Source organism: Phaenicophaeus curvirostris, chromosome Z, assembly GCF_032191515.1.
Source record: "Phaenicophaeus curvirostris isolate KB17595 chromosome Z, BPBGC_Pcur_1.0, whole genome shotgun sequence".
Taxonomy (NCBI): domain Eukaryota; kingdom Metazoa; phylum Chordata; class Aves; order Cuculiformes; family Cuculidae; genus Phaenicophaeus; species Phaenicophaeus curvirostris.
Window position 1 is genome coordinate 48,633,167 of NC_091431.1, and position 250,088 is coordinate 48,883,254.

General features: G+C 40.7%; 3 protein-coding genes and 1 long non-coding RNA gene across 5 annotated transcripts; 2 read left to right on the top strand and 2 right to left on the bottom strand.

Annotated features, from left to right (window-relative positions):
* The first annotated feature begins 83,893 nt into the window (after window positions 1-83,893).
* MAP1B (microtubule associated protein 1B) lies at window positions 83,894-156,557 on the top strand. Of its 2 annotated transcripts, XM_069880698.1 has the most exons (8): window positions 83,894-84,172; window positions 88,980-89,081; window positions 137,288-137,370; window positions 141,978-142,118; window positions 146,500-151,784; window positions 151,836-153,088; window positions 155,131-155,369; window positions 155,827-156,557. In XM_069880698.1, the coding sequence occupies exons 1-8, from the start codon at window positions 83,995-83,997 to the stop codon at window positions 155,980-155,982; spliced, it is 7,437 nt and encodes a 2,478-aa protein (XP_069736799.1). In that variant the 5' UTR covers window positions 83,894-83,994; the 3' UTR covers window positions 155,983-156,557. The 2 variants fall into 2 exon arrangements, with proteins under 2 accessions (XP_069736799.1, XP_069736800.1); XM_069880699.1 differs by having other exon boundaries at window positions 83,900-84,172; window positions 146,500-153,088.
* A 14,097-nt stretch (window positions 156,558-170,654) lies between these two features.
* On the bottom strand, window positions 170,655-217,333 carry MRPS27 (mitochondrial ribosomal protein S27). Its single transcript, XM_069881235.1, has 11 exons — window positions 217,245-217,333; window positions 214,481-214,558; window positions 208,022-208,092; window positions 206,004-206,062; window positions 186,407-186,521; window positions 185,833-185,911; window positions 184,447-184,562; window positions 181,671-181,773; window positions 179,362-179,504; window positions 175,064-175,219; window positions 170,655-171,066 (listed from the first exon to the last, which is right to left on the bottom strand). Exons 1-11 carry the CDS (start codon window positions 217,306-217,308, stop codon window positions 170,827-170,829), a joined length of 1,224 nt encoding a protein of 407 aa, XP_069737336.1. The 5' UTR covers window positions 217,309-217,333; the 3' UTR covers window positions 170,655-170,826.
* Window positions 179,615-180,998, bottom strand: LOC138733743 (uncharacterized). The gene is made up of 2 exons (XR_011339449.1): window positions 180,648-180,998; window positions 179,615-180,608 (listed from the first exon to the last, which is right to left on the bottom strand). It is a non-coding gene; the product is annotated as an uncharacterized lncRNA (long non-coding RNA).
* A 58-nt stretch (window positions 217,334-217,391) lies between the features above and the next one.
* On the top strand, window positions 217,392-235,185 carry PTCD2 (pentatricopeptide repeat domain 2). Its single transcript, XM_069881146.1, has 10 exons — window positions 217,392-217,495; window positions 220,295-220,387; window positions 223,627-223,756; window positions 224,531-224,648; window positions 225,890-225,968; window positions 227,162-227,253; window positions 230,653-230,766; window positions 232,304-232,378; window positions 233,152-233,265; window positions 234,615-235,185. The coding sequence occupies exons 1-10, from the start codon at window positions 217,399-217,401 to the stop codon at window positions 234,837-234,839; spliced, it is 1,137 nt and encodes a 378-aa protein (XP_069737247.1). The 5' UTR covers window positions 217,392-217,398; the 3' UTR covers window positions 234,840-235,185.
* Window positions 235,186-250,088: the final 14,903 nt, after the last annotated feature.

Sequence of the window (250,088 nt, forward strand, 5' to 3'; positions counted from 1 at the left end):
GGAAGCTTGCTCCATTTGTCCTCGGTTTGTCTTCGAAGCCCAGCAGCATGGCAGCAGTGCAATAGGACAGTGGTGTAATGTAGCGAGCCCTTGTGTCTACAGCTCTCCTCTGCTTTCTGGCTGCTGCACCTGGGCAAATGTTTGCATCAACTGCTGGGAAGGTCTCTCCCCGAATGCTTGAGAGCCTGCTGGAAGCAGCTGTCTGCAGCAGTGTTCATAACCCTGCCTGGCACCCTTCTCCCTGAGTAATTTTGACTTGCTGCTCATATCCACAATCCTCAGCATTCACATTGCCACCACTGACCCATCCCAGAACTCTTCTTTCCTACATACCTTTTCATTATGAGCATCATAGGCAAAAAAGCAGAGGTAAAATGTTTTAATAGTCAGAAATCTCAAATACGAAATTTTCATTTCAGATGTGAAGTCTAGCTCTGCTCTGGGAATCAACTTCTTCTCAGTGAAGTTTATTCATGCTAAGAAATAAATCAAAGAAAAAGGTGATAATCAAGACAAATCATGTGTGCCTCATCCCTGGAGGTGTTCAAGGCCAGGATGGATGAGGCTTTGAGCAATCTTATCTAGTGGGAGGTGTCTCTCCCCATGGCAGGGGTGTTGGAACTCGATAAGCTTTAAGATCCCTTCCAACCCAAAGCATTCTATGATTCTATGATTCCATGATTTTATTATAAGGGATGACTCATCTGCCAATTGCAGTCCAGGGCTTGCAACCAAGCGTACTTCATACCAACCCTTTGTGAGCTGATGGCAAATATATTCATGTTTCCAAACTTAACTGTCATCAGTGCTGCTGTAGAAAACAATCTGCATTTCAGGTTGCCCTGTGTGAACATCACACACACGAGCTTATAATGAAGGCACAACCTTATGAAAGAAGAGCAAAGACTTAAACTCTTGATGATAACATTGAAAAAACAGTTACAACAGGTATGAGGAAGATAATAAAATGTAATGCAGATACTTAATTAATTTCCTTAAAGAATTTCCCTTCACTTTCCTCTCCTCTAACATCTTTTAATGTTTTCATGGATCTCAACTCAGCTATTCTCATTGCTTTGTTTCCCCCCCTCTCACAGTATGGTGGAAGTCAACACCTTTCCAAAGTGGATAACAGCAAAGCTCTTGTGGATCCTGGCACCAGGAAGACCAGCACTGCAGCTGAGTAGTGCTTGGAATCAGTGGATGGCTTGTTTTCTAAACAAAGACAACTTCTGCACCACTGCACTACTGGGGAAAAAAAATAACATCTATGGAGAAATAGCCTTCAGAAACGAAGAGGAGCTGAATGTCTTGAAATGTATAAAATTTAGGTACTACCAGTCAAAGAACGTAAACTAAAAATAAACGTTCATTTTTTGGAAAAAAATTAGCTGTAAATACATCAGGCCAAGAAGAATATGAAATGAGAGAAGTGTCATGTTTTACATGTAACATTAATGACTTCAAATGGACTTTGGGGGTATTTTACTTTGTGAAATTCCACACCAGCTATGCTAAGCATGTAGTAAATTAAGTAAGCAATATTTTCTATGATAATTAAGCCTGCATAGAAATAGCATTCTGGAGAAGTTAGAGGTCTTCTAAATATTTGACATAGGCAAGGGCACTTTGTTACTACTCTGTATGGTGGAAGTACTGAATGAAGCACTGGGAAATGTTTATGAAGGCTTTATACAGAGGCTTTATACTAAAGACTACGTATTCAGTTTGAGTATGTCTGTGTGATTGAGTATATTAATAAATTTATTCTTATCTGGGTGAAATGATCTGATCATTACCTACTTTTGACAGTAGGCTTTCATGGGTTGAGTGTTAAATTCTCAAGTATAAAACAAATTGTGATTTTTGTTATCGCATATTTTTTTAAATTCCTGGAAACTGAAGACTGAGCACAACATACAACAAATGCTCTCACATATTCTCTGTCACTTGTGTGGCTAAGGCAAGCATCTCTTAACAGCTACATTGATAATAACATGAGTTACCATATGTTTACCTAGCTAAACTACTAATGTTTCTCCAGTTGAAATGGAGCTTCACTGTAAAATAGTAGCTTGAAAATAACCTCATTGTTAGGGAACCACTTCCTGGGATGGACAGATTTTCTGAACAAAGGAAGGAGATTTTATTGGTTGACTATATAAATACTAACATGAACTGCTTAAATACATTAAAAAATAAGGTTTTTTTAAGAAGAATAAAAGTCAGTTTTGCATTCCTTTTAAACATACTTGCTTGGAGTAGGAGTTTGGGAATTGCCATAGTGCATGAGTTGTTGATTGAATCCAGTATTCAATGATGATTACAGAAGCTCTGAGACACAGATGAGAAGGTCTGGAAATGGGCAGCCATAAATTAAACAGTCCAGAAAAGAAGTTTCTTTATAATCCCATTTGGTATGAAGTTAGTGTCTGCACTGGATAAAGAAAACTTGTAACATTGCCAAAACTCATTGCTCTTTAAATTAAATGTTTTACTGTAACTGTCATTTTTATCTTTGTTCACAATATGGTTCAGATGTTGTTTTGAATCTTGCAAAATTCTTTTGTTTAATGGTGGAGGAACATGTAACACCTGGATAATGTCTTTTTTTTCCATTAATTTTCAAGCAATTTCAAAGAAGGTGTCTATAATTAAAATATTTTGCTTTTTGAACTTGAGCCGTGTAATGAGTTACGTAAGCTAAACTGTGCTTCAGGAATAATTTCACAATTTAAAGTATGCCTTTCTTCATATAAACATGGAGAAATAGACAGAAAATCTGACCTTGCTCTTCTTTTTAGGATTCCTTTTTTACAACTTCTCACTTGTTTTCAGTTATTTTTTTTCTGAGATTTTCATCTTGTTCATATATAAAACATAGAGAATGAAATTACTGCTGAGAGCACCTAGAGAAGTATTTGAGTTTGAATGTTTGAATCTGTCACGTGGATGATCCTGCTCTGTATTTGGTGCTCTGATAATATGAGGCTGGGGAGATTCGAGTAGTGTCTCATTATTTCTCAGCCTGGCCCCAAAATACCCTACAGCCACAAACCGTGGGTCTGGCAACTGTCCCCTGAGCTGACTGTCTGCACTTCCTTACTTATTGCTTACTTTCTTACTTACTTACTGCTGTTTGATGATAGCTGGGCATGGAACAGGGATGTGTGTTATCTGCCCTGATCTGTGATCATGTGATGAGCTTCAGGGTTTTTTCTTGGGTGATCAGCTGGGCAACTAACCATCCCTCCAGTGTTGCACTGGCAAGGATATTTTCCCTCTGCCTGGCTGCAGCAGTCCCAGTGGTCCACTGAGAGGCTATGCTCTGCACTGCAGGGATTATGCCAGCATGGTGGTATTTTTGAACCATTTAGATATTTCCAGCTTGAAGGCGTTCCCTGATTTTTGATTCTTTCTCCTGTATTCATGGTACGATAAACCTTTGTAACAAGTATCAAACAGTTATGTACTCCTATTGAACATGGCTTCATATTTCTCGAATTTTTCTGTGCTGGGGAGTGTTATATTTAGTTTCTCAGTATCTTCCCTACCCTGGGAGAGAATATATGCTTTTACTTTACATTTTAAAGGAAATGTAAGTGAAACAGTTTGCAGTACACAGGATTAGGTGTGCTGCTGTGATGAGATGCAGGCTGTAAAAAGATCACATTTACTAGGGGTGTGTGGGTCTTGATTCAGCGAAGTGCTTAGACGTATGACTCTCTGAAACTGCTGGACAGGCACTGGGATCTGGGCTGTGGGTGCTGCAAGATTGCACATTAAAATAACAATAATGAGAGTATAAGACTGTTCTCCCACTGATAAAAGGGCTGAATTAGGCAGCCTATGAATGAAAGGGGCGGTGATGCAGAGAGAAATCTTGTGAGGAATCAATGCTCTGCTCTGCTAGCAATCAGATGGTTAACTTGCATGATATTTTATTCTCCAGACAACTCTGCTCCAGCACTGTAATTCTGACTTAATATCTGGTATCTAATGCTTTATTCATTTGGATATTTTTTTCCTGACTTCAGTGCAAGTGACCAGCTGTCATTGAGAAAAAAAAATTCTTTCAGTTGCCTCATGAATTTCATTAAATACCTCTCTGCCCTCTGAAACCTCTTCCTCCAAAAAAAATCTTTCTGAGCCTTCACTGCCATGTTAGGTGATTTTTTTTTCTTTTTATGAAGATAAAAGCGTACTTAAAATATGACACTCCCAAAGCTCAAGCATGTCCAGCCAACAGATGCCAGGCACTACAGCCCCACAACACAACACAATTTTAGAGGTCCTTAAGATGTAGTAGCCAAGTGTAAATCTAGCAATTATCTGTAACTGTTGTCTTGTGTGTGAATATCAGAAATTACTTCTGTAGTTGAGTCTAAGCATAAAAACTCTGTAGTGGGCTAGATTTCAGGAAGACAGTCTCTACTTCTTCCCTTTCTTCTTTATCATTGAGAAACAGGATCTCTGTTCTTAAAAACAGAGATAAAGAGAAGAAAATGGTCCAGATACTACTACAGTGCTCTCTGAGGTGAAGGTTTACTCATCTTGTTTCTGTATGTCTGTGTCCTGATTATCAGTCTGTTGTTGAAGGCAGCACATACAGAGAAATTAGTAGGTGATTGACTTGCATAAAGAAGGTTAATACAGATCGCTGCACTTGGCAGGACAAAAATAGAGTAACTCTGGATCTGTGGAAGTATTAATGGAAACAATAACTGAGCACAGCAAACTTGCCAGTGAAAGCCTCTGTCCCTACCTGCAGTGGAATGTCTGTGTCTTGCTGCTCTGGGGATTTTGTCCAAAACACAGTGGAATGAATGAGGATGTGATGGTCCTGAATAGAGCACTGAGGCTTTTCCTGAGGAGGAGGCCAATGGAAGAGGCTAAGTATCTGGCCTCCTTCTTGGCCCAAGATGAAGACATTATTTCTGTGGCAATTGGGAGCTGCAAAATTTAAAAGAAGCTTCAATTTGGGAAAACAGTGATATCATTTTCAAATGACCAATGCATAAACTGTACCCCATGGTTCCGTAGTGATGTGCTAACTTCCTTCCTCTGCTGCTGCCTGAACATCTTTGAGACAAGAACCGCTTGTGTCATGCAACACCTTCTTCTGCCAGTCCCAGCATTATGCCATGGTGGACCTGCTGAGACCTGCTAGTCATCCCTGTCCCAGGCCTGCTGCCTGTGGCTCCAGCAAGGGACTCCATCAGAGGCCACACATAAGGGTCCTTAGATAAGGCAGAAAAGTTATGGGAATAGAGCAGAAGCAGAGAGCGCCATTGCTTTTACAGCAACAGTGCTGTTGAAAGGTACAGAGGTTGGAGTGAAAACATTGTTTCTGTAGACGAAAAGAGGGAGCATTCTGTGGCCCCTGGAGTGTCTGCCCAGAGTCCTGGCTAAACTAGAGCCTTGGCTTCACGGATGTGCATGGGTAAACACCAAAACTCTTTTGGTTTTGCTCTTGTGTCATGGTCAACACTCTGGACCTCCATTTCAATTTGGACAGGCCAAACATGGGAAACCCCGTGTTGGGATACCACCATGGTCTACGCAAGACCCCAGGGCTCATTCCTCATCAAAGGAGATTTTAAAGTTTCATGGGGGATAGGGAAAATGACAGTTGTGTTGAGGTGTATCTGAATCAATGAGTAACATGCTCCCTCCCAGAAGCAGTCTGCAGAAAGGAAGCTCTCATCCTTTGCTTGCCATATCCTTTCCAGCAGCCTCCCAGTGCTATTTCTGGCCACCCTTTTGGTGTTGTCCCAGTGTCAATAGTCCTTTATTTCACTTTTTATTACCAACGCTGGGGAGCAATGCCCAGCAAATGTGGAGAAACTTGCTGAATCTGGATATAGATGTGAGGGTATGATAGTAATTTATGAAGGTAGAAGATTATAAGCAAACACCAATGACATATAAGCCTCCAACACCAGGCTGAGAGTGCCTTTATCCACTTGCATGTAATTCCTCTTGGCTGCTGTTAATGAAAGAAATGGAAATCTTACTTTTGCAGCTGTGACTGAGTATGAGACATCACTGCACTGGTGCCACAGGCTAAGGTATCACTGTCGTGTCTCCTGGGAAATGTTGAATCATAATGCAGGGGCACAAAATATGAAATTATAAGTGCCTCAGTTTCCCTTGATGTTTCTGTTCTGGTTTTGTCCACCACTATTTCCTTCCTTAGAAAAGCAACTTGTGCAACATAGGTTAGACTATTGCAAAATAAAGCTGTAAAAGAAGAGATGCCAATATGAAGTGTTCTTAGGGAAAGAATGTTTACTCACTAGTGATTCCCTCCTTCACCCCAATGTGATCCAGATGCACAATACCGTCTCAGTAGAATGCTGTGTCTGAGACAGAGAAGATTTTTCATTCAAATCAAGCTATTTTTAAAAGAGCTTACTGTGTTTTCTTCACTGATTAGTTCAAGTTTGCTGATGTTCAGTTCTGCAATCTCACTGTTGTGAGTTCCTGAACATTTTAGTATCTCCAAGGGAAAAGTTCCAGCATGAAGTGCAAAAACTCTTGTGAGTTAACTTCCAAACAGTTTAGAGAAGCAGGAATGTTGTCTGTTTGGGGTTGCAGGTACTACATGGTATGTCTCAAGGATAGGCAACGATATTGGAGGCTTGCACATGTAACTTACATTGAGCAGTTACTAGCTTTGTGGGAAGCAAACTGTAATGTAGTTGTGGGATATTAATATTCGATTTCTTGACTATGGAGAGTTTCAGTCTCACTTTTTCAAAACTGTTGGCAAGTAGTAAGCATGAAAGTGAAGGTGAGCAGTGGAGTAGGGGAATGATGAGGAGTTACAACAGGTACGAGAAGCCAGAGATGTTTATTTCAGAATGTGTTGACTGCAAGGTGTTTTGGACAGTTTGAGTTGCTTGATTTGTTTTTGTCTCAATGAAAACTGGCTTTTACAGGATCTGTCTCCTGAGGCTGAGCATCTGAGGAAGCGGGAAGCACTTGTGGGCTGGGGCCATCTTGCCTACAAACAATCTCCCACTTTGGTTGTTCTGTGGTCTTTGCTCCCTCCAAGTGTAGCAGTTTGCAACCCAAGCCCTTGGTAAGGCCTGATGAAGAAACCACTCAGGATAAGAGTGTTTGCTTTGGGAAACTGTTGTGGGGTTGCGCATGGGTCCACAGTTGAAAGTACAGGTCACAGGTGAAAGGTTTTGCCAGTAACTAGCAGGGAGCTGTTGCTGCTCCACAGACCCCTGGTGCATCTTCCAGTCCAGTTTTAATTGGCTGCCACATGAACTTGAATTCTACTTTTCAGATATTCATTATTTAGTTAATAGATACACATACAGTCTGTCCTTATACAACTAAGATGGTGCAGAGCTAATTTACAAGCACTTGTGAAAACACCAAGGTCAGTAGGCTTATTAAAACAGAGGCCTCAAAACTGCTGTGTGTACCTCACCTTATTACTTCTGACATTTACCTGCCTTACCACTAGCTGGCTTTTGCCTTCCTTCTTCAACATACATCTTTTTGTAGGGGAAATATGCCATAGTATCACATAAGCATTTTCCAGATGTTTGGTCTACACAAAAATATGTGTTTTGTATTTTGAGTTCTAACCTATACTTTCATACAGTTATTTTTTCAGGTTTTGAGTGTATTTTCCCATAGCATCATATTTGTTTTGTTTCTTTCCTTCCATCAGCTGAGTTATTTGTGCTTCTGTTTTTAATTGCAGAAGTCAATACAATGGCTCGAATTCAGCTGTGGTATAACAGTATTGAATTAAACATATTTATTTCTGTACAGCATTGCCACATTTTCATATTGTTTTTCAATATTAAATATTAATACATGTATTTAGCACACTGATTTAATAGGCACTGCAGCAGTTAAATGCTCATCTATGAGATTAAAGCCATTACTGGCCACCCTAGGTGACATTGCAAAAGTATTGCTGCTCTCACTAGAATCCTTGGCAACTGGGACACTGTCATACACTCAGCCAAAAAACTGCAAAACAAACAAACAAAACTCAGTAAACAGCAGTGTGAATAAACACAGCTTTTCTCACACTCCAGTGCTTTTTGTGTATGTATACCTACTGATGACTGTGGGAGAGGAAATCAAAACTGTGAGCCACATGAGGATGGAAATCTATTTTTCTATATAAATAACACCTTTCTTTAATGTATCTTTTTACTTTTGGTCTTCTTAGTGACCCTACTTGATCTTACTTTCTGCACAAAACGAATTGCACAGACAGCCTTTTATAATTTGGAGTGACCTGCATGTTTGGGAGAAGTTGTTTTCCCCATTGTGTGTTTTGTGAAAGGTTTGTGAGATGCTTGAGCCCAACACCTTGCTTTACTGCAGCTTTGCTGGATGCTCAGAAAGCACCACGCCCCCAGGGAGCATATGGGTCCAATGCCAGCCTTCTTGAGGACTGTTCTTCAAGGCCTGGTGTTCATTCTCCCTGTCTGGCAGTCTGAAAGTAAAGACATTAATTCCTCAGTGAAAGACTGCATCACTGCTGGCAGCTCTTAGTACAGCCACCAAGGGGAAGTGATATCCCTCTCCCCTGTCCCAGCTCCGGGCTCCTGAAACATTGCTTCTGGCAGACTCTAATAGCAAATTGTCATCAGCATGAAGTACTTGTGAGATATCAATAGTTTTCCGGTGCCAGCATTTGTATCAGTAATAATGATGTTTTCACTGGCATTAGAAATCACTGTTACTGTGGGCTGCTTGTTTGCGTTTATCAGTAAAGTGCCTGGGTGCATCTCAAGTGTTAGGGCTTAGCCCAGCAGCATCAACACAGTGCTCCTTAGGGACTGCTAAGATGTAGGCCTCGCAGATTTTTCCTAAGTATATTCTTTTAATCAGCACAACATCCAGAAGTAAAATTAAGAAAGTATGCTAGCTCCTCTTTTTCAAGAAAATTTGTACAGCTATCTCGCTCCTGAACTATGAAGACAAGCAGGATATTTAGCATTGCTCTCTTTCATATCCACACTCGTGACTGTTTTCAGTCACATCCTCACTCCACACATTCCCAGGTGGGTTTTCCCAGCCTGAGTTTCTCACACACTCAAGGTTCATTATCCTGTGTGACTTGTTCGGAACACCTGGTCTTTTATTCATGTTTATTCTGACACGCTTGGAATCAGCTTCATGCTTTTATCTTGGTCCTAATTAATCTTCCATATACTTGGCATTGCTCCCGCACTGGGCTGAGGCTGTAAGCTACTAGTACAATGAAACAGCAGGTATATTTTTCTATTACCAAGCCTAGAAACCTTGTGGAATAAATGATTTAAAGCAATCCTTTAACAGAATTGTCAGAACATCATTTAGCACTTTACCACTATCTAGTCTGCAAGAAAAAAAAAGCATGACTGCATTTGTCAGGAAAAGTTTAATTTTCTACTGAGTTGCCCAATATTTTGGGCTGCTACTTATAGCTCAGTAATACAGGAACGAGTTTCCAGGGCTCTCCAGTCTGTGCTGTATCATGCACAAAGCCCAAATCCTCTTTTCACCAGTGGCAACAGCTGAGGTTCACAGCATCAACCTCCACCTGATTGCTTGTGATGGGTGATGTCAGGAAAAGTCTATTGCATCTCAAAAAGCCACATGGTAAGCAGGCATGTAACTCTATGGAGTTTCTCTCTAGTAATTTCACCCCAGGGTTTTGAATGCAGAATGTATTTTTGTACTATTGAGAGAATATAAGGATGAGAAATGGTTGTATGCTATATGTGAATTTTTGCCCAACCTCACTCAATTTTAATGCTGTGTTTTATTTTTCACTGCTCCGGATTGCCATATTTTGTCCACATCCACTTTCCGAAGGATATATTTGTATTTTCTTCTGTGCTAAGTTAAAACACAAGAGCCAAGGCTTCCCTTCACAGAGATGCTAATTTGTACCAGATGGGCAGATTTACAGGAAAACAGGAGGTTTACTATGCATAAAATATGGGACTGTCACAGCTCATACTCCATCAGAAAGGAACTGGCCTACAGATGACATGGTTGATACTGTTGTTAAATAATAGAAAATGTTTTTCAATTTTGATGTGAATGGCTGAACAATTAAACCAGTGCTATTGCTCTCTGAAAGGCTGTCAGGGAGACCACAGCATGTTTCACTGGCCAAATTGCTCCAGGTTCTTTACTGACAGAATTTGCTAATTCCCTTTTCCATTATATGCCTAGATCTTGTGGCATAGTTATACATAAGACATGTTTCAGCTGTTCATCCAGAAGGATATATGCAGCAAAGCTTGTCACACTGATGAAAATGAATAAGATGTTTCGCATACATACATGTGATAAGCTTGGTATCTGACCTGCGCTGAATTCCATGCATGCACTTATCTTGTTGCATTCATGTGCTTTTATTTGGGTATACATTTAAGTGGAGGACATAGGTGTACACAAACTTACACTTTTCTGTGTGGATATAGGGCAATGTTCACTCCGTATTGCCAGTATAACCTCAATGTATTGCTGGATTCATCAGAGCAGGGTATAAATTCAACAATTTTGGGGTATGTTTTCTGGACAGGAGTGTACAAAAAAACCCAACCCTATTTTGAATGCTGGGTACGATCTTGCTGTTTATAGCTTTGCTTTTGTTTCAACATTTTTTAGAATGGTCATAACAGTTTTGCTTGTTATTAGTAGCTTCATCTGAGAGGCTCTGAGTTCTTTAAAATCAATTACATTTATAAACAATGCATCAATTACAATACCTGTGTTTTGCTACATGGCATAAAAGAAGCTCAGAGAGGTCAGGCTCTTGCTTGCAGTCACAGATCAATGCAGTGACCCAGGGCTGAACCAAGCTGGAGATTTCTATCCCTCAGGCAATTTTTCTCAGCCATTAAATATCTTAGTTGCCATAAACTGGGACTTAAACAAATGCTACCAGCTGGAAAACAAAGGTATTTTGAAAAGAAAGGAAGGAAAGGCCTGGAGTAAAGCAATATCCCACGTCTTCAGATACTTAGATGTTCAAACTGCTGTTTCACAGATGATTTTCTACTGTAAGCAAGAAATTGACGGTAACATTTTCAAAGGGCACTTGTATTTCTGTTTTCCGAAGAGCTGGTTTTGGATGTAACTCTTTGGATTTAAATTCATTGTCTAAATTTGAAGCTTGCTGCATTATATCCCCTTGTAACTGAGGGGTCTACATGTTCCTGTGGTTGTAGAATAAGACTAAGCGATAGAACAGTGTTGTGAATGTCATCAGATGCTGTGGCAGCAGTGACTATGTACACATCTTAAACAGGGAAGAGAAAATTTTCAGATCTCTGGAGAGAGATAACTGGCACTGTTCTTCATATTATATTGGCTGTGATGAACCTTCTTGATGAGAATTTCTATGCTGTTGATTAACAGAGGATGCAAGGTGAGATGGTGTGGTTTGAGTCCAGTAGTTTCCCATGTACCAGCCCAACAGGCTGAGGATTTGCCAGTCTTATTGAAAAAAACACATTTCCATCTGTGGGAGGCAATTGCTACTGAGAAAGACCCTGCTTCGGCCTTCATCTTCAACTCAAAGGGATAAGGCTTGTAATATTCTTTGGTCTGCTTTATTGGTCTAACAGAGCAATAAGACCAAGGAAAGAAAATTATTGCTTTCTGTGTTGCACCTCAACCCTTCCTGAACCACGGAAGACACCAGTGTCACTTTCGTGCTCTTTGCTGCTGCTTTGTTGAACAGCCCAACTTCCTCAGGGCATAGAAATATTTTGAATTATCAACATGTATGAGAAAGTGATTCATAAAATATTGAATGCATGATCACGAAATTGGCTTCCAGTCTGAGATGTCACATGTATTTAAAGCGTGTAAGTCCTTTATGTCCATAAAGGTCTATGAGCTCACTGTTCAGCACCCATCTGTGCCATGGATTTTTTTGATGACCTGAGGAAAGTCAAATGTCGGGTGTGCTCAAACATTAACCTCATATATTTCTGTATTCTGAGAGAAAATATTAACAGCAAATTTCCTCCTATGAAAAATGTTCCTTGATGTGCTAGTTTTGGCTGAGGTATAGTTAATTTTTTTCAGAGTAGCTGGTATGGAGCTATGTTTCAGATTTGTGCTGGAAACAGTGTTGACAATACAGGGGTATTTTAGGTACTGCTGAGCAGTGCTTACGCGGAATCATGGTTTTTTCTGCTTCTCATTTCACCCAGAGAGCAAGCAGGTTGGGGGTGCACAAGAAGATGTGAGGGGACAGAGCTGGGACAGCTGTCCCCAACTGACCAGAAGTATGTTTCGTACCATATACTGTCATGCTCAGCATATAGATCTGGGGGAAGAAGAAGGAAGTGGGGGATGTTTGGAGTGACGATGTCTTGTCTTCCCAAGTAACCGTTATATTTTATGGAGCCCTGCTTTCCTGGAGATGGCTGAACATCTGCCTGCTGATGGGAAGCAAAGAATGAAACCCTCGTTTTCTTTGCTTGCATGCATGGCTTTTGCTTTACCTGTACACTGTCTTTACCTGAACCCATGAGTTTTCTTACTTTTACTCTTCTGATTCTCTACCCTATCCCACCAAGGGGTAGTGAGCGAGTGGTTCTGCGGTGCTTAGTTGCAGGATAGGGTTAAATCATGACACTTAACCATTGTAATAGGTACAGATTAAAGATGATTTGATCTATGTTTATGGTCCATACTGATGAGATAGACAAGGAGCTGTGCAGCCATCTTTACAAAGGTAATACATTGAGCTTGTAGAGGAATTGCTGCCAGTAGGAACTGAGAACTTGGCTTGGCTAGAGACTGCTGGACAGAGTTACAAGGAACGAGGGTCCTAGCCTGCAGTGCCTATCTACCCCATTGGATGGATGTCCTTGCTCTGTGTCATATCTCAGGATGCAACTTTTGTGTTTCTGTTGTTATTTCACAAGTATTCTGGTGCTGTCCGCGCCTCCCAGAAGAGATCATAATCTTTTACTGGATGTCATTTAGCAGTGTGACTGTGAGGATCTACTGAACCAGGTTGTGTCTCCTCTGATGTGGCAGTTATGAAGCTTTGCTGTTGGTGAGGAAGATGTTCACAGCAGAGCCTGTATCTGTTTGTCTTTCAGGAGTTCCCACAGTGAGGTTGACTGTTACCTGATCACATACTTAGGCAAAAATGTAGTCTTTGGATTTCACTAATTTTCAAAGGCTCAATGTGTTTTATTACATTGACTGAGTCTGTGCAGGCATTGGTTTCATGGACCATGGGGTGCATTTGGCTCCTGTATCCTGTCTTTGGATGAGTTGTTCCAATGTCAGGAAAGCCAGACAGTCGTCTTGCAGAGCTAAGCTTTTAGGAGGGGTGTAATGTGTGCTGCAGTGTCTCACTGTAAATAATTCAGAGACGGTCAGCTGGTGTCGAGAACTGGAAACCTTTTGAACACAAATGAGATGATCAGTCATGTGTTTGCTTCCAAACCAAGGCTGGAATTATGCAGGAACAATGCAAGGTACGTTAAATATGCAGACCTTATGAAACACTCATTCTCAGACATAATATTGAAGAACATTGGCCTTATTCTTCGTTTTGCCTTCAAGTAAATCCTCCGGTAGAGCTTCCTACTTTGGTATCACACACTTTTGGGAAAATCCTGGTGTAAAGATCTGATGGTGCAAGGGAAGAAAAAAAATCAGAGACTCTAAAAACCCATGAAAGTGGTTGTTTAAGGCGTCTGCCTGGTTTTCAGAGCAATGCTGCCAGGCACTGGCTCCCACTTTCACATTTTACCCAAGTGAATAGTTCCTTACCTTTTTTGTGAAACCAGCTCCCTGCTGTCAGACCACTGCTTTCTCTCCTGGCTGCCATGCAGCTAGGTGCCTCAGATGACTTTGGTCTGCAACAGCAAGATACAAGGTAGAGTTTTTTTCCACAGTCAGGGCTCAGTGCCCAAAAAACATGGAGAATGTCTCTGCAATCATCATAAATGCAGAATTGACCTAGTTCATAGCATTGTCACTTAGACTTTGAGCATATTTTACGAACCATATCCACACCAATTACAGTTTTTAATTATAATGTATTTTTCTGCCTCTGAAAACTGTCAGCCCTCCAAATGGCTATCATTGTAGGTGTTGGCCAGGGGATTTCAGTCTGCTTTTTGGTATCCTTCAGATGCCAAAATAAAAATAAATTGTAAAAATGCATATTATTTTCTCCCTTTCAATATCAGGGTATTTTGGCACTTCTATTAAAAAAGGACCATAATGTAAGGAAATACTGAAATACTGGAGGAAGAAGGAGTATTTTCAATGAAGCCCCAGCTACCTCAATGTTAAAGTGGGCTTTGTCAGATCATTATTGTGTCTGCTATGTGCTCTGATAATCTACTGTTGTACATTATTCATGCATTTAACATCTGGATATATCTCAAAAGACTTTCCTACAACTTTCTTGCCTAAGTAGAAGTCAGGTGTTGCAGGCAGGTACTTAGGGCTTGGAGTATCACTGCCTACACCAGATGAGGAGCAGGAGCCATACCATCCCTGTGTGCCCTCAGAGCTTTTTAAGAAAGCCTTCTTGGCATGAGGGTGCATGCACTGCATCTGCAGCAGTAGCTGCAGGGCTATTTGACTTACTGTACCATAAGGTGTTGCTCAATAATACACAGCATTATTTACAGAGTTGGGTTTTTTTAAGGACCGACACCACTCATCCATGGGTATCAAGCAAAACTGTAGCAACTCCTTCAGGGTGAAAAAAAAGAACCTGCATAGAAGTGTATAGGTAAGAATCATGAAGCTGCAGTAATTTCAGTAGAGTTTCTGAGAAACTAAAGGTTATTGGATTAAACTCCTATTCCAATTAAATGACTGGGAGGAACTGTCAGAGCTAAAGCTGATGTCAGAAGAAATTCAAAATGGTACAGTCATGTACAGAATAGTAAAGAAGGAATAGGGAGACAGGTTTTTATCGTTTCTTTTGTTTCTAGTTATCAGAAAGGCACCAAACCCCTAAGAGCTACAGTCTGTGAAAAATCTGTTGCATTTTTATATCTATGTGATACATAGTTGCCCATTTGGGAGAGAAATTACCCGCTATGTAGGCACTGTCAAGGTAACTGAACAGAAATTAACCACTTAAATTTTTTGTATTTTTTTGCAAATGACCTTTTGATTTCACTTGAAAATTTGGTTCACTGTGTTTAAAATGGAAAATATGGATTTCTATTATTTTTTTAATGTTCGGTTTAACAGAATAAAGTAATAGGTATAAGACAATAAATTTCACAGGCTCACACTGGAGAAGGTTTCCTCACAGTTTCAGAAATGTGTCAGAAAATTTGCTTAACATGAATTTCACACATTGGTGTTTTCTTGCACTAACAGCATAATAATCTTCCGTTTGCAAATATGTTCTAGAACACAGCTGTATCTCTTGCTATTTTCCTTGCTGTGGTTCTGCTGGGGGCTGTATTGTCTTGTTTTATCACCTCATTCTACTCACTGTTGCAGCATACGGTAGGAAACCTAGTCATTACTTAAAAGCAGTGCAAGTTTGCCTGAAGGAGTAGAGTCATGAGGTGCTCTAACTGATGGCAGCGTGTGATGTGTACATGTGTGTCTTCTGGAGGAGGAATACTTTCATAAATGAGAATTACCATTGCTCACAGAGTATGTATTGCTGTCTGAGGTTTTCTCTGATTGTTTTAGCTCTTCAATTTGTAGAAGATTCGTGTTGATTGTAAATGAGAAAAATTTGTATTTTGCTTATTTATTCTGACCTAATTCTGTGCACAAATCTTTTGCCTGATTTCTGACTCTGTTGCTTTTCTCCCTCTCACTAACTGGAGCCTATCTACCTTGTAGCCCAACGGAGAAAGCATTTTATGGGTTATTGAGCAGAATGGAGCACACTCGTGACTGACACCAACCACCAGCAACGTGAGTTAGGGGCAGCATCTGCCTCTGTTTGCTGGCTAATAGGATCATGCACACAGGAATTGGCCTGGTAGGGAGCTGGTCTGCAAAGAGTGATGAGTCAGAGTGTTTTGGGCTTCATAAAATTAGGTAGCCAATTTAGCAGCCATATAGACATTTACCTTCAATCAATTAAAAAACTTGACAGAGCTGTGGTGATGAAGTTGGTTGTAAAGAAAAGACAGAAAGGAATCTTAGCTTTCCCCTTCCCATTTTCTAGTGAGGCACGGTGCAGAAATTCCACCAGCTAATGCATGGAGATGCAAAATCTTTTCTATCACAGGTACCCTAAAATTAGCCATAGGAATGAAATTTCTTTGACTGTTTTCTGTATATTGATGTATCACCTCCAATCCTGGGTCGCGATCCAAGAGTTAATGTTTAATCAATTAATTGTTCTAAACTAAGTGTCACATGACTATGACCTTGCAACATTATTCTTATTAAAATAATAGGTAATGCTAAAAAGATCTCTTCATTTTGAAATATTTCTTCATTATTTGCAGTTGCTTGCTGCAGTTTTCAGGCTGATCTCGAATTACTCTTTAAGCTATTGGTAATTCAGGAAGTGTCTGGGATTGGATATAACCAGACGTGTCAAAGACTTGAAATTTCAAAGCTGGTGGAGTCACTACCTTTTTCATAGCACAAGTAGAACTGCAGAAATACAGGTAACAGATATGTGACTGTATTTATTACAAAATCTCTCTTCAACAAGAGCTTACAGATTTCTTTGTTGTTTTATTCCAAAGATACTATAATTTGTATTAGCCTGGTCATTAATTGCAATTAAATGCTGTCAAATTCTAAGACTACTGCCCTATTTCATATGCTGTCCACAGCTGTTCCTTGCTCAGTTGATTTTGGTTTGTTTGCTTTCACAAATTCAAACAGTTGTTTTTCACTTTATCCCCTTCTGCATGTTTGCAGAAAATTATATGATACATTGACTTATCTTGCCTCCCTGGCATTAGCAAATGGTCTTTCAAATTTCACTGCTTTGTGTTTCTTGAAGAAAATTTTAATAGCTTTAATTGCAGGAATAAATATAAATCATAGTGTAGTTCTCCCTCAGTCACCTCCAACAGAGCATTTCCACCACCTGCACAATGGCTCTGTATGCACCTTTGAGAAAAGACTGCCCTTTATGTGTATTGGTTTTGTGTGGCAAGGTTTCTGTAACAGGAGGGCTGCAGAGGTGGCTTCTGAGAGAAGATTGCAGAAGCTTTCCCTGTGTCTGACAAATACAGTGCTAGCTGGCTCCAAGACAGAGTCACCACCGGTCAAGGCTGAGCCCATCAACGATGGTGGTAGTGCCTATGTGATAAAATATTTAAGAAGGGGGAAAAAAACATGCACACATCCTGCATCTGAAAGGAGGAATGAGAATACATGAGAGCAATGACTGCAGATGCCAAGATCAGTGAGGAAGGAAGGGAAGGAGGTGCTCCAGGTGCTGGAGCAGAGATTCCCCTGAAGCCCATGATGAAGGTCATGGCAAGGCAGGCAGTCCCTCTGCAGCCCATGGATGCCCATGGTGGAGCAGATATTCACCTGCAGCCCATGCAGAACCCCACAGCAGCTGGATGATCTGGTGGGTCTCTTTCAACCTGGTTATTCTATGATTCTATGATTCTACGAAATGAGGCTGTGGCTCCATGGCCAGCCCACACTGAAGTGGTCTGTTCCTGACAGACTGTACCCCATGGACAGGGCACACAGGAAGGACCATGCTGGAGAATTTCATGGACTGTCTTCTGAGGGAGAAACTCTATGCTGGAGCAGCGGAAGAGTGTGAGGAGGAAGGAGCGACAGAGAAAACATGTGAAGAAATGACCACAACCCCATTCCCTATTTCCCTGCACTGTTTGGTGGAGAGGAGGTAGGCCGGTCCCAGAAAGTGGTGGTAAATGGTGTGAAATCCAGCTGGAGGCCAGTGACAAGTGGTGTCCCCAGGGCTCAGTGCTGGGTCCAGCCCTGTTCAATGTCTTTATCAATGACCTGGATGAAGGCATTGAGTGCACCCTTAGCAAGTTTGCAGACGACACTAAGCTGGGTGGAAGTGTCGATCTGCTGGAGGGCAGGGAGGCTCCAAAGGGATCTGAACAGGCTGGACCGCTGGGCAGAGTCCAATGGCATGAGGTTTAACAAGGCCAAATGCCGGGTCCTGCACTTGGGGCACAACAACCCTGTGCAGTGCTACAGACTAGGAGAAGTCTGTCTAGAAAGCTGCCTGGAGGAGAGGGACCTGGGGGTGTTGGTTGACAGCGACTGAACATGAGCCAGCAGTGTGCCCAGGTGGCCCAGAAGGCCAATGGCATCTTGGCTTGTATCAGAAAGAGCGTGACCAGCAGGTCCAGGGAGGTTATTCTCCCTCTGGACTCAGCACTGGTGAGACCGCTCCTCGAATCCTATGTTCAGTTCTGGGCCCCTCAGCACAAGAAAGATGTCGAGGCTCTGGAGTGAGCTCCTCTTATGAGGAGCGGCTGAGAGAGCTGGGGTTGTTTAGCCTGGAGAAGAGGAGGCTGCGGGGAGACCTCATTGCTCTCTACAACTACCTGAAAGGAGGTTGTAGAGAGGAGGGTGCTGGCCTCTTCTCCCAAGTGACGGGGGACAGGACAAGAGGGAACGGCCTCAAGCTCCGCCAGGGGAGATTTAGGCTGGACATTAGGAAAAAATTCTTCACAGAAAGGGTCACTGGGCACTGGCAGAGGCTGCCCAGGGAGGTGGTTGATTCACCTTCCCTGGAGGTGTTTAAGGCACGGGTGGACGAGGTGCTAAGGAGCATGGTTTAGTGTTTGATAGGAATGGTTGGACTTGATGATCCAGTGGGTCTCTTCCAACCTGGTTATTCTATGATTCTATGAAATTTGGAATGGACCTGAGCCCTGGGAGGGGCAGCAGGAAAGTTGTTTTGAAACTTGTTTTTGTTTCCTAAAACCTTGCTCTGACTTTTAATTGGTAGTAAATTAAATTAATTTCCTCGAGACTATCTAGTTTGCCCATGAAATAAATATCTTCCTGAGAGTGATCTCTCCTTCTCCTTATCTCAACAAGCACTCCCTCCCCTAACCAGCTGAGGAAGCATGTGACAGAGTGGCTTGGCGGGCACCTGGTGTCCAGCCAGGGTCAACCCACCACATTAAGTATTGTCTCTGCTATCTAGGTAGAGGCGGTGGGGAGTGATCAGTTTCAGGGAGGGGGTGTGCTCCAGTGGGTGGTCAAGCACCCTTTGGGAAGACTCTCAGGGCAAAGCTTCTTCCGCCCCTTTTACACAGAAGGCATCTACCATTGGTGTTTTTACAGGCAGAGTTCCAAGTACTGGCAGGGGGTTTTCACTCCTTGATGACATTTTACTTGCTAATTCTTTCTGATTTTGGGGTTGAGCTTGGGATATCTTATGCAGTGCCGTTTTTTTTGCTGGGTGAGTAAGTCTTGAAAAGGAATTGTTGATCACATTTACTGCTGCATTGGCAGGAGACTGCAAACTAAGCTGGTCTGGGTTCTGCAAATACTTATGTTTCTGCTGAAATCCAGACCAAATTTGAGATTTTTCACCCATACCCAGCTGGTAGAGAATCAGAAGCCAGAATCTTGATCTAAGCACTTCCATGAAGTTATCCAAATTCCATATGCAGAGGTCTACAACCGCAAAACTCATTGTTTCAGAAAGGGGTAAAGAGAAACCAGGTGCAAAAAGCTCCAGCACAACAATGTCTGGGAAGTTTTGAGTTTTCATGTGAGAACTATACAACTGAAATGCATTTCTGTTTCTGATAAAGCTGTTTTGTTTTACAGCAGTATTCAAAGGATGTGTCCACCAAATGCTGGTGTTGATGGTGAGCTTTCCTGACATGACATATGTCAGTGAATTTTTCAGATGGCAAGCAAAATCACAGGCAGTCCAGTGTGGGTCTGGTATCCTCATCTTCTGCTGCATCCTTACTTCATATAGTCTCTTACAGTTGCAGTCAGTAAGAAGAGAAAAATCTGATGCATGTCTGATGAATAAAAGCCCGTATTCTTTCAGTTAAAGCAGAAAACAACACCATCTGCTTTTCCTTCTACATAACAAGATAATCACATGGAGATAGACACTAACTGTCTTATTACTAGAACCTCACATTGTACTCTAGATGTGTTGGTGGCAGAAGCCTCCTGACAGGTTCAGCTGCTGCTCCGTTTTCTCCAGCCCTCCACTGCTCCTGCTCCTGCCAAGCAGTGGATGTTCCAGTGCACAGTGGAGCTGGGGCTGCTCTGCACCTAACATCCCTGCAGAGCATCTGGGTGACTTTGTCCGCAGCCTGGCAGCCCTACTGGTGTGCAGGGCGAACTGTCAGAGACAAGTCTCCTGATCTTCAAAAAGCTGTTGCCCAGTCCTCAGCTGCCCCTTCAAGGCTGGAATTCACTGGTGAATTGTGAGCACAATGGGTGACAGGAGCGTGCTGGAAGTGCCCACGTGCTTCCCCTTGTGTCCATTGCTCTAGGGGATACCATTGCCTTTGGTAACAGTAGTAAATCCCAGCAGAGCTTAGGTTTTGGCTTTGGGGCCTTTTATTTTGATATTTACCCTAACATATTTGCTACCTGAACCAATTAAGAGCAAATTGTTTTCTGCAAGGCTTGTAGTGATTGCATAACATTAGATCTCCAAAAATCCTTGGAAACATATTCTCATTATTTTAGTAACTAGTGTTTATGCTTCAGTGGACAGTAATTCTGCATTTGGCAACTTATCAATCAACTGGTTTTAATCTGATTTTTACAGATTTTGTGTTACAGTATCAATACTATACAGTACAACTTCCTTGCTATTTAGCCTGTTTCTAGTACGTAGTAAACACTGTCTACAGCTTCATTGTGAAGTTTCATTTGTGAGTTAGTAATATATGTACTTAAAACCTATATGCAAAGAAAGATAAGATTATTTGTGGAAACAATTACAAAGTAGGGAAAGGGAGGAAAGAGGGTATTTGCAGAAGGAATCAAGCTAAGCTTGGTGAAATACTCCAGTCATATCTTAGGTCCATAGGAGCTGTGTATTCGTTGTTGCACTGCTGGTAGAATACCCAGTTCTGGCAAGAATACTGCAATTGAAGCCCCACTGTTATGAAATATAAATTCAGTTTGCGTTTATCAGAGTTTTGCATTCATGTGATGATCTTTCTCTCTCCTATTAAATCTCCAGACTAAAGCACTTACTGTAAACAGCCTCATCTAATGTCATCCAGGTGCCAGGATTTCTTACATTATACCTTAAATTGACAACTTCTGTTGTGGCAATGGAAGTCAATCAAGTAGGGTAAATAAAAGACTGCAGAGATTCACGATGTTGTTATTACACTGATTAATATTTGAACAAATAAATACAAAGGAAAGTTGTTACTGGGTGAAGGTATTAAGTTACCAATGGTACCCATGTGTAAAAGTCAGCCTGCTAGAACTGTCAAAGCCTCTGAAAACTACCTCCTGCAGAGATTACCACAGGAAACATTATCTCTGAGCTTGAGCTTCTGCTCACATCTCTTGTTTCTGTCTTGATACAGATACTCTGGGAGAAAATGAGTAAGCTCTATATAAACTCTGACAAATGGCTTGTGAGGTTTTGTGCCTCAAGTTGTCCAGCCCTACATGTTGTGCAGATCCGATTTTACATGGGCAGGTACTTGATGAGTCTAAAAGACAGATCATTCTGAGTAAGACACCAAAAAAAAAAGCCTCCTCCTGGATGACCAAGGTGAACATTCTCTAGTTACTTGGAGGGGTCAGATGTGGACTTTACCTTCTGTAAGAGACAAGATCCATTCAATGTCAGTGCCATAGAGACTCACATAGCTGAGAAAATAGGCTCCTGTCACCCTTCTAGGCAGAATCAATCTTTTGCTGCACAAGGTATTTTAGCTACTGTAGGGTAAGGTGAGTGATGGAAGGCAGATTTAAGAAGACCAGAAATGGTATGACAACCAAGAAAAAAAAGACACAGCCATTCTTCTGCTGAACTGTAATTTATGTATCTACACTTTTATACTGGGAGCTCTATGGGCCAGTGGTTAATAGCTGGGTGACACATTGATCATGTATATATATCACATACTTTCCTTTTGTATTGCCATGTAAGATGCTGTGTAACAGGCCTTTGGCACTGGCATATGACCTGCCACCTTGACAGCTGCTGAATCTGGCACACTTGGAAGATATCGCATTGTGAACCAGGTAAAGAAAGCTTGAGACCTGTATGTGGTGAGTCTTGCTGCATAGAGATGTGGGGATGTACTAAGAATCCAAGTAATTCCTGGTGAGATCAGGCTGGCAGCCCTCTGCCCAGAAGTCTGTCTCCCAAGACAGCAGTGGGAGAGTTTTTTGGGACACAAGCGTAAGCCCTAGCCCTCTCTGAGACCTCTTTTCTTCCCATGACTATACAGCCACAGTACCTTCATTAGATGTGTTGGAGAATACATCTCTGAAGAATCCTGTCCAGATCCGTTTGTAGAACTGTGATCTATGCATTCATCTAAATATTTTCTGACCACGCTGATGCCACCTGCCCCATAATCCTGTGGCAAAAAATTACAGAAGTTACCACTTGCTGGGTAAAGAAGGAGTGCATTTTGTACAGTTTAGGCTTCCTTTTACTGATTTGCTATAATTGCGTGCCCCTTCACTATCTGACTGCAGAACTTAGTGAACAGTGCTTCCCTATTTAGCTTACCTCTTCACTCTTTTCAAAACATAGATCATATTCCATTCAGACTTCTATGTGCAGGGTCATAGCCTTCCTGCTCTCTCTCATGGACAAATGCACCATCCCACCACTTGCTACATTCACCCTTTTCTATACCTCCCTCAACAGTTGAACTTCCTTCTTGAGATGCTGAAAACAGAGCTGTACACAGCTGTTGAGAAAGCAAGTACCTCACAGCCAAACCAGCCTCTGGCAATCTAAGTAGGGCTGTGGTCAAGCTGCTGATAAATCCTCTCTGTTCCTTCTGTGCATGATCGCAGGCATATTTTAGGAGGCACTGCAGCCATCTGATCTTGGTGCTGCTCAGAATGTGTTTCTGCAAAAGCACACAGGCCTCTCTTGAGACCTTCTCTTGCCTGTGTGGCACAGCATTGTGAGGGGAGCTGTTTGTGGACTTCTGGATGGAGGAGGAAGCAGTGGGCTTGGTTATAACCCATCTTTGCCTGCCACCCTGTCTCAGAAGGCTCAGTGCCATTGTGAGAATAGATAGAAAGTAGAATAGAGAACAGATGGAGAATAGATAAGAAAATATCTCCATCTTGGTAAAATCACTGTAGGGACCAGTACTTCAGTTCAGGTGAAGCCCAAGGCATACATAGGTGCTGGCTTGTTTGGAAATGCAATACCTCTTTGGGACAGCTTGATCAAATGCCCCTTTTTAAAAATAAAGTATTTCTGACCACTGTTAGTGGGTGGACAAACTGAACACGTACTCCTAGTAGTTGTCATCTGCCTTCACCATGTACAGGATGTGGCTGCAGAGCAGGCACATGTCTGTTATGGCAGCGCAGTGCTGGATGCAGCAGAAGCAGAAGCGGTGGCAGCCAGTGTAGATGGAGGCTGCGTCATTCAGCTTCCCCAGGCAGATGGGGTATGGGTCACCTGCTGCTGCCTCATACTGCCCTGTTCACTGCCCTGTCTGGTGCTGGTTGCAGTGGCAGCGATGGTTGGCTCCTGAGCCTCCTCAGTGCCTGACACTATGTCATACCAAGAGAGGTGCGAAGTACCTGAGCTTTTCTGGTGCCAGGGGTGCAAAACCAAAGAAAATCCAAGAGACTGGTGGGGAGAGGGGAGGTAAAGGCCTCCCTGAGGGTCTCCTTATGTTAGATGAACAGGTCTGTAATTTCCTGGGTCTTCCCTCACACCTTTCTTGTACATTGGAGTAATGCTGGCTAGCTTCCAGTCAGCAAGCACCTCCCCAGAGTCCCAAGACCTTTGGTGAGTGACTGAGAGGGGTCCTGCCTGTTTTTCAGTAGCTTAGGCTAACTGAAGCATATAATGGAAAAGCTTTGCAAGACTTTCAACCCTTTCACTCAGTGCTTTAGCCAGCACAAGAAACCTAGTTTCCTTAAAGCTCCAAAACATCCCTTGGGCATGGGTCAAAGATGTCTAAGGTGTCTGGTATGCTTTTCCTAGAATTTTTTTTCTCTCTACCTGGTGATGTCTTTTTCATTCCTGAACACGTATCTCCTCTCCTAATCAAATCATTTTCCTTACAGTCTCTGGTCTTCCCAATCAGGTAATTCTGCGTATTACGTGATCTGGTCCTTTCTTGCAGTCTCTGAGGATCTGGAACAAGGAAACTCTTTGAGAATCACTACCATAACAACCAGGACATCTGCCAAATTCAGCATGCTGTAGGTGGGGCAGGTCTGAAATTTGAAAAGGACAGCATCTGTACTCACAGTGTTCAGCTAGGAAGTAGGCCAAGAATCACCAGGTCATCTCCTTTCTTCCCTCTTTCAATCTGAGCAAATGAAAAGTAAGTTGTCAAGCAAAGGTGTGTGAATTTTGCAAGCTTTGCATGTACTTCTTACTTCAATTAATTCCGCTGAGAAAAAACACCTGAACCTGAAAGTGAGTCTTGCCCAATGTGTTGGCATTAGTCCAACTACAGTAGAGTTTTTGTTGACTCCACAGTCCTAGTGACACCAGGAGTTTATCACTGCAGTCCAGCAGGGATTTCCTTGTGTTATCACATCATTTTATATCTGGCACAGTTTAAACATTCTTATTTGGAACAGCGATTTTTACTCTCCTTAGCAAGAAATTGTTGGGGTGACCATGGCCTTCCAAGTCATCTTTGCTGCTACAGGTTTTTTTTTGTTGTGTGTGGTGACATCACCTAACGAGGTCAACATGTCCTTAACACAGAACATGTAATTACAGGGTTAGTTCAGATTCCGCACAGACAAGTGCTGCCCCTGCCACCCTTACTTATTATCCTCTTGTAACTGGCAATGGAAAGCTGAATTTAAAGTATAAGAAATGAATGTATTTCTGCTGTATCAAACTCACTGGAAGTCATAGGATCACAGAATCATAGAATCGTTCCATTGGAAAAGACCTTCGAGATCGTCAGCTCTAACTGTATCTGTCCACTACTAAACCATGTGCCTGTGGACATTGTCCACCCATCTTTTAAATACCTCCAGGGATAATGACTCAACCATTTCCCTGGGCAGCCTGTTCCAGTGCTTGATAACTTTTTACATGAAGAAATGTCTTGCTACCCTTGTTTCGAAGTCAAGGACACTCATTTCCTAACATGATATTTTCTGTTATGACAAGAGGTTATGTGTTATCTACTGATTCATAAAAAAGATATTATAGCAATATGAAAAGATGTTTCCAGGAGATTTAGGCTTTCACTAGTGGGCAGGTGAGATAAGGAAAATGAAAACTCTACTTCATCAGCCTAAAAAATCAGATCCAAGTCAGGACTAGAAATATTCAAATAATGGAAAGATATGTCCTCAAAATCTTTTGGCAGATAAGGAAGACAATTTAGCTAATTGATTCATGTATGATTACAACAAGAACTGTATGCTGTGATGCCACATTCATGGGCATGTGTGTAGAATGTAGTTTTACCAGGCCAAGCACAAGTGACATCCACTTGAAAATTCATACCCAAATGTTCTCTATTTCCAGTTTCAGTCTCATGATTAGGTAATGACTTGTTCTAAAGTTTGCTCTTCAGGCAGAAGAAGAAAGCAAGACCTTGACTACCGTGATCAATCACATTGTAGGAAATGAATGGCTTGACATAGATTGATTTTGCACTGCCTAGAGCGGTAGTTTGCTCAGAGCCCTGATGCTCCAAGGTGGAGACACAGAGCTTGACGGTGTCCCTCCCTTCGTCTCAAATACTGACACCACACAGACTTCAGGGAAAGGACATGCCTACTAAAATCAAATGGAAAGGAAGCTAGGGCAAGAGATGATGCAGATTTGCAGTTAGTCGAGAGGTAGGCACCTGGTATGATCTCTGATTAATGACTGCATGGAAGGAAAATGTATACTGAGTTGCTGGAGGCTGAACTTATAATTCCCCAGGAAGGCCTCAGATGGCAAGAAGGTTTGCAATATGGCTCATGGTACAGAAGCAGGCCTTCTAAAAATCTGCAGTTGTAGGTTTGGTAGTATTGTCCTTGCACGCAGCTGCTTTGACCTACTTGTTTATATATGATTGTGTGTGTATAAAATCTGTAATATATTTCTTGCAGATTTGGACCAGCCTTCAAACAGAGAGGGGAAGTATGAAAGGAGCTTTTCCTTTCTTCCTCCTGCTTGTGCAAGAACTGCCACAGGGCTGTGAACTGCTCATATCTATGCTGCAATAAGCATGTTTGGAAAGGTGCAGGCAGCATGACATCGATACAGGTATGGACCCAGTCTTTGCACTGATCTTCAGGGTTACCTCTGCGGGAACAGTTGGTACTGTGAGCAAGATCTCAGGTTTTGCTTCCTGAGAGAGGTGCAAAAATTGTGTGAAGATCAGAATTCCCTTTGTTCTACTAAGTTTTTTTTATGAAGATACTAACAATACGATAATTACTCCTTCTACTCTAAGTGGTCCAGAAAATTTCCATTCACAAAAATAATGGCCACTCTGGATTTCCCCAGATCAGTATCCACCTAATTTGCAGAGGGTCACCTTCTTTTTACTCTCTTCTTTTAATTTTAATCCTCTCTTTTCCTTATCACAGTCACGATACCTGACTAAGTCAGGATGCTTCACAATGGAGGAACCTCTGATTTAAGAGACTGGAGGAACTACTCCTTGTCCTACTTTCCTAGCATGCCATCCACCTAAGAGCAGAGAAGACCCTTGAACCACATGATGTGATGTATCCAGAGCCTCCTCCTCCATATGGAGAAGAAGTGCATCTTGACCTGCAAATATTTCTCTCATTTCTACGACAACCTATTCAGTAACAATGCCAGCATGCAACTAAGGAAGAGAAAGTGTGTTCCCTTTGCCTGTTTCCACAGGACCTCAGAGTAGAATCTAAGTAATAATAGCCTTCTTGCACTTTGATAAACGTGAAACTTCATTTGACAGAAAAAAGGCCCGTAACTACCCTTTACAAGACAGAAGAGAAACTGATTGAAATTCAGCCTTTTCCTTTCTGGTTTACCACAGGTAGCAAGATTTGTGCTACGTGGGAAGGACAGAAACCATAGCTGCTCCTTTGTTTGGCAAATAACTTCACGTGGGAAGTAGATTTTGCCTGCACCCAAATCACACTGGCAAAACAACAGGCTGTTTGTTTAACAAGACTAAAACGATGTCTGTTTCCCTGCCCAAAAATATCTCTCACAACTTATCTTGTGACTGAGGTCAGCCTCAGATAACTGAGTCCTTGTCTGAGCCACACTACAGCATGAGTGAACAAGCAGAGAGGAAATTTTGAATTTACTCCCTAGGTTCACACTAGGCTCCCAGTGGCCTGTGCAAAGGAAGAAGTGTGTTATCTGTCTCAAGACCCCATGGTGAATTTCTGAATTAGCTTTGTTTGCCTAAGGCCCCACTTCATTTCAAACATCACTTGCACTGACTTCAGCAAAAAACAAACCCAGGAAGCCTCTTGCTCTTGCTTTTTAAAAGTGCTACACTACCACAGGGGTGTTATAAACATAGTGACAAATAAGGCACCATCAAAATAGAGTGGCTGTTTCAGCTGATAATTTTCAAGAAGTTTCACCTTTGAATTTTTATACAGGCTTTTTTACAGTTGTGCTGAATAGCAAGCAACTTCTGAACACATGCTGTAGAGAAGTAGAAAAGTTTCCTTTTGAATGACAGATATATAAGCAGAGTTCACATGTGGAAACGGTTCCCCTAATAAAATTCTTCCACTGAACTACGGAAGTGATTGCAACTGTTTAACCTTGCATCTGCTGTAAACTCAATGGAGTAACTTAAAGCAGTATTGTAAGTCTTTGGAAGCTTGAAAATAGCATAAAAAACTATTGAAGTTTTGGATCTCCGTGATTTTCTTATCCCTAGTATCATACTCAGTTATCCAGTTTAATGTCAGTCATGTGTTTGCTATGCCTTTGAGATAGTTGACCGTATATTTTCATTGGAACCTGGAGGTAATTGTGGAGAAAAGACATCTTGAAGCTGGATCAATGAATAGGAGGATTTTCTTCTCAAAACAGAAGCAGAGACATCTCTGAAGCAAGGTGTGTCTAGAAATATAGCATAAAGAGCAGTGGCTGAAAAGGTCTTTGCCTCAATTATTAGCTCTTTCTTATTGCAGCTGGATATAAAATAATTGCAATAGAGATACTTTAACATGCCTTAAAGTCCTCTCCTTTTTCACTTCCACATGTAGCTAAGTGACATCTGCATTTTGCTCACTATGAAGGGCATATAACTGCAGGCCAGCACTGGCAGAAATGGACATGGCTCCCTTGGCTCCCGTGGAGGTACTGGGAGGATGACGTCCTTGGGACCTAAACAGGCATATTTTTTTTCAGTTGAACGTGACTGTACTGCAACTTGAATTGGTGATTTCACTGCTTGCTGTACTATATGAATTAGTTTAGTCCAGCTTCTGATGTCCTAATTTCTTTTATGATATAATGCTCAAGCAGAGAAGTCTGGAAATTTTTTGGGGGAGATGAGGTTTGTCAAAAAGTGGCAAGGCTATTCCTGGGATTTAAAAGGAGATCTAGAGCTCATATCACCCCCTTTCATTTCAGAAAAAAAGCAAGTGTTGACTTGAAGACACCTCTAACTGCTTTTGCAACCAACATTTATTTTATGCAGCATTTGTTGAGCAAACAACTTTTAGTTCTGCACAAGATGAAAATTACTCTGAGATTATTTGAATATGTCTGCTACAGAATTTGCTCAAAAATAAAAAAAAAGACTACTGAAAATTATATGAAAACCTCAGAGTTTAGCTTCTTATTTCTTAATGCACTGGAAATGATCAGCAGTGAATCTTTCAATGGATGAAAGTGAATGTTCCGAACACCTCTCATTACTATTCACAGACAGTTCAGAAAGATAAGCACATAGTGGCCTGCCGTCCATGCCTTTATTTCTCTTGTAAATTTGCTCAGGGAGCATTTAATAGGACACAAGTCTGAATTATATTGCTCCTGACAGTGATGTCAGAATGAGAAAATGCTGAGGTCATTTACAAGAAATGCTACCAACCTGGTTACCGCAGTCTTCAGCCTGTAGACCGAAGCTTTCCCTGTCATAAGAGAAACGTAAGAGAAAGACAACAGAAGAACAGCCTTTCAGCTGCATAGTCGAATTCCATGAACCTTTGCCCCTGACTGCAAACAGGCAGGGCTCCCTGGATGCCTGCCTGTGTCCAGGGCTGCCTCCTCCAAGCACTGCCAAAGGAGCCAGCTGCCTGCAGAGACAAATAGCAGGGATGGGGGCAGCTCCCAGCCCCCAGCAAGACTGTATGCAGCCTGTTGCCTGTGCTACTTCTCCCTGGCTTTCCTCCTGATTGTTGTTCTTGTCTTATATCTGCAGGAATAGGAGCCATGGTGATCTGCTTTGTTATTTTCTATATTTCCTGTGTATTCTGATTCCTTTGAATTTCAAACAGATTTCTGCTTTGATCCTTTTATGACATGGGGCTCTTCTCTGTAAGTGGCTAGGGATAAACATAAAGTTTGCCGTCGGGGCAAGACACTGATGACTTTAAAATCTCCTCTTCACAGCACTATACTCCATAAGGCACAGCTAGTGGCAAACAGCTTACGAAACATTGCACTTCCATACACAGCTGGGAAGCCTGACATTGCAGTATTCAAAGCTCAGTAAAGTAAAAACTAAGTGAGGCTGAGCATGTGGGTAGAGATGTATGGCCACAGACACGGAGCTGGCTGCAAACCAACTGGTTCCAGACAGATGGTGGCAGTGTTAAAGGACAGAGTGCCTTGGCAGAAAGGGTGTGAGGTCTCTGAAGCAGGACAGGAGTAGACCTGCAGTGGAGCAGAAGCTCCAGCAGTGTCCTCCTGTCAGCTTCAGTGACTGTAGAGCAATGGAGGCAAGACACTGTGTGCAAAGAGAGGAAGGGTTTTAATCCCATTTTGCTCCATTCAAGGGAGATGTGGTTTCATTCACTGCCAGTTCCACTTCTGACTCAGCCACTGCCACTTCTGACTCAGCCACTGCCATGCAATATTCAGTGTTGGCATGGAGCCACTGGTATGAGGATGAAACGTCAAATCATCGTCCTGCTGCTGCCTGCCTGCCCAGCTGTATTTTGGCATTTCTTTCCTTTGCTGGACTGAGTGAGTGTCAGGGGGAAGTGCAGCCTCCCTTGCTGAGGAGGACAACGTGAAAAGCACCCATACAGCAAGTGCTGAAGAGCTGGTCTGCTTGGGAAGGGGGTGTGTGTACATGGAACATGGCTGAGGCTTTTTTTGTTGTCCCAGAAAAGAGAGGAATTTTCATCACAACTGCAAAACTCATCTCTCTTCTAACAAAGAGAGAGAGAAGGATCAGTCATCCTCGTGGAAAGTGGATGATAAAAAGTACTGGCAGCTGCTAACTGCAGTGAAAATGCTCAGCATCTCCTATTGACTTGCTTTGCATGGCTTAGATTGCATGGCCAAAAACCTGTGGTATGGAAGTTTCAGCTGCTGACTCCAGTGAAGACAGTTATACTGCTTCCAATGTTTCTTCAGTGTTGTTTTTTATACTGGAGACATCTTGCCTGCCTTCTGTAGTTCTTTACTTCCAGCCTCTCCAGCATTTTCTTCCTTCTTCCGTAGTGCCAGGGCTAAATTAAGCCTTACTACACCTAGTGCAGAGCAGGTCCCTGAATACCCCATGTCTCTTCTCAATTTTGCTGTGCAGTCTTTTGTCATAGTAGAGTGCTGCTGCTTTGTTGTAGAGGAAAGTTAAAGGCTTTGTCCTTCCTGGTAAGTATAGCACTGCCTGCTGGGATTTTGAGATCTAGCTAGGGATCCTCTAAAGGCAGAACTACTTCACATGTGGCATTCACAAGTAAAGGGAAAATAACTGCTAAAATTCACTGAAGAAACGGGAGTGGATGTTTTTCTAGGTTTGCTTGCACTGCTGTCAGAAGTGTGAGAGCAACACAGCTTTAGGGACCAAAGACTGCTCAGGCCTCGTGAGATTAGGCATCTATAGCAACAAAGGAGGAGCAACACCTCGCTGCAGGGCCCTGCAGACTCTGTAACTGAGGAAAAGTTTTGCTATCTGCACTAAGCAGCATAGTGCTGTCACTACTCTGCTAAAAAGACAATGATTAGGCCATTTGTGTGTGTTTTTCACTACGCAGTGTTGGGACTTGCTTTTCTGGAGCTGTAAACTGCTCTGCCAACAGCTATGCCACTGGCGTCTTCTACCAGAGACCACTCATTGCCTTCACCCTTGGTTGAACTGAGAGGCACAGGTATGATAATACCCTGCTTTAAAGAGGGATTTTTTTCTTCCTTTGACAAGACAATGACACTACAGTATTGAATATCCTTTCTAAATTTAGTATAAGGATCTGGAGTGCTAGTGCATCACAGCTCTTTGAATTTAGACAAGTCATGTTATAGAGGATTCATGCCAAACTGAAGCTGCTGTTGAAATGTTGAACAAGTGATATGATGAAAGGAAGTGGCCCCAGGTTATGCCAGGAGAGGTTTAGACTAGGTATTAGGGAAAATTTCTTCGCCAAGAGTGTCATCAAGCATAAGAACAGGCTGCCTAGGGAAGTAGCTGAGTCAATTCATAAGAATTGACCAGATTTTTATATTCAGTCTGTGTGATATATACTTATTTAATAAACCACAAAATTCATATCTTATGTAGTATATGTACTAAATGTGTTTAAACATATTAAAGTACCTTTGTAAGCTGGATGGCACTTACACACATCTATATAAATACACACACATATTCAGATAGACAAATAGACATAACAGGGCAGAAAGACACAGTGGCAAATTATTACAGAAATATCCAATGTACAGTATGTAACAAAGTAAAAATGTAAATGAGGCATTTTAGGAAAATCATGAATGTCCTCTTTTTTTGCCTTTGGAACCTAAATGCTCCCTTGTTTTGGACCTGTTTTTCTCAAAGGTTAGCAAATTGTAATTTAATTGTAATTACAAATTGTAAGGAGCAATAACTGTCCTGACAGAATTTACTTTGAAACCATTTTGGTCTAAGCTTCCTATCCACAGTCTCCACAGTTTACCCTTTTAAGTATTGTTTTGTTGTATTTTTTTTAAATAGTCTTTTAAGAACTAGAAAAGTTTCAGCAAAGGATACTAATTCAGAGAAAGGGTATTTCTGAAGTAATGAAACACTGTAACATTTCTGTTCAAAGAAACACACAACTGAATCAATCAATGGAGGGTGAAAACCATGGCAAAAATAACCTAAAAATTAAAAAGTTTTAAAATAAATTTCAGGGATTGAGGTCATCCTTCTTCAGGTAGCCTTTGGTGACTGAAATAGAAGCAAGAACAGGCCCAGTAAATCAAATCACGATGGTGAATATCTACAGACCATAAGTGGGACGTTATCGGCCTGAAATGAATGTTCTATCCTTGAAAAGCTCTTCAATAAATTCTATAAATTTAAAAAGAGATAACATTTTGCAAGCAGATTAGTAAACTTTTTAGAAAGTTCTTTTCTAATAGGCCATAGAGTATTAAGTGAGGTTAATGAATCAGGGGCTGGTTTGGTCCCATGAAGGATGTTACCTATGCTAGATGTCAGCAGTACTCAGCAAGGTGGGTCGAATTCTCCAGGAACAGCAAGCGCACACTCAGAAAGAGGGAGGAAGATACTGCAGATCTTGACTCCTAATCCTAATTAAAATACTGAACACTGTAATCATGCTATCTGTTATTGCTAGCAATGCTTACTAGAGGCAGTAGATGTGGCAAGTCTCATGTGATATGGAAAATGATGAGTATGAGAGAAGAAAATTCCCAGAGCATCAATATAGTAACACAACAGGGAAAAGGCATGTACAAAGCAGATCATCGTATCCCAAGGCTAATAAGCAAAGCTGTGGAAATGACTGAGGATATGGAGAAAGACACTTTTCAGACACAAATGAACTAATTATTAAAGACACGTGTTAAAACAGGACAGGATAATATCAAAATGCTTTAAATGATTTGATCTTTATTTAACTGTATGTTTATCTATAAGTGATGTGTCATGCTTTGTCTTGCACTGGGGCTGGAGAGCATCCACTGTAAGAACACCAGTTCCTCATTTGCAATTGAGATTTCACACAAGAACAACTTACTGAAATGCCACTGCTGGAAAATAGATTCATGATCAGTGATCTGAGGATACATAGGCATAGCAAGCAGCTAAAAGAGTGTTATTCAGAAATACCCCTTATTACATTGAAAGAAACGAAGGTTTGCGCCCATTTTGTCATTGTGAAACAAATCAGGCTTTTTATTTTTAAGTGATATTCTCATAGCTTGTTAGATATATTCCATTCTATTGGATTGGGCTATGATTTCTTGGACTCTGACAAAATGTCTGATTTTTACTTCACTGATGATTCTTGCACATGCTATGCCTCCCCCTCTGAGGCAAACCCTATATAACTACAGTGTGCTAACTGTGTTTGACTTTGCACAGAGAAGGGCATATCTCATTTGCGTTAGAGACAGTACATCCACTTCAATCATCTGCATTTTACTGGTGTACTTATGCATATGTTTAAGGTAGATCAGAAAGAATATTTTATTTATTATAGAGAAAAAAAGAGCTCAGAGGTGACGTGTCAGCTTTTGCTTGGAGTTATAGTGCATTTTGGCCATATTTTCTAGCAATATGGATGCTTGCCTGGGGAGAAGCCTGCCTGAAATTCAGCACCTGCAAGTATCCCCATTCCAGACTTTCTAATGTGAAAATATTGTGAACTCAAGATTTTAACTCTCTTTTGCATGAACTGGCAAGCTCTACAACCTTTTCACCACACCAGAATCACAAAATTTGAAATGCATTTGGACATTTCCCTTGAGTCATAAAAAACCAGCCTAAAACTATTTTTTCAAGTCCCAAGACATTTTATTCTGCATTAACTGTGCACTTCATTCAAACAAATAATCCCCTTCTTTCATGCAGCAGAGAATGGGGATTCAGCCAGCAGGGCTCGCCACCTTTTGTGAGCAGCTCTTGGTGTGCCCATAGAGAGGCGAGCCCATGCTGCAGTTTTTTGTTTCGCTATTTCCCATAATAAGTAACAATAGAAACCTCTGAATGCTGGCTATGACTTGCTGCTATCCCTTCCTTGTGGCTGCCCTGATTTTCTTTTCTTTCATGTTTTCCAGTGCCTTTTCCTTCAGAACAAATGGATTTCTTCAATAAACACTGGTTTTAGGGAACCTGTTGTAGCCTTCTCAAAGGAGCTGGAACCCTGGAATACAGAGGCATTAATAAACTCTAATTCAACTTCAATGACCAAGGCACATTGGTGTCTTAGAAAGGAAGTTACAATTTAAATTTAGCTCAAGTCAACAGGGAAAGTCACCTGAAGAACCAGCTTAAATGGTGCTAGCTCATTTTCTGAACTGCGTGAAATTTTACTGACATGTCTGGGGAAGAAGAAACCACTGAGATGAGACTCTGAATATGAAACATTCATTCTGAATATTACGTTTAAATCACAAAGGTGAAAAAAGGGAAAATTTGAGGGTTTCAAGTGAAAAAACCTCTTTCTTTCTTCCCTGAAAACATTTCTGACTGACAAACTTGACATGTGCATCTATCTAGTGAATATTCATGCACATGTATCTAGTGAATGAGCTCACACACACTCAAGACACACAAACACACATTTGCTGAAAGATTTACCTGACAGTCTTTCGTTTCCAACAGGAAATATCAGACTGGATACAGAGCAATTTTGACATGTTCACATCTGGCATGTGGGTCCAGACAGCTGACATCACATTCACATTCTACTGGAATAAGGAATGAAGGCAGTGATTTTTTTCCAACTTGATGAATTGCTTTTTGATGGGGAGTTTTTTCTGTAGTGAGGCTGTGCACATAATCTGTGATTCCTAGTATGAGCACATGCCTTAAAAATACTATCAAAGTTTTACATCTTGCTGCTAGCACTCAGGTCTTCCATAAACACAAATAGCATTATTGCATCTCATTTGAAAAACACTTGTACATCAATAAGGACTGCTGTTTCTATCAGAAAATCACAAATGTCAATCAGCAACACACAAAAATTGTGCAATTAACACAGGAATCTTCATGAGCTTTTGCTGGAGATAATGATATACCATGTTCTTTCCTGTTACTTGTACACATGCTGAGGTTTTGTAAAGTTGTAAGCAGGTCCAATGCCGATGCATGCCTAGGCTAACCTCGCTCTGTATTTGGAAACAGCAACCTCCTCTGCTTCAGCAGCCCTGGGACTAAACATTTCAAAGAGTTCTTTCCAGGTTCCCTGTACTCTTCTCCAAAGCTCTCAGTCTCTCTCTGCAGTTTAAATCATTCACACATTAGGGGTCATCCGCTAGAGAAATACATACCAAATCTTTAAAAACAATTGTAGGTGGTATTTTCACTTCGGCTGTGGAATGTAATATCCATATCCTTGGAATATAGACTCTCCTAGGCACTGCCTGGCTGAAAGATTTTATTTTTCAGAAGTCATGCTAGTGTATGTCATGCTCCACAATGATTTAAAATTGCAACAGAATGACAGCTGTGAATAGTTAGAGATAGCTGAGATTCACACAGGTCTTAGAGAACTGTGTACATTTCCACGCTCCTAATCTCTTCTGTAAAGGCACGTTATTGTCTTTGTCCCATATCTGGTGAACTTTGGGATGAAAGTAGGTTGCCTACCTACCTACCAACAGAAAACACTCATCAGCAAATACTGCTTGCATGAAAATAACTGTTCTTCCTGCTGAATACATTCCTTTCTCTGAGATTTTTCCTACTATACTTTCCAGTGGACACTAAATGACAAAGGCACAATGCACAGTGGGCCACATAAGGAAGAGCACTACCAGTGCACCACAGGGTGAGGCTACAGCCTGGGATGGTGTATAGGGTTTAGCTCCCTTTTCAAGAACTAAGTGTGGAATCTGGTGAAGGACCAGCAGAGACCCTCCAAGTCATTTAGGTTCTAAGGAACACAGACAGATTTAGGTTTAGGAAGAGTTTTAGGGTCCTGCACTTGGGGCATAACAACCCTGTGCAGTGCTACAGACTAGGAGAAAAGTGGCTGGAAAGCTGTCTGGAGGAGGAGGACCTGGGAGTGTTGATTGACAGCGACTGAACATGAGCCAGCAGTGTGCCCAGGTGGCCAAGAAGGCCAATGGCATCTTGGCTTGTATCAGAAACAGTGTGACCAGCAGGTCCAGGGAGGTTATTCTCCCTCTGCACTCGGCACTGGTGAGACCGCTCCTCGAATCCTGTGTTCAGATCTGGGCCCCTTGCTACAAGAAGAATGTTGAGGCTCTGGAGTGTGTTCAGAGAAGAGCGGCAAAGCTGGTGAGGGGGCTGGAGAACAACTCTTACGAGAAGTGGCTGAGGGAACTGGGGTTGTTTAGCCTGGAGAAGAGGAGGCTGGGAGGAGACCTTATTGCTCTCTACAGCTACCTTGTAGAGAGGAGGGAGCTGGCCTCTTCTCCCAAGTGACAGGGGAAAGGACAAGAGGGAATGGCCTCAAGCTACCCCAGGGGAGGTTCAGATAATTTTTCACAGAAAGGGTCATTGGGCACTGGAACAGGCTGCCCAGAGAGGTGGTTGAGTCACCTTCCCTGGATGAGTTGCTCAGGGGCATGGTTTAGTGATTGATAGGAATGGTAGGACTCGATGATCCTGGAGGTCTTTTCCAACCTAGTGATTCTGTGATTAGATGGGCTTGCTTGGTGTGGAAGAAGGAGTTTAAAGTACAGTCCAAGAGTTACCTGCAGCTGTGCAAGGTATGACTGCCAAGGCTGTGGGGCTGAGAGCATCTGGATAGCAACAATCAATGGGATGAGGCCACAGCACTGTATCTTGAGAGCTCAAACTAGGCACACTCCTCACTAGGAAGTCTCACAGCACTGGCACAGGTGGCCCACAGAGAGGTCTCCATCCTTAGAGGCTTTCAAGGCTTGGCTAGGCAAAGCTGCAGCAGTTTGTCAAAGAGCTTGAAGTGGGAGGTCAGAGGAGACATCCCCAGGGTGCCACCCCAGCTTACACTTACGTAGTTCTCGGATATTTGAACCTATGAGCCATGCCACAGTGCTTCAGACCTTAAATGCATAAAATATATTGCTTCCTTATTTAAAAGTTAAATTCACACATGTTTTCTGCTCATTGCTTTAATGTCCTCAGCGCAGGAGGCATATGGCAGGCTGATCCTTCCGCCCTTCTCCAGGACTGGGTGCACTCAGATAGATGCCCCTGGCAATGAAGCTTCCTAGGGGTGAAGTTTACTGTTTGTGCAAGAATCCCCTTCTCTGATCTGCTAGGTTTTAGTTGTGGAGCTGGATTTTAACACTCCAAATGTAGCTGAACACAAATCATGGATACACAGTAGGTGCAAATTTTCCTTCAGAACACTAATCTGTCTGCAGTGCCTTGATGGGATGTGTTTGGAGCAGAACTGAAAGTTTTAGTTTTGCTTTTTCAACATGAGATTTCATGTGCCTGTGAAACAAGGGCAAGGGACTGGAGTTTCTTAAGCAGAATTGAATCTTTTGTGTACACTTAGGAGGATGTTTTCCCCAAAAGAGAAAGGAGGGATTATATTGTGAAATAGTCTAAAGGCATGTAATAGGCTTTCTGTCTCTGACTTCACAGAAACATGCTTGCTCAATTTTTCTGAGATGCAGAAATCAGTCTGCAGGGAAAGTGATGAAACAAGATCGTACCAACCCATAGATGGAAATACCTCAAATACAAACACAGAAAGAACACTACATGATTATTTGTATCTGTCTATTTATCAATCATTGAACAATGATACTTTCATGACAAGATCAGAATGAGAGTTATATCTGAAATGAGTTTGCCTAATGTCTACACCTTGACTGCTAAAAACTCTTCTCACTTCAATCACCTTTTGCAGCTGCCACTGGCATGAACCACTTAGTGAAGACTAGCCATGGTGGTTATCTGCATGTGAATCTCTCCACCCAGGCATTTGTTCATTTATTTTCATAATTTCTGTGGCTTTTTGTCATGGGAAATTCCTCTGTGAAGACATGTTATCAAAGCATGAAAGAGAGGAAAAGTGAGAGTAATCCCCAATGGGCAATATTTCAGCTCCTGCTGTAAAAAGAGATTAATTCAATTACATTAAATATATGGCATCCAAGAATAGGGGTCAGGGTCAGTGACAGGAACAGGAACAAAGTGATGGGAGCTATTCTGTTATTAGCATAGCACCAGTGAGATACATGAGAAAAACTGTGGGAAAGACATATGAAGTAAAAAACACCCTTTCAGACAAGTATTTGGGACTCACCTACATTTAAACTTGTCGCCGTGTAGCTGTCTAAAATCATTTATTATCACTTAAAAATCTTCCATCTTACTTAGCTTCTAATTTTGTTGTTGCTTTTCAGTTACTTTTTAAATCATGTAGCTGTTTGATGCCCTTCTATTTTACCAGTTTCCAATCTATCATCTCCTCTTCATCGCAATATTTTTTCTTGATAATTGTTAATAAACAAATGTTTCAAATTAGATACGAGTAACCTACTGACTTCCACCCTTTCCAATAGGATTAAAATCAAATCCAGTACTTTTTCTCTAAGACTTAACCTTAAAGCTTACAAGTATCTCACAATGGAAGGAAAAAATAACCCATCATGAATAAACTCTATGCATTTTTTCATGCATAACAGATTTCTTTTGCACCTCTAAATACATTCAAGCACCTACCATCACAGATTTTACCCAATTCCATAGAGAACTCCAGAAGAAAGAAATTCCTTTTCCTACACTTTTTCTCTGCAAATATAATCAGCCATTTCTTTTGCCTTTTTCATTCTTATTAGCTCTGACACAAGGTATTAGGAAATTCTAGACTGCTGCATAGAACTCACACCTTTCTCACAAAGATTGTCCCATCTCCTTTCACAAGCTAAGAGATGTGGATTCACAGTGCGAGGTTTTTGCTACAAAATTTGCCACTATAACCCATTGCAAATTAAGAACTATCACAGATGCAGCAATAAGCACACCTCAATTTTAAGCTTTTTTCACTCTTAAGTTGTTCTTTACCCATCAGACAATTTTCTCTCCAGCTTTAGATTACACTTCTTGCCCGCAGCCATGTTCAGAGCAGGAGTTGACACACATTTTTGCAGGGATGAGATTGAAATGAGACACCTGCAGTTTTTGCATAGTGTGTGCACTTGAGATGGAATTTCAATATGTGCAAAAAATACTGTCTTGGTGGAGGGGTATGGAAAAAGCTCCCTGCCTTTTTAAGTGAATGGCTATTTTAGCTCTGACTCCTGTCACTAAAATGGTCCAGCAAATGTGCCTCTAAATATACAGAGATTATTTTTCAGCTATAAATAGGTGCTTTGAGAAATGAATATAAACCTCAGAGAGATTTTAGTGGTTGCAGACATATGTAATGGTTTCCCCCATGGTAGGTGTAAACCACCTTGCACTTAGAGCAAGAGGTAAGAATGTATAGATGGGTGATGGATAACTGCTGGTGAGCCTCAAATTCAGCCCTTTGCTCAGTGTTTTTTGTCAGAGTATCTGGCTGAGTTTTTCTAATAGAATACAGCTACAAGCTTTCAGTCAAAGATGGCAGGAAGATGGGGGCAAACTAAAAACTGTCACGTCTGCTCAGTTGGTGAGCTGGTGAGGGTTAACTCCCCCAGATAAAGAAGGTTCAAGCCTGTGGTCCACCCACCCTTGCAAAATCTACAGGGAAGTCTGAGGCATGCTCAAGGGCAGTGCTTGTCCCCTGACCTGTGGTGTCTCCTCTATAGCAAAGGTCAAATAAATCAACCAGTCACAACCTGAACTATATTTGTCATCTCTGCCATAGTTTAGAAAGATGCACAAATTTTAATAAGCGAGCATCTGGCAAGGTAATGAGCAGTGCTGTGTCTTGAGCATGAAACATAGTGACAGCTTAGTATATTATTTGTTAATTTCCTTTTTATTTCTTTAACAACAACAAAACTACCAAGAAACCAATAATGCTGCTCATTATAAAAACTAAAATAATAAAAAATGCAAAAATATCCATAGAAGTGGTCTGGTGTTTTTACACTAAATGAAGATGCACCAGAAACTCATGAAAGTGCAGGAGTGACTTTGCAAAATCTTCTCAATTTCTGTGGAAAACGCTGAAATTTCAGTCTTATAAATGCCTCAGATCAATAACAGGCTTGGCCTGCTAAAGCCCACAAAGGATGCTGGCGCTGGAAATCAGGAGCCACTGACTCCCTTGTCTGTTGCTAATATGCTAGCTCACATCTTTCTTGATGTCAGTAGTATTTTTAGACCTGCTCCATGTTACTCTTTTCACTTACCCATTCAAATTTATTTGTTTTCTCTTGACCTATTGGCTGACCTATAGTTACTGTTTTCACCTTTTACAGCAAAAAACAATTACTTTTGGAGATACTGCATCATTCCTTTTGATGTCTCCTGACTATAAACTAAGGGCAAGCTACCATAAAACCTGCATCTGCTGTCTTTGTTTCTGCTTATCACTGTTTCTTAATCCTTAACTACTACTAGGTCAATTAGTTTTCTGTGTCTTTTCTGGTGCATCTTGTTGCGAGAGGATGTTTTGTGCTTATAAAAATTTTAATTAAAAGTTAATTCAAATATCAGGGTCTAACAGCCCGTAGAATCCAATTTATAGTATGCTGATCAGTCTGACCTGGCTAATCATGCAGTGGGCTAATTAAACACCATGATAGGCACAGTGCTAGCGTGGGCATGATGGGAGGGACAGGAGCTGCACCCCTGCACAGGGAACCTCTTTTGCTTGGTGATGTTGAGAGGAGCACAGCTTATTCTTACAACTTTGCTCAGCATAGAAACTAGTGTTATGAAAGACCAGATGATGGCAAGTCGTTGTAGTTTAGCCTGATGCCTGTAGAAGGTCGAGTTTTCTTTCTCTGAACAATCTGGGATTTTTTTTTTCAGCAAAGTCTCCCATTTTATATGAATTTCTGATGAAGTGCCAAAACTAAAACTTTTTATGGGGAAGGGACAGTGTCCCTTAGTTTCTGGATTGAAAACACTGCTGCTATGCCCACCTGGAAAAAAGAGCATTACTTTATACTAGATCTGTGAAAACAAAAAAAAAAACCAGGATCAGTCCAGAAAACAAATAAAATTTCTAGGAAAGAGGATAGGAAGAATATACTTGTCATGCTATGTTAATCTCTGGTGTGCCCATGTGCTTGATGGCCTGTGCAATTCTGTTTCTGTGTCTCAAAGGGGATGTGGCAGAAGTCAGAAAAGCCCAGCTGTGGGCAGAGTGAGGCATGGACTCTGGCACAGCTTCTGCCTGAAGAATGAGAGGGTTTTACCTTGGAGAGGAGCTGACAGGATTGAGGTGAGAGGGACCTGTAGAGATGTGAGAGCTGTGGGTGTGCGGGGAGAAGAAAGATAGTTCAGTGCCTTTTCCATCACGTTCTGTGATATAGGGTCATGGATCTTCCTGTGACTTGCAGCTGAGCCAGGAGACTCTTGAGCACAGGATAGAGTAGTTGCTAAAATCCCAGAACGATGTAAAAAGCACTGAGCTTCTCAAAGTGAAAGCCCCTGAGAGCTGCTTATTACAAACACAGCTGCCCTAGCTGAGGAAGCCCTGGGCTGCCAGCTGCCACCAGGGCAGCACTCAGTGGCAGCTTCGCAACCCACTTGCTCTGCTCTGCGTGGAGTGCTGGTTTTTGGCAGCTGCCAGTAATGGGTGAGATGAAGATTTGGTCTAAGCTGGTTACAGCATTTCCTATGCAATAACTTTTGGAAAATTCATACCTGCTTTGTTTTTGATGCTTCCTCAGCAGAAAGTGTTTTCAAGAAAGTTTTTGTTTCAAATACCAAAGCAGTTTCAGAGGACAAAAATAAATAATAGCTGATACCTGAGTGAAATGTTTAATAATTATTCTTTGCACATTTTTCATCAGTATCAGGGAGATGCTTTGTAACCCTGCTGAGCAAGACTGTGTGAGATGCTCAATCAGGCATGTTGGAGGTTTCTCAATTCCTAAACACTGATATTTTAGAAGTCCATTAAAAATGCTTCGAACGCTTCTTAGATAGAAAAGTTTCTGCGCAAAGGGCTGTAGTTTGCTTCAGTGGGAAATAGAAATAAAACATTCTCCCTTTAAAGAGCTCTGTTTTTTCAATGCACACACCTTTTTCTTCATGCACAGTCCTAGGAACAACTAATAGCTGAACTGCCCCTCAGACACACAAATATAAATCAATACCGAGTATTAAATGAACAGTTATGTAAACTGCAGAATACAAGGTTTATATTCTTCTCAAAAAGTTGAATTTACAGAATACACAGTAAATAGATTTGCACTGATTGATTATAAAAGGGAAAAGATACAAATCTACTGAAATAGGAAACCATGTATTCGTAGAATCATAGAATAACCAGGTTGGAAGAGACCCACTGGATCATCGAGTCCAACCATTCCTGTAAAATCAAAACTTTTTCTCAAATCCAGCATGCACAGTGGAGGTAAGGCTGTAACCACTGTTACACCGGCATGAAAAGAGTTTCCTATAGAGAACATTAACAAAGCTATCAAGGGTGAAGCTTCATAAAGCCATGTCAGGCTATCTTCGTGACAATGGGCACAGCTCAGGATTTAACATAAAGTCCAGTTAGGGAAGCCTCTTGGAAGCGATTGTGTATACCTACCAATTGTATCTTGCTAGATTCAGCTAAAGCATCTCTCAAATTGATAAGAGAGGAAACAGATGGGATCACATGGTTATATCCTCATCAACAAGTTTCCTATGGGCCTTATTCAAGGAAGCTTTTACTGAACTATTTTGCTTTAGAAAAACACCTGAGGGAGGGTGAGCAGTCTAAGCAGCACTCACCAAGAGGATGGGCAAGGCAATCCCTGTGGAATACAGCCTGCAATTAAAAGCCTGTGTCTAGTGAAGAGGAACAGAAGCTGCACTATAAACTGAATCCTGTCATCTGTCTATGGAGTGCATCTCGTTTACACATGACAAGAAACAGGCCCATCCGTCTTTTAATTGCTTAAGGATGCAACATGGCTTTTAACTGCAAGAATGCAAAGAGTTGAGACAATTTTTTCTCACCCATACAGAGGTAGACTCTGATGGGAATATTTCCCATGCTGATTGGCAACTCAGGTCACTTGAATGGGCATGGAGATGGCCTGGAAGCTCGACTAACAAGCCCCATGAGATTACTGCAGTGAGGACGTCTGTGTAAAAGTCTTCTGCACATGCCATCTAGGCTTGAATCTGAGAAACAATGATGGAAATCTTGGTGGTGTTTGACAGTATTCACAGCTACGGTGAGGGCTTGCATCCAGCTGTCCAGAGAAGCATCAGGCTACAGCATGGTCACTAAGTTTCATGGTCTTATGGGGTACACTTCTGAACTACAGAAAAATAGCTGCCATCTGCAAAAGGAAGGTGAAACATTCTTTTCCCTAACTGAGGTGGAATTTTCTTCAGAGAACATTTCACAAGAACCAGTGATGCATGAACATAAGAGTGTCTCTGCCCATGGCAGGAGTGTTGGAAGTAGATGATCTCTAAAGCCCCTTCCAACCGAAACTATTCTATGATTCTGTAAGTTTTCTAGACAACTCTCAGATGCAGTTCCCTGCTCTTGCAGGAGCTGCACAGAACATTTCGTTACTCTAGTTAATAATTGAGTCCCCAAAGTGTTTCATGTTCACGTGTAAGCAGTCTTTGCTCTGAAGAGCTGATGGGTTTATATATCCACAGTGCAAATATTTGGCGTCCCCCTTTTGCCTTCACTACAGCAGGACACTCAGCTGTACCATTTCCTGGGTGTGTTGTGCCAACAGGTCCATAGTTCTTGCAACTGCCACAGTCTTTTTGTCTTGTACAACACCCTTCTTTTTCTTTATTTTAAATCCCTGTCTCTCCCTTTGTTTGCTTTTTTTTTTTTCCTTGCATAATTACTTGCCTTGAAGCTGGAGGTTAATTTGGTGCTTTCATTTTTTTATTACAACTTATGGCACTGGAAATTTTCTAGTTTCTTACCCTGGCCATTTACTGCACTTTCCTTTCTATGTATTTTCAGAGTGTTTGTTACACTACGTTTTTCAGAAGCTCAGCGTTAAGATCCCTTGACAGAAGCCAGTGCTGGGAAGAGTCCCCTTGGAAGCACTCCAGCTCTTTGAAGCAACTTGGTTTGGTACAAAAGGCATTCATGTGCTCCTAGGGGCCACAGAAGTAGTAGAAGTTATGCTTAAGGGTTTGCACACTGGAGTCTTCATCACACTGCACATTACTGAGAGGTGGGGGAAAAAGGAGCTCAGGAAAGTGAGGGAAAACTAAGGCGATGAAGAAGTGATAAGGAGCAGGTGGAGGCCTGATGGAGCAGAGCTGACAGGTGATATGACTGGTAGCATTAGAGCTTGAATGAGGGAAGAAGTAAGAAATGAAAGAGCATCTGGAGACAGTCTGACATCACAGCATCTGGAGTCATGCCAGTGCTGCCAGTGGGCAAACAGGACCCAAAGGACCACAGCAGCAGCTGCTGGCCATGGGGAGCAGGTGGCCTCAGGGGATGAGGAAAATGGATGAGCTATGCAATCCCCTTGGGCAGGAACCTGAGGTCCCGGCAGGGAGGCGGGACAAGGTAGTGAGCCTGGGTGCTCATTCTCAGACTGCTCATTACCTTTGAATGCCTTTTCTAGGGTTGCTGGTTTGGTCTTTCTCCTGGTGGCAATTTGGTTCAGTGTCTGTGCCGGTTTCCAGTAAGTTCATCACCACACCTCTATTTGTGGTGCAAAAGAGGCTAACAGCTTGCCTTAAGGATGTGCAGCTCTCTCCTGGCTGGTTCCTGGCACTGCCAGCTATGGGGACAGGGGACCCTATCCTGTGGAAGTACCGCACCCCCTCTCACAGCCCTCCCAGAGAACCTGCACTGTCTTCTCTTGGAGACAGACGGGTTACACGAACTTTTAAGTCAGACTTGCATCAGCTGTCATCATGTTTTTCTAAATAGGCCATACAAATTATCTGAGTTATTCCTACCTCAAAAGCTTACTCCTGACACCTCTTTAGAGAAAGACAGGGAGTTTTGATCTAAAACACTGAGGTAAGACTATTGGCCTAGAAAATGTCTTTACTGGTTAATTGCATGTACTGATTTTTAAAGAGGAGCTTTCTTTGACTATGAATTCATCTGGCTTTTGCTTCCAGTCATTTGATCTTGTTAAGCCTTTGTCTGCTGAAGAGCTCTGTGCTAGCAACATCCGCATGCAGCTATTCCTAGACAGGGAGCCAGTAACCTCTTAACATTTCCTTGGCTAAACTATTTAGACTGTGCTTCTTTGCTAAAATGCTTTTGCTGAGCCTCCCATAATTCTCATTGCTCTCCTCTGAGATCTTTTCAACGTTGCCGTGAGTCCATCATGCAGGCACCTAGCAAAGGTGTGGGATTCCATAGCAGCTGTTCAAGTGCTGTGTATAGCTGCAGGATAACACCTCTCTACTTCTTCAGGTTGTAGTCCTGTGTTGATTACTTACTTTGTTAGGCACACTAGCAGGGCAGTGTCAGTGGGTCAGCGTGGTTGACTCAGAACTTTTTTGAGCCCCAGCTTTCCAAACTGTGACTGTAGTTTTGTGTCCCTACAGCCTTCACCCCTACCTGCATGACTACAGACATAATGTAACATGTTAATACGAAGTTGTTGTACAATTGGGATACAGATCTGATGGTAAGCATGACCTGATCTACTTACCATTCCACCAGTTCTGACTCATCTTCCAGTTTTTCCAGCTGTATGTTCATCATCATCTAGAGAAAAATAAATCAAATACCGTTGGACTGTGAACAGACTCCCATGACCCACCAGAAATGGCTCAATTTTTCATACGTCTGTGTAACTTTGTGATCTAGCAGTAGGCAAGCATCTGAATAACGATTTGCCAAGCTGATATGCAGAAGTATCTGCTGGCCAAGTTTATGCTGGTGGGTAGGTTTTATCCAACGTGTGTCTCAAAAATGGACTAAAAACTCTACTGAAGTAATGCTTGGTAGAGATCCAGGTTCTCTGTACTTCATAATTCATTCCAGTCTTCAAACTATAGTCCCATGTGGCTGGTTAACAGTAATTTTCCAGGAGTTAAACTACAAGTATGTTATGAAGGCATTCTTACAAAAAAGCAAGCAAACCACCAAATGCAAATGAAAAAAAATAAACAAGCCAAAAATGGAGAAACAAAAGCCTCCCAAAGAGCCCATCCTGGAATTGGTAGCAGCGGAGTGAAAGGTGTAGTGGCTTTAAGAAGAGATGAACATTACAATGCAACCTTGCCAGGCAAGACAGAAACGCAAAACATCTTATATTTCATTACGCCAGCTGTTGCCAGCTGTGTGTGGTAAGTTTGTCGGCTTGTTTGGTTTTACACCTACTGATCTGAGCTCCTGCCCCAGCTCCTGGGACTTCTGCCTCCTGGTAGCTGGAGCTAGGAGAGATGGTTAGTCTAGTCCCCTCTGTCCCCCAGCCCCATGATGTGGGCAGAAAGTGCCTGTTCCGGCTCCAGCTGTGGTTCTCCCTCTCCCTCCTGCCCCTTGCACCAGGCACAGAGGTCGCAGGGGGCAGCCTGTGGCTTTTGCTGAAAGAGAAGACTTGTTAACTCTGGCAGAGCTAAGCAAGCAAAAGACTGCTTTGAGGCAAGTATGGCAGCTGGCACACTGGAGAGTTTCAAGACAGAGACTAGGAAAGATAAACAGGTAGCAGTGCAGGTGGGGAGAGTACAGTGTGATGGTGATGGGCAAAGGTGCTTGAGCCCATGCAACGGAGATGGAGGACATGGGGCTGAGGGAGAAGGCCAAAGGGGAGAGGGTGGAAGTGGTTGTTTTGAACTGGAAGAATATCCATTTAATGAAATAATACCACACCTCTTCATACCGAAAATGCTGGCAAATAAAACTCTCTAAGACTCATTTTGGAGTTTTAGAAAGCAAGCATCCTTTATCAGGCCTGGGCAGCATGCAGGAGTGATCTCCATCAATCAGGTGCCATGAGACAAAGTCTAGATACAGAGTGTATTTCCCACTTACATATGTAGACAAATGTATATGTATAAATGTATATGTATAAATCTGTATATGTATAAATCTGTATATAAATGTATGTGTATAAATTTCCCCAGAAATGTTATGCATATTCTATTACTTTCCAAGGTCTACTTTTAATGTTATGAAGCTTTGCAGCAGTCAAAACTCTTGCTAACGTGGATCCGGCTCTAGCTCTCTGCTTGACCTTGCCACTGAGATAAGAAGAGAACGCCAGAGGTGATTACAGAAGAAGAGACATCTGTTCAGCACATGCTATACTTCACACGAGACGTTATCATTTTCAAAGGATGATCAGTGTCTGAAAAACACCGTTTTAGAGAAAACGTGCTATCAGAGGGACATTCTGTTCAACCTTCAAAAAACACAACTGCTTAAATGAAATTTAATTGTACTCCAGCTTAAACCGAAATATTCTACTTTTTGTAATAGTAACTACTTCTTGTATCACTCTGAATACATAATACTTTTACTCATGCAGATTAAAATAATGAAGTCCTAGGAAATATTTAACAGAAAAATGGCACTCACTGAGGGAAAAGGGGAGTCCAGGCTGCATACTTCAGACAAAAATCCTGCATCCTCTCAGAGGATTGAAGATTTTTGAACTAAGACTAGACCTGGATATCGAGATGTGAGCATTTGAACAAAGGTGAAATTCAATGTGTTTGTGGTAATCAGCTCTCTAAACAACGGTGCCATCAAATCATTTATATCTTTTCAGGTTTATTGTGTGGAGATAATAAAATAGAAATAGGTCTCTGTGGTTTAAAGGTAAATAATCACCGGGAGGCTACATATACTGTGTTTATTTACTGAGAACTTCATTGACTTTAGCTGTTTTGCATGTATCAGCACTTTTTGTGAGGTCTTTTATGTGGCAGCTCAGTTACATTTAAAGTCAATGCAAACAGTTAGAGCTTTTTTCTCTGCAGACATTTAGTTTAGAATTACTGGTCATCAGATTGGGACCTTCTGGAATTTTTTGCATGTCTTTAACTCTCCTTCTTAATGAACTATGGATTGACTTAAATTGCTTAAGTACAGCTATTTTTATCTGCATTTTTTTAATAACTTTCCTGCAATTAGTGTTCTTTGAAATTGATAAGAACTTATGTTGCTGCTAAAATTAAATTTAAACAACATGAGACAATTGTTCATTTATCACCTGAGGAAAGTAATTTCCAAATAAAGCCTTGTATATTTTCCTCTGTTCAATGGTGAAAGAGCAAACCTGAATAAATAAAAATATTAGAAAACCCCACAATACAACAAGCACAAAACCATACAAAAAACCCCAGCTACTTGCTGTGGTTTCCCAAAGGCAGCAAAAAAATACAAATGTCTCATTAAAAATGTATTCCATATCTCAGAGGCAGCATAAGCAGCCATATGATGTGGCAGTTTCTATAGAGACTACTTGCTTTCCTTTGAAAGCTTGCTAAGCAGCCATACAAAAACAGTGACTGGCTGAGGTGTTGTGTGATTACCCCTCCCCCGCAAAATACTGAATACATTGATTTTCTACTCTTGAATTGGAAACGCCCTGTGAAAGAGCCTTTGTTGCACACTAGAATGGAGGGAGAGGCTTTAGAAATGGCTCAGCAGTGGTGTAGAGAGCAGAAAATTAGTGAGCTAGCTGAACTGGCTTCTGGCTTGTGATCTGGAATTTGGCTGGCTCCAGTGGGATCCTGGGTGGGACCTCTGTCTGCCACAAATGCTCATCCCTGCCGCTGAGGAATCATGGCCATATCTGTCCTTGGAGGTAAATCACAGAGCAGAATAATGCTGAGAAAATTAGAATAAGCCGTGTTACACTTGGGCTCCCTCAAAACCTCTGGGTACCACTGTAGGGTGAGAGAGAGCACAGTTACAGACCTTAGAAGAGAGATACATGGTGATAGTTTCAAGAAAAAGGGAATTTTTTTTTTTTAATTATCCTTGAAGCCCTTTGTTCTCCTCCAATACCTTTACCCTACTTTTATTTAACAAGGGTCTAATAGCAACACTTTTTTTGCTTTGTGATATGAACACTCCATGGCAGAGCAGGGAGCAAAACCACGTGCTTCATTCCTGCAGTAAGTTTTCTGCTGATTGTTATGACTGTCTTTTTGGGCACTGATTCCTAGAGAACAGAGGATAAAAGACAGCCTCAGCAGAAGTTTAATTTTTTTTCCCCTTGTAGCTTCCCTTGCTATATTAGTAGTGTACTCCCTGACATAGTCACTCAGGGCTTCAAAACTGCCAGACAGTCCCTAGAGGCTGACTAGCAAGAAGTGTGTTTAAGTACTTTAGTCATGGGGAAAAATAAAACCAAACCACTCGGTGTCCAAAGAGATATGACTGACTTGACAGCACAGGCTGCAGTAACATGGAGTTTAACCTCACCTCTAAAGCAGTGTTGCTCCAAATACGTCCTGGTTAGTTCTGAGTAAATAATTCAGCTGTGTGTGATTTCTTTGATTTGTGTCAGCTCCCCTTCTGCCTACAGAATGGTGGTGAGACAATCCTAATTTCCTGACATTGTTTCACCGTAAAATTTTCCCCTTTTTCCTGGGTGCTGGATTTATGGCAAATATTTTGTGGTGAGCATTCAGTGCTTAAGACTGGAGGCACATTGACTAAAGCATCAATCACATGGCATTGCTTTGTTATTTTGGGTTTTATGCCTTTTCTGTATGGATATAGGTTGTGATTGAAAGCTTGGGAGATACTTCTGTCCAGGGAGGTGTGTTTTGGGTATCAAACCCAAAACTATATAGAATTTGATCTCCTCAGGTACTATGGGAATAAAGAGTAATTGCGCCAATAATCATGGGAAATTAGCACAAAAGGAAAGAGAATATTTCAGGAACAGTCAGAGAAAACCATGTAGTCACCTTTGTTAATGGCAATTTAAAAGGCAAGCTGACACACTGAATGTAAACATTTCTTGTGGTAATTAGTTTTATTGTTGCTGAATGAAGTTCTTGTGCTAAAACTAAGTAAAATTACGCCATGCATTTGGAAGGACAATCCTGGATTTGATGTATTAATAGTCTAGAGCAGAGTAAGACAATGGCTCTGAACAGGAAGAACAGATCCTGCACAGGATCTGTTCCTGCAGATCTGTTCCAGATCCTGCACAGGTGGAGTTTTGGCAAGAGAAGCATCAGCAAATTGTCGCTGCTCTTAACATACAATTCACTTAGATAGTGGTTTAATTTTTTTTAAAAGGTGTGCTATTGAAGTAGACCTTAATTGCCTTCAAATTAATGAGACTGAGTTGTGAATGAGATTATGATCTCAGTAACTCATCTTCAATATCATGCACTGTTTACTTTTGGCATCTATGACAAATCCAGCTGTTCTAGATGCACTTCATAAAGCAGCACTTTATTAATATGGTGTCCACACATAAAAACTGAACAGAGGGTGACAAGCGGATGTAAATGATGGTTGCAACTGTGCTCCAGAAAGCAGGAAAGCTGATTTAATATCTGACTCTGCCACAGATTTCCTCTGAGACCTTGAACAAACCCTTGTGGTGCATGGTCTGAACTGAAATACTCTCACTAAAGTTGCAGTGTGTGGGGCAGGGTCCAAAGTCAGACCAGTATAAGGGGTTTTGTAATGCAATGGTTTATTGCCTTTTCAGAGTTGAATATATAATACTTTATAAGTATGAGCAATAGTGTTCATGGCTGGGATTCTCAGTATTTATCAAAGTTGACCTAATTTTCTTCTGTGGGAACAGAATCAAGGTAATGTAAGCTAACTTTGAAAATCTACAATGACATTTCAACATCAGTGCTAACATTAACTAGTTTGTTTGCAATAGGAACAGAAAATGCCACCTGCATAGTTCCTGTGACTTCTATATTGTCATTGTAAGGGCAATTGGAGAATATAAATAAATTTCATATCAAAGTTTATCGATCTACTACCCGCCCAGTTTCTTTACAGTCTGTAAATAGATACGCTAAGAAAGAAGTCAGCCATGTGATTTATTGAAACATTTATCACCTCAGCTGAATACACTTGAGCACACATGCATCTGTGAGATTTACATGCAGGCTAGAGAAGAGCTTGGAGAGACCTTGCATTTTTTTTCCAAGAGGCACAGGCAGGCTTTTATGTGAAATAGCGTGTTTATTTCAGAGATCACCTTCTGGTACACACATAGTCTTCCCAGAAGACAAAAGCAGCAACAGACCTTGCTGCTGTTATTCATTTGACTGCTCAGTAACCCTATGCTTTCTGCTGTATGGGAGTGAGCTGCTTCTTCAGCATTTTCTGCACCTATATGGAGTTGGGCTTTGCAGCTTGTTTCCTCCTTGGTCTCATCCTGAGTCCCTCCTGGCACGACACAGTGCTTTGTCACCCACAGACAAGTAGTGGATGGAGCTAGATTTTCATTTTGCTATTTGAGCCTGATTGTGCCGATGACAAATGCATCTATGCATTTCTAATGCATAGGGGAGGAGCGCTGTTGACTTCAAACCGTCCCTGGTTCTGAGGTCTGCTTCATTCTGCCTTCAGGTTGTAATGCCTTGGCATTGTGTTTTCACATCTTTCATGCTTCAGTTTGCAAGTACAAGTGCTCACTTTCAATTAAATCTCATTTGTTTCCATGTTGCAGGACTGAGTTTTGAATCACTAATGAGGTTTTGTCATAAGCTCAAATCAGAAGAGGGAAAAATGTCAAAGGGTTTTTTCAACTTACTAAATGCACTTTGTCAGGTTGCCCTGGGCAAATACATCCCTTCTCTCAGGTAATAACATTCCAGCAACCTTAAAGGCAGGTCAGATGGGATGCAAAATAGGCAGCACTTGCTTCAAGAAAGGACAGGAGAAGGCTGTATACCTGGTGTTGGCTGAGCTATACCTGGAGTAGGGGGGCATGGAAGAGGGCTCATTAAAAGACCATTTTCCTGAGCCACAGGTGAGCACTGGGGCCTCTCTGGGATAATTGCTACGTCATGTTGTATGTCACAAGGAGGAGCCTAGAGCCTGAGTGTCATCAAATGATAAACTGATAAAACGCAGGAGGCACTCTCACTGCTATGAAAGACCCCACCTCAGAAGATCTTACTTGTGGAGAACAGCCTAAACAAATACCTGATATGTGAGCGATTGGGAGTGCACAGAAAAAGTGCAGCCAAAGTTTACAACTTGCCCATCAATGGGATTGTAGCAAGTAACATAAGGACCAGCCCTCAGGCATAGGTACCCAAACATACTGTGTTCCAAAGGTCTCTTTCCTGAAGTATTATGATGAACTCCAATACATACAGTATTAAAGAAATACAGGGAGCGGAGGGGAGGGGAGGGGAGGGGAGGGGAGGAGAGGAGGGGAGGGGAGGGGAGGGGAGGGGAGGGGAGGGGAGAGGAGAGGAGAGGAGGGGAGGGGAGGGGAGGGGAGGGGTGCTGTTGATTTTTTTTCCTGAAGAAATAAATAGATTTGATAGATATCTGTCATTTCATTTAGTGAGCAATTATCAAATAAGTAGAAAGTTTAGTGAGGAATAAATAATATTTTAAACTTAAAATTGTAGGGACACAAAGTAAAACAAGGTTGAAATCAGCAGATTAAAACAAATAAAACACCTGAAATGAGCTTATTCATTCCTTGAAAAACACATCAGAATATTATAATTGTACATCAAAGGAAACTGAGGCAGTCCTGGATGGGCCCAGGCTGGTAAAGCTGATATCAGAAGTGCTTCAATAGGTGACATTCAGCTGGGCCCCACTGGGGTGCTGCAAGCCACAAGCTTTGACTGTCACCATCAGAGCTTTGAGATACTGACCCAACCATCAGGTTTGTTCTTTCTTACTGGGTTGTCAGACCAGACAGTTCCAGGGAAAACCTTAATGGCAAGTCATGGCTGGAGGTCCAGGGCAGGTTGATCTTCTGGTCCTTGAAGTGGTAAAGGTGCTGTTGGTTGCCAGAGTCCTTCCTAAGGTAAAGGTATCAGCAGGATGGTTGGGGGAAGGGAGAGTAAGTTCCAGTGGGCCTGTCAGTTAGAGTAACTTAATTGTGCTGCTGCTCTGCTGGAGCTAATGCTCAATTAGCACTTGTTGGGACCACACGATAGCAGACCTTAGCTCAGGTGATAAAGGCAACCAAGAGTAAAATCAGACATTACTTTTAATTCAGTGTTTTCGGTTGTTGAAAGAAATGTACCATTCTTCACGGGTGGGTAAGGATTATAAGACTTGCAAAGGAATAATGGAGTAAGATTTCTAAGCAACTATACTGATTATTAGAGAGCCAAACCCTTATAGAGCCACTTTTGAATCCACTGGGACCAGGGGAACAGCAGTTAAATACGTAACTCTTCCTGCCAATGGCACCAGTACAATTGTGAGATCTGTCATTTTCCTTGTGTTAAGAAGACAAGTGGATTTGACGGTCTTGATTAAAATAGTACCCTGAAGCAAAAAAGTAGGGTTCAGACACTTGAATCAGTGATTTCACCCTAACCAATCTCTCTTTGTAAACTCATCAGTTCTTTTATAATTTCCAAGTTATCAAAGATACTTTGGCTGTGATAACCATATGAGAAATGGCTTTGCATTAGTCCTCTTGTGAAAACTGCATAACTGTGGTAGCTCTAGTAACTGTAGTGAAACTTCATCTCCACCTGTTGAAAATAGATCCATGCCCTTGAATAAATTCTACACAAGTTGAAATTTCTATGTTCTGTGGTAAAACAGCCAGTAACAAGTGCAGTGCAGCAACATGTCATGCAACAAGATTTTCTTGTGACCGGGTGTCCATGGTAGTGATTTTGTAATAAAGAATATGCAGCAAAAAAGGAAAAATAAAAATGGCACCATGTTGTTCTTAATGTCTGAAGGACATTTATAAAAACAAAAATCTTTTGTCGGAATTAAATTAGAAAACATTGACATACATAATTAAATTTTAACACTCAACCCTAATAAAAAGGGGAATGCTAAAGGAAATTGGACAAGTGATTGATGTAGGCCTTGCACACCTCAATTTTCTTGAGACAGGGAGATGACTGGTAAACCTGAAATGCTCTGCCAACACTACTTGAATAAACTTGCCAACCCCAGTCCTTCTTGTGCTCCTGCAGCTGTGCTGAGTCCAGTAGCCAAAGTGTGGATGTTGCTGCCGTAGGAAGAAGCAATGCTAGCGGGTGCTGTGAGGACCTGGTTTGTGACTGTTGCTGATGCATGGCAAGATGTACTGCTTCCCTCTGAAAAGAGGGGTGGGAATTGTGTGTATGTAAGGTGGTGAAAACCCTCTTCCATTCCAACAGCAAGATTTATTGATTCTTTAGAATATTGCAATTTACAGTAATCTCTCTTTTCCAGTTAATGCAACTTGAATCCGAATGCAGAAAATTTATGATGGCTTTATAGATCAATACAAGCCTGCCCAGAAGCAGTGACCGAAAAATGGAAAGAAGACAAGGTTAGGTATTTCAGCTACAGAGCAAGAAACAATAAAAATGCTTCCGAGATGAAACCTAATTTTGCTGTGAGATGATCCAGCTGCTTGAAATTACAAGAAAATATACCACAGCTTACAAGTAATCTTGTTTGACTGTGAACAAAAATTTTGAGTAAGGACAGCCTTAACACCCCTTAAAAAAACTCATCTCCTGTATGCAGTGTGAGAAATAACCCACAGTTTTCTGGTGGGAGACAAGCATTGGATCTAATAGCATAGCTAGGTTTTGAGGATGAATTTTCCATATAAACATGCAGTTTATACATTTCAGAATTCGCCTCTGCTACTGAGATCTCAATCCTTCTTTGTCAATGGGCCAGTCTAAGTGACTTGTCTTCACCAGAATTCCCTTCTTCCTAGAAGCTGTGTCTCAGGCTCTGAAAGGTAAGGATACAAGTCCCTTTTGGGCAAGCTATATCATAATTGTCTTTTATGAATTTTAAGGTTTTAGCTGGGGAGGTGAAGGGGGTGTTCAAATCAGATAATTTCCTGAGACAGTATGCTGAGGCAAAGGAGAACTCTTATGAACAGCTTGAAGGGTAAAGATGAGCCTCAGCTTTGTGGAGGAGATCGGCTGAAGCTGCTGCGGTGAGCAGTGGAGCCACTGGCAGCATCTTGAAGATGCAGGATGTGCAGTTATTGCACCCTGGGTATTTGATTGTAGTGATATTGTGATTAAAGTCTGGTTGGACTCAATGATCCGGTGGGTCTCTTCCAACCTGGTGGTGATTCTGTGATTCTGTGAGAGTCCTGCGGGCTCCGTACATTTATTTTAGTTCAATTCTTTGGTTTCAACAGGATAGCATATTATAGCCATGAAAATAAATGCACTGCAATGGGAAAAACTGCAGTACAGGAATAAAGATTACAGATGGTGACCCTCCATGGTATCTCTTACCAGATGAAGCTGCCTGAACAAGGCTTTGTGATCAACAAATGACTGAGCAGTAGTCTCTTCTAATTCCACACACCCACTCCCAGCCCCTCCTTCTTTTCAATAGCCATCTTGACAGGCGTCTAAATTCTGAATATCTCTTATCAAGGGAGTGGAATCAAGTGACTCCCTCTCCCTGCTCCTGCCTCTCCCCACCTCAGTTTAACTTTGACAGAATGGTGTTGCTCTGAGCCTTCAATAAATGCTGGCAAGCATGAATTGCGTGTTTTACTTCAGATACAAACTTAACTCTAAGTTGCATGGACCACACATAAATGCCAATGTCAACTTCACTTTATTATTATCATTAATTTTTTTCTTTTTTTATTTCTTTCAGAACTATAATGCACAAGCATCATTGTCCTAGCAGCATGCTAAACACTTCCCCATGTCAGGGACATTGGTGCTGATCTCATCTTGCTCTGCTCTGAACAAAAGATGTATGCTGAATACGCAGTTCTTAAACTGAGAGCATCCTTTGGGTTACTAGGAAACAATGCAGATGTCGTAAGAAGCTGGGCGGCTGAGTTTTAATGAATTGCTGAAATAAAAGCAAAATGGCTTTTTGCGTCTCTTTTGTAACATGTGATGTCCTGGTGCTGCTGTTGGGTCCTCACTGCCAAACACTGCTGAGTTCTGGAAGTCATCTAGTCCACGTTTGGCTTCTGAAACACCTGCAAGTACCTAAGATCCACAAAGGAGGACTGTGGCTAGCATGGGCAGTAAAGGCATGAAGAAAATGAGAGAAAAGTATGAAGAAGAGGATTAAAACACTGAAAAGTCAACGAAGAAATGTGTTAGGGAGTCATCAAGACGCTCATTCCCAACAGGCCTTTGTTTTCATTCTGGTGAGGATTTGAAATGTGCTTAGCCTTCCAAGGAAAAGTTGGAGTCCTACAGAATAAATTCATAATCCCAGGCAGTATATGGTTTTCCATCACTCCTTTTCTGATACAGCTGCAGTGAATTGCAAAACATTTCAAAGGTGCCAAGTCCCTGTGATTCAACCCTTTTGCCTGACAGTTTGCAGACAAATGTGTTCATTTTCAAGAAAGGTCATAAGTTAAAGGGAAGCAGGAGAGCTATAAAATGAAAAGGTATGCTATCTGAAACACTGTGACAGAAACAACACAGAGTAGGTATTAGCAGTGCAGTGTAAACATTGGATGCAAGCCCAGTCACAAAGCTAGAAAAGCAGCATCTCAGCTAGCAAAACCTTAGAAGATCTGGAACTCTGGAAAAAAGTAAGTTTGTCTGCCTCTGTTTGAAATTGCAGGAGTTCTTGTTCAAAAAGGACAGATTTCATCTCCGTGCTGTAAGGGACAGTGGAAGGAATCACACACTATTCTGTGATTCTATTATTTTTTCCCACGGACATTTTGAACAGTGAGGGAAATCAGGAGGGAAGGTGCAACAAGGACCTTTGTGAAAGTAAGGGAGAAATTAGGCAGGATAATAGGTACTGAGCTGGAAATGGGCTTGCAGGCCATTCTCTGCATAGACAGGCTTGCTTTGATTTATTCCTGCTTTGTGCTGGAGGGGCATCTCCCTGAGGAAATAGTCTGAATATATCCTTGCTTTTCTTATTCAGCTTTCCCAGGAGTAGCCCACAGATGATAGGTAAAAGCCCATGATGGAGATTCCATTTAGCAGCCCCAATGTTGACTGAGGATGCTCACTTGCTGTTTATTAAGGGTTGACACTACAATCATAGAATCATAGACTCTTAGAATCATAGAATCATGAGGTTGGAAAAGACCTGAGAGGTCATCAGTTCCAACTGTACCTGTCTACTACTAAATCATGTCCCCAAGAACCTCATCTACCTGCCTTTTAAACACTTCCAGGGATGGTGACTCAAACACTTCCCTGGGCAGCCTGTTCCAGTGCCCAATAATCCTTTCTGTGAAGAAATTTTTCCTAATGTTCAATCTAATCTTCCCCTCAAATAGCTTGAGGCTATTCCCTCTTGTTCTATCACCTATCACTTGGGCGAAGAGACCAACACCCACCTCTCTGCAACCTCCTTTCAGGCGATTGTAGACAGCAGTAAGGCCTCCCCTCAGCCTCCTCTTCTCTAGGCTAAATTACCCCATTTCCCTCAGCCGCTCCTCATAAGACTTGTTCTCCAGCCCATTCACTAGCTTTGTTGCCCTTCTGGACATGCTTCCGAACTTCAATGTCTTTCTTATAGTGAAGGACCCAAAACTAAACACAGTATTCAAGGTGCAGCCTCACCAATGGTCAGTACAGGGGGAGGATCACTTCCCTGGTCCTCCTGGGCACGCTGTTTCTGATACAAGCCAAGATTCCATTGGCCTTCTTGACTACCTGAGCACACTGCTGACTCATGTTCAGTCAGCTGTCAGCCAACACTCGCAGGTCTTTCTCTGCCAGACCACTCTTCCCCAAGCCTGCAGCACTGCAAGGGATTGTTGTGTCCCAGGTGCAGGACTCTGCATTTGGCCTTGTTAAAACTGATCCCTTTGGCATCAGCCCATGGATCCAGCCTGTTCAGATCCCTTTGCAGAGCCTCCCTATCCTACAGCAGATTGACACTTCCTCCCATTCTACTGTTGTCTGCAAACTTGCTACGGGTGCACTCAATCCCCTCAATCCCCTCATCCAGGTCGTTGATATTGATACAGGACTGGACCCAGCCCCAGTGACTGTTTGGACTCAGCTGCAAACGTTTACTGTAGAATTATTAGTTGTCCTTGGTTTGTGAAAAACTTGTTAAATTTTCAGTTTTATCTCTCTACATGAATGGTAATTGTTTGCTGTGTTTCAGTTAGGATTAGTAACACTTTCTGCTTTCAACCAAAATAAATCTGAGGTTTTTTTCAGTCTATCAGTGCTTAAATGATTGTCCAGTTTTAGTAGTGTCTCTTAGTGTTCATATTTTGAAAGATGACAGAGCTGCCTCCTTTTCTTATTTTTGCGCATTTCTGCCTCTGAATTTCAGCCAGTGAGTAGTAAAGGTCAAAATGCCAGTGAGATTCAAACTGATATTTGAGTTCGCATGTACTTTCCTTTAGTTCTATTTTCAGAATTAGCATGAATATGTGTGCGCAAAGGCCAGCTAGGAAGCATCTAACAATGAATGTATGCAATTAAATGAGTGAATACCCACCTGTATGCCAAAGATATGCTTGTATATTTCACATACAGTTTTAGAGGCAAGAGTACCAGTACTGAAAATAGAACCTTAAAGTACTCAGAAGTGGTAAGAGGCTGGAGACAATTAGATGTGATGACTGCGAAGAACTGCAGAGCCATCATGAAACAGCATTTATGATACCAAAGTTGACCTGCAGAAGAGTAAGCAATAGCAAAATTACTGTGGGTAATGAATTCCAAGTTTTTAACGCTGTATCATTCATGGAATATAGTATTACATGGCCAAAGGGGTTTGATATGAACAGCAGTTAAATCTTATGACCCTTGAAGCACACTCAGTATTAGAGAAGTAACGTGCCAAATCTGTCACTGAGTGTTATGCTAATCTCCTCCTGACTTTTGTGGCAGTTCCACTTCAGCCAAGGGCTCTGAGGCAGGTGGCAGTGTGCCAAAGAAACATTAGAAATGGAAAAAATCAGAAATTTTTGTTACCAAGCAACTTTCAGCATGTTGGGATTCAAATCCTGCTACTAATCAGTTAATGGGTGTTTGTGAGAAATACTCTGGGAAGTACTTCGTCTTCAGTTTTAAGAATCCACAACAATGTAAAGCAAGAAAACCTAAGAGTCTAAAAAGATTTTTGTAGATGACACTGAATATATTGATGGAAAAGGACTCAGAACATTGAAACTTAAGCACAGCACTTCTGAAGTGAGAGAGGGGAGAGTATCTGAGAAAACCTCACAGGCCAGGGAATGAAATAGGACTCGTCTTTTCGTCACTGCATCCAGGAAGTTTGTGAGATCTGCCTGGCCAGTGTTTTCTCTGAAGCCTTACAGAATGAAGGCCCTTGTTCAAGTGCTGTCTTGAACAAGCAGGTAAAGAAGAGGCAGGTGGTAAGTTAAACAATGTGCACAGATAATCTATGCAAGCACACACTCAAGTTGTCCCCAGTCTATCCTCCTCCCCATGAATCTATTTGTTTAGGTCAATTGTTTAATCCTTTTATTGGTGGGAAAACATTGACCTTGAATACTGCATAGTTTGTGCATTTATATAAAGAGCTATGATTGAGCCAGAGAAAGAACATTTTCATCTTTCTGTGGTAGTTACTGTTGTTTCCTTTCAGATCTCTTCTGCATCCAGCAGCAAACTGCTCTCTCTGGATTTGGGCTAGAGGGTAATGATGTAACACAAAATAATAATGATTAAGTATTCCTAAGTGTAGATGAAGCAAAGCTAAATAATTCCAACAAGCAAACAATGGAACAAACAAGAAAGCACAATTTTCCAAGGAATTCTTATACTTCTCGCCCTTCTAGTAAGGGCTAGTGACCTCTGTGTGAGGGTATCTTTGCTCTGTATAGCACAATGTGCTTGCTTCTTACATTAGGAAATTGTTTCTTCTTTATCCTGGCAGAACTTCTTGAAGAATGGGGAGTTAAGAGATTTATGACTTCAGTGTGACTGTGACAGCAGGGTGAACTTGACTGGGAATTTTTATTCCTAGTTGCTTTGCAGTATTTTTGGGATGGATTCTCTGCTGCATCAGAGCTTTCCCAGGACACTGGGTGAACGGCATCCTCACACACTTACATGCTACTCTGGGAGCTGGGCAGGGTCCAGCCTAGTGTCCCAGAGAACCCCAGGACAGCACTGCCTGGAGGTGTTACTCAGATTTTCAAACCCTTTCTAGCCCACTGGGTGCACATCCAGAGAGCTTGTGATATACTATGCATCAGGCATCACTTGGTATTTGTTCTTGATACTCTGTTGTTGCCAGTAGCAGAGCTTCAATGGAGGTCGTGGCAAGGGGAAGAAAGACTACTGTCCAGCCTGGCTGCAGCTGTGGGATGAATGAAAGGGGACAGGCAGAGGAGCGTTCAGCCTCTGGGGTCTCCTGCGCTCCCAGACATATGCAGGTTATTGTGTATGTGTGTGGCAACCCAGAGCATGCTCTCATACTCTTGTATCTCTCCCTCCTTATCTTGCAGAACAAAGGACATGCATGACTTACAGGCATACAGCCAATTAGAGGGTGGAGGAAAAGAGATATCTTTGGAAGGCTGTAGAATAAAATGTGTCCAATACAGAAGATCAATGTGCAATGGGAAAAACACACATATAAGACTGCAATTTTTCTTATCTTTAAAACCACACTGCAACTTTCAGAAGTTGGTATACTACATACAAGATGCAGGCAAAAAAGCTTGCTCCTGATTTTTTTTTTTTTTTTTTTTCTAAATGAGATGGTTTCTGTGCTACAGAAGCTACTTTGAAGTTAATCAAACTGAATATAAAAGGCTGGCACACATTTAAATTTAATATGCTACTCTATTCTATATTTACTGCAGTTTCACATGCAGTAGGCAGGATGCTGTTCTCATTTTTACCAGTATGAATCCAGAAAAACTTCACTGACTTTGATGTCAACACAAGGCAATGAGAATTTGTCAGCACAGTGTGCTCATTTATTTGCCAGCTGTCACCTATTAATTGTTGAGCACATGCTCCTAAAGTGTTGTTTAACCTTAACAAGAGCAGCATAGTGATACAAAGTCAATCCTATGGCCTCGAGCCCATGTTTTGCATATGCAATCTTGTCTACATGCAGGAGTACCTCTGATGGGACCTCTGTGCCTACACAGAACTGCCTCATGAGCTTTTCAGTGGTAGCCAGCTCTGGGTAGCCTATCAGGTTCAGCAGGCTCATTGGCCCTGCCTACTGTGGGTGATGCAACTAGCATCAGAGCAAAAGCTAAGCACTTGCTGCAGGACAACCTTCAAGGTGTCTTATTTGGGGTTTTTTGGGGGTGGGGGGCTGTGTATGTATGGAGATGAGATGGCACCACTGAGTAGAAAAGGCTCCTTTCCAAAGATGAAGAGATTTTAACATGGCAGACAGCTACAATGCATATTATCTTGTCTGTTGGTTCAAAAGGCCATGCTTGTCTGAAGCCCTTAAATTCTGAAGAACAAGACTCAGTGAGGTCTTCAGAAATACCAGTCACTTCAGAGCCCTTGAGAACCTCTTTCTAAAATCATAGTAGGTGAGTTTTCTCTGTCTGGTATCCCAAACTATACTGACCCATTTCTGGCAGCTCAGAGTAGTCTCAGAACAGCATCACAAAGTGGAAACTCTGCACTGTTTCTTGTTTCATGAATAAAAATTTGACAAGCAGTGTAAATATTAGGATCAAATCCAGCCCGGCGTAATTTCTTCATGAAATTTCTGACGTGTCTGTAGTAAACTTGGTCTGTGTGTGCAATCAAATAATGCCTGCTCAAGGGATGGGATTAATAAATTTGTATAGGTCAATGCAATGCCTTTTGAAAGCAATGCCCAGTCTCACACTGATGCAATTGGCTCTGGACAATAAGACAGTGGCAATGTTTTTTCTGACAGAAGAAAGACTGCTCTGTAATTCTGCTCCTGGTGTTTCATTCTGGTGCACCCAAATGCTTGCCAGTCCCCTCCTGCATCCACTGAAAGCAAAGGTTTTATACATAAATGAATAAATATAAGTTCTGGCCAATATTATGGAACATATACATTTCATTTATTTTCTATTACTGTAATCCAGAAGCATGGCACAGAAGCTATAGCTGCTGTGAACTAATGTGTTGCTACTGTCATATTAAATGTAAGTATCTGTGCTTTGAAGAAAGCACCACTCCTTTGTAGTTTTTTTCCTTTGCTAGTTGTAGCATTTTTTAAAAAGACTTTTTATCACCCATGCATTGATTATGAAAGGTAAACGCAATTTATCAGTAAAATACCATATGATTTTGCATTTTGACAGCCAATGGATATCTATTATTTATAGAAAGATCTCTGTATGCATCTAACTTCTTTTACAGTCGCATTCCCAGCATTGCCAGCTGAGCCAGTAATGTGAACCTCAGTGAAATGAAGAAGTCTGGTGTTTTTGCAAATCAAGTGAAAGACTCCGCTGTGTTGGTACCAAATCAGGAATCATGCTTTTTAAATGTCTGTGTTAATGGACTATTTTTAAGTGAAGGAAAGCGAAGTCCATAAGGTAATGAGTGAAGACATAAAAATGAAATAAATACTAACATCTCACTATGGTTCAAAGATATCGTTAAAAATAAACATAGAGTAAGACTTCACCACATCTGCGAGCTGTTTGCGAGCACAGATATGCAAGAAAATGCTCAATGACATACAAAAGTTCAGGTGAAACAACAGTGCAAAGGTCATGATTCTATCTTAAAGGGAAAATAAAAAAGGAACCTGTTAAGACAGAAGTATGGAAGTCTTTTTTTCCAGGACATTAGATCATAAGCTCATGACTACAGGTATAAAAATCAAAATTTCAAGTAGTGACGTGCCATAACCATAAGAAATCCCATCTTCACTCTCCTGGGATATCATTATATGGATTGAGGACAAGATCATAATGGTCTGGATAGTCATTTTCAGAGTTACACTGATGATACCCAACCAACAGCTCCAGAATCACCCAGGTTGCATATTAAAGGGAAGTTGTCAAAAAAACACCTTATGGAATCTGTTTTGTGTTAAAAGTCTATACTTACACAAAGTAAATCTTATGTCACTTTTTTTTTTTGCTATTATACACACATATCAAGCATATAGACAGCCCTAAACCATATTTTAGCCCAGCCATCACCAGCATATCCCATTATTTTATTTGTTTCAGTGGAAGAGAGGGAGTAATGAGTATGATGGCTTTAAGTGAAGGCTAGGTGATATGTATGGTGTATGCCTTTTGTTTGGTAGATGCAGTCTTGGCAAAAGAAAGAATGGAATATTTCTTCTATATTTATATTGCTACTGTATTTTCCACTTTCAGGTGCCAGCAGTGAGAGGTAGATTACTGAATTACTATTTTGGATACCGTGTGCCCTTATTACCAAATACTGTATTTGGGTAAGTGATTCTGAAGTCATACAGTGGAAAATAGAAGTGAACACACATTTAAAACAATGCAGAAACCATTCTGGTCATTAATGCCATAAAATCATTTCAGTTAATGCCCCTTTGCAATGTTCCTGACAAATAATTTTCATGCAAAATAAAATAATTCCATTTATCACCATGGCTTTGCTCTTTTCACTAATGGACCTGTGGATAGCTCTGGTCCTCATCTATAATTGTACTTACCCAAGCCTGCAAGAACTGTTTCAAATACTCAAAGCTATTATTTCACTGAAGTTGATTCTTAGCCAAAAGTTGATTCATTAAAGTGGTTGTTGTACTTTGAATAGGAAAAAATGAGACCCAGTAATGAAAAAATACAAGATGAGAGATAAGAATTAACAATATTTATCCAGGTAACAATATTATTTGTTCTTTTGGGGGGATTAAAGTCTTCAAGACAATATGTAAAAAAGAGGCTGTATGGCTCTTACTTTATGTCTGTTATCATCTTCCTCTTCATTTTGGCAGAATTTGGCCCTAAATTATGCATTAAGTAAAAGAGGCTACAGGAGCATTAACAAAGAGAAGTATATGGCCCTAAACAGATAGGATGTTCCTAAGTAAAGGGTTTTGAGGTTTTATGCATTTATTTTGGGGGTGCATAGATTTGACACTGTTTAGCATGTTGCAGGGTTGCTTGTAATCCACAGTTTTGGGTGGAATATTCTTTATTGTTGCTTAGTAGCGTATGAAGCCATGCAATGTCAAAGCTTTGTGGTGCCTCCTTAGGTATAAAGTGAGGTTTATGTCCCATCTTAGGGCTGTTTCGTGTGAGGCAGCCCAAGAGAAATGATACTGTTTCATGAGTTGTACAGGCTGTGTGCTTCATCAAGGAGGAATGCTTGGAGGAATGCTTCATTCAAGGTTGGAATGATTCTTTCTGAGCTAGCTACAATAATCTAAATAAAGGCATTCAGACTAGAAGCATATGTGAGATATGAGGATGCATAATAACGGGTTTCACAGAATAGCACAACAGTGTTGGGCTGGAATTTCTAATGCAACTGGGGACTGTTGAAAATGAGAGAGTAAACTGTTTTCAGTGAAATAATAAAAGAAAACATGAGAATTGTTCAAGCTACAGGGCAAACAAGGAACCACCTTTACTATCAGGCTCTGTGAATGTTCTTTGTCAAAACCCACACAGTAGGAATTACCAGACAAGCCCCTTTTGACAGTGACCCTGATGTCAGGATTGCTTTGATTTTTTTCATGTATTAAAATAAAAAGACAATATTCTTTTCTGCTAGTGTCTACAAGTGAGCTATAAGCTTGAACAAGCCTTCTCAAAAGCCCTTTGGCCAATTTCTGCTTTAGAAAACTACATTGAATTAAAAAATCGGAAAAAAAAAAATTAAACTTTATTTTCGGTTGGTACCTTTAGTCTTTCCTCCAAATTTCAGCTAATTAGTTGGCTTTAACAACTTCTGTATTGCTCTGAAAGTGGCATTTCTGTTCTCACACTTACTGGCGACCTTACACTTAGAGTTACCCTTACATTTATTTTATCAGCTTGACACTCTGCTGTGTTTAGAAGTAGCCCAGGGACTACTTGTCCAGTCTCAGATCCCTTCAATACTCTGGTGGACGTGCTAAAATTTACCACTCTTGTGGCACTTCTCAGAGTTCTTTACAAAATGTGAATTAAAGTAGCAGCACTGAAAATGATGACATTTGACAAATCCAAGGAAAGGGCTGAAGAAATTGGCTCTTGCAGGAGAAAATATATATATCATGGCACAGCCTTTTTTCATTCAAAGTATAGGATACTGGGAATTTAATTATCATCTAGGATTCATCTAAATGCTTTTACCTTAATAGCTCATTTCACACGGGTGGATATGTGATCTTTGAATGCAGATGGATTTTAGATTGGTTCCTGTGTGATAAATATAGCGCAGGAAAAGGGATGGTAAGACAATAATAGTCTGTTGTTCATCAACTACAACCATTTTCAAAGACTATGAAAACTGTGTTTCACTCTGTTGTATCTCAGAAAAAGGCTGAAACGTGACTTATTGTTTCACCTTTCATGTTAAAAATGAATGCTGATGGTAATTAGCAGACAGTGGGTGACTTCTGAGCATGCCTGGTAGGGAGGTTTGTTTTTCTTCCAAGGCACAGTTTCTATCTTGAGGAGAGAAGGAGGGAGCTGAGTTGTGCTGCTTCACTCCCCTTGCAATCTGTTCTGGCACAACTCCCTGTGCTGTGCAAAGGAGTTCAGCCATCCTCCAGCATTACCTTCAGATAGGAGTTATGACTGATGAAGACTGAGAACTGAAGCACTGCAGCAGAAAGAGCTGAAAATATTGACATGGTTTTAGGAGATGAAGGATTAAAATATTGTAATAGGTAGTCCCTTGTGTTGCTTGAGGTTGTTACTGGAATGTAATACTAACCTATGTTTTTATCACGGTACATGTGAGAAGCTCAAGGTCCTCTATTTATCTGGTCCAGATAGAATGCAAGGAAAGGGAGCAATACAAAGTCTTCAGTGCTGTTGTTTGAGACAAGCATTTTTCCTTGCCTGCACCAAGAAGACTACTCTCTGCCTACCTTAGCCGATTGTAAGCTTTGCTTTATCATCACTGCTGAGCCTCCAGTTGGATGGGGTCCTAGAGCTAAAAGCCTGAAATTTCCAGAGAAGGAGGGCACTTGGCATGAGTTGCTGATGTTATAGCACCTTTCACAGCAATCTGCTTCTGAGCAAGCAAGTTTGAAATTTCTTCAGAACCTGGAGGTACAGACTGCACTTGTCTCCTGCAGCTACCTACAGAGCTCTGATTTTAAATCACCCACCAAGGAAAGTAGCACAGTGGGAAAATCTTCACTTGTCTTCTTTTTTTCCCCACTTCATTCCCCATTCATGCTTTCTGGAAAACTTCATGGATGTGCATTCCCTTGCACTCACAATAGCAAATTAAAACTTAAACCTGGGGTTTGCTCTATTTGTCTGTGCTCTCTGGTGTTACACACCATGATAAACATTTTGATAATGTGAAGGGGAAGCCCTGTTGGGCTGGCAGCTTTATAGTCACAGGCTACATTTCTTCTAAACTTCCAGGGAAGCAAGAGGCATTTTATTCCAGGCAGGGCCGAAGCTAGGAAAAGGAGAGCTGTGATAATTCCACTTATCTTGTGCAGTTCTGCTCTTGGAAACACAGTTCACAAGTCTCTGGTGACAGTGTTACTATAGAGACCATGCCCTGTGTCACTCACCCTTCCACTGCAGTCAGCAACTTGCATGAATAAAGCCTGGGAAAGACTTCTGCTAAGTGTTTTCTCTAAGACAAAGGGTTTATAGAACACGTAAATGCACATTCAGACACCTCTCCTTATTAAAAAACACACAGAGATTTTGTAGGTTCCTGATTTCCCAAAGCAGAATGTCAGCTGTGCTTGATTTTTTATTTTTTTTTTTCAAAATTGGTTTGAATTGCAGGTTAATACTGTACTACCCTAACCTGTGTATCGGCTCAAAACTCTCTGCCTAAACAAACTTACCTATTCTTACCGCAGCTAAATTATTTATCACAGTTATGCTGATTTTTTTTCAGGGGGAGCCAGGTAATTATTTTACTAAGTGCTGTTAGTATGATACAAGCAAACCAACAGACCATATGGTCACATGTAAGAAATTAAATGGCATCTTCTCTCCCCAGCTTGTTCCTCTGCTGTAATCCACCTGACCAAGGTGTGTGCAAGAGCAAGCCACCTAAACTAGTCTGCTGGTCTGCCAGGCAACTAAAATTACCATTTAATGTTATGGATTCCCTCCTGTGTTACACCGAATCACAGTGACATGTAGAATTTGAGCGGTGTTTCCAAAGGCGTGGGACTGCTGTGATCACACTGTCTGTCTGCTTCTCTCCTTCCTCCTCCCTGTGACATCTGGACTTATGGACAGGTTTCAAGCAAGTTTGAGAGAACGGATGATGTTGCATATATAATTAAGTTCTTGCTCACAAGTATTAGCAGCAGGATAGATAGAGATAAATCAGTGTTCCTGTCTCAGAGAAAGTCAGTAAAATGTGATTATTATACACCATTTGGCAGTAATCTGTGGCTAGCCCATGACTGTATCCTGCTCAGCTGATGTGTACCACTTGGCTAGGCTCAGTAGGCATATTTAGATGGCATTACTGCAGAAAGTATGGTGAGGGAAAGCTGGGCTCATTGTAGCACAATTGAAATAAAGGAGGCAAAATATGTCAACAGCAGCTGAAATAATCTTAGAATATTTAGCACCTTGTAAAGGGAAGTTCCTACTCCTGCAGTCCTGTGAGCATGAGACTCAGCTTTTGTTTACCAACAGTTTCTGGCTTAAATGTTTTATTGAGAAAAGCTTAGAAACAAGACCAATGAATTTCAAAAGGCAAAATAAGATAAACTAACAAACACAAAAAACTTTAAAAGTTTCTCTTTTAAAATCTTACAATATGTTAAAAACTCTTCTGATCTGGGGTGAGAAGACAGAATATATTCCTAATGTAGTAAGTATGCTTGTTTTAACTTCAAAGACAGATCTCTATCTAATGCTTTGCTGAGTATGATAACACATGCAATCAAACTGTTTGTCCATTCACTTCCTTAAACTGAAATGTATTATCCTGTGTGCTGCTCCACAAGTGGAATAGTTGACATCCATGGACCTGATAGTATCAGAAAGAAAATTTGAAGCAAATAATAAGCTTGTTTTTCAGACAATGTGTTTCTTCTCAAAAAAAAAAAAGCTTAATGGTGAGAAAGCAAGTCAATAAACATTATACACAAAATAATGGCACTTAATGGATTGGTTAAGGTTAAAAAATACCATGTATAGATGTCTCTGTCTTCAGGACTACACCTTTCAAAATCTCTTCCTCATGTTCCAAGAGTTTAACACAGGCCTAACTCACACTAGTTTATAGCAATATTTTCAGAAAGAATGGCCCTTTTTGCACTAACATGAACACACAGTAAATCCTGTCAGTGCACACGTGTCTATAAGTGTTCACACGTATATTTGCACTTGCATATGCTCACCATTTCCTTGTCCTGTGCACAAAGCTCAGAGCACAGGAGTAGGTGCCAAGATGAGCTTTCAGCCAAGTGCCCTCTCTTCACAAAGCTGCTGGCTTCCACCTCTTTGAGGAGTGTGTGCACAGACCCACGTGACAACAGGCTGATTAGTGAGGTTGGACCCATCTGGAACTGAGGTCCCAGGGCTGGAGACAGCTGGGACACTGTGCCTGGAACAAAAACCTTACATAAAGTAGGTGAAGTATTCCCAGGAAATACACCTACAATGCTTGGGTGTTTGTGACTGCATCTGAATGCATCTCTATTGGCCTGAGACTGGATACGAATTAAACTTTGTATGTATAGTCTGAAATACATTAATGCTTTATTGCGACCTTGGACTATGCAAGTGTACTAGGACTAGCCAGCAGGACTCTCAGGATAGAAATATGAAAAAAATGATGCAATGAGGATGAAAGATCTTCTCATAAACTCTTGCGAATTTGTTCAAAGATGACTTGGTGGACAGATGATCTAAAGGGCTTGACTTGACTTCCTGTGAAGTTCAGAAAAGAGATGGTGAACTTGAAGGTAAGGAGCAAGAAACTGCAAAGATAAATTTTTGCTGTGTGAAATGTGACTAATTTGCAAGAGTTGTTTGGAAGTTTTTTCAGGAATTACACAGCTTGTCTAGAGGTTTCCCTCTTGTCTTATATCCTGCTCCGTTCCTGTCATCAGGGTGATCAATATATTGTTTTAAGGAATCTACCGTGCTCACCGTAAACCTCAGACTGCAAAAGAAATAACATCTATACAGTACCCAGTGAAGCCTCCTGGGTACAAATGATCACTGCCCTCATTTAGCACTTAGCATAAAAACAGGAAAAGGGCAGGATGGGTTTCCTGAAGGGGTAACATTGTGGAAGGGAGAAGAAGCTGTGTTGTAGCTGTATGCCTAACCATGAACACTGTTAATCTATAAAACATCTTCATTCTAATTTTAGTTAGAAATGGTTTTAAAGAAAAATAAACCTTGTTTATAACCAGTGTATAGTAATTTGTGTTAATGCATTTACTGAATTTGCATTCTGAAGCACAGAAGAAGTAGTACAAAATTATGTCCCAGAGGCAATACAAGGCAAAGCTGCTTATAGGCCCTTGACTTTTTAAGAACAGAAAATCAAATTTCCTTCAAACACCTTGTTGGACAGTACTTGTAAGTATCCGAGTAATGGCATTATTAATGAATTTGTACCATGACTTACTGGTTCATTGTACAAGTCAGGAGAGAGCTGAAAGCTTAGTGAAGTCCCATCAAGCTTTGTTTCATTGAGAGAGTAAAAATGCATGACACAATCTCCTTCATTTCTGAAACTGGCTAACCTTGACTTTCATGCTCCAAGACAAGGATTTTTAGAAACCCAACGTAATTTGCATACTGCTTAGTACATATTCAATGAAGGTATTTATAACAACAGGCCTGTTAGAAGGCTTGCCTTTCTCACCTTCCCATGCAGTCAATGAGGTGAAGGGCAAGAAAGTTCTGCCAGAGTCCAGTTCAACTCCATCACTTTCCCAGCTGCAAATAAGACTTACATAAGTAACCTTTCCTGCTACTCTGATTGTCCAATACACTGTAATGATGACAGAGTGGTGGTGCAGAACCTACCTTGAAAACAGGAAGAACAAAACTGCAGTGCTAGTATGTTTGAGGGAAAGAGATATTGATGCTGTAATGAATTATTCAGTCATTATTTGCACATTTGAGGTACCTTCCGTTATGTCATTACATTTCAGTTTTGATACCAGTGAGACTTATTTGATGGAAAACAAACCTTTAACAGAAAGGCAAGTATTACAAAATGACTGGGATCTCTCTGTGCTTCTAGAGAACCATGTGATATCAGGTGAAAACAAACCCAAATCAATATTATAGGACGAGGTTACAGGTCAGTGTCTACCAATATGTCAGGGAGGCAGAGTTAAAAAGGCAAAGTAAATAAGCTTTCTTTCATCTAAAGTATGCATCAAGGTTTCTTCCCTCAGAGCATCCTGGTGGTCAATGAATATTTCAAGAAGCAAAATAAAAAGGTCCATCTCCATTCATTTCATTAGCTACCTATTTATTTGGACACTTAAGTTTAGATGAAACCCAGCAATGAGACCACTGAACAAGTGACAAAGCTTTAATTCAAAGTATTTTCTAAGAACCAATGACTTGCCATTAGTTGAGAACACAGAACTACTTAAGCCTTCATTCAAAACTAGCAACTAAGTCTCTTGGCGTATCCAATATAAAATTTTAACATTATAAGCTTAAGTTAACACAGTTAATTTTTCAGGTATCTAATCTAGCGCCTTGAATGAAAAGGTTCAGCATCCTCAATCCCTGCTGCAATGAGTGGAGGAGAAGAGGTGCTTCTGCAGAGCGCTGTTCACAGCACTCCAGTTGGGGGTCATACTCTGAATATCGTCTTGTACTCTACTGACAATATAGGGAGCAAACAGGGTTTTCCTTCCTAACCTAGAAACCCAAGTTTAGTTTCTTCCTTAGACAGCATGACTGTTCTAAATATTCATAGTGCAGTTTTCAAACTCAACTTATAATGGCTATTGTTGGAAAATCCTGATGTGATCATTACCCAAGACACATTTATGCAGATAACTAGTAATGCACAAGGACACACAGTTATGTTTTTAAGGCTGCAATGAAGATAAGAGATGCAGTTATCATGTTCTGGACTACAGAAATGCTACAAATTTTATCCTGCTAGGGTCCCGAAGCTGTAGAGCAACTGAGCATTGATTCTCATCCCATTAAAACAACAGAGATTTTTGCGGTGACTTCACTATGCCCCACATTAGACATTGTAAGCTAAGGCTTAGAAAGGTGCACAAACAAATTTGAAAATCAAGGCAATGGCTGGTTAAACTGGATGTCAGAGGATGAAGTGTCAATATTGAGTATATCCAGTTTTCTGGAAATGTAATCTTTTTGGACCGGTTAAGTCAATTAATGTAAAACTACTAAGTACCTCAAAAAAGAAGACTAGAGGCTATTTGGGTCAATTTACACATTATTACAGCCCCTATGAAATGTTGAGCCTGTATTTAAAACCTGTGGCTCATGCACACCATATTCCTTAGGCATACTCTACACTTACCCAGGGATGCTGCATTTTTGTGGCCCTTCCTCCAAACCTGAAACACCTGGAGTCATCTTAGTTTTTAATAACACAGCTGCATTTTGGTGCTCTGCTTGGGGACTAAGGGCCTATTCTTATGCCTTGGGCCACGTGTTTATCCCCATCAGCCATTAAACCAGCAGCAATTTCACTCTTGATCATTATTACTTACTTCAATATCAGCCTAGTTACCAAGCAGATGAGCTCTTACCAAGGCGATTAGGATGTGATAACTGCATAGTTGCAATCAAATCAGATCATTCCCTACCACTAGCTATGATATGTGTAAAAAACCTAATTCTTCCAGGTGGTTCAAAGCAGTTGGCCATGTGCCTAACAACTCACCTACGCATTCTGGGATTGCATAATAAAATACTGCTTGTCATGTCTTATTGCTTAATTATTGTTATCAGCTTCCAGAATTTTGGTGAACCGGGTGTACTGCATAATGAGATTTTACTAAGCCAGAGACATTGTATCACAAGTACAAAGAGAGCTATACTACTATATTGTACTGGATATACTATTACCCCAACAGAGCAAACTTCCCACCTCTTCAGTTTTGTTTAAGGAAAAAAGAAACTCACAACATTTTATAGTAGACTTTTCTTCAGTGGGCCTGGATCTTAAATTCTCTGAGAATGATAAATTCTCTGATACAATAAACTCTCTCTTTTAAAATTATCTCAGCATGCTTAAAATATATCTAGGGAATAGATGAGGAGATCCCTCAGGCTGGGAGACAGCAAAATGGAAAGCAAAAGGAGAACAATCATCCTCTCATGTTAAGAAATTTCACCTTCACTCATTTCCATAGTGACAACATCTCCCTGCTTTTTGAACCAATGACATCAAGAGCATAAATGGTTAAGGTTAAAAAACCCCCAAAATTGAGTAACATTAGTAGAAAACTCCTTAGAAATAAAATACAAATGTAGGAAATTGAGCAGAATAAAACAAATGTAAACAAAAATGCAGACAAGAAATACATCTAGTGTTGCTGTTCTCTAAGAACTTATATCTACTATTTCTCCTACGTATTTCAAACAGCTTTTCAAAACCAAGTAAATCTGCAGTTTATAGATGAGAAAAAAGGAGAATAAGGGAGATCAAATACATCATTTAATATAAGTACATCAATGTGACAAATGTAGAATATTTTTTCCCTTGGCAGGTGGGCTCCTCTCATTCTTTCAGAATTACCTAAGCCTACTAACCTCACTAAAATGAGATTTTACTAATTTTTACTGCCATTAGCAGTAGAGAACAAATTCAGCTCTTAGAAGATGAGCTGGATTTTATTCTGGTATTTTTTTTCTATCATCAAAAGAACTGTTAATTAAATTCTCAGTGCAAAATATCACTGTAGATGCATCACCAAAAATAACTCAGCTCGGCTTTCAGTGTTTATTAGATTCTAATGTAAGTTTTCCTGCTAATGCTCAGGACAAAAAATACCCAGTAAAATAAGTCCCTGTCCTCCCCCCCCAAAAAAAAAGCTTTTAAATGGGAAGTTGTCTAGAAGACACTTGAAAACAATTCTCATGGAATGAAAATATTAGTGGTTACCCCTGATCAGGCAGCAAGGCAACAGCAAGCTGGAGATAGATTAGATGCCAGTGATTAATCCTTGTGCACTTGCTTTTAGTGTAATAGTGGATTGACAGGCCAAGCCACCAGTGGCACAATGCAGAGATAGAGGGAGGCAGGGGTCTGCAATCAATCTTGAAAAACTTCTCCCCAAAGACACAGAGCTCAGAGAGATCACAATGCACTCAGTCTGGAAAATGCTTACTCATGAGAGCATCCCATTAGCTTTTGGACTTGAAGCCAGAGTATATTGGCACTGCTTGAAAACATGTTGAAGAGCAGCATGCTGTATGACAGTCCTGTGACATGACAACGTGCCCCTGCTTTAGACAAACTGTCCTGTTAATTACAGCAAGGCTTTCAGTGTGGTCTGAAGGTGCAGCGGAATCCAGGTACCTTCTCAGGAGCTGTAGAAGGAAACTTACAAAATCGAGACTGTCATCAACAGCTTTAAGTTCTCACTGGGGTAATATGCACCTCCACGGGACAGCCCATAAATTTGATAAAGGCGGAAATTGGCTTAAAACCATAAGGAGTTGTTCACTCAGTCTTAACATCCTAGAGGCAGCTGGTGAGTGTTGTTAGCATCAGTTACCTTTCATAAGTGCCCAGAGGAGAAAAATAAAAGCTGTTGCAAGGATCCTGAGAATCAGGAGACACCAGAGGTGCTGACTGCACGGCCGGTGTTTTGCTCCACAGGGAATGTAGACAACCACTGCTGCAAGAAACCACTTCTGCTTGTCTGAGGAGATGAAGTGACTCCTTTGGCCAGTACACATCTTGACTTAAACTTTGTGCAATGCCTTCGATTTTGCATAGTTGAGGCTGAAGGAAAATTTTGTCAGAATAACCCTCCCCCTCTTTTTTTTCCCCAAATGATTAATTTCCAGCCCACATCTGGCTCACCCATTCTTCAAGCAGAGCACATGGGAAGAGAAGTGTTCAGGTTTAATGTTAGTTTAGATCTGTCCAAATTATCTTCCTACAGCTGCCCATCCTTTATTTATGCAATTAATTAACAAATTCAATTAACAACACCATAGCCCTCCTACTTTTCCCATAGTGACCACAACTAATAGGTATTGTTACAGAATGTTTCACAGTGCCTGGGGCATCTTTCTCAGCCAAAACAAACATGAATTTTTATTGATTCCTTAGTCAGAAACGTCTCCTCTTAAAATTTTTCACAGTCTTTGATATTTTCCTTTTTCTGTGCTAGCTGCTAATGGGACATGGGTTTTGCCAGTCGGCCACGCCCTTCAGAGCCAGATTGGCCCACTAACCACCTAACTCAACTTTATCAAAAGACAATAGCACAAAAAGCTTATCATCAACTCTAATCATGCTTGGAGCATAAAACCAAAAACTAGTCTTCAGAGAGTATTTCTGATGGAGAAAATATCTCTTTGTCGATTTTTTTATAAGTTCACCGGTGTCCTTTGTACTTTGTCTACCAGTCTTCTCTTCTTCCATTCATGACTCTTCTCCATATTTTGCACCATAAGGTGCATAAGGTAGTGTCAGAGTTTAGCTCCAGCCCTGGCTTGATCGGCAGCTAAACACAAGCAGTTGTAGTCCCAGATCCCCCAGGGAAAGATGAAAGGGAAATAAGAGAAAGAGACTTGTGGATCAGTTTTAATGAAACAACAACAATAATAGTAATAGTAGAAGTAGTAGTAATAACAATAATAATAATAACAACAATAACAATAATGAAGATACTAACAATAATAAAATAGAATCATAGAAACCCTAGGTTGGAAAAGACCTTTCAGATCACCATGTCTGACTGTACCTGTCCACTACTAAATCATATCCCTATGTACTTAATCTGCCTGCCTTTTAAATACCTGCAGGGATTGTGACTCCATCACCTCCCTGGGCAGCCTGTTCCAGTGCTTGATAACCCTTTCAGTGAAGAAGTTTTTCCTAATGTCCAACCTGAACGTCCCCTGGCACAGCCAGGCTGATTGTCATCAACTCTCCTGATGACAATACATTACCACTGATGTTGCAGAGAAGGCACAGGGAAAGGCCCTGGGCTTAGAAGTAGATGGGAGCTGGACTCAGAAACTGAGTTCAGGAACACACAGATCTGGAATCCGGGGCAAAACAGCAGATGTAGTTCTTACTGGATTCCAGCTATAGATGAAGAGAGCTTCAACTTTGTGATCACACAGAATCACTAGGATGGAAAAGACCCCCAAGATCATTGAGTCCAGCCATTCCTATCAATCACTAAACCATGCCCCCTCAGCATCTCATCCATCTGTCTTTTAAACACCTCCAGGGATGGTGAGCAACCACCTCCCTGGTCAGCCTCTGCCAGCGTCCAATGACACTTTCCATGAATTTTTTTTTTCTGATATCTAGTCTGAGCCTCCCCTGCTGCAGCTTGAGGCCATTCCCTTTCGTCCTGTGCCCTGTCACTTGGGAGAAGAGGCCAGCACCCTCCTCTCTACAACCTCCTTTCAGGTAGTTGTAGAGAGCAACGAGGTCTCCCCTCAGCCTCCTCTTCTCCAGGCTAAACAACCCCAGCTTCCTCAGCCACTCCTCTTAAGACTTGTTCTCCAGCTCCTTCACCAGCTCTGTTGCTCTTCTCTGGTCTCGCTCCAGAGCCTCAACATCCTTCTTGTGGTGAGGGACCCAGAACTGAACACAGTAGTCGAGATGCGGTCTCACCAGCACCAAGTACAGAGATCCCTTAGTTTTATGCTGAGTATGGTGTATGTGGGATGGAATGCTCTGTTGGTCAGTTTGGGGGTCACTTGTCCTGCCCACCCCTCCCTGCAGGTGTGACCTTTTTTTTTCTTCTTTGACATATGTTATTCCACCAGTTTGAAGATGACTTTTTTCTGCATAGGGATAAATGTAAATAATGACCTTTCTGCATGCCAATGCCCTATTACTTTTTTAATAATAATAAATTTTAAGTGTTATCACATCTAGAGACAGGCATTGTCTGAAAACACGGAGCTAACTTACAGAAAATTAAATTAATTAGATGAGGTTTTTTTAGCTGAAGATGGAGAAGATTAATTCTTCCTTAGCTCAAACCAGAACAGGTGGTTTTAGCAGTTTTCTTCTAGTTATAGCTTTACTGGTCCTTCTACCACAGCCTTAAAATTGAGTTTGCCATAAAAGTGGCCATGGGCAGCTGCTTTGTATTCCCCACTGATTTTGTTAATATCAAGTGAGACTGAGATACTAATTGAGACCAAGGAAAATGCAGTGGTCAAACTGGAAGCCCAAGTCTACAGCTTTGAGATGCTGGAAAACAAAAAAGTAATCAGAAAATCCTCTGGAGATCAGCAAAATTTTTCATTGAATGAATAATGTACAATGGTTTTAATGCTGCTAAAAACAGAACATGTGAATGCAGAAATAAGAAATTGTTTGGGTGCTTTTTCTTAATCACATCAAAAGCTACTGTGACCAAACCAACACAGTGCAAATCCACCAAAGAAAACATGCAGTATTTGTGGTAAGGATGTCCAGGTAAAATAACACAGTTCCTTCAATTTATTAGTAAACACTTTTCCTATTACAGAGTTGGCATATTATGGTTTGAGGAACGAAGATTTCCTCAGTGAAATGAAAAAACAAGTCTGACCACATGTTGGTAAAATCCTGAGCCTTTGTACTATGCAAAAAATGGAAATCACATTCTGTCTGTGCAATATAATTCCATAACTTTGTTTGGAAAGGAATTACTTATTTTCACAGAACTGAGTACAACAGAAGCATACTGTGTGTTACCCAGAAAAAGTAGCATTTCAGTTCTGAAAAAAAATATTCTTGTATGTAAAAGGCTGTAGTTGCAGAATTACTGGGAGAAGAAACAGGCTTGATGTATATCATGTACATGACATATACAAATACATATTATTGTGCCACACAATGACAATATAAGAGCTGGCTATCTCAATAATGCGTGTGCAGGGTCACTGCAGTAAAATACATCAGACCTGGCTAATGAAAATCTTGCCTTCCTTGAGTTTTGAAGACTAAACCATGACCTTTTAAATCTGGAATTCAAAAACTTGTTGCAACCAGCATAAAGAGAAGTTGGAAAAAAACACAACTAAAGAAGTTTAAGCTATCTTGGATAAAGCTGAATGGAACGTTTGATAATGAGCACTAAAAATAATGGTCTTTTTCTGTATTTTGAAATGTGCTTGTTCATGGACCTATATCGCAATTTTTCATTGGAAATTGTACTTTTCAGCAATGGCTCTAACATTGTTGCTCTACTGCCTTTGTAAGTAATGAAGAACTAAACTTTTCTTCCCTATTTTGGAAACATGAAAAGAGCACTCCAGCATTACCCAAAGAAGTTACCATGAAACATCTGGCAAACACAATACCTGACAAAAATCAGAACAATTCTTAGGGACAATTTTGGCAGGCTTTTGTCTGTCCCATGGCATGGTTCTAGGTTTACAAGAACTCTTGTTGCACTGTTGTGGCAAGACCAATAGAGACTCCTATGGGCACAAAGCAAAGACTGATGGTGCCTGCCTGTACATCAGAATGCACAGCGGTGGTGCTCTCTGCCCAGTCCCCAAAAAGGAGCCCTTTAGCAAAATGCTCAGCTTGCTGCTCTCTCTAGGCAGCACTGCTGCTCATTAACCACTCAGGCCATTCATTATGTGACCCTTAATCAACATCTCCCCAACTAATGCAAAATACTGATGACATGGAATGACCCACTAAATTAAAGACCAGATAGAGTAGAAAGAAAGAAAAGATCAGAGGAAAAACATCCTTAAATCATCTTTGCTTTGTATCAGCTGGAGTGCGTGGAGCAGACAGATTAGTAGATGCAAACAAAAGGGAATAATAAAAAAAAGCCCAAATGATGCTGCAAAATTGTACCAATAGTAATGTTACTATCAAGCCACAAAAGAAAGTGCAAGAAGGTGGAGGGGAAGCATATGGTCAGTCTTGTAGGTGATTTGAATGAACAAGTCTGGAATTTGCTTTGAGACACACATAAAATGAAGACAATAATTCCTCCCATTTATTCTGTAAAAATATCTAGTTCTATGCAAAATTGTGAGTTTTTGTTGTAGCTGAAATGGTTACAGAATTGGATTATTGTGGCAGTAAAACTGAAGGGTACATCAGCAGAATGACTAAAGCCTGTTTAGGCAATATCTGTCACAAATTATTCTTATAGGAATAGGCCACATTTCACCGTAACTTAGTACACACACTTGGGCGAAATTCAGAGTCACTGAAAGTGAAATATGTTTGATACCTGACTGGCGAGGATAGAGCAGTGCGTGACCAACAGTCCATCAATATGTTTCTTCTCTGCCTTAGACTGACATCTGACAGAAAAGACAGCTGGAGGTCTTCCAGTGGGGCAGCAGACAGGGTGTGCAGCAAGGGCAGATAGGTTTAAAGCAGCCTGTTGCAGGTTGAGTGTAGGTGGTACAGAGGCCAATACTGCCTTGCAGAAACTCTCAGCTTCCAGATATCCCCAAAATTAAGCAGATTATAATGTACTTAGAGTCGTTCAAAACCCAAGGCTTTATTTGCCTTCCTTTTAAGTGAAGAGGGAGCTCTAAAACTGGCTTGAAAGAAAGAATGTGTTGAGCCTCTGGACTATGGTGCTCCTCAGGTAGGCGTGATAGGAGATAAATTATATTTTGCCCCGGGAATCCACATACAATTCTATAACTTGTGGTCCTTCAACAGGAATTAAAACCCAGTAGAAACCACTCCCTTAAACTCAAGCTGCATCCTTCATCAACAGAACAGACCATTCTTATCTCTTGTTCAGAAGGGTTAAAAACCACTCCAAGGAAGAGCAAAACTACTGTCTGATGCTGATTCACGTTCTCTTATCATTGGTTTTGCTGCTGCTGCTATTTTATTTATACAGCCAGCTTTGCAGTATTATGGGTATTTGCTTTCAACGTATTTACTATAATATATTGCTGGATTTTAAGTGTCATCCTAATTAGTAAACAGGATCTAATTACTTAGAACTGCCCTACTTTCTCTCCAATGGTAGAGAAACAATCATTCTATTTTCATGCAAAACTACATGTTTTTTTGTAATAAATATCAGGATAGGCTTATTCAAAATCATCAATTTCAAATTAGTCTTTTTTTAATACTCAACAGGAAATTACTTTTTTTTGCATTTTATTCTCACTAGAATTAATTCTTTCTACACTTATCTATTTTTTTTACTTCTAACTACTTCTTTTTCCACTGAAAAAAAAGGAGAATTTACTTTGATTAAAATGCCACACTTTTTCCATTGGGAGCTAAAGCAAAATGTTACTTGGCATTATCCTTCTCTCACTTCTAGAGAGAAAGTTGGAAGTGAGAGAAAATGTTATTTTTAAGACCAGTAGTGTTGCTTTCCTCACCATTTTTGTTTGGATTTTTTTTTGGTTTGGTTTTTTTTTAATATTTAACTCCTTCTTTCTATGGGGAAGGTGGGAGGAGTGGGAAACAGACTGAAATTGGTATTTCCACGCAAGCAAATAAAAAATTTCCTGCTTTTGCTGTTTAAAAATTAATAATTCAAAATGAAGTAATGTAATTCAAAATACTTTAATGTTGGCCAAATACGCTTTATTTAGCATGCAATTGAACATAAAGCTTGCTACCTTAAAAAGTGAAGTAAGTATTTCCTCTCTGAAGGTGCCTACCCCTAAGCCCAAGTCCCTGACTGCTCGCTCAGGTACAGCTCTTTCTGGTGCCCCGGCCTTTGCAAAATCACTGCTGTGGGAGATGCTCATCTAGCAGTGCCAGCCTGAGGATGTTCCAGATGAGGATGCTGCCCTGTCTAAAAAAAATGTGGGAAGGCAAGAAGAGTTGTCTTTACTAACCATACTGCCAGGTTCTTGTAGGGATGTGCACTGACTATCCCTCCATGCCTGTGCTGCTGTTGCAGGCTCTGCTGAGTTTCCCTAAATGAGCAACACTCAGTAGAGACTCTGGGAGGTAAAAGCTGGACCACATGGGGGTAGCAGAGCTGCTAACCACAGGAAATGATGACTGTGGATTCATATATGGGAGTATTGAGAGTGACAGTAGGTCATATTGAGAAGGCATCAGGTAAGGTGGCATATTCTTGACTTCATCATGCACCAGGATATACTTTTTCACTCTAAGACTGACCAAACAGTGACATGGGTTGCCCAGAGAGGTAACAGAACCTCCATCCTTGGAGATATGCAAAAGCTGTCTGGACACACTCCTGGGTAGCCAGCCCAAGGTGGTCCTGCTTGAGCAGGAGGCTTGGACCAGGTGATTCCAGAGATCCCTTCCAACCACAGCCATTTTGTTATTCTGTGATATCTGGTGCAGGCTGGCAAAGCTTCATCTCTAAAATACATAATGCCTTATTGCCTCTCCTTATGAAAACCTACCTGCTTCATGAAGCTGCTTCATGACACATCGTTCAGTCCTCATACTGCTATCTTCCTAAATGAAAACAGGCCATCTAAGAGCCCTGTGATCCACTTCACTTTCATTGAAGTTCTTAAGTTGGTCTGAAGTCCCACATATGGTTATGTATTTCTTTAAAGCTAGGGCTGACATTTGGCCAAAAGAACAAAATCAAACCAAACCAAAGCAAACAAAAAGCCAGAGAGCAGCAGGTATCAGTCATGTTCTCTTTAAAACAGCAAGACATATTCCATAATCCACATGAGTTTTGCTATTTCTTCTACTGAAGTGCAATACCTGTGTGATTTAGCCACAGCTAGGAAGCTGGTATCACTTTCAAACATCGAGTGTCATATGACACTGACTCAGCTTTACACAGCACATTGCCACATTTCACCCAGCAGTGGATCTGTAGATATGCTCCACATTGCAGAATTTAAAAAGGTTTCTAGAGAGGGAAAGATGATGACAAACAAAACTACCCAAGAGAAAAACCAACAGGACAAATCTCAGAGTGAACACTGACGATGGAGCTGGGAACCTGCAGCTTCCTCAGAGACACATTCAGGAGGTCAAAGCATCTTTTCTTACCTGAAGCAGCATATGCTTGTGAATACATGAGGGCAGAGGTCTGCATCCATTAAAGAGTTTAGCGCAAAACCATTTTCTTCCAAAAGAAGCCTCTTGTCCTTAGTGGTTTTATGCGTGACACATCTCCCACCACAATACAGTTCTACTGTGACTGTTCACCTTTTATCATACATGTTCTAGCTGGACCTTGGTAGGCCAGATCAAGTATATCTGCATTACCTACTTGCATGTAAGTGTTATCTTCTTTGATACAACTTATTCTTTTCACCTCTAAATTTCAAAACCACTGGCACTTTTCCAGTTAGGTATGTTTTCATTTTTTCTTAAAACAAGAAAGTGCTAAAAAGCACACATAATGCATTTTGTATACTTGTGTGCATTTCTCAGGACAGCACATTGTTGTGCTCTTGAGGCAAGCAATTGTTTTACCTTTATGCCTAAGAACCACCACAAGTCTATTCTGCAAACAGTTAGCAAATCTGCTTGGCAAGCTCTTCCCACACTCCAGAGGCCAGCTGCTCTTGTTGACCAAAACAAAGGCGTATACCAAAGCGAAGTATTGCAGAGGGAAAAGCCAGAAGCTGGCCAGCTTTTCTGGCCAGAAGCCATAAACCGACAGCATCAGTGAGGAAACACCAAAGTCATAGCTCCACTCAGATGAACAGGGGTACCTAAAGTGCAACGCTCCGTACCTATTAATACCTCACCAACTTCAGAAGAACTGCTGCTTATTCTTCTGCATCTATGCCATTGCATCTGTTCTGTCAGCAGTGTCAGCTCTAGTGAAGAATGAGCACCATTGTCCTCTGTGTCATCTCAGCCATCTGACATGGCTGTAAAAAATGCTTGTTTGTACTCTCAAGCCTTCAGACTAACAGCAGCTCAGAAAAATAGTCTGCTTTGGATGCAACATCCAAATGCATCACACTGTACCAGCCAAGGCTGTCAATGTTGTATTTAGGGAAACGAACTATTCGTATTAAAAACATTGGGTGCTACAGGCAGGTACAGTGTTACAGACCCGCACCTACAACAGTGTTTCAATCTTTGTGGATGCCTCCAAGCAAGTAAGACATGTAATTTAGTAAAGATGACCTGAAATGCACCTTAATTAGCAGAGAACCAGTGTGCCCCGGAACAAAGTACATATTCTAAGAAAACATGAGTGACATATCAGTTCCTCCAGGCATGTACTCTGTTTCTGAGCAGCAGGCAGGGAATTTGAGCAGCCAGATCTGGAAGGAGCTGCACACATAGGAAGTGTCTTCTCAATCAGTGACCAGAGGTCGTCTTGAAAAACAGGCTATAAAAGTTCAAATCCTTTCCTAAGTCAGAGTGAGATTTCTCCTGCATCACTTCAGCCATATAAACAAGAGGCCTAGCATAAACCAGTGCCTTGCCTGTGTTGTTAAAGTGAGAAGCTCATCTTGGAGAGGCTCATTTATCTGACTGCTATATCCTATTTTAGGAGAGGATAAAACTCTTACAGGAGGGGATGGAGTTTGTCTCTTGAGTGGGTCTTTGAGTACTGGGGAACAGATGTCTTAACTTCTACGTGAAGAGGAATGAAACCCTTGATTTTGTAATTGTACATGTTTCCTGATACCATCGCTCCCTGGAGTTGCTCCAGCCTGGTCAAAATTAGTTATCCAAAGCCATTTGGACTTCAGCAGCCTTAACAGTCAGGTTTTCAGCAGCTTGTCCAAAACCAGTACTTTTCTGGTGTAAGCCATATACCCATGGGCCTGGATAAATGCAGAAAGGTTGCGTTTGACTCATTAAGTTAACTGCTTTCAAATGAAAGAAGGTACCAAGAATATTTAGACCTGCTGGTTGCCGGGGATGGGGGTGGGGACCGTGACTCAAATTTTGCTGCAGTGCTACAGCGCGATGCTGGAGGCAGAACCCGCGGCCTGGGAGCTGCTGGTTCACCCATCGGTGTCAGGGGTGCAAGCAGGCGCCCCGATGCTGTCTCTCCCAGACGACCCCCCAGGCCCGCTGAGGCATCGCCCGCGGCTCCTCGCCGCCGTCCTTCAAGCCCGGGGCGGGTCTCGGTGTTGCGGGGCAGCAGGGCCGGGATGCGGGATGCGGGATGCGCGGCACCGGGGGCCCCCGCGGCCGGGAGCCGGGCTCGGGTCGCACCCCTCGGCGTCCCCTCGGGGCGTTGTTCGCCCCCCCGCGTCCTTCCTGCTTCCGGGGGCCGCCGCGGGGAGGATTTGCCGCAGATGACATCAGCTGTGGATGCTGGAAAGGCGGCGGCGGCGCGGGGATGCGCCGGCTCCCCCCCCTCCTTCTCCACCTCCTCCTCCTCCTCCTCCTCGCCAGGTTCCTGCCCCGCACCGTCTCCGTATAAAAGCGCCACCGCCTCCCCGCCCGCCCTCACTCCATCCCTGCCGCCTGCGAAGCCGTCGCCGAGCAGCCCTTCTCCCCTCAGCGCCCCGGAGTCGCGGGGCGGAGCGGGGCCGCCGCGATGGCCACCGTGGTGGTCGAAGTGGACTCGGAGCCCTCCTGCAGCATCCCCAACCCCACCTCCCCATCGCCCAGCCTCTCGCACCGCTTCCTGGACAGCAAGTTCTACCTGCTGGTGGTCATCGGTGAGGTGGTGACCGAGGAGCACCTGCGGCGAGCCATCGCCAACATCGAGCGAGGTGAGCCGGCGGGGAACCCCCGACAGCGCTTTCCCTGCTCTCGGGCGCGGCCGGGGCTCCCCACCCCACGCGGGGCACGGCAACGGGAGTCGACACCGGTTCTGCGGCTCTTTATTCCACCGAGGTCCCGCCACACCCTCCCTCGCTCCCCGCATCCTCCCTCCCTCGCGCCCCTCATCCTCCTCGCTTGCTCCCCGCATCCTTCTCCCTTTCTCCCTGCATCCTTGTTCCTTCTCCCCGCATCCTTCTCCCTTTCTTCCTTCATCCTTCCCCCCTGCGCCCCGCATCCTTCCCCAAAGGGGCGCGGGCGCTGCGGACCCCCGGCTGCGGCGCCGGTGGCCGCGGGCGCGGAGAGACCCCCGCCCCGGTGCGGGAGCCCCCATTGTTGGGGCGGAGGCCGTGCGGGACCCCGCAGCCGCCGATCCCGGGGACGCGGGCGGTGGGCGTGGCGCAGTCCGCACTGCGGTCCCCGTGGCAGCCCCGGAGCGGACAAAGGGGCCGCGGCGCCGCCGGCGGGAGCGGCTGGGGAGGGGTGGGCGCTGCGGTGGGGATGCGGCTCATCCCGCCGATCCCCATCCCCTCCGTGCCGCCGGGATGCGGGGCGTTTTCCTCCTCCTCGGCGTCGAAAACTGGCGGAGCGGGAGGGCAGCCGCGCCTTTGTGTCTAACTTCGGGCGGCGAGACTTTTTCTCTCGGCTGCAGAATTTTCAGGACTCGAGATATGTGCATATGTGTTTCAATAAAGATTATACCGTATGGGAAAGAGGCTGGGCGCTCAGCCTCGTTATTGTCCGGCTACGGGCTCCTCCGATTCACTGTTTATTTGTCCTTTTCTTGAGACGGTGATACAGGAAGGTACCACAAGTGAAATGACAGTTTTATAAATTCTCACCGTGGTTTCTAATACAATAGATTGCAGTGTACATGCTGGAGGGGGTGTCGGGGGCAGAGGGAGGGGGAAGGGAAGAGCCCTGTTGCAGTAATAACGGTGTGAAGCACAAAGAAAATTTTTGTCGGACCCTATAGTTTGTTAAACTCCATCGATACCTGATTTTATAACGTAATATTTTATTCTGGGCTCGTTAAAGCAAGAATTTCAAAAGCCTGCCATTGTTAGAGGGGAGAAAGAGACCTTGGAACGGGGAATTGGTAGCAGCCTTGTCATGTAGGTGTGGTTCAGCAGTCCAGCTAGGACTTCATTTGTCTCTATTGTTGCACTCTCAGGCATTGTTGCTTTAGTTGCCTATTTCTCTTGATTCTTAATCATGACTTCTTGTAGCAAAAGGCTGCCTCATCTCTTCTAACCAGCTTCACTGTGACCTGTTCATCTTTATTGCTACCATTGTCTCCTAGGGAGAACTACTGAGGCAGATGCTTTGTCATTCAGTGCCTCTCCAGCACTGCACCTTCCTAATTCTTTCTAATTTTTGGTTGCGTCAGAAGTGAATTGGCTGCATTTTAATGAAATTATTAAAGACGATAGAGCTAATGGATAAAACATCTACCCTCAAAACAGCTGATGTCATCCTTCCTCTGAAGAAATACTCTTCAGTCTCTTCTTGAAGCTTCCATTGTACAGTTGCTGCTGCATAGCTTTTTTTTTTTGGCTGCTTCCTGCCACTAAGCATAACACCCCCGTACAGTTTTAGATGCTCAGCAGAAATGCTTTGGCCATTTTATTCATCATTTTGGATTAGAAGTCACCTCACTGTTCCTGGTGTCAGACAATCTTACTGAGATTTTGCCTGCTAGGAAAAAAACCTTGATCAGATTTTGAGGTGCATTGTTCTGGATGAGTACACTGAGGATCTGAAGCTGTATCTGAATTGAGGCAAATATGGGCTCAACTAATCTCTTTCTCTTTGGGAAGTGTGCCATAGTCTGGAAAACTTGCTTCTTTCAACCTTTATTCTCAACAGAACCTTAAATACATTTTGGGTTCTTGATAGCTCTGCATCACTGTCTTCTCTAGTACATCTCCTGATTACCATCACTGAAAACTGTGGATTCATGCACTGAACTGCAGAGCAACGTGTCGAAGAAAACATCTGCTGATAACACATCAGTGGCGTGATGCTACGCAACCTGGTGGAATGCAGAGTCATTTCTTAATATATCATGAAGAGGCAATGTTTGGTGAGATGCATTTTCAGTAATTCCATTTGGGATGTGACTTTGCTAAAGGTGCAGTCCTCCAACCCACCATCCACCAGAAAAGATGGAATGAAGAGAAAGCTTCAAGATTTCTCCACTGACTTAGCAGATGCTACTGGGTGTGCCCTGCCTGCTGTCTGATTAGTCTTGTGTCTAGTGGTATTGCAGTCCTAGGACTGCAGAAAGAAATAGCTCCAGTTCAGCCATACTTCCTATAGTTAATGTCCATTCTGTTATCCACATCATTGGATTGACCTTGGAATTTAGGTCCAGATTTACCTCTGTTCTACCCAAGCTTGATTTGGTTATATAATATATATAACACATTATGCTACTTTATAATGCACGCATATTTTTTGCATCCAGACTGCTGAATCATGCAGGCGCAGTTTTGGGATATTCTATCCAAATCCCAGCCTCAGCTTCTGGGGCTACTATATGCATTGGATATCTAGACTTTTTCTTTTTTTTTCCCTTTCTATTTATTTCATGTTGAGTCCTGTATTTTGGACATTGTTTGGTGCAGCAGTCTTGACTATGCCTAATCAGAATCTTAACCCTACTGCAAATTTGGTTTCAAAACAAAAGAAGATAGGAATGGTGGACAGGCCTGGTCATTATCAACATTGCTGAATCATAGTCCATATTGCCTAACCAACTTCTAGAAAGCTTTATAGTCTCCCTATGCAAGCTTGCTATCAGAGGCCAGCAAGCTGTTTATCTTTCAGCTTCTTGAAGTTGAGCACTCATTCATTCAATGAACTTCAGCTTTGTGACCGGTGTTGGTTTACTAGTCAATTTTCATATGTGCTGTATGTGCCTGGCATTATATCATCCTTACTTTCTTGTTCTCAGATATTCCAACACCTGGAAGACATTAAAGCCTGCTGAGCTGTATTTGTCTGCCAAAACTACAACCCAAAAATGCACCATATGGCCAAAAGATTTTTGAGAAATGAAAATAAGGAGGCTTGCAGAAAAAACTCATGGCTTTATGCCTCCGAACAATGACACATCAGTCAGGAAGTGGAGGTGGCTGGTTATATCTCAGTTATTTTTCTCTTCGGTAGTTATGAAATGCACAGGAGATACTGTATTTCCAAATTTACTTAGTTTTGAATGGCAGCTGCTTGATGGCTGGTAACATATCCCATTAATAAGCATGGTCCTACCTGGACTGGCATGCTGACAAGGAAAAGCCTGGGATGAATTCTCCCTGAAGAGGCTTCTAGCTCTTGAAATGCAGATGCTCATATTTGCATGGAGAACCAACCCAGATCAGCAATGGGAGACCGGCACTGCAGATCTGGTTTCTCTGCTCTTCGCCATCTTTCTCCTTCTCATAGTTTGGCCCTACAACATGGCTTCTATCAGAATCCTGATGTTTCTGATGCCTTGAAGGAGAATAAAGCATGGGAGGTAGCATTAAAATCCTGACAGAGCTACCAGCAGGAGAGTTAGTGTTCGCATTGTGGTGAGGCTGTACGCCCCTTCAGGCATCTTCTCTACCTGAAAGGTGCCAAACCCCAAAGTGGATTAACAATTTCATGCATGTGGGGAGGGGCCACTAGGCACTTCCTTGCCTGCAGTTCCTTCTGTGTTTGCTAGCTAATTTGTGTAACTTTAATGACATTCCTTTAGGGGGAAAAAAAATATCACTATAGTATTGGTGCTCGGAGTCAACGCAGAGCCTGGATTTACCTGTAGTGCAACTGCTGGCTCATTGTTTTTCAAAACTAGGAGATTTTTTACAAACAATTTGAAAACAAGAAAATTATAGAAAAATCTTAAAATAGGTCCTGTTAAGTTGATTTTTTTGGGTTTTTTTTCTTTAATTTAGTCATCAAAATCTTGTTGTGGGGAACTATAATCTGTACTTTGGCTGCAGTGATTCCCTCCCTGCCCACCCCCTTCAAATTTCAATCCTTAATAACATTTTTTAGAATCAGACACTTCTTTTGATCACATATGTGTCAAGCGTTTCACTTTTCTACGTAGCTGAGGGTAAAAATGGTGGGAAGTAAGGATGTGATGTGTAGTTTTTAAGAGGAAAAAGATCAAGCATAGCATTTTTAAACCTCAAAACTAGGATTTTGATACTTCATAAATAAAAGATCACTTCAAGTTTAATTTAAAGTATGGGATGCTTCAAAGCTTTTGAAAGAAGAAGTCAGCAATTTAATACTTTGTATTTAAATATTTATTTGTGACATGCTAGGTAATGCTGGCTTTTTTTCTTGAAGGAACAAGTACAATGATCCTGCAATATGTAAAGTATCCTCTGAGGGATTAACTCGTTTCAGTTTTGTAAAGTTTATGGTTGTTTTAAAGTCAATTCAAGGACATCAGTAACTTCTCGTAACATGTCTGCTAGAATGTGGGACCAGCAGTCCTAAAGCCGAGGCCTTAAAGGATGGTCACCCTTTGAAAAAGCAGATTTCCTCTTGCTTGTGGCTGACTAATTCTTGTCCAGAGTATTGTTTCTGAGCACTCAGCACTTTCCAAAATAATTACTGTGTAGCATGAAAGGAAGAGAGGTTGCTTTTGGAATTTAGGAATATGTAAATAACATGAATGCAAATGGAGACATACTCAGTTAAAACTGTCAGTGCTTATGTATCAAGCTTAAATGTGTTTTATGTTTTGAATTTTAGGAATCCGTTCATGGGACACAAACTTGATTGAATGCAACTTGGATCAAGAGCTGAAACTTTTTGTGTCTCGTCATTCAGCTCGATTCTCTCCTGAAGTTCGAGGTAAGTTTTTGGAAGTGTTTGACAAAGTTTTGTTCTGTTTGGGTTTTTTTAGGAGCAGAATTAGTGAACACACTCTGCTGTTCTGTGTCCAACTTTTGTTTGTGCTTCTTTACAGCAAATAATTTAAAAAAAAATATTAATTAAAAATGTATTTGTTTTAGCTTTCTGACAAATTAAAATAATGAGCTTATTCTGTTAGTTTTATATATATCACCATGATTACTTTGGTAACAGATGTTAATTTTAAGGTCACTTTGAAGATGAGTAAAACTCACTTTTTGGCTGAACATTTTATGTAGCAGCAATCTGGCAGTCCCAGAGCCTGAAGTAGTTAGAGTACATAAAAACACCCAAAAACCTGAAAAGTTAGCTCTGCAGTTTGACAGAGCCAGAAATGGTGTCAAGGCTGTTACGTAAGCGTGGCTCAAGTCCCATGTTTCTTCCCAGCTTTTTTCTTGGCATGAAAAGTTGATGGATGGAGGGTCTACCTTGACTCACAGGGACTTTCTTTGGTTTTATGAAGAAATTTGAAATTTACAGGGCTCATGAGTCTAAATCTTCTCTTTGTCTGCCTTTTCTTCAAGTCTGTCCTTCTTTAGAAGGGTCATACAATAAAGCGAAGCAACTTCCTGACCCCCATTTTTATTAAGTGTCAGATATTATTTTGTTCTGGTTGCATTGGAATAAAGTGTTCGGTAAGTTTTCAAACATCTTATTACTTTAACATAAATGCTGACTAGGCATGGGTGGAATTAATCTCAGCTTTCATGTAAAAATATGTAACCTCCTCAAAAGAGAAGTTTCTTTCATTAGTGAAATCACCATGGCCAATGTGGATGTTGACTAGTGCAACCTAGTACTGACAAATGTAGTAAGTTCCAGCTTCAGGAACATCTCTTAAATGTGATGAAACAGCTATGAAATGTTGTGTCATGTTACTGTATAACATTCCGAGGTTCCTTTGTACTCCACATATTGCTCCTGATGCTAGCATGTCAGCATTGACCTGATGGTTTCAAGTAGTTTACCAAAATATCTTGTGTAACTAATTCTTCCTCTTGCAGCACAGGTTATAGCACATTTTACCATGTTCCCCACATCTATAGAGTAAAACATTGCCGGAATTAAGGAAAAAATATTCCTCTAGGTTTCTTACACTGGTTTGAAAACCAACAGAACCAATACAATGATACTCATCATGAAGACACATAGTTCCTGATTTTACATGGAAGTAAACTCAAGCCTATAATACATGTCTGGCATTTTGGTTTAAATGTTGGGAAATCAATTCAACTTCTTAGTGACAGTAGTTGCTGTGTTACACAGAGAGGGTATTCTGATATGTGAAATTAGGTGAATTTATCTTTAAGGAATGATGAAGATGAAATTCATTCCATTTCTGACATGTATGTTTTCTACTTTAAAGCTTCAGGGGGAAAATAAAAGATGCTGCACTTCTCTTTCCAGCTTGTCTAATATTTTTTGCTATCTTATTTAGATGGTACCTCCTGATACCATTGCATAAATTAAAATAAAACAAATACTCTGCTTTCATATGATAAATAAAATATGTGCCATTTTTTTCCTATAGAAATATTATAGAATCCTCTAGGAATTTTTCTTTAGGAATTGTACTTTTGGTTGATTTTTTTTTTCTTCTTTGTCTAGACTTGCCTGTTTAGTCTGTCATTGTGTTGAATTACAGCTTAATTGCATGTGACTGGAATTCATCAACATCTCTATCACAAGCAGTAATGAATGTGTTTTTCCCAGTGCTCAATCGTTAAACAATAAACTACCAAAATCTATATTGAAAGAGCATTAAAGGAGCCTGAAACCTGGATAAAGGGAACATCCCAGAATAAAGCTAGCCTTCTTGACCAATTTCTTGATGAAAATTTTGTGGGAAGTTCATTGGCACCTCCACAATCCCACTGCACAGATCTGAGGATCATTTATTTGTTTCTCTCTGTGATTCTGCTGTTTGGTAGGGAGAGGGGGTTTTGTGCCATTTGTTAATAAAAGTTCAGAATGTTTGATTTCTGTTACAAAACACGGATGTTGAATTTTGAGTGTTTAACCAGTGTGTGTCAATGTTCATATTAAAGAGGTGATTTTAATTATTTATTCCTGTATGGTCCTAAACTGAGAAATTCGGTGGAATTTGGGTAATGAGGTGGCCTCTTGTCTAGCGAAGGTATTCATCCAAGGTGACTGGGTAGTCTGAGAGATGTAATTAAACAGCCTTTTTTTTTTTTTAGCCCATTGAGTCTGAACTCTTTGTGTGGCTCATACATAGGGACAGTTTACTCTTGATGAAGAGTAGTGTCATTTAGTGTGTCTGCACAGCTTCTAGTGTAGACAGATCTGAATACTACATGCAGCCTGTTTGGTTGTAATACTTAGTTACAGTAATTGCGGTGCTGGCTCATGTTTGTATACTGCTCAAAGCAGCCTGAGGGTATGTGGGCATGAAAGATTTCACTGTGGTGCATATGCTGGGACAAGCGGCCGATGCCTTGGCATACCTGTGATATTAGAAGCAAGCACAGAGCAAACGGCTGGTGTTCTCCTGCTTGCTAGCTTGTTGAGACCTTGGAATCTTTACTAAGACCCGTGAGTTAAAAAGAAAAGAGTGCATTAGATGGAAAACATGAAGATAAGGGCCACATCTGTGGTAAATAGTGGGTTGCACTCTATCCCTGTAACTGCAGGTTTCTCACAGGTGGAAATTCACTGGGGTAGCTGCTGACTGGATACAGAAACACTATATAAGGTTTGCATCCTCTCAATAAAGGCCATCTTGCTTTTTGCCTCATCGAGGGGGTCCGTGCCTTAATTGCTACGAGGATACACACAGGAGCAGCGTGAAGGGTAGGACTCTTTCTCCAAAAGTAAGCTTGTAGGAAAGGGACCAACCCTATCCCCATATGCCTGTGATTGTGAAGGAGAATGCAAGAGAATGTCTGTCAAAGCATTCATGTGTTTTCACTTGAGGAATTTGAGGTCTAATCTTCCTTCCTTTGCAGTAAATAGCAATGTACATATTGATACTGCAAGGAGTATGACGAAACCCTAACACTCTCTTTGTGCCCTTTTCAAGGGAGTGAATTGTCACAGTGGTATTTATGCATCCTATACTCAGCTGCTGGGCAATTTACAGATGATTTATGATTCCTGAAAAATAGAATTCAAAATGGAAATGCTAGCAGATCTTTTCTGATACCTTATAAAGCAGCTGATTTAGCATACTCCTTACGAAATCTTGCAGCAATGTTGTCAAGTGCTGGTGAAAAATGAGTAACAGCTTATTAACTAATTGCGAAGACAACGTGCAACATGACTTAAAATGCGTACTCCAGTGCTTGCCTCTGTTTTCTCTGTTGGGTACTGAAAACTTCATCTTGTGTTAGCATCACAAGGAAAAAGCATTCAAACAAAGAATTGTAACAGGTATGCACTGGAAAAGCAACTGTATGTTTGGTAGTGAGGCAGAGCAAGTCGGGAGCCTTGGAAAGAGCTGTGTTCAAATTGCAGCTGTACTTACCAGTATTTTCTTAAAAAAAAAAAAAAAAATCAGCTGAATAAAGCAGCTTCACAAAAGACCAAGTAAATGGATTTCAAGGTAAGGGAGTTGGAGTGTGAAGTCATTGAAGGTCATTCTGCAAGACCCACACCTGATATTTTGTCCCTCAGCTTCCACATGGGATCACTTTGCTGCATTGGTGTGTATTCAAGCACTTGTCTAGGTAGTTGAGCAAAAACTATCATGTAAAAAGAAAGAACATGAAAGAGACAAGAAGTCAAGACCAGATTTCTCATCCGGTATCAGAGCACTGTCATTAAGTGCCTAGGAATTAATTCCACTTAAAACTTCAAGTAGTCCGGTATGCACACTTAGCAGCATCCTATAAATATGATTCTACAGCTATTAGAGACACTGATAGCTGGAACAACTATTGAGAAAAGTGATTTTTGCTCACGAGGTGTTTGGAGAGGTTAATTCTAGTTGGCTGGCAGACTTGTTTTATGTCTCAAAGTCTTTGTGCCTTGGAAGAAAGAAAATGGAGGCAGAATAAGACTTGAATAGGGAATTGAGCTGACTCATGCTGCTGCAGCCATGAATGGTGTCCCTGCAGGACATTGCTGCCAGTGATCCAGGGCTGCTGCGGTAAGTCCGTCCAGCCGCATGAGGCCAGGGAACTCTGCTGTCTTCATGTGAGCAATCAGCAGAGGGGCACAAGCAGCACTCTCATCTGCTCATGAGCTTTTTCTGTGGGGAATGCTAGGATTTTGGTGGCAGAGATGATTACAATGCAGTACCCTACATGTTTGGATATGTGAATTGTCAAAGCCTTCCTTTCTTAGTACTAATCGAAATTCCAGAGATGAGCTAATAACTTTTTTTAGTGAATAAATTGTTGCCCTTATGTGACAATCATTCTAGCACTGACTTCCATTTCTGCTTTTTTAGGAATGATCTCAAAGCAAATTAGCATGAATTTACACTGCTGACAACACACCAGGATCTGCTGGTGCTAAACTGTTAGCGTGAATCAGCAGAATGACTGAGAGGTTATTTTTAAGTGCCTTGTATCACAAACACATGCAATGGGTTCAGTGGCCTTCCAATAGCCCATATTTTATTGGAACAGGTTGTTGACCTCTGTGAGGCAGCTGTGAATGGCACGGGATTAAGCTAGTTGTAAATAATGAGAGAATCCATTATGAAATTTGAGTCCCCATTGCCCTTTAAAAGGATAATTCAGCATACATAATGATACATTCACAAGAGTTATTTTGTTAATTGTTATTTAACAAAAACTTTTTGAATTGTACTTCTTAAGAATTAAGAATTATACTTCTTAATTTGTACTTTACAAGACTTCTCAATCTTTCTTTCCTAATGTTTTGTCTCTGTGGAAAGTAGGAAACTACAGACTTAAACAATATTTTATTTTTGACATTTGCCCTGTATAATTTATGAATGACCTACCTCTCATCTCTTCCTTAATTGATTTATAATAAGTCTGTAACCAGAACATTATTGCTCCTTTTTCCATCTAGTGCATGGTTGTTACGGGCAACAGTTTTCTTAAATGTCTGTTTTTCTTAATTTGTTTAAGATTTAACTTTTTTAATTGCCTTGATTTTTAGTTACTTTCTGGTACAGTTTATCCTTCACTTGAGAGAAATATTGAATGTTTGTAATTGGACTTTCTAATGACAAACGATTTGACCCAAAGGTTACTGATATAATTTGATTGGACTTACGATAAGAGGAAGTACTATCTTCTATTTTTAAGGTAGAACAAGGAACAAATTTTCACATAACAATGGAGAACGTGAGCATTTTAATTTCTTTCTTGCCAGATAAAAATAATTTTTTCTTTGCAGAGAGTTGCGTACCACACCAGCAGTGTGCCCAGTGGCCGAGAAGGCAAATGGCATTCTAGCTTATATCAGAAACGGTGTGGCCAGCAGGACCAGGGAAGTCATCCTTCCCCTGTACTCAGCATTGATGAGGCTACATCTCAAATACTGTATCCAATTTTGACCCCCTCACTACAAGGACGATGAGGCACTGGACTGTGTCCAGACAAGGGCAATGAAGCTTGTGAAGGGGATGGAGAACAAGTCTTATGGGGAGCAGCTGAGGGAGCTGGGACTGTTTAGCCTAGAGAAAAAGAGGCTGAGGCGAGACCTTATCACTGTCTACAACTACCTGAAAGGAAGTTGTAGCAAGATGGATATTGGTCTCTTCTCTGAAGTAACAAGTGATTGGATGAGAGTAAATGGCCTCATTTGCACCAAAGGAGGTTCAGATTAGATATCAGGAAAAATTTCTTCACTGAAAGGGTTAACAGGCACTGAAACAGGCTGCCCAGGGACGTGATTGAGTTACGGTCCCTAGAGATGTTTAAAAGATGGGTAGATGAGGTGCTCATGGATATGGCTTAGTATTGGACAGGCATGGTAGGACATGGTGATCTCAAAGTTCTTTTCTAACCAAACAATTCTATGATTCTATCTATTCAGTAATAGGACCAGACTCAGAAGAAGAGTTGAGACAGTCCCTGTCTCTAGACTGAGCAGAATGGGGAGCACATGTTCATCCTTGTTGCCAACTGTAGAATGAGAATTGCCGCTGTGCCTGCTGCTGTCAGCCTTGCAACAGCATGAGGAGCTCCAGCTGTAATCTATTTTGTAGAGACAAATGCAACAGATGCATTAATGCTGGGCTAATTGAAGTGCTCCTTTCTAGACTGCTGGAAGTCTACTAGTCTACTGCTATCCCATAGTACCTCACAGACCCTATGAGTAACTAGGGAAGGTTTAAGCTTCAGTCAGTAATAGTCACAAATAGAAAGAAGCAGCTGGATAGTCCTGTAATAAATGTCCGTAATTTTGCACTAAACCCCCAGATGGTCCTACCATAAACACATGATGGTTACTTTTGAACTGCAGTGGTAATCTATTCCTAGAGTTGAAAAGACAGGCAAGTTCCATGCTGTCAGTGTGTGCAGCGTAGAAACAAATGTAAGGAAATGACTTTTCTGGTTCCTGGCTTTGTATTAAAATGTAATAAATTAATTCAGAAACAGATTAAGTGAATTTCAGTATTATTTTGTTGTTGCAACTTTATATGTTTTGGTACTTGAGAGCTTGTCGATAGTGGTGAGATGAGTCACTGTCCTCTGTCCCTATGTCCCCATCTCCTGCATAGTTGTATGTGGGAGATTTTGCCCACCAGAACTCTGGGAAGCTTAGGAGTTTATTTAAAACAACCACCCTACCCCCCAGAGAAAAAAAACCAAAAAACCACTCCAAAATAAACTCCCAAAGAAAATAACAAATTACAAAAGAACCAATCCCAAAACTAACTGAACAAAACCACTCTTCCAGTGACATGAGCCATATTCTGAGGCTGGGTAATCTCTGATTCTAATGACCTATGAAGACTTTCACCTAGAATTCAACTCCCCGCGCCTCCACCACCACAAGCAGCTTCTGGAAGCTGCCCCAGGCTTATGAAAATTCTGTAGCTCTTCTAGAGAAAAGATTGATTCTGGTTTCAGCTCCTATGTCCTAAGTCACAATTAAGTTTTTCTAGGTCTTGTAAGCTCCATGTGGTGGATTGAGTTCTCCCCACCTGACCCTGGGTGATTAGGAGAAGCAAAAGCAAGAAAACTCATGAGTCAAGACAAAGATGATTTAATAGGTGAAGCAAAGAGGAAAAAAATGAGTGAAGCAAAAGAAATCACTTACCATCTCAAGCAACCTAACATCCTACCTTCCTCTACTCCAGCTTTTGTTGCGAAGCGTGTTATTATACAGTATGGAATACTCTTTTGGCTGACTTGAGTTAGCTGTCCCAGCTTTGTCTCATCCCAGGTTCTTGTCTACCCCCAGTGTACTCACTGGCTGGCAGAGTGGGGCAAAAGAAAGCTCTGATGCTGTGTAAGCACTGCTCAGCAACATCCAAAACAGTAGTGTGTTATCAGCACTTTTCTAGACATAAATGCAAAACACAGGACCTTACTGGCTGCTGTGAAAAAAATTAAGTCCAACCCAGTCCAAACCAGTAAACTCTTACAGAAAGGTTTGTTTCTTGATATTTGTATGTGTACCCATTAATCAGAGCAGAACACTAGTCTTGGATGAGTCCTTTCAAAAGGCCACTGGGAAAGGACTGAAGTTTCCTGGATCACCAAGTGTGAGGAAGTTAACATAATGAAAACTGTCCCAAACACATGGGATGGACAAGGTAAGGCTAGAAAAAATACTAGAAAGTGGAGAGGGAAGCCTTGCTTTCATCTTTTTGTGTTATAGTCATGGGGTTTTGTTTGTTTTTTTTTCCATTATTTGGACTTCTGGGAAATAAATATAGAGTGAAGTCTGAGAGACCCCTAAGAAGTCAACTAGAGAGGTCTTTCTCCTGATTCTGGGGCTTTGAAACATCCAGTGCTCACCATGCAACCTGGCCTGGGTATTGTGATCATGCTGTGTTATCCTCAGACCGTGCCTTGAAGTCTTCTTGGTCTTGCAGAACCTGTGTGGAGTTTAGACCAACTGAAGAATGGTTAAAAAATTATCTTCTCTGTGACCAGTACTTTAAATAGATATAGGAAGCAATGCCTTTTAGAGTATCTCTGGACAAGACTTAATGCTTGTCACAAGCATTAATTTAAGCAGTAATTTAATGGCTTTACTTATATTCATTTGTCTAGCACTACTGAATTTTTCAAACTTATTATTACTAGTTGCAAAGCTCAGATTCTAAAAGTTCATTAGAATTGGAAGGTCTAAATATTTTTAAATGCTGATTAGGTTTTTGTACATTTAACATTTCTTAGCAACTTCATAAGTGTTAATCTTTCTGTCCGCTTTTTCAGTAATTGTATTAGAGAATGCAATTCTTTTTACATTTCAACCCACAATATATAAAAAAGCATAACATGGTCTTTTGTTTTTTATTGTCTTACAACATGAATTGCTAGACCAAATGAAAAACACCATCTTTCAACATAACATATGGAAGACAAGGAATTGCCCCAAACAAAATCCAAATTAAGATGATGTATTATTTCATTGCCTCTTTAAGTAAGGATAGGCATTTTTGATCACAGCACTGTCTCAACTGCATAAATTGTTTGGCTACACCAATTGCATTCCCCCAAGAGTCTCTACTGGGAGTAGTTCCTCTGTACATAACAACGCTCTATACCTATTAAAGCCTGTAATTACAACAAGAATTACAATTTGTCTCCAGCTTTGGTGGATAATGTCATTGTATGTCAACCAGGGGATTATTGTGTGGAGGAAGACCTTGCCGACATTCTTGCTTTATGATTTAACAGGAGGATTTGGTAGTATTAATCTGTAAGGAGGAGCTGTTGCCTTGCTGCAGTGGAGGAAACACATTTACTAGTCTGTGCTAATGAACGTGAGTCCTCCACAACAATTTGTAGATGGTGATCACAGGAAAAAGAAGATGCAAAGCATTCAGATTTCTTTAAACAGAATAGACTTACTATTCAGTCCACTGAACAGCATGATACAACAGATAAGTTGTACTTATCTATAAATATATAGTTCTGACGTGTGTATTGTTTCGTGGCCTACATGCTCCCTTTGTAATTAAATTGTTTTAAACTGAAAGCGAATTCTGGGCCAACAAATCAATTTCTTGCAGAGAATCTGGAAAAAAACTTAAGACATTTACTTGTATTTTACAGGTCTCTTTTTTTTCAGTTTCACACAACATGTTATGTATTTGCAGAGTTGATGCTTCTCTAACTTTCAGTCCATTCCTAACTTGAGTTTTTTTCCTTGCTGATGTTGGAGACAGCTGGAAATCCATGAAATTACCTATGTTGTCCTCAGTGTTTCAGGTTTTCCTAGAGTGCTCAGAGTCAAATGAGTTAACACTGTGCCTGCTGCTTTCCAGGGAGGTGGTAAGGAGTGAGGTATGTTCAGCTCAGGGCAGTGTTCCAGTCCTGGCATGGTTACACTTTCTCCCTTCTTGTCTTGACTGGTAGTCAGAAAACAAGCAAGGGTGGCTTTAAAAGAAGGGCCACTCTGAAAGCTTTCTTTTGCTGATGGAAGTAAAATAGTGGTGGTGCAAGGTAGAGCCCTATGTAGAGCTACTCTGCCAGCTCCAAAGAGCTGGTACCTCTACACAGGACAGCACAGCCCCAAGCAGATGCAGCCTCAGACTTCAGCAGAGTACAAGGATCTCATCAGTGATGGGCCTCTCAGAAGACCATCAGGAAGTTCTCATCACATTGGTATTTAGTTTCACCACAGTTCTTAGTCGTCAGGGTTCTACTACCATGCTTCAGAGACAGTTTTGATGACTCTCCAAGGGCAGTTTTCGCATGGACAGAACATAGATCGAAGGCTTTATTCTGTGACGCAGGTGTCCAAAACAATTTTTCCCATTTTGCTATTTTTTTTTATTTCTTCAGCTTGTTTTAAACATTGTATCCTATTTCCTTCTGCTTTTCTAAAATGAGTGAAATGTTGAGCTTGATATTAGCAGATACTTTCAAGACTACAGGGAGGCTTGTGTTCATCCTAGATTACTCTTTTTTTTTTTTCCTTTCCCCATGCTCGTCCTCCTGCAGTATTCCCTTAAGTCACAGCAAGTCATGGTAATTTAGTGGTAAAATGTGAATAGCATCTTGTGAGTACTGACACTTCCGGGCATGCTGCCTTTCTTGGAGTCACACCACAGCTAACAACAAAGTAATGTTTAGTTTTAAATTTTAAGAGATGCGTTTAGAAAAAGCTGTGGTCAGGGTTTTTTCTTCTCATAAATGATACTTTCTAGTCCCTCTACATCCAGCTTCCTTCTGCTAGTAAGTATGTTGGAGGCAACTTTTGGCACTTTTAATTTTTATTGGTCTTCCTTTTGAGCAGACTGATGTTTCTCTATCAGTGAATGTTACCTTAATCTAGGCAATGATCAAATTTGATTTAGACTGAGGTCCTTGCTGAACCCCACCAAATAGTACTCCCTGTACTAGTCCGTGTCTGACTTAATTGCAAGACGGGGCACTCGGAGAATATTATATCAATATCAGATCAACTGTTTGATTAGATAGTCTAGATAACCTGGTTGCTGGCTAGGTTTGGACAGTAAAAAAATCTCATCAGTAGTCTTTAGGTGTAAAAAAAAAAAAAGATTTTTCAAACTAGCAGAGATACTTCTTGGATCAGCAGAGATGTACTTTTCATGGATCTGCCTTGCCATGGTACTGTGACAACAGTTACTGCTTTGTTAGTGTAGTTAGCAAGACAGATATTCTCCACTGAGATGACTATTTGTGACTACATGGCAAATGGGCTGCATAAAGCTTGGAATTGCAGTTGCTATAGCTTACAGCTCTATAACAAACAGATGCACTGTTGAGTTTGATGCTTTTTCAGATTTTACTGTCAAAGGTTTCAACTCTGAATGTTCTCACCAAGTATTTAAAGAACTCTTGAGAGTTATTTTTGAGGTCCTGGGAGGTGAGAGGAAGCATAGGGAAGTACAAGCAATCTCAGCTTTGCAGTTCAATTCATATTTTCTCATTGTCTCTGATGTTTTTTAAATTGTTACTGTTTTCAAACATACTCCTTTTTTGGTAGAAAAGTAAGTTGTAATAATATAAGTTCGAAATTAGTTCTCATCGAAGTTTCTACATAAAATTCAGTATCATATCATGCAGTTACAACTGCTTTATTTTAAAAAAACTATAAATGAGCAATTAAACACACCCTCCCTCCAAACCCAAACAAATTAATGACCCACATCATGTTTTCTTACTCTTTCCCTTTTTTGGAAATTGCCTACCATGCAATTATGGACCCTTGTGGGGTTTTTTTGCCAGTAGATGGCATTCTCAGTGCCCATACACACTGTCATGCAGCAAACTAGCACTTACTGAATTCAATATGAACACTTTTGTACTCGTTTTGGGTCACAGTGCTTAATGTGACACATATGTTCTATTTTGCCCTGAGATTTTGCTTGGAGTTTGAATTTCAGGTGATTCAGATCTGTTCACTGTGAAGGATGAATCTTTCAATATCAAATGAGCTCAGCAAACTTCTGATATCTCAGTCAATGGAGTAAATGCAGAGTATAGCACATGCAAGGTGGGAACTGTCTCAATTTGAAGACCACAGAGAACAATGATTTATGAAATGTTTAACATTAATTCTGCAGAGCCAGGAGGGAGAAAGGCAAGATCATTATACACAGAGATATTTTTGTGTATGAATTAACACATTGTAGATGTAGCTAAGGAAATCAGCTTTACAGATTGTGTATTCTCTGTGTTTTCAGGATTGTCTCTAACAGACTAGAGCTTCTCCTGGTTAGAAGCTACAATATAACCACACCAAGATGTATAGTAGTGTCTCCTCTCTCATGCACAGCATAGAATAAAAGACCTGAGACCTAAGCAAGTAAGACTCTGACTCACTTGTCAAATTTAGTATAACTCAGTTTTTTTCCCCTGTCTCAACCTGTGCTATAGCTGTCTGTTAGGAATATAGGAACATAGCAGCATGTAGTTTGACAAAGCATTTCAGTATTGTGTATCTAAAAATACTTGTTCATACAATTTAAATTCCAGTATGGCCTTTTTCCTTTCTTAGGGATACAGAAAAACCCCCAAACCATAGCTTCCTAAGTGACTGTAGGTCATGATACATCCTAAATCAAGAGACCTGAAGTTCAGTCCTTAACTTTGTCCTGCAACTACATAAAGACTGACTGTGGCTGTTAGACTCAAATGCTGTGGACAGTCCTTGATTCAGTTGCCTTATTCAGTTGACGGGACGTAATGACGTTGAATTCTTTGTCTTGCTTCAGCTTCCCATAGAGGAATGCTCTGCCAAGTATGCCAATAGGGAATCTAGTGTCAGTGCTTTATGCAGCATGGTCTTCACTAGAATGCAAAATGAAGCCACCAATTCTCTTTGAATCAGCTACCAGGCAGATGTTAGAAAGCCATCTGTGCAGGGATCACTCACCTTCATATGAAAATAGCGCCAAAGATGAAAAGATAAGATTAGCCATTTATCAATTTGTGTAATTCCTTCAGATTTATGAGTTGTATTTTAAAAAAGTGAGGTCCATTTTATGAAACTGAGCACCTGTATACATCTGCATGAGAAAAACCTTTTGATATATGCAAATACCGGTAAGTGAATGTTCAAATACTTTTCAGATGATTTAATTGTGGGAAAAGTATCAAGGCTTTGGATGCTTGCTGAGAGCGGCTGTCTGTTACCACTTATTAAGAAAACAACCCAAACAACAAACAAAAACCCAAACCCACCCAAAACCGCTGCCAGCAGTTTATCTTAAATTGTGATTAGTACATCACTTGACAAATTCTGCTTTTTAACAAGTATAAATTCTGAGTGAATTTACTGAAAACAGAAGGATACCTCTAGATCTACCCTGTTATGTTTTAGGGCAACATTGGAATGCTGTTGAAGAATTGCAATTTGTAGATACCATCTGTAGGCAGTTGGAGGGAAATGATTATAGGGAGCCCTTCTATAGTTTGTAAAAGAGTTCCACATAAAATGAATTGCAGCACTGCTGGGTTGCTGTGGCACCACTTGAAATAAAGCCCAGCAATTCTCTTCTATGGTTTCCTTGTGAGTCTGGCTCGTGCTGGACTTGGTAATAAATCGGCTGACTTCCATTAGATTTAAACCTCTGTAGGAAGCTGAGTGTCTGTGCAAAGCCTAAGCCAAGCTGGTGAAATATTGTCTGCCATCTCTAACAAAGCTCCATGTCAAGTGGGAGTGAAATGGTTTTAAGCACTGCCACGTGTCTGTGGAAATGCGTGCTTCGTGATTGCTAAAACATTCTTGCCAGTCCTAAATCTAGGAATGTTTACAGAGTAAAAGTTAAAAAGCTGTGGGAGATGAAGTAAATGACATTTTGATTACCCCTTCGAGTCTGGTTTAGTGACTGACTCAACCTTCAACTCCTGGGGGGCAAGAAGTGGTAAGGAGTAGTGTTTTGTCACCTCTGCTGTGCTATCCCTGCCTCTGCACAGCTACTTATCTCACAGCTGAGGGTTAATTAGAAGTCTTTGAGGTTGAAGTTGTAGAATGGAATTTAAATTGCATCTGTACAGATTACGATCTAGTGGAGTTCATTAGGATGCAGACAGAGTTTGTCGTCTCTCTGCTTTTCTCTTCCCAGAGCTCATGACTTCCAGGCATTTTCACACTCCAGCATATCAGTTTTGCCCTATGGGCTTGGCCCGCATTTTCATATTAGCACAGTTTAATTAGGTAAGGAGAGATTGCTCTGTCTCTGGAATGATCTATGGATATGATAGATAAATATTTTTTACAAAGATTCTTCCAAGTAAATGCTCACTTACACAGGTTTTCTTATTCAGAGGCCCTAGAGCCACTAAGAAACAATTAAATCTGCTCTGGTGTGAAGTGGAATATTAACAAGGATTAACACTGACAGACCATGTATTCTCCCTAGTTTTGGCTGCATTCGTATGCTTTTTTATTCTCATCTGATATGTTAAGTTTGATAGAAGGAGTTGGGTTCAGGGACCACTGCTGCCAGTTCCTTCCAGCAGTGTGAAGTGTAAGAGAGGATGTAAAATGGGTCAAGGCATTGATCAAACCCAAACAGAAATAGGCAGCCATAGAGGAATATACAAACACTGTGCTGGGAAGAACTTTTGATAGCTTACTTGCATAAAATTTATCCTGCTTATCCAAATTTGATCTGAAAGCTGACTATGAAGTGGTCCAGTTTTATAAACACTCTTGGGAGAAGCAAGCCACATGACCTGAGCTTGTATGATCAGGTAATTGTTGATCTTTCTTTTTTCCTGATTTTTCTCTTTTCTTTTTTTTGTTCAAATTAATTTTAGTGTTTTGTGCAAGAGAAGCAGTTTTTCCTCTAGGAACATGTTAGAACAATAAGCAAAATCTGCTCATTTGTGAGGATTCACCAAGGAACTGAAACAGAAACCGTAAATGAGAACTTTTCAACAGCAAAAGTCAAGGTTGAAGACTTTGTTATGTCAACTGATAAGAAGAAATTCCATAATTTGTACAAAAACCAAACATCTCCCTTTCTAAATTTTGTGCAATTGGGATTTATCTACATGGTTGAGTTTGCTACTCATGTTATTGTTTATACTCATTGTCCATTACTTTATTTAATATATGTTTATCATACTATATATTATAAATATTCCTATTTTAAAATTTGCATCTTTCAGGTTAGTGCCTTATGAACTATGCAGTAGTCTAACTTTGTAGATGTGTGGCCATCTCAAAAAATACGGAAGGGACCACAGTCACCATGTTAAAATGTGTGCCTAAGCTGGCAAATATAGCCAACCTAGTCCAGCATAAATGAACCTCCCTTTTCTTTGCTGGTGTCTTCAAATATAAACTGAATTTGTAGAAAGAAGAGTCTTGTAAATGGAATTGCTCCTTTTGGAAATAAGTCAGAATTTTGCTCTTGATCCCAGTGAAGGCAGGATCAACCTCAGTATTATTTATTGTTCTTGTTCTCCATAGGTAAGTATTTTTTTCTTAAGTTAAGAAAGAGTACTTGTGGATTTGCACAGCCTAGAAGTAACATCAGGCATAGGTCGCTTGATTAACATCTAGTAAATAAGTCTCATTTTAGTGTAACTCCCTTATAAAATAATGTGGGTCAGACTTTTGTCGTTGTGTGTCATTGTATCATGGTGCACATGGAAAAGTAAAACTAATGCAATTCTACTTATCATGCAAGACAATCATAGAATCATTAAGGTTGGAAAAGACCTCTAATGTTATCAAGTCCAGCTGTCAGCGCAACACCACCATTCCTACTAAACCATGTCCCAAAAGGCCACATATACAGTTTTTACCTCCAGGGACAGCGACTCCACTACTTGCCTGGGCAGCCTCCAATGCTTGACCACTCTTTCAGTAAATACATTTTTTCTAATATCCAGTCTAAATCTCCCGTGATATTGAGGCCATTTCCTCTTATCCTATTGCTGTTCACTTCACAGAATCACAGAATCACAGAATAACCAGGTTGGAAGAGACCCACCGGATCATCGAGTCCAACCGTTCCTACCAAACACTAAACCATATCCCTCAGCACCTCGTCCACCCGTGCCTTAAACACCTCCAGGGAAGGTGAATCAACCACCTCCCTGGGCAGCCTGTTCCAGTGCCCAATGACCCTTTCTGTAAAGAATTTTTTCCTAACGTCTAGCCTAAACCTCCCCTGGCGGAGCTTGAAGCCATTCCCTCTTGTCCTGTCCCCTGTCACTTGGGAGAAGAGGCCAGCACCCTCCTCTCTACAACGTCCTTTCAAGTAGTTGTAGAGAGCAATGAGGTCACCCCTCAGCCTCCTCTTCTCCAGGCTAAACAACCCCAGCTCTCTCAGCCGCTCCTCATAAGGCCTGTTCTCCAGCCCTTTCACCAGCTTTGTTGCTCTTCTCTGGACTCTCTCCAGAGCCTCAACATCCTTCTTGTGGTGAGGGGCCCAGAACTGAACACAGTATTCGAGGAGCGGTCTCACCAGTGCCGAGTACAGAGGGAGGATAACCTCCCTGGACCTGCTGGTCACGCCGTTTCTGATACAAGCCAAGATGCCATTGGCCTTCTTGGCCACCTGGGCACACTGCTGGCTCATATTCAGTCGGCTGTCAACCAACACACCCAGGTCCCTCTCCTCCAGGCAGCTTTCTAGACAGACTTCTCCCAGTCTGTAGCACTGCATAGGGTTGTTGTGCCCCAAGTGCAGGACCCGGCATTTGGCCTTGTTAAACCTCATGCCGTTGGACTCTGCCCAGCGGTCCAGCCTGTTCAGATCCCTTTGCAGAGCCTCCCGACCCTCCAGCAGATCGACACTTCCACCCAGCTTAGTGTCGTCCGCAAACTTGCTCAGGGTGCACTCGATGCCTTCATCCAGATCATTGATGAAGACATTGAACAGGGCTGGACCCAGCACTGAGCCCTGGGGAACCCCACTTGTCACTTGGGAGAGGAGACCAATACGCACCTTTCAGGTAGCTGTAGAGAACAGTAATGGTAATCATTAGGTTTTTTTGCCAAGGGAAAATATTAAAATTCACAGGATTTCTCTTCCTCCAAGAAAGAGAAAATAGTTTAAATACTAAGTTGTTTAAATCTTTGGGAGAAAAAATGCAGCTCTATCGGTATTATGTTCCTTAGCATCCCCTTGTGTTCTTTTTTTCAAATTATGAAGATCCTGAGAGTACACTTAAATTGTTTTCCTTTAATACTGAGTAGGTTAAATGTCTCACCAGTGTCGACACTTTGTCATTCCAATGAAGTACAGTTCATGAGCGTCTATAATTACACAGCCTGTGTGCAATCAACAAGATTTCTAAAGGAGTGTATCACACCTAAAGAAACATTTTTCTCATTGCATAGTTAAATTTCACCTGACATTTTGCCAGCCTGGGAACAAGCTTTCTGCAGGAAGCAGCAGGGTATCCGTGGTCTCCTTTAGACAAAAGCAGTGGAAAATTTAAGTTAAAAATCTGCTTCTAATGTTAATGAAATACTGCATCAGATAAATTGACCTGCTCTAGATCTTAGATATTTCCTTTATTGTTTTAGTCATTTGCTCTATTTGTTATGCATGAAAAATGCTTTTGATAACCCATGTTGATCATACTTGCTAATGAAGCAATGCCTACAATTATTGCACTTCAGGATGTATCCTCAGAACATACAACGTTTGAGAGTTGATAATGGGAACAACAGTAGTTCAAGACACTGATTAATTTAATCAGGGTTATTTTATCTGCTACCATTATATATGAGGATGGATGCTGCCACTGGAAAGCGCTGGAGCGTTTAACCTGTGCTATATATTTGTGGGGAAAAAACAATTCAGCCAAACTGTTTCAGAAACATTAGTAATGCAAAATGTTTGCTCCATTATAAAGGCAGTTGTTATTTACCTTGTTTATATCAATTTATTAAGAAGCAGCATGACACTTTGTACTGTGAATCTTAATATTACCCAGAGGCGTTCACATGAAAATTGCTCATTTAATTTTCACTGGATTACTTTTCTCTTTTAAGCAGCAGTAGTAATGTAAAGCCAAGCACAGAGCTCAAGTAACTTGCAAAGGACCTTTCCAAATATTCTCAATCTAATTTTGGAAGATTAATCTTTTGAAATATGGCTTCGGATTTCAAAGAGTTTTTTTTTTTTTTTGGCCTTACATGGAAATCTGAGTATTTGTTCTTAGTTTTCTTAGTTTAAAAGCAACAAAGTCACCAAAGGATGCAGGTCATTTTTTAAGGCAAAACTTCTGTCAACCCAAATGACTGGAAGAAAGTGTATAGTAAACTTGCAGTAGGTCAGTGATTACCATTGTGAAAAAAAGGGGCCAAGCACCACACTTAATGTCTATGTGGTTGTAAACTAGACTCATAAAAGGAGGTACTTTGTCATTGAGGTGGATATTGCTAATGGAATTGGCTGTGAGAGGGCATTATCTGCCAGATAATGAATAGATCAGCACTCGCACAGCCTCTCAAAGGCTGAAGATATCATCCTCTGAGGCAAAGAAGGAGCAATATATTAGTGACAGCAGCTCTCAGGGGAGGAACAGTAAGGGCTGAGGAATATATCAAGGGGAAGATCAGCGGTAAACAGACACATTAGACGGCTTTTAGTCACCTCCTATGAAATCTCTGAATGTCCCCCATGGCCATAAAAGAATAAAATGGCAGAAATTTACTGTCATATCATTCACTAATACATGGGCTGAAAAAAATGTCTTTCAGTTCCTTTAGATTTACTTATGACCAGTTTTCCAATATTTTTATGTCAAAACACAATCAAGAATTTTTTTTTTCTGGTGGTTGCTGCTAGTAGAAGCACTGAAGAGTGAGAGAGGGAATTTTTGCTTCCTTTTCCAATTTTTAGCATGCTCTTTCCTGCAAAATGCCCCCAGTCACCTCCCTGTGGGGTAGGGGTTGTGGTCTGCTCAGACCTCTTGCAGTATCTGGTCATGTATCTTCTAATAGGATCAAGTATTTAGTAAAAATGTCCTACCACCTAAGATGGGGTTGATCAGAGACCCCTCAGTTCTGACAGCTGCCAGCTAATTTCTTTCTCTTTCAGTGGTAAGTACAGATCACAGAAACCAAAGGTGAAGCAGGCATTAAAATGAGAGCCAAGTTTGCCAGGTACTCTTCTGCATTTTCTGACTGAATGTTGTCCAGGCAAGACTGCAAGAAAAGATCTCTGGAATCACTCTGGGTGTTATAGAAAAGGCTTGGATTTATTTCCTGTTAAAGTTTCCTTTTTGGTTCCTTCTATGCTAGGAGCCGTACCCCCTGTCTCTACAAGGCTTTGTGCCACAGCATCCCCAGCGTGTTGTGGGGCAATAGGTGTAGGGCCCATACTAACACCCTGTCCCTCTAATGATAGTATGTCCTCCCGCAGCTTGTCATAGGCAAGCCTGATATTATTGCCCATCCCCTTCACACCTAGTTTAAAGCCCTGTCAATGAGCCCTGCAAGCTCCTTAGCAAAGACAGTCCGTCCAGTTTGAGAAAGGTCGCTCCCTGTAAACCTGGTGCCATGTTGATCATTCCATTGACAAAAACCCCAAAATCATTATGGTGATACCCGTCATAAAGCTATGTATTTATAGTCTGGGCCCATCTATTCCTTCCAATCTTAATGCCCGCAACTGAAAGGAGAGAGGGAGGAAAAAAATCACTTGAGGCCCCAGATTCCCTCACTTAATTTTACTTCTTTGAAAAAGCTACTAAAAAATATGTTGAATCTAAACCTTTGAAAAGCCTATTATTTCCTATATGTCAGCTTGAGGGATATCTTGCTGTTTACAAAGTAATATAGTTTTTTCCCTGGAGACAATAATTATTAATAGCCTATACTAAAATTCAGACCTGGAGATTGCTTTTGTTTTCCCATGAAAAAAAAGAGTGTATACTCCATGTTACATACGGTCTTCAAACACATTTTGCAGGTTAATTGATATAAGGAGGAGTCTTATAAAGGTTAAACCATTAAAATTTTACTAGGTGAGTGGCTCTTCACTAGTCAGATAACCTGTTCAGACCAGTTGTCAGCATAATAATGTTCAAGGGTAGAGGTAATTCACTACTGCGTTTCTTTGTAGTTGGGTTTTTTAGCTAACGGCTCCCTTCTACTGTGATAACCTGATAATTGGGTATAAATTGCAGCAAATCTTGGCGTGGTCACATACTTCAGAACTTTAAATGGTTGGTTTAATTATGAAGAGATCTGCATTTGTTAACGATGTAATAAAATGCAGAAACAGAGAATAAGGCCCCAAGTGGGAGAGCATACATGCTACTACAAATCTTACACCGGAATGCTTACTCTGCATAAATTATTAGCAGTTTATATGTGTATGTATAATTTGCATAAGCAATGTTAAAACCAAAGTAAACACAAGATGCTTTGAAAAAATGTTTTAGGGTTAGATTTTCTTTCCTTTCCTCTTAAATGAAACATAGGAGATGGGAAGCCAAGCCTTCCCTTTGTGTCTTACATAAACAGACTTCCTTTCTGAATTTTTGAAGAAAGAAGGCTGAGAAATTTGTAATTAATATCAGAGGAACTCTGTATAGTCCATGTGTTATCAAATATGATTAGTTAGTGCTGCTGCAAGCCATTATATCTATAGATCACTCTGCTGATGTCACATTAGTTATATGGCCCATATGGTTATGTGGACCACAGCACAGTGTATGCTAACAGCAATGAAGGCATAAAGGGGAGTTGATTCCTGCAATGGAGCATCCAGGTGTATCCTTGCTTTGGATGCAGAAGTTGGACACTCCACAGCCAACAGGACGTGTTTGTCCTCTTGGAAACCCTTGGTACTCCGAGGCTGTTGGATTCCTCCTCTGACAGCTGCCAACCCAGTTCCTCTTCCACAGAGAAGGATTTCTGCTCTGCAGCGCTTTCTCTCTGTGTTACTCTTTCTCAACACTTCTGGGACTCTCATGTATTTCTTATGTTACTCCATTTCCTTTGTGGTTTTCCTATCCTCTTAGACTCTAAGTCTGTCAGCAGAGGAAATATATAATTTCCATAAAAGAGAAGACCAGAAAGTATTGTAAAGGCCAGAAGTAAATGATTTACAGGAAAATTTTAAGCTGAGGCAGATAATTTGAAGTGAGAGTTTGTTTTTTTTTCTTTATTTGTATAAGAAACAAAAACAATTCGGGCACTAGAAATGTAACTAAAACTCAATGTTTAGTGAATTTTCATTACTCATTTAAAAATAGTAGAATAGACTTTCACCTTCCTGTGCTTTTTTCTAAGGGTAGCAAATTACAGTAGTCAAATTACTAACTACTCAAACTCAGTAGCTTATTATAAAAAAGAAAAGAACTGAAAATGTCTTATTCATATCTATACTCCTGGGCTATTTCTCTGATGAGGTTACAACCTGGCTTTGACAAGTGTACTACGAAGGGTCTTACACCATTAGTTGAATTCTGACGAAAAATATAATCAAATCCCAGGAGGAAATGAAAGAAAGTATTTTCTTCTCAGGAAATTGCATTATGGTTCTATCTCGTTCTGTCAGTTTCCTTTGCTAGACCACTTCACTTGTATTTCCATGGATCCAGACATTGTCTTACACTTCTTCTTCTTTACACAGAAAGCAGAGAAGGCAGCTCATCGGAAGTCTGTGTGCAAATGTTGCTGAAACAATGTAATGTGTTATTATAAAAGGTAGCCAGGATTTTTTAGAACGATCATCCAATAGTATGATATACAGTGAACATGAGAAACAGTGCAAGAAACTCAAACCTTATTTGAAGGGGACAGTTATGGAATTCTTAAATCTATCCTTGACTAGGAAAGTGTTCAAGTGTAAGTCTTAGTTTTTAAGCCTTAAGCTGTAATCATAGAATCATAGAATCACCAGGTTGGAAGAGACCCACTGGATCATCAAGTCCAACCACAAAGGTGTGCAAGAAAGATCTGTTTTCCACACATCAAGTCGCCAGGCTTTAAAGGACAGAATTTTAATCTTTTCTCCGTTTCTGCCAAGTGACCAACTTGAAGTTAGTAGTCATACTATTTCATTGTTAATTTTATTAATTTCCCACTTTATTATCACTGTTCTGAACTAATGAAATTAGACAAACCATACCTAACACTGTATCATGAGATGAAGGGATCAGTGTGGGTTTAGTGTCTTGCAAGTAGGGAGTGTGAGATCAGAGTCCCTAAGAACCAAATGCCAGTCCTAGTTTGAATAGGTGATTGAAAACAGTCTTTTATATTCATGGATAGGGAAACTTGTGCATCTTAACATGTTTCAGATCTTCCAATTCAAAGATATTTGCATAGTCCCTAATTGTGGGGGGCTTTGTTTTTACTTGTCTTCAATCAGGATGGAAGGTCAGATTTCTTTTCCTTTTCAAAGTACTTGCATTCTGGTGTACTTAAATGTTATTCCCTTGTAATGTAAAAATTGTTTTTAGAGGCAGTGAAAGACTGGAGATCAGAAGCTCAAGGCTTTGAATGCCTTGTTGTGTCTTACTAACTGTAAGATCCTTTCTACTCTTCTTCAGACTTCCAAGCAGCATTGGCATGAGTGGAGTGGTCATCCTTGATCTTGTGTGGACAGCTGCCCATGAGAGGTTTGACTGCATGGAAAATTCACACTCCAGCTGGAAAGCCTCTTGGCTGCTTCACAGATTGTCCCTGGGGTTGGGAACAAGAGCAGTATGTCCTCACACATCCCTAAACCCATCCATAACTACACTAGACCTCAAATAGTGACAGATGGTGTTCTGGAGATAGCTGACCAATGCTCCCTTTTCTACAGGGAGGCATTTCATACCCTAAAGGATCTTTTCTTCTGGCTAGTCTCACAGGGATAATCAGGGATTTTTAGAATAAATTATGTTGATGGTAAGTAATGTTTTATTTATGATACAGATAAAATGTTTTTGTATTTCTGAAGTCCCTTGCACTGTTGGTTCCTTGGACTTTGTAGCCCTGCTTTAGTACATAAAGGAACAGAGACTGACCATAAATACAGTGAGACTGAATAATATATTTTCATTATGTAAAACCACATGAAAAGTAAAGAATCAATGACAAGTTTATTTAATTATCTTTAGTCTTAAATTGTCCAAAGTCTTATCTTAAACACCTGTTTTTGCAAGACTAATAAGCAGAGCAGATAATTTCCTCACAGCACTGGTAATAGAAAAGATACATAATATAGGAAAATGTAGAATGAAAACTGAGGTTTTGTTTCTTAAAAAAATTACTAACATTCCCAGTGATTCCATTCCTCTTGTTTTATTCTCCCTCAGAATAATACTTATGAATAATAATACTTATAAAGATATTCTTAATCCAAGAAATTATTTTGGTAAGAAATCTAAATCTTGCATGTTTAACTTTAGAAATAATAAATTTGTGTACGTCTTTGATTTCGTAAGTCAAATGTATGCTAATAGGTGAATATATGTTTCCATTTCAATCAGTTATTTGGTGAATGCTACCTTCAAGCTGTTCCCAGTTTAGGAATATTATAGTTATCACTATCAAAGGACTTGAATCATTATGTGCCCCATTGCAAGCTGCAAGTATATAAACTAAAAGGAAAGTTTAAACTGTCAAGAAAATATTTGGTCTCTTTATTATCTCAGCCCTTCGCAAAATACGTTAAGTGTTCCTGTTTGAATTGGATTTCACCTGTTAGCAATAGCCTCTTCTCCTCATTTTGCTAGTGTCACTGGAAGAAGAAAACAAGAAATAGGAAAACAAAAAAAAATTGAAGTGGAAAAAATACCTTGAATTCTTCAACTCAAGATTTTTTCTTGTGATGTTTCCTGCATGCCCAAGGACAAAGGCAGGTGCCCTTCGCTGGTTGTTAGGGCAAGAAAAAGCCACTTGAAAGTCTAATTTGGAAGCTCTGGACTCTGCAGTCAGTGCTTATTGACCCTTTGATAAGACAAAAAAAGGGAAAAGGCTGTTCTTATCCACCTACAGTATTTTTCTTTTTGTTGTTGTTGTTGAATTGGTTGACTTCTCCTCCTTTCCCAGACATCACTCTCTTCATCTGGGCCTCATGTCTCTTAATTTAACTGATACTGTATATGAGATGCTTGAGATCTCTGCCAAGCCAGCTCTCTTCCATGCCTGGAGCAACTACTTATCCTTATGTTTCTGGTATGCTGCCACTACAGCAACACATTAAAACATTATAAGTAATTTTTTAATTGCTAGAACTGTAGCAGTTGATTTTAAAATAGCTTTGTGCAGGAAATGGTGTCTTTTTTTCTATTGACACTCAAGGCATCTGAAAACTAAACTAATTACTAATTGCTGGTAGGGCTTGAGACAGCACTGCAAGAAGTTGAGAGATGTCAGAAGACAAGTGTATTTACCCCTAGGGATAAGGGCAGAAGTCTGACCAGGCAGTTTGTTTATATTTAGCAAGCTCCTTTCACTGCTCTTCTACAATATTTATTATGCATTTATTTTTGTGTCAGTTGATGAGCTGTGTGCTCTACAACAGGACATCACAAAAGACAGGCATGAATAAATTCAGACGTACTAGGAGGTAAGAGAGGGAAGTGAAATAACTTTTCATCTTTCACTTTTCCTGAAGTTGTCACTGGATAAGTATCTTATATGATAGATCTTGTCTTCAACAGCAAAACAAAACATAGACTAGGAGGTACTGTTGCTTTGTGGATTAAAGTAGGGTGACGCTCTCGGTGGTGATTTGCATATACACTTAGAGAAATAAGCATCTGTGAGAGTTAAATCGTAGTGATGTAAACCAGTTAACAGCTTCCCAAATATATTTCTGAAAAATAATTTAAAAAATCACTTTAAGAAACAATAAAAACTAATAAATGAGATTAATAGATACAGAAGATATTCTTTTCTGGAAATTTTACAACAATTATCACAATGGCTATACTACTAAATGGTTGCAGCTACTGCTGCATTTCTTACTCCGGTGACTCAGACTCATTTAGTGGACTTAGAATTTTGCCAGGGTGCTATCTTTCGAAGATTTAAGCACTTGCTTATGTTTTAGCATAGTCATTTTACAGACATTTAAAAAATAGGTCTTCGAAGTGAGGAGGCTTTTAAGTTTTGCCTTTATCTTCTAATTTGTCTCCTTAGTATGATTTTGTTGAGAAAATTTTGAATGAGATGATAAAAAAGGACACATGCATCTGCAGATGCTTGGACCTAAATTAGTTAAATTAGACCAGTTACTTTAACTTGAATTTAAGCATTATACTGAAATACCAGTTTTTCTTTATGGTATTTACTACAGCTCTTAATTCATGTGATAGATAAACCAGAGAGTTTATGCTGGGACCGCTGCTGCATGCATATGTTGCAAAACTCAGTCCACAGCAGCTGGTCAGTTAGAATTTAGTAAAATTTCTTAGGCCTATTGCTGAGTGAATACTAAACACAGGATAACTATGGATTTACTGTTGCCATGCCAATTGACATTAGTGGAATCTGAGCAGAGAGGTAATTTCCATGTAACTTGCAGATGGGATATAGGACTATATGAGAGAGGATGAATCATTTATGTCTGAGTTCACAATATTAGACCAAGAACCAACTCACAATTAACTTATTCTTAAAGCCATGGGAAAATTCACATTGTGGTGGATGATACATGTATTAGTTCATCGAAAATCTGTCTACGTTAACTTTCCTTATGATGGCTTATTAGCAAGTTAAAATACTTTCGGCATGTGAAAAATACTGTATTTTTAACTTGTAAAACATATTTTCTAGACTGTTTTTTTTAATGACTCTCTCTAGTGAGTTTGTCCAACTGCCACTGAGGTCAGTGGAATAAGTTCTGCTGTCTGGAGGCGAGCTGGATTAGCCCTTGCTCTTTTTAATGGGATGTTTCTTCTGTTTCAGGCATCTGTGATAAGTAGTGCATGAAAAATATTCAGTCAAATTATCTTTGTCAGAAGAGCAGTATCTTATATTCTCCAGTACTTCTGTTATCTTTATTGCAAATCATATACAACAGCCATAACTGAAACAAAGATCCTTTTGCACAGCAAGTTATAAAATACAAGTTGTTCCAAAGTGTTCATTAAAGAACTTTGCAAACAGTAAACAGATGTTACCTTATTTGAAATGCGGATGTGGGCAAAATGTGTGACAACTTTATTAACAGCACCCAGAAAATTATCACAAAAATTAGTAAATATATTAGCCAGGGAGGTACCAAGCATGTAGTAAACAAACTAATTGTGTATAGGTGTTCAGTTGTGATGCACCAACTATTCTCCAAGATATCAAGAGACACTTTGTGGACAGAACCTTGGTTTTGTGTCTAGCTGAGTTCACCACAACTACAGGTGCATCCTCACAGCTACAGTGGTATGAGATCCCTGCAGGATCTGGCTATTCTTTGAAAACTTTCCATCAAGAACTAGAAGGCAGAATAGTAACTTTGATCCTGCCACTGTTTTGCAAAGGTAATTCATGTAGTCGTTCCTCGACTCTGATGATGAGACAAAGGGAAAGCGAATAGAGAGGAGGACTAATGCCCAGCTATTCACACTGAAAGTGCACTGAGCAACCCAGAATTCCATCAAGAAACAAAGTATTCTTGCTATTAGTTTCCCAGACATCAGCTTAAGAGGTCTGTTGTCATAGCCACAGGCTCAGTATGGCCATTTCAAATCCCAGTGCTCCCGCACTGTCCCACTACCCAGGGAATAGTGGTATGGTGCCAGAAATGTTATTCAGTATTTGGAGGCAATGATGTATACCATTTGGAGCTATAGTAGGGGATGGATGACATTGTTGTTCAGAAATACATATAGGATTAAATGATAGCAGAGTCTGTTAACAAGGAGGGGGACTAAATCTTGCCTATACAGCAGGAGTGGTTGGAGTGGTTAATTGTAAAGATGGGAGAGTGCTCTTCATTCTGCTCCCTGCAGAAGACCTGCCCACTTGTAGCCATGCTAATGCAGTAGGAACACCTTGCAGAAGTGCTGTGTTGCCACAATAAAGCATAAGAATGGGAGTGTTCAACCACCATTACAGATGATCTAAATGGATTTTGCACAGGGATGTTGCAGCTTCTCTTTGGTTTTGCTGCCTTTCTTATTTCCTCCTAGAATCTCAATATATACTGCCTGCAGTTACTCTGTTATGTCTGACACAAGCCTCCAAAGTAAGTTTTAAAATTCTGGATCAATGCAAATGAGAAATGAACCAAAGGACATGAGAATAGCATTGACATAGGTATTAATCTGTGAATTGCAAATCAAACTTTCCAGCTAGGAAATGCAAACTTCTATAGCATGTGTAACATTTCGTAGAACAGCACAAGATATTGGCGAAAGAAAAGAAGAGTTATTAAGCCTCAATTTCTTTTCTATTGCAGTGGTTTTTTAATCATATTTTAACACATTTATGCTGGGTGACAGAGGTGATTACTCATTGAAAACTAGGTTACCATTAGCTGTAGGAAAATTTTCCTTTTTAAATTACATTTTTTTTGACACACAAATACTGTTGATCTCACCTGAAATGGTACTCAGCATTAGGGACTGTGCAATGTTAGCAAGTTTTCCCTGTTTCAGTACTTCAGCAGCTGAATCAGATTAATAAAAAGCATTTGTTTTCTATGCAGAGCTTCAATTTATTTGTAGTTAATTGATTCTGTTTGAAATGCAAATAATGGCAGAAACAGTCGGCCAACAGCTGCAGCTGTGAAACATGGCACTCAATCGAAATGTAAATGCGGCACACAGGGACTAACCTTGATGTCTGTGGCTTTGGAGGGGTTTTGTCAGGAATAAAGCAAGCAAGCTCCCAGGAGCTAGGAAAGTCTGCAGGAAGGAACACTGAAAGGAAACCAAGAGTAGAATTTTGACCTCTCTCACTAAAGGTAAAGATTGCAATGCTGGTCGAAGACTTTAGATAAGCATATTTTAATTGAAGATGCCCTTTCAATAAAATTCACATTCTTCTAAAATGTATTTTTTATGTTCTCAAATCTTATCTTCATTTGCTACCTCCACAATTTCCAAATTGACCATGGTATAAAAATTCTGTTTCATTTAAACAATATTACCAGAAAAGTAATGTTTTCCATACAGTACAAGACTGGCATTATCAAGGACATTTATACAAAGGTTTCCTTTCCCCTTTCCTATTCAGGCAGCAGGATGAAGGATGAAGATCTGCACAGCTGAGGGATTGGCATTTATTCAGGTCATACGTAGTAGCAGCAGCTGTGGCATGATGTGCTGATACTGCCCACGTCCACCCCTCTGGGGGATCTGCAGCCAGAGGATGTCCTGGACATCTACATAACCTCAATGCACCTAGTACATGCTAGGCTTATAGGTAGCACGTGCTGCTGTTGTGTTTGTCATTTATATTGCATGTTTGTGTCAGTTCACATGCTTTTCACAAGAGTTTTTGCCACTGAAAATTACAGTTAAGACAGAAAGGAGTCAAGGGATGAGTGGAGAAAGGGATGAGTGAAGAAAGGATGAAGGTTTGGTAACTAATTAGTACAAATATATTTAACGTTTTGTGGTGCTCATGTTGCAAAGGAAATGAAGTTTCATGGTTTATAGGGGGGCCACCTCAGGCTCCTTGTAAGGTAAGAGAAACAAACCTTCCCAGAGGATCTGGTTTCTTACCACTTTCCTATTTCCTTCTGAGTCATGAGGATGCCACCACCGGATTTGCCCAGTGGAGATCCTTGGAAGCCACTAGAGTGCACCCAAATGGCAAGAGTTCCTCTGTTGTTCGGACGTTGGGTTTACAAACAGAGAAGAGGCAAACATTGGAATTTAATTGTTCAGTGCTATAATTAAGATCTCTAGTGATTCAGAAATGTCTAGGATTGGCTGTTACGCAAACTCTGAATATGTACTGCTGTCCATAATTGAAATGAACCTATTGTTTATATATTAGCTGATGCCAAAATGGGCAGTGAATATTTTTCTTGGGCATTAAAATGACAGAAAGGAGAATACTATAGGAACTTTGAGTATATATATGGATGTAGAATGGCATATATAGTAAATCTGACAATGGTAGGGTGGTAAGTGCTCAGATATTTGGAATGGCTGGAGAAAAAGTGGACATATTAATGTTGGCATAGATCAACTTTCAGAGAAATGAGAATGAAGCACCGTCTCGTAGGTATTCTAATATATGGGTATGTTAAAACATAGAAGTCAAGTGGGGAAAAAGAAATTCTGGTGTAGGATGGACCAAACTTTATCAGTGTTATTAAAATGTCAAGTCAGACCTACTAATTGATTTTATGCTTGTAAATATATCCTTCCTGCATGTTTGCGTACACCTCTTGTGGCTTGAAAGGTGACACATACTTTGAAGATGAAAATGAGCCTTTCATATATTTTACAGCTGTTTGGTATGACTTAGTTTAATGTTATGAAGTGTTACTGAGATTTTCATGTATTAAATGAAATATTACAATATCTGCTGAATTCTCAGTAGCCCTAAGAAGATCATGAAAGTAGTTTATAGCATTCAAAGGAGACTGGCATGGGACTTTTTTTCTAAATATATTGAAATAAAAGCAAACATGCTGTGGATTGATGATATATGTATAAAATATAAGCCCACATGTTTTGAGCTGAGGGAACAGCAGAGATGTGTTTACAGTTGCATATCAAGATCTAATATTCCCTAACAACAAATAGTTCGGGTATGCATTCTACAAAAACTGGGCCAAATAACTTGTATTTTTGTTTTATAGCAACCAAGCCAAGGACAATTTGTAAATGAATGTGCCAATTTTCTTGAGATTCTTTGATTTTATTGTTATTGTTGTTTGGCACATGAAAGACAAAATATTTCCTATAATTTTAACTACAATTATGACGAGTTTATTGATGAACGTATGAAATACTAGTGTCAAGTCCTAATATTTATACCAGACGATATCTGTGCTTAGAATTTGATTGGACTGCAGTGCATGTATTGTTGTCTTCTAAATTAAAAACAAAGGCACAGATACTGTCTCACAGTATTTGGGGAGAAAGGAGCAAAGTAGACCTGCTGGAAATACGGGCACCTGACTGAGACATTCAGGTTGGGAATTAAGGGATGCTAGGAAGGAGGCTACGTATCTGTTTTACTCCTACCTTGTTAGGGATTATGTAAAGCGCTGGAAAGCATGACTCTGACCCACCATGTTTTTCCTGGAAGTGACAATGAAGTAAATTTACGCACCTCAGTAATTGTCTCTGATTTCAGCTAAGCCCAGTGTCCGTCATCACAAGGGATGGATCCTAAAACTGAAATGCAATTTCCCCATGGATTCCTAGTGTGAACTATCCTGAGGTAGTGACAAGGCCCTCTCATGTCTGGGTGATACTTGCTCTCCTCAAGGGTGACCCTTGGTTTGTTACTAAACACCCCATGCCTTGCAAGTCAGTAAATGCTGCTTCTTCTGGTTCTTCCCTTTAATTGGGTGTATATAAGCAGCTTTAGGATAAGTGTTGAATGTTCCCAGCAGTCTGGTGTAAGTATAAACATACATGATTTTCTTTTTATCTTTCTTAGTTACATACAAAGAGTAAATAACCTCTGTATGTAAAGATATAATCACTTAACCCAAGCCTACCAGCAGTCATGTCATTTTTTTCTTAAGCATTCATAAAAAATGAATGGAATTTTGCCAAGTGATCTGTTAAAAATTGAGTAGCAGCATATGGGATTTAGCCCATACCGCTAGGCTTGTGTGGGGAAAGCCACTGTAACCAAGAGCACTTTTTATAATCACTGGGTATTTTTTTCCATTTACTTAAAAATCAGCTATTTTGGTGTTGTGCTGTGCCAGTTCTTTTTCAAATGAGGAAAGCACACAGTTGTCAGGATTGAGTGAAGTTTTCATCAGTCTAGTTAAGGACTGATTAGTAATGAGGAGTGTGGGAACAGAGAACATGCTGCAGCAGTCTGTGGACTAGAAGTTGCATTTTATTTATCACCTGAAAATTTAAAAAAAACGACCGACCAACCAAAAAAAACCCCATGAACACACTGTTTTTGAAGAAGTAGTCTCCAGAAATTAGCTTTCAGTTAAGAGATGCAGGCAATATAGAATGCTGTTACTTTTAGGAGAACACAGTGAAATCTTTGTGCAGAGGTAACCTGTGTTACCTTGCTTCCTGCCACATGTGCAGACTGTAAACCATAAGACAGGTGTGGCTTGGGGCACATTCAGTCTGAATTTGTAGAGTACTTGACTGTCATAATGCTACTTCTGGACTTGACTTTCTTCATTTTCCCTGTAGAGTCTGCTCTTAGGCAACACACAATGTTACAGCATTGTATCTGAATCAGGAAAATGTTTTTCTCTTGATTTTTCCAGTGGTGGTCTTCAAAGTATCTTGTAATGGGACTTCTTAAGTACATGCCTGTCCAAAGACACATAATCAAAGCTTATGAATATCCTCAGGGAGTCTTACCAAATGCTATGGCATTCCCTCTTTTGCTGCTCCAGATTTTGCAAAATTTTGGGTGGAAAATCTACAGGAATTTTTCATACCAACTAGATCAAAATGAAGATGTTAGTTGTTGGTGAATTATTTATTCTTACAAAACTTAAACAAAACTGTCTTTGCTGTGTCTACTGAATTTACTATGTTGCTTTAATCTCATTGATGTGAGAACTGAGATTTTTTTCCCCTGTCATTTAGATTTTCTGCACATCACCTTAGTTTAAGAAACTGCCAAAATATTTCTTTTTCTGGCTCTTATGTTCCCCAGTAGTTTTGTCTGGGGAAAGTCAGCATGAAGATAGTTTCAAGAGTATGACCCTTGGGGGCTACAGGTAAGAGCCTCCAGACTTGAAGGCTCCTGGAGCATGTTTCCAGGGCCAGTCAGTGCACATAGGTAAAGGTAAAGCCTGAAGCTTGCTGGAGAGGGGAGCCAGCCTGCATTTTTATGCATGAGAAAATGGGCTGGCTCTCTTTAAAAATCAGACGTGTTCTAGATACCCTGATTCAAATAGAAACTTTACATTTCTAGGATCCGCCCAGAACTGCTCAAGTGCTCCCACTTCGGATAAATTATCAGTGACTATCGTAAAATCCGCATGTGAAATATGGGAACAACACATCTTTTAGAACATAAAGAATAGGGGTACTGTATATTTCTTTCTTCAGTGTTTCCATTTTAATTTCAGCTCTCATTATGGTTGGACTGTATGATCCAGTGGGTCTCTTCCAACCTGGTTATTCTATGATTCTATGATTTCCCTTATTTCTATATCAACACATGAATTCTATTAAAAATATTCTGCCAGCACATCTCTAGATTTTGGTTTTGGCACATTGTAAATGCATCTTGTTTAATTATCTTTAAAGTCTCATCTTCACAGTCCATTGCTGGAGGCTATTTGGTGTTGGTTGCCAAAAGTAATTAGAAAGATGAAATTTGTCTGAAAAGTTGGTGATCGCCATTCTTCTTCCTTGTAGCCTAAAACATCACAACTGGAGGCAAGCCAAAGGAGTTCATTCTAAGACCAAGCCTAGTGTGAACAAGTTTCTTACATTTGATTCTTGTAAATGTCTAGATTTCACATACAGTATCAGGCATTGCCAACGGTAATTTTTTTTCACAGCATGATGAAATCTGTACGATGAAACCAGCTTTAATTATTCAGTCAGTGCCTGCAAACAGTTGCTTAGTGATTGGTGACCTTTCTGTTCAAATCTGCAGTAAAACTGATTTGTGAGCTAGGCCACTAGCTGGTTTAAGTTGGTGTGACTGCTGATTTAATTGGCACACACTGAGTGAACAGAGCTAAATAATTCTCTGTGTATTTAACCATTGTATGGATAGCTTCTATAGATAAGATGGTATTGACCAATAAAAGAGGTATCTCATGCTTTTCAGAGTACTGGTTTCTCTTTTACAGATGTCTTTATTTGCTCTAATTGTTATCTTGAATAGTACTTAAATTGAGCCCTGCAGTAGTATTACTTTCCGGAAGATATCAGATGAAGCTGTTTATATTGTAACTCAAGAAGATGAGCCTATGTGAAATTTGCACTGAAAAACATCACAATATATTAATTTCTAGCCAAACGCCTTTGTATATGAATCCATGATTCTTCCATAAAAATCTTTTAAGGATTTGAGTAGTTAAAAGTTAATTTAAAAGGCTCAATTGCTTAGTTAAAAATATTCAAACTGAAAATAAAAACACATGTTGTTCTCAGTGGGGGAGAAAGTGTCAGGAGAATAGATTCATAGCAGTTTACAGATTAATGTCCTAAGCAGAGACTGGTCTGTGCATGTGTTGTAGAAGCAGCTTTGTAGTTACAGGGCACCAGGTGGTCACCTATGTTTGATTTAAGACACAAACACTGCCACAAATGCTATTAGTAGTGTGTAATGAGATTAAATCCCTATAGTACTTGCAATATCCTTGAGGTTTTTCCCTAAAGCAGCACAGGACTGATCACCACCTTTTAAACAATGAAGACTTTAATCTTTCATTGTTGCATGCACATAACTCATCGGCATTAATAAGACTTAAGCATGCATATAAAGAGAAGAATAGACCTTAAAGTTTAAGTAATCATGGTATGCTAAACACTTCCAACAATTTCACAAAGGACCAGGTCAAAATAGTATGATTATTCCTACTGGGTGACATTAAGTACTTTAAGAGATTTGCATTTTTGAGAAATAAAGGATGATTAGAGGTTCCTAATTAACAATGAAGATTTAGGAAAAGGTAAGGAGACATAGCTGCAAGAGACAGAATCTGAGGAAGAGCTCATATTTGGTTGAATGTTTTTCCTTTCCATGACAGGCTGAGGTTCTCCTTGCTTTCATTTTAAGGTAACTCATTTTGATGTGTACTGATCATTGTGGTGGACTCCCTGGGAGTTTGGTGGATGCGTATCTAGTTAGAGGTGACACAGTTGTCTCCATCAGCTCTTGCATATGCAGGAGGAAACTGTTTCACCAGGTCCAAATTCTGTGCCCTCCTGTAAAAGCTTGCTGTGGCTGTATAAGCAAAAAGGATCTTCCCTTTATGGGTCAGCAGCAGTCATCCTCTGTTCCTCAGCTCAGAGGCTGCCTGAACTATTTCTAGGGGAATCTGCTTCTTCCTAGGAAGATGATTAGCAGTACAAAAAGATGTCAGAAATAGTAACTCAGGTATTTGAAGATTAAAACAGGAACTTTCAGAGAGATCTGTTCCTCACTTTTTTTTCCATGTGGAAGTTAGTGTAGGGAGACTGTACAGGGCCAGTGAGAATAAAAATAATCCAAGCTACATTCTTGACTTGCTTTTGGGAGACTCTTGACTGCTCATTTGGTCATTTAGATAGCCAGCTTTGACTTTCACACTTGCCAGTTCATTGATTTCTGGTTTCCAAGTCCCTTGATTGCCGTTAGTGGGCATTATTTCTTGTATCATATCGGTAGATATAAGCTGCCACTATTTGTTATCAGTATGTTGATTTTTGATACTGCAATTTCCAGCACTGATTAGGGCAATTGGTTTGTTAAATTTTAGAGTTTAGGTATTAAAATACATTGAATTTTCAAGTTAATATTTGGATACCAGTTTGTATTTCCTACAGATACTTGGAAGTTTTTTCCCTCTCCTTATTTTTTATGTTCTAATTATAGGATAGCTGTAGTGATTAAGGCACAGACCCCATCGATGAGACAACAAGGGAGGTCATCTTTATTGGGAGGATGCAAACCTTATATAGTGTTCCTGTATCCAGTCAGCAGCTACCCCAGTGAATTTCCACCTGTGAGAAACCTGCAGTCACAGTGATAGAGTGCAACCCACTATTTACCACAGATGTGGCCCTTATCGTCATGTTTTCCATCTAATGCACTCTTTTCTTTTTAACTCACGGGTCTTAGTAAAGATTCCAAGGTCTCAACAAGCTAGCAAGCAGGAGAACACCAGCCGTTTGCTCTATGCTTGCTGCTAATATCACAGGTATGCCAAGGTATTGGCCACTTGTCCCAGCATACGCACCACAGTGAAATCTTTCATGCCCGCAGATAGCATTGACTTTTACAGTCTTATAATGTAGTTCAATTGGTTTTACTTAAGCAAATCATCAGAAAAATTAAGGCCTAAGACTGGAGGGACAAATTTATGGCTTGTTCTAATTCCAGAAATAAAAGCTAGAAGAATGTTCCCTTTGTGTTGAAACATGTAGCTGGCAGGTGCACTTTCTTATTTTCTTTTTTATAAAATGTGGAATTGATTAGTACTTGCCTGTATTATACACGGAGGCAATTGATTTTATATTACATTTGCAATTTCTATAAAACCATCACAGGGAACTGCATGCATCCAGTAAAGTTTTGGAGGACGAAGGTGTTTTGAGGCTTTCAAGTGAGTCTTTCTTTCAGCAGAGCAAGATCTCTGCCTTCTGGTAGAACAGTTGCTCTGCTCTTTCAGATGAGGAAAGCAGTAGCTGCTGGAAGAGGGTGATAAATTCGTGTCCAGAAATTGATTAGCAACACTGCTTATCATTGTGGCTTATTTTTAATGACTGTATGTAAAGTGAAATAAAAGCTTTGGGCAAGTTGTCCCATGGAGCTGGGAAGCCAGGTGGTTGCAAGGGAAAATGCTTAAACCCAGTTCTCATTAAAGACTTACAAAGAAAGCATCTTACTAGGTTTTGCAGTGGTTGCAGAGGCTCAGGGGTACTCCGCAGCTGTTAAATTAGCTGATAGTAATAATACATTCAACTGAATGACAAGTTTCTAAAGCACACAAAGGTAAAGCCAAGTATTAAAAAATATAACTTTTCTGCTGTAATACAGCTATTATAATTTTATGTACTACAAAGTTAAGTGTCTAATCTGGACTGCAGAGTTCCGTGCAACAGGCCTTACTGCCTGCACATAGTTCTGTCACTTGTTATTCACAGGCAATAAAATCCTTCTCTGATTTGAACTAGGAGGAAGGATAGAAATTATAAATAAACCAAGAAACTTTAATAAATACGTTTAAAAGAAAATTGTACTTGAGGGTAAGAATAGATTCCCCATGTGTGAAACTTCCATACATTGTATTGACTTCTCTGAGTTCAAACAGAAATGGCAGATGAACTTAAAAATAAGTTGCATATTCAGTAATGATCCCAAGACTGGAAATATGCCCCAAGGGATTTTAATTGGAGCTCTGAGTTTGGCTTCACCTGCCATAGTGATGAAAACCCGTTAGTAAGTAGGCTGTGGCAATTCGGAAACATTGCTAATAGACACCTTCCGAGATGATCAAAATTCAGAGACTGCTCCCTGAAGGCAGAAAGTACAAGACTAAAAATGTATTCAGGTGGGGATGTCTGGGAAGAGGAAAAGCAGAATTCTGAAATTATTTTAGTTCTGAAATACTCTTGTCAGTATTTATCCTTTTGCCACACATTTTGCATTTACATCACCTTTTCCCTGATGCTGCGGTGCTTCCTTTTCCATATGAAGGTGGGAGTTTTAGTGAAGTGTAAAGAAGCATCTGCGCAGAGTGCTGCAGAGGAAAAGAAAATCTGAGCAATCTTTCCTTCCCTGGCAGTCAGGATGGTGAGGGAAGAATCGTACAGCCAGGAACTGCAGCACAAGGAGGTGAAATGGAAGAATGTAAAAACCAGGTTTTAGCAATGGCAACATTTGAAGGAAAACAGTTAAATGGGGTTATTTTGGCCTTTTTTTTTTTCCAAAATCTTGGTTACTTGCTTAAATTCCAATAAGGAGAAACATATGCTGATATTCCCTGTCTTGTTTGTTTTCAACAGCAGGTATTTATAATCAGACAACCTTTTCTATTCCTCATTGGGCTCGGTGGCAATTTTTCTGTGGAGTGCACCTGGATTTGCATTAGAAACTATGTTATTTCATGCAGATTGGCACAATCCTACTGTTTTATAAGAAGTCATTAAAATAAATCTGATGTTTAGTTTCCATACAAAGCAGCCCTTGGAATAAGTCCCAAGCACTTTTCTTTCTATGCACAAAAGAAGGAATTTCCTTTTTTTTCTAGACAGAGAAGGTGATTCTGAAAGAGACTGCAGAGCTCTCTATCTTTTCTGGTTAGTAGCATGACCAAACACAGGCTCAGATGAGGACTATCATTGACCTTGAGGACTGATGAGTCAGCTCTGCACCACTGCAGTCTCCCATCATGGTGCTTGTTGGCTGCCAGGTTCTATGCAGTACCAGGGCAATGTGCTATGCAGCTAAAAAAAAAAGCTCCAGAGCTACAGATCAGTTCTGCAGTGTATCATAGAGCTGCCCTTGTCATTTTCTATGCACTTAAGACTTAAGGGTAGGAGAGAGGTTAATGCGAGACAATGAAAGGATTACACCCTAAAAATGTAGGACTGACCATTCATTTACTAATTTGCTGTCAATAGATTTTAAGATTATTACTTTCAGTGGAAATATGTAACTCAAGACAACTGCTTACAGAGAAGTCTCATGTGACTACCAGCCTGTCTTAAGTTTATGAAATAAAAAAACTAAGAGAGGAGAAGCCTAAATTGCTTAGCTTTTGCCTAGATGGTCCTTGGCAAATTTCTCACAAATTTCTGGATGTCGGTTTCTGCTTTCTATTGCCATTTGTAGCTAGAGTTTCAAGGTCTGCAGTGATAACATTACTATTTGTTAAGTAGTATAGATATCTTAATAGCCAGGAAAGTGGTTTATGGAAGAATTGCAGTTCTGGGAAGTAGTTAAAGGTGACTTAGGGGTTCTGTTCAAGGCCCCATCCAACCTGGCCTCGAACACCTTCAGGGATGGAGCATCCACAGCTTCCCTGGGCAACCTGTTCCAGTGCCTCACCACTCTCATGATGAAGAAATTCTTCCTTATACCTGTTCTAAACCTGCCTCTCTCCAGTTTATACCCATTCCCACTAGTCCTGTCAGTACAAGCCTATGTAAAAAGTCTCTCCTCAGCCTTCTCGTAGGCCCCCTTCAGGTACTGGAGGGTCACCGTAAGATCTCCTTGTAGCCTTCTCTTCTCCAGGCTGAACAAGCCCAACTCTCTCAGCCTGTCCTCATATGGGAGGTGCTCCAGCCTTTTGATCATATTTGTAGCCTCTTCTGGACCTGTTTCAACATTTCCACATCCTTCTTATGTTTGGGATTCCAGAACTGGACACAGTACTCCAGGTCTCACAAGAGGGGAACAGAGGGGCAGAATATTCTCCTCCAACCTGATTGCCATGCTTCTTTTTGATGCAGCCCAGGATACGGTTGGCCTTCTGGGCTGTGAGTGCACATTGCTGACTCATGTCCAGCTTCTCATCAATTAGCACCCCCAAGTCCTTCTCCACAGGGCTGCTCTCAATCACATCATCCCCCATCTTGTATTGAAATCAGGACTGCCCCGCCCCAGGCGTAGAACCTTGCACTTGGCCTTGTTGAACCTCATGAGGTTCTCACAGGCCCACTTCTCCAGTATGTCCAGGTCCCTCTGGATGACATCTCATCCTTCCAGTGTGGCAACTGCACTACTCAGCTTGGTGTTGCCTGCAAACTTGCTGAGGGTGCACTCAATCTTGCTATTTATATCATTGATGAAGATATCAAACAGCACCAGTCCCAATACAGACCCCTGGAGACACCACTAGTCATGGATCTCCATCTGGACTTCGAGCCATTGACCACTGTTCTCTGAATATGACCACCCAACCAGTTTCTTATCCACCAACCAGTCATCCCATCAAATCCATATCTCTCCAGTTTAGAGAGAAGGATGCTGTGTGGGACCGTGTCAAAGTCTTTACAGAAGTCCAGATAGATCACATGCATTGTTTTACCCGTGTCCACTGCTGTGGCTACCCCATCATGGAAAGCCACTAAGTTGGTCATACAGGACTTGCCCTTGGTGAAGCCATGCTGACTGCCATTAATCACCTCCCTGTCCTCCATGTGCTTTTGCATGTCTTCTAGGAGGATGTGTTCCATGATCTTCCCAGGCACAGAGGTGACAGATCAGTAGTTCCCAGGGTCATCTTTGCTACCCTTTTTAAAAATGGGCACAATGTAAGCCTTCTTCCAGTCACCAGGGACATCTCCTGACTGCCATGACTTTTCAAATGTCATGGACAGTGACTTGGCAACCACATCAGCCAATTTCCTCAGGACTCTGGGATGTATCTCATCAGGTCCCATAGACTTATATATGCTCAGGTTCCTCAGGTGGTCATAAACTTGATCCTCCTCTACAGTGGGAGGGGTTTACCTCTCAGGTCATCATCTTGTTGTCTCATGATCCAGGCGGGGTGAGAAGAGTGGCTGTCAGTGAAGGCTGAGGCAAAAAATTTTTTAAGTACCTCAACCTTCTCCTCATCTGTTCATACAAGGTCACCATTTTCAACTGTCAATGTGGGTACATTCTCTGTAACCTTCCTTTTCTGATTGATGTACTTGTAGAAGCCCTTCTTGTTGGCTTCACTTCCCTTGCCAAGTTCAGCTTCAGCTGTGCCTTGGCCTTCCTGACCCCATCCTTACAGAACCAGGCTGTATCCCTATACACTTCCCAGGTCCCCTGTCCCTGCTTGCACTGCCTGGGCAGTTATCTCTTGTTCTTGAGTTTGACCAGTAGGTCTCAACTCAGCCACGCTGGTCTCTTCCCTGTCCTGCCTGATTTCCTCCATATGGGGACTGAGCACTCTTGTGTTTCATGGAAAGCATCCTTAAATATCTGCCTGCTCTGTTCTGCTTCCTTGTCGCCAAGGACCATGTCCTAGGGCGTCCTACTGACTCACTCCTTGAAGAGCTGTAAAGTTGCTTTCCTGAAATTTAGGGTCCTGACTATACTCTTCACCTGTCCCATATCCCTCAGGACCTTGAACTCCACCAGTGCGTGATCACTGCAGCCCAGGCGGCCTCCAACCCTAATGTCATTGGTGAGTTCACTTGTATTAGTGACCATCAGGTCCAGTATTGCAGCCCCTTGGGTACGGGTCTGTGTTAGCTGGATTTAAGCATCTTCAATGCACTCCAGGTGCCTCCTAGGATGCCTACAGCTTGCTGTGCTCCTTTTCCAGCATATGTCAGGGTGGTTGGAGTCCCCGAGTAGGATGAGAGCTTGTGAGCATGAAGCCTCCTGTAGCTAGAGGAAAAAGGCTTCATCAGTTGGCTCTTCTTGATTTTGGAGGAAGATCCTAAGTTTTGATTATATTGAGCATTAATAAGTGCTGCTTATTGCCTTGAAAATCATTGAAAAGACCAAAAAAGGCTTCAAGGGCAAAACAATTAAGACTAAGACATAAAGACATTTCCATGTTTATGAGTGTAGCAGCTGTCTGGCTATCTTTGAAACCTTGCGTGTCAAGGTTGAAAGGGTGATTCCTGAGGGAGATGATTTCAGGTAAATAAATTGTTGGTGAAAGCCCACGTCAGACACCTGAGATAGTTTGGGATTTTTGCTTCTCAGAGCCACACTGACTACAGCCATACTATTGAACAAGGCAGTTCTTATGACTGGGAATGTTGCATGGCCCTTTGGAAAATAATGCTCTCTAAACACTCTTTTTCCCCCTGTTCTATAATTACAGGAGATCATTCCTTGGCATAGGGTCATAAAGCTGCAGTAACCTGTCTGCAAAGTGTAATTCCAGCTCTGCCAGTTCAGATTTATGTCTTTTGCTTGCCATTCTCTCACTGAAATTACAGTGCTACCAAAAGGTGTGGACAAGGCTGCTGGGATTTGAGCTTTAGTCACCATGTGGATTGTAAATAACACAACAGAAGAACATGAAATGGCAGAGTTCAGAGACGGCATGCTTGATTACAGCAAAAATTATGTGTCAAATGACAGAGCAAAGACTGTTGTGAGGCACCTGCTGTCTCTACAACAACTGCTTAGGATATTGACTAGTTGGTCCAGATATATGAAATCTTAGGTACTGGGAATTATTTGTTATCATAAGATGGATAAGAAATATTTGATTTCCTATTCAAAGAAGTATTTCAGTAATCAAAGTCAATCACTCACTCAAAGAATCATAGAATCATAGAATAATCAGGTTGGAAGAGAGCCACCGGATCATCGAGTCCAACCATTCCTATCAAACACTAAACCATGCCCCTTAGCACCTCGTCCACCCGTGCCTTAAGCACCTCCAGGGAAGGTGACTCAACCACCTCCCTGGGCAGCCTGTTCCAGTGCCCAATGACCCTTTCTGTGAAAAATTTTTTCCTAATGTCCAGCCTAAATCTCCCCTGGCAGAGCTTGAGGCCATTTCCTCTTGTCCTGTCCCCTGTCACTCGGAAGAAGAGGCCATCACGCTCCTCTCTACAACCTCCTTTCAGGTAGTTATAGAGAAGATACTGTGAATTTTAATGCCTGATAGCAATAACTTGTAGCTGGACTCATTGAATAGATTAGTGCTGTTGACTGTCTACTGTATATATTTTTCATTAAGCAAAGTCAAGAGTGAATCCATTTATCAGGTGCATTCGATTCTACGACTATTGCAAGTTTGGTGTATAAACAAGGGGTGTACTCTTGTTCTCTTTGGCTCTGATTTTACTGAGATCTTTAGCAATCCTGGTTTTAAATTTCATTCCTGTCCAGAGTCTCCGTGAAATCAACAGTAAAATCCCTAGGGTACTTGGTTCAGTTTTTGTGGCATATCCCATTTTTTGGAGGTGAACCCATCTTAGTAGGCATTAAAAATATCAAATATAAACTGCTAGAGTGATTTGCTTCAACTTTTTTCGGAGTATTTTTGTACTACTACTTTGTTCAGAGGGGATTTGTAATGCTTCAGCAGTTCTTCGTAGAGTCCTGAAATTGTAGAACATTAAGAATTATGTGAAAAATACTATTGCTGAAGGTGGGGAATGACAGTTGAGGGGAACAATTTGCCCTTAACAATAACAGACAGGAGTGATAGGCCAGCAGTTTGCTTCCACTTGATAAATGGCTGTATTGTGACAGCAAATTAGTTGTCACACAAAGTTAGCAAGTAGTACAAGAAATCAATATTTAGTGTGAAATGTTGACACAGTTATTCTTTTGATGAACAGGGTGTGTGAAAACATGTTTTAATGTCTTGAACTAGGGGATTTCAGTGGGAATGGGTGACAGAGCAGTGAAGTCTCTCAATGTCACTTGCAGTTCTTGCAGCAGTTCCTAACATAGCTCAGTTCAAAAGTCTGCAAGTATTAAAGATTAAAGTTTGAATCCAAAGATATGAATCCAGCTGTGAATATTAGTGCAAACAAGTTGGCTTCTCTAACTGCTGTTCAAGAGTTCTGAGCAAAGATTGGTGGATTTGGCTTGTGTACAGTAACTGGAGGCTGAATTTTGCAGTCACAGTGCAGGCTGCATCATCATCTTCTGTCTAGTCTTCCACTTTCAGGGCTCTATTATTACCTGGAAGTATAAACCCAAATGAGACATGACAGACAAAGACTTATCCAAGAACTTAAATTGCATGCAACTAGCATTATTTCATTAAATAAACTTGAGCTTAAAAATCCTAAAATACAATATGCAGCAGGACATTGCCTCTCAGGATTGGTAGTAAGTTGTTCCAAGTCAGATGTGAACTATCACCAGGTTGCAGCTGAACCGTATGAAACTTGAAAATAAATTCTATTTATGAAGGGAGAGGGGGAAGATAAAACAGGGATTTATGCTTCATGCAGAGTCACAACACAGTTCAGTGTTCCAGCAGATCAGGTGCTAGAAGGATTAATGAAAATTTGCAGATGTGATACATAATTCTTTATAAAAGCACTTTAGATTAGATATGAAACTGAACTAAACATTGTGTTCAGAGCAGGCAGGTTTAAATTATTATGAGGAAAACAGTCACACTTTGCAGTCAGTGTCACTTTTCCAAATCTTTGTCACCATCAGAGGGCTCAGTAGCATTAGTGGAACTGACTTTTTGTTCACAGCTGTCACATGAACTCAGCATCCTAGCAGGTATGGATTTTATTTTCACCTAGAAACGTGTAAAGTTCTCTGATATTCTTACACACATAAGAGTTCTTCTGGAAAAAATTACTATACCTTACTCCCACCCATCTTAAATGTAAGAAGTCATTGGGCTGAACTGAACCCTGGAGGCAGTGAATCTATCTTCTCTGATGTAAATGGATTTATGCCTGTGTTATGCACTCCCCATCATGTTAGCTACTTATAAGACTGACTGATTAGCCTTTGTACCCTCTGGCATCATCTGCAGGGCTTTCAGAGCACACCTTGAAGGGACTTTCTGAAGTTCTGCTGTCATAGGCCAGTGCCTGGACATTATGCAGCCGTTTCTCCATCAAGCCTGCAAATAATTTTCTTCCTACTTGCAGACAGAGAACTAAAATTGTTTAACTATCAGAACTGGCTTCGGCAACTCTGTAAAACCCACTACCTTGCTTGATGTTATACACTTAACTATTTCTTCAACTTGTAGTTTAGGTCAGCAGGGAACAACGTGCTCTGGTGGCCCTATATCAACAAAGAAGGTGAAAGGGATGGAGTGTTCCATATGATTTATGGACAATTTCTTCAGATAATTGGAAATCTGCTGTAAAGGAGGATCTTTGTCGTTGGTCTGGAATCATTGTTACAGTGTAGTGCCTCCAGATTGACCGTGGGAAGGTTTGAAGGCTGATCACAATTATGGTAATATTTGACAGTTTCTGCCCATTGATCTTTGTGCTGAAAATAAGGAAATGTAGATTTGTTCATTTAGTATAGGAAATAGCAACCATCAGATGACCAGTCACCCAGAACTCCAAATAATCTGTTGGTAACATAGAAGAACCATGCTGAACACAAGGTCAACTTGTCTTTTTTGGAAGACAAATTTGATATCCCCACTAGAACAAAGAAGGTGAAACAATGAGAAATTTGAAGTTATTTAAAATGTATGGTTTATTGTACTACTGTAGGCAAAAAGCGCTTTTTTTTTTTTTTTTACACAAAAGGAATTTGTTGCTTTGAGTATATGGTGTTCAGAGAATAGGATAACATTCTGATAACTTTCATCAAGCATGGTAAATCTGAAAGAGATGTAGTTGAGACAGTTCTTGAACATCAGTTATTTCCAGTGTGGTATTTCCCTAATACTGTCTTTTAGGGTGTTAGAAGCTCAAGGACCCTGCCTCATCTAACACCCTTCAGTGTCCAGAGATTTCTCCACAAGACAGGGGCAGCTGGGAGGCCCTGGGCACGAGAGCTCTTTGTAAGTGTGCAGCACTGAACATTTCCAGCTGCAGAGTTCACTGTCTATTCGTAGCTTATGGGAAGTTTCATTAGCAAGTCTTGCAAGCTATGCCATCTGATAATGCCACCCAGCACGATGACTGCAATAACACATCAGTCATCTCTTCTGACAGAGAAACAATACTTCAAAGTTCTTTGCCATGAAATGCAAAGATGCTTAAAGTTGCCAAAGGGTTGTGTTTGAATGTCAGCTCAGGTGTGAAACAGTCGTCATCTTCAGGGCGAATATATTGTCCCTTCTTTATTTTTGCCAGGAATCATCACTGGGAAGACTTGCCTGCTTCCTCTGTGGGTGGGCTCCTCTGAGTTTAATTTGTGTAGGAATGGCATTGATGGGGAGCAGGCAAGTGCTGATGTCCATGGTGGGAACCCCTCTGTTGTCTATAGTCTGCGTCTCTGTGGGCTGCTGTTGCACAGGCATGTTCAGTAAGTCAGTGATCCTCAGTTAAACAAAACTTGAAGGAGGGCTTCTTTCTTTCCCTTGCCATTCATTTACATTTTATGTTTGCATGAAATTAACACAGTTAGTCTTAAAAGTGGGTCCCATGATGTTACTGCTTGATTGACCTGAAAAGATCAACTGTGGAAGTTAAAAACCTGTTCAGTCACTTCTCTAAAAATATTATTGATACCATTCCAGTCGTTGGTATTTGGCTGCATAGGTAAACTATAAGATCCTGTGGTCACATGAACTGGGATGAGACATGTGGAAATCACCCGTTAAGCAATTGTCGCTTGCTTTTTACTTGTCATCTCTGTCTGGTTCTGAGGCAAACAGCTGCCAAGATTCTTTATTAATATCTGCTTTTAATTTGAAGCCTTATTTAATAAAACTGAAGAGCAGATACTTTGATTTCTTTCAAGCAGATTAATATTTATGTCCAAATGTCTTTAGATAGGACTTCAATATGCTTTCCAGAAACTAGAAGCAGGTAAAATTTATCCGTGTAGCCACTTCTGAGCACACTAGAAGTTTCTTTCTTTCCCCCTCTGCTGTGTCACAGAAATGTTCCATCAAATGTGTATAGATTGCTTGCAAAAATCTGATAGAGTTAGTATACTCTACAGTAGAGTATCAGATCCACCCCCTCCATCTGTAGTTTAGTAAGTCACAGTCTCTTGCTAGTTTGTGAAACGTTGCTGCTTTCTGCTCCCACACTGTGATAGTTTGTTTCTGTTTGATAAAACTGTTTTGGTGGGAGACTTTCCTTCATTCCAGCTGAGCATCTCGGGAGTATCAACATGGGCAGTAAGCCTGTGTTGTTCTTTCAATATTGTCAGCAGTTTTAATAAAAGATGAGTCGTTTGTTTCTCAAGCAGTGACACGGGACCTTGTTTTTGATAGCAGCAAATAGCTGCAAACCTCCCAGGTTTTACGTGGGATAGGAGTGCTTGCGGTGGCTCACCCTACCAGTGCGGGCTCCCCCTCCATGATAAGCAGTAACACCTGTTGATGTTGAGAAGTTGAAGAGGAAGGCAGGCACACATGCAGGTCTAAACAGGCAGTGTGTACATGCCTCTGGGAATCAGTCTCAAGGTGCATGAAACCACGCAACCACTGGAGGAGGGTGGCCCTTGGAAGCGTAGGATGTAAGATACAACCATCAGTGCTGGTCAGCGAGAGTTGTGACTCCTCCGGTCAAATCACTTCCAGCTGCACAGGTATTTGACTTGAAGCAGCTTCAGTGAAGTCCAAAATAAGTACATTGAATCAGGTAAACTCTGCACCTTTGTTTAATTTTGTGTGTGGCTGATTGCATTTTTTTTCTAGTTATGTTTAATGTGTAATATCTAACCACCTATGAGGCTTAGTCTGGCCTGAACAAAGTGTGTGCTCTGTGTCACCAACTATTAAGTGAGGAATTTCTGTGGAAACTAAAGGGTGTTGGTTTTTTTTTGGTTTCTGTTCAACACTAAAGACTAAATTCAATATACTCTGCCTAGTCTCTTCCTTCGAGGGAAATCTGCAGAAGAACTGAAATATTAGTTTGCAGAGCATCCTCAGAAGGAGCCTGTGGTAACAGAGCCATCTGGACGTTTTACTGAATGTAGCCACATGTATGCATTCCTGTTAGGCAAAGGGAAACAGCAACATTAAAATGAATTAAATTACAAAGAGTAATGCCAGAACTGGCTGCTGCAGAAAGACCTGCCTGACTCTGTTCTCGTAAAATACAGTCCATCTCCTCCTTTCAAGGAAGTACACAAAAAAGAATACATCTTAAGAAGAATCTAATTCTTCAGATTAATTAGATTACTATCCACAAATCTCTAGACACTGTCTCATGTGCGAGAGAGTAAACTATAACCCCATCTCACATTTTAGGAACATTCTTTTTTTCCCCTTCTCATTCACTTTCCATCATTTGGTTTTAAATTTTTCCATTTATAGATGCTGAACTTCCTCAGAGCAAAAGGGAAAGACGCAGTGCTCTGCAAGCTTAATGGGTGAAGGGAGGAGGTGGGCATCCCTGATGGCAGCAGGACCCACAGCCCGGTGATATGGCCCGGGAGGCAGCCCGGGGCCAGCCCTCTCAGCTCCCTGCATGGATGCACTCGCAAAGGCAAAGCGCCTTTCAGCCTGGCCATTCGTGGTTTTATGTCTCTTCACAGGGACTTGTTCCTAGTTGGCAAATAGGTGACTTGTTCTGTGTCCCTCGTAGTTCCTTTTAAGCACAATTAATTATTTTAATTGATTAATATTGCACCAAGCCACTCACTGGGAAGGGACAGCTCTTCTGTTTTTTTGGACTAATTACCAGTCTGGATTTCTGAATAACAATGCAGCTGCTAATTAACCTGACTGCAGTTCTCACAGAAAGATACCCTGATAAAAACTTGCTAATTAACATATGAAGAAAAGAATGTCAAGAGTACTGTTGTGTTTTTCTGGCATCGACTCCTAGTCAGATGAACACCACTATTAAATACAGAGACAGACTAACTACTAAGTATGAAAGCCAGTGGGCTGCAAGACTACTCCGTACTTACCCAAGTGTTATTTATTTGGGAGGTACTGTTACTTGTACACCCCCTTTACTCTCACTTCATAACATAACTTGCTACATCTTTTTTAAGCAGGACAAAGATGAACCAGGAACTGCCTGATCATACCCATAGGGAATTTCTCTCAGTGTCCCAATGTTACCATTAGCCAAAGGCTGAAAAGGGAGTTTTTGGCAGGGTGGGTCCCAGCTTTCACCTGGTTTACCTGGTGCAGCCAGGGAGCTGGTGTTTGCCTGGGGCGCTGCCTGGCTGGATAGCTCTCCCACAGTGCATGTCAGGTAGCCCTGCAGTGCCATGCTGGACAGTGCTGGTGGTGGTGTGTAGCGATTAAGGCACGGACCCCATCAATGAGGCAACAACCTTTATCGAGAGGATGCAAACCTTATATAGTGTTTCTGTATCCAGTCAGCAGCTACCCCAGTGAATTTCCACCTGTGAGAAACCCGCAGTCACAGTGACAGAGTGCAACCCACTATTTACCACAGATGTGGCCCTTATCTTCATGTCTTCCAGAAAGACACCCTGATAAAAACTTGCTAATTAACATATGAAGAAAAGAATGTCAAGAGTACTGTTGTGTTTTTCTGGCATCGACTCCTAGTCAGATGAACACCACTATTAAATACAGAGACAGACTAACTACTAAGTATGAAAGCCAGTGGGCTGATTGAGAACACCAGCCGTTTACTCTGTGCTTGCTTCTAATATCACAGGTATGCCAAGGTATTGGCCACTTGTCCCAGCATACGCACCACAGTGAAATCTTTCATGCTTGCAGTGGTGGACAATGGAGACACCCCTGGCCTCCTTTGCTTGTCCCATAAATTGTCCTTGTTAGCCATGATGGGCAGCATTAGCATACAGCCCAAGTATTCATTTCTTGCAGGGGAAGTTGCAGCCCATGCTGACTTTCTTCCTGCTGCAGCTAAATAGCTCATCCTTCCTAGAAAAGCTAGTTTTAAGTGACCTAGTTATGTTACAGGACTGTGTAATCTCAGCTGTTATTTGTGGTGTAGATACATCCATGAAAATACAGGGTCAGATACTCAATCAGTGACTGATCCACACCAGCTCCATGAGAACAAGGTGAGTTATAGGGACTTCTCCAGCCATGGTGAAAGGATAGGACCTGGTGCTGTTCCCAGTTTGTTTTCATTACTTGGATTTTCTGGACCAGAGTTTCTGGCCCACGGGACCACATAGCACGGGTATTTCCGAATGCGTGAGCAGTGCAGCAGTTGCTGTGTCTGATGTGTTCTGCTCTGGGTGACCAGAGAGGTATTGCACAGGGGGATGTACAACAAGCTCATGGGAAGTGCTGGTTTAAAGCATCCTGGTTGAAATTAATCTCCTGTTTTTTTTCCTCTCTGTGCTTGCAGGTCAGAAGATTCTTCACCACAGAAGTGATGTCTTAGAAACTGTAGTCCTGATCAATCCCTCAGATGAAGCAGTTAGTACTGAGGTGAGTCAGAAATACTTCATTGTATGTGTCGTTAAGCTTCATTAAGTGGACAGGATGAGGGCAGTGAAGCAGATTTAGTTGAGGTGTCTCTTGAGTATCAACTCCTGCCTTTCAGACTAGTGACTGACAAACCCCAATACTATCTTTCACACCACTGGCAGACTACAAATAGGTCATAACTGTGGATGAAAGTACATGTTAGGAACAAATATAAAAAAATGTTAGTCATTCCTTGATTTTCTCCTTGATTTCCTGGGCTCCTGACAAAACATTAGGACAATACCCATCTCTGATCCCAGTACCCCTTTTCTCATAATGCTCCAAATACCCTTCTTGATGGAGCAAAGGTAGCTGTGGTGAAACTGCATCTGCTTTTCTTCTGCTCCTCCAGTGTTTGGTAGCTCTGGATGCTTATTTTATGCATGAAAAAAAGTGCCTGAAGGTGCCCTGAGACAAATATATGTCTTTGGGAAGAATTACTGGCTGTGTTAGTGACTCTTGGTTAATCCATCTGTCCCTAGAAAAGCATGTGACATGATCAATAGACTCTGGAAAGTGCCCTGGAAGAGGAATGCCAGTTCCTCGTGAATTCAGTAGAGTCAAAGAACTGAGTGTGTAGCTCAATGACAAAATCAACAAATCTAGCAAGTGAGACTAGAGGTTGAAAAAATAGAGATAATTACATTGGTAGCCAGTGCTGTGAAGCACCGACAGTACTATTTCTATTGAGAAAGACACAAGGAAGAGACAGGAAAATTAAATCAGAGGTGGAATAGACATGCTCTGGCCATTATGGCAAATAGAAAATTAAGTTTCATATATCAAGAGGTTTCCAGATTGCGTCTGGGGAGACAGTGATATGTCATGGAGGTATGACTCATCAGAAGAGGAAGTTGAATATATCCATTCAGAAAAAAAAGGAAAATTATATTAAATGAAATACCTGCTAATCTGGCTGGTAATAGCCATACTGGTAGAGATCCGAGCATGGTTCTGCCCAAAGATCCTATTGTGTTCTGTTAAATGCCAAAATACATCCCAGAAGAAAGAAGCCCAAAGGGAAAGAGACCTTAAAGGTTTCCCAAAGAAAACATGGTTTTGAAACCCTCATGAATAGTTGCTTCCTTTTTAAGAAGACCCCACTGTCTTGTTCTAATGCTCTGTGACTCTACTAAAAGTCTGGGAAGCTTCTGATCTGCTGACACTCTTGCCTCTGTTTGCAGTCCATCTTTACCTCTTGTTTTGACTGAGGCTACCTCTTGCTGTTTGCTTCACTCAGACAATCCGGGGCTTCAGCCAAGCATAAAACTGAACAGAATCATCAGCTTGTAGTATTTGTTCTGAAAAGGGGTGGTCTCAAAATCAGGAGACTGGTAGCTCTTCAGGAATCCCTGATTATACCCAGACGCAGAATATATATGTCTCCCAAAGGTCTTTTGTGTGTATCATATATCATGCTTTATAATCTGCAAGCATTTACTTATCTTTGTTTTTTTATACAGTTTGCTTTCTGTGCAGAACCTATTTCATAATCAATGTATAAAATAGGTTGAAGGGGAATTATGTAACAGTCACATATCAGTGATTCACAAGTCAGGAAGTAATTTTGCTGTTGGAAGAGCTGGTGAGTTTATGCATAAATTGGAAGACTGCCCAGAACTGCTGCCAGCAATGAGAGGAAACATGGATGAAGAACTTAGTTCTTTTATGGTCTTAATACAGCTAAGACAGGCAGGATTTGAGTGACACACAGACAGACAGCTGCACTTATCTATATTTTTGTCTGAAACAGAAATAGATACACTCGATCCAGCAAGGTTATTGCTATATTTATAGTTTTTTAGTGCAATTGATGATAGAGCAGCTTTAGTCCTGGCCTTAGTTAAAGGAACTTTCTGCTGCTTAGCATCATGTTCACTTATTTTACACAATAGCAATGAAAATGTGGTAGAGTCAGGTTTCTCTTTAAGATCTTCTTCAGTGCCTGTTTTCTACTTGTACTGAAAAACAGTTGTTCAACAGAAATTCAGGTTGAGCCTCTCCAGCTCAGCCTTCCTGGCATGCACAGAAGTTATCTAGAACATTGCTTAACAATCAATATAAAAATTGAAAGAATAGCTTACTATGAAATCTGAGTTGATTATGTCATCTCCATGGAAATGAAGCTTGGATGCAATACCATGTGTAGTTGTTCCAGATGGACTCTGCTCATTTAGTTTAATACGTAGCAAGCCTTGTTCTGGAATCACTGTTCTTGTTTAATTGAATTTCTCCATGAACAGAGAAATTGGCCCAAATGAAGTTCATACCTTATTTTAGGCTTAATTGATTTTTTTGATGTTGGACGAGACTTCTGAAATATTTACAAAAAAATTACTTAAAAATACAGAATCATATTCTTAAATTTAAGTTGAATTCAGCTAATGGAAGTAAATGGAATATGGAGATTTCTCTTAGCATGAGAGTACGTCTACCTCTAGGGGAAAAATGGAATTATTAGTAGCTGTAGTGAGGGTCAAGTAAAGTAATGAGCTTCTCCTTTAAAGTAGAGTTACTTCAAAATGCAGAAGTGACTTCTGAATAGCAAGCTCATTTATTAATGGAGCAGATGATCTTGAGTGCCATTGTATTGTACATACAGGACAATCAGGTGGTCAGGCCCAGTCAGCCTGGATTTATGGAGGGCTGAAGCTTGACTATCATGCTTTCTTTCTCTGACAAGCTGTCTCACTCAGAGGATGAGGGAAAGACTGTGGATGTTGTCTACTTAGACTTCAGTAAAGCTTTTGACACTGTTTCCCACAGCATTCTCCTAGAAAAACTGGCTGCTTATGGCTTAGGCAGCTATACTTTTTGCTGGGTAAAAAACTGTCTGGATGGCCATACCCAGAGAGTTGTGATTAATGGAGCTAAACCCATTTGGTGGCAGATCACCAGTGGTGTTTCCCAGGGCTCAGTTTTGGGGCTGCTTCTGTTTAATATCTTTATCAATGATCTGGACCAGGGGATCGAGTGCTCTCTCAGTATGTTTGCGGACAAAGCCCAATTGTGCAGGCTTGTTGATCTGATTGAGGGAAAGAAAACTGTACAAAGGGATCTAGACAGGCTGGATTGATGGGCTGATGATTATTGTATGATGATTATCAAGGCTGAGTGCCAGGTCCTGCACTTGGGACACAACAACCCCATGCAGTACTACAGGCTTGGGGGTGAATGGCTGGAAAACTGCCTGGTGGAAAAGGTACTGGGGTTACTGGTCAACAGCCAACTGAGTATGATTGAGCAGTGTGCCCAGCTGGCCAAGGAGGTCAATAGCATCCTGGTTTGTATCAGGAATAGTGGGGCCAGCAGGAGAAGGGCAGTGATTGTGCCCTTGTACATTGTTGAGGCAGCACCTTGAATCCTGTGTTCAGTTTTAGGCCCCTCACTACAAGAAAGACATTGAGGTCCTGGAGTGTGTCCAGAGAAGAGCAATGAAGCTGGTGGAGGGTCTGGAGCACAAGTATTATGAGGAGCAGATGAGGGAACTGGAGTTGTTTAGTCTGGAGAAAAGGAGGCTGAGGGGAGACCTTATTGCTCTCTACAGCTGCCTGAAAGGAGGTTATAGAGAGGTTGATGTCATAACAAGTATTAAAACAAGAGAAAATGGCCTCAAGTTGTGCCAGGGGAGGTTTAGGTTGGATATTAAGGAAAATTTCTTTGCTGAAGGAACTGTCAAGTGTTGGCACGGGCTGCCCAGGGAAGTGGTTGAGTCACCAACCCTGGAGGGATTTAAAAGATGTGTAGATGTGGTGCTTGTGGACATGATTTAGCAGTGAACTTGACAGTACTAGGTTAAAGGTTGGAGTTGGTGATCTAAAAGATTTTTTCCAAACTGAATGATTATATGATTTGTGCCATCAGGCATCTACTTAATTTAATACTGCATAGTGAAAAAGATCTTGGGCTCACCACACCTTAAAACCTTAAAATGACCATAGTAAGTGATGTCATGAGATTTAAATGGTGCATGTAACTGTAACTGAGTGCTTGAAGTTTAGGTTTATGATTATGGTGAAGCAGAATTGTCCCTTAACATTGTAGATAATTCAGGTTACAACGGTATGACAGTCTAAATATCACACTTTTATGTGTGATTTGTGGCTGTTGCTTTTCAGTGACATTTTCACAACTGAATGACAAATAATGCTGTAATCTGGGAAAAGAAGAGCAGAATCTGAAAAACTGAGTCTGACATATGTCCATCATTAGCATGTGAGGGACAGTTCACCAAGGCTGTCTTGATACAGCACTGTTAAAATTCACCAAGAGTTTTACAAAGAATGTGTTTCTTCATTGAAAACATTATTTTCTCATTCAAATTTTATTCTGTTCTGCTCCTTGTTCTTTTTTCCATTAGTTACGTTTATTCATCAGACCTTCTGTTTGATTTCTTCTTTTCCCTCTGTTTTTCCCCTTTGTACATTTCTGATTGTCTTTTGTGAACAGCACTATAACTTGATAATGTTTTGACAGTCCTGGGAGACTGATACAAAATATGTTTTAAATTAAATGAGATAAATACATGGTAATTCCCTTTAATGATGTATTTCTCTCCTTCACTTTAGGTGCGCTTAATGATCACAGATGCTGCAAGACACAAGCTCCTTGTACTTACCGGACAGTGCTTTGAAAACACAGGAGAACTCATTCTTCAGTCAGGGTCCTTCTCCTTCCAGAACTTCATTGAGATCTTCACAGATCAAGAGGTGTGTTCAGAAAAGTGTCTTCAATATATTGTCCTGTGAAGGTAGAGGTTTCTAGAAGACAAAAAATAGCCCTCTGTGTTGTTTGAGTTAGCATCAGCAGCCTAATGCTGGGACTCTTTAATCTTCATCATAGGCTTTCTTTTAAAACTTTATTTAATTTTCTTTATGGTTTACATAAATCACTTAACAAAAAAATTAAATTTTAATTTGGGGAATGAAATTATAATTCCAAGAACAGAAAATAAAGGAACTTTTTGACAATGGAAAAAGGTAATGCAGCGTTTAAAATATACAGGATGTTTATCTGAAATGCACATACAAAACAGTCAAATTGATCTTGACACCAGGTTCTTGCCTGGTGGCAGCTAAGTAATAGGTGACATTAAATAAGACTGGGGGTATCGGTTGGAATAACTGTATATTTTTGCACCACCTGTCTTCTTGGCTTCTTCATAGTAGTGTTTAAGACTTTTCCAGTGAAATCTGTAAATCTTGCGCTTTTTGTGTACCAAAAAGATAAGTATGAGGTATACTGGTATTTAATACAGTTTATTTCATGACTTGTTATTTTGCTATCTTGCATTATGTATTGTGTCTGAAAGCTCCCACAGGGTAGGAACTCATAGTAAACAAGCTGTCACACTTAATTTGGCTGCTGTGTAAAGTATATATTTGAATAAACTATATGGCTGCATCCCTAGGAATTTAGGTTCTATAATTAATTAGGAGCATTTCAGAGGAGAAAGATTTGAAAGTTGAGCACTAAAAAAAAATCAAAGTTTGCATGAGCTTCAGCATGACCTTATTATATCCATTTGATCCTGTTCTTAAAGTCTATTTGTCCAGCAGATAGTTGTAGGGATGTAGAAAGATTAGATTCCTGGTCTCTGAAACACAGCGTTTTAGGCATAACATTTGTTTCAGGGAGCAGCAAAGCCAGTTTGGAGACTTACTTCTCTATGAAATTGCAAATCTGAGCTCCTTTTGTCTCTGGTGAATTAGCAACACATAATTACTTTATGACTACATGCAAAAATAGGGGCAAGTCATACTGTTACTCTTGGAAAGTGAAATTGTTGAATGGAAAGCAGAGGCTGCGGAGTTAGCCATGAGTTACAGCCACCAAGGGATAGTCACAGTGATGGGCGTGTAGGGCGCACTCCAGTGGGCTGTGAGTAAAGCTGATTTGGCTTGTCTCTGTGGCTGGTGGCAGGCTTACCAGCCAGCTGGCATGGTCTTCAGTGTTGTCTTCCAGCTTATTATCTCTGAAGCCTTGGGCTCTCACTGCTTCTGCAAGTTTTCACAAAAGCAAAGAAATCCGCATTTGCCATATGCAGTCTAAATGACTTTCGTTTAAAAGGTCCGATTACCAGGGAGTTTTTAGGTAGTCTACAAATTATGAAAATATTTTTTCAAAGGCTAGAAATAAAAAATTGTTAGTGGTTTTCTAAGTGGTGATCAGAAGAAAGAATTCCTGTGCTCTCCTGGCCATAGTGCACTTAGCGGCATTAGGTTTACGGTTGGATTTGGTGGTCTCAATGGTCTTTCGAAACCTAAAAGTTTCTATGTTTCAATAAGCATCTAAGGTTTGCTGGGTACTGTGTAGAGTTGGTGTTTCTGACCTCTGGCCGTTTTTGCTTTACCAGTCCAAACCTGAACCATGATCATGGCACGTGCTTACAGTAAGTAAATACCCTGTGGGAGATATTCATACGAAGTCTGATTCAGAAATCCATCTTTAGCCTGCAGAACGCCCTGCAGGCAGTGCCTAATAGCGATGTTTTCAAATTCTCCTGTGCCAGAAGATTGACAATGTCCCTTTTCAAAAAATAGTGTGCTTCCTCTGAGCAGCCAATTTGCTGTTTGCCTTCAGCAGCTGTGACACCTTCAGAACTTGAGGATTCCTCAACAGATATCTTTCCATGCTTGGAAAGATGATGAGATTCACTGATACACTTCTTTTGCTCCCAGTGACTTTGAATCTAGAGAAGAGAAGGAGCAACTATGTCTCTGTTGTTATCAAATGGCAAAAGCAATGGAACCGTCTCAGCATTGGAACTGTTGATATCCTTGGTGTCACCATTTGAAATGAAAATTCATTGAGTCCTTTGCTAGGGCATTGCTGGACTTGCTATTCCTAACAGATACGATCTATGTCCGCAATAATTTTTCTCCAACTTTTCATTGGCCTACACTACCCGTGGCGTAACACTGTGTGTGCCAACTTTTAGGAGCAAAGGAAGTCAGAATTTAGGAATATGAAACAGACCCCAAATATGGTATAATATAAACTTGAGAGGACTAACCCCAAACCTTGGCCCAATATATTCATTAGCCCAATGTATTACTGTATGATTATTTTATCTAGTCAGAAAATTGGCCTTACAAGAGAAACAGTCTGTAGTCAATTTATCTCCATATGTGTGCAACAGGCTTGGATTTATTTATCCAGAGGAAGTGATCTTTCACTGCTTTTATCTTTCCCTAATAACATGTTTTCAACCCTGACCAAAGATACCACATAAGGAGTACACTTGTGATCCTAAATCCATTTATTTATCCAGAGGAAGTGATCTTTCACTGCTTTTATCTCTCCCTAATAGCATGTTTTCAACCCTGACCAAAGATACCACATAAGGAGTACACTTGTGATACTAAATCCATTTCAGAGCTGTGGTCTGTGCTACCACTCTTTTCTTATTTCTGCAATAAACAAGAGGAGTGGTTCTCCTGTTCTGCTTATCTTTCATCCTTCTCAGCCTTTTCTCCTTTTATTTCATTTTGCTTTGATTGTTTTTTTTCTTTACTCATTTTCAGACACGGCTGTCTGATATATGGTTGATATTTATTTATACTCCTGTCAAATGTTTTGGATATTAAGTAAGCTGACAAAGGAAGAAAGAAAATATTTATTCTCTGCTTTATTTAGGTATTGGTTGGATTATTTTTGTTTGGATAACAGTCACTTCATCTTTGTTGAGTTTTATTTTTGGTAAATGCTAAAAAGATATCATGTAGCACAAAGAAAGGAAGTGAAACATAAGCACATGGAGACCCAAAGAGACTGCAATCAAACATCATTGATTTTTTATGCATTTATTTCTTCTGCTTATTCATCTTGTGGTCCAAGACTTTCAAATTATTCAGCTGTAGCATAATCTATATCATCTTTAAGAAAACTGTTCTTACAGCTTGAATTGATAATTGAACCCCTGCAAAGAAGCCTGTGCTATTTTGCATGATGCTGTGCTAGCATATTTTGAACTGACATTTTATGTCTATATTACTCCTTTAAAGAAGTTTACATAATTTGGTGGTTTCTTTGTTAAGAGCAAATAGAACAGATATGGGCTATATTTAACATAATTGTAAGTATTAAAAGAAAATAATAAAAATGTCAAACGAAAGTATCTGTGAAACTGGGAGAAAGTATAAAATATTTCATGTTTTTTCATGTTTGTTTGCCTACTAATCTGGGACAATTAAATATTGTTTCTTAGTTCAGACAGGAAGAGAACAGCAGCTCTTCCTACGATGGCATAGAATTTCATGCTTTCTGTGCCTTAATTTTAGCGTCTGGTTTTGGTACTAGCATATTATCAAATACTGTCAAAATTAATGGAGTTACTCTAGCTTTCAACTTTTGTGGTCCACAGTTTTAAAATCAAACTAATGACAAGAGCATTTTTAATGTCAACACTTTTTTTCTTGCTCTTCCTTTAGCCCTGTACCCCATAGTCTCAGAAGTACAAAACTTGTAGCTGTTTGCATTTCTGAAGCAATAACTCATCTCTTAGTGTTCTGGTAGACTCTCCTGCAGTCAGTCATGCTACTCTGGCAGTGGTGCTGGCTTTTCAGTAGTCAGCCCGCCGTAACAACGGTGTGGTGCAATGTATTCCATGAGAGAAGAGGGAGGATCCTGGTCTTCTCTGAGCTGTAGTTACTCTCTGCTTGTTAAGAGGATGTGCTTTTTCCTTTAGGTATTTGACTCGCTCTTCTGGATGGACTGGGGCAGCAGGGAAACTGATGAGACAATGGTAGAGACAGTGACAGCTCTGGTTTCATAGATCTCATGCCCTCTTAACAGAAAAGCTTGTACCATCCTCCTATAAAGAGTCGAGGAGGGAACTGGGGACCTTGTGATACTGTCATCCTTTGAGCAATAGGGACCAGTAATAAGGTCCTTTGTATTTCAAAAAATACAGTAGTAAACTAATTGTGGTAACAGGTTCCTTTTGCTTCTAGGATCGATATTTACCAAGGCAGAAGCAAGTGAAAAAGGTTTTATCTATCTGATCAGAAAATATTATGTTCTGACATTAATTGTCATTAAGAAATTAATTTCCATGCATCTTCTTGTGTTTTTGTTTTACAATCCTAGATTGGTGAATTATTGAGCACCACACACCCTGCCAACAAAGCCAGCCTAACTCTTTTCTGCCCCGAGGAAGGGGACTGGAAAAATTCCAACCTTGACAGACACAACCTTCAAGACTTCATTAACATTAAACTCAACTCAGCTTCCATCTTGCCTGAAATGGAAGGACTCTCTGAATTCACAGAATATCTGTCAGAATCAGTAGAAGTGCCATCTCCCTTTGACATTTTGGAACCACCAACCTCAGGAGGCTTCTTGAAGCTCTCCAAACCCTGCTGTTATATTTTCCCAGGGGGAAGAGGGGATTCTGCATTGTTTGCAGTGAACGGATTCAACATGCTTATCAATGGAGGATCTGAAAGAAAATCTTGCTTTTGGAAACTTATCCGGCATTTGGACAGGGTAGATTCCATTCTGCTCACTCATATTGGAGACGACAACCTGCCAGGAATCAATAGCATGCTTCAGCGAAAGATAGCTGAACTAGAAGAGGAACAGTCCCAAGGGTCTACTACCAACAGTGACTGGATGAAAAATCTGATCTCACCTGATTTAGGAGTTGTATTCCTTAATGTACCTGAGAACCTGAAGAACCTGGATCCTAGCTTTGGAGTGAAAAGGAGTGTAGAAGAAGCTTGTTTTACTCTCCAGTATTTAAACAAATTGTCTATGAAACCAGAACCTCTTTACAGAAATGCGGGAAATACTATTGACCCTATCATTTTATTTCAGAAAATGGGAGTTGGCAAGCTCGAGATGTATGTGCTTAATCCTGTCAAAAATAGCAAAGAGATGCAATATTTTATGCAGCAGTGGAGTGGTACTAACAAAGATAAAGCTGAATTCCTGCTGCCAAATGGCCAAGAACTAGACATTCCCATATCCTACTTCACGTCTGTCTCATCCCTGATTGTATGGCATCCAGCTAACCCTGCAGAAAAAATAATCCGAGTTCTGTTTCCTGGAAACAGCACCCAATATAATATTCTAGAAGGACTAGAAAAACTCAAACACTTAGAATTCCTTAAGCAAGCAATGGTTACACAAAAAGACCTAACTGGAAACATTGCCATTCCAGCTGTGAAACAAACAAAGTTTAAGCAACGAAGAGACAGCAAAGAGAATCTCAAGCCTGCTGCAAAGACACCACCAAGCAAGCCTGTCAGAAAAGAATCTAAAGAAGAAACACCAGAGCCTGCAAAGCCCAGTCCAGCACCAGAAAAGGTTCAGAAGTTGGAAAGCAAAGAAAAAGTTCCAGTTAAAAAAGAGAAACCAGCAAAAGTGGAGACCAAACCTACAGTGACAGAAAAAGACATAACAAGTAAAGAAGAACAATTAGTGAAATCTGAAACTCCTGAAAAACAGGGTACAGATGTAAAACCAAAAGTGTCAAAGGAGAAGCCGGTGAAAAAGGAAGCCAAAGCAAAACCTGAAGAAAAGAAAGAGGAAAAAGAAAAAACTAAGAAAGATATTTCTAAAAAGGAGGAGAAAACACCCATCAAAAAAGACGAAAAACCCAAAAAGGAAGAGATCAAGAAAGAAGTTAAAAAAGAGGTGAAAAAGGAAGAGAAGAAGGAAATTAAGAAGGAAGTGAAGAAAGAAGCTCCACCAAAGGAAGCTAAAAAAGAAGTTAAAAAAGAAGAGAAGAAAGAAATTAAGAAGGAAGAGAAAGAAGCCAAAAAGGACATTAAAAAGCTTCCTAAAGAAACAAAGAAGACAGCTGCTCCTCTGACTGAAGCCAAAAAGCCAGCAGCAAAGCCTAAGCCACAGAAGAAGGAAGAACCTGCTAAAAAAGAAGCAACACCTGCTGGAAAGCCAAAAGGAAAAGGAAAAATTAAGACTGTGAAAAAGGAGATCAAAGTCAGTGGAGCACAAGCTGCCCTCGCCGCAGTTGGAGTCGCTGCTACAGCTGTAGCAGCTGCAGAAGTAACAGCAAGTGGAAAGGAACTTGAAGCAGAGAGATCTCTTATGTCTTCACCAGAGGATTTAACAAAGGATTTTGAGGAATTAAAAGCTGAAGAAACAGAAATAATAGAAGAGAGGAAAGTTGCACTTATAGCGGATGAACTGAAACTCACTGGCACAGTACAAAAAGAGGCCTTTGAAGTACAAAAAGAAAAATTAGATAATGAAGGACCTGCTGAGTCCTCTGATGAAGGCATAACTACAACAGAGGCTGAGGGGGAGTGTGGACAGACTCCTGAAGAACTGGAACCTGTGGAAAAGCACAGAGCTGATGACAATGAAAAGTTTGAAGATGAGGGAACTGGCTTGGAAGAATCATCTGAACCAGGAGATTATGAGGAAAAGGCAGAGACAGAAGAAGCTGAAGAACGAGGTGAAGATGAGGAAGAAAAGACACCATTAGACACCACAAAAGCATATATAGAAGAAACAAGAAAAATTGAAGAGCTCTCAGAAGAAATAATGGCTGAAGAAGATGCTAACATTAAAGATGAGAAGTATATTGAAAAGGCAGATTATGAGGCATCAGATGAACGGGCTGAGGAAGACAGAGAAGATGCAATAGAAAAGGCAGAAACTGAAGAGACTGAAGAAGAGGAGGAAGACAAAGCAGAAGATGTCAGAGACGAAGAGGAAACTGAAAAAATAGAAACTGAAGAAGACTATATGATGGCTGTGGTAGACAAAGCCTCAGAGGCTGGTGAAGTTGAGGATAAATATGGTCTACTCACACCAATGAAACGCTCAGCACCTCAGTCTCCAGCATTTGAACCAGCTTCCTCTATCCATGATGAGACATTACCTGGTGGTTCAGAAAGTGAAGCCACTGTTTCTGATGAAGAAAATAGAGAAGATCAACCTGAGGAGTTCACCGCTACTTCAGGTTACACACAGTCTACCATTGAGATATCCAGTGAACCAACTCCAATGGACGAGATGTCAACACCCCGCGATGTCATGAGTGATGAAACTAACAATGAGGAAAGTGAGTCACCTTCTCAGGAGTATGTGAACATTACCAAGTATGAGACATCTCTGTACTCTCAAGAGTTTGGCAGACCTAAACTTTCTCCACTTCCAGATACTTTTAATGGATTATCTGAAGGATCCAAAACAGAGGCAACAGAAGGTAAAGACTATAATGCCTCAGCTTCCACCATCTCACCACCTTCTTCATTAGAGGAAGACAAATTCTGCAAGTCTGCATTCCAAGAGGTATACCGGCAAAAGGAGAGTGAAATCCAAGTCTCTGCTAAATTAGAAATCAAAGAACCCTATCAAGAGGATGTTGGTGGAAAACATAGTCCAGCCAAGAGTCCAGCTGGAAGTTTGTCCCCTCCATCACCTGTTGCCAAAACACCACTGAGTGAACGTAGTGTGAATTTTTCGCTTACTCCAAATGAGATCAAGGTCTCATCTGAGCCTGTCCCCATTGCTACATTACCTGATGTACATCAAGAAGTTGCTGAAGAGCGCTGTGCAAGCCCTGAAGATAAAACATTAGAAGTAGCATCTCCTTCACAGTCCGCTGCTGGTAGTGCTGGACACACACCTTATTATCAGTCTCCCACTGATGAAAAGTCCAGTCAGCTTCCCTCTGAAACCAGTGAAAAGTCAACAGAAGCTCCTGTTAGCTTTGAATTCAGTGAAGTCAAAGACGAGTCTGCAAAATCCAGAGTAAGCCCTATGGATGAGCCTGTGCCAGATTCAGAATCTCCTATTGAAAAGGTTCTCTCACCACTACGGAGTCCACCACTGATAGGTTCAGAGACCAGTTATGATACATTTTTGAGTGCCGATTTAAAGTCTCCTACCAGAGATTATGGAAGTCCTTTTGAGAAAAAAACTGATAAAGAAAAATCACCTGTTCAGATGAGCCCAGCTTCTGAAGCCAGCTCTGTGGGCCTTTTACAAGAAAAACAAGATGAAAAAAGCATGGAGTTTATGGTAATTAAGGACAGTTTCAGCCTAGAAAGGAAAATGGAAGATACAGAACCCAGCAGCTCCCAGTCTTCACTGGTCCTGGATGAGCGGAAGTTAGGAGGTGATTTCTCACCTACTCAAATAGATACCAGTCAGATCGGATCTTTAAAAGAAGATACCAAAATGTCAATTTCTGAAGGCACTGTTTCTGACAAGTCTGCAACTCCTGTTGATGAGGTTGTAGCAGAAGACACCTATTCCCATATAGAAGGAGTAGCTTCTGTCTCTACAGCGTCTGTTGCTACTAGTTCATTTCCAGAACCAACTACTGATGACGTATCTCCTTCTTTGCATGCTGAGGTTGGATCTCCCCACTCTACTGAAGTTGATGATTCTCTTTCAGTGTCAGTTGTACAAACACCGACAACTTTTCAGGAGACAGAAATGTCTCCATCTAAGGAAGAGTGCCCAAGGCCCATGTCAATTTCTCCACCAGATTTCTCACCCAAAACTGCAAAATCAAGAACACCAGTGCATGATCACAGGTCTCCTGAGCAGTCAACTATGTCAGTAGAATTTGGTCAGGAGTCCCCTGAGCAGTCTTTAGCAATGGACTTCAGTAGGCAATCTCCAGAATATCCTACTTTAGGCACTAGTATACACCACATATCTGAGAATGGACCAACAGAAGTAGATTACAGCCCTTCAGATATACAGGAGCCTACTTTTGCACGGAAGATTTCCCCTGTGGAGCAGTCATCTTACTCTCAGGAGAAAGATATTTCAGAAATTATTTCAGTTTCTCAAATTGAAGCTTCATCCTCAACTTCATCAGCTCATACACCTTCCCAGGTAACTTCACCACTGCCAGAGGAAGCTTTTTCAGGTGCTGTTCCACCCAGAGAAATGTCACTGCATTCTTCTTTTACCTCAGAAAAGGTTCAGAGTCTAGGAGAAAAGCTGTCGCCAAAGTCTGACCTATCTCCATTAACTCCAAGGGAATCGTCTCCTCTGGACTCTCCTAGTTTTCCTGATTCACCTCCTGCAGTCACAGAAGCAGTGTCAGCTAGTCACACACCTTCATTGTCACTGCAAATGTCCTCTGTCAAAGCATTTGGATACCAGGAACCTCTAATGAAGCACAGTCCAGAACCCTTACTCAGCCCAGAAAAAGAAGATTCAGAGAAAAGCAGCAGGTCACCAGAAGAACTTAGTTATTCTTATGAGGCTGCAGAGAAAACCACTAGGTCACCAGAGGATGTTAGCTACTCCTGTGAGATAGCTGGAAAATCTACTAGATCACCTCAGGCCATGGATTATTCTTGTGAGACAATTGGGAAAACTACTAGGTCACCTGAGGCCACAGATTATTCCTATGAGAAAACTGCAAAAACTATGAGGTCATGTGAGGCCGTAGATTATTCTTATGAGATGACAGGGGAAACCATCAGGTCACCAGGGGCCAAGGACTATTCCTATGAAATGACTGGAAAAACCACCATGTCACCTGGGGCTACAGATTATTCCTATGAGACAGCAGGGAAAACCACTAGGTCACCTGGGGACACAGATTATTCCTATGAGCTAACAGGGAAAACCACCAAATCACCCGAGTCCACAGATTACTCCTATGAGGGAATTGGGACAGCTACCAGATCACCTGATCACATGGATTACTCCTATGAGACAACAGGGAAAACCACTAAATCACCAGAAGCCATTAGCTACTGCTATGAGACAACTGGGAGAAGCACCAGATCACCAGAGGCTATGGCTTACTCCTATGAGACAACTGGAAAAGCCTCCAGTTCACCTGAAGCTACAGATTACTCGTTTGAGGCAACTGGGAAAGCCATTGGGTCACCTGAAGCTACTAGCTATTCCTATGAAGCAAGTGCACATTTCACTCCAGAAAAAACGTTAGCAGAATCCCGCCAAGATGTTGACTTATGCCTTGTGTCCTCTTGCGAATATAAACATCCCAAAACTGAACTTTCACCCTCATTTATCAACCCAAACCCCCTTGAGTGGTTTGCAAGTGAAGAACAGTCTCAAGATCAAGAGAAGCCATTAACTCAATCCGGGGGAGCCCAGCCACCTTCTGGGGGAAAGCAGCAAGGGAGGCAGTGCGATGAAACCCCTCCCACATCTGTGAGCGAGTCTGCCCCATCTCAGACTGATTCAGATGTTCCGCCTGAGACTGAGGAATGCCCTTCCATCACTGCAGATGCTAACATTGACTCAGAAGATGAGTCAGAAACCATTCCGACAGACAAGACAATTACTTACAAACACATTGACCCACCACCTGTTCCAATGCAGGATCGCAGCCCTTCCCCTAGGCACCCTGATGTTTCCATGGTTGATCCAGAGGCTCTGCCTATCGATCCAAATTTGGGTAAACCTTTGAAGAAGGACCTCAAAGAAAAGACAAAGTCAAAAAAACAAGGTACTAAGACCAAGTCATCTTCTCCTGTTAAAAAAAGTGATGGAAAATCAAAACCAGTGGCTTCACCAAAGCCAGCTATAAAAGAATCTTTAGACAAAATTTCCAAAACAGCTTCCCCCAAAAAGAAAGAGTCCGTGGAGAAAGCAACCAAAAATATCACTACTCCAGAAGTAAAGCCTCGAGTGGAAGAGAAAGATAAGGATACCAAGAATGCAGCAAATACAACATCCAAGTCGGCAAAGACTGCAACCCCAGGTAAAGACAGAAAACAGTTCTCTAGTGTTAAGTTTTTCTTGGTAGTTGCAGTAAAGTTAGTTTACCTTTCTATCCGCTGAGGATGTGATTTGTAGCAAAGCTGCAAAGAAATATAAATCCACCATGTAAAGGGACACATTTGAATGTATGAAATTCACTAAATTAACTTCTGTAGTCAGAGATACTTGTGTCATTTTGCTCAGAGACTACATAAAATACAAATAACTTATTACTAGCTGTCTAAACTGTTAACCAGCTGATAGAATTAAAAGTACCAGTTTTTTAGGTGCAAGTGAGACCAGTAGCAAACTGTAGCACTTCATTAATTTTAAGAAAAAAGTAGGCATAAGTATCTTAACAGAAATTAATACAATTCTATACTATTGGAGGCAAAGGTATTATTGGCAATGTTCTTATTGCTTTTCTGGACTGGTTTTAAAAGGATCATTTTAAAAAATTGTACCAGTAGTAAGAACACTTTCAGTGAACTAAGCATGTAGTCCGGTTAAAGTCCTACGCAGTCAGTGATGACTAAACACACAGAAAGTTAATGTAATTTTGGATGACTGTAGTGTATTCTAAGAAGTAATAAAATATTAATTACATTACATTACACTGTGCTAATCTGTTCTTTCTGGAAGATCTTGTTAGAGAGTGTTTGGGGGTTGCTTTGATTCTGCTGTTGTCAGGACTGATGTTCTATTGAGAGCTTTTCTTACAAGAAGCAGGTCTAGGATTCAGTACAAACAAACCAGCATTCAGCTGCCTGTAGGTTCCTCTTACACCATTGTTTGCACATCTCTGCTAATAGCTGTATTTCAAAGGATCAGTATAGCTCCTCATGCTGTACATTTCTCCAGCACTTCAACTCTACATGAGATTCTTCTTCCTTAAAACATACTTCTGTCAGCTGGAGCAGAAGAAAAGGCTCTATTTGATAATGGCATTTAAGTGTAAAATGTAATGTCTAATATTTTATCCAGTGTTGGTATCTGGAATTCAGAAACATATATCACAGTTGGTTTGTGATAAAAGATAATAATTTTTTTTAATGTAATCAACAGTAAAAACTCTCTAATTCAGGAAATTTTATCATATCTTGATGCTTATTTGGCATATTGCCATATGATGAATAGCAGGACTTGCTGGGCAACTATAATGGACCTACCTGGCCTTACAATATGTGACCCCAAGTGGAGTGTATTGCTTAGATAACTGTTTACCAAATTTCATCCTCTGTAACAACATGAGAAGGTTAACAGAATATAAATGGTGATTAACTTGATGAAATTACTGATTGAATCCTGATTTTCGGTTCACACCATGATCCAGTGCTTAGCAAAAGCCACTTCTTTATAGTATTATTTTTAATAGGTTTAAATGTTGAACTTCTTTTTGATGGAAACCCTTCTTAGAACAAGTACTATGGAACATGCAGCAGCAAAAACATGGTTCCTGCTTTTTTTTTGTGATAAGCAGCTAATTATGCAAGCAAATAAGGATCCAGCAGGCAAACAAACTCTTGTTCTCAGTAGTAATTGACATACAAGTTTCTTTTCTCCCAATTTCCTCTTTACTCTTCTTTCTGCTCATGTGTAGCATCCTCCTGATGCACTTGCAAGGCAGTCTGAGCACATCACAGCTACTGTGTCTTGCCATGTACTGATTCCCCAAACCATGCATACCTGACAGTTTTGAAAAGCTGTACTTGTAAGCCTGGAAAATAATGCTACTATTTATTGAATGGTAATTCAGTAATCACAGCCCTGCATAGTAATTGTGGCATAATAGTAGTATATTACTGGGAAAGGTTCAGTCAGTAGTTGGTTATGTAGTAGTGAGTGTTTATTGCTTTGTATAGTAAAAGTTATTCATATTTTCCCTCCTGTTACAATTGTAATTGGGATACAATAAAGCCGGAACCTGTCATTAGATGTAGGAGAGTAATGCCATAATTGTATGCATCTCACCTCAGCAGTTATAACAGTAATTAATAAATGCATGTTTTTAACTAGCTTGTGGTATATTCTTTTGTTCTTAAGGACCTGGGAACACTAAGGTGGCAAAATCTACAGCAGTGCCTCCAGGACCTCCAGTGTATTTGGATCTGGTGTACATTCCGAACCACAGCAATAGCAAGAATGTTGACGTTGAGTTTTTCAAGAGGGTGCGGTCATCCTACTATGTGGTGAGCGGGAATGATTCTGCAGCTGAGGAGCCAAGCAGGGCTGTTCTGGACTCCCTGCTGGAGGGCAAAGCACAGTGGGAGAGTAACATGCAGGTAGGCTCTTCACTAATATCTCTAGCTGGAAGTTTAACCTTCTCTAGGAAGCAACTGTGGGAAGCCAGAGAACTTCTGGATTGGACAGTGTCTGCTGGGAAATGGAGTACCCAGTCTGGGCACTTAATTTCACTGATAATATGAGAGGACACCTGAGCATAGCACAGAGCTGCACTGCACTCAGCTGCTCCCCCATTTCTGGTCCTTCTGTTCTGTTTCTGGTGAAAAAAACAATTAAGAGCTGGTTTACAGGGTGATTTGGCTGTTTCATCTTGTTACGATACCATATATGATTCAAGTTTCCTTTTATCCATCCATTTATTCAAGGATGTATTTCATAAAGATCAACTTTTTGCCAAAAGAGAGAAACATGCCTGCTGGCTGAGCCTTCTTGCAAAGATTTTATCAGCTCTTTCTGTTGTCCATTCATCAGGACTTTTCTTGTTTTGTATTGCAGGTGACTTTAATCCCAACGCATGACTCAGAAGTGATGAGAGAATGGTACCAAGAGACCCATGAGAAACAGCAAGATCTCAACATCATGGTTTTGGCAAGCAGCAGCACTGTTGTTATGCAAGATGAATCTTTTCCTGCATGCAAGATAGAACTGTAAGAATGAGACCGTGCAACACAAGATTAAACTGTGTTTCCAGAAATTCTTCGGTTTGAAAACACCTTTTCTAACAGTACAACTCATCTATTTCAACTGCTGAACTATATATCTGCCAAATGCTATACTGTGTCTCAGTGATGCAAGTCACTAATATTTTTCAGAATTGCTGATTGCTAAGGGAAACAACAGTATTCCCATAGTAAGGTTCAAATTACTGCGAAAATACAGATCCAGTTTTATCTCCGCTGAACGTTTGGAAACCATGCACTAGCAACCCCAACTGACTTCTGCCTATTAGAGGCATTTTCCCTCTAAAGAAACGCAAAGAGAAAGAGAGAGAGAGAAAGAGAGAGGGGTAGGAGGAGAAAGTAATAAACAATTAGATCTTCATTAGTCTCATGGCAATAGATGTATCGCTTGCTGTAGTCTGCTTACACTCTCACATGAAAAGAAAGTTTTAAATTTGTATCAATCTGAGCTATCACAAAGGGGATCTTTTTTAACAGAATTAAGTTAGCTGGAAAATAAAAAGAAACAGAACATCACTAGGAAGGGATGTACAACCTAAACACTCATCAGCAGCTTTCAACTTTAATTTGAACTCTGCATACTGACATACCATAACAATCATAGGCCAAATATGCACATAGTCTGAACCCCATCCAGAAGTCTAAAATCTTTCTTTCAATATGCAGAATTGTTGGTCTAAGGCATGCTCCCAGTCCACTCACTCCAGCCAGAACTGACCAGTCCACATGCTTGAACACCCATGTCCACTGTCAATTAACTGAAGCAAAATACCAAAGCAGTTGGGAGTACATACAGTAGACAATTTGCCTTAGAAAGTGACTTGAATGTACAAAGAAACTTGATGCACTTATTTTTAATGTTGAGACAGCAAATTTATAAAACATCTGTGTAGGATAGTTACACCAGTAAAGAAGTGTGAGTGTGCATGTATGGTACTAGAAACCTATCTGACTGGTCAAATGGCTTGGTGCTATGAATTACGTGTTAGTTATGTGAATGCTTCATTGATGCATTGATGCACTTGGACAGCTCAACAAGGCAAAATGGGCATTTTTTTGAAAGCTTCTTTTGTACTGTGGAAGCAAGATTGAAGTGGTGTCCAGTATCAGAGTTACAAAGCTTAGTGAAACCTTCAGAATGATGAGAAAGGTTACCTGCAAGCCTGTACAATATTCAGCCTTCCTTTGTTTTACCTTATTTTATTAGTTTAATTTAAGAGTGATTATGGGAATAAATGTACAGAAGCCTTTTTTTTTAGTGCTGCGTGAACTTTTAATAGATGAATTTTTAACAAACATTTTCATTTACAGGAAAATGCAAAGAAAAATTTTTCAGGTGAGGGCAATTTTTTTAGTAGTTTTGTAAGATAAACGAATATTGTTCTAGTGAGAATGGATATTGAGGTAAAAGTTACTGAAAACAGTCAACTGCCAATACATTTTTTTGGGCAGAGGGATAGAAGAGCACCCTGATCATAAAATTAATCTGTTCATGATGACAGAAAATGGGATTTCAAAAGCTGATTACCTAATATTTACAAGGGTGTAACCTACATTCTCAGCCCTCACAAGATCTTGAAAAAAGATAGAATAAGCAATAAGTTTAATAAGCCTTCCCTTCCCTTTTTCCCTGTTTCCTTCTCAGATTTCCTGTTCTTTTACTCTTCTTCTTACTTTCTTCTTCTTTCAATCTTCCTTTTTCTTCTCTCTTCCTTTACTCTTCCTTTCCTGCTTCCTCTCCCCCTTTCTTTCCTTCTCTAGACTGCTTGTGTAGGAACAGCATCACTGTTCAGTGATTTAAGACAGTTTGGATTTTTTAGTCTCAGAATTTTTACCCCGATTAAAAAATACCTTCTTAGTTTGTAGAGGTTTGTAAATCTGAATTTAAATAAGGTGTAATAGCCTCCACAGTATGGAGATATGTGCTGGTCTGTATGATTCGTCATTATGACTGGTATTTAAGTTTCACAATGTAGTGAATTATGACCTCATTTTATTTTCTTTACTTATAATTTATTTCAATTTTACATTGTTAGGATGTTTGTGTTTAATAGGTATATGTTTGCACACCTAATTTTTATAAGGTTTTTTTTTAATAGTGCTTTAGGGTCCTTTAAATGTGGGCTCCTGAGGCCCATTTAATGCTGTGAATTACTGTTTATCAGTTGTAGGGGGTTGTGATTTATTTTTTTATGTCTCCTCCTTTTTTAGGTATCTCTAGCAATGCTGTTTTATTTATTGCTGTACCTTTTAAGTTGTTAAGAAAAACTCAGAATGACTATGGCGCAAAAGGCAGATGGAAATGTGTTGTGAAAACAAGCATGTTTGCTGGGCTCATAATCATTCACTTAAAATTGCTTTTGTAATACATAAGTCTACAAAGTTACAGGCAAATGTTTGGCAGAATGGTTGTACTACTTCTACAATCATTTCTGCTTAGTCTACTTTCTTATATAGATCAGATTTCAAACTTTTTGAGTGAGTGGGAACAGATTTTCTGATTTTCTCACAATATCTGAAAAGATTTCTATCTCTGCTTCGGCAGAAAATCTGTTTTAACTACAGCAGCGGTCCTGAGACTAATATTACTTACACCACTTATTCCTGTGAATCAGGAGCAATTTCACTACAGTCAGGGAAGTTACAGTCATTTGGTCCTACTGTAAATGAAATTAGAATCAAGCCTTAAGTCTCTCCCCAAGCAATTTCATGATGGCTCAAGCATTACTTTTACTTTAAAAAAATAATAATAATTAGACAGTTACGGTTGATCTTAAAATGTACATTTACTTTTCTTCTACAAGAATATTAAACCCCTCATCTCGCTATTCTGAGGTATTGCAATGCCTATTCCATGCATTCCCTTTCAAATGGCAACAGTGCCTGGGTGCAACACAACGATGAACTCCTCCATTAGCTCCTCTTGCCCTTAATGTCTTTTCTGCCTGTGGAACTAATCTAACTGTGCTAGTCCTTGTACTACACAATTAGTTTAGTCTAACAGTCATCAAAATGTACCATGTACATTAACAATGAGTGCTGTTGATCAGCATAGATTTCTAGGAGCATGGTTTGTTATTGATTACTCTAATTATAAAATTCAATATCTGAGTGTAAAGGACACTCCATTTAAATGATGGTATTACCCATAACAGCATCTCCAGTCATGATCTTTATGCTATTACTATACTACTTCATATAAGTCAATGAAGAATTAACTTTGGGGATCCCACCCAACTCCTGAACTTAGACAGGGCCTCTCTTGCATGCCTTTTCAAAGTCCTGTGGTGGGTCTAACTTCATTGGCTTCTATTTTCACTCCATCTTTCACAGAAATCACTTTTAATTTTTTTAACTTACTTTACATACTGTGGTGAATGGAGATAACTGTGTATATGAATGTTTTTTTTTAATTGTCTATGATAGCTTATGCATTTTAGGTGAGTCCCAGTACTCATTTACTAAGATTTAATCAATTTGTTATTTGAATTTTCAATCCCTCCCACCATAAGCAATTCAGCTCCAAAGAGCACTTCCTGTGCATTTGGGACATTTCTGTCTATGCTTCTCTTTGTTCATCTGTCGCCAGAGGTTCTTGCTCAGTAATGATGTTTTGAAAGAAATAGTAATTTTGTTGGTCTGGATTTATTAGAAAAGGGAAAAGTGTAATGTTTACACTTGAAAGAAACTGTAAGCTTTCACTTCATCTTTTCACTTCATAATTGAACAAAACACTAAAAACAACTAGGGGAAAGCATTTCTTAGAATGCAATTGTATTATTCACCTGGTTTAAAATGGTTTGCTATTTAAAATTTAAAAAAAAACAAGGTCTGTTTGTTGTGACTTTACAAAAAAAAAAAAAATAACTAAATAAAACAACGGCATAAAAATATAGATAGGAAAAAAAAGAGCAAAAAAAAAGAACCATTTAAGCAGCTTCTCCACACCAGACTAGCTACAAGCTCCAAATGGCAGGAGCTACCTCTTCAAGACTGGGCTGTAATCACAACTTTAAAAGAAGAAATTTAAAATGTGCTTTCACGCATTTGCATGCAGCCATTATCTTCCAAACTATGGAAAGAAACAGTCTTGTTGCTGGCTGAGAAGCACCTCACACACCTCCTCTCTCTTGTTCTGAATGGTGTTTGTGTCAGTCTGCAGCTGTGTATGGTATTATGTCTTATAATCCCGCATCACTTCTATTCTATCCAGTCATATCTAATGTAGAAAATTAGTTTCCAGTGAAAGTAATATGTAGTGCTTTTATGATATTTGTGTGCAATATCCCCTCTTCCATTGAGGATATTTGATGTAAAAGAAACAAACTCAGTTCCACAATAAAATACAAAAGTGGTAAAGTGGTGTTGACATGTTTCTTGTTTTTGTGTATGTATCTTTTAAGTTTTCCCTTTCCTTCTTATTACCTACTTGACGGGTTTTCTCTCAAAAGACCGATGACTATTTAAATGATACAGAAGAACCAATCTCTACTTAGAAATCTGAAAATAAATACACAAGATTACTTCTAACTTGTGGTGTATAACATTAACATGATGTACCATGACGTACCATGACGTGGCTTCTTTTTGTTGTTCTCATTTCTGTATCCCTCAGCAGCATGAGAAAACAGCTTATTTTCACTAAGTACACATTCAAGGGGCTGTGTCAGAGGTGATACCCAATAAACTTAGATTGAACTGAGCCGAGTTTGGAAAAGGTCTTTTCCAAAGTTGCTGCAGTTTAACAAGAGTACTCAGCTTGTCTCTAATGGACATGGGCCCTTCCCAACTCTCACTACCCAGTAATCCTGGTGAGAGGGGATGGAGCGTTTGGGGAACCTGAGCTGTGTTTAGTTTTTTACTTTATAGACATCAGATTTTTCTTCTACTCCTGTTAAAGGGATGCTGCAAGATAGAATCATAGAATCATAGAATAACCAGGTTGGAAGAGAACCACTGGATCATCGAGTCCAACCATTCCTATCAAACACTAAACCATGCCCCTTAGCAACTCGTCCACCCGTGCCTTAAACACCTCCAGGGAAGGTGACTCAACCACCTCCCTGGGCAGCCTGTTCCAGTGCCCAATGACCCTTTCTGTGAAGAATTTTTTCCTAATGTCCAGCCTAAATCTCCCCTGGCGGAGCTTGAGGCCATTCCCTCTTGTCTTGTCCCCTGTCACTCGGAAGAAGAGGCCAGCACCCTCCTCTCTACAACGTCCTTTCAGGTAGTTGTAGAGAGCAATGAGGTCTCCCCTCAGCCTCCTCTTCTCCAGGCTAAACAACCCCAGCCCTCTCAGCCGTTCCTCGTAAGACCTGCTCTCCAGCCCCTTCACCAGCTTTGTTGCTCTTCTCTGGACTCGCTCCAGAGCCTCAACATCCTTCTTGTGGTGAGGGGCCCAGAACTGAACACAGGATTCAAGGAGCGGTCTCACCAGTGCTGAGTACAGAGGGAAAATAATCTCCCTGGACCTGCTGGTCATGCCGTTTCTGATACAAGCCAAGATGCCATTGGCCTTCTTGGCCACCTGGGCTCACTGCTGGCTCTTGTTCAGTCGCTGTCAACCAACACCCCCAGGTCCTTCTCCTCCAGGCAGCTTTCTAGACAGACTTCTCCTAGTCTGTAGCGCTGCACAGGGTTGTTGTGCCCCAAGTGCAGGACCCGGCATCTGGCCTTGTTAAACCTCATGCCATTGGACTCAGCCCAGCGGTCCAGCCTGTTCAGATCCCTTTGCAGAGCCTCCCTACCCTCCAGCAGATCGACACTTCCACCCAGCTCAGTGTCGTCTGCAAACTTGCTAAGGGTGCACTCGATGCCTTCATCCAGGTCATTGATAAAGACATTGAACAGGGCTGGACCCAGCACTGAGCCCTGGGGAACCCCACTTGACACTGGTCTCCAGGGGGATTTAACACCATTTACCACCACTCTCTGGGCAAGATCAGGCTTTCTGCCTTTGTAATTTTGCTTGCTGCTGTGTTACCTGACACGATGAGGTGCAGCAGTCAGCACTTACATTTTTTAAATCAGGGAGCTGGTAGTGCTGTGAAAGCAGGTAAAGGCTGGGGTGGCAGGGAGCAAGGAATGCTCACTCCTAAGAGAAGCAGTGGCCCTGTGGCATTTCCTTCACCCTCAGATAGCAGTCTTTCTTGTGGGCCATTATCCATCTTCAACACCTAACATTTCATTCATAACTGCTAATGATATTAATAAGAAATATTGTGTTTGGGCTGAGTGTGGCAAAGTAGGAAGAAATGCAGACCAGATGAGGATACTCAACTTACATCTCAAGTATAATCCTGCATATGTCTCAATCAAGGTTTTTTAGGCTGTTGTTTTAGAGTAGCCTGATGCTACTTAAAATATATTAAAATGATTGTGGAAAGCACATCAGGCAGGTCTTCAGATGAAATTATTCAGTCGCATAGTGAAGCTCTGGATTTGCACAGGTAGGGACCAGCCGTGGGACCTGCAGGTAGAAGCAGGCCAGCTCGGTCTGTAGCATTTGGCTTGCTGCTTCCAGAGGGCAAGCAAAAGCTCCTTTCTTCAACAGCTACTGAGAAGAAGAAATTTGATTTCCACTACTGATGTTAATCAATAAATTCAATCAATCAGTTTATGAAGTATTTCAGATAGCATGGGTTCTCAGAGCTTTTTGGTCTATCTAAAATGAGGGCTGTCTTGTGGCATCCTAGATCTGGAGACTGTTCTGTAGTTGAGAAGAAACTGTAGCTTTTCATCCTACGATGGGGTAAAAAGAGATATCCAGGGCTCTCTTGAATAATAGTCGTGGTGACATCTCATAGATCTAGCTTATTCCCAGCACTGCAGCAAAGCTCCTTGGCTTCCTAGAGGGTGCCTCTGGATAAGTGGTACATCTGCAGCACATGCATTGCACATGACCTTCACTCAGTGAGCACTTTTTGACCACAGACTACTGCTGTGGTCCCTGCTTTCATTTCTCACAGACAGGGGCCAATCCACACTAGCAGAAAGCCCCCAGTGCATTGTCCTCTGTTGTGTTGCATCTGCTTTTTTCAGATTCAGACCAAAAGCACCAGAGGCTGAGTGATGCTGAATATCCTCAGCTTATAAGGGAATTTACTGGGGTTTGACTGCATGCTTAATGTTATTTCCACCAGAAATGAAATCCTAAGGAGAACTAAAGAATTAAATCAGCAGGCACCGTAGTCTGCGTGTGCTCTGTTCACTGGTTCTCACAGATCCTTACCATTTGATGTAGCTGCTTATTTGCAGTTCAACAACTCCAGCGTCAACAAGACCAGTGTGAATAGCTGGCAAGGCAGGGGGGGAGGGTGACTTAGCATCTGCTGTCGGCTTCACTGCCAAAACTATTGCATATGCTACGATTTACACATCATATTGCAGCTCAGTCCATTGCCCATGCTTGCGAATTACACAGAGAAGATATATGAAAGAAATTGAACTTATGTCAATATAAACAAAGCTAAATATACATAATCTATATACACTGAGGTTACACCCTGTATACCTGTTCATGTCCAGAAATTAATTTTGATTGAGCTTTTACAAACCTCATGTTGTCTCAGCCCAGCTGTGTCACTTCCTCCACTTAAAGCGTTGAAGGTAAACTGAACCACAGAGACACTTAATATAATCCCCCTAGAGTGTAAATCAGTATTCCAGGAAGAATTTACAAAGATGCATTTACCATGTGCAAGGACCAGAACAAGCTTGAAAGTTTCTTTTCCAATTCATGTAAGGGAGGAATTGACAGGATTTGCAACAAATAAGACATACTAAAAGCTGCATTTTGTCCTGATAATCTAATGTGCTTGTCAATGGAGTTCTAATGCTATTTCTGTGCATAGGGCATCTGCAGTTTAGAATAGGTTGAGCAGACTTGAGTTTATCAGAAAGGTTTAAGAGCAGCAACAGAGTTAGTACCATGCATTGCTAGCTGAGTTTAGTAACAACTTTGTGATTACTAGAAGATAGGCATTTTTCTGCGAGGAGATTGACCTAGAGTAGATGGTACAGTTTTAACATCAATCACATTTAGTATCTTAAGTTACTTTTGAATTAGTATTTTGTCACTAATTCTTGACCTATACTTCATTTTCCACAATTTTAATTTGAAGGAGTCACTGTCCCAAGTTCAGGTTGTTTGTTGCCTATATCAGCAGTAGTTTATCTTCTTCAGTTGAAGAGCTTTGTCTTCATCTCAACATTTGATATCATTATATTTCTGAGAAGGTAATTTTAACTTTACTTTCCACAGACGTGCTCAAATACTCACTAGAAATCTGTTTTGCAGGATTCAGTTGTTTCTACATAAACAGCCCCAGCAAAACCAGCACCAGTACTTGCAGAATCAGAGACTTTTCAGTGGACATCTTGCTTCCCTCAAAGTCAAGGGTGCAATTCTCCTTTTAACTATGACTCTCAGATTCCTGAAGAGGTGGGATATGAGAGGGCACTTAAGCTGTGCCCTGGGCTGTCTTCTGTCTGTCTCAGCAGAACAGTGATGGCTGCTCAGGTCAAAAACCCTTTCTTACCAGCCAGCCTCCATCTGCACCTGGGGTAGGTAATCATTCGAGTCTTAAGAGTGACAAAGGAGCCCTGGGGATAGTAGGCAGCTGGGAGAGGTTAGTGGGGAGGGAGCAGGTGCCCCGAGCCCTGTGTTTGGCTCAATACCAGCACTGTGTGTGAAACACAGCATCTGACTGGGTCCAGGAGTACCTAGTAACCTTATCTCGGCAGGGTCAGATGTTACCACAAATAGGGCCCATCTGTACAAGGCTTCAGGCAACTTTTATTTGAGCTGCAAGGGAATAAATATATAAATTTTCCTCTTGTGAATAATGGACAATGACCTTGAGTACTTCGCTAGAAGTGCTCTGCCAGTGACACTTGTGGGAGGAAGAGTTAAATATTTACTTACCTAATACGCAGTGTATTTGGTGTCTGACATGACTTTGAATTGGGAAGTTGCTTTTTGAATTAGAACAAAGAGCCTTAACCTTTAAAGGGCTGGTTCCTTTCCTAACAGCAGCCAATTTCGAGCCAACAGGCTTTGCATTTATACTGGTTTCTGTTTCTTTTGTCTAGCATTGTTGTGAGAAGGGCTGCCTCCCACGCCTGGGGAAATGTGACAGGGCTGTAACACTGCCTAGCATTGCAAGACTGGCAAGGCTGTACCATACGTATTAGTGCAGGCACATATGATTAAGGCTACTAGTCACCTTGTTGGCACGCACAGCCCAGTGACTGCATGTAAATGTAATGTTTCTAGCACTGGGTGACTTTCCTCTGCCTTCAGTTATACATACACCAGAGTAGGGAAATCATCAAAAGACTTCCATGAAGAAGGATACATCCCTGTTACTTAGAAATACACTGACATGGGAGAAACTATAATAGCTTTAATCCAAACCACAGTTAGTCGTGAAGAAACATTTCTAAGAGAGGTGACATATATAAGAAAAAAAAAAAAAGAAAGAAAATAGTACTACTGCTAAGAAAGGTTTTAGTCTGTTACCTCTAGGAAATTTTGTGCCAGTCCGATTCACACACAGAAAGGTCTAGGCAGTTGTCTGAAACAGTGCAGCAAGAAGCAGCAATATTTCATAGAATCATAGAATCATAGACTCATAGACTCATAGAATCACAGAATCATAGAATAACCAGGTTGGAAGAGACCCACCGGATCATCGAGTCCAACCATTCCTATCAAACACTAAACCATGCCCCTTAGCAACTCGTCCACCCGTGCCTTAAACACCTCCAGGGAAGGTGACTCAACCACCTCCCTGGGCAGCCTGTTCCAGTGCCCAATGACCCTTTCTGTGAAGAATTTTTTCCTAATGTCCAGCCTAAATCTCCCCTGGCGGAGCTTGAGGCCATTCCCTCTTGTCCTGTCCCCCGTCACTTGGTAGAAGAGGCCATCACCCTCCTCTCTACAACGTCCTTTCAGGTAGTTGTAGAGAACAATGAGGTCTCCCCTCAGCCTCCTCTTCTCCAGGCTAAACAACCCCAGCTCTCTCAGCCGTTCCTCGTAAGACCTGCTCTCCAGCCCCTTCACCAGCTTTGTTGCTCTTCTCTGGACTCGCTCCAGAGCCTCAACATCCTTCTTGTGGTGAGGGGCCCAGAACTGAACACAGGATTCAAGGAGCGGTCTCACCAGAGCTGAGTACAGAGGGAGAACAATCTCCCTGGACCTGCTGGTCACGCCGTTTCTGATACAAGCCAAGATGCCATTGGCCTTCTTGGCCACCTGGGCACACTGCTGGCTCTTGTTCAGTCGCTGTCAACCAACACCCCCAGGTCCCTCTCCTCCAGGCAGCTTTCTAGACAGACTTCTCCTAGTCTGTAGCGCTGCACAGGGTTGTTGTGCCCCAAGAGCAGGACTCGGCATTTGGCCTTGTTAAACCTCATGCCATTGGACTCAGCCCAGTGGTCCAGCCTGTTCAGATCCCTTTGCAGAGCCTCCCTACCCTCCAGCAGATCAACACTTCCACCCAGCTTAGTGTCGTCCGCAAACTTGCTAGGGGTGCACTCGATGCCTTCATCCAGGTCATTGATAAAGACATTGAACAGGGCTGGACCCAGCACTGAGCCCTGGGGAACCCCACTTGTCACTGGCCTCCAGCTGGATTTCACACCATTTCCCACCGCTCTCTGGGCCCGGCCATCCAACCAGTTTTCCACCCAGGAGAGTGTGCGCCTGTCCAGGCCAGAGGCTGACAGTTTCCAAAGCAGAATGCTGTGAGAAACTGTGTCAAAGGCTTTACTGAAGTCCAGGAAGATACATCCATAGCCTTTCCCTCATCCAGCAGCCGAGTCACTTTGTCATAGAAGGCGATCAGGTTCGTTTGGCAAGACCTGCCTTTTGTGAACCTGTGTTGACTGGGCCTGATCACCCGGTTCTCTTGCATGTGCTTCATGGTAGCACTCAAGATCACCTGCTCCATGACCTTCCCTGGCACTGAGGTCAGACTGACAGGCCGGTAGGTCCCTGGGTCCTCCCTGCGACCCTTCTTGTAGATGGGCACAACATCAGCCAGCCTCCAGTCCAGTGGGACTTCCCCAGTCTTCCAGGACTGTTGGAAGATGATGGAAAGGGGTTTGGCCAGCACATCTGCCAGCTCCTTCAATACCTTTGGATGAATCCCATCTGGCCCCATAGACTTGTGGGTGTCTAGTCGGGCTAGCAAGGCTCTGACCACCTCCTCTTGGATCATGGGAGTCTCATTTTGCTCCTCTAGCTGCTCAGTTTGCACACGTCTTAGGGAAGAAATGCTCACTGGGTTGTAAGCGTGCATCAAGTGAATACCAGTGTGCAGGACTGGATGAAATCAGCAGCTTTTTTTGTTTGTAGAATACAGAAGTTGTTTGTTTGTTTTAAATGCATATACACACATATCCACATTCTTCAATTAGTAGCAATGAAACAAAAAGTTTAAGCAGCAGTGGAACAAAAGCTGCTGTGCGGTTTATCAGCCTCCTTTTAAATGCATTCAGCTGCATCACGGTGGGTGATGGCTATCACATCAGTGCACACAACTATGTGGTAGAGCAGACAGAACTACCTGGAGCCCAGTTTCACTCCTAGGGGTTGCTACAAGTGTTTTTCAAATTTCTTTTTAAGGACACTCCAGCAAGCAGCTGAAAAGCAGGCTGTGTGTACAACATGACTTATGCAAGGGGGCAAACAGCCAAGGCTATCTTACTTTTCCTGGGGTGGGAAGGAGAATAGCAGGTAAGTCAAGCTGTGTTAGTTGATACTCTGCTGATTTTTCATGCTGCTGCATTTGTTGCACACAGCTACTGTCCATGTCTCCCTTGGGAAGCCAAGCACATGCCTGAACAGCACAGGTCTCAGATGATCTGTTGACCTTCCTCAGAGCTAGCAGGGAGGAGAGAGCACCAAAGACGAGCGTACCTTGCTCTCTTCCCTCAAGCTGCTAATTCATATTTCCAACCTCTTGAGAGTGAGCTTTGTCCAGGGGCCTCAAAACTCAAGAGTTCATGAGCACCGGGTGCCCTGGGCTGCTGTCTGCAGATCCAGGGGTGTGCTGCTGAGATAGGGATGCAGGGCAAAGAGACATAGCTGGACTCCCTTGAGAAAGGGAAGAAATACATGTGAGATGACATTTGGGAGGAACTTGAAGGGAATCAAGAATGAGGTCAAAGAAGACACAGCAATGAGGATTTCTGGAGAACTGAAGAGGGTATAGGTAGGCTTGTGGGAAGTATGAGGATTTGCTCTGTGAGGAAACACTGTTTTTGCAGAAGCTGTGCTCTATTTAGTGAGTCAGCACTGAGATGTGGCATAGGGAGAAGCAAGGCGGAGGCTACTCGACCATGGAGAAATATTTGGCTGGGGCATGAGGGGGTGGGAAGAAGGGCCATAGTTTGCAGTCAGTAGTTTCTCACTCAGGCTGATACTGAGGGGGCAGAAAAAAGAGAGGGCTTGTCAAACCTTCGGCTTCTTAAGCCACAAATGGTCCGGACACTCTGCTTTAGGCCTTGGATTTGATGTCCTTCACCTGGCCCCAAGAATCTGCTTTGCTTCCTGTGAAGCATTTTGCAGGCACTCCCCCATGCTCCTCCTAAAGTCACAGCAGGGTGTGGGAGGAGATTAGAAAGGTTGTGTCTGCATTGTTTGAGTTTAGGCTTTGGACTGGGCTCAGTGTGTTCAAACCCACAGTGTCTGGAGTAAAACAGGAAGGCAACCTGTAATATTTATCAACAGTTTACTCAGAGCTCAGAGGAAGATTTTTTTTTTTCTCTTATTGCTGCAGTAGTTAAGTCTAAATAAATGGAACGTGGGTTAGCTGGCGGGGGGCGGGGGGAGAAGTGAAGCATGCTCTGTGAGAGCAGGGTGCACAGCAGCTGGCAGCTTGCTGGAGCCCAATTAGCATTAGCAGCCTGATGCATCCACCAAGCAGGGTGAGAGAGGGTGGAGGAGGGGCCAGAAAAAGGCTCCCTGTGCTGCCAAGAAACAGATGCTAGCAAGAAACAAGGAGAAACATGGCCATGCCCATTGTGGCCTAGCCAAATAGTGTCTTGTAAGCAACAGGATCAGCAGCTGCAGCGACTAGAGGCCATGTGTCAGCAAGAAGGGTCTTTAAAACTGTGGTGGTGTAGAGAAGATCCCAGGAGGGAGAGGTGGTGCCTGTGGAGAGAAGCTGAGAAAGGAATCAAAATGCAGCAGTAATTGTGAATCTTTCGAGGTACAACCCATGTTTTGATACTGAAGAACAGAAGTATGTGGACAGGAGAAGGGACACTTCAGTCTCCTGTGGCTGGACTAGGAGTGAAGACCACTGTAAATCCGTTTTTCAGGAAATGGTTCTTTGCAGCATGCTTGGCCTCCTACTCTCCCTTAAGGCTCCCTAGCTTTTTACTCCTAGTAATCAGAAAGCATTTAGACAAAAAAAGAGGAAAAAATTTCAGGCTTGACAGAAGGTTGTCCAGGGAAGTCTACTGTTGGTTTAGTTAGGCCAATCCACAAAATCATCCACTTACCTGGAAAAAGCATACTCTTACTGCTCTGTGGAACCTTCTAACAAGATGGGGTGAAGGACGTTATTGCCAAGTTCTTGAATGAGGAAAAGCCATCAGGCTCTGAGTGCATTTGGTGGGATTAAGAGAGGTATTTGGTGGATGCAAAGGAGATACTTTCCTAAACTTAAAACTAAGTTCACTTCACAGATTCACAGTATGTTCTCACTGGATTTACAGCAAGTTTGTTATTCTGGTTTTACCACTGTAAGGCAAGACAGGTGTATAAAACTGGAAATACTTCTCAGACCCTGTGGTAAAGCATAGTGAGGCAACACTGTTGTTGCCATAACGTGCTGCAATACAGCAGGCTGTTGCTAGGGTCTCCCTGTTTTCAAGGAACTTGCTGCCAAGTCATTGGCTGCAGCTGATGAGATCCTGTGGTGACAGGGAAATCTAAGCAGGGATGAACGCTAATGCATCTCACGACCAATGCAGTGTGATCCCTTCCTCTTTTGCTGCTTCCCTGTGCTCTGCATGAATAGCTACATTATTTTAGCAATCTGAAGAATGGGGCATGGGACTGTGTACACAGCTGAGGCAAGAAGGGATTTAAGACAAAAACCTCATGAAACAGCACCCGGAATATAAAGAAAAACTGCACTGCAGTATAAGCCTCCATAGCGTTTGCAGAGGTGATTGTGCACATTTCTCTACAGACCTTATAAGTGGAGCAGACCTGCCCTAGCAAAGTCAGAATTTCTAACTTCCCTACAGGGAAGGCACATCTGAAAACCTGTTCAAGTGCTAACTCAAAAGGTGGAAACTCTTTCAAGAAGCCTAAAGATAGGCTTCCAGCTCCAAGTATAGTAGCCTGAATTTTCCAAATGAGCTGGGGGAAAAAAAACGCAATCAATATACGTTAATCCTCTTAGTGTCTCAAGTTCAGTGTAGCCAAGGCATTCTTTCCTGTGGGAAACCCCTACTGAAACAACTTGTGTTTGAAATTCTTCCCTCTTCTTTTGTTTCTTCCACACTCTACATCTTTCACCACAGGCAAGCTACTTCTTACGCCTTTGTTTCTTTGTGTTGTCTCCATCCCACCCTCTGCCTGGATGATGTCAGGAGGAAAATATACCATATACAAGATGATGATTTCTAAACCATGTGCTTTTCTTTATGAAACAGGCAAAATGGGAAAAATTTAATTTGCATGTAGCAGTCACAGACAGTTACACTTGCAACAGGACTGAAGTGAAATATTAATAAAGGTGAGCGCTTCAGTTCCCTGGCAGACCAGTACGGTACTCTTTGAGTTCCAGTGCTAAGCAGATGCGTTAGCTAGCTTCCTAGCCTCCATTTCCTGCTTAGCTTTTTCTCTCATCTCTTTTTCTCTCTCAATGAGAGCAGCTTGTTCTTGCTCCCACTCCTTTAGCTTCTGCTCATGTTTTGCAATGTCTTCCACTTCACATGCTGGCAGCTTTTCCTTGACAAGTTGGGTGGTCAGGGTTAACAGACTTTCAGATTCAACCTTTCCAAGTGAATGCAGCTTAGAGTACAGCTCCTGTAATAAAAAGGGACGTGGTAGGGAGTAAGAAGGAGAGAACTAGTCAGTGACAAAATAATCACCCACAAAACACTTCCCTGTAACAACAAATGCATTTCTTGAAATGGTACCGGAACAGGTTTTTTGAGTAGTAACACTAGAACAATGAAGTTTCATTTTTATTAAACACTGAAATTCTCTTTATTTTTCTAAGTTCAGTTAATCTGGTATTAACAAAGATCAGATCTACAATAAATACAATCTAAACAACACAGATTTGATTGGCTTCACGCTATCTGCATTAGCATCCCTCTCAAGAGATGCACATCACTTTAAATGTTCTCTTACTACTAGTAGGCAGGCTTAAGTAGCTCCCATGATTCTTCTTCCCAACAGTTACTGTGATCTGAGGTTTGACTACACTTCCACAGACTGTATGACAGCACTAAAGCAAGTGATGTTTTTTCAGCGATATTCTACACTGAAACTAAGCGCAGATCTTCAGTAAAAAGCAGTACAGTATTTCTCTCTTAAGCTTTACTTATCCAGATTTCATGCAGCATAACAATATTAAAATTCACTTAAAATGATGACTCATTCAGTGATACTATTTCTGGCTCTCTGGAATCTTTAGTGTGATCACTCACTAACAATATGATTAAGTGCTTTAAAAGTGCAGATACACAACCAGGGATGAGTTTCCTGGAGGAGAAAGATGACATGGCACTGGCAGTTTCTTTACCCCTCACTCACTCATTGGACAGCAACACATTTTCCTGATGGTTGTTTTAAAGAAAATGTTTTATGGAGCCCAGCCCTTTATTATGTGTCCTAAAGAAAGGTACATCTATGGTTCTTTCCTGAGCCTTCTGAATGAAGACTATTATTTTGCATTGCAAAATGATGGAAAGAAGATGTAGGGATCATTCATCTCCAAAGAAAATAGCAATTTTGGGGCCATGCAGGTATCCGGATTTCCACTCCCAGTTATCACTGTAAGGCTAGGTACTGTGCTGCTAGCACACAGTGTTCATCTTACCCCAGCCCATGCTGACAATAATCAGCAAAAGCACTGACCCTCAGCTCCTGTCTTACGGCTCTGCCTTGCTTTTATGCAGTCAACTATTATGTTCCCTCTGAGACCTCTCAGTTTCTTCCCGCTTTATCCAACACAACTGCAGGCTTTACTGTGTTCTACCAGACATTGGAAGTGTTGAACTGGACAGAGAGCAGATTAAAGACTGTTTAAAATGTTAGGCATGCAGGTCTGAGGGGCTTGGGTATTTGGCTCTATTTGTTTTTATTTTTTATCATAAAGAATGAAAAAAAAAACAGTGGCTTTGAAGCTAATGGGAGTGAAATCAAACTCAATAGTATTTAGGTGTACTCTGTTTTGTTTGAGATGTCAGTAAGTAAACAGGGCATCGGTGAGAAACGTGAAGTCCACGCAGCTTGGGTCTAGAGAAAGAAAATGACAAATAAACTCATGTTTATACATTAGGTTCAGTTTATATGTAGTTGGTTTAGATCATTCAGACCATCCATACGTTAGTGCTTACACTACTAAGGATGCACTGAAAGGGAGGCCTGTGCACTGAAGCCAAGCAGTACCAAACTCAACTCCAGAAAGGTGAAAAAAATGGGAACTAGTGGCACCCCCCTCTCTGAAACCACTGCTGGTGCCACTGAACGCCTGGAATCTTCCCTGCTCTGCTGAGAAACATTAGTGAAACTAATTTAGGAAAGCAGCAGGCTCTATGTCCTGCAGGTACCACAAGGGCTCATTCTTAAGTGGCTAAATCATTGATTTCTATGAGCAGTCTCCAGGGTTCAGCTACAGAAGGACCGCTGCTGTCAGAGAGGGTGTTCCTAGCATTTATGTGATGAAATGCTTGCCCATTGATCATTGACAAAGATGGATGGATGGAACTGTCTGTGGAGCACTGTACTGAGTAGTGTGCCTCAGTATATGTAATCTGAAAACAGGTAACTACAACATGAATGACAGCATCAAGCAGAAAGTTTAAACTACAGCTCTAAAGGCTTTATCTGGAAAGAGCCAAATGCCCTTGAGCTCAATTTGTTTTACTGGAAGTGAAGGACATGCTGCCTCTCACATACTGTATCTGCTGTGCTGCCATAGCTTTTTCAGGTACTTCCACACATGGCTGTTCTGAAAGTTGGTATAAGACACGGAATCCAAACGTGTATAAAATCCATGCAGAACAAGGTATATTTCTAGACAAGAACTGTATTGTCTGGAGCAAATCCACATGCTTTTCCTTGCATACCCAGGTGCATGACTTGTGAAAGACATAGAAGCAACTGGTTTTGAGCTCAAGAAGAACGACTGCGACATGCTGGCTAATACAGGGCTACACAAAGTGCAACAGAAGGTTTTCAGCAGCAGAACTGCAAATTCTCTTTGTTGGGGTTGTATTACATCAGGGGCAGATAATCTGTGCTAGGACAGCAGCTGCAAATTCCAACACCAGGTTGCTTTAGAGCTGCCACCCTCCCTCAGACTTGTATGGATTTCTAGTGAATTTCTGTGTCCTGTGAATTATGCCTATAGTTGTCCAAGGGTCCAATTGGAAGACTGGCTGCTGCTGGCCTAATGGACTTGAGAAAGAGTTGGAGAGCTCTTTCAGGCTTAGCTGAAATGGCATTCTGACTTGAGAGCTCCTTTTCTCATCCAAACAACCAGAAAACATGGCTTATTTATATATAAATTACTGTTGGATGCTTAGATTTCACAAGATGGCTATGTCTTTCATTAAATTCACACTTTTCTGATGAAAGCTTAGGGGCAAGCATTCAGGCTGTAGTTTGTTTGCTCAAAGTCACGATATTCACTACCACATGCAGGAATGCCTAAACTGGGGTTAACTGTGGAGCCTGTGGAAAGCTTGAAGGGAGGAGAAAACTATCCTCCTGGCATCAGCCTATCCCCAATGTGACATTTAGGCCTTGTTCTGAGCACTTTGCATTATCTTCTTCTAGACAATGCACAGACAATGAGACTCATATAAATGTCTCCTCCCTTCAAAGGGCACTTGTGTTTACCTAATTCACTGTAATTCATCCAGGTGTTAATTATTACATGCTGAGCACCCACTGATTCCTAAACATCTGAATAAAAAAGTTCTCAGAGCCTACAAAGTAAGTTTAATATCTAAAGATGAGTGGCAAATAATTTATGAAAATTAAAAGAAGAAAAAAAGAAGGCAAAATTGTGTGTCTTTTTACTTTGCAGATTTCTTTAGAACAATTGTCTGTATCCAGAACAACTGTCCAAGGTTGAGACAGCAATAATGGAAACTGATGGGCCACAGAAAGAGTACTGCTCCTGGATCTATAAGCCAGATTAGTTCCAAACTGAGGTATTTGATTTTTACCACAGCACAAATCAGACATGGTAAAATAAAATAAGCTTGTTACATAGCTGCGAGATGATTAAGTAAAATGTACTCATTATATAGCTTATACCCTATTGAACAAACTGTGTTTCACATTATTGTTATCAATGTGACAATCTAAAGGTAAAAAGGAGGTGATATAGCCTTAATTAATTCTCCAGAATGGAAGTATACGATGCAGCATTTCTACTTTTATCATAACATACACAAATGGACAATAAATTCAGGATGGTCTGAAGCACAGTACAATTTATTTTAATGAGCAAGAGCCCACACAAGGTCAGATAATGGATCTCTAATGACATACCACTTTCACAGGATCTAGATTTATCATTTTGATGTATGAGAAGTGAAGATAAAATCCCAGCAGACAGACAAAAGACAAGTGGCCTTGAGCATTTATGTCTTTTGTAAGCTGCTACTTCCTGTTTGAAGAAGTGAAAATGTAAGATGACATCAGTTTAAAATGCCAGGTGGGACTCCTGATGCACTGAAGAGACGTCAGTCTACCAGCCACAATAAGCGATCATATATATTTTCTAGTATATAATATAGAGATCTACTACAGCTCAGAAAATTAAATTAAAATTTCTTACCTTGAATTGGCTGTAGTACTCAGGTGCTTTAGACTGCTCTGTTTCTTCTGATTCTGCACACTGTGACTCCTGCTCTGATGCTTTCACTTCTTCGGCTGATTCTGGCGCAGATTTTGCATCAATGACAGACTGCAGAACGGCCTCCAGAACATCAATCTGAACAATCACATTTGCCATTGTTAGTAACCAGTTTGGAAATACAATCCAAGTAATGCTACTATCACGTTTACAAACAACTTCATGAGTTACTGTGTATTTTGAGATGACTCTCTATTATAAAAAACCCAAACAAATTCTAAAAGGAAATGCAATTTATTCTTGGAAGAATTTTCTACTGTACTTGGGACCTTTGAGGCTGGACAACTCCTTCACCTCCTGTCAGCAGTAAGACTCCTCGTGACTCAGGCACTGACCGGTATTTGCAGATCTGTCAGGCATTAGACTAATGTCTTCTCTGTTATCTGGCCATAAATACTAACCCTGCATGATAATTACAGTGATAACAGCACTAGCATGATACACAATCACATATGTATCTAAGTAAGATATTAATATAGAACGTTTGAACAATATAATCTCTAATGGATCACCTCAATGCTTCCTTGATGAAAATAAGCAGGGAAATTAAACTGTTCAGCAACAACATTCATTCCTATTGTTAGCTTAATAATTTAACAGGAAAAGTGGAAATGGAGGCATAGAATACATTGGTATAGGTATATTGACAATGTCGTTTCTCTTCATCCTTTTTGTCTTTCAAGGTTGTAAGAGAACCACTCTCCCTTAATCTAACTGCAGTTGTATCAAAAGAAAGCACTAGCTCCACTAAGGGATATGGTAAATAATTTCTCTGTGTATTATTGATATAAAAGATGGTATTTTTATATGGATGCTGCTAACATTTTGAGAATAACTTGATCTCCATAACTGTATTATTGGGTGAAGGTTCCCTGCATTTTAAAGTTCAGCTTTTACAAATGCAAAGAGCTGTTATCCTTCTGTGAATCCTAGCTGCAAACGTTTTATCAGTAGGACCAAATAACTCTGCATAATCTTTCTAATCTGCAACACTTCCTTGAAGGAAAAAGGATCTTGGCTTTTTTCGGCAACATCCAGCAGCAGGACAGTGAGTCCTGTGGCGGGGTGGCAATTTGAGGCAGTGGGGTGCTTCCCAGAGCCAGGGAAAGCCCAGGAACACGCAGGCGGGAGGGGGCTGGGGGCTCTAGGCTCCTGACAATCAGAAGCGGCTGTTCCCGCAGGGTGCCTGACCAGCGGGGGTGCTCCTGGCAGATAACGCAAGAGATTTAAAAGCTCCCTAGGGAGCACTGCGACCTGGCACATGGTGAACAGGAGTGTGGCAAACAGGTGCGGGGTGTGTTAGTATAACGGGGCAGTTTGAGTGGCAGTTCAAATGGGCAGGGCAAGCAGGGAGAGGGGCTGGTGCCTGGCCTCCAGGGACCAAGGATCATGGTGGCCACCTGGCACAAAATTAAAGCTGCTTCAGGTGCTGCAGCAGCCAAGATGGATGTAGCCACCCAGATAGAGCCTGGGCACATGCAGCTAGCCGGACCTTCGGCTGCAGGCAGTGCCCTTCTCCCACACTGACTCACGCCACCTGTACTGACTTCACTCGTGGAAGCTGTGCTGCTCGCGTGGGGGAACTCCTCCGCTTGGTGGCAGAGCTGAGGGAGGAGGTAGCTAGACTAAGGACTATCAGGGAGTGTGAGAGGAAAACAGATCAGTGGAGCAGCGCCCTCTCACAAACTCAGCAAGCTGCCAGAGCCAGCACAGCCCTGTACCACCCATCTGCCAAGAGCAAGATTGAGGGAGAAAAAGACGGGGAATGGCAGCAAGTTCCTGCCTGGTGCAGGAAGCCTATTATCCCCATTCGGACAACAAACCCCCAGATTCCCTTGCAGAATAAACACGAAGTGTTGCAAGTGGAATCCATCCCCACAGTCAAAGAGGACCAGTCCCACAGCCTAGAAACATTCCCTAGGCTGCACCATCCGCAAACGACCATCAAAACATCCTCTGAGAAAAAGAAGAGGAGAGTGATTGTCTTGGGGGATTCCCTTCTAAAGGGAACAGAGGGACCTATCTGCAGACCGGAACCAGGGCGGTCTGCTGCCTACCTGGGGCACCAGTGAAGGATGTCACTAGAAAACTCCCTTCCTTCGTGAAAGCCACAGATTATTACCCTCTGCTAGTATTTCAAATTGGCAAAAATGACACACAGAACAGGAAGCTGAGAGCAATTAAGAGGGACTTCAGGGCTCTGAGGTGCAAGTAGTGTTTAGCTCCATTCCAATACTAAGGAATGAAGAGCAAGAGATCACAAAGAATCAGTTGATTAATACCTGGCTCTGAACCTGGTGTGAGGAGAAAAACTTTGGGTTCTTTGATCATGAAGTGGCCCATGCACCTCCAGGCTTCCTTACTAGGGATAGGGCACACATGTCTCCTAGGGGTACTAAAGTCCTCACTAAAAATCTAGCAGGGCTCATAAATACAGCTTTAAACTAGATGTGAAGGGGAAGGGGGATGAAGCCAGGCTAGTCAGAAGTGAGCCTGGAAGTGGAACTCCGGTGCCTGAGAGATGGCGTGCTGGCAAGGACCACCAGTATGTCACCACAGAGCAAGTGGGCGCGAGTACATCTGGTAACAGAAATGATGACACTGGAACTGATGGGTTAGATATTCCAAGGACCAGTCAATTGGGAATGAACACTATTCCCTTTATGAAAGCTGAGGGTTCACCAGCCCTGCTGAAGTGCATTTACACCAATGCACGCAGCATGGGCAATAAGGAGGAGCTGGAATTTATTGTAGGGCAAGGAGACTACAACGTAGTTGCCATCATGGAAACGTGGTGGGACGACTTGTATAACTGGAGTGCAGTTATGGTGGGGTATAAACTCTTTATGTGGGAGAGGAAGTGTAGGAGAGGTGGTGGGGTAGCCCTCTATGTTAGAGAGAGCTTTGATATCCTCGAGCTTGATTACGGTAATGATGGGACCGAGTGCCTGTGGGCTAAAATCAGAGGAGCCCACAAGAAGGTAGATATTGTGATGGGAGTCTGTTATAGATCACCCAGCCAAGAAGAAGCAGCTGATGAGCTCTTCTATAAACAACTGGGAGTAGTCTCAAGATCGCTAGCTCTTGTCCTCGTGGGAGACTTCAGTCTTCCAGATGTCTGCTGGAAGTACAATACAGCAGAAAGGAAGCAGTCTAGGAGGTTCCTGGAGTGCGTGGAAGAACTTCTTACAAGGGAAGGCACCCTCCTGGACCTGCTGTTTGTGAACAGAGAAGGCCTTGTGGGGGATGTAATGGCTGGAGGATGTCTGGGACAAAGCAATCATGAGATGGTAGAATTTTCAGTTCTAGGTGAGGTAAGGAGGGGGGTTAGCAGAACAGTCACATCAGACTTCCAGAGAGCAGACTTTGGACTGTTCAGAGGGCTGTTGAGACAGTCCTTAAGGCCAAGGGAGCCCACAAGGGCTGGGTGCTCTTCAAAAAGGAAATCCTAGCAGCTCAGGAGCAAGCCGTCAACATGTTCTGGAAAAGGAGCCTATGAGGAAAAGCAACAGCTTGGTTGAGCAGGGAGACCTTGAGGGACATCAAAAAGAAGAGGAATGTCTATGAACTTTGGAAGAAGACACAGGCATCTTGGGTGGACTACAGGGAGGAAGTGAGACTGTGCAGATTAAAAATTAGGAGGGCTAAAGCCCACCTAGAGTTCAGATTGGCCGAGTCAGTGAAAGATAAAAAAATCATTCTATAAATACATTAACAATAAAAGGAGGACCAGGGAGAATATTCAGTCCCTATTGGAAGCAAAAGGAACAACCGTGACAAAGGATGAGGACAAGGCTGAGGTACTTAATGCCTTCTTTGCCTCTGTCTTTAATAGTAAGGAAAGTTGTTCCCGCTGTGTGCACATCCAGGAGTTAAGAGGAGCAGAACAAAGCTCCCATGATTCAAGAGGAGGTGGTTAGAGATTTGCTTTCCCAGCTAGACACCCACAAGTCTATGGGGCCAGATGGGATCCACCCAAGAGTATTGAGGGACTTGGCGGATGTGCTTGACAAACCCCTTTCCATCATCTGCCAGTGATCCTGGCTGACTGGGGAAGTTACATTGGACTGGAGGTTGGCTGATATTGTGCCCATCTACATGAAGGGTTGCAGGGATTCTGTGAGAATCTGTGTGATACTTATGGCTTCATTTTCCTAGCAAAAGTATATAATGCTAAAGGAGTAAAAGTTTAGCTCATTTGAAGTAACCTTCATACTTACAGCTTCTTTGCAGATTTTGCTGTCCCCCGACAACAATGCTACATTCTCCATCACTTGCAAGGCTCTATTTAAGTATCCAGGTGTCCACATCAGTGGCATTAGATTGTACACAGCTCTCAATCCTTTATTCATCTCCACCTTCCCTATGACAAAAAATAAGTTAGGGTTAGTACTTCATCATTTGAGTCTTAACAGAATCCATATGGGTTGACTCTGTTTTTCAAAAGTGACAGCAAGCATCTTGGCTTCTGTGGTAAGAACAACACACTGTTCTACAAAGGTGCTCTCATAGAACTGCTATTACCTTGTTTTGTTAAGATTCTTTCTTTCTATTCAACATCACAGCTATAATGTGTTTGGGTTTGGCTCCCCCCCCACCCCTAGAAATTTTAACCAGATGGAGAAGAGTGGTCAGGTTTTCTGATTGTCTGGCAGTTTTAACAGCAGCTCTGAGCAGAATGTCAGAAGATCTTAAGACAAATGGCTCCTTAGCCTTGACGGATTGTATATGCAACATGTGCGTGCCAAATCTCAGGCTCTGGACTCACATCTCCGGCCTTCAGGGTTTACTCACATGAGTCATGGCCAGACTGTATCATACTTATAGTATGTGCTCTGGCCATCTATACAGTTTAGTACCCCTGTTTCTGCTTGAGGTTCCTGAGAGGAAATATGGGAGAAATGCCAAAATGAAATTTTGGTTCTCAATTCAGGACATTCTGTGCAAGAAGGTCCTCACTGAGCTTAGCAGAACCTGTGATGTGAAGCACCATTGACAACGTGGCTTTTCTTCTGACAGTAATTACTAGAGAAAACAAAACTCCTCCATTACATCACAATTGGTGAGTACTAATTTACAGCGACGGTGGCTTTAAGGTCTTGATTTTGTCATTGTCAATGTAACAAATAATACCGCTTTAGTCTAGTTTGTATCAAAGTTGTACCCAAATTGTCAATCTAATTTGCACTCTGGCTATAAAGACACAAAACTATGAAACACACCTTACTCTTCATCACATGGAAGAAAACAGTTTAGGAAAAGCAAGGTATTAAATGCCCAGAACAAGCTTATGAACTGTAGCTGAATTAAAATAACTGAGGTGCTTGAGGCCACTCTGTGCCCACAGACATCTTTCACTCTTTCAGAGGTCAGTTCCATTAGTGTTGGCAAGACTGTGGAATACGTGACATAAGAGTAAATAGCTTTTGATCTACTGAGTGTCAATGTTGTGGGACAAGTACTACTGCTCACAGACAACAGTGAAGTGCATTTCTGAAATACAGACACTACTCATCCAATCTATTTGACGTAAAAACCACCCTAGACTGAATGCCACCTGCACAGCAAATTCCCCATCTGTATCACTACCTCCACTGGAAAACAAACTACAACTGTATGGAAAACTCTGCTTTCAAATTAATCTTCGCATTTATTCCCCTTTTTGACTAAAAATTAGCTTTCTTGTCTTACAGTCATAATAAATCAGCATCCTGACTCTGCCATGGCACATCATATTTTGAGGCCATATTTTAGAAACAAGTCCACTTTTTATTACCCTCAATAAATTCTGGAACAGAATTTAATGCACCAATGGAACAACTACACAATCATAAATTAAAATTAACTAATTACTTTCAAGTAAGTAATAATTCTGGAGAGAAGGACTCTCTGTACTATATTCCTTTAAAGGTTAAAGGAAATTCAAGAATTACTTATCCTTCTTCCCCATTCTCCCCCCTTCCCTCTAACTCTGGACATACTCTAACCTAACTGTCATTTAGTAATACAGCAGAAGAATCCTTAACAGATGTAGGATCAAGTCACAGCTATCTGTTGCTCACAATAGAAACACTAACTTTAGAGTGAGCAGAATTTTCTAAACATATGTTTTTTTCAGGCTGTCATCTCTGAACTCTTTGGAGTTTAAAGACTATTTTAAGAAGCTCACAAATTCAGACTCTATTACCCATAACCTTGAATTTGTTTTATGGAACTCTGTACTTCCGGTATTCGGAAAATCTATTGGTCCACAGTCCAACCTGACTGTTCTGCAAGAACATTGTCTCTCTTTTAGCTGCCAATCTAAACCTGCAGGGAACCCTAAAGAAGGTTCTGATGCTATCTGATGAGGGCATACCATTCACGTCAGTACTATCCTCTGGCCTTACAAAACCCATTTAGTCTTAATTCTGAAACTGTTTCTCCCACTATTTCTGCCTCTTTTTACCTGCAGCCTTCTTCTCGATTACATTTTTAGAAAGCAAAGATGCCAATTTAATCCAGCTGCTGAAGACAAAAGAAAACTTACCAAGGAACGCATAGCCATACAGCTGGGAGCTAAAACCCACAGTGCCTGTTTGCTTTAGACCCGCAAGCACTAGTGATGCTCCAAGATTTCTCTCCTCTTCCCACTGCAAATAATGTAAACTAAGTAAGTGTTCCTTGACAAATACAAACATAAAATGGCAGCACAAACAGAGTACATGAGGTTTTCATCAGATATCCAGTGCTCAGTTGCATTACCTATGTCCTAAAGAACAGTATACTTATTTTACCGAGGAACACCTCTCTTTCTGGAAGACAGTTAACATGTGAGCAGTTGAGATTTTGCATGGAAGTCAATCAGTGCATTTTCTTCCAATAGAAATTTACACTGATTTACCATGGCCCAACTCGACCTCTCTCCTGTGCGTCCTAACACTTGCTTCAGGCTAACACTGCTGAAGAAAAAAATTAGATGTGTTTGGAACAGAGCAGTTGTTTCTTTTAAGTATGTGGTAAGTTCCATGCTCCATTATCTGTCACTAAAATATGAAAATGTTGAGAGATGAAAATGCTGCTTGTGGCTGCATAGTTCAAAACCTGCACCGTGCAAAGAATGTATGCAAATGACCAAGACCACTGTATGCATCAGGATTAAATGTACAGCTATCTTTCCAGATAGAGAGAAGTACCGGTTGTCTGAGCCAGACCACTAGTGAATGGCTAGGGCACTCCATTAGTAAGTACATTAAAACCATTCAAGCAATGTGAATTTTGTTTTGCTATGGAACAGTAAAGTACATTTTTCAAGACCAGAGCACAGTCATTAAGGATAAACGTCTCTTCACTGCAACTGAAAAGAGCTGAATGACTCCTATTGCTATGAAAATGAGGAAAGGAAGATATAAAAGGCAATACACTGGAGTAAGTCTGACTCTCTAAAACATAGGTTTTGTTGCAGGGTACTTCAGTGTCTTGTTTATTACCTTATGATCTGAAACAACATCACTGGTGAAAGGAAGGAGCCCTATGAAAAATTCCCTGAGGTATACTGAGTCTTACAAAGACACCTTTTTGTGTCTCCATCCAGGTGTTATGTGAATTTGCATGCTATCATCTGACACAAAACATCACCACCTGACAGTGAGGCATGGTATTTGCCTGATCCAGAAAAGGGACACAGGGTGAATATTATAGTGAAATTGATGCAACTGGAAAAACGGTGCTTTTAATGCTTCTTTCCGGAAAGAAGCATTTGGCTTCGAGAGCTGGAGGAACTGCAAGGACTTAATGTTAACACCTTTGCAGTGGAAGGTAGCAATCAGTAATACTGATTGTTTGCAGCAGTCAAGCAGGAAACTTTCCAGGGAGAGCCAAGACTGATCAACTTTCAGTGCTGTTTTTAACAGCAGGAAAAGGGAAGCTCTATATCACTACTCCTAAGCACAATAAGGACTGACATAATGATATTAGCCAAGATGCAGCTCTCAAAGCCAAAAACATTTCACCGGACTGCTGGACCCAAAGCTACAGCCAAGGGCCTGTCTGCATCAGGACACCAGCTGACCTGTGTTAAATCTTGGGAAAACAGAATGGGGATTTTCAGAAGTACCTAAGCAGGTACTTTTAACTCTCATAACTCTGCCTGCCTGCACTTCACAAACACAGAACGGGTACTAGGCATTATGAGGTGTTGAATGGTAGTCTGTACAGTGTATACATATAAATGTATGACTTATTATTGGCTTTGGATGGGGTTACTTCAAAACGTGCATTATATATATCGCAGCTACAAAACTTACTTGTCTTATATGTGTTTTATGTCCACACGACCCTTGCTTACATATTTGGCTTTCATGAAGCACTACATATATTAACAAGTGCTTGTCTTTGCAGTGAGGATACACAAACAAGGACAAACGCAATGAGAAGATAAGATTTTGGTACCTCTGCTTTTCATATACAATGAAAGGAGAAGGAAAGGGGAATGAAGGAGAATACAGAGCAAGGCAAATACGCATCTGTTTTCTATAGTGAAACTGAAATTACAATCTAATTCATTAAAACCTTTACACATCTGTAATACGCACTTTGGAAGATGCCTCATGTAAGACAAATAGAGGTTCCAAAGGTTTTCCTTATAGATTATAACATGCTATTGAAGGCTTGTGCCAAACTACATGAGAAGGAGCTGCCTAACGTAGATTCCTTTTCTGATACCTGAGCCCCTCCTGTAGAGGTAGAATAACGCCACTTCCAAAAGTCTGACCTGTCACGTTGGCCTTAAGCAAGAGAGATAGGAATAAGAAATCTCTAAACTCTAGAGACAGGAAAGATGTAACAAATTTAGTTTTAAAACTAATACATACTAGAAACAATACACCCAAAGCCAAATGCAGTAGTAAAAATCCTAGTGAAATTCCTCTCTACTTCTGCAACGTCACCTCCACTAAGCTATAATGGTCAGCAATGCTCACCTTAACACTGTCCTGTATAATTGGTGAGATAGTTTTTTGTGTTAACTGGTAGAACTGTCATTTCTTAAGTTTCCAATAGATAAACATTACATCTGAAAATTCCACACACCTTCCATTTCAGAGAAAGGAGCAAACGTGGTGATAAGTTATATGCTGAACTTAACATTTTGTTTCTTGTCCTTTGTTTTCTTGTAAAAATAATGAAAAAAAATGAGTACTTATTTTTTTCCACGTAAACTCAGGAGAAATAAAATATTCCAGACTAAATACCCAACAAACTACATCACAACATTTAGAAATAGAGGCTCTGTGTATAGTGTATCATTCTGCCTGTGATCAGCTTACCGTATATTCAGACTTATTTGCCAGGTACTGGTATAAGACATAGAGAGAAAGAAGCTGTGTTGAGAATTCATCAAAACTTTCTTGCAGCATGATCTCTGTTACTATTGACATAGCATCTACAGAATAAAAAAATACATAATCAGCTAGTGCAAATTTACACAGTTCCTTCCTTTTGCATTCCCTGATGTTCACTGTCACTTCACTGCAGGTAGTATGTTTTTAAGCAGTTAGAGAGAAATGTAAAGATTTCTTATAACCAGTTATGTAGCATTAGTCTTATCTGCGGGTTATTCAAAGAGATTTTGAGAAGGAAGGCCGTGTTAAACAGCATGAGACCACAGCAAACGAGCTTTCCAAATTTATCTTAGCTCTAAAGCCTTCAACTGGCTCTTTGCTCAGCCCTTCAATCATGAATATTTTTTTAAAATCTCTAAAAATTACTTCTTTGTCCTTATGTTTAGATTACAAACAAGAGAAGATTAGCTTAAATTCACTGCCTTAAGGTGACAGGAGAGTACAGTGGAGCAGAAATGTTGTCACAGATCACCCACAGCACTCACTGTATTCGGTCAGCAGTGCTCTGGAGGAGCTCCACAGGGAGTTCCAGTGACAATCCCTGTCAGGCAGGACAGCTTGTTAAACAAAAGGCCTTGAGCCTGTCAGGGAAAATAAATATGGACGGAATAAGGGGGAATTTGCAGGTAGAGCGTCTCTCAGAATAAAATAGGTATAAATATCCATTTACAATTTAACAAAGCCTTCATGGTAAAAGGCACAGACAAGTCCTTCTGCAATTCCATTGCTCCCTTCAGCCGTTTGTTTTACAAGACACTTAAGCAAAGAGAAGCTTACTGCAAGTCTATAGAAACAGAAAAGCTGCAGTGAGATTAAAATCTTAAATATTTGTCATCAAGATGAGAGGATTATTCATCTTAACATTTAAACAGTCAATAGTGAAACACAGGCACCTCAACATGGGAATTCAGCATAGCTGCCTTCCTCCAGTGACAGAAGCCTAGACAGTTCAGTTTAGACATGTAGCTTTTTGAACAGCTAAATGTAAGTAAGATGAACCCTACCAACATGCATTTTAGTTCTCAGAATACACTCTAATTGTCACTCCTATGATATTGTTAGCATGTAAGGTGGACTTGTAAAAATTGGAGCAGTTGGCTTACATTTGGCATGGGATTAATCACAGTAGAAACTCTGAAATGCACATTTCAAAATTACATTATAAATAAGAATCCACCAGAAATTATATATATACATGCAGAAAAGTAGGTTAAAGAAAGAAAGAGGTTCGTTCAGAAAAAAAAATTCCACAAATTCTACAAATTTAAGAGCACACAACTGAGGATGTAGAAATGGTACATATTTTCTTACCTTCATATTTCTTCTGCTTTATAAAATAATCCATTAAAATATTAAATGTAAAATTATCTGGAAAAATTCCATACTGAACCTGAAAAGAAGAGGGAAAAATATCACAGTGAAAATCTGCCGCTTACATCTTCTCGAGCACAGCATTACATGTATCAGAAAGATCAGAGCCATGGCACTTCATACTGTTGCAATGTGACAGCCAAACAAGACAAGGAGATGAGCACATGTACTGTAATGTAGGTGTTCTAACTTCCGATGTACTCCATTTGTTTAGGCATTCTACCTGAGGCTTTGGGACCAGGAGGGGCATTGCCTATCAGTTTTTTAAGTCTCTCCTGCATCTAGCATGTTTTGGACACCAGCACTGTTTAAAAACAAAAGAAACTTCCTGAGAAAGAAAAGCAAAGACCTTTAACTGAAATTAAAGTCCACCACTAATTTTTGTTTTGACAAAGAAATATCTGAACTTAAACCACAGTCTAAAGACCTGTCTGCAGTAGGAATTCCAGGTAAGCCATACGTCTCTCAAAAAGCTAATCAAATACAGTCATGTTTTTTTCTTGTAAAAACTTACCTTGTTTTTTAATGTGTATAAGGCTTTGTCTTGTGCACCATATTTTAAGCACTGTCTGATCCAGCTGTGGATGGTCCAGTCTCTCAAGTACCAGCAGTTTGGACTATGTCGAAACCTTAAGGATGATAAATGGTCCAGGTGACAATACAAATTTCTTACCATAGAAACAAATTCTGTAATCAACAAACTATGAGTATCAGAACCCCTGACTTTCATGAACCCACGTAGAACCCTGTCTGGATGTGACTCTGCAGTCAATCCTTGCGCTCCAAAGGGCTCTGGCTAGCCCTTTCAAGTCAGGGAAGCAAAACTCAGATACAATTTAATAGTGTGTATGAAGGGGGAATTTGACCTTTTCACAAATGCATAATATTTTAATCTCCCTTCTTTCCAGAAAGCTTACTGCTTTTCCCCTGAGAAGATAAATACCATGACATAACAGCTTTGTATACTTATAAAGGCCAGCTGAGATTGCTATAGACAGGGTAGTACCTTTTAACTATGTGTTTCTGACTGGATTACACAGTATTGTTACTGGTCTCCTCAAAGACCAACATTGTTCCATGACCGAGGACATCAGCAAGTATCAGAAATACATTGAAGCCCCCATCTGGTGTGTCCCACCCTCTCTAACTCATGCGTCACTTCAACCACTTAAGAATTCACTGTACCTCAGCACAAGCCATCCCTGGGCTGCTGCATGCTCCAGTTGCCTTTAGCAATGTCTCACCAGTGAGGCATGCCTCATGCAAGGGGCACCTCCACTGGAGAGCCTTGCCCTGCCTCCCTGCACCAGCTGTTTAATTCCCAATGGATGTTTCATTCACCTGTTCTAATGCGCTTCATGCCATTGCTTCATCAGTCTTCCCAGACAACCAACCCCACTGCACAACTGATTTGTAAAATTCAACATTTTTAAGCTCAGCCTCTTTCGTTTCATCCTTATTCAGACACTTTGCTCTGTATTTGAAAAGAAAAATGACAAAAAGCATATGGAGCTTTATCTTTGGCAAAAACTCAAAACCCAATTAAGAGTGCAGTAGTAGGAGCTGCTGCCTCAGTCCTGGGCTGAATTTCACACCTCAGTGTGGAAAGATGCATGCAACCTTTCTCAATTCAAATTGTCTGCATGAAAAATGGGCTCAGTCCCAAGCACAGAAGTGACTGCCACTTCATGTAGAAAACACTGATGACTGAGCTGGGCTCATGTGCAGATGCTTGCAGCCTCAAGCCAAGCTGCAGCACCATTCAGAGGCAGGGTTGGCTCTTCCATCTGAGTGAGCATGCTTTCCAGAACATTTATCAGATTAACGTGGCCACCAAGTCTCTTTCCCCCTCAGTGAACCTCTGTGTATTGCATCCCATGGCTGAAGGCTATACAGATGACCAAGCCTGGAAAAGTACTGCAGCCTGAAGAGCCTTCAGAATGCAGAAGACATCCACGCCAAAAGCAGATCTAAAGAACTACACGAAGTCTAAATAGGCTAGTTTTGCAAGTGGCACATTAAATATCCCCATCAAATTATAATTAACAGAAAAAGAAAAGCATGCTATGAATATTAAATTACAAACATCCATTTTGTTGCTCTAATTGCTTTCCATTTCTTCCCTCTGGAGTTCAAATATTGGGAACAGCAAGAACATATATTTGCTTTCATTAAAGTCCTGTTCCATTAATGCTTACAGGAAGCATCAATTGCAGGCATTTGGATCTAATCATATTTTGATGAAACAATTACCTAAGTACTACAGACTGTTTCACCAGTCATTTAAGATGGGACAGAGCGCAACTCCAGCACCCAACAATAAAGCTGCCAGCATCTTTTAAAGTTGCTCCATTAAATGGTTAATATTCTTTTCACAAGTGGAAAACTATAGACTTGTCCTATAAAAACACAACACTGTCAAAGACTTAGGCCTTTTTTTACATAATCTTTGGAATACTTTCTACAGATTACTTACACAGAAGGAAGCAAACATTTAAAAAAAACGAAACAAAACCAAAAAAACTATCAAACCCAAATCTTTCTTCACAGCCATATTTATTCTATTGTGTACATCACACTGATAGCAAGCACTACAATATCTCCTGCATCTTTGGAATGCTACAGCCTACTGTAATGGTAAAATGCTGCTAGGTTTCAAAGTAAAATTGCACTCAGACGGTAAAGGGCATAACAGGGATGTGATGCAGTCTAGAAACAGGATGAAACAGATCCACTGTTTCTGCAATCAATCTGCACAAAATTCAGAGGCACATTACAAAAACTCTTTAAAAAAAATGTCTTTGCATGAGCTTTGCAGGACTGGGATTGATTTGACTGTACATGTGTGTGTATGGACAACCATGGCACATACCAGATAATACAGTAACATGGGTTAATTGTTAAGATACTTGCAGTCTTAGGATGTCTCCACTGCAGTAGTTACTATGTAAACAAAAAGCAAACAGCTTCTCAGCCCAAGAATTTTCCAGTTAATTCTAATACTTAATTACAGGACAGTTGCCTGAGAATTACGAGAGGGGGCTGATGCCAAAATTGCTCTGCCATCAAGTCAACAAGGATGCCATACATATTCACGTACATGATCCCTCAACACTACACACTTCCATTAAACCATGATGTGATAGGAGAAGAATTGGATGTGAAAGGGGAACAGGCAGGTTGCAATTATTGTTTCTGATCTATATAATGCTGGCTTGAGGTCTGTCTCTATTTTACTAGCTGAGAAAAGAAGCCAACAAAGGTTTTACAGCTAACCTAGACGCATTAACCAAATGTTGTGGCAGATATTTTTCCTTGAAAGGGATTCGGAAAGGAGGAGATTGCTGGTCATTTTGACAAGCGCTAACATCGTCCTCCTGCTCTTTCTCCATGAAACATAAACCAGGATATAACTAAGCTAAGCAAAGCAATATGTTCAGGGATAGATGAAAAGACAGAAGGAAGGTAAAACTATAGAAAGCAGAGGATTCAGACTGAATTAAATAAAGGAAGCCTCCAGCTTCCTGTGTGTTTAGTGGGAAGACTAGGAGGTTATCTTACAGATGTCTGCTGCTGGAACTCATTTATCTGAGAACTAATAAAACCCTGAGAAGCACAAGATTTTTATAATGCACTCAGAAAAGCCAAGGAGAAGCATCTGTATACTACTGCAGGGGCTGCCAGTTGGTACACTTTAATGTTAATAGCTAAAAATCAACGTTCATACTTCTAGTCAGTGGACTGTGAACATCCATCACCACAAAGAACAATAAGAGGAACATCTGTAATACAAGGAATTCAGGAAACGTCAATGTCATTGTGACTCTAACAGCACACTCTGCAATGGTAGAATTCTCCTTATTTTGGGAATTTGTTCAACTGATCAAGTCCAGAGAGTTGATTTTCATTGAATCATTGCTTTGTGCTTGCAAAATGATGATTATTATAACTTGGAAGAGATTCAGTGGTGTATTCGCAGTACAAGACAACCTGAACATTTTTAGCCAAGCAAGTACACACTCTATCATGCTCAGAAGCTGGTCAGCCTCACACTGGGCTATGAATACATTTGTAGTTTACTAACTTCCTGTACGAGGCCCTGTTGCTCATTATTTATAGCTGTGCTGAAGTATTCACACTGTGTTAAAGAAATCATACAATGGAAAAGTTTATCAGATGCTGAGGGTGCTTTACAGAGTGCTCCATTAATACAGCAAGCATCACCTACCTCTCCCGGGGCCCTCCCACACTGCAGAAAAGCTGACTTGCTTCCTTTCTTTTTACATTCAAAACCGCCTCTCAAATTTGTTTGGTGCCATCAAGTGGTGATATGCTCTAGTTCTGCTTTCACACACCTAGTACTCTGAAGGGAAGTGATGCACCAACCCTGACAGCAAACAGAAGCACCAAGATGCAGGACTGTACTCTTTTCCTTACGTTTGGCCCAGGAGCATTCACTGCTTTGGGGACAGTCACAAATGACGAAGATGTTGAAGGAAAATTTGTTGGATTACAGAAAAGCAAGTGCTATAAACACAATACACTAACATGAACAGCTCTGCTGTTCAGAGGGAAAGCCAGACTGGCAGTTTTGTTCTTATTCTTTGCTAAGCTTATCAGAAGCTCCCATTTTGCACTCTGTGGCTTTCTGAAGGGTGGAACCAACGCCTGGAACTGCCAGAGGCTATCCTGTAGTAGTAGGCAACACTGTTTTTTAATTTTTTCCCCCAATCTGTGAAACAGGAAGAGTAACCCTCTTACTTTGTCTGACCTAATAAGAAAATATTTCGTAATGACCAATGCACAGAACTTTATAATCTCTTAGGCCCCAGATTTCTTCAAGACTTTCTAAATTTCACTTTCATTTTTCTTTCCTAATTTTGCATTACCATACATAAAAACATCTACTTAAATAAAACCACTTGTACTGTATTCTTCTCAGTTCTTAAGTTTTAAAGATTTGTATACCATCTTTTGGCAAACTGCAAGGAAGTGGAAAACTTAACAACATAAAGACACTAAGCAATCCCCATTCTTCATTATTTCTAACATAGATTATTTAGATGTGTTATTCTGCTTTCCTCAGGTTTCATATGTTGTTAGCCTATTTGCAGGATGTAGTCCAGGAAAGTAAGGAACTCACCTAGTGTTACCTACTGTAACAAATTTCTTACACATACTTCATCTCTCTTACTTCTTTTAGGAATTACAGAAAAACATGGGTTTGCATGTTCATTTGCTGCAGTCAGGAGGGGAGAGGGTCAGATTTCTTCTTACCCACTTAAAATTCTAAAAAGTCCTGAAGCAAAATGCAAGGAGACATAAAACTAATAAATAACGTAAGAAATGTCTCTGTAAGCCAGGAAAGTGCCTCAATGGAATGAATCCAAAGCTACTCCACATTTTACACAAGCCATACAGGGCTGGGAAGCTCCTTGACAATGCCATGATATTTTCTTCCCAGGCACATTTTTTAAGCTACAGTGCATAATGATCAAATAGATTCCAGGCAGGCTTAGCTTAGAAACTGGAAGGCTAAGGAAACATCACCCAAAAGTCTCCCTTTGTGTGTCATTTCAAGCCACAGGCCTTGGGAAAAATCCTCTGCATTTTAAATGGACCCAGAGGCATTGCTCATGTGTCAGCGTCAAAGGCAACAGCCCTGAAAAAAAATCTCTGTTGATTGAAATTTCTTTTTAAACATGAATCAAACTTTAACGTTGCATCTTTTCTTTGCTGCACCTTAGTCCACACCCTTCTTTGTATGTATTCTTTTAAAAATTTCACATATAAACATATTAGACATACAAGAACCACCTCATGCATCAACTGCCTACATTCAAGCAAAAACAGAAAGAACATTTCCCTTTTATGCTGAAGTAACAAGCTTAACTAGCATATGTAGAATAAGAATCAATTACTAATAGCAGTTACAGGACGGAGCCAAAAAACTAGAACAGTCAATTACAACAGAGTAACACTGAGGCAGAATTGTGCTCTTACACAAGAAGTGAGGCAGTCTGCAGACTCCCTGAAGAAAGCCCACATTCAGCCCTTCTTCAGTTACAATTTTTATTGAATTTCTCTGATCTTTGATTTTAAACTAATTCAGCTCTTGATCGCTTCAACTATAAAAGTGATTTTTCTAAATTACATTCGCTCCACCTCCACAGGAATGCTTATTTCTTGCACAGTCTTTTGTTCAGGAGTTGCACAGAGCTCTAATGCCACTGATGAATGTGGCCTGAAAACAGGCATGAACGATCAGGTTACACCAGGCAGCCTTGAACCCCTCTAGAATCATTTGCAAAGCACAGAGAGGAGGAGTCCTTCAAACAACTTGATCAGCTTAAGTATCCCACAGGCTTGCCTTGAATGCCTCGAACTTTTATGCTAATCAGTTCATAACCAGACTGAAAGAGCAAAGCCCAAGCTCAGACAACATACTACTTCTCAGGACATTCTTTGTCTCTGGGAAAAGTCTTCCAGCTATTAAACCTGTTTGCTGAGAAGCTCCTCTAGCCATATAGATTCAAAATACACCAGAATCGTGCACTCCACAGCAGGATACCAATAGAAGTTCACTTCTCAGAAGAATACCGTATTTTTTTCTGTATCAGCTTGGCTGAAGGTGTTCTGTATGCCTCAGCGTGACATAGCAGTACATGAGTCACAGGCCTTGTCTAGCCAGAAACTAAAGGTATTAACATTTAAAATCCCAGTATCAACATGATTCCCTGTTCCATGCACAATAAAACAAGCTAATTTAAAGGGAATGTTTCTATCTCGCTCACCAAAGCCAAAACTGGCCATTTGGGGATCCCCAGTGTGACTTGTAGAGAAAAGGACACTCTGGTGGTATAAATACTGCTGTTGAGAAAATGTGGTGGTGCCTAGTTTAGTTCATTTGGAAAATAACATAAGGTCATTTTAACAGTATTCAGAAGTTTTATTTCAAATGTGAACTATGAAACAAGCAACCTCCCTTTTTGGCTTTACTCCTTTGTGGTCAAGACAGAGCGACAAGGTGGACAGCATGGAAGATTTGCTTCGCTTCTTCTTTCTTAGAAATATATCCCCAATGAAAGAAACCAAATAAACAGACACTGCAATATGGTATTCCTATTTTTCTCCTGTCCTCAGGATAACAGTGTCTTGTTACTATCACCCTTCACCCCTCCTACTTCTTCTTGAAAAGACAGCCAAGAAAAATCAGATTTTCTTTTCACACACATGAAATGAAGCATCCGTACTACTTTCATCATAAAGACATAACTCACTCAAAGAGGAACAGTTAAAAACTTAAAGTCTTGTCATAACAATAACAACAACAATAATAAAAGCCCAACTTTTCCCTAAACTATTGACTGTAAAGGACCTAACTCCTAGAATTTCTCTTCTCTTAAAAATACTTCCAGGCTTTTACAGTTGGAATGACTTGTTTTGAATATAAATACCATTAATAATCTCGTGACTGAATAGAGAGTATCATAGGCTGAGGAAAACATGGAGAATGATGGGGTGAGCTGTTGCTATAGTGACTCTGATAAGATCTCTCTAGTGCCTTTCCTTATCCCCATGCAACCACAATGCAGTCTAATTTAAAATCAGCTCTTGCATTAATTCTACCGTTTCGTGGTATCCTGGCATATGAAACCATACTGACTACTAGCCTACCTATGCCTGTCATTACTTCAATTAATTCTCCTACCATCTGAAAGCTAATACACAAGTTATCAACTAGACTGATTTTTCAAAATAAAAAAAGAAATGTTCGTGAAAGCCTTTTTGTAATTGCTGAAATCACTTTTGCACCTGGCCCATTCTGTAGAGTGAGGAAGATCCCCTGATAAAGACTGCCACGAAGTCAATTTCTAGCAGAAATCTAGTCCCAATAGTTGCATATTGGTGGTACGTTTAAAAAAACCTCTGTCATGGACATTCTTCAACTAGGTTTATCTTTCAGATTAAGTGATTTTAATGCATAAATAGCTTTACAGCTAGTTAGATATTTCCTTTTTAAATATAAATAAGAATAAAACAAAAATAAATAAACTACTTCAGACTATTTAGAAACCTCCACCATTTAGCCATCAAAAATGCCAACGTAAAAATCTTCTGTCTTTCTGCACTTCTGTCTTTCACTTCAACTACTGCTTTCTTTTGCAGGGATGCCACAGTGAAGCTGGTGTTTCAGTAACCACTAACCAAGCTGGACAGAGCCAGACAGCACCAAAGGCTTTTCCAGCTGACCAGACAGCAACTGAAAGTTTTGTAACAGTTCATTCAGTGTCAGAGAGTATTGAATCAGAGCTAGGACCAGTTCAGGAGTTTCAGCCTTCTAGTGCTAAGCTTAAACTATGGCAGTAGACCCCTTTCATATTATATTAAAAGGTTACACTTTATGGGTACACATCAAAAACACTGTCAACAAAAGCCAATATGACTTCTTATTTTAAAACTAGGAGAAAAGGCCAGTCTGTAACTAGACACCACTGCTACAGTATTTGCAAACAGCAACTTATTAACAGTGCCTCATACACAGACTAAATTTAAGCTGAGACAAAATTAACATGATATTGTGTAAGAGACCTAATTCACTGAGACCTGGAGTCAACATTTTCCATTTATTCTACTCAAATATTTTATGCATCAGAAAATATCTCCCAGAAATACATCACACACTAGCACTGAACTACTGTAACGTTACACCCACGGACACAACCCCCTTGACACTTTTCAGTTTGATCACAACTGAACTTGTACAGATTACAAGTGATGTATTCCTCTGGCTTGAGTATCAAAGACTGCAATAGTGAAGAGCATGAGCCAAACTGCAACATTTTTCAGAATCACACCACATGCAACCAAAGCAAAAAGAAGGTGCTGGCAAGAGACTGCTGCAGGAATACAAATATTGTACGGATCTTAGTAGCCGACTTAAGCAAGGGAAAAGCCGAACCTCACATTTGCTGCCAAATGCTTCAACAACTGGATCTGCACAGTTCAGGTTTCACATCTTCAGATTTGCTGTCACAGCCCTGCAGCTCAAGTTAACCTAATTTTGACCTACTACCTGTGCCCTTTTCATTCTTCACTGCTGGAGTATGATTTCTTTGTGCACTGCTGCCATTCTGCACCCCAGGAGCAAAGAGGAGGCAAAGTCACCTGATAAGCTGTCAAGATAAACAAATAAGGATTCATTACATATTAAGTTAAAAAGACACCTGTAACAGGGAGGACAAAATACCTGATGTTCACCTCTAGTTTCATACACAGCTGCTGTCGAAAAGGCAACTATTTCCAAAAAGTAAACTACAGGTGCATAGCCCGGTCTTAGCTACCAGGCAGTCCAGCATGAATCCATCAACATTTCATGTCATTTCTCAATGAGGAACTCCTTATTGACATTTTTATGTTTTTCCCACCAAATATATTCCTGAGAAAAATGCTTTTAGCAATGAAAACCAAAAATCCTTGAGTCCTTCATGAGACATTTTAACTGTTCCCTAACCACAGTATGCTACCCAATCACAGTACTTCAGAAGCTAATATCTAGTTAGCATGTCTTCTAGTGTATCTAACTTCTTCCAAGACCAGTGGGAAAGAAATGTCCTTTATTGCATTGCATACAATATCAAGCACATGGATCAGTAAGCAGATAAAGGATTAACGTGTTAAAACTGACTCATGCGTTTTGTCAGGGAGTTTGAAACTTGTGGGTTTTTATTAGCTTTATGATTGTTTTACTCTTTTCAGAAAAATACTCCACCATCAGATCTGTTATTTAAAGAGAGAGACAGTATGGGTAACTCTGTAAGTACAGCATGTACCATAGAACAAATGTTTCTTTGTGTAGGTAGGTACAAGCTGCGCAGTAAAATGAGGTTGTGCTACTCAAAACCAGCAGAGTATTTAAAAAAGCATAGAGATACGTTGTATTTCCTTCCCTCTCAAGACAGAAATACATCCAACTCAGTTTATTACTCACTGCTGGCTTTGCTTCTGCTAATGAACATCAGTGCGTGCTGCAAGGCCAGGACACCCTGCCTTGTGGCAACAGCCTACTTGGATGTTGTATTCAGGCTCTGAACTGACATTTGCAAACCTCCAGCTCTCCAAGGAGTGTAGGAGGTTTACACAAGTTGTGTTACCCTCTGCACAGGAGAGCAGAGCAGAGCAGACAGAAGAAGGGGGAAAACACTAAAACTACACACTACTATGTACCTGATGTGTTTTTTCATTTTATTCCCCCAAAGAATCATGACTTTCAAAACAACACAGTAGTATCTCAAATAAGATGAACTTCCTGCTTTATGACTTAACCCGGACAAGAGAAACTGAAAACGGGTGACCACTGCAGGACGGTAACTTCAATGGAGAACAAAAAAAGAAACTCCTTTGCAGGGAAAGCGGAGTGTACTGCCTGGGCTGTGAATGCTCCTCTGTCATGCTCTCCCAGTAGCTGCTACACCTTGTCCACCCACAGTTACTAGCGCCAGAGGCCATTCTGGTTTGCCAGAGCTTTGAAACCGACAGTATATGTGAGGGCTGGGTGTCTGTCTCCCAGCTGTCTATTTTACTTGTGGTCGGATTAACCCCTGCTCTGCTTGTTCCCCAATGGAACTAAGCAAAAAGTGGCTGATCAGACTGAAGAAAAATTGTTAAAATAAAAATGATGGTGAAAGAGGAGAGATCAGAATTAAATGACAAGTTAAAGAGGATGGTCACAGAGTTAACTTTAAAGTCAGCTTTATATCCACACTGATTTTTGGAAAAAACTACTATTCATAAAGGTGCAAATATGCTTGCAAAGCCAGCTGACAAAATCCATGTGTTTCAGGTTGACAAGCTGTATAGTGAAATGCGGGGCGGGGAGAGGGAAGTCAAATCCTTGTTCAGTTTTCAGGAAAAGGAAAAAGGAATGTTTATTGTATCTGCACTTACAGCTGAGAAAACAGGAGTTTCTACCAGCTGCTCTTTTGTATACCCCTTTCCAATTTTAACAGAAAAAAACCCCAAGAAAGCATTCTTTGTTGGCTGTTTAAATGCTCCCTGGACTGGATCCTGGATCAAATCCTCACCTGGTCGAAAGAGACAACACATGGTTCCCCAGCTACCAGAGACCTGCCTTAGTGGGCTGAGGACCTGGCACACCACTCATGTGCATGGATCATTAATCAGACTAAAGCTGGGAGGCAAGGACAACTCCAGCATTTTTCAAGGCTGTGCAGCCCAACATCATACAAAATCTGTCAGGGTGCTGAAGATGGAAACCAACTGCTGAGAGCCACCGCAGCGTTACCGCGGAAATTACCAACTCCACATTCAACAGAGCTCCTCAGGCTTTCAAACTGATGTAGCAAAGGGGTTACAGGGATGCAGCTGAAAAGCCTGGGGACATTCTCCTTCAGGGACAGGAGACACACCAGTATTTTAGGAAATAGGTAAGGGGATATAATCAGCCAATAAGAGAGGCTTGGGCTTCTATCAACACTTCTCCAGTGCCCTCCTGTCCTACATACACACATGCACCCCTCCGCCCAGGTAGCTGAGCTGAGCAGAGTGACTGGAGTGCCTGGTACAGAGAAGCACTGAAAATGCGACTGGCCTCATTCCAGTAGACAGCATAGATGCGTTATTCAAAGCATGGAGCTTTAAAAATAGCTCACTATTCAAACAGCATTAAAACCATCAAAAAATACCAAACCCAAAAAGTAGGCAATCTGAATAAACATTTTTTCACTTTGCTACTGGGCATATTACATTCAGAAATTTGGAACTGTTTTTCCCATTTCGGGAGAACATAGAGAGACAGTAACAACTGCAGAAATCACCAGGAAACTGTTAAATCTATGATCTTTGCTTATCAATACCTTTATTCAATTACAGCAAAGCACTTTTTGTGTATCTGTGTGCAATACAAGCCGCTTCTTCTCTTAGGGAGAACACTTTTTCACAGGCACAAATGGATATGCAGAAATAAACAGCCATACAAGTTGAATTAATTTCAACTTATTTTCATTTTTGTTCTGCACTCTAATGTTTTTGGACATTTCTAAAGAGGATGGGAGCATTTAGGAAAAATAAACCATTGGAATCAAGCAACATTAAGCACACAGCCACATGCGGCAAAACCACAGATACTCTTACAACACAACACAACAGATACTTTACTGGGTCATATTACTGAATAGAACATCTTCACTGTTACCAATAAAGCACAGAACACTTCACTTGACTGCAAATGAAGGTGTAGGTCTTTTTTACATGCTTCATCAAACTGTTCATCTTACATACCCTGTAGAACACAACAAGCTTATATACAACAATGATTTGTTTAAAATTAAGAACATATGGATTTTTCCTTGTATATAAAATGAAGGGAAATTCTTACTGAAAACACAAGAGCCCTGTATTCTGTATGTTGGTCAAAGTAAGACGAAAAAATATTCAAGCATCCTTGTCTTTCTCTCCACCAGTTTACACTATAAAACCAGCACATGACTTGCTGGTCATTCAACCATACTCACAATCTTCTTAATAAAGGCAGTGCAGAATGGGAATTCTCATGCAGTGGAATGTCAGAGAGATGCTTTGGTTTCAGTTTGGCTTCCAACCAATATATGTCCTGCCAGAGCTGTTACAGTTTCTGCGGCAGAAGACTGACAGTGCCATCAGACTGACTGCATAAGTATTACTAGCACTTACCTTAGGCCCCTGGTGAAGCTTTCCTTCAAACCAACCAAACAATCCAACAGAAAGGCAGATAGACACAAATCACTTTCCATGCTAACTTACACCGTAATATGGCCTGGAATATTTTAAAACATTTCATATTCTCTCCAGTCCCATTTTCTTAGAAGCATTACTTTTACTTACAAATAACAGAAAACAATTAAACCAGAAAATCCTGAGTAAACCCAGGTAAGTGGATTGACTTTGCAATATGTATTTTCAATCCAATGTGTACTCCAAACATAACAGATGGAGCAGGCTATGCAACTCCTATATCTAACATCAGGATACTACAGAGCTAACACTACTTTCTCCGTTATCTTTCCTCTCCCGCTCCTAACTTAAGTTTTTCCACAATAAAATTTACTGAAGTCAAGACCACGTCCAAGCTCTAAATATTCACCCTGCTTGTAAAAATCCATTTTCAATAAAATACTTGTCCCCTTCTTACCAGAAGCATCCATATTTAAGCCATGAACACCCTGTTTCAGCCTGTAGATAACCATCACTAATGGCAATAAATCAACACCATAACATATCTCCTAAATTTGGAATAAACTTGTACAATAACTGAATTATTTAGGATGACAGACACAATAAGCACAAAGATAGCAGTACCCAAAAAGGAATTATGGCAGTTCTTGGTATGATTGCAAGTGTAATAAAAATCCAGAGTTTTATCTCAGTAGTTGTGATAATGTTTTTTAAAGAGAAAAGATTGCTGTACAACTGCTGTTACAACTTAGGAAAGTTTTAAGAGCGGAAATAATAATTTTACATGCTTTTTTCCTTCTGTTTACATGGATTTGGAGCTGCTGGCTGGCTCTGGCTACCGTTACTGCTCAGGGGCAGTAATGGAACCCGAAGTTCTTTTCACCTGAAGCCATATAAGGTTAATTCTCAAGTATATCTTTACAATTATTAGTCATCAAAGCTAGCAAAGGAATACTTCCCTACATGTGCTTGTGTTTTAAATTCTGAAGCTTATAAAAGGCTCTAGTCTGCCCTGGTCATTTGTATTCAGATGAACAGTTCGCTCTTCACATTTTTTGCTGCAATGTAACTTCTGGCTAGACTTTCAGTATTTCTAAAATAAAATGCAAGATTTGCCTCCAGACAGACTCTTTTCTGGTGCAGGAGTCTGCAAAACAACATTTTCAATGCCACTGGATATAGCAAAATTGGCCTTTAAGGTGATTATGAGTTGAATTGCCTTTTCTCCTTCAAAATACAATGAGTACAACATTTGAGATCTGGTCCTAAATACTTACTGCTTACATTGTACTTCAGCCAATCTCCAATACAATCTCCTAGACAGAATGCTTAGAGCTATTAGCAAGAAAAGGTGCTGGTTAAAAGACAGGAACATTCTGCTAATATTCTTTTCTTGCAAGAATAGTAATGAAAGTCTTTCTCCAAACACTAAATAACAAATATATTTACATGGGGTGAGGACTGAGTCAGTTCTTTCATTTCTGAAACTGACTGACTTTATCTTTTCATCTACTCCATTAGTATTGGAGGGTCACTGCCTACAGCTAATATATGCATTCCGTTTGTAGAAGAATGTTTATTTTCCCCTTGTTTTAAACAGAAAGGTTTTTAAAATCCAAATGCTTATCTCTTTAGTCTTGGCAAGACACACACACACACAAAAGAAAATATTAGTCTTGGAGGAAAGTCTTCCAACTTTTTCTGCTTTTATATGCAGTGCCTAGAAAATTCTTCTCCAGTTTCTGCCAAGCTTAAAGGAAAGTTTATGAAAAGGGACAGATGAACTATGAAAAGCAGATGACTGAAAAGACCTGTGTTACAAGAAGAAATCTTCCTGAATGCTTTCCACTGTTTTATCTTTATCGATGGTTCTCCCCTACTTAAAAGCACAGTTACACTGACTGAGCACACCTACTTGAATGAGATGTGGTTACAGGATTAGGCTTGCTCAAATTTGGCTCTGGGTTCTGAAATTCTGCTGGCTAGTTATTTTCTCCAAAGATTCCTACAGCTCAGACTTTAAAAAAAAACATGCACAGACAATAACAACAAAGAAACCCTGAAAAGTAACAGGGAGTGTAATCACATGTGCCCCTCTGTGCAGAAATGAGTGAATGCTGGACCCAGAAGACTGGTGGAGTCTCCAAGACAAGGACATTTACACCTGACTGCACTAGCTTGGATAGCAACCAATAGTTCTCCCATGAAGCCTCACCACACGCTGGCTACCATAAAGCAATAGCATTAAACACAGGTATCACTGTAACTCACATGCAGTTTACTGGATCATTCTAATGAGTTAAATCTCTCTGGTGCTTCCCTTCCTTGTGTCTCCCAACCTGCCAAAGGGTAGCCCTGATCTTTTGCAAACTAAGTTATTTTGGATTGCACAGCTGAGGCAGGTATTCAAAACAGTAAAACACACCATTCTGGCAACGAAGAGTTTTCTTCTCTCAGATGCTTTCACCAGCATAATTTGAAAATGTAACAGCTGCGTAACTGTGTAACAGGCAGATATTTCTGATTAATTTATTTTTATATATCTTTTCTAAACCTCACATATTTCTCTAGAAGAAGCAAAAGCCAGGCCTGGATTAACTGGTGAAATCAGGACAATTAAAACATCTCTAAGGAAGAACTAAATTAGTTGCAAAATTGTGTCTATACCTCTTCTTTTCCTGTTTGTGCTGGAACAGGTTAATGGTATTCATTACTTTGCGTAATTTATATACAGAAACAAAATATGATGTAGTGGGAATGAATGCTAAGCAAAGCATAATTCAGGAATAATTTTTTTAGTCCATTGTGGTAATTTATTACAAACAATACCTCAGCGTAGCTGAATATTTTCAGATGCTAAACTGCTTGACTGGCATGAAAGTAGCAAAAACTGCAACTTCTGCACTCATAGAACAGACATGCAGATACAGACAGCACAGGTGAACCTTACTTGCATGTGATTTTGATTACCTACTTATAACACTGGTATTATAAGGAATAAGCACAGTTTTACATATATGGAGACCACAGTAGTCTCAAATTATTTAAAAGCTGAAATTAGCCCTCAGAATTGCAACTCGCTACCATGAAAGATATAACAGCACTTCTAAGAATAATTTCTAGCAGTTTGCTATTGTCCCATTTTGTGATTACAATCAATTACTGACCCTAGCTAATAAATCCTGAAATTGGCAGAAATAAATCCAATTTCAAAAAAGCAATTATCAATCAAGGATCTAGGGAGATTGTGCCAGAATTTGGAAAGCACATGCACACACAAACATTTATTTTTTACGGATACCGGGTATACTTTTTTCCACATGGTGGGTCGTGGGTTTAACACAATTACAAATCCTCCTGAGGGATCTCAACATAAAATTTCCACTATAGCTTTCAAGGGCATTGAAAATCTTTGTTAGCATAAAATCCACATACAGAACCGGCAGTTACCTCACCACAAAAACTGTCTCAATTATGCTAATGTTTCTATCATAAGAAAAACACCCTGACATGAGAAACAGTGACATCTCAGTGAGACAGGACCAAGTAAAGCGAACTGCAGGTCTTTGATCTGGCTCAAAGTGCTCTGCATTCAGATTAGAATTTCTGCTGGGATCCTAGGAGATGAAAGGATTTTTCAAAGTTTGACAGCTAAGGGAGGAGGGAGAGGTATTCAGAAGAGAACAAACAGAGGAGCACTGAAAGCAGATGACATCATGCCTCAGAATGGCCTTTACCATGTTAATGACATGTTCCACAATGTAGCATAGCAGTTTCCACCCAGCAATTCTTGAGAGCTCAACATCCTCTGTGGAAACAGTATGGCTGGAAACCCACTGCTTTAAAAGGATGGAAAGCTGAAATAAGTCTAAATATACTACATATATTGTATTTTCGGACCTATATGCATTATGGCAATGCTCCAGAATACTAATTTTTAAAACTATGTTCTTTCTGACACATTATAAGAGAAGTCTCCAGTCTACAAAGCTTACAAGTCCTGGCATTCCCGTCTTCAAGAAAATCCCACACAGAGAGCATGGAAATGTCATTTCCTCCCCCCTGATTCTTCCCACAGGCACAGTTTGCCCTTTTGTAACAGGAACATCTTCCAGCCTTGTAGGGGCCTTGGAACTGACTACCCTTGACCTTGGATTGTCAGAGATGCCCAATATTGGTAAAGACATAAAGATCTTCCCCTTATCCTCGACAGTAGTTAAGGGGAAAAACACAACTCTGGGAGCATTTTGCTTATTTACATTTAGGCAAATGAACATTCAGCAAACATACCAGGCCATGTGCACGCCACTTGTTCACAAAAGATTTGTAGAAGATTCAAGAAAACTTTTCACCAATACTGCCTTTCTCTCTTTTAGAAGCATACTCCCTTTTACCTAAAGTGCAGACTGGCCTCTTCTCATGAACCACTTCTCATTAAGCCAGAAAAAGAGACTTCTTGTCAAAGCTTCACTGTTTCTTAACTCTAACTTCTCTACCGTCTCCTTAATGCCTCATGGTGTGGCCACTTTCGCAGCTTTCTGTGTCAAACATTCTTCCAGCTCCAACAAGATACCTTCATAAATATGTCCTTCGTTTGAACTCTAGCCTAACTGCAAAATGTAAAGAACAATAAAAGGGGCCCTGCAGATACGAAGTATATCTCCTGTTTCCTGAACCTAGGACACTTATTTTCATTTGAAAGAGAAACTGATGTTGTAATTGGGATTTTTTACATTTTCACATGAATTACAGACCTTTCTACACTGTGTCACTGCCTCCATATTAATGTATTTTGAGAACAGTTTCACAGATCATGCTGGAATGAAGTCTCCTGGAAAAATCATGCTTACATCACCAAAACAGCAAACATTTTGCAAAATTAAACCAAAGCATTTTTATAGGGACACATACACGAAAAATCTCAGCCAAGGCACGTCTGACAAGTCATATCACATACCAGTACTTCTCTATTCTCTCCACATCGACCACTAAAACTCGATGATCCGGTGGGTCTCTTCCAACCTGGTTATTCTATGATTCTATGATTCTACATTTGATGTGCACATAACTATAATCCCTTCAGTCACAGAAGAACTATTTCTTAGAGAAACAGTAAATAACTGCAATAATTTTTGAACTGACTCTCCTTTAGAGTGTGCTTTTAAGGATAAAGCCCCTGTATTTTAAACTGATGTACTAACCAGGCACAGATGATGAGTGGGGAATTTACATGTTAGAGAGTCCCATTCTACTCTCTCCTTCTGATTATGGAATGTTTTCTGTGCTTTCATTTTTTTGTCAGTCTCTCTAAACTTTTTGTTTTCAAGAAGAATCTGTAAGATACATTATGCATGAATATCTCACTCTGACTCTGGATTTCGCTTGTACCATTTTGAGACTCAGCAAACTGCTGGATTTTGCACCTGGTATACAGCAATCCTGGATATACATACAGACTGGGGAGTGAGAGGCTGGATAGCAGCCCTGTGAAAAGGGATCTGGGGGTTCTCATTGACAAGGTGAACACGAGCCAACAGTGTGCCCTGGCAACCCAGAGGGCCAACCGTGTCCTGGGATGCATCAAGCATGGCACTGCTAGCTAGTCAACCGAGGTGACTGTCCCACTCTACTCTGCACTAGTGCAGCCCCACTTTGAGTACTCCGTGTAGTTTGGGGTGTCACAGCATAAAAAGGATCTAAAGCTACCGCAGAGTGTCCAGAGGAGGGCCACAAAGTTGGTGAAGGGTTTAGTGGGGAAACCATATGAGGAACAGCTGAATTTACTTTGTCTGTTTAGCCTGGAGGAGACTGAGGGGAAACCTCATAGCATTTTACTGCTTCCTCACTGGGGAAGAAGGAGGAACAGGCACAGATCTTTTCTCTCTGTTGACCAATGATAGGACCACAGGGAACATCAGGAAGATATACAAGGAGTTTTAGGTTGGAAATTAGGAAACGGTTTGTCACCCACAGTGACGTGGAGCACTGGAACAGGCTCCCCAGGGAAGCAGTCCTAGTACCAAGCCTAACGATATTCAATAAGCAATTTTGAATTCCCTCAGACCCATAGTGTGAATATTGGGGTTGCTCTATGCAGGGACACGAGCTGGACTTGATGATCCTTGTAGATCCCTCACAAATCAGGACATTCTATGACTCAATGAAACAAACTACCACAACTTTTGCTTGGTTGCCAGGGCATCCAAATGTGCCTTGGCATTACATAGTCTACAGCGCCAAACTCCATCAGAGAGAACATAAGTCTGTGTGGCGCATGCTTGTAAAAGGCACACCTGTAAGGCAAAAATGAGGGTTTGCCTTAACTGGCTTTATTTTCTCCTGTTTTCATCTCACTTGTTGCATGATGGAAAACTACTTCTGACCACAGACTCTGACAGGACTACTGAAGTCTTGATTAGAAGGAATGGAAGTTCCACTAACCTCCTCTCTGCGAGAGATTATTCTTCCTCCTTTTATTCTTTCATTAAAGGATACTAATAGTTTTCTCTGAGGTTCAGATACTGCCCCAGCAGCTCCAGAGAATCACGGAGATATGAAGTTTAATACAGTCATGCACTCACAATTATGCATATACTTAAAAACAGCCATCCAGTGAACTTCACTAAAATAGCAATCACCAGTACTTAGAACAGCAGCCTGACGTTACTTGTAAAGATGCTCTCTCATGCACTTTGATAGGATAAATTACTTTCTTCATCAGGAAACCTAGCTCTCCAAATGTATGTGCAACCATCTGCTAAAGAACTCATCTATTTTAGTGATCAGCAGAGTTACTGCCCTCTTAAAGTAGAGATTGAGATGTACTGACCTGAAGCAAACAAGCATTCAACCTGACACTAGTAGGAAAAATTCCCAATATACTTAATTCAGCACAAAAATAGTAGTGGAAAACCCCAAACAACTCATGCATAAGGTGAACTACACAGCTTATCTAGGGAACATAAACTACTAAGGGGATAAAAAGCAAACCTGTATTTCATTCAACCTTGCTGACTTGATCACTACCACAGCGTGCTCACTCTTATTTCTGTACTGAAGAAAAAACCTTGAACAAACATAATTCCTTATAATTTCAGCATCTCTCATGTAAATCACAGTTGTGAGATTCTATTAGTTCTTCAGTGGCTCAAACTACCATGTTTGACAGAAGTCAATGCCAGAAATCCAGAAGGAGGGTACCCATAATAAAAAGGTTACCAAGGGCCTTAGCTGCAAGTTGTAAAACAAGTAGATGCACATATTTTGCAAAAGAGAAATCAAAGCCAGTAAGCTGAAAGAGTCAGACTCCTAAAATGGCAGTACTTTTCAATATTTGTTTGGATGTTTAGATGTTTGTGTTAGAGGAAAAAGGTGCTTACTTGTAGAGGTAATATTCGGCTTGATCCACTTCCTCTCGTGAAGAAATGTTGTCAATAAACTGATTAAAAAATAAGAAATAAAAGCTTCAGAAGGAGCACTCACAAAGTGAAGAAAATGCCACTTCAATGAACAAAATAAATTTGTTTGGCATATTTAGGTATCTGACAGTACTAGAGGTCTACAAGTCTTTTCCACTCCTTCTAGACTGCTGAAAGTCAAATGTTTTTAAATGGAGATAGCTCCCCTTCTCACATCTAAAAACATTAAGCACCTTGAAAACATAGAGATCATCTGAGAATCATATCTATACAGCCCAGTATTTTCTATTTCTGCTGCTCCATTCAGATTTTTTTTCTCTTTAACCACATCCTTTAATTTGATAAGACATTCAGTTCTTTACCTTTTTCACCCCCCTCAATTTTGAGTGATTCCCCACATTGCCTTGCTTCTCTTCCTAAAAATTTTTCTTTTCCCTAATGTTTGTCTGTTATGCTTATTCATACTACAAAATTCTGAAGGACTGGGCAATAGCATCTTCTATTTCACTGCATATATGCATAACAGTAAGTAAAAGATCATCCCCATGCTGTAAAGCAGAATTTTCCTCTCATTTATAAACCTGTCTGCTCCAGGCAATCTTCCAAAATTCCAGATGTTAAGAACTATTTAAATAAATGCCAAATTTTCAATCAGACTTCGTCTTACGGTAACAGTGAATCCTGTATTCCTGTAGATTTTAATAACATAAAGATGCCAGAACACTTCAGAGCCTTCCCAATACACCTTTAACTCAGAATACATAAACAACACATTTTCAAGGTCAGCACTTCTCTTTATCCTAAGCATAAGCTAAAACTAATAGTTTCAGCTGACTGGTTTGTGCTCTCCAGTTTCTTAAATCTCCTGTCATGCTATGCATATACAGGTCTCACCTTTTGAGTGTGGCAACAGCACGCCCGTGAGCTTTATTTACATTTTAGAAAAAGAGAATTTGATATGAGCTCTGGGTATTGGAAAGTGGGCCTGTTTTGACAATCTGGAAATGGCATTTCTTGAAGGAAGAGGTCAGCCCAAAGCAGGCTCATGAAGGAAAGTAGTAAAGCTGATTAAATAATAAAAGGGAGAGGAACACCCATTTCCCTCATGAATGCTGTCTCAGAAGTAATTATCAAGAATACCTGATCTGTAAAAATATTTGATGTTGTAACTGTACAAAATGTTCTGTGACTCCTCAAGTAGTGGTGCCAATGACCCTAACTAGTGGTGTTATTGAGGTACTAGGGTGGTAACTCAGCTTCTTTGGATAATTTTGAGAGTGAAATTAGTTTGGGGTTTGGTTGTTTTAAGAAAAGACATATTTATTCTCCTTCTTCAGTACAAACACTCCCTTATACAGGTAATTTAAAAGCACATCTTGCGTCTCTGCCTTTACTCTCCCTCCCCAGAGTAGCTCATCCAGAGGACAGAATTGGTTACTAATTCCAGTCAAAACAATGGCTTCACTTCTCCCACACCAGCATTTGTCCTGCTTCAGTCTACCTTGTCCGGGAAAGAAAACTATACAGGCAAAACTTATCCAGGTCTGCCTCACTCTGAAGTAGCCTGGAAGCATAGGAAGATGCAGGCAGACAGGCAGTGTGCTGAATCATTGCATTCCCTTAGCAGCCTGGGTTCTTATAAACTGCCTGAGGAAGTGTTAAAGCTCTCACTAAGACAGAAATCGCAGAAGGCAGGGAATGTACATTTGGGAAAGACATAGCCCACTGGCAGTAAGATCTGATTTTACTGACAAAAAAAACCTATTTGCATTTTGCAGATCCTGCAGTCCAGGTAGTAACTAATGAGTACAAAGTAACAACAAAACAGATTTACACAGCACTTTTACAGTTTAACAAGACATTTATGACCCCTGAACTCCCAGCAGAGGAGATACTATTTATCCCCTCTCAGCTCACTTGATTTCATAAGCATACTACTGTCTCTTCCATCACTTTACGACTGGGATTTATTTCCTTACCCGAGCTATTGTCAGAGAGCTGACAGGCAGCTTTCTTTCATAGGTTCTGTCCATTAGGTGGGCCAAGTCAGCTGGAGAAAACAGAAAAAGAGTATGTTTAATTAACTGGCATTACAGGAAAATCTGCAGAGTCATCATAAAACCTAGAGAAGGACCTCTCTCCATGAAATCAAATTCTGGTTCCTCGTTAACAACTCATTGAGAAGTACTATGAAAACAGTACTCTCAATTATTATTAAATACTTTAATAGAAAATAATACATGGAAAGTTTCTTAATGTGATGATATTAACTTATTAGAAAGACAAGGGAGGAAAAGCAAAATACCCTATAAAATGTTGGCTGAAATTAGTAAAAACAATATTATTCATAAGAAAAAAAACCACAAAAAAGAGCAGATGTCCCTAAAAGGGACATCTTTTTTTCCCCAGGGCTCAGTGCTGGTTCCCCAGGGCTCAGTGCTGGGTCCAGCCCTGTTCAATGTCTTCATCAATGATCTGGATGAAGGCATCGAGTGCACCCTGAGCAAGTTTGCGGACGACACTAAGCTGGGTGGAAGTGTCGATCTGCTGGAGGGTCGGGAGGCTCTGCAAAGGGATCTGAACAGGCTGGACCGCTGGGCAGAGTCCAACGGCATGAGGTTTAACAAGGCCAAATGCCGGGTCCTGCACTTGGGGCACAACAACCCTATGCAGTGCTACAGACTGGGAGAAGTCTGTCTAGAAAGCTGCCTGGAGGAGAGGGACCTGGGTGTGTTGGTTGACAGCCGACTGAATATGAGCCAGCAGTGTGCCCAGGTGGCCAAGAAGGCCAATGGCATCTTGGCTTGTATCAGAAACGGCGTGACCAGCAGGTCCAGGGAGGTTATCCTCCCTCTGTACTCGGCACTGGTGAGACCGCTCCTCGAATACTGTGTTCAGTTCTGGGCCCCTCACCACAAGAAGGATGTTGAGGCTCTGGAGAGAGTCCAGAGAAGAGCAACAAAGCTGGTGAAAGGGCTGGAGAACAGGCCTTATGAGGAGCGGCTGAGAGAGCTGGGGTTGTTTAGCCTGGAGAAGAGGAGGCTGAGGGGTGACCTCATTGCTCTCTACAACTACTTGAAAGGACGTTGTAGAGAGGAGGGTGCTGGCCTCTTCTCCCAAGTGACAGGGGACAGGACAAGAGGGAATGGCTTCAAGCTCCGCCAGGGGAGGTTTAGGCTAGACGTTAGGAAAAAATTCTTTACAGAAAGGGTCATTGGGCACTGGAACAGGCTGCCCAGGGAGGTGGTTGAGTCACCTTCCCTGGAGGTGTTTAAGGCACGGGTGGACGAGGTGCTGAGGGATATGGTTTAGTGTTTGGTAGGAACGGTTGGACTCGGTGATCCGGTGGGTCTCTTCCAACCTGGTTATTCTGTGATTCTGTGAAAATTCACACTTGCTTTCAAGCCTAGAATATGCTGGACAGCGATTTTGGCAGGGGTTTGTCCTTTTTTTACAGTAAAACAATGAGACACAGAAACCAGCACTACCATACTGACAAACCCTACAGTCACAAACAGCAATCCAAAGAAATTCTGTTAATCAAACTGGGCACTCTGCCAGTGCCTTATTAACTTCAAGCATTCTGTTCCAGCAGTCATATAACAATATTAATTTTGCCATACAGGAACTTGAAGCTTCTGACTGTTGAACAGGTAGCCAATCACTGTATTTAATCAATTTAACTGGAAGTTAAACTAATTTAATTTGGAGTTTTAGTTTTGTACTGTTCCTGGAAAACAATGACGACTCAGGAAGAATAAACTGTTTATTGTATGCTTAGTGTCAGCTGTTTGATTCTTAGCTGAGACATAAACTGGTGATATCCAATCTATAAAATGTAGAGATGTCCAATTATTTCTTCCTCTTCTCGTACATCTCCCAGGACCAGGAATGCAACACACTCTCTTTGCATTGTTAGCACCTTGCTTCATCCTTTGCACCCCAAGACTCCAACAGTTACTAAACCAGCCCCTCCTTTGACACCTCTCAATTAGTCCCATTGGCCATCCTTCAAGACCTGATGGGTTGATTTGTTTTACAACTGATTTTTCAAAAGCATAATCTGACCTCCACAACTGTCAATGAAATGTGAGGTGAACACCACAATAGGATTGACTAAGCCTTCTACTCCAGCAAAGCTGTCAGAGGCAGGAAGCAGCACTGAACCAGTAACACAGTGTCACCCAGGGATGCAGTCCATCTACATTCCATCCACAAAACAAGCAGGATCACTATTTGTCATTTTAAAAACATACTTGTACCATCAGTGAACATTGAAGGGTATACAGTTCTAACAGTCTGAATGGCATTCGAGACTATTCTGACCTTACAGGTCTGCTCTCAAACTACAATACATGTGCAAAGATTTTTACTGCAGTAAAATGACAGTTTGATTTGGAATAAAATGGTTGATTCTCAGACTAGTGTTTTGTGTTTACATAACACCTTCCTTCCTGAGGCATTTTAAGGTGTTCTTCAAAACACAAAAAGAACTTATCTTGCATGCATTTATCTCTGGCTGAGGGAAGGCAAGCATTTCATGACCGTGAAAGCAAAGCACAAGGTTACTGAGGCAAATTTCAGCTCCTATGAAGTATGGCACAGGTTGCTGAGCTAACATGACCTGCTGAGGGCCATGCTGTACCAGATTAACACTAAAATCGCAGATCAACCTTGTAATAGTAAATAAATTTCTGTGAGAATATCCTTATATGAAGTATCTGTATTTAACTCTATGTTACCTGTCTCTCTAGCACTCACAGAAATCATGATGGAACACATAGGTAAAGACTTTGGGGGCAATACCAACTTTGGGGAAAGTTACAGAGAATGGATGCTGTGGCCAAGCTAACTTGTCAGGAACCAAGAATTGACTACATCCTTGCCTAAACATACTAAACCAACCCCACATTCTTCATTTGCATTTTGAGATAGCTGAGAAAAAAGTTTTCACTCCAAGATCTGCTACGATTGATGACAAAGCAATTTGGACCCAAGACAGACAACTGCACAGGCTGGGAGTTCATTTATCTATTCCAGAACTATTTTTGTCATGCATCACCCTCTGAAAACTGGAAGGTGATACCTAATACCATTTGGGGCCATACTCAGCCCCTGAGCTTGGCACTTCTTTTGTCTAGATGCTCATGAAGATGAAGAGCCCATTTCAATATTGAGCATTTAAATGGAATACAAGCCAAATTAATACAATATCCTGAGTGCAAGATCCCAAGACTTGTAGCCATTCATACACAGGCCTCTTCTGGGATAGTTCATACACAGAATTCTAGCGATCGACCTTTCAGTGCTGTCTACAAAGATGCAACTCTGTATCAGAAGTTTAGCATGTAAAGCAACATGAAACACTTAACTACCAGCTCCAGTACAGGAGTCACAACAAAATGAAAACTCATTAACCATAAAGAAGAGAAGATAAACCAAGTCAATGGGAAATAGTGCTTTATTTCCTGATAAATTGCCATGTCTGCTGTAGTTTCTAGATATAAAAAAATTGCAACGAGTAATTCTTTCCTGGTTTGTTTTCTTTGAAGACCATGTAAAACCAGTTGGGTTTTTTTTTTTCTCATATTCATGATCTGAAATAATTCAGCTACCTTTTGCAAACCAAGTTTGCTCCATAAGCTGCTATTCGGTAATAGCAATACTTCTGGACATCACTCCACAGTGGTATCTCAGATTTCATGTTCACTTTTATTTTTGTTTATTCACAGAAACTCTATGTCTTGCTGCCTGCAACAGGTTGATTCAGGACAACGACCAGGAAAATATTAACCCTCACCTTCCCAGTCAGTGGTTATGACATCTAATGCCAGTCTGGCAGCCTAGAAAATCAAAACAGTTTCAGTTTGATTTGCAGTGTGTACGTATCCACAGCACGATGCCACACCAACAAGTGGCATATTTGGCCACCGTGTAAGGTCACTATCCTTTTATTCTAAAAAGAATGGTCCATCCAGGACAGGGTTGAAATCCATTGATGAGGCAGCAACGGGAAAGCAGATACAACTGTGATGTATACCTTACCTGTTCTGGGATGATGGACAGAGCTAAGAGCTTAATTCACAGGCTAACTTTTGTTTTGTACATGAAGAAAGCTCTGATTTATTTTGAAGACCCAAATAAAATATAGGAGAAAACTGAAACAAGTACTTTGCCTTACAAATGTATATATTTCACACTTTTCAGTATTTCCATGTCCCTAGCACCTTTTGGAAAGAACTACAGCTCTGTACCAGAGAAGGCTTCAAATGGAAATTAATTACATCTCTAAGGGCAGCACTGCCACCTGGTGTTGCAGATGAGCCATTTTGGGAACCATGAGTTTTTCTAACAAAAAGACGATTTCCTGTCTCACTTTGATTCTGCCACCTTTTGGGATTCTGGTAATTGCTATTCTTCTCAACAAGATGCTTGCTGTCACTTAATTTTACTCTTGTTAGTGATGAACCAACTGAAACTGAAGAATCTAAGTCCAGACACACCTCCCATTTCCCTGATATCTCATTTTTCATTAAGTGGAGTTCAAACTACTTAGACAGGTTGTCTTCCCACTAATAAGCAGCTTGTAAATTCCAAATTAACACATTCTCAATTTTTACCTTTTTGAAAAAATGTGCTTCAGTACAAAGCATACAGTCTTCCTCTTTCCCATGCTTTATTCAGTACTGAAGGTTGCTAAATTAATTCATGCTTGGAACGCTAAACTGAGACTACAAAGAAGAGAATAAAGAGGATCTTATACGGACACAGTAAATGAGTTGGAGTCTAAGATTGCACCACACCACTGCAGCAGAGAAACGGAACTCACTTTCAACTAAAAATACTTCTTTTTCCTTTAAATGTATTCTCACAACATAGTTTTGCAGAGCAACAGTTGTGAAACAGTGTTCGAAATGCACAAATAAAATAGCATCTCCTTAACACAAGGAAGTCTAGCTACAACCACCAGCTACTACACACAAGATTGTACATGCAACCATACAACTGACAGCTACAGAGTAGATATCTTCAGGGCTGCCTCCTCTTTGAAAATGCTAATACAGCTGACACCTTGTTAACTTGTTCTCTCTTTTCTGTGAGCACAAAATAAAAATGCTAAGCAGTTCTTTAAAAAGCACACAACAGACATCTGCTTTGGATCAAGACCACTGGCAGAGCAGCAGCAAGAACTATGCTTGCCAAACAGTCATGAAAGGTCTTGCCAGGCCTGGTGAAAGCCAAAACCATGAACTGTACTGGCATTTGCAAAGTAACGTTTTCTTCTACAGTGGATTTCTACTGCTATTACGTTTGACAAAATAAGTATTATTTTTCATCTGGAAGTGACCGGTTCAAGTGCATCCCAATGAACTAATTTGTGGCTCCAGCCCCAAAAATACTGCATAAGCAGTCCAAATGACAGTAAAGGGTTGGGTACAAGGTATTAACAGTCTCTACAGGATCCAAGCTACAGTAGAGAGCACCCACCAGCTGTTTCTGGCCCAGGCAGAGTAAAGGACATTGACTACATCAACCTAGGTGTCTACATACAAAACCCAGAAACAAATTACTGCACAGAAAACATTATTCTGATCATTTTATCTGTCTTCCTGCCTGAAAAAAGCCCTTGGATTTCACCTCTTGATTCTTCTTTCAGCCTTAGTATCTGTGTTACAATTAACAAATACAGCCCAGGGGCCCAGGAATGAAAAATGGAAGATGAAGACTATGCATTAAGAGGTCTCCAAAACTGTCATGGTACAAAATGGTGCATGTGTATCTTTAGCATAGAAACTTGTTTGCATAATGTTTTCTATTTAACATAGTTATCAAAAATGGTGGAACGTCATTTCAAATTTAAGCTAGCCAAAGAATTTAGCTACGAAATTCGTAATAGAGATCTCAGTACCATATGCAAATACAGTTTAACATACAATTTCTCAGAAATAAAATTTTTCCCCAAAAGAAAAAAAATCTAAAATTTTAACCAGAAATGCAACCTTCCCCCTTACAAAACTCTGAGGAAAGGATCTTTTCAGAAAATGTTTTTAAACAGAAATCTGCCATAATATTTACAGCATAGGGCTTCTTTGAATTGCATTACAATTAAAACAATGCCAATGAAAAGGACAATCAGAGATAGGCTTAACTGTCTATGACATTCATAAAGGCTTTAGATTTTGTGAAAGAAAAATGTTGACTGTAGAAACTAAACATTAATTAAATGAGCAAATTCTGATATGTTTCTACCTAATAGCTTTGAATGTATATGACAGATTTTTAACAAGTTGAGCAGACTTTGACATAGAACCTCGGAAGCATTTTGCTCCATGCATTTTTTTATTTTAAAGCTTTTATGGATGATGAGCTAGTCTAGAATGATTCCAGGTTGCAATAATTAAGGCAAAGCAGAAAAAAAAGAAACAAACTTTTCTTACCCAGGCTATGCTCCTCTTTTTGTCTATTTTCCCACTTTGAGCTGTCCACATAGGCTGTAGAAAGAAGGTATCTCCTACCTAATGAAGAAAGAAATCATTACATTACCCAGGTATCTCTAAATAAACTAACGCTTTATTAGACATCATGTTTTTCTGTCACATTTACTGAGCTGGATGCATTAAACTGACTACGACACAGCCGCCAGCAGCAGCTACCAATTCAAGATTCCTCACATGCGGATGGGCCATTACCTCATCATTTTTAAAAGGAAAAGTTTTCCCCTAGATGTTTTTTTCTGCATGGAACAAACCTTCCCAAACCTGGACTCTGTATTTAAGAAAGCAATACAGTTGTAACGGTAGAGAAAATCCCAAACAACAATGGAGAGCTTCTTTGTGTACACAAACCCTTTTAATAAAATGCTGGCATGTTAGTTAAATGCAGGTATAAAAGCACAAGCATAAAAGATGAATATGCACAAAAACGCTCTTCTATTGTTGTTGGATGGTTATTATTTCCACCTGTAAAGATTTGTGTCATTAGAAATGAAATGTAGTTGCCCATCTGGAAATACCCTATTTTTTATCATCTCCTTTTTTAACTTCTCTTGTGAACTGCAAAGTTCACTCACTTGTTTCTTCCAAATACTCTCTGTAACTTGAAAATCTGCTCAAGACTGTTCTAGCTATGAAATAAAATATAAAGTGCATCACGCGGAAGAATAAACCATGTTCGTGTATCATGATGAGGCCTTGAAGATGCACTAAGAACAGCAAGACAAAATTTTTTGAAGGAAGACAGAGAAATACATGCAGAAGGTTGCAGAAATTAATGTTGATAGATTTTAAAAATAAACATAAGTATGCTACACGTAGTTCGTAGCAACTGCCTTAAAGCCCTTATCAGAAAATCTGCTAACACTACAAGTTCATTAATCTTGGGCATGAAATAATTGCTCTCATTATCATTCTTCTAACATGCCACTACGTACACATGTCCAGTTCCAAATACCTTTGCAAATTTTTGTCAAAAAGACCTGGTACACAGAATTCCACAATCAGATTATGAAAAATATGTTTAATGCTTTACCAAACAGTTAGAAAAGTTTTAAAAAGAGGTATTTTTGGTTGGTTGGTATGGTTTCTTTCAAAGGTATTTTTCGTTATGTTGATAAAGAGGCGCACAAAAAACCTGTGGTAGGTTGGTTGGGGCTTTTTTTTTTTTGTTAGGACAAGCTTCTGTATGCTTACTCACAGCTAAGGATGCCACTAGAAAGCACGAGGGTTTAAGGAACAATTTCTACAGCACAAGCAACTATCTATATGACAGTGCTTTAATCAGGCAAGGTGGAGGTCAAGTTGGAGCTATTCATGCTGGTTTCACTGCTGAGTGGCTCCAAGGCCTGAGGAAAAGGCAGCATTTTTGACATGAGAGCACTGCGCGATCAGGAAACAGTGCCCAGAAATCTCTACTCTAGGGAGCTGAAAAGGCACAAAGGTGTTACCCATCACCACTAGACTTCAGGTAAGCACCACTGGGCTCAGTTTTTCCCAAAGCTCAGGATTTTTTTGAAAGGGTGCTTTTAAAAAATATGGCGTCTTGGCTATGGTTCTGTCAGTTGCATCATCGGGTTTTGCTGAGCGCTTGCTGAGTTATTTATTTATATATAGACACACATCACAGAACACTTTGGGTTGGAAAGGACCTTAAGGATCATCCAGTTCCAAGCCTCCTGCCATGGGCAGGGACACCTCCCACTAGATCAGGCTGCCTAAGGCCCCATCCAACCTGGCCTTTAACACCACCAGGGATGGGGCAGCCACAGCTTCCATGGGCAACCTGTGCCAGGGCCTCACAACTCTAATCGTGAAGAAATTTTTCCTTATGTCTAGTCTAAAGCCACTCCTCTCGAGTTTATAGCTATTGCCCCTAGTCCTGTCTCTACAAGCCTGTGTGAACAGTCTCTCCCCAACTTTCTTGTAGGCCCCCTTCAGGTACTGAAGGCCCCTCTATTTCTTTCTTTTGAGACCTCATCTGGAGTATTGGGTTCAATTCTGGAATTCTCAATGTAAGAAGGATATGGAGCTGTTGGAAAGGGTCCAGAGGAGGGCTGCAAAGATGATCAGAAGACTGGAGCACCTTCCATACAAGGACTGGCTGAGAGAGTTGGGATTGTTCAGCAGGGAGAAGAGAAGGCTCCGAGGAGACCTTGTAGTGACCTTCCAGAACCTGAAGGGGTACAAGAAAGTTGTGGGGGACGACTGTAGAGATAGGACTAGGGGCAATGGCTGTAAACTGGAGAGGGGCAGATTTAGCCTGGACATAAGGTGGAATTTCTTCTCCATGTGAATGGTGAGGCCCTGGCACAGGCTGCCCGGAGAAGCTGTGGCTGCCCCATCCCTGGAGGTGTTCAAGGCCAGGTTGGATGAGGCCTTGGGCAGCCTGGGCTGGTGGAAGGTGGCCCTGCCCGGGGCACGGGGGTTGGAACTGGGTGATCTTTAAGGTCCCTTCCAACCCAACCCATTCTACGATTCCATATAAGTAGCGCTGATCCCGTGTGGCTCCCCGTGACCCCACCGGCAGGCCCCAAGACACTGAGCTACGAAAGGGACCCGGTGGAACGTGTGTCGGGAACAGGGCCGCCACGCTGCCCAGCGCCGCTCTCGGGGCCGCCTCTGAGGTGCCGCGCGAGGGCGGAGGGAAGCGCCCGGTCCCCGTAGCCGCAGCCTCCTCCTCCCCGCCGCCTGCCCGCGGGCCACCGACCTGCCGCGGCGCCGAGTGCCCTCCGGCCGCCGAGCGCGCCCCTTCGCAGCGCCAGCCCCGCCATGGCGCCCAGCCGGGGAACCCGCGGGCTGCGAACAGCGGCGGCGCGCGGCGGCCACGCCCCGCCCCTCCCTCCCAGCGCCCGCGGCGCAATATGGCGGCGGCGGCGCTCGGCGGCGGCTCCCGGCGGGCGGTACGGGAAGTGCTGTGGCGCCCGCCCGCCCCGGGTTGCTGGGGCTGCGCCCCCGGAGGTACCACGGGCCGCGCGGCGCGGGGAGGTGGGAGGGGACGCCCGCCGCGGCGGCAGAGAGGGACCGGCCGAGAACTACATTTCCCGGCATGCCCGGCGCCCGGCGCCGGCCGCGTGCCCGATGGGAGCTGTAGTTCGGGGCGACGCGCGTTCGTGCCGCGGTGGGGTACGCGGTGACCCCCGGGGTGGGGGGCTGGCAGCGGCATTACCCGGTTTATCCCGTTGTAAACGTAGGTCGAAGTGAACTGTAAGGCTTTCTGGAGTTTTAGAACGCGGCCTTTTGATGATTCAGCGCTGGGTGCGCGGGGCATCGGCTGCGTACCGGCAGCAGAGCTTTTTGTCCACTCCTTACGTGCACGTTGATGCCGTGAAAAAGGCCAGACTTAATAATCAGTGCCAATTTGATTATTAAGCAGCTATTGCTTTAATACATAATACCGTGCCAGACACACAGGGAATCACTGCACCTAATGTGTTACCATATCTTGTCATCCACTCCCGAATGTGCATAACAGTTCCTTTGTGTTTTCAGAATCCTCTGATGCTGTTTATTTTATCTCTTTCCTCATTGTGTCCTCTTGGTGAGCTTAGGTATGTCCCTTGTTCCTGCTGGGGGACTGTCCTCATTTCAAAAATGAAACTCTTGTTAAACTCCCGTTCTTCCTTACTGCAAGCTGGCCAAGATTTGATTCTTATTAGTCTTAATGATTTATTCCTTCCTCAATATGTGTCTTATTTCTCGGAAAGGCTTTACGTATTCCACGCTGTTTCTCAGAACTAATCTTAATAAAGGCACACTCATTACACTTGGCATGTCTGCCAGTGGGGTCTCCCTGGTGGCATTCAGGAATCACTTCCAAGTATATTTTTGTCCAAGTTGCCTGCTGAGCATGCGTGGTTAAAGTGATGTTGTGCAACACATCCCCTCTTCAAGATAGATCTCCAGCTGACGGATTCTGGCTTTCTAGTTATGAAGTACTCCTTTGTTTTACACAACTCAAGCATACAGGGGTACCTGTTACTCTAAGAAATCATTATTATATATGCATACAAATCTGTACAGGCTGTCACCATGCTTGTTGCTGTATACGAGCCATTGAAAAAACAATGAACATACAGCTTCATAAACACACATTTGTTCTAGGAGGACAGTGACATCCACCCACTGGTTGTCACCAGTGCTTTCGAAGGTGCTCTCTCATGCAAAATGGGGGCAGATGGAAAGGAGTGTGTGCGGCAGAGAGCTCCATGGTTAAGGCCACATCCACACTCCCAGACTGCTGCAGCAGTGTCAGTGGAGGTTTCACTCAGTTTACAGCTCTTAGACCCTTCAGAGCTGTGAAGGTTATCCCCTGCGTGGGGGTCTGCTTTCTGCTCATCACTGCATTCCTTTTAGAGGGTTACAGCACACCTGAGGTAAAGCAGGTTGGCTGACTAAGTTCTCTGGGATGGTCTGCAGCACCTGCATATTCCAGCCATCGTATCCCTCCTTTTCCCTTGGAGGGCCTTTTATTTGGTTTTGCACTGCGTTCTTTCTATAACACTAAGCTATGAATTTAAGGAAGCGGTAGAATTCAGCAAACTGAATTAACAAATCGCAAAATTCTGCTGCTCCAACCTCTCAGCTAACACTACCTGTTACCACTGCGTGTCCATGAAATGCAGTGTGCCTGTCCCACCCCAGGCACTGGTATATTTCTTGCATCAACTCTGGAGAGGCCCAGAGCAAGGATGGTCATTTGGTGTTAGACCAGCTGAGAAAGTCTGTGTGAAGTAAATGGCAGGGTAAGCCAGGACAATTTCATGCTGGATAAAATGTGTTTGTTTACACATTGGAACTACTTCCATGAAATTTAATGGCTAAAGGTAATTTTTAATGGATTTTTTTCTTCAGATTTTACAGTCTTTCTTTCGCACGCTTCACTTGAATAGAAAACAAACATATTTATTTGCATGGCCAGTTACATTTTGCTAGGAAAATGCAGAATAAATAACCTAACTAAAGTCAATACTTGCTCTTGTCCCTTCAAGTTTAGAAAAATTTAAGAAGCCAAAAACTTAACAGATTAGATTGTGATGGTGTTAATTATTACAGTGAGTCTCTGTTACAGAGTCATTGGTTGCAAATAAAATCTACTGGAGAGCTGGTTTTGTGACAGCAAAAGCGACATAGATAGCACTTCCATGATACTTTTAATAAAGGAGCTTACAACACAGTACAGTTGAGCTGAGCACCCGGAGTTAATTTTGAGTCTGTACTCAATGACTGTCTTATCTCTGATGTCTGTACTGCAGAAGAACTTCACTAAGTCTCCTGAGTGTCACAAATAATAAGCTTTGCATTTTTTCCTTTTCTCTTCATGCAAACATCTTCCAAAATAGTGCATTCTACAGTAACAGGGATGTGTGAGGAAAGGAAGCTGTGCCACTAGTGAACAAAGAGATGGCAAAAGAAATCACTATAAAATCATGAAAGTGGAGAAAGATCTTATTCTTGTGCATAACCTTCTTGTACCCTGGCTATGTGGAGAGAAATGGCATCTCTTCCTTTTGCAGATCCAGGAAATTTATACTTTTTTATTGTTGTAAACATTAACTCCGGAAAGCTCTGACATGGTGTTTGGATTCTTTTGTCAGTGATGTGAGGAACTGCAATTTTTGCAGCCTTTTTTAGTATCATGCAGCCAGTGCTCTGACATCACTCAGTAATTAACAGTAACTCATAAATGCAAAGATCAGTGGTGTTAAAACAGACAATGTGATGTAAAACTCAGCCTTCCTCTTTTTTTTTTTATGGTAGGAAAGCGATATCTGCTAACAGAAGATGATATCAAGTTACAAGAATTTCAGCAGATGAAGGTAGCAGTTAGAAATGAAGTTCATGGCAACAAAGGTATCAGTACTTATTTCATAATGGCCATTCTCAATTTTAGTGTGAACCACAGGAAAGAAGACAGTCAAAGTCATTATAATATGACATCAATTGATCCCATTTAAAGCAACAGCTTATGTTTTCCTCTTGCAAATTTTTGTAGCTAAAATTGTTGGAATTCTGAGGTATTGTAGAATGAAACAATATTAATTATGCTGTGTTGGGAAACATGGAGATGCTTTCAAGTATGCAAGGTGTCTACATGAGACTTGAAATGTTTGTGTCCTTGCTCTTCAGCTTTGTGAGATAGCCTAACATAAAATGCTGTTTCAGTCTACAAGTCTTGCTTCAAGTATTTCAGCAGCAGAGGAAGTTAATACAAAGCCTAACAGTTGTTTAACTGTCCAGAGAAGGCCTATGCCAGTAATTCTCTTTTAATCCACTCTGTAAATTTAGTAAGCTTATTCTTTTAGATCTTTTTCCTTTTACCTAATATGAATTCTCAGTTGTACCTAGTTCCAGATGACAGCTGCGTATTCAAAATACGAAAAACAAGTTCAGGTTTTCCAAATAATGAAGAAGGAAGATCACTGGATTTTTTCAGATGGGGATTTTGTCATGCTGTTAAAGTGTGTACATATTCCTTTCTCTAAGGAACATATACATAAACATAAATCTGCCTATTTAAGAAAAGTTAGGTAAAGCTCAATTTCTGGCAGGAGTTCTGGTGATACAAGTTGACAATTGTTTCGAAGGATATAGTTAATTTTTTTATTTTTTTTTGGTGTGGCAAGGATGAGACAAATAATCAGATTTGTATAAACTGTCTGTTTTTATACTTCTAGGATAGAGACAGAGGTAAAGGTCAATGGCAAATTGTAATCACCTTGTATTTTGCTGTGATGATGACATACTCATACTGGGGTTTGTTCATCTTGTACTTAAAATACATTGGATTTATTGCTATGGGTCAATCTTGCGGGTTTGTAGAAGCCAAATATTTGCTTTAACAGTTGACCTTTTGGTTTTGTACAAGTAGTAGAGATGATGAAAACAATATTCTGAATACCTGTTTGTGTGTATGTGTGCTTGGTTTCTGAAATCAGTGTTTAGTCTAACAGCTGAAAGATAGGAAGTAATTAGCACCAGTAATAAACTTGGCTTAGAAATGGAAAAAACAGTAATAACTGTTCTGTTATACAGAATAAACAATAGCTAGTATTTATTGTATTTCCAATGCAGCTACAATTAACTACAGCAGTTATACAATTACCTACAACAGTTACAATAACTATTATGTATTCTTTACAAATACAGTTTAAATCCCATGTGTTTTTTTAATTTCTGCGCACCTTTTAACACATCACAACCACTGTAAGTTGGTACTTACATATACATTCTTGTGACTTCACAGGATTCAGCTCTGCATCTCAGTCTTCAGTAAGAATAACGACTGGCAATTGTGTGTAATAACAGATAATGCATTCAGTAGGTGAATGTGTTGTTCTCTGAGGTGCTCACTTTGCACCTCTTGTGTACGTTATTGGCTTGGAAACAGCAGTGACCCAGCAAGTGCTACAGAAAGTTCACTTTCCTTCCCAAGGTGAGGGGCAGCACCATTAGAGGAATAGGGCTGCCAGGCAGTGTGTGTGATTTTAATGTTGTATATGTCTGAATCAGAGCCCTGAGGTTACCAACTGAAGGACTCATCTTTGTGCTTGCTTTGTCGTAGGAAAATGTGATGGATAAAGACATTTCTTTTTAGGGGAGGAGGGGGAAGGGAAGCAGCTTTAAGTTCATGGCTGTGTATAAAAATACATAAATTACATATGAGACACTGTGTTTGCATCAGTTGTGAAGGAATTTAGATCCTCTGTAGTAACAATGTTGAGTAGGAGTTGTTATGCTCATTTGAATGCTGAGTGGGATTGTTTTTCTTTGCTTGTTTGCTTTTTAAAAAAGAATATAAGGCAGAAAATGTGCCTTAGAAAAATTTCCTTCCTCTTTAAAATATTTGTATTACCTGATGAATTCTATAATATACAGTTACAAGTTACAAGCGGGGTCCCCCAGTGCTGGGTCCAGCCCTGTTCAATGTCTTTATCAATGACCTGGATGAAGGCATCGAGTGCACCCTTACCAAGTTTGCGGATGACACTAAGCTGGGTGGAAGTGTCGATCTGTTGGAGGGTGGGGAGGCTCCAAAGGGATCTGAACAGGCTGGTCTGCTGGGCTCTGAACAGGCTGAACTGCTGGGCTGAGACCAATGGCATGAGGTTTAACAAGGCCAAATGCCAGGTCTTGCACTTGGGGTGCAACAACCCTGTGCAGTGCTACAGACTAGGGAAAGAGTGGCTAGAAAGCTGCCTGGAGGAGAAGGATCTGGGGGTGTTGGTTGACAGCGACTGAACATGAGTCACCAGTGGCCCAGGTGGCCAAGAAGGCCAGTGGCATCTTGGCTTGTATCAGAAACGGTGTGACCAGCAGGTCCAGGGAGGTTATTCTCCTTCTATACTCGGCACTGGTGAGGCCGCACCTCAAATATTGTGTTCAGTTCTGGGCCCCTTGCTACAAGAAGGATGTTGAGGCACTGGAGCGAATCCAGAGAAGAGCAACAAAGCTGGTGAAGGGGCTGGAGAACAGGCCTTATAAGGAACGGCTGAGAGAGCTGGGGTTGTTTAGCCTGGAGAAGAGGAGGCTGAGGGTAGACCTCATTGCTCTCTACAACTACCTGAACGGATGTTGTAGAGAGGAGGGTGCTGGCCTCTTCTCCCAGGTGACAGGGGACAGGACAAGAGGGAATATCCTCAAGCTCTGCCAGGGGGGGTTCAGGCTGGACATTAGGAAAAAATTTTTCACAGAAAGGGTCATTGGGCACTGGCAGAGGCTGCCCAGGGAGGTGGTTGTGTTACCTTCCCTGGAGGTGTTTAAGAGATGGGTGGATGAGGTGCTGAGGTTCATGGTTTAGTGATTGATAGGAATGGTTGGACTTGATGATCCTGTGGGTCTTTTCCAACCTAGTGATTCTGTGGTACACAATGAAATTAAGTTCAGAATATGCATCTTCTTGGTTTTTTTAAGTCTGACATGATTTCATGGGAACACCTAGGCATACTTATCTGTGAGAAGCTTTATTCCTTTTTCCTGGTGAAAAAAACGTGCTTTCTGCTTCACTGAATCTCCATGTTTCTGGTACCAAGCATGCAACACAGGTAATGGAATTGTCTATAGACTGCTGCTATAATGTGTTTTATTTTCAGATCCGTATTTTAAAAGTATGAAAGAAAAATTGAAGAAAAATGGAATTATTCTCAGAAATGAATTAAAAAATTTACTGCATTTATGTCAAACTTCATCTGATGTGGAACTAGCCAGAAAAGTTATTTACAGGTATTTTTAACAACCCAGGTAACACTCTTTTCTATCTTTATTTTTAGTTTGCTTTTATTAGATCATCTCAGGTTATGTCTGCAGTTGAGGACTTGTCATAATTCAGTGGCTATATGCATAGTTAATCCCTCATAAGGCTGTATTTTCATTTACTTTGGGTCTTACAACCCTTCAGACACTCTTAAATCAAGGAGAGTCAAACTGTGGGAACAAAGTAGTGTCCTACTGTATACAGAATGAATGGTGAGCCACACAGAAATCTCAGCTCTCAGCTAAGAGGTAGCGGTGTGTTCAGTAGCATTTTTCAGCCAAGGCATGCTTGGTTGTGCAAACTGGTCAGATCCAGGAGTGACAGGTCAGGAGGTTTTGTGATTGAAAGCCTTCCCAGCAGTTACATTGTAGGACCTATAAAGACAGAAGTGAAATGCTTTATATTTTTTTTTTTTTTTTTATGTAGGGGAGAAAAAGTTATTTTAGCAGGTACTGTTGCTAGAATAGACTGCTGCAGCTTCATGAGCTATTGCTGTATGAGTAGAAGGTAAAGTAGCTGGGAATTTTTGTGGCAGAGACCCATTCTATTATTAATACAACGCAGGTAGTTTGATCAAAACAATATTTTCAATTAATTTCCTGTTAGATAAATGTCTTTGGCTGATGCAGACAGAGAAGTATATGTCTGTCATTGCACATACAGAGCTTGCTGTCTGTTCAAAGCTGTTTTCCCTTAATAAATTCCATACCCTGTGTAATTAATTTTTTTAATCTTTTTGATAGGTATCATGAACAGAATGGAATCAAAGCCTTACGTAATTTTAAATTTGGGCCCCTCTTTATGCGGTTATGTTATGAACTGGACCTTGAAAGACCTGCAGTAGAACTTATCAAAGATAAGGTAATTTCCCTATATATATTTTGAAAATATTTTTTATTCTTATTAATCCAGTGTGAGTAATTGGTATGCTATATATGATCCTTGCATGAGCTCATAGAGTTGAAGTATATGTGTTACATTAGCAAGAATGTCTATGGCATTAATGTAAGGATGCAGATTACATGATTTTTATTTTAAAAATAGCAAAACACTAATTAAAATTGAATGCTAGTTTGACTGATACTTTAGTATTATAGATCTGTATAATTGCATCATTTGAATAAAAAGGATTGATTAAAAATAATTCCTCAAATAAACACAGCTGATGCATGTTTTCCTGCATCCTATGTTGCATTAGATCATTCTTGGGAATTAATTCCCTGAGTTTTTATGTAGAGTCCTCTGAAATACCTTGGGTTATTCACATCAACAAATTGATCAAACTCCTTCTGAACCCTGTAGAGGTGGTGTGGTATTCAACAGCTGAGGGACTAGGCCATTTTTGTGCTAGGCCATTTCGTTTTTTAACATCTGTAAAATCTTTTATGTGCTGTTATGACAAGATATTAATCATGCCCAATTTATAATAAATTCAAAGGATTCTGTGTAATGATGCTGTATCTTCAAAAGTCTTTGGTGGCCAGTAGAAAGTCAACTCTAAGATGTTAATTTATTAAGGCATGAGATAGGCCTAGCCAAAAATGGGAGAAGTCTTGTTTAGGCTATTATTCTTAAATTAGGCGTAGTTAAGAGGTTTTGGGTTGGGTTGGGTTTTTTTAGTTGAAATCGATGTCGTTAAGACAGGTCTTGCAGCACTTGCAGAACTTAGTAACTGATGGATGTTAATGTGCAGTACGGACCCTGCTGCAGAAATTTAGACTTAATTGCCCTGGCATTTTATTTGTTTATTCCTAATACACAGTTTGATTGAAGTGGTATGTAAACATACTTGCTCTTTCTTCTGCTACTCCATTTGTTATCACTCAAGACCTTGTGCTGACCTGTTCATCATTTGATACTGTGATTAGCAAAAAGTCCTTTCAGTTTCAGGGTACTGGTTCTTTACCCTAATGATATTGTTAATGAGCTGCAAGCTGTATTTCTACTGAGATTTTGGAGCTGCCATTGGTCAGTGACTTCTGCTTGCATTACCTTAGAGGTCACAATCTGTCATAAAAGACTGGCTAAATGCTGTGCACAGTAAGAATGCTGACTGTCCTGACTTTCTTTACACTCGCTCTGTTTGTATGTTTCTTCTCCAGAATTTGCGTGGCTTTTTCTCAGAAAGTACGTCATTCCATATATTAATGACTATGTTGTTTAAAAAGGGCCATTTTGCAAGTAAGTACTGTGTTAGCTGAGGCAAGGGCATTTTGGGGACGATGCTTTTCACTGTAAGTGAGTGTGTGTATATCAGTATATATACATTTTTAATGAATAGTGCTGACTGGTTTCAGAAGGCCAAATATCATGTCAATCAGTATATCACCTGCTCTGTAGCGTGTAATAAAAGTGGAAAGCCGTATTTGTTTCATACTGTAATGGTATTCTTACCATTCTTATTTGCACAGAATTGTGATTATCCAAGGGGGTCTTGTTTCCTAAACCTCATTCTCTAAAGGTTTAACTTTTCTTTGGTTTGTAATTTCCCATACCTTTTTGTTTTCTGTGTTCAAAGTTTGTTTTATCTGAGTTTTGGAACAGCGAATTCTTTAAGAGTTTTTTTTTTTTTGCAGTTCTGCATTTGTGTTAGATCAGGGAAGAACACTCTTTTTTATTTTGATAACAAAACCAGACCATAGTTTTCTCTTGGTTTGTCTTACTATTGTGCCGATGTGGAGTGGTTGCTGCGATATTTAAGTCAAATGCTTCAAATCAGTTTGGCCCTTTGTAAGGGTAAGGGGGAATCATCAGATCTGAGTGAAAAGGCTTGCCATGAGAAAATATTAAATTGAGTATGGAGTAAGCTTTTCAAGCAGATCACTTTATTTGAAATTTGTGGAACACACAATACTTCGTCTCCTGATGTTTGGCACTCTAAGTTCAGTGGTTGTCCTAAAAGTTGAGACTAAGCCACTGTAAAAATTACTAAATCACAGCCTGAACACAGTGCTTTGGTGTAGTGGAACATATACATTATTGAGGAGCTGCTAGATAGTTTTTCTAAAATGGTGAAGGATTTGGTCATATGTTCAAAAGGCTTACTTTCTGGGCTGTTAGGAAGAATGAGAGTGGCTTTATCAAGTATCTAGAATTTGTATGAAAACAGTGGTAAGGCTAGCTGCTAATGTAGATTGAAAACCTCCTGGCCGGGAAGAAATATTTACATCTAACTGACCCTAAATTAAACTTTTTGACCTGTATTAATACTTATTTATAGTTTTTTTTTAAAATAACAGATTTTAGTTTGCATTCTTATTTTGAAATAGTCTTTACTGAGCTCAGATGACATTGAATTTATTTTTTTCTTCAAAATATACTAAATATACAGCCTGAAAAATGTGAAGTGAGTAACACTGATGCATTTTTAATAGGTGCTTTGGAAGTACTAGTAGAAATGAAGAAACAAGGTATACCTTTCAACAAAGAAACCTATCTACTAGCATTTGCAATATGCTACAAACTGGTAAGTGTTTTCAATTTACATGATGAAAACGTATTTGAAATGTCTTCTCTGTGTCTTCTTTTTTTTTTTTTATTTTAGAATTTCTATATGTTCCCAGTATGATTTCTTATCTAGTGCAAGCATTTTAGATATACTTAATTCCAAAATTGCTTCATTGCGCATGGCATGTTGCACATACCCAGCTTCCCATACAATCGAAAGTCACAAAGAAAATCTCTAAAAAATTGCGTGGACATAAGCACCAAGCATCAAATTTGATGAAGCCTTTGATTAGCTAATAGTATTCTTTCTCTGGGATCTGCGTAGCTCTTCAGACTATGCTCTGTGCTTAAGCCTCAATATTGATTTTATGGTCTGACTTCTTTAAGAGACAAGGCATATGTATGTTCTGTTTGTCAGATTATCTCCCATCCACTTCTCCCCTCCTCATCAAAGTAACCTCGAACCATTTCTGTAATAACGCCCAAATTTGACAAGGATTAGAGTTCTCACAGTTAATCTGTTCCTACATATTTGATGAAAATGGGCAGCTGAGTGGAGAAAAGAAGCCTAGATGAACACCTCCAGTGAGAGACAGGCCGACCCATGACCTTAACTGTATTTTTAGCTTAGAGAAAAAGAGCATGAACGCAGTAAGAGAGTAAGCTAGGTAGGTTCTACAAGTGTCTCCTTAGAATCTTCCTCTCCAGCTTCAAATCAGTTTGCAATTTCAGATATTAACATCAGCCCTTCCCAAACTCTAGGACTCTTCTTCAGTTTCCTAACGTTTTTAGGAAGAAAAGCACTAGCTGAGGATAAATTGTACCACTAGGCTAAACTTCCTTTGGCTTCTCAGTTAGCCATACAATGAAACTGAGCGCCTATGTGATAAAAAGGAGTTTGTCTAAAATAGTAGCTCAGCAGTTATAGAATCATAGAATCATAGAATAACCAGGTTGGAAGAGACCCACCAGATCATCGAGTCCAACCATTCCTATCAAACACTAAACCATGAACCTCAGCACCTCATCCACCTTAAACACCTCCAGGGAAGGTGACTCAACCACCTCCCTGGGCAGCCTGTGCCAGTGCCCAATGACCCTTTCTGTGAAGAATTTTTTCCTAATGTCCAGCTTAAATCTCCCCTGGCGGAGCTTGTGGCCATTCCCTCCTGTCCTGTCCCCCATCGTGCTTCTGAAATTCTCATTCCTAATAAATCAGGACTGCCTTTAGGTCAGTAGAAACAGAAATAGCGATGTGGCTTTGGTGTTTGGAGAGTGGGGCAGTAGACAGCTGAGAAAGAGCTATTGAAATTGTCTCATGTTAAAATCAGCTGAAGATTGATTACTGTCAGTTTACGCATGTTACCAGTTCTGTAAAGAAGGCACCTTTTTTGGAAAGTTTTAATTGTGTGAAGACTGACGCTATACTACAACCCAAGTTTATAAGCTGGTGTTTGCTGCTAGCATCCCTTTAGGCGGTATTTACCACTTCAAGGTTACTCATTGATCTGTACTCTGCCTGTTTAGGTAAAGGCTCTCACAAAAACCTTCTGTGTTTCTCTGAAGTATCCATTATTCCCTCTGCCGTAGTGTCTTCCCTAAGATCTTTACATGGTTCTTTCCATGGCCTGCAGTCACAGGGCTTGGATCCATGGCATGAAAGCAGAAAGAGACTTCTTTTTTTCACTGCTTCTAGCCCTATCTGTGTTTTCAGTAGAGAATCTGGTCTGTCATTACTTATGTAGTGAGTTGATAGAAATAAAGGGGAAATGATTATAAACTGTCACCCAGTTGCTTTAGCAGCCATAAGAAATTTGTGGGTTTTTTTCATTAAGATAAAATACTATCAATAAAGGAATAAGCTGTAGTAACCCTTTATGCACTAAAGAGGATTAGGTGGAGCTCTTCAAAAGCTTAATCTGTTGATTCAGCTCTTAGTGGTAGGAGGAGAAACCATGAAGCTCAAAGGTGGTTTTGCTTGTCATGAAACATATGAAAATTCAGAAAAAGTCTTGAAGGAAAATGTCTTCCAAGGTACGCTAGCTGAATACTGGAAATAATGGAGCTGATATAATTAAGAGCAGTGCTGGATTTTTACCGAGTTAATTCTTCAATTCTTGGTTTCTTTTGAATGACCATGCCAGTGACCAGTACAGAAAAATGCACAAGGCTTAAAGCTCAGATTATTGCTAGTGGATAAACAAAGGAATTAATGTTTAATCTTTGTGGAGAAGTTGACCTCTAAAACACGTAATGGGATGTTTTAAATCATTGTAAGACACTGCTGTCCTCTAAGGTAACAGATGGTCCTTTCAGTGCAGGAAAGGTCTTGCAGGCCTGTCGATGACAACAAAATATTTATGTAATAATAGTCAACCATCTAGTAGTCAGAACGTTTCTAAATTTTCAATATGTTTTAAACTGCAGATTTCTCATGTGGCTTAAAAGATATTTTCACAAGTTATGTATACCATTCAGCACTCCTTAAAACACCCAAATGATGACCCTGTCCCTTAAATCGTATTGTGCAAGAATGACACATGGAGCAGCAGGAACAAGGAATCAAAACTGAATACTACAAAGGAATATGAAGGATTTAATTAGTATTCATGGTACTAGTTGTAACAAACCTTCCTGCTGCCAGCTTTTAAGTTTGGCAGGTATTATTTTGTTTGGGGTCCAGTCAGCTCTACTCATCCTCTCCAGCGTGAGGAGCATAGTATTTGTGAGTTGATGGTTTGTGAGATAACACACAGGTAAACTCCTTGTGTTTTGCTATAAACTCCTATTGAAAATATTCCCAGCAATAATGCAAGCTTTCCCCAAATATTTAATTTTGGCAAATATTTAAGCTATCATATTGGAATTTATACTTTGGAAATATCTTGCCAGGTTTAATTCATATGAGAAGATAAAAATTCCTGAATGTTTAAATTTGCACATATACAGATTTCTTTAATGTAATGGTGCTCAATAGTTCAGTGCTTAGTTTATGAAAATCAATGTTTTCTGTCTAATGTAGCTTTCAGAGTAAATTAAGGATAAAAAGTCAGCTTTCTTCCTGATTTGGGAATGATTGGAAAGTGGAAAGGAAAGTGTCTATTGGTTTTAGCACACTGTTGGGATTGTTTTATCTCTTGTAGAAACCAAAACAGTTAGGACAAGACATAGCTGTTAAAATGATGGAATGTATTTTTGCCTTCTTCTGAATTCTGTGGCTTTGAATATCATATTTTGATGTTGTGTTTCTCAAGATGTGCTGCACAGAATCTGCTTGGTTGTGTTTAGATATAGATTGTTTTGCTGATCTTGCAGTATGTTGAATCCCCAATGCCTTCTCAATGTGATAGCAGTTGCCTACAGTCCTTTCAGATCACAAGAATAACACGTGCAACTTAAGTTTGAAATTTATATGCAGGACAGCCTGGAATCTTGTAAAGTCTCTGAGAAACTACTTGAAGAAGCACAGCTAAAAGGTGATATGTTACCACCACGAGTGTTCTGCTTTGCTGTGGCAACTGCTCTGAAGCAGGTGAGCACCTTTTGGGTTGATTTGTGCCTGAATTTCTGTAGTTTTGTTGTAGTAAACTACTCAGTGAAAGGAACCTAACATAGAGGAGAAGTAACTGCTCTTTGTAATAACTTCACGTACTAGAACTTCTGAGCTCTGGAAACAGTAGGATAATGGACAACTCCTACACAAAGCTAATGTGGAAGTTCTGGAAAAAAAAAGATGTGTCTTGAGCCTAATGCACAGGTATTTTGTGCTAGTGACAATGCCATATAGAATATTTTTAGGGAATGTCAGAGAGTTGGGCTGACAGATTAGATGAAACCATGCAGATACTGCTACTCAGTGATGGTTTCCCTTAAACAGAATTAAAACAATAATTTAAATTATTTGCACAACAGCTCTTCAAAATGCTCATCTTTAGGGAGACAGACTCAAAGGCTATGATGTACATTGCCTGAGAGATGGCGTATCTTTATTCACGATGTGTTTCTTCAGGGGAAGGTTTTCACACACCTCATGTGTCTAAGCACCGGTATGAAGAAACTCTGAGGCAGTACGGGGTGAAAGACTGAGTAGGAGAATAACAACCAGGAAATTCTCAAATCTAGTATTTCTTCTGCCATTAATTTGTGTATACAGCTTGAGGAAGTTCTGAGCTTTCTCTGTCTCATGTCTAAACAGAGGTCAGAGGCACTGTAAGAACTAGCAATTTGATGTTGTTCACAGATTTGAATGAATGGAGTAGAATTATTAAAATTTACTTGTGTGTTCTGTGGTCTTTTTTGCACTGTCTTTGTGAACAGAGACGCTAAACCAGACCATCATTTAAGTTAATTTATTCTTGTGCATGATGGCTTGACAGCACTTCTCATAGGCACTGGGGTTAAAAAACAAAATCTCTTGTCTCTGAAATAACATGAAACATCCTTGATGCTGTTGCTTTATGAAAAAATCAGTTAAAATTCTTGTTTTGCAAACAGAATCATGCTCCACATTGCGCTTAACTATTCCTTAAGGTGCATGATATTTGACAGTGTGTCTTGTTATGCATAATGCGTTTCTTCATCCCAAGTAGCAGTGGTTGGTCTAGTAAATGTCAGTGTAACATTTACTGTCTATACAAATCATTTGATTGCATTGGTACAGTACTGTAAATGTTTATGTCCAAAAGGTTAAAAGTGCTGGGCTGGATAAGTACCCACTTTAATATAAGCTGCACTTGATTGAAGTACTCTGACATGAGCCAAACTGAGCCTGTGTGTAAATCTTCTAACTTCTAGATGCTCTCGTGCTCAGTGTTGGTTACATACTTCTTTACCCTGCTGATTGGAGGCAGAGAGTACTGTCTGATGTGCTAAAGAGCCAGATAACATGGGCACTCTAGTGGGGGGTATTCCTTTCACAAGCTGGATGCTGTTGGAGTCTATAAGTCTTGGTGAAAGGGTTCTAGATGCTCATTTGTGATTAATTAAAAAGTTGTGAAAGACTCGTTTTTCTTGAATTTTTATTGTGGAAGTGTCACACACGTTTAACCAGTTTTATAATTCTTTCCTAGAATGATGTAGCACTAGCCACATTTTATTGCTCCCAGATAATGAAAACAGAGGACAAACTATACAATAACCTCAAAGTAAGTGTGCTTGCTTTTTATTTGTCTTGCAAAGAAGTGCACTGTTCTGGACAAAAAATTACCATGTGTGAAGTAACAGAAGGCCAGCTTCTTAGTAGCATAGTCATGTATAAGTGCTGCTGTTGCTCAGCTTGTTTTTAAGATAACAGACAATCTCTGTCAGTTGGATGAATTACATACATTACATACTGAATTGTTATCACATTCCCCCACATTTTTTAAAATCACTTCCTGCTGTAGGTGGGATTGGAAAGTAGATCAGTCCTACATCTGTGAGTATAGACCTGTGAATAATTTCTAATTATGACATTGTGATGTCTCACTTTCTTGCTACAAAAAACACACAGCTCCAAGTAAATGCCTTCCTTAACTCTGCCCAGTTCAGGTTCCCTTTGGCCCTGTGGACCTTAACCACATATGTACATACAAAATTTTTTTCTTTAATAGCATGGTCTGCAGTCTGAGAGAAATTTTTCTGCTTGTGCCCTGTATGTGACCTCTCTAAGTTATAGAATAAACCACTTTGTTCAGGAACAGCTAATGTAGCTGCATCAGAGGAGCACTGCCTCTAGACTCACCCCTCCTTTCCAGGTCCTAGCTTCAAAAAACTCCAGACCTCTGTGGAAGTTCCCTCTGCTTTTTTCATGATAATGTATTTTTATCAGTGCAGCATCTAGAAATGTTTTTTTTTCCTGCTTTGCTTCATGTCTTCCTTGATTTGCATTCTGATAATACGTATTATTTGTGTGGTGTGGTTTTGCTTTATTTTTAAGGTTCTTGTGCAGCTCAGGTCTGGTTTGTTAGAAGAAGTAATAAAGACATTAGAGGCAGCAGTGGAAGTAGATATTCCTCCCTTTGTGAAAAAAATCGAATTTTCTGAGCAGGTGGTAAGTATTCACTAAGGAGAGGAGTCCTTGGTGCCTGGCTGACCCACAATGATGCTGGTTCAGCTACAGAACTTTAGGCATCATCCTGCTTTAGTTCATCTTACTAAAGTTGTTTGGGTTCTAATGCATTCAGATGCCAAAGCATCTGGCTGGCTTTCTGTGGTGTTGGGACAATGTATGTGGCTGACTAATACCTTTTTTTGTTGTGGATCTGCTCTTAGATGCTCAGATTTCATCTGATTGTAGATGAAGCATTCCCTAGTGGCATTAAATAATTTAATGCTTTGCCTTGTATGCTATTTTCATTTGATGTAAAAATGGGAATAAAGTTCACAGCAATATCACAGCAATATTGCTAGATTGATAATATTTGCGAAGACCTGTGTTTGATAAAGGAAATAATAGGTTTTGCTATTTTACTGTATTTTTTACTATAAAAATACCTTTACAGTATTGATCACCAAGAAGGCTTCCTTCAGAACACATACGTACCCCCATCAGGATGGCAGTGTTGTTGCTGCTCTTCCTGAAGCTTATTAGTGTATTCATTTTGAGCAAGATATTTTAAGATTGTGTTAATAATAAAATATTTACCCTTTCACTGCTGCTTATTAAACAAAATGAATAACTGTTACTTAAAATAACAAGTACTAGGAAGAAGAGGGGCATACCTTTCAAAATACAGTGCATGCATTTTAACTGCTGTGTTGAAGAGACATTTTTTAAGCAGCATCTCATTTTGTAAATTCATTGCAACAAATGTTGCATATGTCAATATTGTGCTTTAATATTGTCTGACAGTTTCAAACAGTCCATGAGAAGACTTTGCATTAGTCCCATTCCTTCTAGAAAAGATTATTGAACAATAACAATTTATAAGAGATTTACTTATACTTGAGCTCATACTCTGAGTATTGCGTACAGAACTTTAGAGTGTTTTGTAGTCAGACTTTATTGATTTCTGCTGTACTGTACATTTATTGTGATACATAATAATAATTAGAATTGTACTGATCTGGAAAGTAGATTCCGGGAAGCAATTATGCTTCCTGGGTTTAAGTAGGAAAATAATTGTATTAGTTTGTACTACGCTGAAAATAGGACCATACAGCTTTAAGGGAATTTTAAATCTAATAAACTTTCTGTAATAGATGTCCAGTGCATTTCCACTATTGCCTCATGATGTATTATATGATGTGTGCTGCTTAAAATCTTTTCACGAGTCCTGACGTTAGCCACGTACCTTGTGCACTACTTTTTTCCTTGAATGATTGCTTGTCTTCAGTATGGTGACTGAATGACACTTTCACTTGCTGAACTGTAACAGTCTGGCATTTTCTCCTCCTTAGCTGGCTACAGTCAGGGAAAAGGTGGAAGAAAACCCTGACCTTTCTGCCAGATTAGGAGATGTTTACACAAAACTGCAAGCTTCAGGACGGATAACCATGTGCACGCTAGAAGACATGCTTTTCCAGATTCCTAGTTCAAAGAAGACTCCTGCAAAGCTTTTAAATCAGAAGCAAGTGGGCTACCAGGCTGCTAAACCACTTCGGTCAAATCTGTTGTTGGAGTAGTTATAAGTTTGAAGGTAAACTAAACTGCTGCTAGCTCCTCTTAGATGACAGGTTCTAATAAAATATCTTTTTTCCTCCTCCACAATAAGCAGTGTTGATTTTTTTTTTGTGGGAAGTGGCATTTTAAATACAGATCATGTAGCTTTTGTGCTTCAGTTTTCATGCTAAAACCAAGCCATGATGGTGGGTATTTGTGTGTAGTTCAGAAATGGATTATAAAATGGTTTGAAGGTTTTCATCAGGCACTTAAATCATGATTTTCTACACTAAATGCCCTTGTGGAGATGCACAAATTAGTATCTGACCTGACTTCTATGGTTTATGAGAAGAAATTCAGTCCTCATCATATGGTTAAAGAGTATGGAAGTGCTTTCTTTCTCTGTTTATTCAAACTCTGTATATCTGAAGAGAATGAGAGGAGAGGAAGCTACTTTTGTTCCCATTGACATAATTTTCTTTGGAAGTAATATATTATTATGGTTTATCATAACAAATGGGATCAAAGAAATGCTATCGGAGGTAGCATGGCGACGAAGTGATTTTTTTTCTCACTTGAAGGACACTGGGAACAAAAGTCAGAGAGTGAGTGGCCCTACATGTTGCTTCTTTGAAGTTTTCTGATATGAATCCTCCCTGGATAAACAGATGTTGATTCAAATTTGCAACTAAGTTCTACCAAGTTTCTTAGAGCAAGTACAATCCATTTCTTGGACTAGAATTATGTTATCATATGCATAATTCACTGATTTACAGTAAGTGATCATAAAAACAGTACAAAGAAGATTCTAATTGACCCAGCTTTTATGACTTTTAGAAAAAGCTGTTTGTAACTGTGACTCCTTTATACTCAAAAATCTTACTTTATTTACTATCAGAATAGAAGGAATTGGAAACAGCTATACCTTGGCTGACACTCAGGTCCTTTTGATTTACTTCTGTATGTGAAGTGATGAGCCTGTTTGTACAGAACTTAATCTTGTGAGCACAAGACTAAGTGGAGACCAGCTTGATACTCTCCAGTTTGGGTCGTGTTATCTATCCTTTAGCTTCTGGGTTTTTTTACTTTTCTCTCCCCACCTCAAGCCAATGTCAGAACTAACAGAATTCTTTCTGTGAATGAATCTGTACATGCTGTATGAAACTACTGAAACCAGTGAGTCACTAGGATGAAACAAGAACCCATCCATGCAGAAGTACATCTTTAGCCATCAAAGAGGATGTAGCTAGAGCAGATTGGAGGCTTCCTTCTAAAGCAGTAATGCTGTAACTTAACTTCTGTCGCAAATGCGTCATGTTAATACTAAAATGCATAAAGCTGTTACACAGTGGGTGGAATTTCATGCAAGTTTAAGTTGGAAGTAGATGATCTTTATGGTCCTTTCAGACCCAAACTGTTCTATGATTCTATGATTAAATTTGTGTCACGTTTTTGGGAAATCTGTGCACACTTTTTATGAGTGGTTGGGTAGGTTGAAGTACTACATACATTGGTATAAGAACACTGTTAATTACTTGTTCTGTAATATTGTGTAGCATGTAATTTCACTCATAATTTGGGAGTACAGGTTTTTAACCATTTTCTTTTCCTTTAGTTGGAAATTCTTTATGGACCCTTAAGTAGCTCCTAATCTTTTCTCCACAAATAAGTTGGATGCGGGATTTGTAAAGGCTGTTTGCAGTGTGGCAAGAACTAGTTTCAAAAATATCAAAGGACTGAACTACTCTACAGTTTATTCTGTTGGTACTACCAGGAAAACTGTTTGTTAAACTACATTTTTGTAGGCCATAGAAGGTAGTTTGACCCAATTAGCCTGTTAAATAGCGAATGTATAGGGACAATTCTGTTTAATTGCCTTATATGGTGATTTCAGACTTGTATAAATTGCAAGAAGTTGGTTCATACTAGAGTGAGATGCACATGTTTGTTTGGTGTAATCTGAATTGGTTAAGTTCTTGAGACCTACCTGCAACTGTAGTAATTACTTCTATCACAACTGTCAATATAGTTAATGATTCCCATTCCTTGTTCTCTTGACTACTTGTTTTCTTGTGGCTGATTTACTCAAGCTAACTGTTAAGTGAATAATGTTTTTTAAAGCAACACCATTTCTTTGTCTTGAAAGAGAAGGGGTATGCCCTTAAATAACTAACAATACCTCAGAAGGAAAACAAAACAGGGACCCAAGAGAGATTAAAGGGTAGGTTCAAAGGAACATACGCAAAACTCAGACAATTAAACATTCGAACATTGAAGGTTGTTCTGGAAGTAGTGTAGAAGATTGGTAACATCCTCCCTTAGGAAAAAAGGTAGGAGAAAAGAGCAACTTCTAATATTTATGCAACTGATTTTAAACAGAGTCTGATTTGTTTCATAAAAGTTACACAGAGGCTTGTTAATCATGAAAGCCTGAATTTGAATTTACCTTTTTGGTGCATCAAAGTCCTCAGCACACTGACTTTTGTGCAAAAAAGTCTTTAGCCATGTGCTTAGTTTAGTTTAGTGTGTGTAGGTGTGGTTGGCATCTGATTGCCCATGATCAGGAAACCAAATCTGTCTGAAGTTAAGGAAATGCTTAGGGAGTTTGCTGGGTCAGAGTGGGTGGAATGTCAAGGGCTGAGTTACTAGAAACCGTTGCTTGGGAACAGCCCCAGAGGATAGGATGTCTCTTATGTTATTGCAACCAGTGGAATAATTATACTTTGTTTATATGAAATTTTAATCAAGAATGAACCTTGAAATTAAAGAGAAACCAACACTGTGAAATTCAGTTCACAGAGTTGAGGTTTTTTGTGGTGGTGTTTGGTTTTTGGTAGGGTTTTTTTTGTGAACAATGTGGAAAAACCAAGGCATTTGCATTTTATCACTTCAATTTTTTTTTTAGGTTTTGCTGCAAGAGACTTCTGCAGGAAATGCTGCTTAAAGCTTTATGTAGTAATGTAGTAAGTAGCTCAGATGAGGATCTGAGGGCTTTTTTGGGTACTGTTGTGTGGGAAGGGATTGCTGTTTATCATATGCAAATATTCTGCAATAAAATGAAACATGAAATTTGTGCATGTCCTTGCACTCCAGCAGCTTTTTGGAACAGTCGTCAGGAGACAGCAGGTGGCGTTTCTAGATCATACTTTCCTACTGATGCAGTTTTCAGGAATAACTTTTACCTGCAGTGTCAGTTGTGTAAAGGCAGGGCACAGTGAACATCTTGCCTGATGTTAAACACATGCCATCTTACAGTGGAAAATCCAGGCATTAGTCAGCACCCCTGAATGGTTGGTGATGGGCATAGATTGCAAACCTATAGATTTAGAGCATTTAATTTGAAACAACTCATCTTTGCTAATTATCACAATGCAGTTTTTATACTGTTCTGTGGAAGTACTGATCAATGGCCTAGAAGGCAGGCTGCTGATACTATTTCTAGTACACAAATTACAATTATAAAAGCTTATTTTATGTGATCATAGCATCGTTTGTTTGGAAAAGACCTTTAAGATCATCCAGGATCAGGATTTTGCTGTATCTTTAAGAGAAAGCTGGGCACCTTTTCCTACTTGAATTATAAAAGCATTCATTTTTACATTTGTATGGGATCTGAATTGTGTGAAGTGTTCAAAAGACTGATATTCCTCTGCTGTAGGTGCTTCTGCTTTTCTCCATGGGTTAATACCTCTTTCTCTTTCATATTCCTTTCCACAAGAATCTTGAGTTTTTGTAAAGAAGAGTCACTTCCTCTGTGCCTTTCCCAAGTTAAATTTTTGCTTCAAAATCAGGGTGAAAAGCTTAATCATTGCCAGGAAGCTTAGCAATGCTTCCAGGTCTCTAGGAGGGTTTTCATGTATTTGAAGAGCCTTCTACACAAGTTGAAATAACTTTTGAAACAAAGACTTATAAGAACTTTGCAGCACTATAGGAAGTAGGGAAATTATAGTGTATAGATGTAGAACTATTAAAAATTGGGGTTGCTTTTATTTTTCCTTGGGGTTGTTTCAGATTGCATCCTTCTAAAAATTTTTATTGCAAAATAAGCAGTGACTTGCTTGTTTGTTACAACCTACAAGCTACATCCCCTGTGACTGCTTGCATGCCCTTGTGCTGCCACACACTCCTTAGGAAGTATATTAAAAGTAGATGTTGCTCATACACCCTTTCTTCCTCTATTTCTTTTCTCGTGCTGCTTATGAACAGGATATTGAACTCAGCAAATGTCTGATTGTCTGTTCCCCTTCCAGACTACTTTTTAAGTCACCTTATTTTCATCTGATTGATAGATTAAAGCAGTGAGAGGGGACTAGGAAGGCTTAAAACTATTGCTGGTACTAGCCCCATGTTTTGAAATGTGAATACAGTGCTGTTTCCAAATATCTCTCTCTGCTTGTGCTACTGAAGAAAATTTGGCTGAAGGTCTATGGGAGCTTTTGGTGTGTCTTTGCTCTGTGCAGTTGTCTGGATCTCCTAATAATTTCAGCAGCACCTGTGATGAAAAGTGAGATAGTGTCTTCACCTCCCTAAGCACAGCTGCTAGTTTTTGCATATACTGACTCCCTAACTACAAACCCTTTTTTGTACTGTCAGATAAGGCCAGTTCCCAAGTCATTGTACAACTCAAAATAAATGCAGGAGCACTGATATGAGAGGGAAGTTGAGTTAGGGACCATCTGTGCAAATCAGACATATGGGATCAGAGCCAGCTTTTCCTTGGGTCAGATAATTAACCGGTACCAAGCTTGTGGGTAAGGATCAAAGGACAGACGAGCAAAAGTGGTGCTGCAATGGGTATCTACTACATCCCATCAGATAAAGACAGGTGAAGTGTACTTTGGCAGCTGGAGAAAGTCTCAGTCACAGACCCTATTATTCCTACTGGAAGGTCAGTGTCAGTGTGGCTGGGCAAAACCAGTCCAGGAGATGTCTGGAATGTACTGAAGAAAATTTCTTGATGCGTGTGACTGGTGAACTGATGAAGGAAGGTGTTCTGTTGGACTTGTGACTCACAAGTGAGCAACAACTGGTGGATAGCGTAAAGGACGAGGACAACCTTTGCTGCAGCAACAATGAGACTTGTGGAGTTTAAGATCCTGAGAGGCGTAAGCTAGACCCAGGACTTCAGAAGAGTAGTTTGGGTTTGTTCAGGAACTTACTCACAGGATTCTGTAGGAAACTTTCCTGGAAGGAAAGAGGCCTGGGAGACCTGGTTGATCTTCAAGGACAGCCTCCTCAGAGGCACAGAAATGATCCATCTCAATGTGCAGAAAGTCAAGTAAGCTGGCAGAAGGGCGACATGGATGAACACAGAGATCCTGACTGAGCTCAAATGTAAAAAAAGATGCATACAGAAGCAGGAAGCAGGGATAGGCTACCCAGAAGGAAAGCAAAGATATTGCCCATACATGTAGGAATGGGGTCAGGAATGCGAAAGCTTAGTCTGAGGTTTAAACTAGCCAAGGAGGTGAAGGATGACAAGAAAGGATTTTCTAAGTTCATTGGTAGCAAAAGAAAGATTAAGGAGAATGTGGGCCTGCTGGTGAGTGGGGCAGGGTAGCTAGTGACAAGTGACCAGATAGAGGTTTGGGTACTCTGCGTTTTTGCCACACAGATGGTCGCGGAAGAGAGGCTGAGTAAAATTGGTTTGCTCAGCCCTAGGAAGAGAAGACTCAGGGAAAACTGGATCCCTGTCTACACGAGCTGATCAGAGGACAAAGAGAAGGTGGACCTACACTTCTCAGAGACGCATGATGATAGGACAGGAGGCAATGAACACAAGTTGAAACATGGTGTGTTCTGATCAGATGTTAGGATAAAGTGTTATCATGAGGGTGATCAAATCCTGGAACAGATTGCCTGGAGAGGGTGTAAAATCTTGATCCTTGGAGGTGTTCAAGACTCGACTGGACATGGCCCTAAGCAACCTGACCTGATTAGACCTGCTCTGAGCTGGTGTTTGAACTTGGTGAGTTTCAGAGGTTCATTCCAAATTGTTCTCTTATACACCCAGGTGAACCACTGACAGTCCTGGCTTGCATTCCTCCACTGTCCTGTGAGAAACATGTCCATGAAGATTTCAGACTCCCAGGATGCCACCATGTAGCTGGATTAGTAGTTGGCTTCTACACATTTGTATAGACAAAGCTCTTTTTAAGTCTCTTCCATACCTACTTTGTTGATCACCCATCAAGGGGGTTGCCTGGTTGTTCCCTGTGCTCACTTGGCATGTCAGGGTTGTGAGGTACAATGACTCTTCGGGACCCAGACCTGGCCTCTCTGCTGCCCCTTTGATATCCAGAGCCTAGCAGTGCAAATTTCCACATCATATGACAATTGTGCTGTACAAATAGGCAAGATGATACCTGGTCTGTATAATTCCACCCTTTGGACTGGAAATCACCAAATTTAACTCCATATGGTGTAATAAGAACAAGGTGGCCTTTGGAACCTAATAGTCAGCAATTATCTGATAGACATCTTGAATAAGTATGAACAATCTTTTCAACAGCTCTTTATAAGACCTGTGTTACGTGGTCAAACATTACTTTTTTTATGGTGGTTTACACCTCTAAAACCAAATATCCAAAATTCTTGGAGGGGGAGTTGAGGGGAGGTGGTTTGAAAGTAGTTCAAGAACACTACCAGACACTTTCATCTATAGTGGAGGTTTAGGACATTTCATTTCTTTTCCACAGCTTGTCTGAATCATATTGTAAAATAGAAAAGAATAATGGGAAAAGTAACTTAATAGTAACATTTGGAACAGCTGAGACAGCACTGTGTGAATTCCTAGGTAACAATTTTCTGGTAATTACTTTATCTGTAACTACTTACAACTGCTGTAGCACTTCTTTCAGCTTTATGGCAGTAAATGGACCTTGCTCTTGTTGGCAGGATTTTAATGATGATATCTTTGTCACTGACTTAACCATTAGAAAAAGTGGTCCAGCATTCCTTTCAGACACCAGGTACTGCTGAATTTGAGCTAGAGAGTCCAGCGTAACTTGTCCAGCATAAGGGTATCATCTCACAAATTCACGTCACCTAATTAAAAAAGTCCTAAGTGTATGGTTAAACATTAGCAAAATAATTTGAGAAACTCCTCATTCTCCTTCTCTATAATACCATCACTTGGGGAGGAGTAAAGGGAAGGGAGGAAAAAAAAGGAGAAATAAAAGGCAGAGATGTTGTTGTCAACTTCTTCTTTATGTTTGAAACTTTATCAGTTCTCACATCAAAATGACAGAAAAAGAGAACTGTGATGGAGAAAGGATGATACATCTACAAAATTGCCCTGGTGGTTAAGTACTTTCAGGGGAAATTCAGACCACAAAATCTGCTCTGCTGCACTTTTACTACCGTTTGGAAGGATTTAAGATTTGTAAGCATTGGAAGATGAAAGCTTTGAAAGGTGCCTCACAAAATACTCAAATCTTCATTATAGAAAAGAATCTGTGGTGGCTGTTGCCCCAGTGCAGCTCTTTATGGCCAGCCATACAGATGAAATAATCAGCATGAGAAATTTCAGGCCTGAAAATTTACACAGTGTGCACCTTTGCCTGGGCAGAACTGGTTGGGCTGCAAGTTATTTCTCCCTAATCTTGACATGTATCTTTCTCTGTTCTGGGTATCATGGCAAAGTAGTTTGCTACCTTGACGAATATGTGTGGCTTTGTCATAGTACTAAGTTTTTTGTTTGTTTTGCATATATTTGTAACCATGTTAGTGACACCTATATCTTGTGTTGATCACGGAACTGTAGAGTAATTTATATTAGAAGAGATTTCTGGAGGTCGTCTTGCTCCATTCCTGTTATTTATCACCAGTGAATAGCACCGATAGTTTAAGCCAAAGAAAGAAAATTCGAGTTCTTGCCCCTGCAATTGCAGCCATATGAACACAGCTCCCTTTTCTTCCAGTGAAACCAAGCTTGTTCTTGTATTTTTGCTTTTTATTCATCTTGAGAGCCATATATTTGCAGCTAATTGTCTAGATTTATACCTGGTTATAGCTAGCCAATATAGACAGTGTAATTATGTATAGTTAGTTCCTGCTTGCTCCTAAAATAACTGTGTTCTAGACTCAGTAAAGTGCTTTAAATATGGGCTGAGAACCTCTCTGAATCAGGGCCTGAGCTAGTAATTAGCTTGTTTTGTGTTCTTCCTAAGCAGGGTTGCCTAAAAATATGCTGTGACCTCTGGAGACTGGAGAAAAGAAGTATTCTTCCATTGACAGATAGTTTTAAAAATATCTCACTGTTCTACCACCATTTTATTCTGCCCACAGTTTATGTCTTACGTACTGGGTAAATATGATCAGTCACTCTCTACTACAGGAAAACCTTTCCTATCAACTAATATACAATTTGAAGTCCCAATTATTTCATTAACATTCGTTTTTTATTTACATTGTTCTTCTAAATGTCGTTTTGTTAGGTTTAGAGTGGATGTACAACTTCCTGAAACAAGTCAAGGCTTCCCAAGTCATTTATTTAATGGAGCACATATATTATTAGCTACTTTTATCTCCTGTAAGTCCTAGGTATGGGGGTGGTAGTAATATTTTTCCCAAGGACATTTGTCTAAAGACCTGCTGCCAAATTCTGACGATGTGCCCAGGAATGTCCAGGTTGTGGAGAGAATTTGCATACTGCCAAAGTAATGGCAAAAAGAAGCAATGTACCAGTATGGCTCTGATTATTCCTGTGAGAGATATATGTTGTCTATAAAGTTGTTCTGGTTTGACTTAAAGTAGAATCAGTTTTCAGCTAAGTCTTGTTTACAAAACTTAATTTTCTGGAAGTTCACTGCATGTTTTCCAGACAGTGTTTCTCTCTAGAAGTGATAATATGGGGCATTGTTTCGCAGAAAGGCCATTGCTTATGTGTATTCCTATAGAAACCAAGGCCATGCTTGAGCTGGCGGAAGGCTTTAAGTGAAAGGGGAAAAAAGGGTCACATCTGCAGAGAGGGGCAGACAGGACAGGGAACCCAAAACTGACAAAGCGAGTATTCCATTCCATATATGTCATACACTGTATAAAACTGAGGAATCATGAAGGTCAAGCCCTCTTCTTTGATACCTGGCCTCCAGTGAGTATATCATCTGGTGTTTTTGCCCTGATCTGAGCCACGGGGTGGAGAGGGGCCAGGCAGACAGGTCTGGTGGCCACTCCACGTCAGTGGCTGTAACAAACCCCATCTGTGCAGCAAGGGTGAGCAGGGGAGAATGGGCGATTACGTCTCTGCCACTTGTTTGCCTGTCAGGATGACCAAACTGGCCCATGGTCACACACCCCCTTCCTCCCACATACCAAGCAGGTATGTGGAATTGCAAAACAAAAACAAAGACTCAGAGGTGGTCCTCAAAACAAAGTATTAATAAGATTTGTATGAGTGTTCATGACGGAAGCATCCTGATATATGACCCTGGAGTTCTCTGGATTCCTACACGTTTAAATACAATTCTGGGTCCTACTCCGTCCACCTTGGAGTGTGACAATTCCTGAGTCCAGTTCCTGAGCCTGTGCCTGCTCTGCAACTTCTGTGCTCAAGTAGAGGGGAGCAATGTCATATATTTGCAAATGTTTTATTATTTTCTTATTAATAGTATTTTCATTATTATTATTATGGTTGCTGTTGTTGTTTCATTAAAGTTATTTTATTTTTAGCTTCCAACCCACAAATCTTTTTCTCTCATTCTTCTCACGTCCAGGAAGGCTGGATATTCTTAAAGAACAAAATTTTAAAGGTGCAGGAGCAGGCTGTCCCTTTGTGCTGCAAGCTGAACTGGTGGGGAGGACAACCAGTTTGGCTGAGCAGGGAGCTTCTCAGGAAGCCTCAAGAAGAAAACAATAGTTTACGACTTCTGGAAATAAGGGCAGGCAACTCAAGAAGAGTACAGGCATCTTGTTAGGTCTTGCAGGGAGAATTAGAAAGGCAAAAGCCAGCTCAAATTCACTCTGGACACTGTTGTGAGAGACAACAAAATATGTTTCTACAAATACATCAACAACAAAAAGAGAGCCAAGGAGAGTTTCTATTCTTTATTGCTGGGGGAAATTGCCACCAAGGATAAGAAAAAGGCTTAGGTACTTAATGGCTTCTTTGCCCCAGTCTTTAATAGCCAGACCAGTTACCCCCAGGGTATTCAGCCCCCTGAGTTGGAAGACAGGGATGAAGAGCAGAATAACCCCCATAATCCAGAAGAAAGCAGTCAACAACCTGCTGTGCCACCCATATTCACAAGTCTGTGGGGCAGGATGGGATCCACCCGAGAATACCAAGGGAGCTGGTGAAGGGGCTCGCCAAGCCCCTCTCCATCATTTACCAGCAGTCCTGGTTAACAGAGGAGGCCCCAGATGACTGGAGACTTGCCAATGGGTTGCCCATCTGCAAGAAGGGTTGTAAGGAGGATTCAGGGAACCACAGGCCTGCCAAGCCTGACCTTGGTACTAAGGAAGATTGTGGAACAATTAATCTTGAATGCACTCACCAGGCGCATACAGGACATCCAGGGGATCAAGCCCAGTCATAGATTCATGAAATACAAGTTCTATTTGACTGACCTGATCTCCTTCCATGACAAGGTAACCCACCTAGTGGATGAGGAATGGATGAAGCCGTGGATGTTATTTACCTGGACTTTCATAAAGACTTTGACGCTGTCTCCCACAGCATTCTCCTAGAGAAAGTGGCAGCCTATGGCTTAGACAGTTATGCTTTTCAGTGGGTAAAAAACTGGCTGGATGGCCGAGCTCAGAGATTTGTGGTGAACAGATCTAAATCCAGTTGTCTACCAGTCACAGTTCAGTTCAATATCTTTATCGATGATCTGGATGAGGGAGTTGAATGCTCCTGCAGTAAGTTTGCAGATGACAAAAGCAGGAAGGCTTTGCAGAGGGATCTGCACAGGCGGGATGGATGGAATGAGGTCAGATGTATGAGATTCAACAAGGCTAAGTGCTGGGTCCTGCGCTTTTGTCACAACAACCCTGTGCAGCACTACAGGCTTGGGGAATAGTGGCTGAGGGAACTGGGGCTGTTTAGTCTGGAGAAAAGCAGGCTGGTTGCTGCCCAAAGCGAGCTTCAGCATCAGATGTTTTCTGTGGTCCCAAGGTGAAATGTCAGTATAAGTTTCTTCTCCTTTGTGCTCACGTATAAAGCCAGGTGTTATTTTATTTTCCCCCATTGTGTTCTACTTGATCCTGTTCCTTCCTTATTATTTAGTGGAGGTGTAACACTATACTCAATTTGCCAATGAGAATATCATGCATGTTATAACATTTTGCTTACATCAATGCTTCGTCTTCCTGTTAGCTGCAAGGAATAATTTACACGTGTTCTTTGTCTTATAAATATTGAAGATCAGTTGTATAAATAGTCAGGCCATTAATGTGTGTTTTGAGCAAGACTTCTCATTTAATTAGTCTGGACATTTATGCAGAGAGCCTACGAGTGCAATGTTTGGTTTCTCAATATTTCTTTCCTTAAACTTGCACATTTGGAAAGGAGACCCATGAAAGCAGAGTGGTTGAGAAGAGGAAGTGAGAACTGCTTCTCCGTGTCAGGAGAAAACTACATCAATGGGTGTTTATGAGAGTTGTTCTCCTATCCTGGATGCAGTCACAATTCCTGATGTGGATTAAGGAAAATTGGAGAAATGAGGAGGGGTAGTAACAAATCAGCTTGTTCATAGGTATACTGAAAGTATTTCTCAGCTGTTTCTCACCCCATGATATCATATTAAGTAGCCCAATATGCTTTTGATTAATATATTCTTTAAAAAGAAAACACAGATAATGTCTGTAATGCTGAATAATTGAATCAGATCTACAACACAATGCAATAATTTTGAAAATTTCCTGTATACTACTGTGAACATAATTGATAACTCACATGAGAACTGAAATCTATTCTTTAGGACCACCTGAGATAATTTATCCAACCTGATTCCTGAGTTGCTAGCCATAACAGCTGAGGGGCTAAGAATTAAGATGTATGTGATGGGATCATTCTATGGAGTTCATAGACAAATATGTATTTGTAGCTAAATTTTTCGTATTTGTTTCAGTTTTGGAGAGGCTGTCTCTGGAAATTTAGAGAGTGGTTGTCAGATGTTGTTTCATACAGATTTTCTGTTCTGTCTGGCAGCTCAGAAAAACAGGCACAAGATAGGGTGTCCCAAAAATGAGGCACCTAGACTGAATGCCTTTTGTAAAATTCCTGTTGGCACTTTTGACTGGTAGCTATACGGTATTTTGCTGGCTTCTAGTTGTGAAATGAATTAATAACGTTGGGCAGTCAAGTCACATGCCCACTTTAAGTGTTCTTAACCAAGCTGGTTTACTTTCTAAACCCTTCCCTGTGCCAGAAATAGAGGTACAGTGGGATGATGGCAAGCGATATAATCCTGTAATTTTCCAACACACCTTGCAAATCCAAAGATCCTGAAATCTTGACAGATTTTAAATTCCAGCACAATTAATTTAAAGATTTCATAAACCCCGAAGTGTCTAAATGTTTCCAAAAAACATACCCCATCTTGGAACAGAAATACTTTTGTATTTCAGCATCCCAATAGGCTTCATGCAGATGTGCGAAGCTCCTAGGCTTCTGTAAAATTCTAGAAAATACAGAAGCCATACTGTCACTGGTATAAATTATTATGTGTCACTTTCCTTTGGCTTACCTCTAGTTGATTCTGATTACTGAGAGGATTTTCCATCAGGTTCTAGCACCAATTACCCTCTCTGTAGACTTTGTAAATGTGGTTAAAAGGGCAGCTCAGAGAATGCGGTTGTTTAAACAATAAGCAGAAACATAATGAGTGAGAATGCTTCCTGTTTCCCTGAATGACCTTAAGGGAAAAAATGAAGGTATAAAACTGAGAATATCAGACTTTTTAAGGAGTGCCTTTTTTTGAGGAAAGGAGACAAGTTCGATCATGAATTGTAGAAAATTCCACAGTATATCTGCAGTTTATTGCTAAACTAACTTTGGTCTTGTCTAATTTAACTTATTTTCTTCATCTAAGTGAATAAAATCCACATTTTTGTAAGATTTATGCCTTATCATTGGCAAAGTTATTTTAGTATGCCCTGAACCACAAGGAAGCTGTTCTCCTTGAACTGATCTTTACGGATGTATGCAGTTTTTCTTTCTCTGGTGGGGCAGCATTACCCCTGAACATGTATCTCATGCTCTGCTAGGTAAGACAGAAGGCAGGGACCTTTCCCTTTGTTATAGATGAGTCTTTCTTTGTGCACCTCATGACTGTTGCCTATAGTTGCAGCCATTCTTTATTGTTTCTTGTTTGCAGAATAAACTGAGACTCTCAGCTCACCGTTTCTACAATAAAACTTTGACAAACACGTCTTCCTAAATCTGGACCCTCCTGTGCCATGTTTGTGCAGCTAGAGTGAGATTGCAATTATTTATTACTGATAGATCCAAATGTTTTGAAACTAGTAAGGCCAAAGGGCTTTCTGAGAAAAGAAAATACTCAGCTTACATACTCCATTGAAAGCCAGTTGGTGCTTTGTACACTTCCTCTCACTAATGATAAATACGGTGCTGCTGTCCTGGCATAGAATAACATTGTGTATGTGTAAATTATATATGGTAGTTGTAGGCTATAAATTTTGACAGCAGGGACATAAATTGGGCAAACACATGGAGCCGTATTTCGCTGTTTCATGGGACCAGGCAGTTGCACGTGCACTTTGAAGCGTGGTAGATTAAATAGTGTGAGATCAGCTTGCAGTACTACAAAGCTTTTACAGCTGGAATCAGACCCAGTAATACACATATCATGATGCTGAATAAGCAACAGCAGAAGTCAATTGAAGGCAAGATGAAGCAAGTACTGTTCAAGGATTGCAAAAAGGGCTGTATCTCAAAATCCCATTTGTTAAGTACAAGCAAAAAGTTCAAGAAATCTCTATATACATAAAAGAAATCTTCTGCAGCTGGGGATCTAGATAGCAAGTGCCTGTTACATTGGCTTTTCTACAAAAAAAAAAAGCTATTAGTATACTGCAGAAAACGTTAATTTATTGCTAGGAGATAAAGCTCCACCTAGGGAATAATTACTAAAAGTTAATGTGTGACACATAAATAAAATAAATTCCTTGTATACTGTGGATGTAATGGAGTATATAGTTAATATTTCTAATGTATTAGGAGGACAACTGCAAGTCATTGACCCTATAAGCACTGTTTAACTAAGTCAAACTACTTGCCGTAATTTATGTATTTTCAACGTAAAATCATAGAATCACAGAACAGTTTGGGCTGGAAGGGACTTTAAAGTTCATCTGGCTCCAACCCCTCTGCTATAGGCTGTTCTATGTTCAGTATCTGTAAGACAAAATTTCTCTTACAGATTCTTTGCAAGTAAATAGGAATGATGTATGGAAAAGTTCTACACTGTTCTACATGTTTTGTAGTAATAATAATTTATGTTGGGTATTCAAGCGTATACTTGAAATGTTAATTTGAATAATTTCAACTAAAGTTTTGAAATAGTCTTACAAGCAGGTATTTTATTATTAGAGTGACTTGGGGCATTTTACAAACTGCACGTAAGTGTCATTTTTCTTCTCTTTACTTTTAAATGACAGGACTTAATTTTCAGCTAGGTTACAGTGACTCACCTCACCTAGACTTAGCTGACAGATTGGAAATATTTTGCAGCTAAACTAGTCTTTGACAGAAAAGAAAACCTTCTATGAAATTTTCCCCCTAAGTTTTTCTGTCTTGCATGAAGAAGAATAAATTTTTTTGTGGACTAATCACGGAATTCTTTGAAATCAGTAAATGTTTTCTTTGTGATTGAAGTCTATTGTATTTCAGCTGAAAATAAAGACTTGTTTTCTGAATAGCATCTTATCAAAGTACTGTTTATCAGCAATGAATACACTGTATCTTCTATCATATGTCTTAGCCCTGAAAGCACGATATACATTTTTCTTTCTTTTCAGAGGAAGAGAGCACATAATGCCTTCCAAGAGGCATCAGCCAGTTAGGAATTATGGCCAGTAGAGAAAAATAGCATTCTGACTAAAAAGCCTGTTTCAAATGCGACTGTGTTGTACCACCAAGCTGGAGCTAGTTCAGGTCTCCTTTCATGGGCTTCTGTTCCACCTTTTGCCTATTCTATCCTTTCATCTTCGAGTTTTCAAAGACTACCACATCAACTAGACAACAGCAACCAGAAGGTTTAGCTAAGTATAAATGGCAGGGCCAGACCTACTAGCTGAAAACAAAC

Bases quoted from the DNA above. Each gene is read 5' to 3' on its own strand.
- MAP1B (XM_069880699.1), top strand. From the start codon at position 83,995: ATGGCCACCGTGGTGGTCGAAGTGGACTCGGAGCCCTCCTGCAGCATC. The intron at 137,371-141,977 runs GTGAGTCAGAAA...CCTTCACTTTAG, and splicing joins ATGAAGCAGTTAGTACTGAG to GTGCGCTTAATGATCACAGA. The intron at 142,119-146,499 runs GTGTGTTCAGAA...TTACAATCCTAG, and splicing joins AGATCTTCACAGATCAAGAG to ATTGGTGAATTATTGAGCAC.
- MRPS27 (XM_069881235.1), bottom strand. From the start codon at position 217,308: ATGGCGGGGCTGGCGCTGCGAAGGGGCGCGCTCGGCGGCCGGAGGGCA. The intron at 206,063-208,021 runs GTAAGGAAATAA...TTTTTTAATCAG, and splicing joins GCTCTCTGACAATAGCTCGG to TTTATTGACAACATTTCTTC. The intron at 185,912-186,406 runs GTAAGTTTTTAC...TCTTCTTTTCAG, and splicing joins TATACACATTAAAAAACAAG to GTTCAGTATGGAATTTTTCC.
- PTCD2 (XM_069881146.1), top strand. From the start codon at position 217,399: ATGGCGGCGGCGGCGCTCGGCGGCGGCTCCCGGCGGGCGGTACGGGAA. The intron at 225,969-227,161 runs GTAAGTACTGTG...CATTTTTAATAG, and splicing joins TAAAAAGGGCCATTTTGCAA to GTGCTTTGGAAGTACTAGTA. The intron at 230,767-232,303 runs GTGAGCACCTTT...ATTCTTTCCTAG, and splicing joins TGGCAACTGCTCTGAAGCAG to AATGATGTAGCACTAGCCAC.